This window comes from Cinclus cinclus, chromosome 4 (assembly GCF_963662255.1).
Source record: "Cinclus cinclus chromosome 4, bCinCin1.1, whole genome shotgun sequence".
Classification (NCBI taxonomy): Eukaryota; Metazoa; Chordata; class Aves; order Passeriformes; family Cinclidae; genus Cinclus; species Cinclus cinclus.
The window spans coordinates 37,138,446-37,373,638 of record NC_085049.1 but is presented as its reverse complement, the minus strand read 5'-3'; the positions used below and the strand labels follow the sequence as shown (position 1 = coordinate 37,373,638).

At 37.1% G+C, this 235,193-nt stretch overlaps 1 protein-coding gene across 1 annotated transcript; it reads right to left on the bottom strand.

Moving 5' to 3' along the window:
• Nucleotides 1–867: 867 nt before the first annotated feature.
• On the bottom strand, nt 868–161,397 carry DOCK4 (dedicator of cytokinesis 4). The gene is made up of 53 exons (XM_062492503.1): nt 161,376–161,397; nt 143,007–143,090; nt 141,938–141,978; nt 139,582–139,637; nt 137,797–137,893; nt 135,988–136,136; nt 134,604–134,688; nt 132,792–132,943; nt 112,265–112,346; nt 111,587–111,647; nt 109,601–109,733; nt 107,982–108,070; nt 95,536–95,661; nt 81,264–81,388; nt 79,787–79,949; nt 79,160–79,266; nt 78,461–78,617; nt 72,853–72,950; nt 72,677–72,760; nt 72,484–72,584; nt 72,064–72,145; nt 71,043–71,213; nt 69,523–69,715; nt 64,473–64,600; nt 62,173–62,307; nt 58,128–58,226; nt 51,276–51,370; nt 43,962–44,037; nt 42,334–42,434; nt 41,675–41,733; nt 39,428–39,576; nt 37,773–37,858; nt 32,657–32,683; nt 32,392–32,487; nt 31,122–31,182; nt 29,346–29,439; nt 25,507–25,655; nt 24,417–24,503; nt 22,640–22,744; nt 20,728–20,869; nt 19,948–20,114; nt 18,663–18,749; nt 16,898–17,074; nt 14,850–14,933; nt 12,942–13,061; nt 12,452–12,573; nt 12,099–12,219; nt 11,511–11,592; nt 11,184–11,293; nt 7,762–7,834; nt 5,246–5,359; nt 4,284–4,345; nt 868–1,293 (listed from the first exon to the last, which is right to left on the bottom strand). The coding sequence occupies exons 1-53, from the start codon at nt 161,395–161,397 to the stop codon at nt 868–870; spliced, it is 5,892 nt and encodes a 1,963-aa protein (XP_062348487.1).
• Between the last annotated feature and the right edge of the window lie 73,796 nt (nt 161,398–235,193).

Below are 235,193 nucleotides of genomic sequence, written 5' to 3'. Positions count from 1 at the left end.
TTTCATACACAGATTGTATTTTAGGGTGAACTTTCAAGAACAGAGATCATTCACTAGAAAACTGCTAGCTTTAAAAAACAAACAAACAAACAAACAAACAAAAACTAAAACAACAAACAATAAAAAAATACATTAACCGGAAGAATAAAAGTAAATTGCACCTCAAAAAGAAAAAGGATGTGTTGGTACATATGCTAATGACACAAAACCTTATTGGGATTCACCAGAATGGTGCTGTATGCTGAATGAAATACAGGTATTTTCCCACCTTAAAAATAACGTAAGACAAGAGTGTGTTTCAAAAATTCCAAACCACATTCTTACAAGTCCTCTGCTGTATAACTTGCATTATATCTCAGTTTTGCCACATACATTTGAAATGACCAACCTATTCATCAGATAAGAGAAACAACTTTCAGCCTACTTACAGAAACATCCCAGTCTATAGACTACTTCGTTAGAAAGTGTGCAGTTATCTCTAGCAGTAAAGATCCAACATTAAAGATCCTATAAAGGATCCTATATTCTGCATTTTGTAAGAAGCATTCAGTTAACTCAGATGAGAGTTGTAGGGTTTTAGATTTTTTAAAGAAAAATAAAGTACAAATAAAAGCATTTATCAGTATTCATCACCACGAAATAATAAAAAAAACTCCTCTCATTCATGCTTCCTATAACATCTGGCAACCTAAATTAGTAATTTCATTTCGAATGTGCAACATAATATTAAAAAGCATTTTGAAATTACTCCAAAGAAAAGGTGGACAAAATATTAAAGTGCCTAACTAAATGAGTTTTACCATTTTTAAAAAATATTATTTCTGAAACAGTAAAGAATGCGTTGCAATTAAATAAAAAAGTGGTTTCTCATAGCTGAGAGACTTTGCGGGGCAGAGGCCTGGGCCGGGGAACCTGCTCAGTCCTCCTGCTGCTGTTTTCCAGGTTGTTTGGCCGAACCAGCTGTGGCTTGGGTGGCAGTGCCGGAGGGTCTGCGGCGGGCGGGATGGAGAGGCTGTGAGGTAGAGGAACGGGGCGCTTCAAAGTCCGCTCATACACGCTGTAAGGTGGCGGGGTTTTGCTTTCTTTTCTCACAGGCTCCTCGGAAACGTTGTAGTTTGGGACAGTCACTGCTGGTTCGCTGCCTTGGCTTTCAAAGCCTGATGTTTCTGATGTGCTACATCGGCTGAGCGAAGAGATGCCGCTGCTGTAACTCCCCGACAGCGCCGGGGAGTTGGATATGAGCCCCGAGGAATGATACTCCACTGGAGACGGTGTGAATGATTGCACAGACCCCTGCTCAAAAGAAAGGGCAGAAGAAGAATTTACCCGGCAACATAGGAGGGAGAGTGTTTCTGTGCTGAGACTGAAAATATAGATAGATACAGTGCATGTAACTCTGAGCTTTGATAAACAGAAATTGATTTGTCCCTGTTTAATCAAGACGTGGTAAGAAACTGATAAAAAGCTCATTTCAATAGTGCCTGGGTACACCTCAGATAGTGGTCATGCCAGTAATTCATCTAAGTGGAAATAAAACTGTTTTAAAATGTTATCTTATTACCATAATACCCTGGAAAAGTCTGGAAGTCTTTAGAATGCATCCTTAGTTTTCAAGCTGGAAGTGGAATGCATCACTGGGCACAGGACATACCTGGGAGTGTCCTGCCCCCTAACGCCAAAGCCCAGCCACTGCTGCCACAGCAGGCTCTCATATCCCAAATTCAGTTTTCAAAGCTTTTCTTCACAGCTTTTAGTGCATTGACGTGCAGTGAAAAGTGCATTTACATCATGGCATCATTTCTGAGTGTACCATAAAAGCAGTGTCGGCGGGGCAGCACAAAGCAGGTATCAAGGTAAGAGCCACTGCTGGGTGGAAAAGCCCCCTTTCTCTACTGTTCCTGCTCCCATCTGGGGCAGCAGCAGAATGGCAGGAAACAAAAGCATCACCACCCTTGCTCTCCACCATCTCCCAGGTGTTCCACAGACATACAAACACAACACACGACGTGTGCCTCAGGGACAAGGGCCATATGGAGGGCACAGGTGGCCAGAAGCTGCACCAGTGGCCTCATAGATCAGTGAGGGATGGTGAGGGATCAGGAGCTGAGGGCCCAAGCAGCAACAACAGTGCTGATGACAAATAAAAGGCATGGACAATGCAGGACTACCTAAAACCATTGAGCAGTTCTATTCCAGTGAAGCAGCTTCAACTGAAAAATGTAAGAACTTAGTCCACACTTCTCAAGTTAAAATTTTTTGCAATGTATCTAATTACAACTGGATTCATCTGAGACAATCCTGACTTATTGGCCTCAAGCCTCAGGCTAAAAAAAGGGATGGAGAAATCAAAACGAAGACAAATTTCTCACTCCCATTCTTGTTAGACTGGTTGATGCTCAGTTGCTCAGCTTGAGGTGAAAGTATGAGCCATGCAAAAAAAGATGGGAGTGGAGGAGGAGGAGAGGGGCAGGGGTGTACAGAGCTGGCTGCACTGACTTTATGCTGTTGAGATAATTTTAGTTATCCGTCTAGGACGGGATCCATAGAGCACTGAAATCAATGGAGAGAAAAACTTCATTTACATCAGTGGGTTTTGTACTAGGATGTTTTTCTCTGGTAGCACACTGTTAGAAGAAAGGCTAAAATTTGAGCCCTGTATTTGGCTGTGGAAAAGCAAAGTGAATTTTATTTAAAACTCAACACCTGGTGGAGACATTTCAGACTTTCTCAGGAGCCTGTTTAACCACTTGTTTCATGCTCCATTCCTCTGTATGTGAGGAGGCTGCAACTGCACTCCTGCTCCCAAAAACATTCAGGGTTAAGGTTTTCAAAAAAATAATGTATTTCAAGAACTCTGGACACGTAGATTAAGTGACCATATATAAGATTTAGGACTTTTGCATCTGTCGTTCAGAACAACAGCAAATATGTAAAGCCTGCAATAAGTTCTGGTAAAACAGTGTAGACTATTTTTACCAGTAGCAAGTAACAGCCTAGACATCAAAACAGTCTGGAAATTCATGGATGCTCAAAGTGAGATCTAGCAGTTCTCAGAAGTATTTTGGGCCAGCATTCCTCTTCCAAGCAGCAATCCAGACTTTGTAAAATGTTTAAATTCTGTCCAGACCTATAGAAGAAGAATGTTGGGACAAGCTTCAAACATCCCTAAGAATCATCAGTACTGTGTCCATTCAAAATGAAAAGGAAGGGTCACTCATCTTTGGACAAGATCCTAATGCTTTAAGGAGCTTCCTAGTAAGCACTTAGGGCAAAACTTGGGATTGGTGCTCACTTCAGCAGAATGGTAATAGGAGAATGGGGCACTCTGATGGCCAGCAGAATTGCTTTGTGATCAATTTGGACCACTGTGTAGACACAAGTAGAAATGTTAAAGGCTTATAGGAAGGCCAGGACAATGAGTGTGGACTTGTAATCAGGGACCCTGAGGGGAAAGGAAATACTCTGGGGTGCTGTTCTCAGTCAATGTGTATCTCTGCAGCATTAGTTAGGCATTGGGTTGCTGAGGGGTTACTTTAGCAGGGCTGCTTCCCTCTGTCCTTGCATCTGAATGCCTGAAGAATTAGTCATGCTCCTTTCTATTTGCTCTCTTTCCATGTTGTTGACTCTTATATTTCTACCTGCAGAATCGTCTCTGCTTCTATGGGGTGGCAGAGGCTATCCTCAAGACCAATGTCTTGCAATCTACCAGCATCAGGGTTTGCCTGGAATAAGCAGGCTGCGTGTTTGTGTGCTCCATATGCTGTGGAAAACACAGATTTCCCAATCAAGTTTTCCATCAAAAAAAGCAGCTACCAATATGTGGGTACCAACACATGCAAATATCTGGAAATAGAAATGAAACCTGCTCAATTTAGCCTGGATCTCAAATTTGGATGTTTAAATGCCAGAGAAGAACCAGTGCTTACTCACAGCCTATGCTTAATGTTTCCTACTGGCAGGTGTCAAACTACTTGCAACTTTTTACAACTTCCCTGGATTGTCCTGCAGAGGAAAATGGGAATTGAAATGACTGAAGCAGGGAATACTCTCTAATCTAACAGCTCTGGATAGTGGAAGAATAAGACAAATGGGTTGCACAACAGGTTTTCCTGGCACCTCCCTGTCTTTCATGTTGGAGACAGAACACTGGTTTTTGTACCAGTATATGATAAGAGAAAGAAAACATAATAAAATCCCAAATAATGTACATTAAATATATACCATCTACCCCACAACACACCAGATCTGTCTCACAAAGACAATTCACTGCAATAAGACAGTACCTTCATCGGTGATCTTCCAGCAGGAGAAGGGGAAATGGGGGCTATGTGTCTTGCTGGTGATGCTGTAAAGGTAGAAAGATTTCAGTGCACTTGTGGCATGACAATTTCCACTAAGAAATATTTTTAAGTGGATAGGAGATCATTTGATAAACAAACATTATCTCTAGCTTCCTTGGCCAATGGCTGTTAATAGTTTTAGAGATTTTGTTTATTTTGCTTTGTTCTCTGGATTATCTTGCAGTACAACCAAGTATAAAAAATCCTGCATCTGCCTTTTTGGACAAATTTTATATCACTGTAAATTGATTTATAATCTACCAAATGATAACAAGTTAAAAAAAGAGTCAGTATAACAACATGTCCTTTTGTTCTTAAGAAATATATTATGTATTTGTAAGTCAAATAAGGAAAATAAAAAATACATAATATAATTATAGCAAACATTTACCTCCAAATATACTAGAAACATGCCTGGACAAACTAAGAGGCATAAGCATAATACACAAAAAGTTTACTTGCTCCCTTGAGTACAATTATATTTATAGTATCACTTGAGCAGCCTTTCCTTTAAATGGAAATTAATATTTTAAAAGGCAAAATACTTACAGTAAGAGAACTCATGTACTTTTGTGATTGCTGTGCATTTTCTGGCCAGTAAGATTCTATGTGGTTAATGATAATTTCTGATTGCTAACCTCCAATTTTCATAAAATCAAAATTTGACCATCCTTCCTCATACTAGCATGAACTGTGTGAAACTGCTCATTCATTAGTGAAGGGCCAGAGTATTGGAAACTACAGAGAACATTAACGAGATGAAAATACCCGCAGAGGCAGTCCTACAGCCTTTCATGTGAGAAATCAAATAAGTTAACCTGCCCAAGAAGTTAAACATCAAACACAGTGGAAAGAATCTAAGCCCTCAAGTACTGCAGCTTTACCTGAGATGTCCATTAACTCACCAGTCTGTACAGGTCTTGGTGGTACAGGAGGAGATATAAGCTTTCCACTTTCTGATGTGTTTCTGGCTTCCTTGCCACTGTCCAGACTCCAGCTGCTGGGGGTAGTGTTCACAGCTGGAAGAGAACGACAAAACTGTCATGGGCATCAACACTTCAGTTCTCTAACTTGCTTTTATCCCTGAGGGTAAAAACAGACAGAATGCAAATGCCTAACAACTCAATCAGCATGCATGAAAAGCTCTCATGATTACATCTGCACTTGCAAAGCTCTTAAATAGCAGCCATCAATCTCATGGCTGCCTGATGGATGCACCTGGCCCTCAGGTCAGTTTGTGATCAGCCTGGCTGCCATCAACAGCAGCAGCAGCTGAGATCGCACTCTGGCAAATCCAGCCACAAAAGGAGGTAAGTTTGAAGCCTGTTAATATTATCAGTTTATCTTTTGCACCAGACTTCTATTTAGAGGTTCCCACTGTTCCCACTAACTCATTTTATATACAGAAGGGAGTAGAGAAAGGAACTCGCCAAATTCCTATTGATCTCCTTCATAAAGTTTTCTCTGCTAACATTCTTGTGTTGTCTGCATAGACCACAAATTTGCAACCGAAAGAAGGTGGAAAGAAGGGCACAAAACGTAGGGAGTAAAAATTGGAAGAAATTAAAAATGACAACAAAAAATATCAAATTGAGAAATTATTATGGACTGGCAAAATTTCTGTACACTGTTTGCATCGGTGGTAAAGAATCTCTGCTTGATCATGTAAATTGACTATCACCTTGACGTGCATTAAAGTGGCTGTTTTCTTTGTCTGTTACCCTGATCAGTTTTTATGACTTTAACTGAATGATCCCATAAGGTCTGGAACAGCTTCCTTGATAGAAATGGATTATCTCATGTCATCAATAAGTCACTGATATTGGAAAGAAATCAGACAGAAGGACAGAATATTTAACATGGACAGGACAAAAACTAATTTGAAAAATACAACTTTCATTACACTTCCTTAAAAAAAGAGTAGAAAATAACCACTTCAAACCTTCCCATTCATCTCCCAAATACACCACAAAAAAAATCCCTCACCTTAAAAGCCTCAAACCTCTTGCCCTGCCATGACAGTTTCCTTCTTGTTTGTTTGTTTCAATTGTGAGTAGGGAATCACATGCAAGGACCCAGTGTTTATTTACAAAAAAACCAAAATATTGTTGCTAACCGATGGCATCAATTATTGCTATTGTAGCAACTCTGGGAGATCTCAGGACTGCAACCCTACTACACACCAGACTTAATACAATCAGTACAATAAAGATAACACTGATCTCATACCTGAAACAATACTGTTATAGTATAATTGCACTTTAATTGACCCTGGGATCAATTAACAGAATAATCTCTTTTCTAGAGTATAATTTTGCTTTGTTATTGCCAAAATAGGTAATACAGTATTTGCTTTTATATTGTAAGCTGTCACCCAATAGCATGGCTTTGTCCCCATCCTAAAAATCACTTGGCACCAGACCTAGGTACTTCAAATGCCAGAATCTCCTAACAAGCCTTTTTTTTTTTTCTTTTAAGTCATCGAAGCAGTCAGCTTTTTGGACTGCTAAAGCCTTCAGGAGAGAATACTTCATTTTACCTATTCAGTGATGTACTTGGCCGCATAGGCCAGTGGAAAAGTTGTGGTATTTCCATGTTAAATAATTTCATATGTTTTTCAGCCCTGTGAGAAAATACCACCTGTGTTTTCATAAAAATGTAAACAAAAAAATACCTATAAAACCCAGCTCTTATTAAAGAAAATCTGATTCCTGGTCAGTTCTTATTACAGTATATTATTAAAATAGTTACTTTCTATACACTTATTTTACTGTACCCTTTATTCAGCATACCACAAAGGTACCATAATGAAATGATGGAGCATATTATAGATGTGAGGCACATAATGAAATAATGGCAAACAATTACTATGCAACAATTGGCAACATTGGATTTCCCCATGTGCAATATTATAAGATGCAATATGCAATATTTTTTCTATGGAAATGCATATATTTCGCATTTAGTCTAATTAAAAACAAAATCCCCAAAATGCAAAATTGGTGTTTTCAATCCAAATGTAAGCAGAAGCATACTGAGTTGTATTTGGTAAACAGGATTTGCAGATACCAAACTTCAGGATTCTGTCCATCTCTAAATTCTCTGTGCCCCAGTCTCTAGAAGTTGGCTTTTCCCCCCATATGTCTCCTCGAGAAGTAGAAAGGACAGGTCTCACAGGCAGCTGATGAAACCTGCTGCTCCATCACCCCCTCCTGCAAATTTCTGGGCCTTATTTGAGTACAAAATTCAGTTCTCCCCTTTTTGGCAAAGTGTTTTGACACTTAGATTTGTTAGCATAATTCATTCAGTCAGTTAGAATGTTTGGACACTTGGAGATGACAGTATGCACTCAAAAGAACTGGAACATGATGGAGTAATTAAATTTTCATTCTTCAAAGAACGTTGTAGCATTTCCGCTTACCTTTGTCAGTGCCGGGCAGACTGGAATCACTTCGTGGCAAAGCACCATCTCCAATATGATTAAACAGCATTCTCTGCAAATTGAGAACATGATGATTTACACATAGCTGCTGCTGTATTTCAATAGCCTTTAAGAAAACAAATATATTTTTTTGTTTTCTGAAAACTGTACACACAGAAATTGGAGGGAGGATTATTATGTACTGAGTTCTGACAGTTTCCAGCACCTTAATAAACATCATAAAGCTCATTCCTAAAGAGATATCTTAATAGATTACTTTAAAATAGAAGGATAGATTTGCAGTAATTTCATTAGAGAATCAGGATCTGAACAAGATAATATTCAAGTTATGGTTGTTACCTAAGAAAAGCATTGTGCATTGTTTTCCAGCCCTGACTTTTTTGGTAGAAGTCTTCTTAATTCTCTTGTGGATAAAAGCTGACCCGTAAAGCAAGTTTGTCTTTCATTTTTTTAAAATCCATTTTGTTTACAAATCCAGAAAATGTATGAAAAAAATTAAAATTCTACCATTTATTTCCTTTGGCAGCATTCAAATAATCCAAGGCTCACTAGCTTGTCTTGAAAATATATGTAAATAGCATACAGTTAATCCGACAAGTAATTCAGATGTACTTTCCAGAGGAAATGGGAACAGATAAATCATTGTTTTCTTTTCTTACATTTTTTTTTTCTTTAAAAGCAAGATCAGATGATCAGTGAAATCCAAATAAAATCCTATTATTGTGTCTCTTTCCAGTGCTCACAGGGCACTGTTCCAAGTTGAGGCACTCTGCAGTGGTTCCACAAGATGGCAAACCCAGCTGCAAAGTAATCATCATTGATCTAAGACGTTGCAGCTTCATGTTACAAAGTGAGAAACAAATACTTAAGTCCAATTCAACTTCACTTTAAACATCTCAGAGACAGAATGGTTTTGGTAGACTTTGAGCTACAGTAGGTGTGCTGTACTTTATGTGAGAGTCATTCTGGGTCAGGTAATATCTGTTTTCCTAGACTGACCATTAGACTGAGGTGGTAAACCTACATATGTACTCTGATGTGACAGAAAGTGTGACCATAGGTTGCTGCCTGGTCTGGACTGCGTGTTCACTGCCTAGTGAGTCTGTAGTGCACTAGGATGTGATGGACAAGTGTTGGAGCGTCCATTTTCTGTTGCAAAGGTAAAGAGCAACAGCTGAAAAAGCAACTGAAATTGGAGGAGATAAAGACACAAAAGCTGAATAAAATGCAGAGAAAAAAAGACATACTAAAAAGAATGAGATATAAAGCCGGATGGAAGAACAAGGGCAATCACAGGATGTTTAATGACACGCAAATAAAAATCCCAAAAAAGTGAAATTCAAAAAAGCTTCAATAGGAAGAACAATAGCACAAAAACTAAGGAGGCTTGTTGACCAGTCAGCGACAGCAGGCATTCCTCTTCAGAGTATGGGAAGAGCTGGAGAGACACTGTACAACCATTCAGCCAGAGATCACAAAGCAAGCACAAATGGATGTTAACTAAAAACTGTAACCTTGAGCATCAATTTCAGTGAGGAAGTGGATGAAGTACTGCTGTGGTCTTATTCTGTAAAGTCCATCAAACTTCCTTAAATAAGGTAGCTATGGCCTGAAAGACTTGAAGTTCAGGAATTTGCCTGTGTATCTCATCTCTCCCAGTAGAAACACTAATGTGAATATTGCTTTCATCAAGCTGTAACAAAGTAATTCGTAAATGGGTGGTCCTTTCAGCATGAAGCTCCAACCAACACTATTGAAGTGGTGTTAGAATGAAAGGAGAAAGGACAAGGAACAGTTTGAGCAGCTAAATTTAAATTAGAGTTTTAGTTATCTCTAAGATATCTCTTGACAATTGTCCTGAGGAATTCTTTTCCCCTTCTTTATCAGAAGGCAGAGAATCTGGATTTTGTTTCTGATCACAGTCCATTTTTACTGCTGAGGGAACAGCAGAGAAAGAAATTTCACCTTTCCCCAGAAAGATATATCCTCATTTACAGTTATAAGGGCAGAAAGAAACCGTCAGACCTTCTCATCTTTGAAATATACTTCACTGTACGAGCAAGTTAATTTTCTACTTACCCTCTCATGGGACACTGAGGGTAGAGACAGATTGGGAGACTTTCCTGCTGGGCGAGTCTCAGAGAGAGCGGAGACTGGGCCTATGAGCTCCTCAGCCTCCCTTATGCAATCTCGGATAGAGTGGGGCACAGAAGTCGCATTCCACTTGGCAAAGCAAGGGTTTGTAGTCTGGGAGCAAAAATGGGATAATCGTTCTTTGCGGCAAACTGTAAAACCGCTTTATTCAAAGAGCTTCTCCTGATCTTCCCTGTCTGTTGTTTTGGCTCCACTACCACTGATGAAGTGCCCAGTAGATCTATCTGCTCTAAGCAGCTCCCAAGAGCTGTCCTTAAGTCTGGCTAAGCTTCAGTATTACTTCTTAAGCCTTCAAGTGATAACATGAGGACTTTAACAGAAAAGAGATTAAAAATTAAATCAAGAGCCAATTCAATAACTGAAGAAACAAGGGACAAGAAAAGAACTCATGAGAAACCAATAAATAATTTCTAAAATAAAGAATCTTGGAGCTGGTTTTTATCAGTGGTAAAACTTCTGGTAGACATGCGAATGTTGAAAGGAGAGCCTTTAACACTATGTATGTTCTCATCTTTCTCAGCTTCCAGCAAGAGGTGCATTGTGTGATGGCAGGGATTAAAACAGCAGCTGTGCTAGAGAAAAGCACTTTAGGAAAATAGGTCCATTAGGAAGAAAAGACAAAATAAGGATTCAGTATTGGCCAGCTTACCAAGCTCATGTTGAATTTCAGAATACTCAAAAAATACACATTTCATACAGACCTGTTTAAAAGTATTTTAAGGCAGGAACACAATACATTTTTTCCTCTGCAGTAACAAAATGTCTATCATTCTTGTCTGAAACTACATTGGAAAACAGGAATTGCCACAAGGAACGGGTTATTATCTCGAAGTGGCTAGGATTAGCTTTCTCAGAAGAAACAAAGGGGAGCTCAACAAGGACAACTGCCATGATAAGAGCTTTTCATTCTTTGTCTTCCTCCCTAGATCAAACAAATGCTTGTTGCTCCACACAAACAGGCTGCATCACCTGGTAAGTCTCTGCATCTCTCTCTCACTTCAGTAAGTAAACATAAAGAAACAGACCTACACCTAAAGAAATCAAGCAGAAATGTGATCAAGCACTACGTATTCTATTCACATCTCTTACATGTAAAATATTTTATAGTATTTGCCTATAAATGTATCATAAACAGCCTTGAAAATTTACAACAGTGAACAGATGCTGAATCTGCTCAAAGTTCAGCATGTGCCTTTATTGTACTTCTTAGCTATTTGTGCTCTGAGGATTCCCAACAAACTTCTTACCTGAGAAGTTTCCAAAGGAGTAGGGTAGATGGCACTGCAGGGCCTCTCTCTGGGAGACAGGCAAGAGTTTTCTCGGGAATGCTTATGTTTGTCAGACAACAGAGGAGAAGCTAGAATATAAATGTGTCTAGAGATTAAATTCATGCAGTGAAACTCAGACATTTCAATTCTATGCTTGTGACAAAAAAATCCTCTGTCTCTAATAATTCAGATTCCTCAAGTAACTGGCTAAATATGATGTCTGGCTAGTAACATAATGCAGAAATTCAGCTGTGTAACAGATCAAGAGTCATTTAACATGGTTTACCACAGCAGATGAGCACTGACCTCTGGCACTGGATGGAGCTGAGCTAGTCACGTTAGGTGAAGCAGAATGAGTAGAACTCAGGCTTGAGGTAGATGGACTAGGCTACACACAGAAGAGATGTTGTTGTTACCAGATCACATTTACTGGTTTGGAAAACAAAAATTTATAGCATACTTCTAACTTCTTAGAGTAGTTTATCAGTAATTCAAAAGAGGAAATCAGTATAAAGAGCATTTATCTAACTACATAAAAATGTAGCAAAATACAAAATAAATAGAAATGTAATTAATACATTAAAATAATTACATCACAATGTGATAACTAGATAGGAAAGTCTATACAAGGTCAGATGACTTTGCATGATAGTCCACTGCTACTTATTACATTTGTAAAAAATTAATGCTCTTATTTAAACAAGAGAAAACAGTTACATAAAAACAGTTATTTCTAAGTGAATTAGTTTAGCATCTAATTTAAAGATTTGGTTTTTAAAAGAAATATCAGCAGTAGTTATGAGATTTCTGAATGAAATAACTGAAGCATTAATTTAGTGAAGAGCCTTGTAAGAAAAGATTCTGTACTGTTTGAAGAATGACAACAAATTATACCTGCATGTTAAAAACTTCATCGGAGCTTTCTGACTGCCCAGTGATGTTGCTGACTTCAGCAGAAGCTTGGGATGACAGTGATGAGGAAGAATACCGATTGACAGCTGGGTAACTCAAGGGGCTTTTATAAGAATAATAAAATATGAAACAGTTAACTCTAATGGTCAGTCATAATTTCTCATGTGAGAACAGCACATGTTTATTAATCTTTAACTGGGGGAAGGGAGAGAAAGAGAGAAAGAAGGACAGAGAATACATATACCAGCTATTCAAGGTTGATATATGTATTAGAAGTATTTATGGGTCATCTTCTCTGGGGGGCAAAAACATGTCATTACTAGTATTTAACTTGCCTGCGTCGTGGTATTACCCTGGCAGCATCAGGGCTCATAGAAACAGGTATGGAATTCCGGCATACACGAGGACTTCCATTTGGGAAGTGAACAGGGCTAGCTTGTACACAGGCAGAAAATTCCTGGCAAGTTATTAAAAGAAGATTAATTAAAATTAACATAACATCATTAAGCATTTTGTAAGATATGTAAATAACTGCATATAAATGTAGTTACATGGCATTTTGGATCAGCTTCATCATTAATAAGAAAAATATTTTAACCTTTCACTAATGATAGTAAAATGTGACTATTAGTAAAACATGAGTACTTTTCTCTGCATGGTACAGGAAGTTTGTTTCTCTTTGCTTTGTGGTACTAGAGGGACTACAAGCTGTAATGAGGACAAAGAACCAGAAGATGTCACTGTTTGTTGCCTGGAAAAATAAACCAACCCTTAATGCAGCTGAACAGTCTTCTGGTCTATCCATGCACCTGCTCACATGAGTACCTGTATTCCCAAGCTGGACTTCATCACAAAGAACTGATCCACCAGCTTTTTGTGCAACGGCCTCATGTCCTGTGGCACCACCTTCTCATGCACTGCCAAGCCAAATTCTAGAATCTGAGCCTGCAGAGAGAGAAAAAAAATATTTTTGATCCATTTTGTTTAAGCTTTTATCATCAATTAGGATGCTGATTAAAAAAAAAAATCCAACAAAATGCACATTGCCTTAAAGACACCTATCTAAATCTACGAAAGATCTGTAACCAAAAAAGGCCTAGTACCAAAAGTACATAAGAGGATTTACCACCTCTTCCCATTCTACTTTCCCAAAGGTTTCACCTATGTAAATTATGGGGTTTTAATATTAAAAAAAACACTATAGTGGATATATAGTGAAATATCTAAGTGTCAACTTCACAAAGGAGCAGTTCTATACCCTAAATAAAAGCCATTTTCTACAAGAACAGTTGTAAAAAGCATGGAATAACAGCGCTGGTCCGATCTACAACAGACTCTGTAACACATTTGCAATGAAGTCCATAGTCCCCTATCCTATTTCAGCTCCCCAGAGATCTTTGTAAGTGGTGACCTGATGTATAGCCTTGACACAAGGCATGACAGGCTTCAAAACTACAGTGCAAAAACTTCAATCTTGCTCAAATTTGGTCACATGCATTCGAAATATTGAATTGGTTAGATGAAGAATCAGATAAATTCAGATTTAAAAACAAAATAGCTACAGTGTGTTGTAATATCTTTGGATGAGAGCTCGTGGCTGATGTTTTCAGGCAGCCTGCGAGTGGGGATGCAGCTGTACAGCATCCCTGACCTCGAGTCATCAGCACATCCATCCACAGCACGCAGCCCTTCCGAATGCTCTGTGTTAAATCAGCTGTGGGTGCCAGACAGGGTTCAACTGCTATTGCTTGGAACCCACAACTTTGTTACAGGAAGTTATTGACTCCAGTTTTACATTGTAAAGATTAATGAGATTAACTATAGCTTGACAAAGCAAAACTATGTCAATTAGTATATATTGTCTCAGAGAAATTAAAGTGAGCTCAGTGAATCTATTCTGATTTATACTGTCTGAGGACCTGTCACTTGGCTCATCTGACCAAAACATCCCACAATGCTGACGAAAAATGGAATTTCCATCTTGGCAAATTCCAATACTGTGACTGTTTTTACTCCAAGATGGCAATAGAATTTGAAACATCAACATACTGTATAGAACAAAAATAGATAAATACCAGTTTAAAAAGATAAAATATTAGTGAGATCTTTGATTAAAAAAAATCAGCATTTTCAAATGGAAACACTTCATGTTTGGGGCTGGTAGGTCATTGGCTTATAAACAAATGGAGAAATAATGCAAAAAAATATAATGCACAGAATACTCATATGCTTAATTTGATGACTTTGTATTTATTTTACTGCCTACGTACTTTGCCAATTACTACTAGATATCTTTCATTGCAGTAAGACTTTGAATATTTTTTTGGCTCTTATGGCAAACCTTATAGTGAAAACATATTTCTGGAATATTGCTAAAATACAAAATATGCCAAAGCCATCAAATGTTTCAATGAAATAATATTTATTCTGTAGTAGTGATAAAATATTTTGTGCAAATATTTTCATATGAGCATGACAAGACAGGCCTCTCACTCAACCTTTATTTTACACGAAACAGTTTGAAGTGATTAAGGTGATGATGGAAAGGACTAGGGAAAAATATTAACATGGCGCTGCTTGTACAGAAAGTCACTCTCTACTTGGAATCTAACTCAGAAAACACTAAAGACCACAGGACAATTATTAACCTCTGATACTTTTAAATTTTGTCTGGGGACATTTTTAGCTAGAACAGCTGAGCAGGCCATCTTGTCAGTCTTTTCCCCACTTTACCTGCTCGAGCATAAGTTCTCTTAAGCGTGTAATCTTCTCTCCATCTTCTGGATGGTTCAAGATGTATTCTTTGACAAAGAATGCCTAAACAGAATAAAATTACAAAGTAAAACAAAGTGAGTAAAAACACTCCACACTTTCTAGATAATATTTTCAAATGTTTTCTAAGTTCCTTTGAACTGCAATAATTGATAATACATATTAAATAAGTAATTAATCATAGTCATTGGTGGAGACTATAGGCAAAAAAATGTAGCCACTAGTAAATGGATAGCTTTAACATTTGCATTATGAAGGTGCTGAATAACTAGAAACAGTTTCTTCCCCATCAGAAGAGGAAAAAAAAAATACAGGAAAAAATTTAAAGAGGAAAAGAGGGAAGAAGAAAGACAGAATCAAGAAGGTAGCAGATGGTCAAAGGACACTCGTTAAGACTTGGAAGTTGCCTGAAGACAGGGAAGATATTGGTAAGGACATGGTCACTCTTATCTCAAAACCAAATGCTCCAAGACTGACTGAACTTTGAGCTTCATACAGGGCAGAAGGGGAAAGCAGGTGAAACAGGCAAAAGCATTTACAGAGAGCAGGATAGGAAGAAAGGTAGAAGATAAGAGCTGCCATAACAACAGGCAGACATATAAAGACTGAAAATGGACATGCAAAGAGAAGAATTAGAGAGAAATGGAAGAAAAAAAGGCCTCACAATTATTGTTAACAGTTTTGACATTTACAAAATGAATTGCTGAATCGCTGTTTTAATATAGTGAGAGGCAGAGGGCAGACGGGAATCGAAACATGAACACTGTCTATGAGATCAAGAATTACAGCCAAGGACAACAATAAGGAGCAAGCAAGAACCTTTGAAATGCTTGAGAAGAGTGGAAGCTGTGCAGAGACACTGAGCTAGCTCTGACACTGCTAATTCAAACCAGACATAGTTCTGACATGACCGTATTTCTCCAGGGACTCCCTTCATGGTGCTTCACTACGCTAAACTGTTTTGTTGTTGCTTAAAAGCAGAGAAGAAATACAAAAAAACGTTACTGCTTTGCTTCAATCTCACAATTTTCATAACACTGCAGTTTTGATGACAGATTCCAATACTACACCAGACTCAAATTCTTGTAGTTTAATTAAGATGGAGTTTTACCAAATTTAACACTGTTGAGTGAACACTGAATCTCTCAGCCTTTGAGACAACTGGACAGAATGCTATTCAACTTGACACTTTCAAAGGAAAAACCAGCAGGCTCAAGTATTTCATAAGACTCTTAGGAGAAAGAGAAAAATCAAGTCGGGCTGCAAAAAAAAACCCCCAACCCTTTCTTTTTACTGAAGTTTCAAAATTCCACAGAATTTTGTATAAATACAGCCTCCCAAACACTTCAGGTTCTTCTAAGGTGATTCAGAAATCACAATAATGAGGAACAACTGTTAGAAACAAATCCAGAGTTAGACACTTCTAAATTGTATTTATTTTTTTAAATCCCTTCCCCCCCCCCACCAAAAAAAGCTTTTCTTAAAAACTTGGAAAAGAGATAAAAGAAGGATATAGAAAATTATGATCCTTCAAGATAATTAACTTCTTATTGAGAATTTATGTATGCATATATATTAGAAATATATATATATATATACACACACACAGACATACATAATATATATATATGCATATAAAAACTAGAATGTCAGCACATAAAAGTAAATCTGGTAATTGGCCAGAAGTATCTCTTACCCTTGAACAGGCAATGTATTATAATAATTTACTTACAATTAACCAGTTAATTCAAATTTTTCAAACCAATCACTGAAGAATGCAGGGTAATTGTGAATTGAGTCATCACTGGGGTAAGTTTATAGTACTATCTGCAGCAAAATGGTTATTTCAATAAACTACAACGTTAACGTTACCTAACCCAAAACTGTAATATAGGTGTAATTATAACTATTATTCATATAGTACTTTCCGTCTTTAGTTCATACAGAGGAGCTGTATCTGTACAGGGAAAGAAATTAGATTTTTAATAATCAGAAAGTAAATTGCTTACCTCTTGGTATCTAGCAACTCCACCATTAACTGCGGCATCAATGACCCCATTTAGACACATTGTGAGAGGGTTAATGTTCTGCATCTGTCGAGTTTGACACTGACTAATCAATGTTCTTAACTGCTGGTTCTTATTTTCTAAGACTTCAATAGCATTCTCAAGGGGACTCATTTCCACCTGAAACATGAGTGAGAAACATTGCAAACAACAATCTTCAGTTGAAAGGCGAATTACACTGTAGGTAATTTTTGATTTCTTAACATTAAAACAATATTATTCTATGTCCTAGAGTAGTTTGACAGAGAAAAGTACTTCTCAGCTGGGGGAGAGATTTGATTTTATCATGTAATCAATGATCAAAATAAACAACTGTCACTCTTTTGTAGATTCATTATCTGACCTTGAGAGATGACCCAGCCCTTGCTGCAAAATATTCATATACTTTCAGCCAGTGGAGCTCTTAGAATTCAGGATTTAACTGTCCTTGGTAACTACCAAAACCAGGCATGGGGTCAGGGAGCTTCAGCAGTTTAAGGGTACAGAGCAGAGCTGAAGTATTACTGAGTCAGTTCCCCATCCAAAGTGAATTCAACAATGAGACTTTATGGATCAGGAATTTGAATGCAAGCTTTGAGCTAAAATGGTGATTAAGTTATAGTCAAAGGCAGCCTTGAGCAGGGTGTGCCTCTCATCTCTCAGAGTGGGGAAGTTCTTCCACAGGCAGTGTGAACTGCCAGAAAAACCAAAAGCTGAGCGATGGGAAGAGTACATGCTTGCAGCTGCTATAATTTACCAAAACATACAAGTACAAACCTGAGTCATGATTTCATATATGCCCAGGAAAAATTACTACAGTTTACTTTTAGAAATGGTGACTATAATAGTAAAATGATAATAAACTGAAGGTCTTTTATTAGTGGTCATATTAACCTAGTAACAGGGAGTCAGCAGGAGTCAGTTAACAAAATTTCTCATGTCACATACAATATTTTGGTTTTACTAAACTCCACCTTTGGTTTTCTACAGGAGACTATCAAGATGGTGAAAAAATGACATTTTCCTGCTATGATAAAAGAAAGACACAAGAGAGTTTTAGAGAGAATCAATTGTACTATGGTATCCTTATATTTAATGGGATTATTCTAAGACTGGCTTTGACAAGAAGGAAAACAGTTATAGATGCTATACTCCAGGGCTCAGAAACAGACCAATTATTTAGAGATCTTCATAGGAGGAGCACTCTCTCCAAATATGTCCAGGATCTATTTAAGGAATTTTAAGTAATAGAACAAGCAAGGAGAGGAAATTCCAGTGTGTCAGTGAAAGACTGGTACATTAGACCCTATCCCTACAGGTTCTGTTCAGCAGCTCGTGCATTTATTATAGTACAGGAACTTGGAGAACATTTACTTTTTAAGGACACAGAAGGATACTTTAAGCTATAGATATTCTAAGTATTAAATGTTACATGGTGCTGAGTTTCAAAGAGGTACTGACATTAAATGCTGCCTATGGGTGCCCATTATTGTTCTCAACTTCTTTCTCCTCAGCTGTTTAAATGAATCCTAAGGGTGGCTCTTAATACTAAGAGCAAGAGAAATCAGACAACTCGATATACTTTGTAAATAATTTTGTTGCAGCCACCCTGAGACCTTGGTCAAAAAAATTAGGTAAGTGTAATAAATCTTAAAGCAGTTCATCAAACAACATATGATCGAGGAGTAAACCAACCCACAATGTGTATTGACAGGAGTCTTATACTCACCACTTCACGTTTTTCTACTTCAAACCAACGAGATATTCCAGGTAAACTCTGAACCAAGATCAGTGTGGTTCTCTCTACCCATAGACTCTAAAAGATATAAAAGCAATATATTTCCCTATTTGACTCTGTATCTTCCTTAATCATTACCAGTATTCTTACTGAAATGTCTATTCCATAAGTCAATGATACATGTTTTTCTCCTTACTTTCTAGGTCCTACTACTAAGCAGTAATTTCTGCTGATTATTCACTCTTAAACTTTATTATCTGTTGTCCCCAAATCTTCAAAAGTCACTCTGAATTGGTATTTTAGTATTTCTTTTCTGATCTAACATCTGAGAAGAACAAGAGCTCCAAGATGAGAGAGCATGCCCAGGTCTCTTTTGAGAAGCCCTATTCAAGATTCCAGAATGCATAGCTGATACTCAAATATACTACTGGTAAACTCTTTATGCAGGAGGTTTGTAAAATGACAAATCAACACACAGGATAGTGCTTACACAAAATATATTTATAAACTGTACAGTTAAAACAAAGCCCAAACATACATTAGAAGACAATAGTGACTCAATTTCACTAATTTATTATCCTTACAGTTCTTTCTTCTAAATTTTATAATAAAATTATTATGGCATAACTCTTCTTGTCTGTCTGAATACCAGATTATATTCTGCATCAGGATGTGCTTCTAACAGTCAGAATTAAAATTACACTAAAACTGATTTTCACTGTGACATTTTTAGTAGGAGGAACAGAAGGGATTTACTATTAGGGATCTATTAGAGAAGGAACTATTGCTTTTTGCTGAGACAGTCTCTAAGTTCAGAGGTAGTTTTTAGTCTTGATATCACAGGAACAGGTCATTATGTTGCAGTTCAGTCAAAACTGTCTCTCCCTTGCTCTTGAGAGAGATAACATTAGGTGATCCTATCCATACCCCAGACTACCTCCTTAACAATGTTTTCCCATTTGCCCAAGAAACTTTCCTGAGAATATTCCAGTCTCTCCAGTTCTACCTTTTATATATCACAGATGAAAAAAAAGATGAATTTTTAACTCCTAGTCAACTATGCAGCATCTCCCATATATTTTTGATATTATTTTATTAAAAATAAGAAGTGAAATAGTCAAACCTGAGATACCATCTAGACATGGTAACCTCTAGAGAATTTGTTGTACCACACTCAGCTGAATAATGCAAATGATGTTTCAATGAGGCAGCTTTTTGTTGACATTATAAACAAATCCATAGGTCCAGTAGATCAGGAAAGGGCATGATACTTTACCTTGAATTCATTTTCCTTGTCCTTGGTCCCTTTGTGAAAAGGTCTGTCATATCGGAATCGCCAGATGTGATTTACTTTGTAAAAGCTCTTGATATTATCAGGAATACCATCTCTCTGTAAGACTTCCTGATTTTCTGGAATTGGTGTCACTGCATAAATCTGCAAATCTACATGCTAAGAGTTAAGGCTGTCCCACTTCATTCAAATTAGGAAAGCATATTGACTCCTGAGGCATTACAGAAGAAAAAGTCTTTAAAAAGAATGCAGCATGAAGTGCTTCTATACTATTAGTGGTTTGGGAAAGGAACCAGAAACATTTTTGATTGTTTGATATTTCTTTGTACTGTTTTTCTGAAAAATTTATCTTTAGTTTTGAAATAGAGGTACTTACATGGAATAGTACATAAAGTAAAGGCATTTAATTAAATATATGCTTACACAATATGTCATGCCATGCTAACATAATGTTGTATTGTAAGAAGTTAAATTACTGTACTTTGAACTGCTACACCATTATAACAGTGGTGATAGTTCTATAGGCATTTTTAGCTAAAGAAATAATGTCAATAACATGTCAAGCAATTTTAAAATAGAACCAAAATTACACAAAGAACTTCCAAACATAATAGAGTGCACTGGGACCAAATGCAGGGAAACTATCACCTACCATTTATTTCAGCGGAGGCACCATGCGATTGACACTGGCTATAGGTGTACCTACCCTTCTTAAAAGCATAGAGAATGTAAGTGCAGAGTATGGCTTAGTGATTATGTGGATACACTGTGCTTCTGCCTGAAAGATGGTCTCATCTGGTTGATTAGCATGTTGCATAGCAATGGCATGTGGGAACTCATTCAACATTCGCTGCTGGAAGGCCTCCAGCCTTTCATAGTCATGTCCTCGGCAAACAAATTCCTTATTCTGAGTGGAATAAGAAAACAAAAAGCAAGAGCCAGTTGCATGAAAATAATTGGGATCCAAACACACGCTCTTAAATATAGGTTTTCCAGTCAACTTTTGCATCATAAGGCACGAATAAAAATAAGGACTGCAAAAAGAGGAGGTTACTTAGAAGAAGGAAATTTTTTCATATAAGTTACATTTTATTCAAAAGTTTGGAACAATGTAATAACTACATTTCAAAGTTTAATAAAAATCTGAAGGGAGAAATTGATCTTGGTGGATCAAAGTAAGTAATTAACATGCTATATCAGACCATATAAAATATGGAACAGAAATATAACCCAACAAACAGTTAAGACAGTGAAATGGTTGTGCAAAGTCGATTCCATGAGGAACTAAAAAACTTTGTTTTGATATTGTACAACTCTGAAGAAAAACACTGCATAAGAAAATTATAAGGGCATTCAACTTGACTTACCCTGTAATGTTGATCAATTATCAGCCTGGAAAATTAAAATTATCCAGTTTTTACAACACAAAGTTAAAGAATGCTCCTGGCATTGAATTCTGAGAGTCAAGACTTTCATGGGAATTGCTATAAAAAAACTCCTGTGGAACCGTATTATCGTTCAACTACAAATTAAAATATGAAAGCTTTATTATGAAGTTTAATCTTTATTCCTTCTACAGCAAATGCAGCCAGATCTACAAACTGCTTTGCCATAAAAAAATTAAATCAAATGTATTAAGTTTGTCCTTGTTGGTGTTGCAAGCATAAATCTGTGCTGTGAATGTTTAACTTGAAAAATTGCTAAGATGATTCATAAGCAGTGAAAGACCTAAGGTTTGAAAGTTCTGCACTGTTGTGCAACACCTTCCACTACTTTTACTCCATCAGTTAAATTCTTTCTGATTAATATTTTCAAATCAGTTGTACAGATGTTATAATCAGATGAATATCAGGTAATATCAATAACTATCTTACCATCAGACTCTTTTTGAGCATTGCTTTTAGAGGGCAGAGTTTCATGCTATATTTACCAGTTAGAAATTGTCATTTTCCCCATCACTAAGGCAAAAACAAATCAGGATTTTTAGGCCTCCACCACACAGAAGAGGTTCTTTCATCTCTTATTTTAATTACCCCAGGAAGAGGAGCTTGGATTATTATTTCAGCTGCTCCATGAATAAGATGGATTCTGTCCTCTTCCCAAGGTGACAGTCAATACAGCTAAACTACTGCAGACTGTGGAAGAGGGGAACAATGTAAACACTACTAACATTTTCAAGGGCACTTCAGTAACTTCAGAATTCCAGTTTAATGATCAAGAGTAATAACTTTATTATTTGTCAGTTTTAGCACATTAGTAATCAATGAAATTCAGCATGTGGAATTTCTAAGACATTAAAAAAAAAAGTAACTTGGAATGTAATTGCTTAAATGCTAAATTGCTGATTATCCCACCACCAATCGATACTATTTCTGACAGCCTTTCTCTGAGTACCCACCAGCAGAAACAGAACAGGATAAAGGAAACAAACTACCATGAACCACTGTGGAACCGTGTAGGTGCATGGTTTCCAACATAAACTTGAATATTGTGTTTCTGTGGGATGCCAGAAGCCTAGAATTTGTCTTTTCATTAGTCAGGACCTTTTCTTAACCACGAAACATGAAGATTTTCTCACAGGATAAGAACTTGCATATGGTATGAGCAAATTTTAAGACAGTGAAAGTGATTATGAATGACAGTGTTACTCCATTATGTTTATTTTCATTTCACTTACCCTCAAGAAGAATGGGAACTTTTTCCCATAGAAACCAACTCTGAAAAATTCTGGCTCCAAACGCTGTTGATCCATAATTTTATCATACAGAGATGCTTCCATCATCTGTGTGAGATTGAGAAGAAATGCAATTAGTCTTTTTTGGAAGTGTGTTTTTACCATAAGCTATCACAAAAGGGAGTGTCTTCACCTCTAGGGTACCAGAATTTGCAATATATCTCTGAGCAACAAATAGGGCATCCAGAAGTTTCTGAATGCATTAGATTAAGTAATTATACCTCTTAGGTATCTAAAAGTTTCCAAGAATTAAAAAAATAAATCCTTTAAAATAGAAGTCCCTATATTAAAGGGATTAAAGAGAAAGACAGTTTGAAACATATGACCCAGTAATCTTCTAATCTCACAAACACATGGCAGTAATGTGGTCAGTTAAATCAGCAAAGTCTAATTTCCATATTCAAGACAGTTGTGTCCAAATCATACCAGATTCCAGTGATTTAAGCATCAAATATGAGTTCTTCTGAAATGCCACAACAGTAATTAGCATAACTTTTGATCAATACCTCTGTTTTTTATTTCAGTCATAACACTGACTCAAGGCAATCTTAATTCCAAAGTCCCCCTTTTCTGATATTTTTGGCACTTTTTAATACTGTGGAAAAAGCCAAACACAGTCTTAGCCCTATTTTAGGTAACACAGACAGCCATTTAGCATGCATATGGTATCAATAGCTGCCTAATTATACTGCTATAAGAAATCCCCACACCTCCATTTTTCGATTAACATCAGTGGCACAGCTACAGTAAAAGAATATTTCAAACACAAAACTCATTCAGTACAATTAATGAAACATGCATACACTAATAATTTTATTCACATGATGATAGTCAGTTTGCTTTTGCTTATAGAACTCTGCCACTGACGTATCAAAATATATGTGGAATAAGATGATGACAGAGTGTCCTGCCACATAGCTCTGTGTTGAGAATTTTGCATAATGTTTTTAAGCTGCTCTGGATTAAAGTGACTTCACTCAGTCCTAGCAGCAAGCATCCCACATGTACAGGAAATTTAAAAGGGAAGCTGCAATATAAAATTGAATCCATCAGAAGTAGGTAAGAAAAGAAGACTCAATAATCTTTAAAATACACTATCTGAATGAATGAGAAACAACGCTTGGAGTTCTAAAATGAAAGAAACAACAAGAAGACTGTACCAAGAAAGATTCATTTTTACTATGGAATAATAAACAGAATATATTTTAAGCAGTAAATTAAAAAGAAATGTAAAGGTGTGCATTTGCTTGCAATACAAATGCAAAGACTTGTGGGTGCTCCCAGTGAAGGATTGCACAGAGCACATTCCCTGGATAAACTAGGAAACTAATGAAATTTTGTATGAATTTGTATTATTTTTCTGCATAAGCATGTGCACAGAAAGGATGCTATATGGGTACAAACATTAGAAGAACATCAATTTTATAATAAAATAAAGCAACCTGGTCTAGTGGAAGATGTCTAGCAAGGGGGCTGGAACTTGAAGGCTTCCAACCCGAACCATTCTATGAAGATAGGATTTTCTCATTTCTCTTCAAAAAGCTCACACTCATTTTCTATAACCTTTATTGTAAAAAAACCCCTCAGGGTAAAAATTAAGATTTGAAAACCAAACCTAAGGACCATTCTGTTGTAAATTTAATTTTGTAAGTAATATTTTATAACCTAAATTAAAAAGCTTTTGGATTCGTGAGTGATGAAAAATATTCAAGTACATTACCCTCATCTTGCTGAGATTTCTGTAGTCATAGTAGCTCTCATACTGTTCTGCAATTTTCCTGCATAAGATAATGCCATTTTCCCAACACTGCAAGCAAATAAAAGGTGTTAAGTAATTCAAAGCAACTGTTTGACAATTTGTGATTTATTAGTGGTCTGTTCTATCTATACTAAGTCTTGTTGTTACTAAAAATATTTGAAGAAATTGTCCACTAAAAATGCTGACAACTTCTGAGTAATACTGAGGAATTCTTTGAAGAACTAAAAACGTATTTAGAAACTTATTTAATTATTCTTTTTGTACTCTGCACAAAATGTAAGTCATTGCAAGAGCAATGGACAACTCTTTTGACACTACATGAGATGGATTCAACACGTTACGATTTTTACATTTTAAAATTGTACTTTTAATACATCTTCCTTAATTTTTTTAGGTTGTACCATGTAAGTTAAACAATATTATATAATTACAGAATTGTTTGAAAAACATGATGACCAACATCCATTTGATTACATTTATTAGGCTTACATGGATTTTACACAAGCAGCACAAAACTGTAGTGCATTGCTTGTTTGTCAGTAAGACTAATCAGAGAACTGTGTATATAAAATTTCAGACTACAGGATAATTACACTTGCTTAATTCAGAATAGGCATTTGCAATAATGGCAATGAATTGAGATCCCTCAAATGAATTAGTTTTTAGCTTTTAAGAGTTACAGCGTAGTATTGTTAGGTGTAAACATAGCCTTTACAATCCTCACTTCGTCACTAAGTGAATTTCGTTCGCTTTATAAGGCTCATTTTCGCCACCTATAAAATGGGGAGAAATTATACCACCTTTTATAAAGTGCTTTGACAGTTCCAAAGCAAACTGCTATGCAAGTGAAAATTACTCTCATATATAAGTGAAGGATTTCTAGGATACAACTACAGGATTAGAAGTGTACTGCATTTCTAAGAAACTGCTTAATCAAGCAAGGAAAAACACTTCCCCTCAATACAAGGAGAGCGTGCACCCCTGGAACCAATATCCTAAAACGAATAAGCCACCCTTCCCAGGCCCATTGAGTAAAATGGGATTATTTTACCTTTCCCCTATCAAAGTTTTGAATGATGGTCAGATGGAGACACTCCTTACGCTGCCACTCAGTTTGCATGGGGTAGGTGAGAAACTCCCTGAGCGGCCGATCAGACCACTCCAGCAGCTCATCATACAGCAGGAGTGTGTAGGCAGCCTCTGCAAGACAAATTGCAGCGTGGCACTTACCAACACCAACCAAATAAAACAGACAAACTACACAGAGATGTGAATGCTTTTCTTGAGAGGCACCTTTTTAATGGGTAATTGACTTATTTTGAGTATTAGGCAGATGGTAGTGGTGGTTTTGGACAGAGTTACTATCTACAGCTATAACAAAAATAGCTTGAAATTTTCACACACTATTTAAAGTGGAGTCACTGGGACATTTCTCCTGGAGTCTGAAAATACAAAGGAGACAGAAATTAAGTAACCATTTCCTGCTTAGGCCAGTCTTCCCTACAGCTAAGGGAGAAACTCTCAATGACTTTACTGTTCAAACAAAGGAACAAGGACTGGAGGATGAGGAACATCAGTAGTGAAAGAGGAAAGACAGCAAGACTGTGGACACAGTCCAAAAAGAGACCAGGGCTGGGAGGAAACAGGGAAGCAGATGTGTGCTTAATAGAATCCACTCCTTCCACAGAGAAATAAATCCCTGATATCTGAGCCTTACCATCTGGCCATAACAAGCAATTTAGAAGTGCAATATTTTTCTCTTTTTAATTAAAAAAATTTTATTTAGTTTTTGGTTTGGCAGGAATCAAACAGGTTGTTGGTCTCTAGTCAGAGATTTGTGTAGTAGTCTTCACATTAATCTGTAGAAATTATCTGGCAATATAAAAATTATTATTTTCACTTGGATTTCAGGAAATCCTCAGAAACTGTACGCTAAAATGTTATTTTAGTACAATAAAATTTAATATTTTAAATTAATCCTTTTATTGGAAAGTAAACCTTTAGCAAATTACAGAACACCAGAATTACTACTGGCTATGAAAACAAAACACCAGAACTACTACTGGCCAACTCAATTTGGCTGAGCACATGTATTATTGATTTCCAAGTCAGTGTTCACAGCTTATGCTTCCACTCAGAGGACCACTTTGCATGAGTGAGCCACTGCAAACACGGCCATGTTCTGGAGATGTACTGCATTGGAAAAAGAAGTTCCCTACTGGACTTATTTTATTGCAGATTTTATAGGTTGTATATAAGGCAAAAAAATAACAATAAAATACTAAAGTACTTTTGTGCTAAGCTAAGTTTGCCCCAGACAACCATATCCTACTTCTGCCTCTGCCATATGAGCTCCTGTAAGACAGGCGACTTAAACCAAGCTCTAGAGTGTTTTTCCTAGCAGCAGTGTTCCTCTACAAGTCCAGCTAAGAAACTGTGGATGAAAAATCATCATTGAAGCAGATATTTGTGGGACAGAGTGCCTTGAATGCCAGTGTTGTAAAATGCTAAGCATGGGGCAAAACTGATACTGTGCTGTGATACAACTGTGCAAGGAAGACCAGCTTGAGTTGCACAGACAACCTCAATTCTGGCATCACACTCAGCAGCTGTCAGGCTGCTTGACTGGTAACCACCTTTGTTGTAGTTTCAACTTTCATTTTTTACTCGAGACATGAAGCACATCTATATAACAATTTTAAAAATCCATGAAGCCGAAAATAAATCATTCCAAATCATAAGGAAGCAAAAGATAGCAGAACATAAGTAGATGTTCAGGATAGCTCACCTTGACGTTTCCTTTCTAAACCTGGCATCTAAGTCCTTCACTTTAACAAAATTTTGTTGCCATAACAAATTTTGCTGCCATAACAATGTCATTTTCTTAAATTATAATAAATTTATACAGAAAGTTTCTAAAAGAAGAGACCATATTGGATTAAAAGTCTGACGGGTTCCTTCACCCAGAATCCTATGTCTAGCAGTGGCCAACACAACAAACAAAACACTGGTACTTCAGGGAGAGGTCTGTAATTACTGACTTGCACCAAAGCACTAAGGAGAGAAACAGGGATGACTCATGATGTGAGAAATTCAATTTATGCAGGAAATATTAAAAACAATAGGTATTTCTAAGGTGGGTAGGTAAAAAAGACAGACTTATTACAGTTCTCAGGCGACTGAGGGAACACAAGCAATCAGTGCATTTATGTGACTCAGCCTCAATGGAGGCATATTTGTAGTTGTAACTGAGTTTTCTGTAAAGATTTGAAGTAATGTTTTGTATAAGAAGGACTTTTTTTCTTTACCAGAGCATTTTTAGAAACAGTCCAGTAAAGCATACGATAGAAAGGACAGAAAAACTGTTTCATTCCTAGGATGAAACTATGCAATGCTGCAACATGTAGGAATGCTGCTGAACTATCAAACTTATTTTCCTAATCCCAAATTCTCTAGACAACCTGATTTACAGAAGTCTGTATTAACTCTGCTAAGGCAATGGACTACACAAGTCTGTTTTCAAACTATGGATATGAAACAAGTCTTATTTAAAGCTCTTACAGGAAAAAAAAAAAATTTAAAATGCAGTGGAATCTACCACAGCAAAGAATGCAAAAATCACACAGATTGATAATAAACACACAGGAAATACAACAAAGTCCTGGAAATAAATTTTGAGCAAAATACTGTTTCAAATCAGAATGGATGGCCAAACAATGAAAAAAAATTAGGTTCATATAGCAGTTGGAGGTAAACTGGACACATAACAGTACCCGGTGCATGAAGGGAACTCAACACTGCTCAAAAAGTTCCTAAATTTGCTATGCAAAACAATAGCTTGATACAAAAGCCAGCTGTGGCAAAGAGACTTCTTGATAATCAAAATTCTCTTGTGACTCACTATTGCCAGGTCACATGAGGAAATTAAAATCGCTTCTGAACATCCTGCTATTTAAATCCATAAACTGCAAAGGGAGTATGGAAATTCCAAGTGAACAGTCTTTCTTATGGATAGTAGAAAAGCATAAGGAATATTGCTGTGACACCAGGTACCTGTAAGCTGTTCACTAGTGACCCCCAGCTAACTAACCTGCTTTTAAGAAGAAAAAAAATCTGGAAATTTTGAACATATGCAATGGCAAAGTAGGGAAAAGGTATTACAATGTCAGTAAAATATTCTGGCAAAGACAGTGTGATTTAAAAGGATTCTGATTTTATCTTCTCCAGCACTTACTGATGGCGTGTAGTTCTCCAAATAAAGTGCATGTTAAGCTGTATAAAAAACAGCCAAGCACAATATCTTATTTCCTCATGTAAAAGATAACAACCAGACTTGGAAAAAAATTAGAGAAATCTCGGAAAACAGTACTGCAAATGTGGTACGTGAAGATTTAGAAAGACATTGTGGAATTGCAATACTTGTCACAGGTTTTAGGGTCTCTACCTCATCATGAATAAGTGATATGGGTCTTCCTTTCTTTTATTTCTTTTTCTTAACCCAGAAATGAGGTTCTGAAACACAGCTGTGTGGAAACACTTCACCAAATGGATAGCCAGGAGCATTACAAAAAATGTATAGGCTCAGGTACCACTAAATGAGCTAGCATAAAAAGTTCCTCCAAACCTTACTCCTTTTGGGTGAAAGAAGGACTGTATCACACATTTATTGATAGTGGGTATCAATAGAAGTAATTTAACAGTCACCATGGCTCAGCAAATAATAGTGTCATAGGGCTGAAAAGAGCAGTACTTTGAGACATCAGTTAGGCAAGGAAACTCAGCAGTTGCCTGGGTTGGTACGTTGCACTGAGGATACAGCTTACAGGGCTGCAAAAGACTGCAAACCACAGACCAGTTCTAAATACCTTTTTCTAGTTTGTATTCAGTTACCTGTGAAGTTCTGTGCTTTCAGATGTAGGTCATAGAGCTTATGAATATAGCGAATATACATCTCTTCCTTGTTCAGTTCAGTCTTGTAAAAATTCTGAAATAAAATGCGTTGTCTATAAATTTGTGATAATGGTTACAAATAAACTTCAAACATAATATTCTAGAAATATACGATAGTTTTGATTTCTGAACATATAACAGCTATTTGTTGTTACATTGATAAAATATGGACTGCAATACCTTAATTCCTAGTTTAAAAAAATTCCTTATCATTTTACAAGCGCTAAAGCCAAATATGAAAAAGTTACAGGAAGAGGAGCACAAGCCTATAGCACTGTTCATAAGTACTGCCATATTCACAGTGGACATGCAGCTGAAGTCCTCCTGCTTACATACTCCACATTCAGGACAATTTGCTTTGGTTAATAAAGAATTTATAGTCTAGAAGAGTCTAAGCACTAAGCAATTAACACTTTCTGTTCTATTATTTAAATCGCTATTTTGAACTCTAAGCAGTTTTTCTCTTAATGTACAGTATTCATATTCTGTGTCACTGTTTGCTAAACTGATTTATTATCAAGGAAAAAGGTAGGAGGAACACTATGAAAATATAAAAATAAAAAGAAAATATTTTTTCAACTGATTTGAGAAAATTTAGCATTCGTTGTCTCTCTGGTTGTGCAAGAGTATTAAAAATTTCTTTGAAAATTATTGGGATATGAAATCCACCTTAGCCCATATGAGTCACTGAAAATCTCATTAAAAAGTAGTATGATGTTTTGGGATTTTGAAATATTTTAATTTTCTTTTTGTACAAATCTTGGATGATTTGCTAATAATAGATTAAAAACTCCTTAGGGTTGAAAATAATCCAGGTGCTTTACAGAATTCAGATCATGCCAGATATTTTGAAAGCAAGCCAGATGCTTTATGGCTTCATAGTAAATATCATCCCTATTTAGAGCCCTATTTTGCTACTGAATAAATCCTTTGTTCTCTTATGTATAACTGCTACTTAGAAGTGATAACAAATTGTTTCAGTGACGTCAAAAATGCAGAATTACAAGTCAGCTTATTTTGGTTTTGTTTCCCCTTCTGGCTAAAAATACAGCTTCTCAAAAGATTCACCATGAAAATGGAAACTTTCAAGGTTGACGGAAGTCAACAAACTTGTCACTGGAAACTGGCTTAGAATCAAAATGCATCTTGTAAACAAAAAGGAGATATTTTTCATAGTATGGCTCAGCACTGTTGGTTTGTGGTAATGATGATAGGATGACAACAGGAGGTCTTGAGCAGAATTTCTGTCTCTTCTACTGGGGAGAGAATAGTCAGCCTGCAGTATTCACAAGCTATCTGATATTATATGCTATAAGAACCAACTTGCATCAGTTATTAGGGAAGAAAAGAAACTAAATCATGTAAGTTTTGCTGTGTTCAGGAGAGAAGGAAAAGCATGTTTGTTTTTACAAACTCAGAAACTAATTAAACTTGGAAAGTACTTTGGTAAAGTTTATCCAGTGGAAGAGACTTAAAACTGAATAAAGCAGTTTTGGAGACCTTTCAGAACCAAGCTATGAAATGCCAAGGAAGACTAACTCCCTACTCTATTGATCTCAGCCTGGAAAAAATAATCAGTGAGCCTAAGTGTAGTATTACTCTGTCAAATTCCACACAAATTGCAATAAGAAGCAAAGTATGTCCTATTCAAATGTGTATCTGTATAGTAGAAGATGTTCAATTGAAATAAAGGGAAAGATAAAGCATTATACAAACCAAAAGGCTAACAGTGCAGCCAATCTTTTTGCCATCCACTTCTCCCATTTTCATGCAGTCCCTAAAGCAGAAAGTAATGAAAGTCAAAAGGAATGCTGTTTATCCTCTTACAGTGAAGCACACCTCAGAAAACAGACATATGTGACTTGGCAAGCTGATTGAAATTATGGCATTCGGGTGAACAGCTGACCCAAGTAGCTAAGAGATTTCATGACTCCTCTTAGAGCACATTGAATACTTCAATTGTCGAGAAAGTCAGTGTTTTCTTTCTGTCTCTGTCATTACTATGTGACTTTTTTTAATCACACAGGGAAAAAAAGTAGCCAGTATAACCATGCTGAAATAAAAGAGTAACAGGCAAACATCACTATATAGTCACTTAAAAGAAATTTAACCTAACTTTAAAAACTTCTTGCATACATGAGCTAAACAATTGCCCCAAACATTCTCATAACTAACACCACGCCGCTATTTTGAAACACTGGGAGTCCTAGAGGCTGTAATCCAGCTGATCCCTGAAGAGATAGCAGCGCCATGCTTCTAGAAATTAAGAGTTCAGTCTCTTTTTTGATTAAATAGCTTTCCTTTCAAACTATCAGTGATGACAGCAAGTGCAGTACTAGGTCTCACCCTGTGTCCCTATGGAATCAGGGAGAAAACCTTACACTTAAACTCGAGAAAGTGCTACAGTCGGTGGCAATAAGGAAGACTAAGCTGAAATGTGAAGCCTCTACATAGGCTCACAATTGACTGGGAAAATTGCTTTTAGTCTCAAGCTCCTTAAAGAGAGTACATGCCTCTCATTTCTCTCTCCTTTGATCACATGGTACAGTCAGATGCGAGGTGTTCACACAGAGATCATGTCTTTGTATACATACTTACTGTGTCAGCTGACACTACAACTAAGCATGATTGACACAGTGATAAGAATTTTACATATTGTGTAAAACAACTGTCAGGTGATTAGTACTGAGCTCTGTGTCTTCAGACAGACCTGAGTCACCAACCTGCTGCCAAGTTACTACATTCCCTGACAGGAAACTCAAGCACGCCACTAGACTTTTTACACCATGGGGAGTCTACTTGGTTGTTTTCATCCTGCCAGCTGTATTTTCCTGTTGACTAAGCAGCTGCTGTCAGAGATCCTGAGCACTCCCAGCTGATGTATCCATGTATCCATGTGCAGTCGCCGTTTGAGCAAGATAACTCTATTTGTTTCCTAGTATTTCAAAGACGACAACTCTACCTCTCAATTGTGATAATCACTCACCTGTAGTCCAGGAGCCTCTCCATGAGGCGAGTCACAGTGGCAATTAATGAAACACCACTTTCCCTCCATGTTTCCCGCTCAATTTTCTTCAGCAGACTGAAAAAAAAAAAAAAGCCAGAAAAATGTCACTGTTTATTTTTAACTGTTACTATGACAACCTCTCTGCTTTTACCAGTACCTTAATACCACAGCAACGTCTATTGATAGTTAGATTTTCTTTTACAAACACCCTCCCAAGAAGCACAATTTGCAAACAATGTCTTACCTAGGATAAGGACCAAAAAGTGGAATTCTAGTCCAGGAAGCATTGACAAAACAAATGATTTTTGTATTAGCTGCATCAGGTTAAAATATATAAAATACCTAATTTTCAGAATATATTAATATCCCAAAGACTTAACACAACTCTTCCATAAGATTTATATATTCACCTCATGCTGATATGTCAGAATATGCAGAATTTAAAGGTGTTTCTAGAGAATATTCATCAGCTCAATATACCTTCTCAATTTTTAAAAAGATTTTTCCTTTTCTCCTTCTCCAATATTTCAGTGTGCATGAAATTTAAGAATAGAGGAGGGACAAGATGATTCCCCCTCTTCACTTAATATTTCTTTCTGAGAACTATCATGCACATGTACAATTCCATTAGCTTGAAGTGTCACAAGATTATGTTATTAAAAAAATGTGCCAATGTAAATGGAGATTACACACTCAAGAGGAAAGATTTCAAAATTATAATGTAAATGGAGCTGTCAGTACAACTATACTTAATATATATTACTAGTATTCTTTATATAATTCTCCTTCAGGTCTCTGTTTTTCATTGCTTAAGTTCGTCAAACATTTATCATTAAGGCATGTATTTCCCACATTTTCTCCATACGAATGAATAAGGAAATATTTATCTACAGAGCTGTGCTACTTTTATGCTTTGGTGCAGGAGCTCAGGTGGATGACATGTTCATGGAGATATTTCAGTTTCCCTGAAAATGCACTCAGTTATGGTTTATTTAGAAGCCTCTGAAAATTCCCACATCCATATCCTTAGATCTTTTAGAGAGTTGTTAACAGCATCTCTGAACCTTCTGTCTGTCAGCTCCACTGACCTTCATCTACCCTGAGCATGCTCAGTCCCTAAAAACTCCTACATCCAAATTTCAAACCTATAACGGCGCTCAGGAACTCCTACGTGCCAACTGCACTACCTATACACTCCAGCTCTGCTCCTTACAGGCTTGGGGATGTCACAGATACAATTCTCCAAGCAAATTTGACCTAAATGAAGCTGTGCTCTGCTGGAACTGAGGAGCAAATACTGATCTTCTTCTTGAACCCTTATACGAATCTTAAACTCACTTCTTCTTTTAAGGAGGCAGTCAGATGTCTTTCTCTCACAATCAGAGGCTGGCTATCTTCCATTGCTAGCAGGCAGATGACAAAGCCATCCTTAACTAGAAAATGCTGAAGCACTAAAGCCAGCACCTCTGTTTTCCATAGAGTACACAGGCTACCTTAATTCACTTGAATCCCTTATGTTCCTTCTAAGAGAAGTTTTTGTCTCTAATAAGAAGAGTAGAATCTGTCACATTATTAAACCTTGATTACTGATGGGATTTTTCATTTCTACTTTGTTTTAACTCTATGTTAAAAGGGAACATTTCAACCTAGATTCAACAAAATAATTACCAATAGTTGCTCTAGAAAAACAATAGAAGTATGACTTCTCTTTCAAAACAGATGGTTCTCATCTGCACTTGACTTACACATTTTCTTTAAAATTGAATTGGCACGTTCATTATAAAAACAGTTTCTAATAATGAGTTGAGCAGACACATTCAAAGTACTTATACAAACTGACATCAATGTGGCCGGTTGAAAAAATTTAAGACTTGCCTTCTGACACATGCCTCCCTCTCTCCCCCATCTCCCATTTCCAGCACAATGCATAGAATAAACACGCAGAATGAAAAAGCTACTCAAATATATTCTGGTTAAATCTAGATAGAATTGAATCACTTTGTTCTTACAGATCCCAAAGCACAGCCAAGATGCTTGGCTATCTTGTACAAGCCCCTAAGGGGGTTAAACAAAAAAGGGAAACTATAAAAATGTTTCTGTCTATCCATGTTACTATAGCCTAACACCTAAGCTCAGATGAACAATTATTTCCAACCAAAAACAACAGTTTGCTTTGTTTCATTTGGTGGGGTGAAGAGGAGTATTTAATTATTTTTCAACCTTATGTACCCCAGGAGTAAGAGAACAGCGATCCAGAGGACCAGAGTTCTCCAGGGACAAACAGCAGGCTTAGAAATGTTCAGGCTAGCTCAACCATGTAGTAAAGTAGACTTTTTATGCCTAAACCACAGCATTATTCAGACTTTTAGCTCACAGGCTGCTAATCCTAGAGATGCCTTAAAACATCTGGGTGCCTCTTTTGGAGTGCAAACACTTCTCTATAGTCAGAGGTTCCCTGAACGAGTCATAAAGGCTCTCAAAAGACTCACTCCAGACAGAGTCTAACGGACTGGGCAGTGCTGAATTCAGTCATGCATTTGGAGGAGAAATTAAGATGATAGCAGAGGAAAGGTAGCAGCCATCATGATTCATGGCTGGAAAAATCATCTAGAAACTGGCAGAACTCGGTTATAAATGCCTGCTCAGCTGAATGTCAGCCACAATTTCTTCAAAGGCAAGCCTCATTGCCAGGCCCCCAGCAGAACTCATTACTAGAGGTTTGTTTTGAGCTTCAGTGTGGCTACCTAACGTCCAAGTCTGAAATGGTGTGTCTTAGGCCACACTGAAATACAGCTACACAAGCAATAAAACCAGCAGCATCCATCAGATTCAGAACTACTTGAGCATATACCTTGGCTTCCGGGAATTTTAACCACCAACTCTTTAATAAAGTAAAATCTTCCTTTTCCCTGTGCTAATTAACTCAGGAATTCAATTGCAGTATTACAGTGTAAATGTAGATCTGAACAGCTTCCATACCATGATTACAATGGATAGCAATTGCCACATCTAGTTTCCCATGATAACAAAATGTTTACCACCTCGTGCTTTGCAGCTCCTTCAAATGACATCAGGAGCTAATCAGTGAATGGTCACATTTGAGTCCCTAGAAAGACATTGATTCAAAACAAAGAGCAGTCACCTTCCCCCTACTTTCTCTGTCTTTTTATTTGATATAGATAATTCCATTGTAGGCAGCAATTTCTGAGCACATAATATTTTAGCCATCTCCAGAGATGCTTATAATCTATCCTTGAAAATAGATGTTCAGAGGAAAGATTCAGTGATTATCTCTGGGGAAAAAAAAAAAGGGCAGTTAATGTGGGAGTTGGGAGACTTAAACTAATTTTCCAATTCAGACAAAATAAAGAGCATAACAAAACCTGAAAGTGTCACACCCACTGCAGCTCCCAGACTGTATTCGAAGTAGGTAGGTGCATCAGCTGGGTTCCCAGTGGCAGCTATCAAATGTAACCATGTCTAATCTTCAGAAAGATATGGTAATATTGTATCATTTTCATTCTTTAAAGCCTAAGAAACCACTGCTTGCTGCAAAACTGTATTACTATTTCGGTTTTTGGGTACCTGCTACATTTCTGCCACTTCAGCTTAAACAAGTCTGCTTTTTGCACTCTATAGTCACCTTAACTTGCTTAGTTTAAATTACCTATGGAAGAAAAGAACCTGCAAAGTCTCAGGCTAACCAACCCTGCCTCTTGAAGTCAATTCCCCAAACTGCCCATCTGATTTTCATAATTTTTCTTCACGTATCCTAGAACGATATGGCATCCTTTATTTTAAATTAGTATCTTCTACAGGCTTTCCTCTTGAGAGGTGGTAATGCATGTAGTCAAAAAAAGGAAAAAAAACCCCAAAAAACTACATTTTCATTAGGTGGGAGTGAACTTGAACACTTATTCTGTAATTTCCCAGAGTTTAGTTTTGACTTCTGTCATACCACGACAGAAACCACAAGTACACTGATGCTGTGAGACATTCTGCAATTTAAATTACCATGACTATGTTTGTGGCATTTAGATCTATAAAAAGCCCTCAGCATTTTTCACTGTATCATGTTTAACATTTCCCAGTTGAAATTTAACTCAAAACCATAAAAAATTAGGAACCATATTTGATACCAATATGCTTTCCTATACAATTTTATGTTATTTCAGTGATAGACAAACTGATGTATTTCACATAGGCTTCATTTTATAATTAGAGCTTTTCCTTTAATGACTTAATTTTACAGTTAGAATACTGTATTACTAAAATACTGAAAACATCTTACCTTTTATTATCTTTACTCAGATTATGAAAATGTCCTGAATAACTACAGCAAAATTCTGCTTTAGCATACTGTACGGCTGTTTGCTATTATTCATTCAATTCCATACTATTCTGCCTAATCTCTCTACCCACTCTTGCTTCTATACACGATAAATATTTAAGAACTCTATTTTTTTAACTTGGTACAATTACAGATTATTAAGCATTTGCTGTTTTCAGACACCAAGACCTGAAACTTGTTCTGTAACCAAAGACAAGAGAGCTGAAAATAATACTTAAAGAAGAATGAATAAGAGACTATATAAACAGGGGGAAAAAAAATAAAGCATTTTGTAGAACTGAAGAAAACACAGCAGGAATCCTAAAGAAGAACAACACATCCCCTACTAAAATTAGCACATCAGAAATATGTGAAATCTTTCACTTTGGTGGAATTGAGCTCTGAGGAACAGAGACAGTCCAGTTAGTTATTTTGTACCTGTACTCTATGATAATCATTTCCTATTAGATTTAAGCAACATGTCATTTATTAAAAAAGACACTAAAACCTTAGCCAGTAATTTACCAAAAAATCTCAAAATAAACAGTCTTATCAGAATAAACACAATTGTTTACATCAAACAAGAAATCAACAAGTGACATTACTCAGAGGAGTACAAGTCTACAATAGAAAGCAATAGAAAAATCACTTATTAAATGCTTTTTGTTTAATTGTCATGCCTTGTTTTCAAAATGCTGCATCTGAGCTCTATCTGCACCCTATACAATTATTGAGCATTTCTTGCTTTTCCGATTTTAAAATTAGAAGGTAGAGAATGTTGTGTGATATAACAGATTTAACCTTTCCCAATTATAGCTGTATGAAAGAAGTACTGCCAGACTTGAGAGATGCTATACAACACCATGAAACATTTTATTCTTCAGATTTTAAGGAAACAAAAAAAAAAAAAAAAAGAAAAAAAGAAAAAATTAGCATCACAACTGGTTTCAGCATTTCTTCTCTACAATGACATTAGCATCTGATACAACCAATGGAACTCAAGGAATTATAAGATAAACATATTACTCACATACTGTTGAAGAGTTCTCGATATGTTTCATCACCTTTACCTTCTGACATTAGGCTGTCCAGTTTGTCAATCAGCTTTGCTTCTACCTGCAACATATAACTGTGGTGTAAACAGCTTCTTTTTCCTTTAATGAGATTAGAGAAAACAGAGGGAAGACCTGGTTTTATGTAAGGGACTTTGCTAAATGCATATTTTAGAATTACTGGTCAATCCTGCAATAAGTCACTTCGTCTCTTTGAAGCTGTTATAAATTCCCGAGGTTTGTAGGGCTTTTTTTTTTTTTTCCCTTTGGAGGGAGGGAGCTAATTTAAATTGAGCAACTTGACTTTAAAACTACAGGCTGAGTAGCATTTGCTGCTGCTAAGGCAGCTATCTATTTATGGAGTCAGAGGAAAAGCACACAGCCCAAATAAATTGCCTGAATTCTCATTGCAAGGCTGTAAGCACATGCTATTTTCTTAGACTGAAGTAAAAATATCTTTTCCAACCTGCACCCCATTCTTTATAATTTAATATACATAAATGTCTACACTGTTCAGAATACTTGGGAGCTCAGACTCTCCCAACACTCTTATCTGCCAGTGTATTTCATTAGAAAGCAAATTTCCTGGACTAACATATTAGCTATCAAAGAAACTTGGGGGTTAAGAAAATCTGGTGGCTAATGATTCCTCCAACTCATGATTTTAAATCCATTGATTACAGAGAAATACAGAGCTGATGCTACACTATTTCAATAGTACTTCTACTGTATTGTGTATTTCTATTTCAAACCTCCTTTTTGTCAGTAATATATTAACAATCACAAATCTAGGGGAGAAACTAAGCTGTTGTCATTATTTTATTACAGACTAAATTTAGTATAATTTAAACTTAAAACCAAGCTGAAGAGATAGGGAAGCAGAACAAGTGAATTTTCTCCCTTCTCACTCCTTGTGAAAATTTCCACATTTCTGTGGCAATTTTTAACAATAAATTTATATATAGACAGTGAAAAGCTACCTACTTGCATCACATACACTATTCTGTTTTAATAGTTTGGTTTGTGTTTTAGATGCAGCTGCCACCCTAAGCATTATGATTGTCTGGGAGTAATTAAAATACTTCTGCTTTCCTTCATTTTGAAGCAGCAGGAAGGAGGGCACTTAGAATGGTTTGAGGCAGTCTCAAAGAACTGAGTGGGAGCTGAGGGAGCAGATGGCACTCTTGGTGGTTCCTTCCTAGCCCATTAAGAAAGTGTTTGAGCAACAAGAATACTTGGATCTTTACAGAAGAACATCTGATCTTTCTCCATAGTAACCAGAAGGGAAGCTGGTTGAATCCTATCTAACCAATGGTCTGTACCACTGTAAAGCAGAGGTGAGAAACCACCAGAACAACATTGTTGAAAACACTCAAGTTCTTTTCTTCAGTTCAGCAGGCTGTGGATTTTATTCCATATCTCACATAACTAACGTGATAGTACTACCTACAGAATCTTGCTAGCCCTGCAAAGGGAAAAAAGGGAAAGCTCTTATAATCCCTCTCCAACAGGCTGAGTAGTGGATACCTTCTCCACCCTGAGCTACCAATGGAACTCCAGGTTCGAGTCTACTAGGACTCTATGACGTGCTTGATACTCAGCCCTGTTTTATAAACAGCTACACACAAAGTACCTGTTTAAAGTTGCCACTTCGCCTTTGCTCCCAGTCCATCATGTCATGGAAAATAGGAATCATTACATTCCTCAGGTCTGGCTGAGGGATCAAGGTCACTTCCAGGAAAGGGCCAATCAATGCTGGAATGAAATGAAGCTTGTGTTCCCCTAAAATGAAAATGAACGTAAACTTGAATGTGAACTGGGTGCCCCATGAGTTATCAAGCAATCCAATGAATGAAAAAATAACATTTTAAATGCCTACAGGTTTATTTTTTTTCAATCACATGTCCATCATAGCATGGGCTATTCCTTAAGCCCAAAAAGTGAAAGCTACAGACAAAAAAAGAATATAAGGCCGACTAATTTATCAGATTTTTATTATGCAATACTGAGTTCAGAAGTGACAATGGGTTAGCTGTACCCAAAGTTAATCCGCCAGCAAGAGAGCAATGACAAAGCACTCTCTCTGCATTTAATTTATATTTCACAGGAATAATATGTTTTATAAGATCTACATCCTTATGTTTACAAAATGGTTAACTGTCTGATATTCTGTGCTCATCAAAAAGAGGTAGGTACTTTGATTTTTACCTATTTTTGGTTTTTCAAGTACAGAAATGGAAATATGTGTTTCAGTTGCAGGAAAAGGAAAATATGACCCAGCTGTTCCCAAAACAACTTGCTTTAAAATCAGTTCTAAAACATTTATTATCTCACCATATTGCACTTAAAAGAAAATTAAGTTCTTGTCAGAAAAGCTAGAAATGGCAGAAATGGCATACAGTAAACATTGACCATTCAGTTTCAGTTTCCCATAGGCAGGACTTCTGATAGCCTCAAAATTAAGGGATTATAAATCAGGATGCATTGATTTTCCAAGGTAGGAATTAATTTATGTCCAGCCTACTTCTGAATATTCCAGTGGCCATTCACCCCTGCTTGCTGCTCAGTTCAGTGTCTGAGTTTGTGCAAAGGAAAACAAGAACTCCCTTTTCTGGAAACATCCTAGAATGCTTATCCCCATGAAAGCAAGGTGACTGTGCCAGGATCAAGGCTTATGATACAATGACTCTTACTGCTACAAGAACTGCAAAATGCTGACAAGCATAACACCAATTGAAATAAATATCCTAGCATTTAGTTGGACATAATATGCCAGCATAGTACCAGTTGGAGATGTGTCCCACAAAACTCACCCCTACTGAAAGGCATAATCTGCCTACATTCCAAGGCTCCATTCAGCAGAGAACAACATGAGTGGGGAAGTGATGTACACAAAGGTGTACTTGCAGGAAGGAGATGAGACCTGGGAGTGCATCCTCCATATATGCTTTGAAATACCCATAATGTATCCATGTAATGTAGAGGGATGTCTTAGCAAGTCAGCAATACTAAATACTGTAAATAAGTAAAATGTGCTGCTTTTCAGATGTTAACAAGATATTAGTAAGAAAATATTTCTTATTTTGAACATGTCTCTCTAGTACAGGTTGAGCTGAAACGCTGTTTTTGTGCAACTACTATCTCACTGGGGAACAGATTGATAGAACTGAAATGACAGTATCTCAGAAATCACTGATGATGGTTGCTGTACCTTTAATAAGCCCTCTGATGAAGTGAATATTGAATAACTGAAACATAAAGATGACAAATGTAGTGTCCAAATCTTCTACTTATTTTTTTCCCCCAAAAAATTCATAAGTTCAAGCAGTTTGCACAATTATGGCTTAAAAATATAAATGTGTTTCTAAGTTTATATTCAAGCATGTATTTTTCCATGTTGTCCAATGTCTCATTTATACATTAGTCACTGACTTGTTTATGCCTTCAAAATTTAGTGCAACTAAGACTTCAGAGAAGACTCGATAGAAATCCAGGATCTCCGGAGAGCTTCAGAGTCAAGACATGACCTTAAACAATTTGACAGTAGGACTGAAAATAAGAACATAAGTATATTTCAAGGCATAATAAATCTTCAAAAGAAGTAGCAGTTTCTTTCTTAGTTTTCTCTGATAGTATTCTCTCAGTTCTCTGTGAAGAAATAGGGTTGGGTCAGCTACAGTACCAAGGCATAAAAAGCTGAGTTCAGCTATAAAGGAGGGAACTATGGATAACAAACTTTTTCCTGAACTTGAATCAAGACTTCATGTCTTGAACATAATTATCAACAACTTATCTGTCACTGGGAAGTATATAAAATATGCAAAGAACTAATAATTTGCTTTCATTTTAAGAGTTATTGATGATGTGTTCAATCACTTACCTAAATTTTGCCACATACTGAAGATTTCACATCCCATTGTTACCCGCATGTCACCATATCTGCAGTGTATTAAAAAATAAAGCAAGAAAGTGAAAGATAATTTAAGAAAATCAAGTTCATATGCCATTCTGTGACATTATTAAATGAAATGTCTCATTTGTAGTCCACAAAAAACAACTTTAAAAGTGTTGGTTTCTCCCAGGCTTCTTTCTCTTTTGATTGTACCCAGCTAAAACTGGATTATTAGATCCAGGTTTATTTGAAATATTGTCAAAATGCTACTCAGCAGTGACACAGCAAAACCTATTTTTGGCCATAACATGCTCCAGTTCTCTCTCTGAAGGTGAATAGTTTTGCTCTAGCTTAAAGAAATACAATTAGTTAATACAAACAATAGTGCAGGGCCTGGCGGAAACACCTTAACAAGTTTGACTTTTGAATGGCTGTTTTGCTCCCAGTGTCTGAACCAGTTTAGGCACTCATATGAATGTTATTGGCTCTGAAGACCTGTACAAAGGGCCAGAATCAACTCTTGTTCTAGTCAGTGAACATAATGTTAAGTTTTTCTTTTGGTGGGTCCCTTTGCAACCTCCAGTGTCTTGCATTTTGAGAAATTTAAAATCTGTTACAGTTTTCTACAAGCTGACAGCAATACTTACTTTTCTAAAACCTTTTTCTTCTTGGAAGGTGTGAACATCTCCAGTTGCAGACATAACTGGTTTATAAAAATGACAGCAAGGAAAAAGTAGGAATCCCATATCTGCAACAAGCATATGGCATGTGGTTACTTCATTTTCTCAGTACAATTTATGATCACTCAAGATGCAAAATTTCAAATCACAGCCCTTGTTTCGGTCTCAACTAATAAATTACTCAAACTGCTTTTGACTAAATTTCTTTGACTTGAAACATACTTTTCACCAGCTCCAAGATGTTCAGCAGAAACACATCTATTTACGTATCCTACATCTCGAAATGCAAATGTTACAGAGTTAGAGGTTGGGTTTTTTCATCCCTCCAAACCAAAAAGCCTTACTTTTGGACACTTTCTTTTGGGTATATTTAAATAGAGAACTACAAAAGTTATGCCTTTAAGTCCAAAACCCCAAATATGCTGACACCTCAAGAGCTATCACATAACAGGACTGACATTCTCTGCCCATGACATTTTATAATACTATTTGCAGGTCTCACTTGCAGCAGCCTTCACTGGACAAAACTAAAGCTGGGTTTTGTTAAGATATTGCAAATATACAGATGTTTTGTGCTCATGCTTTATGAATTAGATGTTGAATATTCTACTTAGAAGACCTGGAGATAAAATTAAAGTGAAATGCTAATTACTATAACCCAATTATAGATGCTCCATGACTGGAAGTGTAGAGGGAGTCCTATTCCAGACCCTGCAGTTCAGCAGAACAGCAATAACATTGCCAATCAAGGAACACAGAGGCCTTGTCTACAGGTAATTATTTCATCAGTTTTAGCCTCTGAACTTACATAAATTCATAAAGAATAGGCTTCCTTAGGTTCAGTTAAGCAGATAAATCTGCATTCCTGCCAATTTATCTAACAGAGTCTGGATTTTCAGAGAAGCATCCACAACCCTGCTGGAAGTCAACAGGAGCTCAGGGTCTTCTCTATGAAGGAGACTCTGCACTTTACATGATGCAGCAGTTGCTTGGGCAGAATATTCATTCAGGTTTGTTTCCATGGAAATGTGTCTTTCCAGACACATTCCTAGATCTTCTCATCTGAATCCTAAAAGCATAATCTGCAATTCACAGTTTATTATAAATGCAGTATCTCACTGTATGAGGTATGCACTAACATCTTTAACTACATTCACCACAAAGTGTCATAATTTTCTATTTTTAATTATGCAGCATGTTAATTGGTCTGAGAGAAATTAAAGAAATAAAAATCAGCATTTTATATAAATTTGCATTGATTAAAAAAATGAAATACTTTTTCTTTCTGTAATAACTAAAAAGCCCAACTAAATAATTTCATTAGTTTTTATCATCCAAAAAATTGCTACGCAAAGATCCTAAATAAGTAGTCTAACAAAGAGGCTCAAATAATAAAACTAAAAATAAGATGAAATTTATATAAAACCTCACAGCACTTATTTTAAAGATAGTCTTGTATTTAAGAAAAAATATTTCTGAGTGCCTGAAATTGCTGACTTTGTACATATTCTAGTTATTTAGATACTGGAGCTAAGTTTAATAACCACCAAGCCACAGGACAATACAGCAGCTATTGCATCTATCATTTACTCTACCTTGTAATCAAAGTTTTCATTTAAGAAGTTTTTACGAAGGGCATCCGAAAGGTACAAGACTGTAGTAATGATCACACTGGGAAGAAAAGAATGAAAAGGAGTTTTCATTAAGTGAAAATTTATATTTAATACTCCAAGCAGGACAACTTTCCAGTGAAGAAACAGACGTAGCATGTCTGGTGGCATTAAATACTACGTTTTCAACATATTATTTAAATTCCTAACAGCAACTATTGACAGAAAATATGGCCATTAAGATAATAAGGTGTGCTGTAAGAATGTGCACTGAAAACAGACATTTTATTTATAAGAATATAATTGATCAAGACCAATCATAAACATTGTTCCAAAATAATTATTATTTCAGATTTATTACATACCTTGTATTGACAGTATTAATACACAAATTGTACAATTTGTTTTCAGCTTTCTTGGTATTGAAAATATGTGCATATAGATTATAAATATAAAATATCTAGTAAATGTCGATATTCAATACTGACACCCCTATGGACAAAAAGTCTTTTTTAATGACAACAGATAAATGCAAAACTGCATGAGCTCTGAGAGAAGGATCTGATTCTAAAGATCTCTATGTTGTATGTCGTAAAAAGTCATACATTACCCTACATTTATACCTACCTAAATTAAAATAATCTATCTTATAGAAATATATATGACCAAGATCCTTTCACAGTCGTTGTCACCAGAGGTCAGTGATGGCTTTGTTTATTGCAGCAACCAAGTTTGGTAATCTACAGAAATACAACATTCTTTGAGATTATTTAAATAACCTAATTTCAGTGGTTCAAACCTTAAACTAACCTCTGCAGCACTCTCGTCTGCCAACATATTTAGTCAAACTAAAAATCCATGTAAAACATTAAATTCTTCTTGAAAATAGTTGGAAGTGAATACTTATGGAGAGAAAAAAGATAAACACAGAATGATTGCTGTTACGTATTTTATAACAATCAACTGTTTAAAGATCTTCTGAGAAAAAGATTGTATCTACACATTTCATTTAGTTATAGTCTTGCCTATTATTAATACATTTCATTCTTTGAAGGTAGTTCTTGATCTGCATGCTGTTACAATGCTAAAATGTTTCCCTTTCTGTATTTTGGACTTCATTTCTTTTATTAGTTTTTGCAATGCATTCAAGACGAAAAAACCTGTTAAGTATCATAGCTACAATATATTCATTTCAAGATGACAATATTTTTCATTTTTACAACACTGGAGAATTAAATGTTAGCCAACCCAACTAGGAGTTAAACTATATTTATCTTCTAGCAGTTTTGACAGTTCTCACGTTTATGAATAAAAAAAATGGCTCTGTATAATTTAACATATTAGTAGTTGAAATGTTTGCTTCTGTCCTTCTACTTTTAAAATTACTGTCCCAGCCAAACTTTACCCTCTTGTCTGATGTGCCTGAACACCCTTAGCAGCCAGTTCTGAGGCTGTTTTCAGAATAGTTCTTGAGTCTCAAGTTCCGTTTATTCCTATTCCATTGCTCAAGTGTATTTTCATACATATTATTTTCTCAAGGATTACACTGTAACTTTTCTATCCAAGTAGTTTTCCATGCTTAGCACTCATCGGTAAGTTAACTCCACTTTTTCACCAATGAAGAGTTACAGCCTGTGTACAGCACTCACTGCAGCACAGAACACAAAGTGAAATATTAGTAAAATGCAGTATAATCAAAGTTAATAATTGAGGCATGGATAAGAACAGAGCCCTGTCATTCTTGTTGTTGTGCATGATTTAATTCAAGGTCCACATGCTTGACAAAATGGAAATACTTTGTATATTTCAGGAAGACATTCTAGTAGAAAGTCAGTTTATCGGAATTATTGCTATATGAATTCCAAAGTAATAAATCCCTGAAAAACTGTCCTCAAGAGAAAATTCCACAAGATCCATAACCAGACTGCCAAGTTTACGTTACATAGTTCTATTGATGACTGAGAGAATTCCTTTCTTGCTATGTTCCTTCCATGTCAGGTGAAACTGAAGAGAAAGATCTGCTTCAATTCTTATGAGGTAAATAAAGTAGACATCTTAAATGCAACTTTTAGAACATTTTTTGAAGAATTTTCCTGAGATAACAGAATAACTGCAATGCAAGTATTTCCTCCTATAAGGAACTGAGCTCAGGTTTCATTTGTTTGGTAAGCCACAAATATTATGTGGATTAGTCGATAAAATGTAGATCTCTAACATGAGATGGTATATTGAAGATTAAAAAAGCCTTCAAAACACCAGATGCAACACACAAGGTTGAAGACATTGTTTTTGACCCACCATCTGTTATTCTGAATCTACAACAAAATAAAATCAGGTAGAACAGACAACAAGCTAAGTTTGGGGATGCTCATGTACAAAAAAAAAGCAAAAATGCACAAAAGCAGAGGCAGTCGCCAGAGGACAGCTGCCTGATTTGGTACAGTACTCACAGTCCAAGTTGATTCCCAGCCAGCGATTTCCAAACAACAACATTAATTTGAAATCTGAGTATCAAACTATAAACTACTGAGTTTGTGACAAGACTTGCTTTTCTTCCTCTTACCACCTGCCACATATTTGTTCAGAATGCCTGTTTTACAGGAGAAAACCCTCAGCTTTTAGCTACTAAGTTATTCTGGACGCATACACAGGATGCTAACCCAACGTCTGGTAAGGCCATTGTTGATGGAATGGCTTTTCCATCAAATTTTCAGGGCAAACATTTCTGCAACAAGTTGTTTGAAAAATCCAGAAGTTCAACAACTGTTTACTGCCTGGGCTATGCTCTGGCACCTTGGCTTTTGCCTGGGCAGCCAATGGCAGGAAATGAAAGCTTTTCCTTTTCCATGCTGATATAGGACAAATGTATATCATTAACTTCTCATTCTATTTTTTGCTGTTTCAGAGCGAAATCATCCCAAACACAGAAGTATCCAAACAAAAAAACTAGTTCTTTCATATTTCATAAAGAGATGGAATAAACCATGAATCATCTATATGTGTATGTAACTATTCTCATATATTTATAAGCTTATTTATATATGCATGCATATGTATATATGTTTTTTGTTAAGGACTGAATGCCAGGTTCAGTTGCTAGCAACATTCTGTATTACATAAAAGCAAAAATGTTGTTAGCAACACAATGTATTACATAAAAGCAAGAATTTTTGTTCATTGTAGGAGTCTCAGACTCCCACACCACGGGAGCTAACAGGATTCTTCAGAGCAGCCATAATGATGACACTAATGATGATTTGATGTCTTCCCGTACTGTGTATTCCATTTGAGTTACAATCATAATAATAATAATAATAATAATAATAATAATAACAATAACAATAACAATAATAATATATTTCAGCCATTACTGAATCTGAAAACCAAAAGGATTCCCTGCTTAAAGTCCTGCTGCCCAACTGTCAGTAGATACATTTGAAATTTCAGTGTAAGCAATTATGTAAACTTTACAGCTCAATTATTTTACTACAAATAATACTATTTATACATCTATTTTGTATGCTTATAATATTCAAATTGAGGAGTGGATGACCTAGCATCTCTACCACTAAGCAGAATGCTGAAAGAATATGCACAGTTAATTACACAGTGATCTTGAAAATTTAAAGTTTCTTGCATACCAAGAGCAGCAGAAAATTAGTTCTTTGTTCAATAATACATAGGCATAATGTGTTACTAATATCAAAGATTTGCTCAGCAAGTAATTGAAACTCCTTTGCTCTACAAGTCCCTCCTCAACTGTTAATAACATGACATACCTGAGTTCAGCTGAGTCTGCTAATTGCTCTCAAAGGATGCCAGGCAATTACAGTACTAGACAAGTAATTCTTTTCCTAACCTTAAGATAACTGAAACCAGTGACCATTACAAAGTGATTGCCAGTTGAAACTGAAATTCTTCTCCAGAAGCTTCACTTTTAGTCAGGCATATTTTTGCTATAAAATCTAGTATTTCTCTCTGGTGCTAGGCAACTGATTCAGGCATTTTCCTATATTATGTGGTGCTCCTCTGCAGTTACAAATAAAAGCTAGATACTACCTAGTTGAGGTAGAAAGAAAGTCTACTCCTAGAATAAATTAAAATAATATTTTCCATAGTATACATAAAGCCATATTTGTCACTCAGTAGTAATATCCACGTTAGAAATATTAAATGACCATAAGTAATTATTTTGCTTTCCTGCATGCATTCTGATTAGCTCAGATATTACATGGCTATAAAACTTTAAACAGAATTATTTCTCTTTGCTCAATTGTTAGAAGGCAAGGATGTTTTTGCATGTCCTCTTCCCATTACAGAATACAATTCAAAAAATCTATTTCTCTACTTTAGTGTGAAGCTTGCCTTTTTAAATGTCACTTTATTTCTCAAATTTTAGAAGTCAATTGGCAGTTTATTATGCTAGCCATTAATACTTTCACATGTTGGGGATCAGAACATTCAGAACTATAGATAATACATGTGTCATAATTAAAGATCTTAGTTTCTGGACAGTTACAGATTTGACTTCTTGAGCTCATAGTATCTTCTGGTAGGTTTTTTAAACTTCCCAGGCAGCATCCAAGTATCAGATGCTACATAATTAGTGAAAACATTGCAACTACGAAGGAAAAAAAACACCCCAGGAGAAGTGATATTTTTGTATGTAAATATAGCATATTGGAAGAATCATGGCATTTTAAGACTTAAAAATATTTCAGGTAATCCTAGTTCTGCATAGGTAAAAGAAAAATAAAAAGTAACTTCCCCAGGAAAAGCTTATTCCTTGATTCAATCCTTCCTAAGACTTATTTCTTCACTAGGCTCAGACAGGCTAAATCTCTCTTTCTGGAAATATCAGATAGCTTGAATTCTTGGATCTGTCTAGGGACAGGGAGAACCTCAGTGCTGCTGCTGATGCGTGGAGCTGCCATGACACACACACTGCCTTCAGGTGAGCTGCAGTGTATGAAAGGCCAGACAGAGCAGAAGGCAGCCATGGGACACAGGAAATACAGCATTTGGTTTATTCCTGGGAAGCAGAAGTTTGAAAAGACCCAGACTGTTATTGGATCACTTAATTCGTCTCTTAAAAAGATGGGCTGGACCTTCCTTCTAGGTTTTTCTTTTACACATGAATAGAGAAGAGAGCTCAAGAAGTTTTGTCTTCAGCTCTGAAGAGTCTCAGATCCCTAGAAGTGTTCTGGCTGATGAAGTGAAGCTCAGGAAGAACAGCTCAATTCTCTCTGTGGGGCAGGCAGTGCCCTAATTTCACATCCTGCCTCTAGGCTCTTTCCTTTGCACTTAAAGATTTTGGGCTGGAACAATTCTAGCAAAGCTACTACTCTGTGCTTTTGAACACCTTGAGGAAGCTGAAGGCAGGCAGCCATTGCCATTGCAGTGAGGGACACAAGGTAAAGGAAGAAGCTCCCTTTCAGAAACAGCCCTGGAAAAACTAGTTCTCTGCAGATGACAAGAGAACAGAAGCAGATTTTCCTTTCTGCTGCCTCAAAAAGGAACAGAATAGGAACATAGGAATAATGAGGCTTCAGCTTTCATCACACACCTGGTCAAGCCGCTGCTTCACAGCAAGCTAGCACTTCCTCCACATAGGAACAAATTCCTATCCAAGCAATTATTAAAAGCTGAATTGGTAAAGATGTGCTTATAGCCCACATGCTGGCAGAAGTGTTTATGCAAGTGTGTGTTTTCAGGATCAGTTGGCTGGTCTGATGAGCTCCTCCAGTTCCCACCTGAATTATTGTCATCTTTTGCCTATCTTCTTTGCCTGACAGAACCAGGCATATACCCATCTCCTAGATGGTCAGAAACAACATGACATAGATTAATAAAGGGAGATGTGTGGGATGTATGATGGTTACAAAAATATTGGAGAAGAAAAGCGCTCCTTTTGCAGAACTTGGTATCATCTGAATACCACCAGCCATGTAACACGTGCCAGGGTCGTTCCTAAACCTTAGCTCTGTACATGTCAGCTGTTGCAAAACCATCTGCCAAGCCAGCTGTTACTGAAATACATAAAATTTCTTAGATAATTTATTTTGTCTAAAAGTTCCTATTTATTTTTTATTTCTTACTTGTGTTTCACTGTTTATTTCTTAAGCATGATTACCAGATGCAGGCTGGCATCAGTCATACCTCATTTATTATAATACACAGAAAGAAATTATCATATCAATTCTTTAATTAGTATTTTTTTTTCTGGAATTCAATCTTGAAAAGATTAGCAGCACTGAGGTAATAAAAATGAGCAAAACTTGTTTCAAGTCATAACAAAGTTTGAACAAATACTATTATGCTTGCATATCCACACACACACACATAACAAATACAGATCATAAACACCAGTGCTGTTAAATTTAATTGTACCAATAATATTGCTACTAGTAGTACGTACAGCACCACAAATTAAAATTCTCCTTGAAGCCAGCAGGCACAATGCAGACTAAAACCGAATTTTAATCAGGCATTGCAATACGCAACGTGAAAGTTTAAGTCGATCCTTCATTCTGGATTCCTATCTCTGCCCAACACAACGCCCCTCCTCTGGTGACAGTGATGTTTGTATAACTGTGCTGACTTCAGCTGGTTTATCTAAACCTAACACTGCAAAAAAGACAGGTGGTGATAGAGATGAAATAAAACTACATTGTTTCAGACCTGCTGTAATTACTTCTTAGAAATGCTGGGAACCTGCTTCTTTGAAAATAGGGCCTGAGCAGAGAAAGAATGGCAGACAGGCAGGTTTCATCCGAAAATGTCACTAAGCAGTGCCTAGAGCTTTACGTGACTGTTGCCTTGTGCTGTACCTCATGTCCTGATTTGTGATTTTTGTGATTTTTCTGACAAACACTAAATGAACAAACATGCAAAAGCATCATTAACAGTATTACAGTTGATAGTTTTTTCTTGAGAACAAACATGCTTTCACCAACTCAGAATTTCAAGAAACAGATTTGATAAAAAGTTCCTTAGAGACTTGTCACTTGTTACTTGAAAAACAAAGCTGTTGGTGCTTTGCAGCTTTATTCTGTAAAGGTGCTTCTGAGTTTCCAGTTATATGTGCTTAGTAAAATTCAGAATAGAAAGAGGTACAGATTATATAATAAAGTTGTGGCATAAAAGAAATGCAGAGATTTGAAATCTTAAATTAGAGAAAAACTGCAGCCAGCATTATAAAAAATACATTGCATTTTTATTACATTAATCATATAACTTTATTTTTATCTGATCTGTGCATACTACCCATACTTGTTCTTAACATTAAAAATGCCTTACTTGTTTGCAACCAAACGCATCACTGTCCAGTCTTTAGGGAACATCTCTGGTCGTATTAGTATCCGAAATACTGTGAAAATCTGCAGCAGGAAATCCTTTGGAAGGAAAAGAAGTAGTCATATGTCTTTGCTGCTTTAAAAAGAGCAGTGAGCTTCAAAAATATTTTAATCAGAGAGGGAAAAAAATCATCATAGAAATAGCAGAATTGCACTTATTTTCACCATAGATAAACCTCTGAATGTCTTTTTTTATTACTTCCCAAGAATTTTCAAACAGTGATTTAATCCTTTCTTCTTAAAATGACAAAAATAATATAATGTGCCATTTGATTGACAGCAATACATAAAAGAAATGTCAAAGATGCATTTGGTTTCCACCCATACACTTCCACAAATGTGCTGTTGAGAACAATTTGCAAATCAAAAAAGCACTTTACAAACACCAGAGAGTTCAGAATATCTCCTTAATCATGCCAGGTTTTCATCACTTTCGAGATTCATTCTAAAAGTGGCAGAGAGTGTAAGGACAATTTTGTCACTGACTTGACAAGGACCAGTGACTCCAATAGAGATGCCCAGGCCCCATAACTGGTAATGCAGCTGGCTGGCTGGGAGCAGGTCACTTAACCTTTCTGCCTCATTTGCTGGATCTAAAAATCAGTCAACACCTGTGAGCTACTTTGAATATAGAAAGCACTGTCTGAAAGCTTTTAGCATTATCATCTCCTTGTCATGTAACTCACTAATAAATAACGAAACTATTCCTCTAAGCGCGTAGCATTTTTTTTCAGTTTTTCTTTTCACACATAAAACTAGCAACAAGGGACCATCTTGATTATGTATGGTACTACCAGTATTATTTTAGTATGAAAATTGAGCTTTTGACAACATGAAGAGCATGAGGCAAGTGATATAAACACATCTAACAGAATCACTGAGTACCTGACCTTGAAACGTTTGGTATTCATCCTGCCCACTTGCACAGTTACCCTGACACACAGATGAGATGAAGATACAAATAATTTTGAACACCAAAATATATTCTCAAGTGCATTTATCAAAGTGTAGATGACAAGCATTGCACAGCAGATGTCTTTCATTAGAGAATCACTGTAAAGGGGGAAGAATACAGGCACCGGGTAAGGCAGATGAGATCCCCACACCCACCCACCAGAGAAGATTACATAAAGAGACAACCTGTTTTCTGAGCAAGATGCCAAAAAATTATCAGTATTAAAGAGTATAAATGATACTCACTGCAGATAATGTGCTGTTTCAATGGAAGGGACCAGCTTTACAAGTACAAGATAAACAAGTACCTACCTCTATGAACAACACGCGATTCCAGGCCATTTTTCTATAGCTTTGCACCTTGTACTTCAGTGCCTTCTTATTTTGCAGAGGTTCTGTACCTCCCCTGTGAGAGGTTACCTCCCACAGCTCTGCACCATAATCCCAACAATATGTCATATTAACAATAACATAACCTCACAATAACATCCCAGATTCTTCCATATATTCCCTTTTCATCTGTCGTCCAGACACAATATATGTTGCTGCCATTAGGGATCTCACCAGAGGACTGCTGAACAGCAGAGACCAAATGGCTGTTACTGGGAAACCATAAAACGATGCAGTGGTTTGAAGATCTAAAACCCAAGGGCTGTGTGAGGTGTACATTTAGCATCTTTGAGATAGCTTGTTCAGAAGTCATTAAAATTAATTAACATTAAAAATAGCAGTCAGAAAGGAAGATCATATGTACTTCATTTCCTTGGGTGACTAGGCCAGAAACAGAATACATCTTTTATTCCAAGAAAACTTTATAACAAAGCAAATGCAGACACTGGTAGTAAATTTTGAATCATTAATATCAGGCTAATTATTTTGAATTTTCACTGAAAAAACAGAAAATTGTGTCAGCAATGTAGCGATATTAGATGCAAAACATAGATTTAGTAACAGATTTTAACATTTAAAAGACATTTTTACCGGCAATATAGTGAGCTAACATTTGGTTGGTTAAGTACAGATAGAATTAATGTCTCATGTCTTCTACCTTAGAAGACAAAAAGGAAGGAATTTTGTCCTTTTACATACTCTAAATACCATCTCTCAATATTACTACCTAGCGTACATAAGGTCTAGTCCTATTTGTAAGATAATACTAGATAGTACTACAAGCTACAGGACTAATTTATACCATTTAAACTAACTTCACACCTGAAGGATGGGATGTCATCCAGAGGCACCTGGACAAGATCAGGAAGTGGGCTGGTGGAAATGCCATGAGTTTTAACAGGACCAAATCCAAGGCACTGCTGCTGGGTCAGGGCAACCCCTGTATCACCACAGGCTGGGGGAGGAACAGATCCAGAGCAGCCAGGAAGGACTTGGGGTGCATGAGAGGCTGGACATCAGCAGGCACAGTGCCCTCCCAGCCCAGGAAGCCAATTGTATCCTGGGCTGCATCAAGAGCAGCATGGCCAGATGGTCAAGGGAGGGGATTCTGCCCCTTCTGCAGTTTGGTGAGACCCCACCTGGAGTGCTGCATCCAGCACTGGGGCCCCATCACGGGAAGGACAGGGACCTGCTGGAGTCCAAATGAGACTACCAAGATGCTTAGAGGAATGGAGTAGAAGAGCCTGGAAAAGAGGAAGTTGCAGGGTGACCTAATTGAAGCTCCTCCAGTAGCTGAAGGGAGCCTGCAGGAAATATAGAGAGAGACTATTTAAAAGGGCATGTAGTGACAGGACAAAGGGGAATGGCTTCTAACTGAAAGAGAGTAGGTTTCAATTAGATATTAGGAAAATAGTCTTTACTGTGAGGATAGTGAGGCACTGGGACAGATTACCCATATAAATTGTAGAAGCCCCATCCCTGGAAGTGCTCAAAGCCAGTCTGGATGGGGCACTGAGCAACATGGTCTAGTAGAAGGTGTTCCTGCCTGATCTTTAAGCTTCCTTCCAACCCAAACCATCCTATGGTTCTATGATTAAATAATATAATATCACAGTTTGGTTTTTCCCTCAAGCAGCAATATTTGCTCAATGAAATTTTCAAGCTGTGATTGAGAAGTACAGCCTCCTGAAGGACCAAAAAAGCATCTATTCATTTAACCAAAAACTGCCTTGGAATTTCTTTGCACACTTCTAAGTATGCATGTAAAATCCTCTGCAAAGCAGATCACACTCTTAATTGGATCGCTTGGGGTACACCTATTTGGGTCAACAGTTCACTTTGAAGCTAATTGCACAATATTCCATTGATTTGATTCACACTGTAGGATTATCAGTCTTCGTGGTAGCAAGGTTTTGCAGAGCATCCAGAGTGTCAAATGCCAGTAAGAAAGAGGATGGCCTCACAGTGAGCTGTCACTTCCTGGGCAACTCATCCATCCCTTGGCCAGCTTCTTTCCCAGATCTTCTTTGCTTCACTGCTTTCTTAATCTACATCAGAAACCACATAGATGCGTGGCTTTAGAACTATCCCTCTGTCCCATAACTCATCCTTTCAGAAGTCATATGGGAATATGTGAGTGGATGTCCCTGCATAGCAGGGGAAGGATGGTGGCTAGATGTGAGCTTCTCCACCAGTTTCTCCACCCCATGCCTACAGACTCACTTGGTATGTGTCCCAGGGGCCAGTAGAGAACAGTGGAAAAAACTCCACTTAGTATTAGGGTTTGGCACCCACCTTACCCTGCTAAGGTTCCTAGAGCTGGAAGAGAGAGATGACAGAACTAATAAGACTTACATCCATGCCTTATGAAATAATATATTTTCCTTAATTATTTTTTTATTCTGTCACATTATGTAGGGAACACTGCCAATGAATAAAAAACTAGGCCTTCTGGTAGGTGCTTACTTGTTTTGTCTTTTAATCTATTAACTAAAACCCCCATACATATTGATCAAAGCCACCTTCCTGTGGCTGCATTGTGCTAACATAGACTCTTTTGTGCATTCACTTTCCCACTGATCTCCTCCTACTTACAGCTTCCACTGTTACCTTTTGTCATAAATTATATTTGAGCTTTTCTACAGCAGCAAATATCCGCCTACAAGGGTGCCTCTGTTCTATGAATTACTGTAAAATATATTTATGAGAAGTAGGAATCATTTTGTGGGAAGCAAAAAGAGCATACCTTTAAAACAATATCAAAAGATAAAAGGAAGCCTTTAAAATTACTGTCTTGTTAAAATCAGGGTTTCAAAAAGTGAAAGCATAGTGCCTGGTTCTACCACTCAGCCACGATACTCCTGTCAGTTCTTTTATAGTTCATTTGCATGTTTTCAAATATAAAATGTTTTTCCTATCTTCTGCTTTGAGTGGAAAAACCTCTCTTAAAAAACTGACAAGATGGTCACCATGTCAATTACTTAGGATAAATGTATTTACAAAATAGAGGGAGTATTTCCATAAACAACCACTTGTTTAAGGCATCACTCAGACACATGTTATATAAATATGTGTACGTGTCATTCCTTCGAAGTCTCCATTTTGCTTTTCTTTGTTTAACAAGCTGGAAACAGCCTTTAGTAAGTTCAGTATAGACTGTGGGAAAAAAAAAAAACTGCAAAACCTTTCCTTCTTTGCAAGTACTTTAATGAGTGAATTGTTGTTTGGAGAAGTCATTTGGTAGGGACATTTTTATTAAATGTATCACAAATTCTGTGCAAACATACATTCATGCAAATACCGACATAGTCACCTTGAGAATTAGTCTGGAAGAAAGATGAAATGTCATGTGATATCAGTGCCTAATCATTTAGTATAGATGGTCATTATAACCAGAGGTAACTAAAGCAAAAAAGCAGAGCACAAAGCAACCCATAGGGCTAGGTTACACTCCCTTGTAAACCTCCAGTCAGATCTGTAACTCCAAGTGGCTTCAGGAAGACCCAACTCACTTTGATACCACTGACTAAGGACAAAATGAGAAGTCAGAAACACAGCAAGCTGATGGGAATTATCACTGAAGTTTAAATCCCAACTAGCCGCTAGACTAAGGCTACTATTTCAGCTTCTAAAGCATCTCAGGGGGGGATAGAAAGTCTTATCACTGATCTTTACACCTTTCATTTATCCATACTGATATAATTTCCTAAGATATTTTAAAGCAAAGAAAGTTCCACATTTGGCAATCAAAGCAAAAACGTAAAAAGGGAAGTAGCAAGACGGTTTAGAGAGTCTAGTCATACACAGTCACCTCATGATTAACAGCAGCGTTGGTCTCACTAGCTCTCATCTTTCCCTCTTGCTCTCAGTGACATTTGATATTTCCAAATGAGGGGAAAAAACAATATATTATTTAAGATTCAGAAGAGAAGGAATGCTGCATTGATGATGATTAGACTACTACCACTGAATCACTGCTTGAGCTGATGCTGATTCAATGAGATCACAAGAGTGAATGGAAGTAACAAACTCTGGACGTGAGTTCTTAAGACCTCTGTTGTGATAGCTGATGGCACCAGCTACAGCTGCTTTCCATATGTCTCTGTGTAATAGTAGGGTATGTGCGTGGGGGGAATTTAAATGTGACAAATCAAACACCATTCAAACATTAATTCCAGAGATTTTTCCATATTCTAGAAGGAAGAAAAGTCTGAATAAATTCAACACTGTATTTCACAGATATATCAAACAGAAATAAAGCCTGAAACCCCTAGGAATACCTGTTCAGAACTCACACAATAGGTAAAATATTTCCAATAAAAATGCCTATGTTCCACAATATTTACTAAAAATTGCCCAAGTACAGCAACTATGCTAGGTGAAAACAGATGCTGTATTGCTTATATAAAAATCATTCACCCTATATAACTCCTAGGTAGTGCCCTTGATTATGATAACTTCTTAGCAGCATTTTCGATCTGACAAGCTCTATATGACCACCTCACTCAAAGAAAAGGCACTCAACAAATGGTATGCTCTCCTCAGCTCTAAGGAGCTATCAGGAACTTAAGTAAATCTGAAATTGCACCATGACTAGACTCCTCTTTTCAGGGCAGCACTTAAATATATCAAATGGTAACTAAGGAGAAACACCTAAAATATATTACATCAGGACCTGATTACTGGCTGAATAATGTGCATAAATGATTACTCAAGATTTTTTTTGTGTGGATCAAATTTGGTACTACATTACTTTTCAGGGTCCAGTAGAGTGGAAATCTTAGTGTATACGTTTATGCAGGAAATCCTTACTTTAAAAAAAATTTAATCATACCCCTTCTTCATAACAGAATTAAAAATGTTATATCTCCACAAACCCCGTAACTCAGTTAATTAAACTGGTAGACATTGCCTTATCTTTTCTGTGATTGAAATTAGCAGACAGACTTCATAAGTCTGACACATCCTCCTGCCATGGACATGCTGCACAGCTAAGAAAAATGAAGAGTTAGTTGATCATCCACTTCTCAAGCTTCATTTTTTCTACTGTCATACATAATTTAATGAATGAAAAAAATGAGCAAGAATAATAAGTCAGACATAAAATTCTCTATTGCCTGATAGTAAGAAGCAAACAAAAGGAGCACAACCTTAGACTGACACCATCTTTAAAAGAGGTTTGGAGGCTAAATTCATGGCTTTAAAGCAATTTTATAATTCCTTCCACCATATTCTCTCTGCTGTCATTGTAGAAGGAATAACAGCCTTGCCCTGCTATAAGAATGGACTCAAGTTCCCAAGAAAAGCTGTGGAATAGTTAGCTAATCTGTAAAACACATGTCATTTAAATACTGAAGTGATTCATCAAAGCACAGAGATATCTTAAAGAGAGATAAATCAAAAAGAGAAATAAAAAGGCCTAAGCAGGTGGAAACACAATTTTGTTACTCACCCTCAGATCTTCCTTTGTGTTGAAGCTATCAAGAAGCTGTTGATAATGTCTATCAGTCATTTGTCGTAAGAGTGACAATAAACAGGAGACAAATTCCCCCTGTTCAGATAAGCAAAGAGGAGAAATATTATGTTTTCTGCACTTTAGCTTTCAACTCTTGTATTATAAGGACTTCAAAATAATTAACAAAATGCAAGGGAAATAAATCTGCAATTAGGCTTCAACTCTACATTTTGCAAAAATACATTGATGGCACTTCCTTCCCATTTAAGGAAATATTTTTCCTAAATTGAGTTTATTTGCTTAGAAAAATCTATTTTAAATAGTTCCAGCAGGGCTAAACCAGTAAAATTTTTGTGATTTGTTTTCCTTGCATCTGTTTTTAAACAAATTACTTAGATTTCTAAAATTACAACCTCTTTAGTCAATTCACTTTTGACACAAATATAAACAAACATATTTTGCAAGAATTCTGGTTAGAATGCTATTGTTTTCCTTCAGGGAAGAAATTAATTGAATTAGCTGGTAATTTTTAAAAACATTCTGTCATCTTAAAACCCCAAGATTTGTCAAAAAGAAAACTCATTTTCAGGACTGAACAAACTTCGAAAATGTTTTGATCACAAATTTCTTTGGGCTTACAGAAGAATTTGTTATTGAAAGAGCAGAGAACTGCACTGGATATCTCCAGTGAGCAGTCAAAAACCCAAGATATTATAGAAAGGAACAGGTTTTCCCATTTACCCTTTCCTGTCTGCTTATTCACTTTTGGACTGGGAAGAAACACTGAATGCTCTCAGTCAGGTCTGACTGCAGAATGGATGAGGACAGCAAAGAGTCAAAGGTCTGGTTTGCACCCCAATACTTAGAAAGAACAATCCTTAAATCTTACAAGCTTGCTAAAAAATGGAAATTTTCTGTACCAGGAATGGAGAATGAAAGAAGAGACACCTGATAAAAGTACTTTAAAATGGTGTCTTTCATTAGTTGGCCAAGTCAAGTTTTGGGAAGATTTCCCTCCATCTTTCATTAAAAACAGAAAATAAGATTAAAAATAGTATTTTCACAGGAATGGCTGTTCTGGATTTTAGATTGGAAGGTCTAATTAATTTGTGATTATAGCTGGTACACTTGATCATGTGTTTTGGCTTGCACTGGAAACTTGGTGATACTTCTACACTGAAGTAATGATTCTAAATGTCTTACTTCCCCTTGTTTTCCCCTAAACATAGCATTCATAGAAACATGGAATCAATCAAACAATCTCAAAACAGTATCCTAAGGCTACTAAATCTCTTAATATTCATGCTCTGGGCATAAACATAAAGGTTACAGCTGCTGTCTTGCAAATATCCGTATACCCAATTGCTAGCTTGAGTGACAAAATTCCTTTCCTGCCCAGGAATTTTAAGCAGTCCTTTTTAAATACCTTTCTTCTATGTTCCCACATTTGTTTCAATTTATACAGTAGTATATTACAAATCACAACCTATTACACAGAGCTGACAGACAGATTAGTGTTATAAAAGTATCAACTGTAGCTAATTGTTAACTGACTTCTAAATTTGAACTTTTAATTTGAATGTAGGTAGCTATACAGGCTGGTTTTTAAAATAGCAATGCATATTCAGCTTCATTTGTTGAACTCAACATAAAAATGTATGTTGTAAGATTTCTGCCAGTGTTGGCCACAGATTAACTTCCAAATCATGCACAGAAGCTAATACCACACACATAACAACCTTGCTAAAAAACATTTAGGGTCCAATTCCAGTTTCGAATGCCAAGCCAAGCAGTATACTAAAATCACTTGGGTAGATTCCTTAAGTAATTCTTTATGTCTTGTTTAAGGTGCACAATTATTAAAAACCATGGAGTTTTCAATTAAATTGCAGTTCATTTAGGTTCTGAGGAACTGAACTTTCAAGATCTGAAATTGAATTTCAACTGAAGTTCACTTTAACTGGACTGTTCTTTCAGTTCTTCAAACGCAAATAAATTTTTTTCTTAAGGAAGTCCAAAGGTCTAATTCAGTGACAAGCCAAAGCAGAAATTTCACTTTCACCAGTGCACTAAATTTTATGTTTGTCAATGCAACATCTGTAACACTGACACCCTGAAGCCGTGTCTGCTTCACGCTTAGTTTGAAGCATCACACCCATCTTGCAGGTTACCACTGAACAAGACTGCTCACTGAAAAATAAAGATATCCAGGCATCAAAGCTGCTTGAAAGAAATGGTGGAGTCACAGCAGCACAAAACCCAGCGCTGCCTGCTTCAATGCAGTTTCTTTGTGAAGAAAAAGAGCAACACATAGGCCTAAGAGACCACACTCTGATGGGTTTGGGACTACTTCCACAAGGAAGACTATGTCTCATTCTATGACAGAATTTTATAAAGTGTGCTCCCATGGTACATCACGCAAAGAATTTTTTATGACACGTGCAGTTTGAAATAATGGTAACATACTGGAACAGAGTTACTGCTGTAGTCACACTGAGTACTTTATCATATGTGCTCTACAAATAGTTCCAAGAATCTGGCTCCATGTGCTGCCAGAAGCCCATACTGTATGATAGTTCTACATAAACGTATATAATTGCCTTATGCTGTGCTGTGAGTCACTTCCACATTAAATATTCTTTGGGAGCCTGCAGTGACAATAACATGGCTTTTTTGTTGCATATAAGAAAATTTTGCAACTTGAAAGCACTTTCAGAGTCTAATTTTTTGATGGTGCAAAACAATTAGGCTTTCATGTTTTTATGAAAATATAATCTGCAAGCAAGGGGATATCTCATAAGAAACCAGTAAGATCAGAGCTTAGCTACCCTAACAGTCTAACACTACCACCCCTTCTTCAGCTTAGACTTTCTTGTGGTGCCTTGATATGCCACACAGCATTCACTTGCAATGTGGTAATTTAAAGGAAAAAAAACTCCCAAACTCTTAAATGTATATTGCTGTTGAACCAGTGATTAAAGCAAGATGTTATGTAATTACAGAACTTGGTCAGCTCCATAAAATACTCTGTATACAGTTCGCTCTCTGTGGGGCTAAAGACAAAAAGTAAACAAGCAAAAAAAACCCCAACAACACGTTTTTTTCTACAGCTATGAAATGCCTTTGAAATGTTTGATTTCAGAGGACACTCTGGTTTGAAAAGCAACCCCCTATTCATTAACAAAAACTGTTACAGTGTAAACACTGAGCAATTAATAAATGTATAATGAGATGGTATATCACTCAGGATAGTATTTTTTCTGCACAAAATGCTAACCACTCACACCTTCTTAGGGTCACATCCCTGGCTATATTAGAACCAATTTGCCCTTGGAAAGCAAAGGAAAAACCTTGCTGCCAACAAAATAAAATGACAGTTCATTTTATTTGATCAATGCTCATCACAGACTTTTCTGTAAATGCCTGTATTTCAACCTTCTAATTTCCCTGAGTTGTTATAGCAGGTTCACCAAAACATCATTTGCTAATCTTCTAAATCTATCCTGCATGCTCAGCTTCATGTGACAAAAAAAAAAAAAGCTCAAATGCTCACCCCAGAGAACAACAATGCCTCTCAAGTAATACATTTATATTAGTACAAGTTATCACAAATTCTGCAGGCATCTTTAGAGAGTTGTTTCATCATGAAAAATGGATGCATTTCAGGAACTATTATTGATTGATACTCTTCTATTTTCAGGAATTCAAACTGAAGGAGAGTTTCAGAAAGCTATTACATTGCAAACAAAAAGAACATACTGACATCATTACTAACCTGAAAGTCTCAAAAGCAATGTTATCTTTTGGGCTTGTTTTTTCACTTTGTTTTATGTTTTTTGGTCACAATCTATAAAAAACTTAATGAAAAGAAATTACTATTTCTACTAAAAATTAGTAGAATGCAAGAAAAGTTTTCATTGTCCTTTTCATTCTCTTTTACACATGATGTCTAACACTGTGAATTACAACAAAGACAATATATTCACAGATCTAGCAGTCCAACCAGTGACAGCTGTGAGCACCTTCACTGGAAGAAACTTACAGTCACATCTTGAAACTGGAGGCGCATAGCAGAGCCTGATGGTTGTGGTCGGCTGGTGATCTCTAGTATGGTCCTTAATAGAATATCTAGCAGGCTGTTTACAATCACATCAATTTCTTCCAGGACTGATTTTTCCTTAAATAACAAATAAAACATTTAAGATTTTAAAATATGTATGACCACAAGCATAATTCCTTTGACGTAGTTTTAGGAACAAATTACAGTTTACTATGACTGCTACATTCAAGACACAAGGACTATTCTCTAATCCAGATATTGTTAAATTCTATTCATTTTCCCTAACAGTTTTCCATTAATTACATAACAGAGGACAGTTACAGGGATGACTTCAAATATTTAAGTGTTCATCAAATTAGCACAGCTCTATTTTCACCTGCCTTTCAGAAGAAAGCAGTAAATAATAGACAAAAGCTTTTTGGGCAAGATTTCTTTAGGTACCACTCATATCTTCTGAGGAAATTGCCAAAAAAGGCTTAAAATCCAAATATCAAAATCCTGTTTTACCCTTTGAAACTATCACCAAAAATATGCAGATGATGCTCAACCTTCAGGACCTGCTTCATCAGTAAGTCCCAGCTATGTCGCTTCCCAGCAGCTGAGTAGTATAAACAAGTTAATCATTTATGTGAGCCTGCAACTGCTCATGCACAACATGAAAACAAAGGAATCAAAGTGTTCACTGCCAAAACAGACCATGAACACCTCAGTTAGTGGCACAAAATACCTGATAAAGTCAAGTTGTCACTACTTCTCCTTTTTAGTTCAGATGTAAATATGTTTTTGCTGCCTCAAGATTGTTTTAAGTCTCCACTGCAGCAGAAACCACCATTTTAATCTTACCATTGTTTAACATGACCCTTCTTCACAGAAAGAACGCTTCATCATCAAATGCACACAACCAAGCTAAAACTCAACTGACAAACAAAATAGATCAACTTTGCTGACATTAAGGTGTAGCAATGATTTGGATTTTTTCTGTAGTTTAATTTTGCTTCCTGAACACCCTAAAGCATATAATTTGTCACAAAATTCAAAATTACTTTTTGGACTTAAGTTAAATCTAGTGTCAAGCCATGTTCTCTGTCACTTCATCTAGCATCAAAGGACTGTTAAACTGTCTTCCTATGAAGACAGCACACAGTATATTTAGGGACTGCATCTACCATGAGGACCCTTCTCTTTGCTACTAAAAACTACGTTTGGAATAAGCAACAGCCTTAATTTTCAAAGCTGCCTTAGTGCAAATTCACTTATTCTCTCAATCTCTAATTTATCTTGATTATAATGGAAGGACTGAAATTCTATACTGATGTATCAAAAAACATATCAAAGTCACCAAGCTGTTAACAGTCTCAATTACTCAAAGAGTACTAAAAACAGTAGCTGCATATCCTGAACATTCGTGAGAGTTTTATGTAGATATCCATTTGTAATTGTGTGCGTCTCTGTCTTGGTGACTCCAAATGGAAGCCCTCCTGAAATTCAGACCAGATATGCAAACCTTTCTCCCAGCCCAAAACCACAGCTCTGCTTTAGTGTCTATCACTTTATCCTGTGGTGAGGTTTTTATACTTATCCAGGAGCAGCTGGAAGGAATATGTTGTTACAGTGCCAAAGGTGCAAGTCATATCCACATCAAACCACTGACAGAGCAACTTTAATTGCTGAAAGGGGTATGAAATGAGGAAGCACATAAAGGAGTTCTCAGTAATGCATTACAAGGTCATGTATGCTGGCCTTGACATGCATTTGTTGCACTAATTACAGGCAATGCTTAGTTTTAATTGTCTTATATCCTGTTGCCTGTCAGAACCTAGCATCACCTTCCCATTTGCAATACACCTGTCTAAGTGAGGTCTCATATGCAGCTTTCACATATTAATTCACAAACATGAGAAACTGGGCATGAAGTTCATCAGCTAAGTGCAATCCCCCTTGCAATACTCTTATCAATCTCTTTACCTCTGTCAGCCCTGTGTCCCCTAAGAGTATACAGCCCACAATAGAAAATGTCCCTAAAAGAACGTAGACCTTTCTTTCTTTCTTTCCAACACAACGCTCAAGAAGTGCAAAAACATGTCAGAACACTATATGATACAATTAAAATACTCATGCATAGAAAGAAAAGAGTCTTGAAAAAAATCAAAATGACAGGTTTATGCAGATTCATTACACAGAGAACTCTTTAAAATATTCTTGGGCCAGGTCCAGCTTGTGTCATTAAATGTCACTGAGCCATCTAAAGAAGTTTAAGTGGATGTGACATGGTGTTTACTCACTGAGCTGTTCTTCTTGATGAGGCAAAATATGTTGCTAAGGATACGGGCACACATTATAAGGTCCTTCTGCTCTTGCAAATGCATGTGGAGATGATGTAAAACTACTGGAAGAAGAATGCATCGAGAATCTGGAAAAAATGAAAAAAATCCTTAATAGGAGCTTCTCATAGAGTAATTTGATTTTAATACATATATAAAGTGTGTCCTCAGTCCAAAACTACTTCTGATAAGCAGAAGCTTTTGCTTGCTTTAACCAACATTTTTGATAAGCAGAAGCTTTTACTTCACAATCATATGCAAATGTTTGAAGAGCAAACAATATGCTGAAAGTCACAAATGTTATACCATGGATGGAGAAAAACACCACTGTGTGGAATATACTACATATAAAAGAAATTTTAAGTATTTAAGTGTCATACAAAATACATTGTTAAAAAAAGTAGAGCAGTAATACTTGCATTCAAAACAATGAGAAATTACGCTATAGTGTTCCTGCCATGTGACAGGATCCATTTATACACCATGACAGACTTCATCAGGAACTTATGTTATTCTAAAAAAGAGTTGTACTTTACAGACCAGCAGCAGTATTTTCAGATATTTTTTCCAAATTTTTACTTTTCCAAGATTCCTCACTCCTAAGACTATTAATGTCTACATAAAATAATTTGCCTTTTCCACTATTTCATTTTCTGAACACAGCTCTTTGGTTATTTGCAGACCTGAATTCGCTGAAAATTATGCAAGAATATCATTATCATGTTACTTATTTCTGCTTCTTTTTATTACAATTTAAGACAATATTACATGGGAAGAACCCTAATATTTACAGCTGTGGTAACACTTCAAACAACTATTCACAACTTGATAAATGGGAAGGCTATTACCTGTTTTCGTTTTGTTGTTGTTTTAAAATCCTTTCCATAATGACAAAATTATATTCCCATAGAAATGTACTTGAATAATACCCTCTATTAAAATTTTAATCATTATAACCTGCATTATAGAAATATATTTATCTACTCCCTTTGTTCATTAATGCTATTGCATGCTAAAAACTTATTTCTCTAGCTGGAAAATTACTATTAAAAAAAAAAATCCAATCAGGTGTTGTTTGTGGATTGCACTTTCTCTAAACACTTTTTTTCCCCCTCAATTACTTCCTCTATTTTTTTCCATGAGGGAGAAGAAGATATATTTATTCTGCGATTTTATTTGTCCAATGTTTCTTTCGCTTGCTGAAACACAGCACTAATCTTGTCATGCTTCCCTTGTTTTCACTGTCTAGCCATTTGTACAAGACAAATCATATGGACAAGCTCATTTGTACACACTAAGTATATTCTTATTTTTAAAAAAGCTTGCCTGCTTATTATTTATTCAGGTGTACCTCTGTATCTTCCTAATAAAGAAAAGAATAAACAAAGGCTGTAAGGCAGTAGGCAAATGACCATCAATCAATTGAAAACCACTGGTACAGAAACCAAACACTGGGTAATAAACAGCCTCTCTCCAGTGACTGCTCATTTCTTCAAGTGCCTCAGAAGGTTTCCATCATGATCAGCCTGAGATTTCCTCTGTGCCTGTAGCACCACAAATGGGGGGAAGTTTCTCAACAAAACCAAGGCAGCATCTTCTTTTGCTCTACCTCAGAACCTGGCTAAGCCAAGTGTTGTCCCCAGTGTTCTGAGATGTCAAGTGTGCACAGCTGCCACTGACCCATCCACCACAAGACTTCTAGAGTCAAAGGGGAAACCGGGCAGGGGAATGGCGAATGGGCAGAGCCGTGGTAAGGAAAGTGCCACCTTCTGATGCCACTGCTAAATCTGCTTATTGATTCCTGCTGGATGGAAAACAGAGCCATCAGCTGAAGCAAAAAACCAGGACTTTTATACTTGTATAAGAAAAGACTTTGCCCCTAGATTACAGAGGATGACTCCTTTTCCATGCACTCTCGCATATTGAATTCTTGACTATCCAGCAATGCATCATGAAAAGACAAGATGAGGGGTTCACTGTGTAAATCAACCTGGGATTCTGTGGTTGGGGTACTTCGCTGGCAAGCAGGTGATAGAAAGCTCAATCCAGTCACTACTCAGCTGGGGGAGAACAGATTAAGGGACAGAGGTAATGGGGCTGTGGCCGAGCCTCATCCCTAATGGGTTGCAGCTGTATAAGACAGGTGAACAGCATTGAAGGAAAACAAGCACAGAATTCTGACATGTACTGACCAACCACAAAAAGAGTAGAAGGCACACAGGTGCTATGCATGCAAGGGAAAAGGGTTTCAAAGGTTGTACTGGGGAATAATAAGCTGCTGAAGCTTGAAGACCATTGTCTGGGTCAGTTGTGCATCCACCCTCACTCAAATCCACAACTATCAAAGAGCAGTAATAGTAGCTCTTTCACACAGTTCGTGTATGAGCACTAGTTGCTTGGGCCAGAGGTCTTCTCTTGCAGCTACAAATCAAATCCCTCAGTCCAGAAGGTCAGAAGAAACCAGGAATAGCCCTGTGCCAAGGTGTTTCTTCTTGGTTAATTCTAGATAGCTTCCTGTTGATCCCACACAGCATTTGGCACTTGACCTGAGCTGCCATCTACTCTATGCACTGCTTATCCATAATTGCAGCATCATGAACTCCATTTTGAAGACCAAAAATCTACATGTAGCAGCATGTGACTTGTAAATAGCCAACTCTTACACTGACATGGCCTGAGGCATCTCAGGCAAAACTGAGCATCCCCATTCAACTGTTTAAAGTATCCCATTTTTGTAAAAGCTTCATAAAATTATCAGAAACTCTGTTTTACCAGATCAAATGGACTAGCAAAAAGCATCTTGCAATGACTTGCAACTATAGAGGGGAGGCAATAGTGCCAGTTATTGAAACAACCACTACATACAACACAGCTTTAAATATGATCCTTACAAGCCCAGAATCTAAATACCCTTCTGTCTTGATTTGTTTAGGTGGAGAGATGTAGTGCTATTACAGAAGAGGAGAGCTTGCTCATTCTCCTCTGATGCAAACCAAGGACTAGGTGAGAAACTTTGGACAACATTTGTCTCCATTTACTGTTTTTCTTCCTAATTGTGAGCTGCAATGTCAGCCACTGGATACAGAAATATTAATGAGCACAAGGAATGGTGTAATAATCAGAACTCTGAGCCATCAGTCACTGTCCTAATTTTTCTTCTATTCAGGAAGTCAAATTAGCTGACTGTTTAAAATGCTAATATTTGCCCTTTACAAATATTATACAGAAAGACAAGAAAAATAATGACAGCTTTTCAAGTATGTGCTTGGAATAATTAGAAAGAGGGGAATCTTAGACTCTGGGCAATCCTTGTGACTTTCCTATGCAACATTAACATTTAATACGCAGCACATCTTTCCTCCTTAATTTCCATATAGTGGTAAAGCATCTGCAGAGACATACTTTCTTGAGTTTAGTAATTTTAAAGATTACTTTCAGAAGGATGATTTTCATTTCAATTACTGTATCTAAACAGATGGTCAAAGCTTCAGCTTGCTTGGAAAATTTGAACCTTTTAAACAAATAAACAGCACTCTCCTTGAACACTAAGAAACAAGGAAATTGCTTTTGGTTTTGGTAGTTTTACTTGACCTATTCAATTTATGCCCCCTTGCTTGTATGAAATACTGGACTTAAGGATGTCAGGAGAAGAAAATGCTTACGCCAAAAAGCAGCTATCACTACAATTCCAAAACCAAACATATATGCCTGTTCTCTGGCTGAATGGATATGTCACTGTTCTCATAACAGTTAGTAGGGGAAACTAACTCAAAACTTGTAGACAGGAACTGTTTTCAGTTGAATGAAAAAAAATTGCCTTTAGGGCAGAAGGAAAACACAGGCATGGTTCAGAAACAATAAAACAAAGAAAAGGAATAAGTTACATATAAAATAATCACATTAGAACTAATATATGAAATCAAACATCAACTTACAATTTTTCCTTGGTTTATAATGTAACTCATAGATCTATATAGTGTAAATAGTCATACAATTAAACCTCTCCTCTACCTGCTTTGAACAGTTTGCCTCACTAGAAGGAAGAGTTCTATACAACTACCCTTGTATAGAAGTCCAAATCCTCATATTTTGGGAAAACAAAGTTTCTTGCCATGTAGCAATTTTCGTATGATAAAAAGCTGCACCACATCTTATGAATTAGCTAAGATACAGACTTTATCAGTATGAGGTTTTCTTTTTTGTAGGATTTTACCTATACATGAAATGTCTCTACTGTTAACATGTTGACATGTATCAGTGATGATTCCAAGAAGACTCATCCTTTTTGGAGGATAAAACCCAGATCTTCCATTTATGCACCTCATATTTTCACAGCTACTGAATTTGCAAGCTCAAAGTAGTGCCCTTAGATTAAAAAAAAAGTTGGAGTTCTGTCAATTCCTGTTTAACCAAGTCAAGAAGGACATGGTTCCTGGTGTATTTCTCTGTTAGTAGCCCTTCCCAGCTAAACAGATTTAGATTTTTAGATTTCCTCAAAGGAAGGTATGTAAATATTTAATGCAAAAAAGAAAGCATACAAGCATGCAAGACGCTACTGATATATGGGAAATAACAAAGTTAGACATTTTTCTGGTTACAGACATATGTAGATAATCAGTTTGGACATTCCACAACTATCAAGAGGGATGAGTCCAAAGACCAAAATACCCAGGAGGCCGGATGAAAGGCCAAGAAGAAAAAAATACTGATGAACTTTACTGGCAGGAAAATTGTAATCTGTTTGTTTTTAGGCAGCCAATGAAGTTAACTCCAGATAACAGAAGATGGTGTCTAAGAAGAACCCTCCTCATTTACATATGTTGAATAAATTGTTATTTCTTATGTTCTTTTTACTTTGAGTGCATTAGCTAGCACTGTGGTTTGCAGCTTACACAGAGCAGTTCTCCAAGTACTGCTCCTTAGGAACACTATTCCCTTCAGCACCTGCTGGCCCAGGTACAAAGCACACAGTCTGAGCTCCTCATCTGCAGGCAGCCCAGAGTGACCTTACCTGGGTTAGTGTACAGGTGACTCTCTACAGTTTTCCCAATACTCTGCAGTTTAACAGCTTGAAGGGACTCATCTCCATGCATGACTGTTGGCAAGCTGCCCAAAGCATCGTGAACCAAATTTGCCACTTCTCTCACATCAAAGAGCTTCAAAAGTTCTGAGTAGACCGATGGGAACGAGCTGAGAAACACAGCCTAGAGGAACAGGGCAAAAATGGACAGTCAGAATAGTTTTGACATTTATAGAATTGAAATAACTACAGAAATTTAAGTAACTAGAGAAATGCCTGGTTTCAAGGGTAGGTAATAGCTTTAAAAATGGTCTTGATTTCAGAATGAATAGCCTCACATTTATTAAGAGACTTACACTTGTGACAATTTCTTTCAAGTAATATCTAATGATGGTTAATTTCTCTCAGGACAAAGTGAAAGTTCAATTCAGAAAAAAATATTTGTTTTTTAAATACACTAATGTCTCTGTGAGAGAAGATTTTTAAAAGGATGGCAGAATCTAGCTGATATGATACAAAAAATATTTCTGTGCAGTTGTTTTGGTTTACTTTGCATTAAGGTAAGTAATGCAACACGCTTTATATCTTCCATTTCTCAAATACTGAACATTTTTATTTTGGAGTGAGGCAGTGCTGATATTCTTGGCTCCCTTCAGCAATCTTTAAAATGGGTTAGAAAGTCACTAAGGAATATGAAAACAAAACACTGTAAAAGTAAGGAGAACAATGCCAGAGAAAAGAAGCTAAAACTGACATTCCTTTATTTTTCTCTAAATTCTGCTGATTGTGAGAAGCTACTTACACACTCACACTGGTGGCAGAACAGGCTAATGTGAGTAAAAATACTGACAAAGAATTCTAAATGTGATTGTTTGTATCCTTCTGCTGTCTTTTGACTCCAGCTGCTTAGACATATGAAATGGAAGAACTACCTTTCTAACTCTGTTCTCTCTGATTTGTCATTTTCTTGGTGGAACAGTTTTCTAAAGCAATTTGGAAAATATTAATTCTTAACAGGATCTTAACTATCTCTGTTTACAGAAACATGGGAGGAGGATGGTATATTTATGAGCATTTAATGTAGAGAGCTGTCTCCTGTGTGCTTTGCCTCTACACTTTAGCACTAGCCCATTTTTGTAGTCTCAAATGACAAAGATATCTGAGTATCAAACCATATGGTTCATCAAGACTTTTAAATTTCTGTAGAAGATGAAAACTCTGTCTTTTGTATGGCTCAAATTCTTCAGTGTCAGTGTGGTTAAACTAAGCAGTAAAAAGACCAAAACAGAAAATTTGTTTGCATAAACATAATTATTAAAATTCAAAATAAAATATCAGGTTTAGGATTAACTATTCCAAGCATATTTAGAAGGTGCTGGTATGAAAATTTCACACTATAGGATGGAAAGTTGAAGATGCCACTTTGCTCTAGCAAAAATAAGTTTTCTTTCTGAACAGGCATGGATTTTTTATACTGGATGTGGAAAATAGCAACAAGCAGGAAAACTTACTTGTAGTTGGGATAAAGCACTGGCTCCTTTGCTCTCCTGAGACAGGAAGAAGCGTACTGACATAAGGAGCTCTTGAATACAGCAGCGAAATTCCTCTTCATTTTGTCCACCAGTAGCAATAGAGAATAATCTTCGAGATTGAACAATGTATTTAAAGATATATTCCTGGGCCTATAAATGCCAAAATCAGAGATAACTCACAAAAATTGACATGTTCATCTCCAAACAGAACACATGCAATGATTATAACATTCAAATAAAGAAAAGAGTCTGAAACAGGATCCCATTAGTTAATTTTGGTAAATCTCTCTAACAAAACACTGAAAATATTTTAATAAAAAATCCAAAACAAAAGAAACAAGCAAAAACTCAACACCACTTTCTCTACCCACTCCCCCCCTAAAAAAAAAAAAAAAAAAAAAAAGGCAAGCTTAAATAAAGTTGCAAAACTGTTGGAATGCAAATTCACAATACTGCCCTCTCTTACCGAGACACCAAATTTCACAGCAGCATAGAAAAATACAGAAGGGTACCACACTCTGATTTTATTTCCAAAATGTAGCACGTGTCCCAGATGGGATTATTGTGTTGTATAACTCAACCTGATGGTATGTTGTTCTCTTCTCATGGTGCAAACCAGGGCAACAGGAACAACCACAAGCACCATAACCAGAAGAATTACCTGGTGTCAGGACTGAACCATTCGGTCAGTATGCATGTCTGCCATTTAGAGGCATGCAATGGACGTTCATACCACCACTTTAATCTGTATTTGAATTCTTTGCCTCATTCAGCAAGGAACATAGAGCTCCAGAGACCAATGGTACTGAGCCTCAATGGTCAAGTTATTGACAAAAGAATATAATGAATAAACTGACTGCGCTGAAAGTCTGCAGCTCCCTAGAATTAGTACAACTGGTCCATCATTTACATATATTCTGTTCCATTCCCTAAGTTAAACTTGTGTGTACTGTATGAATACATCATTCAAACACATACAAATCTTCAACAATTTTATTACCTTTAGTACTTCCTGTATGTGATCATGAAGGTCGACCTCAGTGACTCGATCAATATGCCACTTCAGCACTTTTATAAGATCTCTATAACAGCACATCAGAAAGTATTATAACACAGAATTGGGAGAAGGGTTAACTTTGCACATGAAATGTAAACCAATAGCTGTCATATGACAAACACTGGCAAAATAAAAAATATATGACTAGATTTCACTGATCACCACAGACTCAACTACACACTTAGTTTTAAGTCTGCAGACAAGCACCCAGATCTCTGATGAACGGCCAATAATACCAGCATTAAATATGCAGTAGAATGATTTTAACAGGGATACAGAATTTACTTAACCTAATGATTGATTCTTTTAGATTAGTAATAACTGTCAGTATTAACTGTCAGATAGAAAAAGTACAGACTTCACCTGTATGCAAGTGCTCCTGCAAAATGACTTTCAATGTAAGTGTCCATTACTGGCTTAAAGTGGTGAAACTTGCTGTCCTGCAGCAAATTTATTATGTGAACCTAAATGCGAGAGAAAAAGAAAAAAACCTCAATTTTTTTTGTTTTACTTAGCTTTCAGCTAGTGTTAAGCATGATCACAAAATAAAACTTACCAAGCAATCAAATACTTTTGATCCATATTTTTGAGAATTTTCATCTAAAATCCCAAATAAAGTGTCAAGTGTATCTTGAAGAAACTAACAGGAGAGAGTAAGAGAGTTGTTAAAAAGATATTTCTGTGACATGGAAATACATTATTTCCCTCATAAAAGTATAAAAGGGTATATACCTTCACTATTTCTGAACCATCAATTTCTTTTAATTTTGAGAGGCAACCTGCAATTTTGTCTGGGTGGGTTCTCCATTTCAGAAGGTCAAGCATATCTCCTGCAAAAACAAAATGCAAGATTAAAGTTGGAAGCAAAGAAGCATTTCATATTTTAAATTTTACTGTCACCATCCACTCAGCAAAATCTGACATTATTAAAACAAAATGCTTTCAGATTTGCTGTAATATGATCTTCCCAACAACAGGTTTTCATTCCATTCTCTGATTGCTCCACCAATACAAACATAAGAACATGGTACTGAATCATTAAAATCAGTTTCCTGTGTTAACTCTATCATGCAATCTCATTCAGATACTATCTTAAAACAATTATTTTGCCCTCTCATCTCATTGAAGGATGCCTTCCAGAGCTACTCTCTGAAATGTAGAAACAATCTCTTAATAACTAGCTTGAATACGTTTGGGACACTCATCCTTCTACATCTTTTTAGAGAACAAATACACTGCCTCTAAGATCCCACTTGATTAAGCAAAAAATGTCCTCTAAAGTGAACAATTCTGAGCTAAAAGATTCTGAGTGTGTCTGAGTTTTAATTCCTTGTCCTTCAGCCTTTTAACCAAACTGATAACTAAATTATAGATAAGATTACATAATTTTCTACATCATTAGCAAGCTCATACATATGTTGTAAACACCTGACATCTGTGTTCTATAATTTGAACGCCTTTTAGACATATTAATGTCACCAATACAATGCTTCTCCTGTGTAACACTACTCAGCTCCCTGGATAGAGAAGAATCCACAGGAGTCTCCACTAGTGCATCCTGCCTTTTCTACAATTAGATTCAATCTAATTTCTAGTCTTTATTAATTATTTAAATCAAAGTTACAGTGCTTTGCTTCATCATAATTTAATTTTGTCCCTCTCAACTGGTGAGACCTTTCAACAACATATTAGCAGAAAACTGTGTCAGATTTTAGTGAAGTTACTCTCATCTCCACACCCTTCCAGTCCTTTAAAACAGAGACAAATCCCAGAGACTTCTCCAGATCTAGTAGTATTTTCCATCTGCTCAGGAAGGAAATGCCTTCCACTACAGTGCAACCTTCCACTTCCATTTTTATTTTTATTTGGCTGTTTGAAATTTCTTATTTCCAATCTATGTGTTTTCTCATGTGCTGCATCATTGAACTGCTGCATTTCCTCTTGATAATAAATTTCAAGAATTTGAAAAGAAAGATTAAGAAGTTTATTTTGGCATGATTTGTCTTTGAAAAATTCATCTTATAGTACATCTGAACTAGTTACATGTTGATTTTTTTCACCCATGATTTCTTAAAAATCAAGTTGCATGCAAGTAAATATTGCATAAAATTTATCATGGAAGGATGGCCAGCCCAATTAACATATACGCCCTTCCACGTGTCATGAATAGAAGTTCTACATTTAATAATCTTCGGACACATGTTACTGCTTCACAGATGTACTAAAAAACCCCACCTTGCACTTTAAGATAGAGAATTCCTTGTTCCATACCATTCAATAGCCTAAAACAGTTTTTCAAACTTTGCTTGGTTTTTCAGCAGTTTTTCCTTGCTGAGCTCGGACACATCTGCAGAGCTCCTTTCAAGTAAAAGCTACACATATTTTTGACTGTTGAATTAAATAAATCCCAAATCCCTTTTATATTCAAGTTTACCACTGACCAGCTTTTCAGAATTTCTCCATGCCTAATGATTTGAAGCAGAAAACTTCGATCACCATCCAACCCTTCCATCAATTTAAGCTGAACTACAGTCTAGCTGATCACTGCCCAGCATTGTGACAGAAGGAGCCAGTGTTTCTGAGGTTTTGTCAGTAGTAATTAAAGTAAGAAGTTAATAGCAAGGATTCTTCATGGTTCAGCATCTTTTTGTCTACTTTCTACCACAGACTGTTTTCACACTCAAGTACTACTTGAACAACACCCATCTTTGTGCTCTTTCCTGGTTCGCTCCAGGAAAATTCCTCTATCCTACAAAAAATGAAGAAATAATTGTACTTTATTAACATTAAATAAATCTCCATGCTTATTCAAATTTTGCCATAGGTGTTAATGGCAAACAACCAACTTAAGATTCCAGAAATCTTCTGCTGCTTTAATTGCTTTTGATGGACACAAATTGTTTTGATGCATTTATGTGTTACATTTTTGTTTCGGTTCAAGCTGCACTGGCAAAAGAAGAGTTGCACTGCGTCACAGAGTCCCACACATCCATCAGAGACACATCCCAAAGATCAAGGACAAATTATAGGTCTTATTATCCTTTCTGTCAGGAATTTTTAAGAAAATGAGATTTATAAATCTAGCGAAGCACATTTGTCTTTTGGATAATTAAATGTACTTCTAAACTTTAAGCCTCAGCTCAAACTGACGAGTAGCAAGAGTAGCTGAAGCTGTCAGTTCAGAACAGCAAAAACACTTCTTTACAGGTTTGCTGGAGGAACTTGGTAGAAAATAGTTGACACTCAATATTAGGGATTTGTTGGGGGATTTAAAAAGAAAAAGAAAGCAAATCTAAGACACTCACTTCAAAGGACTTATTTCAAGGGATGTGCTAAGGAGGAAAGACATTCTAAGATAACATTAGCAAATAGTCCAAGCATAAATGACATGAATATAAAACCTGACATGTGAACCACAAGGGGAACGGATAGCAGTGTGTCATGTAGTAAGAGACATGAGAATACAAAACTGTCCCCCAGAAACAGGCCCACTAGAAAATCACAGTTTTGGAAAAGGAGAAAAAGCCATTAGTGATGATTAATTTTACTGAAGAATAAAAATATTTCCAATGCATTATCTTCAAAATAATCAAGGCCTGTATATTTAAAATTATCCCTACCAAATAAAACACATCCCTTCTCAAAGCATGTAATTTAAATCCAAAGAGATAGGTTTAATAGAAGACTTAGAATCATGAGTTAAAGGAAGTGGTTAGGGATGATTTTCCATCTCTGTCATGTAAGTCCTGAGACATCAGAAATTGGCTTCTTATGACACTACTACACTTCAGGAGGAAAAGACTGAATTCCAGAACTGGCAGTCAGCATGTCTCTTCCAACAGGCTGCTTCTGTGGTCACCAACACTTCCTCCAAACTAGGGTTACTCGGAAAGCTGCCCAGTGCTACTTTTGTTTTAGAGATTCACTGGCTTGTATTTTTTTTTAAATGCAACTAGAAGGATTACATCTCTGCCATGCTGTATGGCGTATTGCTCTGCTGCTGACCAGGGACACACCTGTCAATGCTGAGAAACGAGTGGATGCCAACAGCAAAAATATCCAGACTTACTGGAAGGATCCTGACTCTCTTGCAGCCAGTGATCCTTACTCTACGTCACAAACCAAGACTGTTTTGGTAACAACTCAGTAGAAAAATACTGAGTTCTCAGTGTTCTCTCTCTTTTGAGGTTTTACAGAGTACTGAAAAATAACGACCCATCTAAGAATATAATAAACAAAAGCTAGTATACTTTTTGATAGTATTAACTGATTAACCATCCAGATTCAAAAGGAAATGTGAAGGAAAAACTAACTAGTAGAAAGACTAGATAAGGATGCATTCTTAGCCATGATGAATGCACAGGCTCTCCTGGTTAGAAGGTCTCTAAAAATTATTTGGAAATAATCCTAATAACTCCTCCAAAGTACCCAGGGTAAGGAAGTTATGGATCCCAACAACTAGGAGTCAGCCTCTATTCCCCAGTCCCCATAATTTTAATATGTATGAGAGCTGATGGCATGTGGGAACAATCAATGAGAGAATGACAGCTGAGTAAAATTTCCCAGCAAGTGAATAAAGCTGCAGCCTAATTCCGTCACACCCTTTACAAGTCCGGGTTTGGGGTCCTTCCCCACCCCATAGCCAGACAACAGGATAATTTTCAATTCATTTTCAGACTGGACATTGTTGTTTGTAAGCAACAGGTGAATCTCTAAGACATTCAGAAAAATCTCCAAACTTAAAAACAAATTAAAAAATAACCAGCAATTTTCAAAAATACCAATACCAATGTTTACTAAAAAAATTAAATACAAACATCTTTTTAATCCTGTATGTTTTAATACATAAGCTACATTCTCTCAGGGATAACTGAAGTAATGCTCACATGACCAAATATCCACATGCTTTGCTCTATGTTCATTTTCTGAGCATGCAATAGATTTTGGCAAATTTTTGTTTAAAAGAATGGGGATTTGGAAACTCACCAAGATGAACTTCCCAAAGAAGATCCTTGGAGAAAATATGAGCCTGTCTATTGAAAATATTTCCACCCTCTGAAGTACTGCTGAAATAATTGTTAACTCTTTCAGAGCTGAAAAGGGGATCAATATTATTCAGATATTCTACACCCTCTTACTCAGAATATGGTTACAAAAAAGGAGGAAATTGTATGCCCTATGTCACACATCTAGTTACATTAAGTACAAAATACCTCCTGTACTGTAAACAAAAATTAGTATTAGAATCCCAGACAATGGGGCAACTATTTATCAGTGAGACACTTAAGTTCCAGGTAGCACTTTTATGCATGTGTAAGTACCAGTAGATTCATGTAATTTCCTAAATCAAGGCCTTCAACTGAAGCAAATTTAGCCTCTGATTCCCTATTAGCTACCTTTGGGAAAATCCTCCATTGAGTAACTTCATTACTAAGGTAATTGCTATGACAATACAAAATGAGTGTGCACAAGGAGCTGTTTGCACACAGTCCTATTTTGCACACTTGCTATTAAAGGGTGAAGATTAAGAGCACTGTTTAAATTTTAAAAGCTGCTCTAGTTTTTGTTAAACATGTATAATAAATTTGCAAGCAGTTATCAATCTTATCACACACAGCAGATGGATAAAGTCACAGATACTCACATACAAGAGAGATCAAAGTAATAACATAAAATTGTGGTTCTAGCAAAGACTGGTCAGAAATGTATTACCAAGCAAATACACAATATTTAGAAATTTTTGGATAATTGTCCCACAGTTTTTTGTTTTAGCTACAGGAAGTTCAATTATGGCAAGTAAACAAGAACCTCAAGAATTTTATACATAACACTGGTTAACAACTTCACACAGAGCACTGGTAGAGGGTGTAAACACGTGTATTTAAATGTGCTGCCCTTTATAACCAGTGTATAAGATGGTTTTAAGTTGTAGTAAATGTTTGGTGGTTTGAAGAGAAACAAAAAAAGCAATACATGCCTAATTAGAAACAAACTGCTACAGCCTAAAGCTGACAATTGTATTGTATTTCATGAAAACTCTACAACAAACAGATGAAGCAATTTTATAAAGCAGCTGGGTTTTGATAGTTGATTCCAGAAGTGCTGCATTTTATTCCAATATCATGGTCATCTAAAAAGCATCCTTAAACTACTTATAAACAGTGGTTTATCACGATCCATTTGTTTCCATCTGAATATAAAAAGCTATTCAGAAATCCAATTCATAAAACAGAGAGAACATAAGCTATTTCTGAGTACACCCATGCTTGCTTGGCATGGAAAGGACTAGCTACCACACTCATTTCAACTCATCATGTTTTAAATAATCAACATATCCTACCATTCTGTGTGAGTTTAGTGGAGCAGAGAAAGGATGTAATCCAGAAAGATTCTTTAGTGGCTTTTACTGCTTGGCTGTTGTTTCCTAGGGATATTCCCTTTGAAAAGGGGAGTTTGAGGTAGCGACCAGAGTCCTGAAGGTTTGCATTTTCTTCACACTGTGAAAGCAAACCAGTTAAAATAACTGTACTGCACAAAACAATTGACCAAATCTCTAAATTATATTAATCATTGATTCTCTGTCAGAAACTGGAGAATTTCCACTATGCCTGCTGTAACTTTGGTTTTAGAACATAGCATAACATATTGACAGAAACTTAACAAATTTGGATATGTTGCTTTAAATGAATAGCTACAAAATTTCATGTTGAAATCTAAACTTTACCTGGGAGCACATGTGACAACTCTTATATGTGCAAAAAGAATTCCACAAAGTTAAAATAACTTACCTTTGTGAAATTCATTACAACACAATGTGATATAAGAGTAAGACTTAGGAAAACCAGTACACTGAAACACATATCTAGATTCCCTTGCAGTTTGTATCAGGAAGAGGAATATTAAACAATCAGTAATGAATATTTAAATGATGACAAGATTATCACTCATTTGATAATCAATACAGACTTTCTCAATGTCTCTGGGTATTTAAAGTAGGTTCCAGTGGAGTCATTATAGCTAATGACTTAATTCAAATTACCTTGTGAACAATTAGCTCATGGGTGCCATCTGGCAAAGTCCTCCCATTTTCCTGCATAAGAGGCACGAAAGAAAAGCCAAACAACTTCTTCTCACCCTTTTCTTTTGCTGAAATGCATATATAAATAGCAGCACTTAAAGATAATAGTGTACTTTTTGGACAAAAATAAATGTATACAATGCAACATAAGAAAGTATACTGGAGCTGCAGCTAGTCAAAGATCATCTTGAATTGCTGTTCCAATATGCACATTGTCTCCTGTAATGTTCTTTTTTTATCTCACTTTAAATCAGAAGGGAGAATTCTGAAATAAATTATTATATATTAACAACAAATACTGTAAGCCACCAAATAGGCAATCTTAGCTACATATAGAAGTTTATCCTCTGTGAAACCTGTCCTCATACCTTGGTATGCAGAATGTGGTATCAGTCAGCAATTTTTATCTCAAAATCATCTCTAGAATATTTCATAATATTTAAAAAAACTTGAGATTTTTTTTAAGCAGAAAAAAAGCATTACAGAGAAAGTTCATGCAGCTGTCTTTTCCCTGAGGTGTTATGGAAACTCGTGTGCTGACTACAGCCCTCATGGGGAGGACTAGAAGAAGTCCTGAGCACCACTTACTGGAACAGTGCCGGAATTCACAGCGGATGTGAGCTCCTCTGAACTTATCCACAGGAATTGGAAGTTTCAGCAGCTCAGCCCATCTGGGGCCATTGTTATGATAAAGCACAAAAGAATGGTACTCGCTGGCTGGTGGCTCTCCAGAGCCAAATGAGATAAAATCCTAAAGAAGAAAAATTATCATTAAGGATAGATTAGTTCACTGGTAAAATGTCATCAAGGACTGATTTTCCAAAGAAGACTATTTAATGCTTATATTCATATCATAAATGCCAAATGTGGTACAAGTTCGGTATCTTATAACCCTCAAAACCAGAAGTAGCACTTTTTTTAATATTTGCAGTTAGAAAACTGGAAGTGGCAAGAATCGTTCACATAATTTATAATTGAGATGTTTTAACAGGGTGTACTGGGAGATCAGGGAGGCTTATGCAACACACGTGGTGTGGATTGCCATGACACAACATGGTCCTGCCAATGTTATGCTCCAGCAACAAAGAATGGAACTGAGACCAGAACAGCCCAGGCCAAGATCTTCAGTCATCTGAAATAACCTGTAACCCTGGCACTATCAGTGATGTGTCTCAGCATTAGAAAATAAATGTGGATTCTGTGATCAGGGAGAAGCAAAGGCTAGCACAGCTGCCTTTACAACAGCCATGATGGACTTTCCATAGCAAGGCAGACAATTGGAATTGTCTAAAGTCCTGACTCAGGGATATCTATTAATTCTCTGTTGGAAAGGCAAGGTGTAGCTTTTGCAATGATAATCTCAATATCTCTTTTTGTTTAATTTATATATACATACACTTGTGTGTGTGTATATATTTAAAATATATGTAATATATTTATATGCAATATAAATGTATGTTTAATTTGTAATAAATAAAATTTTAAAAATTGTAATGAAAATAATATATGTAATAATTAAAATTTAAACCATTGCCTGTTTGTAAGTTGTCACCAGCAGCATACAATAAAATCTGAAGATGAGAAGGAACATTATTTTTTTACTAATACATGGTGCTAAGTTTTGAAGGGAGAATCCCCAGTTTATAAACACCAGACACAAAATTCAAAACTATCAAGACATGTTGTTCTGTGTAACATTAAAAAATCACATATTTCTAAGAAGAACTCTTAGGAATTACAAAATTCTCCTAAACTTGATCTTGCTTCAACATTTTCCAGCATTTGAATGGAATCATTAGTTATTTGGCTGGTAATTTTACATGTTTATCTCAATCATGTAATTCATCACAGAAATAAAACAAACATGCATTAAAGTTTTATAAAGATACATTATAAATGTTTTAAGCAAAGCGGAAACACTTTGAATACCTAGAGACAGCAAAAGATAAACATGTCCTTTCCAAAGCATTTTTGTACTCTTCAATCAGTGCCACAAAAGAGGCCTTACAGATGAAAAAGTGTATCAAAGTTAACTACAGCAAGGAAAAACATAAAACAAAGATACCTTTAAAATTTGACCGCTGCTGTCGACCACATGCATTGTCACTTCCACATTTCTGGCCACACTTTTCCCTCCTTTCTCAAATTCTCCTCTTTCTACAGTGATATATAAATCATTCCTCATTTCACCTATTAAAAAAACAAACAAAACAAAGCGTCCAAAAGTTAGTCCAACTTGCTTACTTTTGCTTTTAAGTAGATTTTCATTTTATCTTACAAAGGATAGTGCTACACTCCCAATTTATCGGTATTTTATTTTAAACAATAATTGTTTTCATAAACCAAGAAAAGCAAAAGATCTTCATCCCTCTCAAAACCCAAAGATTATCTGCCCTACTAAACCAATTTTAGGGGCTTCTACTCATCTGTTAGTTCTTTACACAGCCCCCTCTAGCTATACAGAAGCTAGTGTCCAGCTCCTCATTTAATTCTTCTTCTAATCTAAGGCAATATTAACGTACTTTCTTTCACCTGTAATCATTGCAGTTCTCTGTTTAACTGATTACAATTTTTTCTGCTTAATCTCAAAAGGAAGCGTATTATTTTGCAAAAGGAAAACCAAGAGGTTGGTGTTCTTTCCATTAGAAGGGCAGTCTTCCCAGATTTTGAGCATTCCATTTTACAATCTAAAAAAATTCTCAATATATTTTATATTAATAGGGCATTCCAAAGCTTATGAGGAAGAAGTTTGCTTATTTAGCTTATTTTTTTTCTTGTTGGAAAGGCTTCTGAGAAATTAGACTCTTCACCAGGACATTTAAAATACAAATCCAACACAGACACTACCTAAGTACCACATGGTATGTACAAGTGCTGCTACCATATTTAAATTGAAATTCTTTGCATATTCATGCAGTATCACACTAAGCAGCCTGTCAGAACATAAACAGATCATATGGACAAGATCAATAATAATTCTATTTTAGCTCCAGGTGACAGAAATTGCAAAGTTTGATGACAAGAGGAACAAGTGGTTGCAGCAGGGACAGGCCGGGGGAAATGCAGTACTGGCAGTGACTGAAGTGCTATAGTAGGGAAGTCCCTGTTCTATTTAAAGATGCTGCATCTATTTCTAAAGAGTGTAAACTAATTCAGCTCTTGACAAACATTACCTGAACTACTTAGAAGCAATCGGACTTTGTGAAAGGCAGAACAATGAAGGATAAACAGCATCATAATTAGGAGAATTTTCTAAAATTCTTATTTCTGGACTTCATTGAAACAGGAATTGAGAATATATGTTTTCATCTAGAGAAATGCAAGTTTAGTGAAAAGGGAATATCATCTTTTAATAAGGCAGATTTTCACTCAGCACAGCTAAAAGTGTGATAGTTTAATATATTTATAGGTGTGCCACTTAGAAAGCAACCATGAGATACGTACTTGTATTGTGGGTAAAACTAATTATAATATATGTAACAAACAATAAATGCATCTTCTAGCCTCATTTTAATTTGCAAGTAGAATTCAACTTGCTTGAACTTTCCACAATACTCTCATTCACATTCCTTGCATTTTACTGCATGCAACTCTCCAGTAATTTTTAAGTAACAGAAACAATGATATCGCTGTAGTCATCTATTTTTTTTTTTACATTATTACATTACTGGATACAAAATAATTAAATTATTCCCCCAAAGCACATTCTAAATGATAAAAAAGTCAAAGAAGAAACTGCCATATCACAAATCCCTCCAGACCCATGCCCATAAACAAGGGGGGAAATTGCTATTGTATTACCTTCTTATCAGTTACCTGCTGAAACAACCATGGCAGAGGCTAGAACACAGCTAGACAGAATCAAGAGAACAAATACTAGATAGTATTCACTTAGGAGTGTCTGAAGTCAAGGATGAAAGAAATTAATTACTAGTAAGTGTGTGCAACCACCAGATCAGTCTCTGGCTACTGGTGGGAAACAGGATTAAAATAAGCAAAAAGTGATGGTTATTCAGATGATGGACAGCAAGACTTGTAAGAAAAAAAAACAAAACACAAAAGCAATCTCAAAACTCAAACACAGACCCAAAGCTTTCCACAGGATGTTTTGAATGCAAGTGACTGTAAAAGGATGAAATGAAAGGATGGAGAAATCATAGAAAAAAAGATCAGCTACAGGATATGAAACAGACAATCATAAGGACTCAGGAAATCCCTGAGCTGAAAACAGCTGGAGGCTGGGAGAGCATCAGGGGTAATTCCATACATGCATATGTGCATGCTCAGCTTTTACTTTGCCTTAGGGTCTCCTTACTACAAGGGTCCTCAGCTCTATGGACCCTTGATCTGAATTTGTAAAGCTGCTCTTATTGTTTATTCAAATAACAAAATTAAAACTTAAAACCTCATGAAGACTACCCTTAAACTACTAGATTATGATTGTTTCTACATTGCAGTACTATTTCATTAGAAAAATGTTGTAAGTTAAAATGGTATGGTTGCCATAAGAGCTTGCAGTATATTGGGTTCTTGCTTAGCATATGCATATACTGGGCTTGGTTCTAGTTAGTGCAGTCTGTTGGTGCCTTTCAAGTATTTTACATTGAAAAAATTGATTGAAATAGGCTAGAAAATTAAGTCTAAAAAAAGTAAACTCTGGATTATGTATCAAGTATACAGTGTGTACCAGCTGGATACATCATCATCTTCCTTTCCTCAAAATATGTGGCCTACCATTTTAAAATAACTACAGAAATGTAGAGTTCAATGTAAACCTGCCTCCTATCTGGAGGTGCACAGATATTTCACTATTGATTTCAAACACAGTCATTACTTGCAACCAAAGTATAAGAAAACCAACAATAGTGAACTTGCACAGTTAGCTGTGAGTCCTGAGATGTTAAGAACTTTACACCATGTTCCTGACAAATCTTTAGTGCAGTATTTGTATAAACATATTGCAAGTATTAGGTCAGAAAACTGAAAAATAAACACGTTTATAAATATCAGAGGCAAAGCCTTATCAGAAAACAGCTGCTGGTAATAAAGAAAATGGATTTGACAAGTAAATGTCACTCTGGAAAGAAAATTAGAATAACCTAGGAAAATATATTCAGATACCAAATTCTTAAAGTATTTCACTATTTATATAATGGCCTGGAGATATCCTAATCACTTGTACTTTCTCATTGTAAAAATGCCATTTAAAAATTTTCCTTAACAGAAGTTCTCACACCAAAAATTGAGATTTTTCTGTTTAAACAGAAGTTAGGGCATTCTTTTGCGGCTGCACTTTGCATTAAAAAAAAATTCCAAACCCTCTTTAAAGCATTCAAACATCAGCAAATTGCTGAATCTATCTATATTCCTTTACCTGTTCTTTTTTAATTTATAGTAACTACAATTACACATTTGATTATAAGAATGTGTGTCATTTTTCTGTGGGATCTTTGCCTTTACCAGTACACCAGACAGATTAAATCAACTTCTTTTTCACTAAGGTGGCCAATTACAACCATAAGTAGCACTGAAAGGTCAAGTCTTGTGAATATCAGAGTCCTGAGGTAGATTTTGGTGAATACAAATTGTATCTTCAGCTAAACTATCTGCATGACTTAAATAAATCTTATAGGCATATGTGCACTGAGACTTTTTACAGTGCTACACTTCACCAAACATGAGGAACCAACACAGAAATAGGAAGGGCACATTTCAAATAGCACAGTACAATAGATTTTAATTACTGGTTGAAAACATACTTACAGAATTACATCTCTATCAGACAAGAGGTTTTAGATGTGATGAAAACAGCAACACATTAATTCCAGCCAATTTCTGTGTTGAGGAATACTGTGTCTCCTTCTCCAAGCTTGTTTCAGTGAAAACATCCAATGGCTGCTTTCAGCATTAAGTTTGGTACAGCAATAAGTAACTGAAAACAATATCAAACTTGTGCTCGGTTTTTGAAGTGACAAACCTACCTCTACCTACAATGATACTGAGTGGTATAAAAGACCTAGACCACTTGAAAGCATTTGCTTCAAAAGAAAGTGCAGCTCATTTCTCCCTGTTCTGATGGAACATTTCCATTTGTGGTCCCTGTTAGGACAGGTCACTTTCAGATTTCTGAATTTAGGGCATCCAGACTGTGAAACGAACATACGGAGAGCAACATCCAGCTAGTAACATTCTTAGCCAGAGTCAAACCCCACTGTAAATCAGCTTTGTCTAGGACTGTCAGTTTTCTGGATAAGAAATAACAATCAAACACTGAATCACACACATTTAAAATCATTAAATATTTTCTGGGAAGCCAAACCACCTAGGTTTTCTAAGAAGTCAAAGATACTTCTAAACATGTAGGTTATCAACTGAGTTAGCAGAAGTTGGAAAAAAGCAAATTAAAGAAGTAATGTGTTACATTTCTGTGTTACCTGAATTATCTTACTGCTTAAAAAGCTGCTTATCTTGGTAAAGCTACTTCCTAGACACTATTTCAAGAAAAAATGTTAACATGTTATAACCAGCACAGATTGTACATTGGGTGTGAGATGGTAAACAACAACAACAAAAAAAAAAAAAAAAAAAAAAAAAAAAAAAAAAAAAAAAGAAAAGAGTTGGTGTTGGTCCCTTTGAGAGTCAGAAGTAATAAACTGTTTCTTGGAAAAAAACAGAACTGTGAAGATCAGAGAGTATATCTAGGGAAGCTCCTTGTTCTTCTGACAATCATACAATTGAATGTGTTGAAAAGAGGTATATTCTGTCCTAATTACAGAAGTGACCCAATAAACCCAATGCATTGGGACTTCTTAGCACCCTGTAATTTCACCTTTTCACCAAAAGTAGGCTGACAAATTCCTACAAGAGCTTCTATTATTAAGTGAGTGTTAAAGCCATATGGAAACTGAAAATCTGCAGAATTTAACAACAGCAACAAAGGTCAAGCTGCAGTGGTGTGAATACAGATATAACTTTTTCAAGTAACACAAGCTTTCAGTGCACATTCTGCATGGACAGGCACTCTGGTATGTAATTTAATTGTAAATGAAAGGTGTTGAATTGAAGTATTTGGGTCGCTAAGCAGAAACATGTACAGCACAGCATTGGAAGTACCTGCCTCTTCGTATGGTCCTGCCAATACATTGCAGCTTTGATCTGGCAAAAATATCTTGAAAGCACTCTCCCTGGGCTAGGAGAGGAAAAAAACCAATCCTTCTTGCCCCAGCTATAGGTACATTATAGCTCAAGAATTCTGACCTATGAAGAAGCAAAAGCTTCATGACTTCAATCCAACTAACAATGAATTGTACAAGGGCAGAATGGGAGTGAAGGACAGAGACATGATTAATATCAATTACATGCAAAAGTCTGATACTATGAACAGGAGGAATAGGCCAATTAAAATCAAAAATAACCACAAGAAGACTGCTGGAGGACACAGTTGATGGGGGTCAGCCTTCCTCAACACGTCAACTACAAACATTAAACAAGCAGTAAAGAGAAAAGAGGCAGGAGTAATTTCCAGGCTGGAGACGACAATGTGTGCTCGGGGTCCTATTATGTCCAGTTCACAGCTTTATTATGGGGTGGCTCTGCAGGCTGCCTTTCCTTCATAGGCTGGAGGCTCCATCATTACTCCCAAGGATCTGTGTACAAGCACTGGTCTCCTGCTGCTCCCAAGGTGGAGCCATGTGTAAACTGCCCCCAGCTCAGAGAGGCTTAACCGCTCCCACTGAACCTCAGGTGACAGGAACCACACAGGCAATCACTAGTAAGGAGAAGGACAGATCAGTACAATTGTCAGGAGAACCTTTCTATGAATCTAGCATTTGTATTGTTATTTTATAGAAACATTTGCACCTAACCTAAGCATCAAAGCAATGATTTTTATCATAAAACTGTTTTTAAACTTACACTTGACAAAGCTTTGAGTTGCAACTGCAACACATACATCATAACAAGACTTTTCTTGTATTTCAAACATATTTAGAACTGCAGAATCTCTTGTAGCATTACTAAGACACCTTGACACAAGGTTTTCAAGCAGAAGATAGCTGTCAAAGATCAAAAGTAGTGTCTTAGAAACAAGAGTTCGGTTTGTCAGTTATCCTCAAAAAGCTTTCTAGTGAAATAAATTTTAATTTAGTTGTTTAGTAGGGTAACAAAACACAACATGACTGTATTTGAACAAGCATCTCAGAGTTACTGCTGTCCTGACAACAGCCACTAATTTAAAAATAAGTATACAGAATTTACTAGGAGCTTTTGTTTGGAACTGCTTTTTTGAAAGCTTTGCTCAGAACTGTAGGTCCTTTAGAATTATGAATTGCAAAGGAGCAAAAACCAATTTTGTTTAGAGGAAGTTTCTGTTCATTTACATCTATGTAAAATACAAGCTAATGAGAGGTTTTTTACTCTAAATATATCTTGAACAGCTCTTAGAAACATTTCAGTTGTAGCAACTGAAAATCTCTGGATGTGGCACAGACAAAATGGTATTAACCCAGAATGCAAATCTTGTGGATGAAAAAACATTTTAGAAAAAAGATCCTTAGAATACTTTGTAGAATGGGAAAAGAGCTGTGTAGCAACTGCCAGTGGGAAGATCATTAAAAAAAATAGCAAAAGGTGATTTTAGCTTGAGGGAAGGGCTAAGTAAAGGTCTCCCTCTTGCGAATCCCCTTCTAGCAGTGGAATTTTGATGATTTCATAGTTCAACTTCCATACAATGACCTGGGACATCTTCAATTACAGCAGGTTTCTCTGAGCCCTGTCCAATCTGTCCTTAAATGTTGTCAGGTACAGGACATCTACACTCCCTCTGGGCAACCTGTGTTGGTGTTTCTACCCTTTTTTAAAAAACTGGTGCAATGTTTCCTTTTTTGGAATCACTGATTACTCCACATGACTGCCACAACTTCTCAAATATCATGGAGAGTGGCTTGGCAACTACATCAGCCAATTCCCTCAGGACCCTGGGATGCATCTTGCCAGGCCACACAGACTTAAGTACATTCAGATTCCTCAGGTGGTTACTGTTTTCCTACGGTGGGAGGAACTTGGCTCCCCTTCAGTCCCTGCCTTGAGGTCCACTGATACGAGAGGCTGAGAAGAGAGACTTAGAGTGAAGACTCAAGCAAAAATATTGTTGAGTACCTCAGCCTTTTCTTCTCATGTCTTGAGAGCAGCTCATCACAAGGAATATGCTTTTCTTTTCTGGCTGAAATATCTACAGAAGTTCTTATTTTTCTTTGCATTCCCTGCACTGGCCTTTCTGATTCCATTACTACACAACTGGGCAACATCCCAATATTCTTGCCAGGATACCTGTTCTTACTTTCACTGCTTCTGCATTTCCCTGTTGTCTTTTATTTTGACCAACATGTCAGCTGGTCTGTTCTCCTGCCTTCCCTTCCTGATTTTTTACACATTTAATTTAAAAACAGAAATTAGTTTTAAAAATTCAAGTTAAACAATCTAGGATCATTTGTGGAAATTGTAATACAGAAGGATATTATCTGAGAGAAGGGCATTGTTGAGGACAGCAGCTCAAGAAGACACACAGGAATGCTGCATTTCACAAAGAATTTCTTCACTGTAGGAAATGAAATCCCATTACTGAAACAATTTTTTTTTTTTTTTTCTGTTTTGCACTTTAGAAGATACTGAAAGACTGACTGGCTACTTATCAGGGAATATATTCACCACTTTTAAAAGGGGGGCAAATGGATATGCTTGAAGCTGCCAGTGAACATGTTTGAGTTTTAAAGACTGTGACAACCATCAGTCAGCTGTCTGTTAAGCGCCTTTTCCCAGAGCTCACTTTCACTTCTCCATTACTGAGGCAAAGAACAAGCACGTGAGCTTTGCACACATTCACAATATTTATGAATAATATACACACATGACCCAAGAATGAGAAAACATTTTACTTCATGCCAAAATATATACATACAAAGGAAAACTCTGAGACTGGGACCTTCTGGGTGATACTTGACAAAAAATTATTTGGGGCAGGTTGTGTGTCTGTATTTAAGTCTATTACAGTGGATGGGCAGAAAAATTTTAGGCAATTTCTACTATTTATATACTAGCAGCTACTTTATATGTTATGACTGGCATTCTTTTTTCTATATGAGAAACTTAATTAAAACAACTTTGCAAATTATAGGATTTTGGGAGCACTGGTCACTTTGGTAACATCACTGCCTTTTTATTATAGGATTAAGTAGACTTGGGCATTTTAATCAGAGATGAATGAAGTGATTTGTTTAGTACTTTTCTCAGTTACTATACTTTTTTTTTTTAAACAAAACATTATCTGAATTTTCAGCTTTACTGAAGAAACATTCAACAAGCCCTAAGACACTCACCAGAAAACATCTGATTAAGCAAATGAAATGTCCTTTACAAGGAATTCTCAAACAAATGCTTTCAGATTTCAAATGAATTGTACATCTACCACTAAATACCCAATTGTTCTGTGACTTTTTTCTATTCCTTTTAACAATCAGATGTAAAACAAGTTGTTTTGAACAAGTGAGGAATAAAAGACTTGCAAACTTTTTTCAGCAGAAAACTTTGACCTGTTGACTTTGTCTAGCTTCAAAAATAAAGAAAATATTTCCAATAGAATTTTGAAAGAATGCTTATTTTTACATATTTAAAGCATTCACTTGTTGGTTTACCAGTGTTCCTTACCCAGTTTATCAAAGAAAAAATTCCAAACTATAATTATCTTTGCATACACTTCCCACGCATCACTGCTACTTATTCTATACTCAGTAGAAATGTAGCTTATTCTGCAGAAAGCACTTCCCCCATTCTACATTTCCAGAGGTTTTAAATTAAGGCAAGTACAGTTTCTATTTTTTCTTTCAGTTTCTAATGAACCAAAAAAATAAAGATAGAGGAGATGGAAAGGAGAAGGAAAACAATACACATGTTCCTTGCACCTGTCTAACCAAATTTGTTCTAGCTTTCTTTTCTCCAGTGACTTGTACAAATGTTAATTCCTTCAACAGACAGGATTAATGTTTTTAAAATAGGATTTGCAAATCAGGTTATTCCCCCTAGAGTACTACAATTTTGTGAAAGGTGAAAATGCAAGGTGTGTCTTTACTCCACTATGTTGCTTAAACATATTTTGTGTAACTAACATATCCAGTGGCAGAAGTTGAACTGTTTGTACTTCATGTAGTATAAAGAAGTTCAGAAAAACTCACTCCAGTGCTCAAGGGAGAAAATGCTGAAGTGTCAGACATAGATTTGTTCTCCAAGAATCAACAGCTGTTTACTAACTCCAAGCTCACTGGTAGATACAGACACCATGATGAAGACAATATATTCCATAACTTTCTTTGCATTTTTGCTCTCTCTGGAATCCTTTTCTATGCTTTGAAAGAATCAATGCCTCTAGTCAAAAATCACATAATTGAAAATGAATGTTATCACAAAGACATAATTTTGTGAGATCGTTTGTATAAAAAGACAAAGATGCTACTTCTAGTTTTGTTGTAATACACATTTATGGTTTTGTGTTGCACTAAGGATGGTTTGTTCTGTTTCCCCTCTCGGTTTGTAGCGTGGTTCTCCCCTTAACCCCTCCCTTTTCCCCCTGGCCAGCCCTGAGTGGCTGTGACCCGGGGTTCCTCCGCCCCTGAGTTGGGATTGAAAATGCCCCGCGTTGGGCGCCAACTGCCAGGGTTCCCCTGGTCTTTCTGACCTGCCTCGGCTAGCTGGGGTCAGAGAGATAAAGAATTTTTATCTGGCATGGACAAAGGCAAAAGATTAGAGGAGGCTCTCCTTCCCGGGATGATCCAAGTTTATTGTCCTGAAGAGCTCCAGGGAAAAAGAGAGAGAGCATGGGAAACGTGGGGTATTTTCAATATTTTCTCCTTACTAGGCTGGCCAGGGGGAAAAGGGGGGGGTTAAGGGAAGGGGAGAGCGACGCTACAAACCGAGAGGGGAAACAGAACAAACCATCCTCAGTGCAACACAAAACCATAAACGTGCATTACAACATAGTTTTATTTTTAAAAGCTTCTGAAAATAGTAAGAAAGGTTGGTGAGTGCATATTTGTACATGAAAAAAGCTTCTAATAATCCATATGAAGGCATGATTAATACACATGATTAATACAGGATCTGATGAGATTTAACTGGACAGCAGAAGGACATCTGATGAAATTAAAAGGTGACAAACACAGCAATGCAGATGTGCTCGTAAAAAATTCAGCTACTTCTCCTAAATTAAATATATGAAAGCTAAATTTAGGAAACTTAAAAGCACATCAAATATCCCGGGCACTTAATTCTACCTGCTAAATGAGCAGAAATTGTAAAAAAAGAAAAAGACAACATTGAAACAAAATGCAACTCTTAATCTTGAAAAATTAAGCTAGAAAGAATGAAAATTCTGCTACAAAAATTGATACTGTAGCTACATGTAGCAATGCTATTTGTCAAAATTTATCACAGAATTAGAAAAGGGCCAAAAAATTCTTAGTCAAGTATTACAAGCCAAGACTTGTCCAGTCAGGACTGACTACAACAGTTGTAGCGGATGTAGTTGTAGTGATGCATGAATTCTTTAGCGTCTTCTAATATGATAAGAGTTTAATAATTTGGATGGACATGAAGAAATATTAACTCTTATCCTTAAAATAAAAGCATGCGGTGATCAGATAGCAGCAGTGGCAATGGGACCAGTTCAGATAATAAGCTGAAAAAAGGATGGCTATAGCTAATTGTCCACCTGTCTTTTTAGATGTCACCCAACAGGCCAATTGTTACACACCAAAGTATATTTTATGGACAAAGACATTTTGAGCTACTGTTCCCTATAAGCTAGAGAGCCTTTCAAAATCAAATCCATAGCTGTTTTAAGTAAGAATTATCTTGTTGTATTACTATAGACAAAGCTGCATAGAGGAAGTTTGTAGGTAAAATTCTAGGAAGTAAGACTTGGACCTCACAGAATTGCTCAGTGAAAAATGTATTCTACAGGAAGATGACAAAATTACTCTACGTGCTAGTGTCTCACTGAACGGATTTTGTCTTTGAATGTACCAAGCAGTTAAGAGAACAACTGCCAGTAAACTCCCAGTAATAGACTTAGCACTGTAAAGAACAGTGTAGCTTAAATGAAATAAAGCAGATGCAGTTCTGATCTGGAATGCACAACAAAGGAACACGTGCACCTATATGGATGCTTATCACACAGAAGTTTAGTCTGTTTACAACTGGGAGGCATCTAGTGAAGCCAGTTAAGTCTGCATTTAGACAAACAGCTGTGCTAGGGTTTATTCTAATTCTAAAAAGTCCAGACAACACATCTGAGTGATCAGGCTTATTTACAGAACTAGATATTTCCCACAATGATACCAAAGAACATGTACATGCACATTTATAACACATGAGCATGAACAGCACTGAAGGTATGCACTGATACAAGTGCTCCAAGTCAAATTTGGAAAGAGATTCTATAACACTGAACTACATAAAAGCGAAAAAAAGCTGGTAAAAGTATGCATAGAAAAAGGGCTTCCACTACCCTATTTCATTACCTATTATGTATGTAAATTTAACTCAGAGTGCTCCTCAAAAGCACACTACATTTGTAAATATCAAAAGCTAAATTTTATATACTAAGTAATGATGTGGCTGTCAGGAAATTGTGAACACAAACTCGGTGTGCAAGCACAGATGTTCAATGTTATACAAAGCTTCCTGATAATATTGGCTGTCTATCTACAGCCAACCACATTAGAACACTGGAATAGATTTTACCAGTCTGCCCTGAAATCCTGGCCAAACCTAGAAAATGCATATTGATTATATTCACAAGTTGACACTTTCACTGCCTGTCCTCCTTCTGTTGGCTAGAATAAAGTGAGTTACCTATTTCACAGCCTTTTTGAATCATAGCCCACCTACTATTTCCCAGCCATCTACTCAATTTCCTAAACCAGTTGGAGTTCTTCATTAAGAAATTCCAAGGGTCCTGGATAGTGTATTTTGTGGTTTCAGGCTGTCAAGCTGCAGTGACAGAAAAAGCATTACTCTGTAAAAAAATGCATTATTATTGTCAATTCGGGTTTGGCACATATGCTGATCCCAGTTACTTCTCACAGCAAAACCTCCACTGAGAAAAGGATTCATATGACAAAAAAAAGAAGGTCAGAGAGAGTTTAAATACACTAGAACAGGAGAGAGACTTAAAATATGGAATTTTTAAGAGAGATACTGCAGTTTAGCAGCATGAAGCATTTCTTATTGAATAATTCAAGAGGGTCTTATTCACAACACTAACCTAAATGCTAATTAGCCACAGCAACATCCTTTCAACAAAAATATAAAATAACATCTAATTAATGACCATTTCTAGTGGCAAAAGATGAAATTCTCTAATTCGTCTGAAAAAAAAACAAAACAAAACAAACCACCAGAAGAAAAATAAAATTGGAATTTGAAATAGAAAAGCATTTCAAAGGCTCGGTAGCTGAGGGCATTTCAGGGCCTAGGGCACACTGCACTGGTTAGTCCTTGAAACTCGTCATTGCAAGACTGAGATGATTATTTCTCTTTAGGAGAAATCCCCTCCATGCCAGTAAACACAGAAGTTGTACATTACTTAAACTGATGCATGCATACAATTGGACTGAGAAAGCACTATACCAGAAGCCATATATTACTTTTTAACTAAAACAATGACAAAGTGAACCTGCATAATTGTTTGAAACTAAGCTAAGAAACTCCTCCAGCAGCTGATTACACTGTACTCTGCTATAACATGTGTTTTGCAGTTTAGTACATCACATTATATCTCAACTAGAAAATGAGGGGGTAACAGATCTATTTATAGAACATAGCAATTTGATAACACAGAGCAGCAGGTCACAGATAACTGGAGAAATGATTCCTAATGGGATTTACTGTGTGCTCAGCAAAACTGTTTCCACTGCTACCTGCCAGATTATCTACAACACCCATTTGATTCAAATTTCAAATCCAACAATAAGACAACAAATAAAGCCTAGATAACAAGCAATAAAATTTCAATTGAATTGCTTCCACCAGGAGTATATATATATAAAATAACTTCAAATTAAATGGCACCTTACTCATGCATTTTATTATTCTAAATACTGCAGTCATACCATTTTCATTGTAGTGCTGAAACTGTTTTATTAACTTGTGTTATGGGCATGTTTTAAGTGACCAGTAGTGCTGATCAAGGATGCAGAAGAACAGATGTTTAACTGGCAGTAAGCACACAAGAGTGAACTCTCAGCTGTCAAGTTTCAGGCAGAAGTTCAAGAGAAATAAATGCTCACAGCTAAAGCTGAGCCTCATTACAGAGTTTCAAATGCCTATTTAGACCTCCTCGTTTAGTGAAGTACAAAAGTTTATTTATTCTTGCCTCAGAACCTTAGTTTTACTTCTGATTTAGGCTCACAGGAATGCAAAGACATCTTTATATGTAGAAGATAGTCTCTACTAATAATCAGAAAGTCATGAGGATGATTTACATTTGAGAAAGTCAAGACTGTACGTGTGGACTCAGCTGAAAGCAAGATGGGAGCTCCTCCCTGCAACATTTCTCAGCAACAACATAACATCATAATCATGCCAAACTGATCTGCTTGAAAGTATGATTTTCCTTTAAAGAGACATTTGCTTCCTAATTTCAAGCAACCCACTGAATTTTTAAAAAAATTCATTTCAGGGATAAAGCTATAAATTTTTCTATGAACTTCTTCCTATATTTGCTTCTTCACATTCACACTGACACAATCTTCCCACCTTCCTTAGCACTGGATTAAGTACTTGCATATTTTGTCATATAATAAATACAAAATACATTTTCTACATCTATGTTATTACCCATTACTATAATTTCCAATACTGGGGACACAAACCTCATGAAAACAGAAGTTGTACAGTACCACTGAAATTCTGTGAATCTTTATTTAGAAAGCTACCAGCTCCTATGAACAAAATGTTCTGCTGGTTATCTTTTTACCTGCATAGAGCTCAGCAGCCTTGCATTCAGGCATCCTCACTTCTATAAAGTGAGGTTCCATCTTTCAAAAAAGGCTGCTTTAGCCATATGCTTTTTGACACTAGAACAGTAACTATACAATATAATGTAATGGGAACATTGGGACACAGTTTTCTTCTATCTTTATGAAAAAAATATACCATTAAAGTCCTGGGAACTGTTTAAGAAGTTTCAGAATACAGTATTAATTTGAAAACCAGCTGAAAATCAAGTAATTTCTCGTAAGTTCTTTCCTTTACTGCTTATTAGGATAGTTTTCTCTTTAACTTACCAGGCATTATAATATTGGAAAAACCTAGTTTCCTTGTTATGGATACTCCATGGGTAAATCTGGATGTATACTCCCTCCTAATTTGTTCTATGTCTCCATGAAGCAACTGAAGAGAAACTGCCAGACCTGAAAATGAAGAAAAAAACAAGGAAAAATGAGACATTCAAACAGATTATTATCAGTACTTCTTTAAAAAATTATACATTTGGAAGTATATATAAGCATTCTTGAGAACAGAAAATTCAGAGGAAGTTTAGTAATAACAAGCCAACCCACTTGAATTTTTAACTGTATTTGTGAAGGGTATCAACACCCAAAAATCAGTAAAGTCTTGCAAACAAATTCCCATGAAAAAGCATTAGCAAATTCTTACTGATGTGTAATTGAACTCCAATGACATGTACAATAATTATCTCAGTAGGGATGGACTAATGTTTTAACTAAAAAGAGAACTAGAAAGAAGTCAGTTTGGAGAAATTTCAATCAGAGTATTTGCTACTATTTCAATTTTTCACTCCTTTCAATGTAATCCTGCCTTTACTGGCATGCAAGAATAAGTACACATACAATGATCTTGAGCTATGGTGAAACAGAAGCCTCATCATGGTGCATCACTTCATATCACCTGATATAAAGCAATACAATTTATTAATCCAAAATCTGAAGAAAAAAGTTCTAGTAAACTCATGTAGCATAATGGGTATTCTTAGGAACAGTAATTTCATAATGACAGAAACTACAATTTTTTTCAACGTTCATTTAATCACACTCTTTCTTATATTTACTAGAACACATGCAAAATGCAAGGGCAGTCATATAATAATTTTCCAATTTTTATTCATATAGAACCAAGGAAGCATAACTTCTACTACATCTGCAGTATACAAATATATTGCTAAGAGAATACTTCATTACATTGAGATTAACAAAAGGAACAGGCATGCCTTTTGGTTATTTCAAATATAATCACTGAGGAAAGTGTCAGAATGACACAGCTTGTGAAGATTAATCTTGCCTGACCTTCAGCATTACTACAGCGTAGCACGTGTCAATATACAGATCAAGGAGAAGATAAAAGCAGACTCTTTGAATACACTAAACAACTGGAAATAAATAGACAATTAAAAAAACTCAGAAGACGACTCATAACGAGTTTGAGATTAAGCTGAAGCAAATAATATGTACAACACAGACTAAACAACAAGGTCATCAGTCCTTTCAGATTTGAAAGAAGTTTTCCCTACAACCATGTTACTGTTTAACTGAATAAATTTACTTGAACTCTGGCAGTATCTAAAGTCAGTGCTCAAAACTCTGTACTACATACTGCCAGTCCAGGCTCCCACAGATCAAATATCTAATTACCATGACAACTTTTATATTTTTCCTCTTACGTACACTTACATTTTCTTATTTTGGCAACTCCAGAGAATGCGATACTCTGACCAAACTTTCCTTCTCATGAAAAACAGCTCGCCTACATATCTCCAACTGGGTATGTAAACAAGTCTTACAAGGAAAAGGACTCAGCGAATTAATTTCTATTTTAAAGACTGTATTTAATGCCATGGACATTAATTATTTTTGAAGGGCAATTTGTTCTATGGTTATACAGCGAACAACCTTTAGGAAATAGTGACAATTATTATTTGGGCAGGTGAGAAAAGAAACCACACTGTGAGTAGCTGACTGTACAGATGCTTGCTACAAAGTCATACAGGCAGAATTTGGGCTCTGTTAGAGCAGGTGAAAGGCTTTCCATTGCTGTATGGGAAGAGCTAAGCTGGGTAGAGCTTCTTCATAAATATGGATATTTAGCCCACCCCAATCTTGCTGCTTCTATATTTTAAGAAATTTTTATACATACACATGTATAATCATGCCCTCACATGCCCCTATTGCACCGTTTCCTTGGAAACATGAAAAATCCATTTGCTATTGTTACAAATCACATCTACCACAACAGCATTAATCAGATATTGTACACCACCTGGTGTAAAGTTGTGTTTTCTAAACAAGGGTTGAAGACCCTAAATCCGACTTTCTTTCAATACAAATTTCACAGGTTTCCTTGAAGAATTTTATTCAACTCTAAAATCAGATGTCAAAAAAACCTCATCAGTAGCTAAACAGTTTTAACTTGAGAAAAAAAGCTATCTGTCAAGGTTTTCAAGCTACTTGCTCATGCAAGGCAAGAAAGATGTAAAGCTCTGTATTTCATGGCATTCATTGTTCGAAAAAAGCATCAAGAAGTCTCGCAGTGAACACACTTGAAACACTGATTAGTCATTTTACCTATAGTTTAAAATCCATCTTTGGAATATAAAAGGCATGCATTCCCCAGCTTTTCAGACAAATAAAGAACACTGGATTATAGATACCAAAGTTACTTTAAAATGTTATATGGCATAAAGGCACCAGTAAATAGGAAAGAGTGAAAGTCAACCAGAATGGAAACAAAGCAAGGATGCACAGGGAAGTGCATTTTCTTTTTAAAATCAAGTCCTCAAGTAAGCAGTCTTGCCACTGAGGACCCAGTTGCTAAACAAAAGGGAATTGACAAGAAGGGAAGTAGAACTGATAAATCCAGTAAAAACACTAAAGTTGGGAACACACTGACTTTATGTAATCAGTGAAAAGAACATAAGTCCCAGGAAAGCAATCAGATTGCTCTGTCAAAGCTTCACTAATTTTTCAAAGGCACTCAGGCTATCTTCCATTAAGAACATAAAATCATAAGAGGCATACTCTTACTGAGGTGTGATACCCACATTACAGAACAGGTTGCCTGAATTCCCAATGATTTGTTACATTTGGGATGTTGAGATGGGTAAAAGGAACATACTGTATATAAAAGGGTTTCCCCAAAAACTGGTTTAATTCTGCTGCCAATATCACACTATCTGATGACCAATAATTGGCCACTGGTGAGCTGTTCACAGGCCTCTAGTACCATCCTATGCCAGTACTTTCAAGGTGCCCATTATGGTCACATCTTTACTCTTCTTGTTCCATTTTAATCTAGGGTTATAGACAGTAAACTCTACACTGAGTAACTACATGTTATAGCTATTTGCTAAATACAAAGCATATATACCAGGGTGGGTTACACCACACAGCTGCACAAAACTAAGCAAGAGCTACAAGAAGGCAGATAAAAATTATTATTTTGTCATTAAATTTATGCTTTTACAAGTCAGAATAAATCTCCAGGCAGGGTAAGACAAGTCCAGCCAGCCAAAGCCAGATAAGTCAAGAGGACCTTCTTGTTGTCAGCTAAATACTAAGCTTGTGGCCAGTTGCAAGCCACAGCAATCCCATATTCATGGGTTTATAAAGATGCAATACATTTGCTAAAGAAAGTAAACATTCATCATGACTGAAGAGCCATGCAAATATAATAAAAATAATGGGGAAGATGTACTTAAAAAAATGGAATAAATCACATTTAACAAGAGTTGACGGTTTGTAAGCTTATTATAAATTGAGCTACCAAAATATCAGTGTGTGTTAACTAACAGTTTAAAACATACTGACACATTCCACTCAGATTTTCAGAAGGGTGAAGATTCATCTTAAGAGAGACTCCCTCAGGCATATTACAAAAAAAAGTAGATTGAAGAGGAACTCACAAGTTGAAACACAGCACCCTTAAACTAAAAGGGAGATTATTTAGACCAAATGTTAGGAAGAAATTCCTAACACCACCGAGGGTGGTGAGTGACTGATAAAAGATGCCTAGAGAAATTGTGGATGTCCCATTCCAGGAAGTGTTCTAGGCCACGTTAAACTGGGCTCTGGGCAACCTGATCTAGTGGGTTTCATCCTTGCCAACAGCAGGAGGACTGCACACAGCAAAATCATTAGCTTTAGGAAAAAATTAGAAAATTTTGTGGTGGTATAGCTGTTCACAGACAAAGCAAAATAGATATTTGTAACATGTCACCATACACTGCATCTGACTGTGGTTGCTACGACCAGTACACCATCTATGACAACTGGGAGCCATCAAAAACTTCATAACTATACATTTTCCATTTCTATAACATGGAAACATAACAATGAAAATTATTATCCAGTCTCTGAAGAACTGGCACATTTTCTTTAATAAGGCATGTAGTCTAGCTTTGTCCCCTCAGAAAAAAAATCAATTACCTTCCCAGTGGTAATTAAAACTTCTTGTGTTAGCTATTATTATTTATTTACCCCAGTTTTGAAATCACTACTACAATACTCTGCAAATAGATATGCTTTTATTTCTTTTGCAAGCACATGAAATTTCTTACTATTAACTTGTACTAAATTTCAACACAAGACATTTTTATCATTCAGATGAAAGAGAATGCAGAAAATTGTCAAGCTGCTGAATAAGCATCCCAGATTTTTGTTAGATTTGTCATTTTACTTTCAAACAGCTTTTGTACTGTATTATTGATTTCTGCATCTAGTTATGACAAAAGGCATCTGTTCATTATGCTTATAGACCCTTTATTTGCATTTGAGCTTCTGGGGGAGGGGAAAGAATTTACATTCAGCTTCCATCTACTGGCAGCAGAGAATCCTAGATCATACTAGGAAGAAAATGCATAGCAGCTGCTCAGAAAACTGACAGAAGAAAAACAATAAACCTCAGACAGAACATTATTCAGCACTGTTTGTATTTTAAGAAAGGTAATAAAATAAGGCATCTGTCCATATAAAGCTGCCTAAAGGTGTTAAACGCATTCTGAGGGCTTACAGGAGGGTCCCATTTCCCTTAGTGTTTTAAGTGCAAAGGTAATAAAAAGTTAAAGGTAAAACCAGTAGATTTGCACAAACAAATGGTTTACTGATCTATTGTGATCTGGGACAACCAGTTGCATAAACCTTGGCCACAGAAAACTCTATGTAGAAAGTCCCACAAATTACAGTCTGTGAATAGAGATTAGAAAAGGAGAGCTAGATTCAGTCCTTGACGGCCTTTTTGAAGACTTCATTCTGATTAATTTGAATTATCAAAGGAAACTCTGAACTCCTCTTTTCCTCAGCTTTAAATTCTGAGGTTTAGCTCAGTAAAAAAAAAAGAAGGCATGAATGGCATTGCAACATTTTGACAGCTTTCTTGGAGCTCTTGTACCCAAGACTTTTGTCAGAAATGCCCGTAAGTGTATAAAGTAGTGATGTTGTTCTTCTTCAAATGGAACAGAAACACTTAAATGCAAATAACATTTAACTGTCATAGGAAAACTGGCTTGGAATTTATTTAAAGGGTAGACGATAGAACCTCAACTATTTCTTGCCAGACTTACCACAAGGACCAAAAGGCTAAATTACTATTATAAGCATCTAGTCTAACTACCATATAAAGACAATAAAGATTTCAGAAATAATGTCTCCAGTTCTTGCCTTAGCAAGCCCACTGCTGCCCTTTTCTATTAAGAAGTCACTGGGCATGTTAGCACCCCTTTGCACACTACAATGTTATACTGCAAAGGTGAACCATCTTGCACAAAACTTTTTGAAATTACATTTTAAAAAACTGGATGGTTAGCTAGAATATCATGGAGTGTGCAGAAGACACAATTCAGCAACTATAAGTGGTTTATATTGCTTCTAGTGCAAATAACAGACAAACGGTTCCAAGGAAGCACTTGTTATTTTCTCCTTCATGAAGTGTAGCTCTTCGTGCAAACAGAACTGTATTAGAAATGTAGCTATTTGCATTCCAGCTATGTGTCTTTTTTCAAAGGAAACAGCTGTTTACTAGGTGGCTGAGCCAAATGTCAAAAACCAAATCCCCAACAGCATAAGAACCTAGGTAACAAATGTAAAGAACTTGTGAATAAGTCAACATTATCCAACAAGTAGAAGAAATTTTTGGAAAAGGCTTATAAAAACATAACGCAACTCCAAGATAGAAATAGGAACCAGCTATTCTTATTATGCAGCCTTAGCAAGAATTTCTGGCTTTAAATTGAGTGCCACTTGAATCACATGTCCAGCAGGAGCAGGGCAGTGACTGTTCCCCTGCCCTCAGCATTGGCGAGGCTACACCTCAAATCCTGCATTCAATTCTGGGCTCTTTGCTACAGGAAGGAAACTGAGGTGCTGGAACATGTCCAGAGAAGGGCAACAGAGTTGGTGAAGGGTCTGGAGCACAGTTTTTATGAGAAGCAGCTGAGGGAGCTGGGGTTGTTTAATCTGGAGGAAAGGAAGCTGAGGGGAGCTCTCTAACTACCAGACAGGAGGTTGCAGTGAGGTGGGGCGTCCATCTCTACTCTCCAGTTACAAGTAATAAGAGGAAACTGCATTGGAAAAGGCTGTCCAGAGAAGTGCTTGGGTCACTATCCCTGGAGATATTTAAAAGACCCACTTGGCAGCACTGGGTTAATGGTTGGACTCCTTGATCTTAAAGGTCTTTTCCAGCCCAAATGATTCTATCATTCTATTATTGTAGTACTGACTTAAATAACAAATCAGAGTTTCTACTGAACAGATGATCTCCCTGACACTACCCAATAGCATATTTTTCATTCTTCTCTAAAAACAAATATTTTAGCAACACTGAAGAGAACAACATGAATTTAACCCTATTACACCCTTATCTCTTCAGGGCCAAATGATCTTGGAACAACACTTCATGTGCAAAATTCTTTATATGCGTAATCTCTTGACTTTAGCATTTTTGAGAACAAAAAAATGCCTTGATTGACTGTATACTTAGTGAAGCACATAAAAGCAGTATTCTTATTTGAAATATATTTCAAACAGCAGCCTTCAGTGACAACTAATTCTTAAACACATCAAACTGGAATATACATAATCTCCTTGTCACAAAACAAAGATTTAAAGTGATTTATTAATTGTCCTAGAACTAGAGTAACTAAGCAAATGCTCTTGATGTTTAAATGTTAGCCATGTGAAGATAAAAAAGACATTTCAAAGCAATGCTGACACCTCAGAACCTTGTTGAGAAAATACAAACATCAGAAATCTTTTCTGTGATTAATTATATGCCCAGGACTTACGTAAAAGTTATGTACTTAATTCTGTTTTACCTTCTCTGTGAAGTTCTTGTTACTGCTCCTGCTATCATTCCTCCTCATTGTTCCCCAGTCATTGCTCCAGTCAATTTTCACTGTAAATTTTTCACTATGCTTTCGTTTTGGCTAAAACTCATAGCTGTTTCTAGCAGAGAATGCACATCTAGTTTCCCATCTGAGATTTCTTGTGCTGATTCAAAGGAAAAAGCTCTCCTTGCTACAACTCTGAGTGGGGTAATGCTGTGAACTGCTGGGGTAGTGTCATGCAAACACAGTCACATTACTTCTGGTATCTGGAAAAGTTACCAGAGCTCTATTCCTAGAAATTTTCTAAACTTATACTGATTATACACTTATACTGATTTATACACTTATATACTGATATACCAATTCCCAGTTGCATTTGATCTCTTACAGCTTTTCACTTCACAAGTGTGAAAAAATGATGCTTCTTGATTAAGGAGTCTCTGCAGTTTCTCCCCTGCAAGGTAAACAACGACTCTAACAGGATCCCTGCTCCAAATCAAGGAATTGGTAAGCCAAAACTACTTCTTGAGAAATAGGAAATCTAAGAAAGTATACATTCCTTTAAATTTCTCAGTGCTTGACAGTAACCGTGGAGAAATTATATCATCAGAGTGCCAAGGAACTGCTGAATGCAAGTAAATAGGCATAAGAAAGCCCCAAAGTTTGTACCACTTTTTCTAACCATCTCCATTGTCATACTTGTCCCAGAACTTGTATCTTGTCAGATGACTTCATGCAGTGGGCTGGTCTACATCATGGCTTTTCTGACCAAGCCTTATTTGACCACTGAGCCAGACTGAAACTTAGTAGCAATTGACAGGCATACTGCAGGAAAAAAGTCCCAAGTATGAGGTACAAATAGTTCCCTAACCAGAAGGAAGTTCTATGAAACTTACTTTAGATTGGTTGAATTAAAGTCAAAATTATTTGAATGAGCAACCTCACTGAACTTCTAAGAAGTTCAATCTCACTTTGAGGTAGGTTCCTCTTTCTGCTGATGTTGGACCACATAAATTCCTGAGGACCCTTCCACCCCAACATACTGTATGATCTGATGCATGATTTTTCCTTAAGATGACAGATTTTCTTTCCTCATGATTGTATTGTCAACAAACATCTATCAACACATGGGCTTCAAGTCCTGCATGCTTCAATCAGGGCAATCTCGTTTCAAGCACTCACATCAATTAAAGTTAATGTATAATTAACAGTGCTTCCAGTGGAATTGCAAAGTAAGCTTGGCATTGCTACCACAGAATACACCACACTACATTCAGTAAAAATGCAATTAGGTTATATCACTCATGTCTAGTTCATCAGAACATTCCAAGATAATGGCACAGGGAAAGACTTTCCCACTACATTAGTTATTTTCATGGACTCTACACAAGTTCAAAGCTACAGAGAAGCAAGATGTGTTTATCATTTCTTACATCAGTAATTTAACCTCTACAGGATATGAAAGGATTTTTACCTCCTTTGCTGTCACAACTGAAAAGCACATGTATCCCTTTCTCAGCTCCCAAGAATTACTGCATCAGTCACATGCAACTTTTCAAGACTTGTTGTAAGGAAATCCTAATCAGCATTTACAGAAAAGCTTACACTTGAGACTATTAGGAGCCTAAAGGGAAAAGCAGAGCAAAACAGAATGTCTTGAATCTCCTTAAAAGTAAATAATTCAGTCTTCATAGGAATATGAAGAAAATTAAATTTGTAGTGCATTTCATTGATATTTAAATATGATTTTTATCAGGTAACTCACTGGGGAGAACATTCATATATACCATGAGATCCAGGCTTAAATCTATCCTCTGTAGGATTTGGTAAGAGGACATGAATATAGATCACACTTAAGAAAATTATGTGCTACTCAGAAGGCTTTAGAGCCACTTCCACTTTCCCCATGGTATCATGAATATTTTCAGATCATGTGCAAAGTTGAATAGTTGCTGCAGGGAACTTGGAGAAGTCAAGCAATTAGCATGCTCATCTGGGACATGCAAGACTGACTGAAAATCCTTTTCCGAATCAGATCCCTGGTTCTACAGATACAAAGACAGAAATGTGCTATTTTCCTCACAAAATTGATGTAATTAAGTGTGATGTCTACGCAGGAATGTTAGTTTTTCCACTTCTTTTTGCATTTTAAAACAAAGTAACCAGCTTCTAATTCTAAGAAAAAAATATGATTCAAAAGGTAGATTTTGCAGCCAGCTCTGCTCCAGATGTTACTGAAACCCGATTTATGTAATAATGACATTCAACAAATACCAGAAACTAAATCTAAGAATAACATTGCTACTAAATGCAGCAAAGGTTGTACAGTTTGGCCTTTACAATATTGATCTCCTAACACCAGGCAACCATGTGTTTTACAGTTCTGTGATAACTCACACCAGCTGCAAAGCCCAGTGGTGAATGGGAATTGCATCTATGACCTGCTACTTTACTCTGTTAGATTGGAAATTCATACAGAAAACAGATTGCAGTTCCCACTCCAGCAAAGCATACTAAATTACCCATGAGAGAATCTCCTTCCTTCCATCCCTGCACCACTGAGAAGAGGAAAGGGGATGAACACCTGTCCCCTGCTCCATTTTGGGCTTTATAAAGAAGTGACAGTCATTTGCCTTTATTTGATCTTTTTAGACACAAACTGAGAATAAGATGCAAGAGGATTCTGTATTTTAGAACTGTCATGAGTTGAAGCAGAAAAAGTAGGTTTTTGGTGGTAGGGGTTGAGTGGCAAATACAAATGCTATAGTCTGTCACTTTGCATTTTTCATGGAAGACACTCAAAGCACAGTTTGAGCTCCTTTTCAGATTGACACAAAAACTGGATTTTTTTTTTTCCTGAAGAATATTATGAACTATCTGATAAAGTGTTTTAGCAGGGAGACACAACAATTCGTGGGAACTAAAGTGTGTAAAATCTCCTGACTTGCAAGAAACTGTACAGGAATATGAAGAGGGAACAAACTTAGAGAACAGACAATAGTCTGAAGCATCTTTGCTGTTGTTTTTACTTTGCTTCCTTTCTAAGTATTTTCTAAGAATTCAAGGTGATTTGAAAAGGGCAAGTTTTCCTGCATGTGGCTCATACCTACAACAGTTCCTAAGGGAGACAAAAGACCTCTGTCCTGCAAAGCAAGGTGTTATCTTTTTTGACAACAACAAGGTGGCAGCCAAAGCTAATGAGGCTTCAGAGCCAGCCACAGAACACTATCAAAGTAAAAGACAGCAAATGTAAAATAAAAAGTAGTGTAACAACAATATTTTCCATGAGGTGTCAGCAGAAGTATCTAAACATATTGCTAAAACCTTGCAAGTGCTTTGTCAGGCTGCTAAGGAGTCACAGATAATGAATTTCATGTGTGTGATATAAGTAACCTTCCATAGTTAATAGTCAATCTTTCATTTGCTTGGTACTCCAAGTGGTATTACTGCTCACTTCCTCTTTCTCTCTCCAACCTCCACATCCACTACTGGAATTCTGTGCTACTCTTCCTTCTTCACCTTCCTTACCCTGACAATCCTTTTCAAAATGTAACTAATCTTCCATTTACTACCATTTCCAGCCTCCTGAGACATGTAAGAAATTCACATGCTACATCTCTCATGTTGAATATTCACATAATTAAGAGTATTCAAATTTATCCAATGTCTTCTAAGAACTGCACATTTAACTGTGAACTCTTATTTCATGAGAGAAGAGTAGGAGTAGCAATGCATCACAGATTAAGCACATATTGCATGGACAGTCAGAACAACCAAGAATAAGTTTCTTCTTGATTAATATCATTAACATATTTAAGAAGTCAAACATTAAACATACTCAGTAACGTATGCTTCTATTTTCAGTGCATGATTTTTATACTTATTGTCCAATAAGATCCATGATAGTCTAAATCTTAAATACATGTATATATGTGGCTAGATTCTATATGAGAAAATAAATCAGAAATGGTTAAATATATAACTTCAGTCTTGTTAACTTTTATGTGCTTCTTGATTATCCATTAAAGATGGTAGAATATATATTTTCAAGATAAACATTACACTTGAAATCAAGTTAAAGAAGCCTGCAATGTACCATATAATTAGTTAAAGAAGCATGAAGTCTGCTACACGAAAGGCATTACAAATACAATATACTGGAACCTCGAAGATGAGATTTTTCTATGGTCACATTTCAACTAATTGACATTTCACGGGGAAAACCAACATTTGAATATAGAGACAATAGACCTGCAAGCCTCTATTTCAGTTTTCATTTCAGGTTTGACCCCCAGAAATCAAAAAAGTTAGCAAGTTGATACTAAAAAAAGAAAGCAAAACAAACAAACAAAAAAAAACAAACAAAAAAACCAAAACCAAGACCCCACAAGTTCATCATCTGCTGTGAGCCAAACTACCATCTCATAATAACGAAGATCAGTTTTGTCTCATTCCTTAAGTCACACACAAATTTACTTTAGACAGTTCCAGTCACATACAGCTGACCATGGAAGACTATTGATAAGTTCTTAAATTACAGCTCTGCATCTTGCTCAGCTGGAACACAAAGCTACCAGTAGGAATGCAGATATACATTCATTTTTTTCTGAAGTGCAATATATAATAGTTCTGGATTTGGCCATGAGAGGTGAGGTCTGGAGCCGTGCAGGTATTTCTAGTTTGCTATTTTCTACCAGCTACATCATGGATGGTGTGGAAGTAAGGAACTCTGGCTTCCAGGAAGGAGAGGTGTGGCTTCAGGTCAAGAGAAAGCCTGGAGAGAGGGGAAACTCATCCACCATTGTTGATTGCTGCCCAGGCCCTCGGTGAGCATTTGCATGCAAATCACCCTCTCTTGTACACTTTTGTTAGTAATATTGCTGCTGTTTCTGTTTCTTCTTCTCATCTCATTGCTCTTTCCAGTAAATTGTATTAATGTCACCTCAGGCACTCTGCCTTTTATATCTCCCACCAGAGGAGGCAAGAGAGTGGCTGGTGGTTTTCTTTTTCATATGAGTACTTAAACCAGGGGATTCCATTCCTAAAACATGACAGTAATGTCCATGGCAAATTTTATATTTCTGATGAAAACGTGAAGCAGAAATGTCAAGCAATATGGACCGATAATTTGATCAGCTCCAGAACTGAACTCCAGAAAACCATAGCTCCTCAGCACAGAATACAAGTTTATTATATAGTTCCTTTAAGAAAATTGAGTGATTTTGTTTAATTTTTATATGTGCACATGAACAGCAGTACGTACATTTTCATCTGACTACTTTTCTCTATGTGCAAAATGTTTCTTTCATAGATGACAGTCTTTCTACAATAGAGCTACCTCATTTGCAAACTAAGAAACACCTAAGAATGTAAACAGAAAGGTGGCAAATTACTCACCTGCATTGGAACCTGTCAAGTTGTAACGTGCATTCAGCTTTTTAATGATATTTTCATGGATCTGATACCAGTCACTCTCTGTGTTGCACCTAGAAAAATTACAACTTTCTTAATTCTGAAATGAGAATACAAATTTAACAGAACTTCACAGCATATCCCTAAATAAATCCTCTTTAGCTCATGAAACAAAGAACACAACAGGAGCTAACAAAGCCCATGAATCCGCCTGTCTCAATAGAAAGAGTGCCCTTACCATTTGAGAAAGGCACCATGAAATACCTGCTCTGTGTGGCAAAGGATAGGAGAAAGATAACAGGAAAGAAAATAGGAACAATTATGCTGAGGAACTCAGCCATGACCAAGTTCATGTCTGTATAGACCTATCCTTCAGGGCTAACCCACAAAGAAATCTATCTTGAGACACACCCAAAAAAACACAGGACTCAGAGCTGGTCTTAGCAAATATATCAATCTGTGCTATACACTTCAAAGTTACTTAAAAAGGTTGTTATCTTCGGGAGAGAGTCAATGAGAGAGCAAATTACATTTCAGTATACACTTAGAAAATAGCTGGTTTTCCTTAAGGAAAACCTGACTATGTTTTAATGATCACTTTTCAAAGTTTAGACTTGAGTTAGCCTTAGCATTAAATCTTATTTCTAGAGACAATTCTTCTTCCAATGTTTTTGTTATCTTAAAACAAACAGGCAATTCTTTTTTAAAAAAACCCCAAAATTTAATAGGTACACAAACCTAGCAATTTGTTAACCAAGAGTGACCATTTATCTGACTTTAATATTCTGGGGGTCCAAATAAGAGGCAGCACACCTGTCCACTGCTACACCAAGGTGCTTTTCTGCAGCACTGTTTCCAGCAGTTCTAATTCACCACAGATGGAGCCAGAGCAAAGACACCATGCCTTCAAGGTTTGAGCTACCCCTGGCAAGGGCAGAACTTTCTCACACATGTGACAATATGTGGCCCAGGTATACGTAGTTAGACTAGACCACTCCACAAAACAGTTCTTACTATAATGTCCAAGATCAATTTCAAGGAAATTACATGCATTGAGCTGCTACTAGAATACTGAACTTTCTTCCAATTGCTATCTGCCAAAATCTACTAGTCTAATCAAGCATTCATTTTTAAACCTACTTTAAATTTTTTCATTCTCCAGCACTGTCTTCCATATTTTTGTTATTCCTATTATATAGTTGCTTCATTTCACAAAAAGATACTTGGCCTGCTTTTTCTCTGTAACTACAAAATACTTCCACTAGATGCCTTGGCAGTACAAGGCACTTAAATTAGTCCTAAAAGCACTTTACATTGCCGTAATAAAAGAGCACTAGAATAATGTGAAAAATGCCAGTACATACACAAATGCTTAAGAGGTTGTAGCCTTTATCTTTAATACTATCCCACTTTATAACCACACCTGTAGAACCAGCCAAAATTTCCACACTGCAAAAAAAAAAAAGCCAAAAAACACAGCTACTGTATGTTTTTGGAAAAGAAAGGAGCTAGAGCTATTTACTCACACTGCATTTAACACCACTGATTCTGATGCAAAATTATTCTAAGGTGCTTGCAAAATTTAAGGAAAAAACATTTCTTACATGTAGACTTTTAAGACAAGGTCATCCTTTGAATCTCCTGCCAGCAAATCTGCAATACTGAGGACTGCACAGCCAAAGGGACGTCTATATTGTACACTGCAGGCATTTTTCTTTTCTCCAGCTCCCATTCGTCCTGCCAAATAAAACACATATTTGATGCATAATCCATGGAACTGTCTCTCTCCAAACCACAAAAGGGAGGCAGCAAGCAATCCAGCTCAGACAATGCCAAGTATACTCTCACTGGGAACCTGGTCCATCTTTATACTATGTTCAGACAGGAAATGGTACAGCAAGTCCACTAAGTAAGACCATCTTTAAAGGACTCAGACCAGAGGTTCTGCTCATCCCCTCATGACCCCCCCACTCAACAAACACCACTTTGTCATACCTAGTCATAGAATCCTCATGACACTATCAAATAAAATTAAGAGTTCAGACATGACAGAGTGTTCAACATACCCTGTCTGGTAAGAATTATCTTACTGTGGCTGTTGCTACCCATCGTTTATGTGAGAGGTGTTATGATTGAACCATACAATTTGATATTCAAGTGCTGTTACCTTATAGGCAACTGGAAAGCAAGGGGATAATTGATCACTTGCAGAAAAAGGAGAGATGAAACATGAGGAGAAAAGATGACAAAGGGCAGAAGAACAATTTATGGTAAGGAAAGAAAGAAGGCGGTCAAGGGAAAGTTTTGAAACAAAATCTTTTTTCTAGCCTTTTCTATTTGATTTAAATACTATTTATCAATAATTTTGCTGTGTTCCTAGCATTTGAAACTGCCATCTTTCTAGCCATTTTATTAAATCATACACTAACAGTTATGTGTCTTTCCCACCAAGTCTTAATTTCTGACAAAATAAACCAATGGCTGCAGTTGCTGCAGGGCAATGTCTCCTCCAAATATCCCTATGCATCACAGCAGCCTGAAGAGCAATTGTTCATTTTCACATCACAAAGCAGATAAATGTTGTTTTAACTTTTTAATATTTCAGTGGTTCACATATAAACTTGGCTCAGAATATATTTGGAAATTATACAACTGGAAAAATTCTACTCTTTAATATTTTTAAAATAATTATCCTTCTAACTTTGCTTACATCAGAATTTACCATATCGTTTCTAAAACCTTGCCAAAAAACCCAAAACACTACTTTGAAATACCCAATATGCATAAAAATGGAAGGAAAATTATTTCTCACAGCTGTAAAATAAAGTTTACTTTATAACAAATTGTTTCTGAACTCAGCATAAGGAACAGCAACTATACTTCAAACCAAAATGTCTTTCAAAAAGAGGAAAAAAAGTTTTATTTAGTACTGCAGATGCAACCAGAGGCATTTTACAAAGAAAACAATATATCTATGAGGTCAGAAGCAGACCCAAGGATTATTGTTTCACATCAGTACAGCCCAGAGGTCTTCTTAAAATAAGTACCTAACAAATGTACACTTTTCTTCTCCTCCACTTTTTTCCTAGAGGACTTGATATCTGTCTATAGCATCAGAGATTAAAATTTTTATGAAATACTGCCCAATTTTTCACCTCTCCCCCTTTTTAAAGGAATCAGGGAGAAGACAAAATTAATCTGAACAATACAAGATATTATATAAAAGTGAGGTACACTAAATGCCCAGACAAGCTTTCTTATGTTCAAAGGCTGCTTGAAATTACACTTCAGAACAAGAATGAACTCCCCAATGACTACTCCATCATCTTACAACAGCTCATCTTTGACATTTTCATTTTGTTTTGTAACAAAGTATAATACTGCATCTAAACACAGTTAGCAGTATACTTGATAAATAACATAAAAGAATGCTGAGAAATCCGGGCCATTTTTTTCCAGCAAAAAACAGGCATTTTCTTTTCCAAAAGTTTGTTCAAAAATCTAGCTGTTGTAACAAATCCAAAAGCTAGCCCCAAGCAGTTTTCTTTTATTTACTGTCATATGTCTAAAAAATATAAGATTATACCTACCTATTCGGATAATGTGCACAGTGATATAGATGTCCTTCCTGAGTTCACTGCTACCCAAATCCTGCACAAGATCAGAACCTCATTATTTATGACTCCTGATTAAAATATAACATATAAAGAGACCTGTACACACTGCTTTTACTGCCAGTGAAAGTGATAAATGAATGGTGAGTTCATTTACACAGCAGTAACAAATTCCTTCAACATTTTAAATTGGCAGTCATGCGCTCAAGATGAGTGTCCTAAAATATCCTCATTAGAATTTGCTGTAATGTAGCAAATTCAGTGGGAGGGCACAAAAGAATTGCTGTTTCCCTTGAACAGTAGTGATGAATTTGTGCAATTCCAAATATTCTGGAAGTACAGAGTGCTGCACAAAGAATCGTTTGGGTGCAAAAAGCATAAGGAGGAAACATAACTGGTCCTTGTTGCAGAGAGAACAACTGGTACATATGTGCCTGCATGGAAGTTCAATGAGTGTCCACATGCAGCCATAAAACATTCAAACTAGGGATTGACCCATACCCTTCAGCCCCTCAAGCCAGGATTTTCAGTTGATGTTCATACCACTGTACGAGCTTAGGGAGCAGCTCAGAGTCAACCACACAAGACCAATTCAATCCAACTTTTATTCTCAACATCCACACAAAAAAAAGATTGAGACTAGGAAGAACTTACCACAAAGAGGGAACAGTGTCTTTCAGGCTTTTCTGGACATTTTGGCAAACCATTTCTATTCAGTCTTAAAAAAAATCTTTCACTGTAAGAAAACAAATATGACAGATACGTTGAACAACACTACAGCAAAAGTAGATCTCATTTTGATCTTATTTCCAGATATAACCTCCCTCAAGATAAAAACAAATGAAATAATTTCCTTCTGAAAGTCTCAGATGTATGAATTAAAAAAAAGGGAGACACTAGTGAAGGGTGGTGATTAAGTTAATCACCTAAGAAAATTACCAAAACCAACACAAAATAGAAGACTGATTGCCATTTGGAAGAATGATATTGTACATTCTAGTACATAGAGAAACACAAACAAAATCCATTTATCCTAGAACTAAAATTAGATGTGTAGCAAGTTGATATAGATCCTTGCTAAACACATGTCAACATCACTATGTTTATATTCAACCAATAATCTTTTTTCATATGTAGGATGATGATTGTAGGAGACATCTTTCTTACACAACTCCATTAAAATCTCTCACTACAGTACACTGATTTTAGCAGTTTTGTAAGAGTCTTGAAAGTTCAAGCAGGGAAAATTTCAGTTTTGAAATCCTGTTTTGCAATCTGTTTTGGGGTTTTAAATGCTACAGCTGATACAAGTATTAATACTGCTAGTAGGGAGAGGCAGAGAAATCTTATTTCCAAATGGAAGAGGATGCAAGACCACACTGGAAGAGAAATTATTTTTTTAAATATTTCCATTAGATAGTAGGATTTACGGATAAACTCTAAGCAAATCTGGAAATTCATGCATGGCAATATTATGAAAACGCCAACCTTCCATGTTTTGCATAATTTTCTCTAAGACAGAGCCTCGTAAGAAATGTAACAATCATATTCCTGTAGTAAGAGATGTGGAAGATGGGAAAGGCAAGTGTTACAGACATTACCCTTCACCCTCTCACCCTGAGTCCCAGCTGGCCAGACACATGACTCTGGATGCCCTGTAATGCTCAAATCAGAAATAAAATTTCCTAAGTACAAACAGGGTTTTTTTTCTCAGCTGTATCCACATATTCTGCTTATTCCAGAAGTTAAACATGATGTACCACTATTCGATATCAAGCATAGCTTTTCAAAATGCAGCTGGAAAATCACTAGGAATATGTTGGATAAGATCCATCTCAATAGAGACTAATTAAATCTTTATTGCACCAGCATTTGCCTTGTAGAAAATCTGCATCGATCATTCACAGAATCAGTCATTTACATTAAAAGGGACCTCAAAGGGCCTCTGCATCCAAATTCCTGCTCAAAGTGGGGTCAGCTATAAGGTCAAATTAGCTTGCTCAGAGCTTTATCCAGTTGGGTCATGAAAACCTTCAGATATGGAAACCACAAAGGCTTTCTGAAAAACCCATTGCAGTGTCTGTCCTCAACTTTATCTTTACATCCAGATGCACATTTTCTTATTTCAGTCTGCATGCCTTGTCTCTCACTGTCCCACCACGCACTATTGATGTCATTCATCTTCTTGTAGGTAAATGGGGACCAACTTTTTACTGGGGTCTGTTGACATAGGACAAGGGATAATGATTATAAACTAAAAGAGGGTTGATTCAGACTAGAAATAAGAAAGAATTCTTTTACAATGGCAGTGTTAGAACACCAGAACAGATTTTTCCAGTGTGGTAATAGATGCCCCACCATGGAAATAGTTAGGTTGGACAGAGCACCGATCAGCAAGACTCCAAGCCTCCAAGGTCTTGGAGGACTTTCCCAAACTTAATGATTCTGTGATGATGTCCCAGCTCATGGCAGAGGGGCTGAACTAGATGACCTTTAAAGGTCCCTTCTGACCCAAAACATTCTATGCATCTGTGGTTATTCTGTGTTTTAGCTCCCGTCAAAACTGCTTCTTCTCCAGTATGAACAAGACCCACTGCCTCAACCTGACCTCCCAGTGCAGGAGCTGCTGCCCACAACCAATGTGAGGCCTTCTGCTGAACTCACTTCAGCTCATTAATATTGGTCTTGTACTGAAGGACCCCAAACTGGCATAGTCTGACTGATGCTGAGCAGGGAATGATCACTTCCCAAAAGCAACTGGCTACATTCTTGTTGACACAACCCATGATTCTGTAACAATCAAGAGCACATTTCTCGAGAGCTGTTTCTGGAGAATGCTTTATGTTTTTATGTGCCAGCTATCCAGGCTGAACCAGTAAATATTTAAGACTTTCTTATTGTGATTCTTTGAAAACTTTTATGCAATCTTCAGCTGTTTTTTATCAAACATCATAAAAGGCAGAACCTAAGAAACGTTAGAGTGGAGCTCACACTAGTACATGAAAATGTTATTTCCTCAGCAAAATGCTATTTTTCTCACTCACCTTTTATGATACAGTAAACTTCTGCAGCTTAGGTGTCCATGAGAACAATAAAATTGAGTTTTAAAGACTGTTTGTGAAAGTGTATTTTTACAGAGAGACAAGTTGGTATTTTGCCATTGATTTACATCTGGTTTCAAAAGAATTATGCCCTTTCATTTATAATTTAATTAATTTGCAATATTGGAAGATATAGCAAAAAATGGTCCAGAGCTTTGTTTATAGGTCTCACACAAAATTACTGTATATTGAGCAAGAATTATTAATTATATTGCGAAAGTAAAGTTTTAGGACCCCATTATGTGTGGAACCACTCCAAATTGGATACAAATGAAAAATTCTGTTCCAGAAATAACAGAGCTTCTGTGCACTTGGTATGTGTCAATAAAAATTTCACCAGTAAAGGTGATTCTGAATTTCATGCTTCACCTTCAGTCTAGATAACAATTTGAAAGTAATACATACATACACACACATCACATTTCACTATGTTTTTGTCTTTAAGAGAAACGCTAGATATGTTGGTGCAAAGAAAAATACCATTCACAACCGTCATCACTTACCTGTTAACTGGGAAATATATTTAATTGGGAGTGTACTCTGTATTTAATTAAGTTTACATTCCATACAAACAAAGGCACATCTTTTGAAAGCTTGCTATTCACTATTGACTACAATATCAAACTTCCAACACTGCTTATACTCACAGATCATGAGATTATGATTCACACAATAACTAAAAGCCAAAGACTTTTGTGATGCCACAAAGAAATATACTGATTGCAACAGATATGTAATGATTATGCAGATCTACTTTCCTCATTTGCATTTGAAATTTTGTTTCACTGAACAGAGAACCCAGTGGCAATGAAAAAAGCAAACCAAAAACAACAACAACAAAATCATAATCATTGCTTGGTTATTTATGATTGTTTTTTCCTCACTAGAAACATTACAGTACCAGTTAAAGCTCAGATTAAAATGGTTATCTTTGAACATTTCCAGAGAACAAATGCAAGCAGTTAAGACTTGTAAGATTACAAGAAAAAATGGCAATGTTATATCTTCATACACAGAACATGGACATTTATACACCATTTCAAAGGATTTCTGTAGAGATCAAAAGGTTGGGAAAAGTGCTAAGGAAAGTAAACAGCCTTCATATAACAACATAAAGACAGACTTCCCAAGATCTGAAAGTTCAGCTTCAAAAAGCAGCAAAAATCTCAGAAGGTTAAATCTAGAGCTACTATCCTACTGCACAGCAGTTTTCTCAGTAGTCAGCTACACATACATAGATACAGCAAACACACAAAGCAGTACCCCATAGCAAAAATGCCTCTTCTTTCTGTTAAGATGACTTGATTTTAGTTTAGACTACAAGGAATTTTTATGAGCACCAATCTCACCACTTAAACATGTCATACACATTTAAACTCAGCTGTCTTCCCACTGAAAATAAGGAAATAACTAATGCTGGAGAGATTAATTTAAGAAGGTCAACAAAGGATTTTTGTACTGTAACTTCTCATGTATTAGCAGAGTAACAATGTGTTCCAAATCTGCAGGCTTAACAGATGCATTTTAAAGGAACACGGCTGAAAAGTGTTCTATTTTCATATGTGACCTCTATTTCCTTAGTATTAGCAGGAAAATATTACCAGTCACATGGTACCAGTCTAGACAGATTGCTTGTTCTATGATTTATAAACACACTATAAAAAAAAATAAAATCCAGCCAGATTTATACCACATGGCATATTCTTGTGGCAAAAACTATGACATCGAATAGTCACAGTCCTCAGTACAACTCCACTTACAGACATCTTTATAAATGCTCTCTACTTGAAAATGGGTTACAGTGATTTCCAAAGTAATCAATGAGGAGCAATAAGAGAATTCTGCCACATAATTCACCACCTCGAGTTTATTACATTCCAGAACACTGTCAATGTTATTCAGTAGGAACTTGAATCTGAATTGACTTCATTTGCAGCTAAAGGCTCAGTGGTTTCATAAAACCTACATCAGACACAAAATGTTACCCTCATACTTAGTGGTGAAATAAGTAATAAAGGAATGTTGTACAATAAGTTACTGGAAGATCATAAGGCCTTGAAGTATATCCTTAATCAGAGAATAACTGAATTATAAATGTGCCAACATGACTTAGCAGTACCAGCTGATCCACAGGAAGTCAGTCCCTGTATTGCATCTATTATGCACTTAAAAAATCATTCCCAAGTTTCTAACTGTAAAATACAAGGCAATAAGCAAAGGGGGACAGAAAAGGAAGAATGAGTACTATAAAAAAGTCAACTAAGTTCAGATAAAGATCAAAGCAAAAATACTAACACCAAAAAAAACCAACCAAACAAACAAAAAAAACTTATGGCGGTACATCGAAACTAGTCTTTCTGTCCCCTAGCCATGCTTATAATATGAGGGAAGAAGAGAAAAGCATTCAAAGAATGTTCATAGATTTATGCAGTGGAGCCAAATTCCCCTTGGCTAGCTGTACCATTAACAAGGAAAAGAGAAAGCAGAAAAGGAGATTGGAGAAAAAGCAAAACAATCTTACATTATTAAATCAAGCTCCTGCTCTCATCCTCTTTTACCTCTTCATTAACAGAAGACAGCTTGAGAAATTAGTTTTTATTACAGTTTTTATTAACATAACCTATATTATTTTAGATATTTGCATCTGCATTTTAAATGAAAGATGGTATCACATATCTCAAAAGAGCTAGAAAGCAGTAACTTTAAATTATTTTTCATGACATACTGGGAACCAGAGGAAGATGACAGATTAAAAACAGAATGCTGCTTTCAGGAATCTATCAGCAGGTATTTACAACTAAAGAAAAAATATATGCCAGAAGCTGGAGCCTTCACTGATCTTAGTCTGCCACCATGGATAAACATTTTGCATCACAGCATTACTGGTACACAGTACAGATCCTTTAAGCTGAATTACAGTCTTGATTATTATCCTAGCCTATGACTGAGCTAACAGCATGGATACAAGCAGATTTGCAGTATCTTTCCTCAAAGATAGAAATTAAACCTGAAAGGAGCAGGAGAAATTGGTAAAGTGAATGGAAACAACAACATTTAAGAAAAATCCCCTTCCTTCAACACTCCCTGGCTTCCTATGTATTCAACGCCATTTGGAGGTTTACAAGCAGCGAGCCTGTATTTTGTGTCAATTTTAACAAGCATTTTGCTGGAAGCCAGTATGACTGCAACATGTTCTTCTGTTCGTGAGATGCTCTGTAAGCCAGCTATACACACATGTATATAAATATACACATACACACACAGCACTGGTGTTCAGTATAGCTCATGGCTACCCTAAATCTGGCATATACGTGTCATGGCTGGTCCACATAGTCCTATACCAACACTGCATTTATTTCTGAATGTAGCTAATTGTTTAAGTTCCAACCAGCCATATGACAGGTCACTTCTTCCAATGTTTTCATAATCACATTTAAAAACAGTTATTTCTCCTGTGAGTTTTCAATTTTTATAACAGAACCAGTAAGAGGGTTATTTGGTAATATATATGATACCATACTTGTATAATTGATACCACAGGTTTCCTTGTTTGGGCTGGTTTGTCTACTTTAAAAATGCGTCTGTCTACACAAGTTCAGATCAAAGATCTATATATATGCTAGCACCCTTAGCTCAACTACAGCAAGTAGAAGATATTTGAGTAAGAATCTTTAAACAGTGGATAAGAAGGCAGATTTGTTTCACTAAATATGGCTCTTCCTGAGAGGAATGGAGCTACATCATGAAATACAAATAATTTCTAACACACCCTCATTCCTGGGAGGGCTTATTAAAGATATAATTAATGAGGCTCTGTCTACCCATAAAACACAAAACCAAACCTTCTCAGAAGCATTTGCTTGCTAGACTACACTTGTAGGTTTTTTGTTGTTTTTTTCTGTTTTGGTTTGGTTTCTTTTAGGAATTCATTTTCACCTTGTCTACCTCATTTTACTTATTGACAAATGCAATTTGTTGTAAAGCGACATGCAGCAACTCCCGTACACAGGCTGAATAGGACAGTCTAGGCCACCAGACAAAGAAACACACTTGCTGAAACACTAACTCCTCAAAAAATACTTGTATTAGCCTGAATGAAAATGTTAATTTTATTTCAATTCAAGAATGGTCAGTATTTAAAGAGCAATTTATCAAAACTGTCCCAATGGCAACAAATTACACAGCATTACAAAAAGTCAGATAAAATGAATGATTCGTAAAAGTGCTGTGGTTTCACCACAGATGGTAGCTCAGTCACCAGCTCACTCTCCCACAGTGGGATGGGGGAGACAATCAGAAGGGAAAAGTTAGAAAACTTGGTGGTTAATGTAAAGGCAGTTTAACACTTGAAGCAGGCACAAGCAAACACACACAAGCAAAGCAAAGAATTCATTCACCACTTCCCATGGGCAGGCAGGTGTCCAGCTATTCCCAGAAAAACAGGGCTCCATGACAGGTGAGTGAGGAAGACAAACACCACCTTTCCTTCTTTTCTTTCCCCAGCTTTCTATGCTCAGTGTGACGTCTTATGGTGTGGGATATCCCCGTGTTGGGGTCAGCTGGGGACAGCTGTCCCAGCTGTATCCCCTCCCAACTCCTTGAGTACCCCCAGCCTCCTCACTGGTGGGGTGGGGTGAGAAGCAGAAAAGGACTTAACCTTGTATAAGTCCTGCTCAGCAACAGCTAAAACATCCCAGTGCTACCAACACTGTCTTTGGAACTGATCTGAAACCCAGCCCAATACCAGCTACTGTAAAGAAAATGAACACTACTTCAGCCAAAACCAGCACAAACCAGAAGTATTACTGAAACAATTAGAACCTCTTACAAGACAGGACAAAGTGTTTTGATCCCCTGGTGTTGTGGGTAACCCAAAATATTATTGCATTCCTACGGCAGGCACCATTTTGGAAAGCCTCAGATGTCATTTTCCCTTTGTCTCCCTACACAGACAGTGATGGGGGCCACCATCCTCAGAGAGGGTAACACCCTGCCAATTTGGGTATCTCTTGGTTCTTCCTTCCTTCCTAAGATTTAGAAATTTTGCATTTAGTGATTTACTGCTATTTTTCTCCTGTTACTGTTCTGCTTGTTAGTAAACTGTTATTTTTCCACTGATACCTACTCACATTTCTTCCTTATTAGTGGAAAGAGATTGGTTGAAACTAAGGGGAGGTAACTAATTTTAGAGTGTGCACCTCTTTAAATTGTTTTAAACAAAGACACCCAGCAATGAAGATTAATCTTCATCTGTAGAAATTATCTTCTTATGGAAACTACCATAAAGCCAAAACATTTGGCAGGAGGATACAGTTGTGCCAAACATTCCTTTCATACATCTTCCCACTAGATGAATCCTATGCTTCTACTATTGCTGTTGATGAATATGTAAAACTGAGCTGTGAGTTGAATTAGTGAATTTTGAGGGAGAAATTAAAATATACATTTGTTCCTCATATTGGTATCCCTGCCCACAGCAGAGAGGGTGGAAGTAGATCTTATTGGTACCCTTCCAATTAAACCCATTCCACAGCTGTATGGTATGGGAAAACTAAAAAAAAAAATAAAAAAAAAAAAATAAAAAAAAAAAAATAGAAATATTTGTAACATACCAACCCACTGATTTTGAAATTTCTTATTGGTCCTGGTATGTTCCTGCAAAGTTTCTAAATCCAAAACAGATTTCAGGTCAAAACCTGAAGTCAGACTTAGGGAAAGAACAGACAAGATAAGTAAACTTGAATAACCATGGGACACCTAAGAGGCTCAAGTTTCTACATTTGAATATGGAATGTTGATTATGTTATGGGTCAGAATAATAGCTAATAGTGAGTAATTGTTTTGCCATGTCAAACAACAAATGACAATGTACTAAACAGGGGACACTGACTGACTGGGTCAATGCTTCAGTGTTCTTGCCTCTGGAGGAACTCCACAGCAGGCAGTTCAAGACAGTATTCTCAAACAAAGAAGCAGAAGTCAATTGAGGCACATCCTTCATTTTTCCAGTCTGACTGGGACCAACAGTCTGTTTGCTAATCTCCAGTGACAATTCCTACTCCAAAATACCTCCACATCTAGGGTCCAAGCAGAAAGACTTTTACTACTATGTTACCCCTGCCAAGAAAAGGCTAACGGCCTCTATATGACTTGACTATATTCATGCACACAGGAATTTCTCTGTTCACAATGAATAACTGGAAAAAAATATGCACATTTTCTGAGGGAAAGCTTTTGAAGTTTCTGGAACTTCAGGTTTCTTTTTTAAGGTGCTGTTTGTAAGCAGAATTTCAGTCTCAATAATACATTCTTGTCCACAAGGATGGACAAATTACCATGTATCTTAGAGCCAACAATGAAATAATTAAGCCTGCTTATATATATATATACTGTGTATATATTCCTATATCAATATATAGGATGACATAAAAAAAGCAACCACATTCAGAAATATACATACCCAGTTAGCCATCTAAAGAGGTATTTTTATTTCAAATACCTAAAAGAGTAGTGGCTGCTCTCTTTTCAAAGTGACCTTTATGTCTTCTTCCAGGTGTTTTAACATTTCTGCTAAAATTAGAACTAACTCTTCAATAAGCGGGAAATAAATAAAACTAGGCTGGTTTTATTTTCCTTCTAAGGAGTAGCAAACCAGAACAGTAAATGACTCAACTAGAATGGAAGACTCCTTTGGAGTCTGCTAGCCAGAAAAAACAAGATGTTTCATCCTTCCTGCACCTATGAGGCACATATATATACACATACGCATTGATTTTGTGTAATCTGCTGTAGCACAGTTTCAATACTGTGCAAGATTAGATATTTTTGCAAACACGTCACAGGAAATTGAAAACAACACTGAACTACCCTATGCTGTGTTCCACTAAAAGTGCAATCATGCTTTTGTGGAAATACTGTAACAAAAATGTAGCCCTGAGCTCATCAATTGCTTCTGGCTCCAATGGGTTGCTCCCTTTACCAAAAATGCTGCTAGTTTCTTTAGCTTTAATCCCTGCCCTGCTTAGCAGGCACATTTACATGGAAAAAGTCAGGATCCAAGAGTACCTCAAGACAAAAAACATCCATGGATAACATGGAGGTATCTGAGAAATAATTTCCAAGGCACAGTATTAACAAAGGGAAGGTTAAACACTCTAAAAATAGTATTTTAAGGGGAAAAGGTAGAGTAGCCTATCACCTAATGATAGATTAAAAATTTCAGGGAACACCTGGATTGTGCTCCTAATATAAATAATTCACATTGTTGAAAAAGTACAACAAAGTCCACTCTGAACTCTGCCTTTAGTCACTGTTCACACCTACTGGAAATTCTGTGCTATTGGTGCCACGTAATTAAGTCTGAGGCACAGTTAACACATATCCTTAAACAACTCAAAAATACCACATACACATTTTCCCCCTGGAATGATACTAATTCTCATATATAATGTTCAAAACAAATCTGTCTTCATGCAACGTTATTTATTAATAGATCCTCTGAATTTTCATGACATTCAGAGACACAAGACTTAAATACCAAACAATCGGATGTAGAAAAACCACAGGCAGAAGCAAAAAATCTTAATACCAACTAATGTGCATGAATGTGCTCATATATAATTTTTTTTTCTCCCTCTATCTCCAGCTTTTGTACTTGAGATATATTTCACCATTTGAAATTCTTTCCAAATCTGAATTTAAAGTGTCCTCACAATCTTTTTCCAAATCTAATTTGTTCTCATCTCTAATGTCAGAATAAAATAAAGAAACAAAAGTCTGAAAATAAGATGAAAAATAATAATAGACTCACATATTGTAGATCTGGGCATCCTAGTGGACACCAAGTCAAACATAAACCAGAAATGTGCTCTTGCAGTACAGTAGCCCAATGATATCCTGGGATGCATTAGACACAGTACTGCCAGCAGGATGAGGGAAGTGATTCTTTTCTCTACTCAGCACTGATTATACCACACTTGGACATGATTAAGGGACTGAATAGATGCTCTGACAGCTGAGACTGTTTTGCTTTGAGAAGAGAAAGCTCAGAGTGGGTCTTATTAATGTGAACTATATCTGAAGAGGGGGTACAAAGAGGACAGTCAAGCAAATTCCAGTGGTTCCCAGTGAGGCAATGGACATAAACTGAAGCACAGGAGGTTCCCACTAAGCATCAGAGAAAAAGTTCTTTACTGACGGACGGTGTCTGAGCACCAGCACAGGCTGCCCAGGGAGGTTGTGGAACCTCCATCCTTGGAAATACTTTTGAGCCATCTGGACGCGATTCTGGGAAACCAGCTCCAGAGCAGTGACTCCAGATGACTTCTAGACTTTCCTTTCAGGCTCAACCATTTCATGATTTTGTGATTATGTGTAAGTACCACATACAGGCAGCCCAGACAGAAGACTGGTCATTTGTGTCTCTCTGGAAATGTTTTTTTACAGTCCTTTCCACCTTCCACCGCTGAAAGTTAGTAATTGTCATGATGTTACATGATGCAACATTCTGCCACTTGTCTACTTGCCCAGAAGTTCAAATTACTACAATTAATGAACTATCCCTCACAACAACATGTGACATGTTTTCTGAGAGACAGAGGGTCAAGGTTCTTCAACTGTACCTTTTCATCAACTTCTGTAGCCTTGCACTGAGTACCTACCCTATAGCTTCACAAATATAATCTCCATCTCCTTTGTGGTCTAGTGTTCAACATCACTCAGAAGCAACAAGGAATTTATTTGAGTCTCCTATATTTAGAGTGCTAATGTCTGGAGTATTGATTCTAAGCAAACTAGGTACTGAAAGTCAAGTGCAACCCATTTTTGTGCTTAAAATAATATTGAATCTTTGAGCTCCTGTACAAGAGAGACCATAGGGATATAGTTGAAGACATCCATCTTGGGTTGTCAGTAGTGAACCTTAAGGGTAGATAAATTGTATTATTAGCTTGATTCAAGAGGTATCCAAGCCCCCCCCCCCCCGCTGTTGTTAACAGTAATAGTGAGTTGCATAAACTTTAGTTAGAGTGATGACTAAAAGTCAGGTTCTTTGAGAGGAGCAGTTCTCAGGTTTGAAGATGCTGATGGAGGTTGCAAAATATTTAAATATTCTCTTACTATACCAAAATCCTTTTAATATTATTGCAGAAAAGGGGGGGAAACTGACAGTATGTTTCTGCAAAAATTTAAAAATTAGAGCACTAAGTAGCAAATATTTAGACTAATTAATGTGGTTTTCAGGTTTTGGCAAGTGATTTCACTGCATTAAATGAATAACAAAACTGAAATAAGAAAGGGATAAAAAGATTGATGATGTGGATGTCACTAAAAGGTGACACAGAGTAAAGCAAGGCAAGGGCAATTTTATCCTTTGGTATGGTCTGGAGTTTACACAATTATTAAGGATATAATCAAAAGCTCACAAAAAAAATCCAGTTTGCTTTCACTTGCCTTGTATAAACAGCCTATTCTCTTTGTGCTGTTTATGAATCTCTTCTCATTTGAGGGCAATATGATAGCTACAAACAAGGTTGTTCAAGGTGATAGAACAAGGAGGATTAGCATGCCAAGTTATCTCCACTTCCCACACAGATGCAGCCAGAGGCATCAGTCATTTCTGAAATGATGTTCATATCATATTGACACAGACACAAAGTATATATCAATGAAAGAAAATCTTAACATGCTCCACCTTACTGAAGTGCTGCCTTGAAATTTTCCCAATTTAGTACTGCTACTTGGAAAAAAAGAAAAAGAATTAGAATGCTATGTAAGAACTATGGGTCATATTACAGATTTAAGAATTTCTACAGCAGTATGTTGGTATAAAACAGAGGTACAAACTCTACGTAAATGTAAAGGTCAGCAACGTGAACAGGACTCTGAGCAGGAGATGATGCAGCATTCTTAAGCATAATCATCAATGCCAAGAACAGGAGTACAGTCTGAATAGAACAAATGTAGGCAGCAGCCTTAAGACCTTCCATTCCCTTTTTCATAATATACTACCCAGTGTTGCTGGTGTTTTCAAAATTCTCCTAAAAAACCCAAGCAAGATGTCTAGATGGTAATGTCTACATATATTAATACAGTCTTATGGCATGTACATTGGAAAGGCAGGAATTTCAGAGGACATGGGGATAACTAGATGTTTTGAACAGTCATCTGGTAAATATTTTCTTTGGGCTTTTTGTTTTTTTTTTTTTTTTTAAAGCAGCAGAATATTCTTATAGCAACAAATAAAATTAACACAGCCTCAGTGAATAATACATATTGTCTAGAAAACATCTATGCTCTTACTTTGTCCATTGCCACTTGTTAAACTGATTCTATTAAAAGCTATCAAGTGAGATCTTTCCATGATCTGATTTTAAAAAAATCAATATATTTTTGATTATATGATTGGTGTTTTTAGAGCTCCAGTGCAAATGGGCCCCCTGGCTACACTAAGCTCAACACTGCTGCTACTGTAAAAAAAAAAAAAAAAAAAAAAAAAAGCTGTATTGGGTAGCTGATATTAGTACATGTGAATGGAAAGCACAGACTATCATCTTTATTTATATCCTTTATTTCTCTGAAAATCTGCCACTGCAAATCTTGTAACTGTGTACCTCCTTGATGTACTCATCACTGGCTTTTTAAGTGTGATCTTACTGCTGAAAGAAGTTTGTTTAATTAACTTCTGTTTCAGTAAGAGAAAAAGATACCCCCAGAGCCAACAATCATCACCACACTCACACTCCTCAGTACACTAAATGCTGGGACTATATAGTCACCTTCATATTCCAAGGAATAGAAGAACATCTAAAACTTCACAAATGACCACACACTACAACTGATTTATGAAGCAGATAACACAGAGCATCAGAACACAGGATTGCTGGAGTGTGCTGAAATGCTGCAAACCCACATTTCCAGTTTTCCTTTGGAGCTATAACAATGGCCTATGTCTTACCTAAAGCTATTAAGTGTTTCTCACATTACATCAATTGCACTCTGGGTTCTATAATCCCTTTGAACTCTGAAATTGTTTTTGCAATGTGATTGTAGTAGAAACAATTAAGTCCCAAAGCACAGCTGAGTTACTCTCTTTTACAGAGCTTTCCCCCATTCCAACTATGATCCTGTAACATCCATCTTACATACACTATTTTATGATGCACATGATCAAGTTAAATTGAATTAGGTAAAGACAATCAGAATATCATCTCCACATTTCAATTCACAAGTCAGAGCAGTCTAGCTATGAATCCAAAGCAGAACATATGATGCTACCACTCATTCTACACAACTACAGATTCAGTCCATAGCAAAATCCTTAAAACATTTACGCATGTTAACATTGGGTCTAGCATGAACTGCTGCTCTACAAATCCACTCCTACTGGCTGGCACTACTTGCATAAGTAAGCAGCAGTCTTAGACCTTCAAACTGTTGATTTACTTACAACAAAATCACATTATATAAAAACAGATCTTCAAGACTCTATGCCAAATTGGTAAGTCCTTCTGATTTAGCTTTTCTCAAACATTGGTGCAACATGCCAGATTCCAGAACAGATTTTATAAAAGCATTTCTTTAAGAACACAAAGCACCAGTACCTGTCCAGATAGAGTATGTTTGAGCTCATATACTTTAGGAACAACTCTAAGTAGACAGGAAAAGCTCATCAGTGGCCAGAAAAATAGGACTGAACTAAAAGACAAATCTCAAGAGAGATGTGACCATGGATCTCTTTCGTTTTCCAACTACAGTAACAGCACCTTTCTACAACTGCATATGGTAAAATGCTTCCTACAGAATTCTACACTAGTGAAATTAGTTCTAAAATGTAAGTGACGACATATAGTTTTTCACTTTCTTGAAGAACCAAAAATACCCAAGGAATACACAAACTGGGCTTGTGACATTAACAGAAATAAAAGAAGAACAGAAATATAAGGTTAGAAGATGTAACAGTGCATAAACCAAAGAATTTGACTGGGACACACCATATGGCTGTACCATTTTAAACCAGTGCCATTCACAACTTGTTCTACCCCATCAGGGGCTATTAGTGTTCTAGGAAAGGAAAGTGCAAAGCAGAAGGAAGGAGAGACAAATGGAATGAGATACAAAGACACATCAGGGAAAACTCTAGAAACCATCAGGGGCTGAGTTCAGCTGTTTATTGTTAATTTAACTGATAGCAAAAATTATTCCTAGCAGCTATTTTAGCCAGAAAATATGGATACATACATATGCATACATATCAAGTGAAATTAGCATGCACCAATTAAGTAGAAAATTAATGATTTGCAACTGTACTTTTAATAAGCAGAAGCATGTCATGACTGAGATTTAACTACTTGACTTAAATACTAACAGTTTTCTTGCTTCCATACAAGTAGAAAATTCACGATCAAAAAAAGCCCTTTAGAGTGTGAAGACACATATTAGACTATTTTAATATAGAAACAGTTTTCAAAATAGTACTTATTATTGTTGTCTATTAACAATAATAATAAAGTCATAGATAAACCAGTATATTATTATTTCCCTCAACTTAATAAAGCAGGACTGCCATTATTGTGGATGTCAACATATTTAGAAACAGTTATTCTTAATCACAATTTCCCAGAACAGAAGATAAGTCTGGTGAAAAGTACAATCTCATACTGTTCCAAACAAATGGAAAGTGATCCCAAAAGAGTATTTACCTCTATCTTAGAAAAGCTGATAGAAAACCATTCCTATTACCCAAAGTGGGTGCTGATCTCACTAAATTATGCAAGCAAGGCATAACAGCCCCTACCAAACCAGAGAAATCTTTAGCTAGAAAGTCTGAAAGTACAAAAAGCCTCAAAGCATCACTGATTTTTTTCTGTCACTATCTGATACCAAATTTCTACACTGGGAAAGTTATTAATGCATTTCAAAATCAGTTTTTCCACATCTTATGAAATACCTACTATCTAATTCTCAGTACACATTGGAAAAAATATGGAAAATTTACACACACTGTCAAAAATGAAAAATTATTTGAGAATAGTTTAGCTATAAGCATACCTAATTTTTCTTTTATTCATAGAATGGTTTGGTTTGCAACACACCTTAACATCTAATGACAATCTATTCAAAATAGTAAAGGAATAGTGGGATACATTATCAAAACCAGAACAACTGTTAAATGGTTTTATGGCTTTAATTTTAATCTCTTCACTTATTTTAAAAGGTGCTATTCTAAAAATACACTGGTAGGTCCAACAATGAGAGCACCACTGTTTATGTTTAATTAGGAGAATATTCCTTAAACATACACATTGCCTACCACAAGATATCTGTTCTACTTAAATGAAAAAAAATTCAACACATAGTGAAACTGTAAATTAGTCCATATATCTATCACTTATTTTTTATCTGACTACTCTAAGTCCTTTGCAAATATTTAAGAGCAAATTAAGAGTGCTTTTCCCATAGATTCCACTCTTAAGGCTGATGTCAAAAACTCAGATAACTAATATTGAGAATTTATATCCTTTATGATTTCAGTATCAATTCTTTCTGAACTTGAAGCCTCAAATTTTACTGAGATCTAAAGTAATGAAACAGAAAACAAATAGAAATAGAATAGATTCAGATAAAAAAAAATATTTCAGGGTACACTGAGCAGCTTTTTAATCAATACTATCTATGGATCTTAAGGAGCTTTCCCAAATGCCCTAAAGAAGATGGACATTTCATGAGCTGAATTGCTTTCTAGGTTTTGCTGACTATAACTAGCACTAGTTACTGGAGATTCAATTCACACGAAGATCTTAAGTTTAGATGTCTTTGGACAAGGATTCCAATCCTGAAGTCCACTGATTCATCATGAAACCTTCTGAAATCAGACAAAAAGGAAAGCATTGGCCTATGTCAATCTCGACATCTTACTTGTGACTGCAGAGATAGATCCATCAAACATATTCCAGAGGCAACGACGTGTCTGCTCCTCCCCCTGCCATCAACCTGAAGACATACTTGTACCTTATTTCAGGACTAAGTCATGTCTAATGAGGCACAACTACTCAGAGAAACAAAAGATAATCAAGAGGAGCAAATGCTGAATTTAAATACAAAGCACTTTGGGGATTTTCTATAATTTATTTTTCAAATAAAGAGGATCAAGACTGCAGCATATGTGAAGAACAGATTTCTGTTAGTAGGTGTAGATTTTCTTTAAGAGAAAAAATACCTGTGTCCAATTTCTTACTCTGCCTTTGAATATTCAAACTTACATTTCCTATCTGCCAAAGAATCTGAACCATCTCTTAAGCCACAGCAATCCGCACTAAGATATTTAAAGATATAAAAGGAATTAAAATTACTACTGTCATCCTTTCCCTCATCTGCTTGTCTTTACAAACAGTACCTACATTGCATCATGTTAGAATCCACTTCTGCCAAAATACTTAGTAAATGTTAGTTCCTGTGGCAAAACACATTAGTCACAAGAACTAGTGAAAAGTTTTGTGCTGACATTCACGCTCATAGTTTTCAATTTGGTATCTATTTTTTTTTCTACTTTGCACATCTGTATTCTTTTAATCTGTTCTTAGCATATAATGATATTGTATTTCCTTATTAGACACTTAATTCTGGTCCCACTAAGCCAAATGCAAGAACTGTTAACACAGTGCTTTCTCCTCATACCTTGGTTTGACTCAGTTGCTACAGGATGCCTTTTTTCAGAGAGTCTATAACTGTACAACAAGAAAAAGTTTCACTATCTTTCGTTGCTCAATGGATATTTTCTAAATGTGATAATTTCTTAATATTGCATGAGACAACTATAGTTTAAAATGGGCTAAGGACAATTTTATTCTTGCACTATAATACAAAGCTCAGCTATTAAACCATATATTCCCACTATGTTATTAAGTACTTTCTTTTTACCTTATTTTCCAAAGCATGGACTTTTCCACAGGGTTTTTTCTTGCACTTGCCTGGACTGGAAATACTATTCCTTTTTGGAGGGACTCTCCCCACCTCAGTATCTACAATTGCTATTCTTTTTACTGTGATACTTGAACAAATATTGCTGTTCAAATGGTTGAATGTATGATACTGATAACATAAAACACACAAAAAAAGCTGTGGAAAAAGATATCCAAACAATAAAAAAAGTAGTCAGATGATGTTACTTCTAGTCCTCCAACAGTCTTTTAAAGCTGCTATTTTAATTGCATATACCTGAGGTTATAAAAAATAAAATAGATTTATTAGAGATAGAGATATTGATATAGAGAGATCCTAGAACTGCAGGTTCACCTGAGAAGAAGATAAGTTAGTTTTAAGAAATTCTATTATTGAATATGAATTCTTTACTCTCTCCAACTGAACTCTAAGAGGCTACAGAGCTGACTTGCTTTATGTCAGCTTATGAGGTGGACAATGAACACTATTATGTGTTCAAACAGTCTTATGAAAGCAAACAGGATTATCCACCTGAGGAAAGCTTAGTACACATACAGTGCTTGCAAAATTTAACATGCAATACAGCAAAGCCCAAAGAAATAAACCCCAAAATATTCTAATAGCAATGGTTTAAATAAATACATTTTAAGTCATTTATATTCATATGCTTCTCTGTTTATCTATGCTTGTAACAAGTTCCATCTGGTTTTTTTCATTGCATTTTTCTACTGGACAACAAAACGACAACTTAGGAAACCAATGGACAAATGACACAACTAGGTTGTTGCCACACACAGCTTTTGACCTACACTTTTGCTAGAAATGAGCAGAAGACTGTGTATCCAAGTTCCTCAACTCCACTGTTGCCTACAGGCTTTGGCATCATAGGAGGGTGTGAACTATGGGGCTGGGGACACTGTCTCCTCTCATATACCATCATTCTTCTGAGAGAATTCGTTTATTCCAAGCATGCACCAACAAGGGCCTAACGATCTCTGAAATATCCCACCCATTTGTACTGAATACTGAACTAGTGAAGTCGCTTCCACGTCTAGTCCAGAGAGACCATACAAGCTTTCATCTTTGACACCTCTGCATTCCAGAGCTCATTCTGTGATACAGATATAACTCACATTTAATTTGCTCTTGTGAAAGCTCTCTTAGGTTTAGCTTTTCAAGTATGTTGAGAAGTTGTTTCTTGGGAGGGTATTTTTGTTGTATTTGTTGGGGTGTTTTTTTGTTACCGGATGGTGTGTTTGTTTGATTTGCAGATGGTGCAAATTAGCTTCACAAAGCTTATCCAGTCATTCCCCCCATACCCTAGAAGGCAGTTGAGATTTGTAACAACACATTTCTTCAAGGTTTGCCAGTAATGGGATGAGGAAGTTCACAGCAGCTGAAAACAGACACTGGAGTCAGGAATCAATAACTAAAGGTCAGATCACAGCAAGCACGTGAGAAACAGCTCTAGAATCTGTGCTTTCATGAAACATGAAATCCAATCCATTTGCTTTCACACCACCACCACTACCTTAACCTTGTTTTCAGCAATCCATATCACCCCAAATTGTTTTCTGTCAAAGTCGGCAGCTCTCTTGTAAATCTATCACCTGCTGTGGCATTCATTGGAGTGAATACAAACTTGTCCTGATGCACATTTAATTTTCAGAAACGACAGGAAACTGAAGTGCTGTCTGAAGTGCAGGCCAGAATGAAAAGTCAGTATTAAACAGCTAACACTGTAATACTAGCTGTGTATACATGATCTCACCAGCCATAAAGATTAATGTACCCAGTACACCCCTCCTTTAACGTACTGGCCATTTATTCTGCCTGCACTGCAAAGCACAGACGTAATTTTGTCAAATTCAGCCCAATTTCCACATAGTGCCCTAAACTCCTACTGCCATATTTAAGACAACAACTGTGGAAAGGACTGAAGGTGGAGAAGTTAATGGAAAACTGTCTCCTGTTTTGTATCTCCCCTGAGTTTTAATGGAAAACTCCCTCAGGCTGGAGCAGAGGAAGTGTGTAAGAAGCCCTTTGCTGGAGGAGGAGGAAGTGGAAGAGAATGTGTGAGCAACTGACCACAACTCATATTTCCAGTCCCCTGTACTGCTGGGGTGCAGAAAACCATGAATGAAACATAAGGAGAAGGGAGAAGTGGGAAGGAATATGTTTTAAGTTTTGGGTTTATTTCTCATTTCCTACTATGTTATGATTGCTAATAAATCATTTTCCCCATGTCAAGTCTGTTTTATCTGTGACAATAATTGGTGAGTGATCTCTCCCTTTCCTTACAGTGAACCGTGAGCCTTTTGTTCTATTTTCTGTCCCCTGCTCAGATGAGGAGGGGAGTGACAGGGTGGCTGTGGCTGGCTGGATGCCAGGGTCAACCCACCACACCCATCACCACTGCACAGCCATTAATGGTTCAAATTTCCTGGCGTATTCCTCAAACGGAACGTACTGAGCTCTTGCGCTGACTGCACTCTCCTCCTGTGCTCATATTTATTAAATGCATATTGGCTTCACTACTGATCACTCCCATGTTTTCTCTTTCAGCCACAATTCTGAAAATAGAAATAGGTACTGAGTATTTTAAAAATCAAAGGTTATCAGATCTCTCACAGAATTTAAACTCTAGGACAGATTGATCATGACAGTTTCACTGAAGAATCTGCGCCTTCTCTTAGAAGTAAAGGCTCCTTTTATAAAAAAACATGCTTAAGTCACTAAGGGCAGCCCTCCAATCTCACATACCAAGGCAAATTCATCTTATAAATAATACAGAGAAAACAAATGTTCAAAGTTTTGAATGTGCACTAATTAGGAGAGACGAAAACAGGGATACTGAGAAATGATCATTCTGTACACATACATGTATATATATTCCTCTACAAAAAAAACCCGGGAAGGTGAAATACATAAACAAGACAGATGTAGACATTTTTGTAAACCTTTAATGACACTACAAACCATTAGCCATAACAACTGAATTTCAGAAGGAAGCAAAATATTCCCACGAAACAAAAACACCTTGCCCCTGTTTCTAAATGTGGAATTTTCTACCTGGATTAAAATACAGTTTTTATTATCAAGCTTATGTAAAAATCAGTATTTAAATAGAAATCATATGGTACCTGATGGGTCGATTTTCTTTACTATCAAAGAGTGAAAAGATGACTTCCAGTTCCTCTCCCAGATTGGAGCACATTAAACTCTTCATCTGAACAAAAAGATGGTGGCTGCTAGCTGGCACTGGTGTGTCTTTTTTTCTATGGCGATGTTCCATCTAAAAATACCACAAAAATAGTGACCAATTTGAGTCAATTATAAAATTCTCAAAACAAAAAAATATGTAACGCAGAACTACTTACTTAGTGCAAATTAGTATCTTTTAAAATTTAATACTGATTCCTATTTTTTCCTTTATCTTTTTTTTCTTTAGCAACTGAGAAGGAGACACAGGGAATTTACTTTTCCAGTATTACACTTCATCATAACTAACTCCAGGAGAAAAAGAGTAAACTCTGGAAGTTTATCTTTTTCTATTCTGAAAGTGTGGAGCCACTTAAAACTTTGTGCTAAAACAACATAGTATTTCTTAGCTGGTTTAAACAGTTAGTGATCTGATATTCCAGTATTCAAGCACACTAAAAAAATGCTTTTGCAGAAGACTAAATACCAGTGTTTTAAGCTGGGAAAAAGCAATCATACCCACATTTTATGATGCCCAGCAAACTGCCTTATACAAGCTAATAATTTGTCTTGATTTGACATCACAATACCTTCTGCATTTTACTCACCTATCAAAAGAAGGGCAATATTAAGTTGTACTATCCCTCTCTTACATTGTAACAAAAATAATTTTAAACAGCAATCTTTCTGATCTATATAGCCTTCATACTAAGGTTATCTTTCTTTCCCCTTTTTATTTTTTCCAAGTACACTCCATAAGTGCCATTACTAGTTTTCTGGGTTAGTTTTCCTCTATATGTTTCTTCTTATGATCAACAGCTCCTCACCATATTTCATCTAGTGCTTCAACAGGAGTCCATAATATTACATATGACCTTGAAATTACTCAAAGGTACACTGATTCTAGCACAAATAATTTGCTAGAAGGCTCAACGTTACAAGTTAACAATACACGAAAAAGGCAAGTTAAAAATTATTTCAAAAATACATAATTATTTCAGATTCACAAAAAAATTGTAGCAATGATGTTTTGGGGGGGGGGTTGTGTTTAAATACAAAAGTTATCATAAGTAAAATTCAGTTTAAATACAAGCTTAGTCTTAAAGCACATAAGGCTCAGAATTGTGTATCTGCAACAGCTGCAGTACTTAAATATGAGCCAAAGCCTACATAAATAAATTGGCAAGTTTTCTTAGACCTTGCTGGACATTTAATCAGAATAAGAAATATCAGTGCTGGTTTTAGTAAATCAAAATGGGCTTTTACATCCAAAGGAAACCTTTCTTATGTAATTAAACTGTTATTTACATTAATATATTACAAAGTACCAAGAGCCCAGTATGATCAGTTGTGACAATATTATAGCATTATTATATTTCCACAAAGCTTATCTAGAGAGGCTCATGAGCCAGATAAAACTCTAATAAAGAGTCCATAAAATTTTATTGATGAGTAAATTCATATTAACAGTCAGAATTTTAACAGTACATCAGAAACCAAAACTTTTAACAAATAACATTTAAGCTAAGCATGTGTGCACACACAAACTTGATATCCAACTAAAGAATCTCATACAGATGTAGAGATGACATAGCTGTTCAAAAAAATTCTTTCCTTATAGTAAAACTCATTACATTATGAAATGACAACTTATTGGATCAAAAAAGGTACTTTTGGTTAAATAGAAAAGAGTGGCCATCAAATTATCAGTACATAATTTGATAGCAAAAGTACCAAATATTACATTCACATACCAGCCTGTACAGCTCCGTAATGCTGATCTCTTCAGGATCCACCATAGCATATTCTTTTCTTGGAACTAAGTCAAGCCCCAGTTGTCTGTATGAGAAATGGAATAACAGTAAGTAGTTTCTACCTTCAAAAGAAGCAAATTAGCTCTGCATGTGTTTGTTGTTTATTCCAATAAACAGCTACACTTTAATTGGTACTCTAAAATTAGTTGACTTTGGTTTTGTTTTAATGTATCTTGGCTGTATCCACCATCCACATTTGATTCATTCCCTTTCTCCACATTGCAACATAAATAGAATGTTTTCCCACAATTTTTAAATCTGTTCCACATTGTGGACAATGTGCAATAAATACTGTGAGCATTTCAGTGTGAATGCACTAGTACTGTCAATTTGAACAACAACCATGGAAAGGAAGATAAAAAGAAAATCCATTAAATGTCAAAACATCAACTTATTTTCAGTTTTGACTGGTGGTATCAAAGATGCTTGCCTGTATCCTCTGAACAAAATGAGGAAATGAGCTTGAACCAACAGGAATACAATTTATTTCCAGCACAGCAGCAAGCAACAATGTTTAAGAATGCATAAGAACACGAAAGCCATCATACTGAATTTAGGAAAAAATTCAAAAGATTATAAAGTTTTTCAAAAGTATATTTTAAAGAGCAGGTACTGTCCACATCAAAGGCCTTCACAATTCCTTTCAGTTACTGCAAAACTCTAAGGAGACAGGTAATTATACACATTTAGTCACAACCCTTTCACTCTGTTATTTGTGCTTTCAGACAGCTGTAGAAACCCTGGAAGTTCACAGTTAATTCTACTATTGAATATTGCTTCATTTAGTTAGCATTTAGCTGTATAAATATATGCTAAAGAGACTTTGGAAACAGCACCTAAATGCCAGAAGGCATTTTAACCATTTTCTTGCTTAAACAAAAGAAAAAGTAAAATAATACTATCTGTGTTAGCTTACTTCAGTTATTCAGATTAAAGAAAGATGCAGAGTACAGTAGCTGGATGAATGTTAGAGATGTCCAAGTGGGAACTAAATCGTGCGACCAAGTTAAAAAAAGCAATGTGAACCAATGCGGTTTCAGTTAGAACACAACGCTACGCTAAATTCTGCTTCAGATATTCCAATGCAATTTTCTTATAGGTAATGCTACTGCTACATAAATTACACTGATAAAAAAACCAGAATAAATCAATAAGCCACTTTTTACTGTTAAAACATAATGGACTTAAAAACAATGAAGGATAAAGACCATTAAAGAAAAGGTAACACTTGTTAGAATTTTGTTCCTTATTTCAGCATTCTACAATCAGCCTACAGAACTGGCATTACAATTTCATTACAATTCATTTATTTGCATGCACTCACTCATTGCCCCAGTCCAGACGAGCAGTGATGTGACGCTTGACGTCCTTCATTCGATCATGGGTGAGATGGCCAACAAGGACCTGCCTTCGCAGGTCTAGGATTTCATTCATTATGTGCCACAGCCGGTGAAAGAGATCCCCCTCATTCCTCTGTAAGATAAAAAAACACTGCATCTACATCACCTGTATAAGCTGATAATACTAATACATACAAACATGATCAGGAAATTGGGAAAATCCCTTTTCCCCCTTACTCAGTCTTTTATTCCCCATCACACTGTGGCCATTTTACCGGCACGTGTGTGCATATAAAATAATTTCAGACCTTGCCAAAGACCTTGTCTCTGCACCACACCTATTCCAATAACCCAGTCCAACTTCTTGTGTCCCTCTCACATTAACCTAATCTAATATACATGACAGGTATGACAAAAAGTCAACAAAAAAATTCATGTGTTTCACAGCACAGAACTGTTTTATTCCAAGAGCATGTTCGTTCTGTCCTGCTGTCTCAAACTGAAAATATAATCTGTGTTTCAAGACCATTTAAATTCATACAAATAAGGGACAGAAAAAGCAATAGCTCTGAGCATTCATACTCTGAACCATGGTGTTAATTTAACTTCCCCTTGCATTGCTATAACGCTGTACACTACCACCCAATCATAAATAAATAGTATCATGTAGACAGAATCTTGTCCAGACACTTATTTATCTTACTGTGAAGAAGGAGAAATTATGTGAATATGACTGCTTTGAAACCACATCCTCCTACTCTAATTATATACCAGCTAAGGGCATAACAATTCCCCATAAACAAACTTCTGTTCTGGAAGACTCTATTAACTCTTCCTTCACTAATTCTAAGTAGTTTTGCATAGTTTTTTGAGAACCTTTAGCTTGAGAAAATTACTACAACCTTCATCTAAGTGATTCTTCACACAAAGTTGGAAAAACACTCCTATTCAGATTAGTTCTGTTAATTCCTGCCCATTTCCCTTTTCCTTCTTCCTATGAATAAAAAGCCATAAAAATAAATTTCAGTTACTTCTGCTGTATAAGTTAAACCTAAAATTCATTTAGAAGTACCATTACTCTCCATTAACAACTGTTATATTCCAAGAACTCTGAAAAATAGCAATTTGATAAATTTCCTCTTTTTACTTCACATTCATTCACTTTATAAGCTCACTAAAAGGGCACTAATTTATTGTTTGTCCTGGCTTTCTGTCTGGAAAGGAAGAAAACCAGGGTAATTTTAAATGTGCAGTAACAACAGCAGTGAAGAAAAATGCTACCAAAAAGAGAAACAACTGCTGTAACAACAAGAGGGAAATACGAACATTGTAAGTAAAAGAAAACCAAGAGAAAAAAGGTCATAGAAAGAGCCCTTGAATTAGAAACAAGTGACAAAAAGGACATTGTATGAACATTATAGAGAGCTATACTTGACAGCATGTTTTCACAATTTTCCATCAGACACTAGTATATAGAGCTTTTATTTCTGCAGTCAAAGAACCAAATTGAATAAACAGTAATTCAGGTGTGTCTTTGGTCCTGGTACTTGATAAATTCTACTGAAATAAATTATTATTATTCATGTGAACACAGGAGACATGGTAATAACACTATGAAGCTCAAAGTACAATTTCAAGGTATTGGTGAAGTAATTTAAAAACAAAACAAAAAAAAACCTGAATGTTTTGGGTTTTTATCTGAAATATATACTTCAACTAAACCAGAGCATCTAAACAACAGTGCACCTTTTGGGATGACATTAAATCAAAGCAATATTATTCAGGGTACTTGCCACATAGAGTTGTTTCCACATTGTTCCCCAGTCTCTTAGAGTTGATGTCATTTCTGTAATAACAGAATCTTCTGTTGGAATAACCATTTCAAATTGTCTGTAACATGCAGAAGAACACATGATATTGCACAAGCTTTACTGATCCCATTGCAGTTACTAATATGTAGACTTCCTACTGCCAACAGTGGTGTCTGTCAACCTACACGAGCACTCCTTCAGACCATGACACTCCTTATTTGTATATTTATTGAATCCCCATGGAAAAACTTGGGGTGAAAGTAGTTTAATCCCCATGCAAAGTCTTCACCCTAGAGAAGTCAAGGCAAGCTTTTTTTTTTTACTATGAGATAAGCATATCAAAAACAACTTAGATAGCAGAATAAATCCCATAGTTTCCAAAGGGATTTTGACACTTCAGCTTTTCATGCCTGGATTACATTTTTCATGCTATCTTGTCTCTCTTACTAAATTAACATAACAACGTGACAATTCTTGGCTGTGATGTGCAGCAGGGAATATGGCCTGAATGGGAAATAAACTAACAAAGGAAATGGATGCAACAAATGTTGAACTCCGTGCAAGTAGTCATGGTGTCCACTAACAAACATTATTCTGCCTTTAAACTTTATTTTATTGTGATGGCTTATAATTTTGCTTCATTGAATCTTCAGTTTTAGCTACAACTTCAAAAGGACAAAAGGATCCTAGGGCATGACAAATCACACGTGGCTGCAACTTCATAGTGGACAGCAGGGAGTTTAACAGTAATGTGGGGACATTTTTACCTGTAAGAAAGAAACTTGTTTTAATATTATTACAGTCTTCACCATTACTTCTGCCCATCATGAATAATGGATCTTCAACACATTCATGCTCTCAAGAAAAAGGCACTTCCTGTTCAGGCATCTATCTATTATAAGAAATATCCTTACCTAAACAATTTTCAAACTGTTTTGTATCTGTTCTCTACCAATAAATCCAAATAAAGGATACAACATGAACAATTACTAATTAAAACTGTGAAAAAACTGTTGTGGTAAGATCACTGACAATTTTTTAAAGTTTTAAATTTTTAAAAGTGATACCATCAAGGCAAGTTTTACAGAGTAAAAAAAAAATAAAAATAAAAAATAAAAAACAACACCAACCAAAAAAAGCACTATTATTTTTCTACAGACAACTTGAATTCCAAAACAAAATTTTAAAACTAATTTTAACCAATGACTCTGTTTTTTATCAATTCCTCTAAATATGAAAAGACATCAGCTGTTGTAAAAAATAAATATTTGCTCTCCATCACCTGAAGAAAAGAAGTAAAGGAAAAAGTTCCTCTTCATTTACAGGTTTAACAAAATCTTTTGCCATTGAACTCATACATTATTTTACCCTTTTTTTGGTCAAATAGTAACTATCTACCATGGTAGAGCTACTGTCCTCAAAGAAAACATCTAATCTTCAACAGTAGATTAAAAAACATCTTATGTACACAATAATTTCTTCAAATTAAGGCAATGCCATTTTCAAGATAAACTTAATTGTTTCCTCTTTTCTCTACACAATACAGAATTATATTCCCAATTGTATTTAATGTCTTTTCTGAATACAGCATTCTAATTTTATGACCATGCAGAAGTATCAGGTTAGCTAAAGTCAATCATTAGAAGTCATCTGGCAGTAAGCTGAAGGTATCATAACATAAATAATTATTTTCTTATAAGCAAAAGATTTTTGGTACAAGTAACTGACCATGTTTAAATATGTGAAATTAGAATATTTCACACATACCCTTTGTTCTTAACGCATGCATTCTTCAGGTGAATGTAGTTAGATGGAAATATGCCCTGAAAAATAAAAAAGCTTAGGTAAAAAAAGTCCCCTTACATGAGTTTGGAATTCCATTTAGTATGGAATGTATGCAAATGCATGTTGAATTCAAAGTCCTCCAAATAATTAGCAAGAAACACACACAAGGAAAGAATGCAATAAATACTCAGTACAGAAACTAAAATGCCACATTCAGTAGAGTTTAAATTCAACACTTCAGAAAATTAGAAGATAAACACATGAAGAACATGCAGAAGATTGTTTGAAAGCTCCCTTATGGCAGATGGTTTTATTCATTATTCCCACCTTGATAAGAAACATCAGCTGTGGTGGATAATGTCTTATCAACCACATCATAAAACTAAGGATTTTCAGACAGGGATTCTTAAGCAGAATAAGTGAAGTTAACAATAGCCAATAAAAATTAAGTAAATAAAGAAAATTTTAAAAAAAGAGTCTAATTTGGTGACCAGTCTGCCTGCAGTGAACAGGGAAGTTGTGGCAGATGCCTATCAAAGCACCTGTGTCTGCCAGGAACAGCCCTTTTCCAGATGTTTAAGGGCTCCCTGCCATTCTCTTGAACACGCAGTATTGCTGCAACAGTCCCATTGCTCTTAGAGCACACTGACCTTTACAAATGAGAATGAGCAACATGAAGAAAGTCAGCTCCAAGCCTCTGGCTGGGAAGACAATACACTACAGCTCATGCAGTGAGAGAAAAATACATATATGGTCTCTTCATAATAAGCACAGCTGCATACAGCTTTACTTTGTGATGATGGTGTCCCATTTTCTTTTCACACAGCCAACGAAACCAAATCTACTATGTAGAGGCAACTACACCCTTTGAAATGCTCCTACTCCTCTGTAAAGCAAAGTAGTTCATGGGAGCTCCTCCCAAGCACAGCAGGACATACAGCCTTGCAGGTGTAACAATGCATCAGGGAACAGGATGGCTGCTTATGCACCCTTACTGCAGACCAGCTGCCACAGGTAACTCCTTCCAGTGTCAAAGCTGGCAGAATAACAAGGGAAGAATCTTGACAGAGCAATACCAACAACAACAGGAAGTACAAGGTGTTCTTTCGATTTTACTTTTGGAGAGGTTCCCTTCACAAATCCAAGTCAGGAAACTGTTTGCATTCACACTAGGAAAACAGAGAATATGTATCTCATCTCTTCACACATCAAGTCATGTTTAGAAAACCTATTCATAACTTCCATCACACATTTGACAGACCACAAAGCAAGACTGACAGCAAGCATGTGGTGAGAATTGCAACAAAAGACAGAGAAGATGCAATAACAAACCACAACTGCTCATGTCTTGCAGATCAAACTGCAATGTACTTCAATGAGGTCAAAGTAGTAAACATCAAATTAAATGGCTAAATTTATTGTTTGAATCGACCTTCCCTATAAAGAAAAGAAATTTATGTAATTAGAGACTAATTTATGTGATTGGTGGCCTTGGCAAAAAAGGCCAATGACTTGATATGAGCCGCTAGAAACTTCTCCAAATTACTGTGTATGTGCCTTTTTTGCAGTTGAACAATCTTGGAAATGAGGACAGAAAAACAATAGCAAATCTTATAATGCAGGTTAAAAGACCGACAGATAATTTATGATCTTTCCCATGAAAAATCAAAATCTGTACAATCCCAGAGGCAAGACAACAGGAGAGGTTAAGAAAACAGAAAGACAAATAAGACAACGTACAACACGAACGAACACTGAAACGTAAATTTCAGTAATTTTTCATGTCAGAATGAAGAAGAAATAAATCAGTGAAGTCTGGTTTATAATACTATGCTAGTATGGAAATCAAAGACTACACATCAAAGAAAACCAAAATGAACCATATATTTTACATGGCAACATGTATTTTTTATTCAGTTTATACTCTGCACGTGGCTCCTATAAACTGTCTCCACTGGCTGCTCTAAATTAGCTCATAGCATCAAGAAAAACTGGCACAGTTTAACCAACATTTCTGACAATGTTTACAATTTGTGTTCTCGGTAGTCTTTTCCCTTCAACTTCGCTTCCTCTGAGTGGAAAATCTACAATTCAGAAATTAAAGAAATTTCACCATAGCCCTGGATTTGTAAAGTGTATTATCCTAATACATAGAAGCATTTCAGAAGGGTAATCCCTGTCCAAACCTAATTAAAGTAGTACCAATAATATACTTAAAACTAAGCTCTGGTTTTCTTTTAAGAGTAAATATCATACATTTACAAGCAGATTATTAACTTTTAAAAAGTAAATACACATTTTTTTTGTCCAAGAATGCAAAACTGCAATTAACCTTTACCTTAACATTGGGGTTTTTTAAGGCAAATCCTCTGTACCATCCTGTGAAGAAAGCACATTTTTGCTTTTTAAAGTGTGAAAATCATTTGCATATACAAAACAGATTTCATCTTTCTCTTTTTGACAGCTATGACAATTCCACTGTGCTGTCAGACTATGTTAATTTAAAAGATTTTCCATACAGTGAAAGGTATTTCATTTAAACCAGTTCACATTTGGATGACTTCAATCACACAATTCCAGGAATTACTTTTTAACCCTGTACCTGAAAGTTTCTCTAACAATCTAACCTAGGTAAATTCTGCATTAGACACCCCACTGGTCAAAACAGAAATAATTTCTTACTAACTCAAAACATTTACCAATCCTTCCTGGGCTTCAGGCTCTACATCTATCAGTCACCACACTATACAAAATTCATAATATACATGATTCAACAGAATAGAACCTATGCCTTCTGAAAGAACATTTCTTACAAGGTTAACCATAAATAATCCTGATATTATATTTTAAAAACCCCAAAACCTGTATGAACCCAAATGATTTAAAAATGAATAAAAATAATTATAAAATCAATGTGTTGATTTTTATGTGTTCAGGAAGCAGATCATGGAAAGAAAATGCAACTTTATTTCTCTGACTCTACCAACAGACATTTTCTAAAATTATATTTGCATTCTCTAACGCAAAACAGAGGTAGAAGAGAATGCTTACACTGCTTTATGATTTTAAGCTGTGACTTTGAATTAATTTCAAAATGTCTTGATGGCAGCCAGGTTTCCCTCAGAAATACCAAGAAAGCAGAAGAATCATGAGAGACTTCCTTTCTGTTATAACTATTTTTCTCTGTAAATGTTTATTAAACAGAGAGAAATTAAATAAAAATTATTGTACTGCAAATTAATTATTATAGCGATTAGAGTTCTCTGGAACCGTGGAAAAAAATAAGAGGCCACAATGTGTTATATTATTGACTTAAAATGTGTTACTTATAAAAAAAAGAATATGAATGGAGTTCAAGCCATCAATACACAAAACTTAAGCAACACAGGAACCACCTGTGAACTCACCATCGCATTTCTCTAATATTTGAACAGTGTCTCCAATCTCCAGTGATAGGCCATGTGGGACTGTCCCTCGAAAACCAGCAATTACTGAAAAACAAATTATGTTTCAATTATTCACAACATTAAAATAGAAATTATCATTCCTATTGTTAACAAAATAGTATATAACTGTGAGAAGTTACATGTCAGAACAAACAGGCTTACTCAAATTTAATAAGCCATGAAAAAAGTCAAAAGACGGAATCATTAAGCCACTTCTATGAGCAGAAAATTCAAAACACACAACTCAGAAAAAAATCTAAACACAGCCTTACACTACATGAATGGAAAGCTTGTACTGGAGAACACTATTAGCTAGATCATAAGTACTCTGAAGGACAGAAAGTGTTTTATTCCAAATGCTGACACTAACACACATCAGACCTCAGAATTTTGCAAGCTGAAAGTGCCAATATGTGCCAGTGTTTTTTTTGCCATCCACACCACTCACACGCTGTGAAAAGAAAACCTTATTTCACATTTGCTAAATGGATGCTATAGACCCAGCATTCCACATAACCCCAAATGTGAGGAAATGGTTAGGGGGTAGTGACCACTAAAGCATGTTGTTCACTCCAATACATCAAGTGCACACTAAGCTTCCCCTGCAGCTTCACCAAAGCCACTGAAGGGAGGTCATGAGCTCAGGCTGGGACAAGAGCTACTGAAATGGAGCTGGAGATAAAACATGCTTCAGAAACAAACATCCACCAGAGCAGTGATGTTCCCAAATACTTACAATGGCCAAATATTAAATCTTATATTGCTAGTTCTAAAACAATAGACAGCTATTTTTTTTTCACTCAGAATCAAAAGAGGATACACAAAAGCCACTCAAAGAGTTCACTCCTTTAAAATCAATTAACACATTAGATAGCAATTCAGCTATTCTATCCTGCTCTTGCTGTATTTGAAATACTGAACTAAAATATTGCCTAATTCAGGCAGGAGACTGAGCAATAGTGTTTTTTGATCTTCTATATTGTAACCTTTCAGAGCTCAGTTTTGAAGTGGAAGAGGAAAACAGCCTATCCATCAGGGCGTGATTCACAAAAAGACTTTGTAACCTAAAAGCAGTCCAACTGCTATTAAATATCTACGCATCAAGACACAAAACGTAGGGAAAAAAGAAACCCCACTAACTGAGAGACATGACAAGACAACTTCACATGTAAAAGCCATAAGGATATGCATATATGCAAGGACATATATACGCTCTTCTTGCCTGCTGTTGAAGGTCTACCCTGCCACAAGCAGACACTACACTCCAACACAACATAACCTGTCATCCACCATCTGTGCCTGCCACACTGTTCATCAAAAGCAGCAGGAAAGATTAGCTGTCAGCAACCACAGAAACTGAAAATTCATTTGTGAATCTTTGTAAGAAAGTTCCAGATTTTAAGAGCAAGCCAACAGGATATGGTTTATGCTATGTTTTAAAATACACAAAAAGTACATTTTTGCCAAATCCTTCTTCAGAATCTGAAGACTTCAAAACTGATTGTATTCATCACTTTACTCATGAGAAAATCATTATTGTGCTTAAGCCAGTCATCATCCCTTTGAAAAAACCCTGTGAGATTATATCCCTGGACAGTCCCTAAAAGTGTGATACATGAGACCAGTATTTACAGTATTAAACCACCTCAAGAATATGTATTGAATCAATCTTTATTTTTCTCTCCAACTCTTCAAGTCTTTTACACCAAACTGAATACTGTGAGATATACAGCATGAAATAAAAGTACTTTGGTTCCACACCATGATCAAGTACACCATTTTTAAAACAGCTTAGTAGCAAGAGAGCATTAACACAGTAAGAAAGTTTGTCAAACAGTTGAAAAAGACCAAAAATTTTCCAATCAATTTTTTTACAAAGATCTGAAAAATAAAACCATTTATTAACTATGAAGAAATAAAAATAAAAAGCAAACTCCCTGAATATCAATGCAATGTACATTTAAATTCTGCTGTGGCACTGGAATGACAGAAATCACTCTGGTCAACTTTCTAGTTTGAAAGAAGCAAAATTAAATATGAAGTCTGCCAAAATAGCATGTACAGCAACCAAAGTAAAATTAAGGAATTAACTGAAAAAGTATGCAAAACCAAACCAAACCCTCATCTATTATTACATTTCTGAGATGTCTCGTTTTTAAACGCCATGAAATAAAAAATTACATTCATTTTCTCCTTAAGACCCAATATATCCTGACACATTGTTATGATTTGACTTTCCTGTGACATCCAGTTTTTATTTCTTAGTTACTGGAGTTGTTCAAGGTATTTCTCTTTTTCTCTTTTTTTTTTATAGGTTAAAAAAAACTTTCAGGACAAAAAGAGATTGAAATCTGACACAGTGTAGAAAATAGCTAGAAATCATTTTAGAGCATGTATAGAAGAACAAAATTATACCTTGAAATATCTTCCCAGTATGATGGCCTGCAGAGTACCAGAAAAAGAACGAAAGAAACAAGGGCATTATCTTGACCTCTAAGCACATTGACCTGATACACTTGAAAAAACTCTCCCTGGATTCTTGTGGAGTAAGGTCAGGCTCAAAACAGGTAGCTTGTGGTGTTTAGCAGTGTCAGTCAAAGTAAATTAAAGAACATTGCAGAGCACCAGAGGATTTAATGAAAAGCACAGGACTCCACAGATAAACTTAGCTGAGTAAACATTTGTGAGCTAACTTAGAAATCATCAAGTCATGCCAGGGAACTGGCACTGAGACAGAAGGTGGCCATCATAACTGCTATAACAACAGGGAACAGTAGATGAGGGCCAAAGTACTCAACAACTTTTTTGCCCCACTCTTCAAGAGCAGCCTCTCTTCCCACACTTCTGGAGTGGATGGGCAGCAGGATAGGGACTGGGGGAGCAGTTCTTCACTGTAAGTAGCAAGTACATAACCACCTGAGAAACCAGAATGCACTTAAAGTCAACAGGGACCTGATGAGATACATCCCAGAATCCTGAGGGAATTGGCTGATGTACTACTAGACTATTTTACAAGAGCACATAGCAATAGGACAGTGGGGAATGGCTTCAAACTGAAAGAGGATAGGTTTAGTTTACACAATAAAAGACATTTTTTATTGTGTAACATTTATTGTGCAACATTTTTATCTCTGAGGTTGGTGAGGCACCAGAACAGGTTGCCCAGAGAAACTGTGGATGTGGATTCCTGTGAAAACTTAAGACAAGGTTTGGGATGGAGCTCCAAGCAACTTGGTCTAGTCAAAGTATCCCTGCCCACAGCAGAGGGGTTAAAACAAGAGGTTTTTTAAGGTCCCTTCCAATCCTTCTATGATTGTGTAGATTCTAGGGAACTCTGTAGAATCTACAGAGTTATCTATTCTATGACACCTGTCTTTTTAGTATATCTGTGCTGTATGTACATCAGCAGACAACAGGGAGGATAAAAAATAAGGCACGGAAGGAGGTAGCTGCTGTTCCACCAGAAAAGATCTCAGGGGTCAGCTACAACACGGGGTTCTTAAGCAAGCCACAATACAAATTTAATATATTCAACATCTCACCTTTTTCCCCAATAGCCACACTGTTCTGCAAAAGCAGATGCTCCTTAATTCTTTCTTCTAGTAGTAGTAAGCATATAATTAATCACTCTGCAGTGACTACAGCTTATGGTGTCTCAACCTAACTTAAGAGCTGTACATATTTACCAGACTATTTTATATATACAGCATTCACTGACCCACATGCATCATATATGTCCTATTTTAATTATTCTAACAACAATAGCTGTTGTGACTATCACTTCCTCTCCCTTCCACTGCAATCGTATACCAGAGATCTTGAAAAGGAAGATGGGCAGGAGAAGAAAAATCTACTCTGAATAGAGATCATTTACCAGTACCTGCAGTCCTTGCAGATGGACTGTCACATGCATGTCCCCCAGGAAGCTATGTATCAAAACCACATCTAGATATATTTTTTTGTCATTGTAGCAGCTAAAAGGTCATATAAATGTCCTTTTCAAGCACAGAAACAGTAATTTATGTCCTATTCAATCATGTCTTGGCCACAAGAGAAATATGGAACTCCACAATAAAAGTTTGTAGCAAGATACGTCCTTAAAAATATTTTAGAAATTGAGCTCAAATACTGAAGCCAGCTGGCTTTATTAAATATTTTCTGACTGCCAAAGGGTGCTCAGAGAATAAGAAAGCAGGACAACAACCCAAGATACAAAAACCAAATCTGTGCAGAAGGTGAAATCATATGGTGAGAATTATAGGGACATGCAATATTAAAGCAACTTCAGTTTTGGTTTGGTTTGCTTTACTCCCAAGTTCAGCTTCTCAAAACAAAATTCATCTCTGCTCTCATTCAAAATCTCTGGTCATATGTGCTCACTGTTGGACAGTTTTACATATGTGCCTGCTTTCTAAAAACATCCATCCAAGCCCAAGATCTTAATTAAAGCCTTAGCTAAGTGGGTGGTTTTGGTGCAGGTTCTGCTCATCTAGAATATACTGATAGTATTGCTGTTCTACAAATGAAAACAAGATCTTTTTCTGCTTGCAACTGGTATATACAAGCCTTACCAGCACATCAGCATTATAAAGAGGATTTGAGACAGAGCATACTCGTTTCATGGCTGGCTTGACTTTCTGTTTACAAGATGAAAATGTCTCCCCACAAGGGGTGTGACATGACATGGTGCTCAAGAGGTCCTTGTCACAAATTTTAATTAAGGTCAGCAACACAAAAGGTAACACATTACCTTCAGTTCTGGATTGCGTGGCAGGACATAAACCCCCGTATATATACAGGGATGAAAAGAAGTCCTATCTACAGCACCTATTCAATGCTCAAAAATGAGCACTTGTATGACAAAAACATACTTGGGTTTCACATAATAAAAACCAGTCCTTACACTGAAGAGAGGAGAGTGGGGAAAAGATGTGAGGTAGAAGAATATAAATTAATTTAATAATTAATTACTGCTTGGTCATATTCTGCATGCAAAATACTTGAGTAAAAAATAGACTCTAGTTCAACACCCTAAGTCAAGATGCCCCAATTAAGAGAGGTGGCATATAAAGCATGCAAATGTGGTAAATATACACTAGATGATCAGATTTGAAGGGTGGGAACACTGCGTCAGAAGGACTGGCTTTGACAGGGAACAAGATGCTCTGATAGAAAAGGAATTGATTAGCTGGCAATAGGGGCAGTTGGCCCACTTCAAAGTTGTGCTTGGGGTTATATTCTTAAAATTTTTATGCCTGAAATAACTGGAGATCTGCATATAAGAACTAATGAGGCAAACACCGTTGTTCTTTTCTCCTAACAGATGGCCAGAAGCTATTATTGATTCCAGATATTATCTGCTATAATTGAAATCAGGTCCTCTTGGTAGCTAAAGCAATTTTTAAAGCTTTTATTCTTGAGTTAAAAGTGCCATTCTCTTAAGAGACTGAGACTTTTGGGAACAATTATTTCAAGGATTTTGCTTCTATTCAACAGTTAAAAGAAAGAAACCGTAACAAATTAAATTGGGATTTATCTAGCATTCTGAAGTTATTATATTGGTTAAAACAGTCATTAATATTGTATTTTGACTTGATGATGGATAACTGAACTTGTTTTATGCAGGTTTTTAGTTGATGTGTTATGACGTTCATGTATTACCTTTGAGGAAGGTTCTGATTCGGTGGTCTTTTTGTAGAAATATAAAAAATATCCTTTGATATGGCCTTATGCATAGTAAATACAACAGACATCTGGCACTGTGAGCAGCTGCAGAAAGTGCAACATCATCTTCATGACAGCCATTATTAAAAAAGAATAAAAATCTGTCAACAACTCTTCCAAGCATACCATTTGCAAGTTCACATCTGAAGCTACAGAGAACTGGCAAGCAATGCAGGCATCCAGTAGTACAACTCAGCATTTTGTGGCACAGGGATCTCCTGACTCAGACATGGTATTTCCACGGTTTAACATGGTTTAACAGCCATGGATGCATTTTTCTTCTACAAATTTTCCTAAGATTTATATGCATCATAATATGAGAGTCCACAAACCCACAGTAAGCTTTCCAGTTTAAGTATGCTCATGCAATAAAAAAAAAAAAAAAGTCTTCCTTTCATTTCACAGTGCAATTCCTTGTGCCTTTGCTTTTGTGGGAAAGTTTCAACAAGAAATCTCTTGTCACCCTCTCTGTTGTACTTTTTTCAGGATGAAGCCTTTTCTCCTCAAAAGAAGCTGAAGACCCTTTTCAGGTTTATAAGTAGGCAGGATTACTAGAAGCAGAAACACATGGAGGCATGCAGCTTTGCTAATTCAAAGTGGCCAGAGCTGACTGTAAAAGGCCATCACATGCACTGAGCTTTGGCCACATATGAATTGATCTGGATGGAGTGGAACAATAGCACAGCTACATGCTCATGCTTCTAATACACGAGTTAATTCGGGCATCTGTTCATAATGCATTGTGCTGCCTACAGACACCCCAGGAGGCTTGCTGCAAACCAACAACAAGCTAATGAAGACTGTGATAGAAAAGAGAGGGAGAGGGAACAGGGTGGGGAATCGATTTAATCTCATTTCAATAAACACAATATACACAAATGTTAGTTTCAATAACAGAAGTGAGCCTTAAGATTCTTGCAGATTACTGAGGACTTCAAATTTGTATTGAAATAAAAGAATGTGTGTTCTGTTGCCTGTGTACACCACAATTAAATGGATCAAATGCATAGTTCAGATAATGACAGCTCAGTGTGACTTTTTAATATCTCAAGTGCTGCTCACCTCCAGCAGTCAGTTTTCTTAAGAGACGTGAGCTTGAATGGAACTTTCCTAACAAGGAAATTTATTGAACAGTTACTCATGAAAATATATCAAAGCATATCAAAAACACTCAAAAAACTTTGCATCAATGTCCTATCATTGAAAATATTCTATAAAGCAGAATAAATATACAAAACTTGTCTTCAGTTGCCTGTAAAACAAAAATCTGGAATTCCTACTGCTAATAGCACTGCCTACCTGTACAGATAAAGCATGTGCCAAGTTTGAAGTACACAAAGGACATAAAACTGCAGCAGATCATATTCCCTCCTGTGTCCGCTCAACACTGGAATTCAGCAAGGTAATCACTTTCAAATCCCTGATTACAATGCTGCCAGAAACCACAGGACAATTCTAACATAGATAATCAGTTTAGTGTGAATATCTGAATGCTTGTCAAGCTCTCCTCATCCTGCATCTCAGCTACAGGCAGGCATGTTATAATCTCTTTGATGACAGCTTGACTGGTTCTCCCAATATCTGCAAACGACTTTGTTAACTCTTTGCTTTAGCTACCTTACATTAATATATTTATTAATATAATTACATGTACCTTATATATACACCTATATATTGAAACAGAGCACTAAAAGTTACAAGTGATGATGATATCAATTTGCTGTTGAGAATGTCTGCCCATCTAGAACACCAAAACTGGAATAATTCAGCACAAACCACCCGTGTCCCTGTCCTTGAAGGTATGAGATTTCATTCATTGTTTTCTTTCTTCTATCAAATATCTAGCTAAGCCCTTTATATTCCATGAAATCCTGCTTATTCTTTTATCCTGATATTCTTTTTATGTCTACATCCTGTCTCTGCTAAGAGCATTTTCTTGATATGCATTAGTTCTAGAACAAGGAATTTAAAAGTAGAAAGAAAATAAGTTCTTTACAAGCCCAGAAAATCTAGTACAACTCAAGAGTTTATGAATAAATGACACAATTGTTCCCATTAATTCGCCCAGGAATGTCCTCTACAGAGAAGGAATGTAAAACCCACCAGAAACATCATGGAAGAAGGCAAGGTGGTCTCCATAAAAACAGGTGTAGTTTTCATGCATCTAATGCAATTATGATAAAGGAACTAGTCCTGCCGCCAGTTCAACTAGTTGGTTTCACTTCAATTCTTTAGTGTAGAGCTCGAGATGCAGTATCAATGCATTAAGACTGCCATGTTACACCGGAAGGATTAAATGTGAATTTTCTTTTATTCCTTGGAAACAGCAACAACTTATAAATCCAGCTAGCAAGAAGGAGTAAGCAAAAAAAGTTATGTTCAGATGACATTATCTGTAAGAACAACCTCTTAGCTAAAAATGATGATGGCTTTTATTAAGAATAAGTATTTCCAATGTTCTAATAATTTTAATACTTTGTTAAGGAATTGCCTTAATTATTAACAGCAAGATCAAGGAAAAGAGCAACAGCTATTTACTTGGAGAAGTATGTTTTCCCCAGAGGCTATGAATGATACAAAAAGTTTCTGAGCAAAATCAAAAAAAAACAGGGGTTTTCTAAAGAAGGGAGGATGAGAGAACATAGCCCACAAGCTGTGTCAGGGGAGGTTCAGATTGGAATTCAAGAGGAATCTCTCCACAGAAAGGGTTGTTAAACACTGAGAAAGACTGCCCAGGGAGGTGGTGGAGTCGCCATCCTCAGAGGTATTCATGAGACTCCTGGACATGGTGCTTAGTGCCCTGATCTAGTTTACAGGGGGGTGATTGATCAAAGGTTGGACTTGATAATCTTAGAGATCTTTTCCAACCTAAATGATTCTGTGACGTATCCACAGCACGAGGGCATCATCTGAGGTCTACCAAAGTCAACAAAGCTGCAAGTGCCAGATCTCACAGCAACTCTTCTGTACATTTTGTACTTCATTAAAAGCTCACCAAAACCTCCAAAAAGTTAAGAGACACCAAGTTCTACATTGTTTCAAATATGGATCTATGGTGTAATTTTGTATCTGCCAGAGGATTTGCTGGCTATATATCATATCTCCAGAACGCCAGCACAAACTGAAGCAGAAAATTAAAAGCCTCACATGATCATAAACACAGCAATTGTCTTCCAGAACACAGTTAAATTTTTCCAGAATAATGGGATGACAATTATTTCAAAGGCAGCCTTGAATACAAGAGTATGCGCTTACAATTGAATTCTGAATAATAATGTCAGAACAGTGGGTACGGTCCAAAGTCTGATTACCACACATTTCCCTATTCTCCTCTTTCCTCCCCAAAAGCATTAAAGCACAACATGCTTCTCTAGGGACATCATTTTGGAGCCCTGAAGAAACTTTTAGCAGCACCATGCAAACTCAAACCCAGAAGAGCTGTAGTCTTATGGACTGGAAAAAAGAAGAAAAAAAAAAAAAAAAAGAGAACCACTGTTCAAGCGGCAAGAATTACTCTTCACCAGCTATGAGAGGCACCCAAGAGGAACATGGGTAGACAACAACAGTGCAGTAACTCAAAAACTCCATGTGATTGGTATCAAAGACTTTATTAAATGAGACTGGCGTCCCCTTAAAATACCACTATTTGCTTCCATTCAAGAAATAAATAGCATTCCAGGAAGCCAAGAAAAGCAGAACATGAATTTTCTTCACTAATGAGAGAGACAGGACACCCTTCTTCCACAACAAATGTCTTGGGTCTGTCTGTTAACCAGAGAGATCAAACACTTCCCATGTATTGTACAGTCTCGCATTTCCTTTGGAAGGGCAGGGTTTAATTCTGTATTTGACCTGTCATCAGTGGAAGACAATTTAAAATCCCAAACAAACACACTAGAAAACTCAAACAGAAACAAAACATAATAAAAATTCATCACATCCCGCAATTTTCAATGGCATTGCTTTTCAGCTTCTCTGATATTACATTTCAGATCAGTTTTAGTCTCCTGTTAAGCTGCATTTCTGATATTCCACCATATCATAAATGTATTTTAAGTACTTTCTTCTTACTGATAAGAATTCTGTTTACTTTGACTTTAGCCTCCATGCAATGTTCACTATATCATATTATAACTAAATAAATTATTCTGCTTTTGTAAGCTATGAGCCTTAACCATGTTGCTACTTATTAAGTGTTTTTAAATATCTTTTTTTTGCTGCACTTCAAAAGTTATTGCAAAATAGTATTTTTCAGAAAAGAAATTTAAAAAATTTCAACTTGGGCAATACGCAAACTATGCAATTTAGCTAACACAAAAAATAAACTGCAGTTGTGAGCTTCTGTAGCCTGTCCCAAAGATCAGACAATTCTCTGTGGATAAAAATATCATCGAATCTCCTAAAAGGAATAAAAATTTGGCAAGGTGTAGAATTAAGTGCAAGTAAGGAAGATGATTACAAATCACTTACAAGTGGCATATGCTTTTTTATCCTAAATGAGGCAGAACTTACTTGATCTACTGTAATTAAGAGGCATTTCAAATACACTGGAATACAGCTATCAGGACTAGTAAAGCAAAACTACTACCTCCTGTGAAAATCCTCAGAACACAGCTGAATACAAGTTTAAAAATCCCACTCTAGCTTTAAGCTTGTTTATTAAGTTTAATGGTTGGAAATATCCACTGCACTTTTCAGCCTGAGTTCAACAGCGGAGCCAGCAGAATTCCTGTATTTAGCCCCACAGGGTTTCATCACTAATCCATAATCTCTGTAAAGTTAAAACTTCAGGGAGATTTAAAGAAATCCTACAATTATTTTAAAAGTGTGACCAAATAGAAATGTGACAAGTACACAGATTTTTTCCCTCACTCAAAGCTCAAAAAAAAACCTACCTGGATGTATAACTTTAACAGTGCTTCTGTGGTACAGTGCACTTTCAGAAAGCCAAGTGTAGGTTCTTGAAATGTTAGAAATTTCCCTTTCTGCTCATGCTTGCTTTAGAATAGTGCCTGTTACTCCAAAATCAAGGGTGAAGAGAATTTAGGTTCAGTTGGCAACTTTTTATAAATGCATAAAAGAACATGAAAAAAAATGTATCTGAAAAGTATATGCAGCAAATTAAGATAAGGAAGATTGCTGACAAAGGGGTCAATTCTGTTTGATGCGATGGAGGAAGGAAGGGTATGAGGCAACAGTACTCTTTAAAGGTTTATATTACGATTCATTGATTCACCTGGACTTTTATCCTTTGCTTTTTTTCTTTTCTCCTTTAAGAGTATTTCAAGAGATAAGATAGTTCTTTTGGATTTCAATACCTTGGAAGAGTCACTAAAAATTGTAGCAGTTCTATCCTTCCTCTAGATTTGGCATAGAAGCCTAGGAATACATTCAGACACCACAGGTGCAGAAAAACATGAAAAACAATTATGTCGTTCCAAGAAATTAGTGCTGTGAGACACACACTATCATCTAGCTCCATAAAATACTTCCTGAGTGAAATTAATCATGGTTAATCAAGCAGCTGGGCAGTGCCAGGCAAAACAGACACAAGGACTTCTTGTCTTTAAATATTAAGGCATTTTTCAACCTTTCTCCAGTTGAAAGAACATACAGGACTCCTTCCTTAAACTTAAAAACTCTCTTTTGTACTTAAGGGGAAGAAAAAAAAAAATCCACAGAGATAAGTAATAAGACTTTTGTGTCAATCTAGTGTCTGCCAGCAGGTTAGGAACAAGCTACTGAAAGAAGATAGCACAAATGAAGGAGATTTGCAATCCATCCACTTGGCCTTGGTCCACACCATTAAGCCAGACACCACATGCTTGGTTTGCACTGACTCAAGCTACAAAACTCAGAGTGAAAGAAAAAGACACTGCAGAAACTCACCTGAATGTGGCATGAACAAGGCAGGGAATGAAGGGAAATGAAAAGTCAAGGCAAGACCTTTATCAAAGTACAGAGCTTCCTCCCAAGGAAGGACCATTCCCAGGGAGGGACAGCAAACAAACCACAACTCTGGGACTATACTTGGCCACAGTGCCAGAGAGCCATCACACACCTCATTATATCACACACAGACCTTGTGGGATTTATCCAGGAGCTAATGAAAGGAAAATACAGAACTGTACTTTTTTCCCATGCTTGAAAAGACCTTCTGAAACAAGAATATGAAACTCATGCACACATTAATGTCTTGATTCAGTGTGATAGTTTTTCAGTGTCTGTACTCCACCAAGCAGTTTCTGATCTCAACTTCAGCTTCGGAAACAAAACACAGATGTTGAACATCAATAAATTAGACAAACATACTGCAAGGCTGTTTTTGAAAGTGAAGAAAACAAGCCTTTAGGACTGATGAGATGAACATTATGTGGCATATCTAGTATACAGAGATTTTTTTTTCTTTTTAAAGAAAAGACTTTCAAAGGCACTGGAAAAAAACAACAGTCGCAGAGAGGATAACCAAATTGTGAAACTGAAGATGGTCAAGAACAAACGTTTAAAACCAGTAACTTTCCTTAGTCATAGCTGACTTCAGACCTGTATAATTTAGTATTTCTGCATTATTCTCTTCCCCTCTCTCAAAAAAATATTTTGCCCAAGAACTCTGAATTTAACTAGTTCAGATACACACACACACACATATATATATGAACTTGTACATCTAAACGTGCACAAGTCCATGGGACCCAAGGACATTAATCTCTGGGTCCTGATCTTTAAGGTCCATTCCAACCCTAAACATTCTATGATTCTATGAAATATTGAATCCCTGGGGCATCATAGATGAACAAACACTGTTTCGGATTGGACTGTGCAGTTGGTTTTGATCCACATCATAATCCCACTCACTAATTAAATCAACTATAGGTGTGTAAACAATCAACAACACACCTAGCCTGTAATGGGCTTACTTTTCCTAACAGCAAATTGAAGGGACCAAATCAAAGGAAAATGTCATTCTTCCTTGAAGAAAGAAAATAGGAGTAAAAAGAGCAGGAAGGGATTTGCAGCACAACCCACAGTTAAACTTGAGGAGGAAAACGAAAGTAAGAGGTGCATCAAGGCTTGGAACTTGCTTTTAACTTCCCTAAACAACTTCAACTCACTTATTTAAAAAATGCTATTTATTAACTCTAAAATTACCATCCAAATTAAAAGGAATCCCTTTTCCACTTCACTAAGATTGCTTGAAAGGTCAGCCAACAATCACTGCTGGGCTCTGACTGAAATTCATTATTTCCAGCCAGCAGTAATGTTAATGGCTATGATAATTACAGTCATTGGTGGTTTGGTTACTTGTTGTGCCAGAAGGAGATAGCATTATGTGACCAACATAATCCTACCTAATCCTTGAAGGCTTGTATACAAACCACAAAGGTGTCACAGAAAGGAAAGTATATATGAGCAAAATCAGTGAAGTGTTTTGACTTTTCATACTTGTTTTCTAAAATGCATAGAAATTGGATGACTTAATGTTTACAGTCTCCAGAAAGGATGGGAGATGTCAAATGAGCCAAAACAGAATATTCTTGCTCAAGTACATCATGTGAAATTCGCAGCCTTTGCATTTCAGCTGGAATAGACATGAAAAGACACATTATTAATTTTATTTGGAAATACCCCTACCAACACTTCACCTTTTCTGAAAGTTTATTTTCATCTTAACCCTATAATTTCTATTTTACTGCTTCAATTCCTTACTCTCCCTTTGTCATTTTAAGGACTGAATAAACCACCAACACTGGCACAGAGAATGATCGAGTAGTGATGGATAAATTAGAATTAAATTAAATCAAACAGATCTTTAATTCATGCCTTTATAAAAGCAGCACAGTGGTACCTGGGACCCAGAAAGGACCTGACCTTAAGTGTGAAGATTGGTCACCACTTCAAATACTAAACTGAACAATGGAATTATTATGTAGGGCAAGTACACGTCAAAGACTAAAATACATCTTATAACCAACCATTCAGCCTTCCAACTTGCATTGCACATTTTAGTTTTTGAACATACTCCATCAGGGCTAGGGATTTATATTAAATATTCAGGGTTGACCTGGTTTCATCAAAGTTAGACCTACTTAAAACTTGTCTAGCTAGGACCAGAAAGTGGAATTAGGTGACAGGACATGGGTGTTCTGAGTTTTCTGGTTTGGGGTAGGTTTTTCTCCTTCAGTAATTCTTTAAATATATTTAATTTGTTCCAAAATTATTGAAAAAGAAAAGGTCTCTGGTTTTAGCAATACAAAAGCTAACCCAAAATATAGCAAAGAAAAAAAAATTTGAACAGTTCAGATAAAAGTATTTTATCTTATTCCTCATGAATTTAGGGTAGTAGTAAATGAGAAAAAAACTCTCCAGTTTTGTCTCCTCCCTTATTAAAACCCTGCTTTCCATCTTTGGAAGCATATCTTTTACAATTTAGCACTTTATACTTTTTTTTTTTCTTTTAAACTATAGAACTACTAATGAAAAGGAACTAATAATTTATGCTTTTCAAAACTATGAATTATTCATAAACTACAAGACAGGACCCATGCAGAATCACATATTCTGATTCCTACTGAAGTAGCTAGAAATAGCAGCACTAGTGGCAAAGTAGCCACTGTTAGAATCACAGAAACACTTAGCTTGAAAGGGACCCCTAGGACTGAGTCCAAACATAAAATATACTACTGCACCTATTTCTCAGCAGGCTAATTAACTCCTGTCTACTTATCACACAAAAGCATCTAATATTACATTTATTATCAAGAAAGCTCTTTCAGAATCATTTTGGTATATCTGCAAGACACTACATTCTGCCATATAGCCACAAATATCCAAATGCCAGAGTGGCAACAGTTCATGTATGTGGGTTTCATTCTTCTTGTATTTCCAGTCTATAAGGCAACAAAAATAAAAACAACTACCAGACTTTGACAAAGCTGTGGTGACAAAAAAGAATATTCTGGCTATGACCTAAAGCATTTTGCCACAGGACAAATGTTTCCAGTTGAGTTTGCCCTGGAATTCGTAAGTCCGACACTGGGAGGATGGTACAAAACCTGCAGCTGCTATATTTTTGTCTGATATAAATTAGAAACTTAAAACCATGAAAACAAGACAGTATTTATTTACATAATATACCATAAAAATAATAAAAAGCAATCCTTAAACAACAAACAAACAAAAAGCAAGAATCAAAAATATCAAGGAGAATTAAAAAAATTAAGGAAAAATCAAAATAAAATAAAGGGAAAGGAATCAAGGAATTCAAAGGCTTGTAATGAGAAGCTGCATTATTCCCAGTAAAACAAGAAGGGGTTACATAAACACAAGTGCTGAAACTACTGTATCCCAAAACAGAGAATTCACTGAAATTCCTAATCTCATCATAAGACTCTAAAGTAGGTCACAGCAAGCTTAAAAATTGTCAGAAATCTAAGAATAAGGGGTAATAGTATGCAAATCACCTTCTTTGCCAAGTTGATACTTCTTCCCCCTCCCCCCTTGATTTGACAAAGCCTCAAATACAAAAGGATCCATTGTCTCAGCAGACAAAAATATTTATGACAGCATCATTAAAAACATTTGTACTAATGACAAATCATGTGGTTTTAGACCATGTCTAACCAATCTAGAATTCCTTCAGGAATTATTTTTTCTTAATTACTGATTTACATCTGGTCAGTGTTATCTTAAATGTTGTGATTAGAAGGTATTAAAAAGACCAACCACCTGATAGATAAATCCTAGTTGAAAATATGCACATTATTATAAAAAACATTTTTCCCCACAAAATTACACTCTCACAACTTAGATGAATTTAATCTTTTGCACAAAAGTATGTTAGAACAAACTACAATTAAATTATGTTCTTGTGAAAAGTAAAGAGGAAAATAACAGTTATTTCTTTTAGAGCAAAAATTTTAAGTAACCATTGTGCAGACAAATTTATCTTAACATTCAGCACATCCTGAAAACTATATTTTTTGGTAAAACAAAGGAAAAATTAGCCGAAAATGAAAAATGTCTGCAAGGCATCTGGCTTCATTACATCACAAACTGTAATCATGATTTTCAGTACTTTATATGCTTAACACTTAATAAGTTAAATAATTATATTTGTCTCTTTCCTATATCCAACAAGCTAACTTGGACTAAATTTAGGATATCAGAAGCTCAAAACAAAAATTGTAACAAGTAGCTCCAAAAATCACATTCTTAAATCTGAAAGACATTCTGATAGACAAATAGCAGCTAGAGACCTTGCTTCCAGCTCAAAGATTCAGATTTCATCCTGGGAATAAAGAATTGCACTCATGATATATTTAGTTAAAAGCTAAATGCTACTGCATCAACTCTGCATTCAACACAGCATGTCAGTCTTATTCTAGATTATTATACCCAAGAAATAATCTACCTCCTACCAAACAATGCTTTTTCTTTATTTCTTTACACCCTGTTTTAAAACAACATTTTCAGACTTTAGTACTTTACACTTGCAGGACTTTGACAGAAAAATGACAAAACATAAGTGGTTATAGTAAGGAAAATTATGCTGGCTACAATACAGTGATCAGGTGAAACCATGCATGTTAAAATTTGAGTTTTGTTTTATAGATTTTAAGAGCATCAGTACAATATTTGCATTTACTGTCAATATACAGTCATGTTTTCAAATGTCTGCTTTGTAATCAAGGTAGCTGTATGTAAGGAAATCTTTCAAATCCATATTTTTCTTAAGGTGCTGGAACAGAGCTTCCTAAAATCATTTAATGAGATTTTAAATATTCAGTAAATCAACTGCCACAGTTTAGACCATCTGTCTATCCCCATGCCCGGTTATATCACAAGTACTTTCTCTATTGCTAAGAGGTTGGTGACATTTGTCTGCAAACTGATCTTTGGGTGGGCAATGGGAATCAAGAATCATTAAACTTCAGTGACTTCTGTGAAAACCAGACTATGTCTGTTGTAAAAGGAAAATACTCCAGGACAGACTAAGTTTTGTAAATTATTAATGCAAATTCTTCTAAATCTTGGTCTCAGTTGAGCCAAGGTGGAGAGATTTGGAAGAAGCCACAAAAAGAAGTGGAAGAATTGAGCCGTCTGAAGAAGTTGCAGAAAGGTTCTGCAGGAGAGAGAAGGATGAATGCTTATAGGAATGAGGTTTTCAAACACTTAAATGTAGGCTAAAGAAAGCAAGCACCAGAGAAGTTAAACTGAGGCAGGGAGGAAAAGTTCAAATATTTTACCTATGAGAAGTTGAGCAATTATGCGAGAAATCTTTTGGGAACATACATATTCTTAAATGTTTTTGGTATCCTTTCAATAGAACATTTACCTAGAGAGACAACTGCAAGCATTCATTGCCAAGAGAATGGTTAGAATAGCATCTTTTCAGGACAGAGGTCTTCTCAGAATTTAAGTGGTTCATCAAATCAGAGATGGCTCCAGGACTTGCTTTCATGAAAGAGTACAATAGAGATAATCCACACTAGGCAAGTGCAGCTGAAACACTGGATGAATCTACCATAACCTAAGAAACTCTAAGGTTGTCATTCTGAAGTGATACCTAATAATGCTAACACATTACAGCTCTCACACAGCTGGATTTTGATATTTATCCAGACAGCAGGTTAACTGTTACCATAAAGAAAACTGCAAAGGACCTTAAACCTGAAAAGAAAGGAGATGTGCTGAATTCAGAAATGCTGGGGGAAAAAAATTTTGGTTCCAATGTCTCAGACTTTTAACCCCAAACAAAATGAGCAAGTGTTAACACTGCTGGGGAAGGGTTTTGGGGATTTTTTTTTTGTTTTTGCTTGTTTGTTTTGGGTTTTTTTGGGTTCCTCCCCCCCTTTTTAAATAATATTGTCATTTGCTCTCAGAGAACGGGACTAAGACCAGAAGAATCATTCCATGTAAGCCATTAAACAAGGAGCAGATTGCTCAGATTTCTGGATTACATTTACGATTTCAAAGGTGAATGCCCCTTCCGACTAGGCACCAGCATCCCTTCCTATTTCAAAACATTATTTGTGTCTCTCATTTAAGCAGAGGCCAAAACAAAATACAGTCAACCATTTCATAGTTGACAGATTCCAGTATGAAGAGGCTTCATAGTAACTACTGTCCATGAAAGCCTCAGTGTTGCAATTTGTCACAACAAAAGCACTGCAATAAATAAAAAATTGGTCATGAAGGAACACTACAAAGTCTGCAACTCCTAAGAGTCAATGAACTTGTTAGCTTACAGTTGTACAAAGCTAAAATTTGATAGGAAGCAACAAGCTAACCTAAAGGATATGTATTTACAAAAATAGATGACTTAAAGAGATTAATTAACATTATGATGTGTCAGAGAAAGTAACCTGTCAAGACGTGAAGGGAAGAAGAATATTTAAAAGATAAGAAATATTGTTTCTAGAAGAAAACTCATTAGCAGCTAATTTATCACACTGCAACTACCTACCATCCTGAGGGGGTTTCTCACAAGGTAGAAGGGGAAAACTAAAGAAATCCTCTGAAAGAGATGTAGGGCAGCATTCTAGGTCAGTATGCCAAGAGAAGCAGCACTGCAGAGGCTGAGCAGCTCTGGCACTGCAGCCTCACCACTGCGCGTTGCTACGGGCATGGATCCCACAAAGGGCTCATCCTCAAAACACCAAAGACTCGTTTTCCCAACATGGCTGCAATAAAAGCATTATTTTGGAGGAAAACTTCAGAGATACTGTGAAAAATGTGAAGAAAAGTTGTAGCTAAGATTGTCCTTTCCATGAGCAGGGAAGTGCTTGCTAACTTCTGTGAATTACTGCTTTTTGAGCACATTGGAGGCAGCTGCCTGGAGGTGGGACAAGCTTTACTCTGATTACTTGAGCCCGCCTTCATGAACCTCCTGCCCTCATCCTCAGCAGCTAGCAGGGTCCTTTGTCCTACTTCAACAGTAGTGGTGGGACTTGAGCATCTTCTTTCAGAACTGACAAAAAGCATGGCAAATCAAGTATTACAGACAGACAGCCTAGGTAACTGTAATTTAAAAGGCTGTTATCCAGTTTTAGGGTACAAGAAAGCAATAACAACAACAAAATAAAATAAAACAACAACTCCCCTAAACACCCAACCTCCTCCCACACAGATAAAAAAAAAAAAAATCCCCCACAAACCCCAGCAACCAACACAACCCTTCCTGCAAGATTTGCATTAGAATCTCAGTCCCAAAGGATGATAATTCATTTCTTCAATTACCTCCCCCATACCATTTCCTAAGCATGTGTTAAGTAAGTTTGTCACATTACACTATATGTTAAACTCAAGATGACTGAACAAATTATGCTGCCGTAACTATAACTGTCAGAGTTAGATAGGCAATTCTGAACTGGCTTTTTTTTCCCCAAACTGAAAAAAATTGCAACATCCTAGAGATCAGGCTAGACATGCCCAAGTAAATTACAAATATCTACATCCCAGAATAAAAATTCCAGCAAAATCTGAAATAGCACTTACAAAATAATTAACTACTTCATTTTAAAGGACTAAAGGATATCGACTAGTACCTACAAAGGTATTTATTATGCAACAAGCCTTTAGTTAAGACAAGACCAAAGAAATGGTTCCAAGATCTCGAAGGCCCCAGTCAAAAGCTCAATAGGCATAGTACAGGAGTCCAGAGAGTTTTGGTTTTGTTTATAAAAATGTATAAAACACCTTAATTAAGGTACATTAAAGGGATTAATTATAAGACAGCTTTAAAATTTCAGGAAGGAAAAGCAGGAATCTGAAGCAAACTCAGGAGTGGCTGGTCATTAACTTCAATTGAGTTCAAAATGTTTGCTTATCCTAAAATTCAGTTTGAACAGCTAGTCAAAAACATGAGTCTCTAAAATTAATATTGTTTCATTCATCTGACAGACCTGCAACAAAGCATCATTCTTAGTTACTATAGCTGGAACAAACAAAAAGCATGGTCACACATCCACACTCAGAGCAGCCTTTGTGAGATCCAACTACTGAGTAGCAAATGGATAAAGCATTTAGTATTCTAAAATTAGTTTAACAGTATTTTTTCTTATAACTATTCCTTGAGGTATACATGATGATTTTGGCTACAATTTTTCACCCAGCTGTATTACATTTGAACAAACAATCTGGGAGTTTGCCAAATAATTTAATGTGAGAGACAGAAACATGAGAATACCATAGGCAAAACAAGTTATTTTGCTTCTAAAGGTCCAGCTGTGACATACTGCTAGTCTCTCAATTTAACATTAATACCATATCTAGGACCAGTCTTCCAAGTCTGCAGACCCAAGTGAAATATGGAAAGTGAGCCTCCACACAAACAAATAGAAGTTTGCAAGTTATTTGCTTATATCTTGTGCTGGTTTGACTGGGACAAAGTTAATTTTCTTCATAGCAGCTGTGTTTTGGATCAGTGCTGAAATCTGTGTGGGTAACAAAGGGAAGCTTGAGCAATTGCTGAGCTGAGCTTGCACAGAATCAAGGCCTCTCTCCCCACTCCACCAGTGAGGAGGCTGGGAGGGCATAAGGGAGGGGACACAGCTGGGGCACGCTTGGCATTGCAGACACTGGTGCTCACATGTTGCAAAAGTAAAGCTCCTTCAAAATGCAACTTTAAATAACAAATAATGCAATAAATAATGCAACTTTTTATTCTTCGTTACTCAACTGACATAAGCATTCCTGGCATTTCCTACTTAAATACCTTACATCCCCTGTAGCTACTAGTACATGAGGCTGTAGCTATTGAGGAAACAATACATTTATTGCCCCCAGGACCAAAAAAAAATGGGGACTCCCTCACTTAATAACTATCTTATTAAAGAAACAGAGAGTTCCTCCAGTGCATAATAAAGTACCAAGAAACCAAACATAGATATGAACCTGAACTAGATATGAACCTGAACTATTTAAATGTATTAAAGATTTCAGGTCTTGAAGTCCTCCAGTTTCTCCAAGAAAACAGAGATTTGAGGTCTGGCAAGAGAACACCATTAACAGTCACTAAGAAGCACCATAATTGCATAAAATTCAGAAACTATGATGTATCCTGTAAACCACATCCATCCCAGATGCTGATCTTGATTACCACAAGACCTACACAAACATGTTGTACAAACACCTATTAAACACATCTACTGAACATACGTTCAGGAATAAAGAAACCAAATTGAGTTAGGAAGCAAGAGTTCAATAAGTAGAAGATCAGACTGTACAATTATTATAAACAAATAACAAAGGAACAAAAGTAGACATTGCCCATCTAAAATCTGAAAATAAAGGAAATACAAAGGGACTTCCTTCAGTTCTTAAAATTTATTAAAGGTTTCTGCAAAACAGCAATGAGGATAAGCATATTAGCTCAAACCTCAAATCATTGCAGACACACCATAATCTGTTACAAAACCAGAAATACAGAGCAGCAAACGTTTATCTGCAGCTTAAAACATACAAATATCGGAATAGAACAATAGATTTCTTTTATAAACAGCTTGAAACCTCCTCTCTGATTTTATTAAGTATGTCTTGTGCTGATAAGCAGGGTTGCATGCATGTTCTCCAGTACCCTAGATTTCTGATTAACTTTTTGCTATTCTAGAGTTCAGTACCTTTTAATCTCTTAAATATGTATAGTTACTTCAATTTTAATGAGTTATATCTCCTTATAAAGATGTCTATCTGTATTAAATACTGTTACCCCCAAGACAAAGCCTAGAGCTCTCATCCATTTCCTGTAGGTCACATTTATCAAGAAAAGCACTTTTATTCCTAGAAATGGCCTTTCCTTGGGATAAAAGGCTTGAAAGCAGCATTCTTTATTGTTGACAGATTTGTAGGAAAGAAAAAAAAATAGAAAAAATATTCATGTAGAGGATTTATTCAAAATTTACTACATTATGATGAAGATTGCAGGTTACTTGCTAAATTTGCCTTTTACAAGACCAGCTACAATGATTTCTGTAGGCCAATCACTTGTTACAAGAAACTCGACTTATTCCTGGAGATGAATGAGATTACATGATTTGTTTTCCAATTATTTTTTTTTTTAAGACTTTTGAATCACTCCAAATTTCATCTTGTCTAAAGCAGCATCTACACATCTGGGTGACAAAACTACTTTTCAGTTCCCAATTAGTTGTTGGCTTATCTATAGTTTCATATTGTCCCAATCATAAATTATTATTGTTATTTTATTATTATTAAATGGATTATAAACAACAATTTTAACTTGATTTCTGACAAGAAACAGAGCCAATTCACTGATCCACCCTACTTCAGTCTTAATTGTGATATTAGAATTCACAATTCATTCAGAACTACTCTGGCTGAAGGCAAATCACCATGTCAATGGATAACTTTTCCACAAGAGATGTGAAGAACCCTATTTGCTTCTAGTAGCACAACCTTTCTAATACACTTTTAAACTCTCACTTTTCTATCTTTAAATACAAAAAGAATACTACAGAATAACCATGGCATATTCCTTTTATTTCCATTTGTAGCAGGCTTTGAGTGCCAAAGAAGCATTATGGTTTTATATGTAATGTGACCATTAAAACATTCTTTGCCTTATTTTCCTCTTCTGGTTACTTTTGTCATCATTTTTACAAACTTATTAGGCTAGTGCTTGTGGGAAATTCAAAGTTATGGATACATCACATCAGTGACAACAGGAGAGGTAGAAGAGAGGAGGTTAAAATAGAAGCCAAGGAGGAGAAAGGTTACAAGGAAGAAGAATGGAGGTAGGAAACATTAAATAGATTCCTTATCCTTTTGAAATCCTAGACTCTTTATATCTGATTTCTGAAAGGATAGAAGGAAAAAACTGTCACAATAAGACAGTCCAGCAGAGCAAGAGGTTGCTCAGGAAGGTTGTGCAGTCTCCCAAGGCATGAGTTTTCAAGGCTACCAACCAGATAGAGTGCTGAGTAACCTGGCCTCATCTCACAACTGATGCTGCTTCAAGCAGAAACATGGACAAGAGACTTTCTGAGGTCCCTTCCACCTTGAATATGTTGTGATTTATACTGAGTTCCCAAGCTGAGTTTGTGAATACATTTCTAAATCATGCATGAAAGGGATTTAAAAAAGAATTGCAACAAACAAACAAGTAAACTCTGAAGAACCTTTTTACTATGATTACAGCCTTTCTGCCTGTTGTCATGTTCAGAAGAAACATGACGGGTAATCTGTTTGATCTTCAAAAGAAGGAAGAAAAAAACTATTATTCAGTATTCCCACAAAACCCTGTTTCCTTTAAAAGCTATATTATTGTACATTTTGTACTCAGTTCAGATGAGACGATAGTGAATGTAACTTGCATTTAAACAAAGATAAACTTGTCTAGATGAAGCCTGAAGCTCTTGTGTTCTTCAGAGCAGAGTCTTTTGCCTGAGCCCAGCTCTCAAAGAGGAAAAGGGGATTTTATGGTGAACCACTAGATTCAACAGCACTTCGTGGTCTTGCTCATATACATCTACCTGAGATGTAAACACTACTGTTAGTGACAGAACTGGTATCCAAAATTACAAAGATATAACAACAGTCTAACTACTGAAAGCTACATCCAAAGCAACACAACACCTTCTCCTCTACGTAAAATCAAAATATAAATGGTCTACAGAAGAAAAGATTTAAAAACAACATACAAGCCATTTGTATCTGCACTTTACTGTATATACTGCAACAAAATATAGACATACATTACACACCAAATTAAGAAAACACAAAAAGTTATAAAATTTAAACACTATAATAATAAATGGTGACAACTGCTTTTTTAGAAAATATGGTACAGTACTTTCATACTTAAGTATGAATTAGCACAAAGCAAGCATAAGCACAGTGTTAACGTGGAAAAAAGTAGTCCCTAAAAGCCAGAGAGATGGATAAAAATCCCTGCTGTATTCCAAGTAGAACGCTGAATGACAAATTCCAGCAAGTAGAGCTAGAATCAGACACCTGGACTTTAGATTTCAGTTTTCCATGGCAACCAAACAAAATCACCTTTCACCTCACTTTAGTGTAGTTAAAAGCGTACAAAAATAAAACTAAGAAAAGGAGAGACTGCATCTATTACTTCAAGGGGAGGATGGCAGAAAACACCATTAAAAGAACACCCATCCCTCAAAAACAATCAAAAGAACCAAGTATATCAAATATATACAATGCCTGAAAACCAGAAGGTCCTTCACTTCTGCACTTATAAACTACATGTCAATATATGTGTCACTTTGGTAATAGGCTGAGTCTGGGGAACTGAGACAGTAAGACAACAAACTTACTAAGAGACTGATGAAAAATAGGCCCATTTACTAACATGTTTCATTCAAGTTTAACTTCATTTAAAACAAAAAAACAAACCCAAACTTGAAAAACCACTCCAATCCCCAACAATCCCACCACCACCAAGTAGTATCCATGAAAACACACAAACAAAAATCAAGGCTGGTAACAAGGTATTTCCCAAAAAGCTGGATATTGAGGAGCTGAACCTGTTTGTATACAAAAAAACTGTACATCTTAAATTCCTACAGTTCTACACAGAGTGGGCTGCTACACTGCCCAGTAGTCGAGCTGGATGGGAGGGGGAAGGACAAGTCTTACTTTCACTTCTACACAAATTACTCCTCAATGGAGAATTTACACTTTAAGTCTCTATTTGAAGTGATCAATAGTTAGGAAGAAAAGTTAACTACCAATGAAAAAATTACATTGTGCAGTACACAACAATGTTTTATTCAGTCTAGTTTAGGCATCACTCAATAGCACTTTCCAGGGATGATTGATTGCATGTACTTCATTGGAAAAAGCTGTGCTGTTTAATCCACACACTGCATTTAATTTCTAGTCACCAGTAACAGGGAAAAACTTCCATCAGTGAGTTTTTTTAGTTTGTAGTACCTTCCTGCTTTGCACTGCCAGCCATCTTCCATCAACCTACACAATCCCTCAGGTGAAATTCCCTCATCTGATTTTTTTTCTCTCACTATGTATCTTGAGAGAGCGCTGTTAAAAGCCGCTCAACTCATGCAGCACTTTCCACTACAGCAGCTTAGTACCATACTGATTCAACAGAGATAATAAATGCAAGGGAAGATTCTAGAGGCAATAATTTCTTGGGACTAAGGAATCTTGGGGAGACTGGTAACACCAGTTACAAGCAATTATGGGGAGAAAATAGGATGTAATGCTGGAATAACAAATACCTCAGAAGCCCTCAGTGACAAGAAAGAAAACCAAACAAAAACTAATGAAAAAAATCAAATTGGATTTACAAACTTCATAAGAAATCCTGAAAAGGCTCATGTAAACATAGGTCAGATAAATCCTACTCACAACCTCTCCATACTTTCAACTAGCAGGCTTTTATTACCTGTGCATCAAAACTTCTCTGGCTGTGCTGGATTTTTACCAGACTGTTCTTCACCATAAATCAAGAGCATCTGCCAAGCCACAGCTTCAGATCTGCTGCAGACAGGGAAGGTGAACCTCAACTATTAACATGCATTTTTATTGCTATAATGTCACTTCTTTCAACTGAACACTTATTTCAGGCCCACACACCTCAGTGTTGTGAGCAGTAGCACTTCCATCACTTGTGTGCTTGGTGACACCTCCTAAGCAAATGGATTTCAGAGATGACTGCCACCACAAACTCCATGCAGCATCTAATGCTTAGCAGAACTGTAAAAACTAAACCAGATGATGAAAGCCCACCCAAATTGTCAGCTGGCTCAAAAAAGAACCCATGCCCTTGGGATCAAGGTGAGGCATAAGCAGAGTAATAAACTTGTCTAATCCCTATCTCACTTTGAAACAATAAACCTAATTTACTAAGATTAACTTTCAGAACAAACCCACACATTTGAACAAGATAGGCAAAGTACCTGTGAATATGCAAATTGAACCATTATGGAATTTGCATAAAATCTGAGGGAGAAAAGCTATGAAACATTTGGTACTTGTGCTTGAATCCTCATGCTGTCTCCTCTGGCAGGCAGAGAAAAGGCCCTCTTCAAATCATCACACAACTCAGCATTATTAATGGCCACCCGCCTCAGAGACACTCTTGTGGAGAGGGTTTTCATAGCTAACATTAATATCTCTGCAGCAAGTCATTTGTATTTCATCTTTCCAGTGCAATAAGCCCCAGTGTACCAGTTACAATTGCTTCACAGTATTGCAAGTCTAACATTCCCTGACATTATCTCATAGAAAAGAAATAAAAAAGTACAGACAAGAGAGCATTGAGGGGAAAGAGATTACTTACCACAGTTATATATTTCAGTGTGCTGTTACAGCATTTAGCTAAATAGAACCTGAATCTTCAGCTGCTAATAGTCCCAAAGTAATGAAAGCACTACTCATCCTCTTGGTCCTGTCTGAACAAACACCACTCATAAAAGACATTCCTGGTATTTATTTTTGGACCACTTAGTCTACCTGGCCCAAAGTGAAAACAGCACTTACTTCTTAACTGCATGTTCTCATGTGGACAAACTCGATGGAAAGAGTTCTCCCTAGGAAGAAATATAGCGTTTACTAAAAAACCTCCCTGTCATGGTAAGTCAAAGAAAAATAAATCAGTGCTTCTCTGAACAGTGTGCGCCTCTTTATCCCCATGGCATTAGAATCTTAGCAACATGGACTTTTACAATTTTTAGGGGAATGTACATCCCTAAAAAATTCTGTTTTCAGCCATTAAATATATGCAGATCAAGTAAGTGCTCTGTATTCCCAGAGAGCCTTCCCATGCCAGACATGCCTATCACGAAAGCCTGTATTACAGAAAGAGAAATTTAACTTGCTCTGTGCACAATGAAATAAAATGCTCGTTCATTTCAGTCTCCAGAAAACAGAAATGGAAAAAACTCCCAAAACACCTAGGAAAACAATACACAGATAAATTAGTGGAGCATTGCAAATAAATGCATTGATTAAAAAGATTTTAAAATGAAAATCTGTAGTTCATTTTAAAAAATTCAGCACTCTATTGAAAGACCAGAAGATATGATTTAAAAACAGTGACCCATAATGCTTAATACCCTTCTCATTTTGAAGATAATGAAAAGCAAATAGGATTCTTTCTAGTAGATATTAGATTGTTTCCCACAGTTGAAGAATGGTAATCAAAATGAGTGGGAAATCTAGTATTAAAATGATTCCACTACCACTTTATTTCTCAATATTAAACAAAATGTTGAAACCTCAGGAACTTTTCAGATTTTATTGGGTCTTGGCCACTGCAAATACCCTTGCTTCTGTTTCATGTGAAATTTTCCAGAGAAGAGGGGACAAATGCAGTCAATAGCTCAGTGTGAGAAATGATCTGCACGACTGAACCCTGTCCCACTTTCCAGCTGAAGTAGGTTAGCTCAGCTGTCAGCGAGACCATTGGGCCCTTTCAGGGAGACTGCCTGGCACACAAAATGGTCCTCACCTGTCTTTTTCACTTAAAAGCCAAGACAGAATTCCGTAAGTTATAGAAATTACTTTTATAAAAATAGTTTTTTCGTACTGTGACTCATATTGCTGTCATTTCATGAGAATACTTGAAAAGCATTTTGAAGCATCCTCCTAACCAAGAGTAGTAACATGTAATGCCAATGCAAAAGACTGAACTTCACAAAATGCATTTTTTTTTCAGTAATTCATTTTAATAAATGCATTTCAGGCACAAAAAGGAAAATTACTTTAAAATCTGGATTTTTTTTTTTTTGTATTAGCAGAAGGCTTTTACTACAGTAGAAAGCTGTCAGCTCTTGGAATGCTGGTGAAGTGTTACCCTGCACCAGGTATTGGCAACAACAAGCAGGTACACCATTAATGAACCACCTTCCCTCAATCTTCAAATCTGACCATGACTTAGAATTTACAATTCTGCTCACAAAAAAAACCCCATCTGAACTAGTACCAAAGCTTTTTAAACCAAACAGCCTGCAGTCCTGAGCAACATGCCATAGCTAACCCTCCTTTGAACAGAGCAATTGGACAAGATGATCCACAGGTGTCTTCCAGCCTTTGCTTTCCTATGATATTGTGATCTTTGAAGAATGCACAGCTACAAGTCAGAAAGCTGTACACACATGTACAGATGGGCTCCTTTTACCAAGCTGCATACTCATTGAAAACCAAATGAAAAACAGATAAACATGAGTGACTCTGCTATGAGAGGAATGAACCATTCACATTGAAAGGAAATGCCAGGCCATAATTTAATTATGGCATAAGAAAAACCCAGGTCAAAGCTACAGCAGTCCCAGCACAGTGTCTCCCCTAAGGATACCATTCTTTTGTGACAGTCAGAGCCCTAGCTAGGGAAAGATGATCTCTTCCTTTTGGCTTAAGTTCTATTAACCTGAAGTACTAACAACTGTAGAGTGTACAGCTATCACAGGTTCAAAACTGGAACAAACCCAACTTTCAAGAAAGAATACTTCTTAGACAAACAGAACAGCTGCTTAGTCTCAGTTTCAGTTTTTGGTTAAATTTCTTTACCAAGGAAGTATGTGATTAAGCAACACAGAATAATAACAAATTCAGCTACTCTGCCACAAAGAAAACAAGACAGTCCTGCAAATTTTCTTCTTTTGTCCTGAAGAGGCTCGAGATCTGAAGCATAAGTTGGAAGGCTGCCACTATCAGCCACACTAATCAGTGCTCCTGGGTCTAGGAATACCAATAAACTTCATTCTCTCCTTTCCCTACATCTCTTGTACAGCTACACATGGTCAGTAGTGTTCCACCCCTGCTAAATGTTTCAAAACCACAGAAAACAAAGAAACACCAAGGGAATACTCCTGTTGACTGTGGATGGACTATCATAGAGGCTTTTCCTAACCTACTATACTTTAAGCATCCAACCAACCTATTGTTTTGAGAAGCTTTTCACAGAAAGCTGTTATATTCTCTCTCTTACCACATTAAGGTAGGAAGGCAAAGGAGGACAAAAGTAAGTAGTCTGAGTAAGTTACTAGAAGCCAGTAGTACCATAATATTTTTTAATGCAAGTTAATATCAAAACCATTTGTTAAATGTATATATTAATGTAGTGTGATGCACCTGTATTTTCAGTGTCTTACTAGCACCAGCTCCTACTGCTTAATGAGTGATAGCAATTCTTAGTCAAGACATTAAATGCTCCTTTTACAGCCAATGACAATTATTAGTTCCAGAATTCTTGAAAAATCTTCCTAACAGTAAAAAAGGCTGCTTGTCTTACATCAACCTATTAACAATAAAAGAACCTAATTTAAAGCAATAACGTTGGACAATAAGTGAATTCTGAGAACAAAGCGTGCATCCTTTCAGACAGCTTTAAAGAATATTACCTTACTGAAAATGAGCATACTGTAAGACTTCTGTATTCTCATTACATACATATTTGAAAAACATTAGAAGAGCATCAGGTCTCTTACAAACATTTCTGTAAATTCAGTATAAACGTCTATTAAAAAAAACAGTAAAATATTTCAGTCATGGCCTATATCCTACATATTCCTTCTGTTCTCTCAAACTGGTACCAATTTGCATTCCTTCAATATTTAAGTCATTTGGAAAAAGAACAACAAAATTTTAGAGCAACTACTGTAGCAACACTAGCCAAAAGAATGTTGTGCTCTTCCACCTCCCTTTATCAAAATTCTTGTTGACAGCTGAAGAGAGTAAGTTTCGATATAAAGATGCCACAGATATTTTTCAACTCTTCAACTGTTACACCTCACTGCTGCTTCATATCAAAAGGCAGCTGGCAGTCTGGTCTGCCTTCTCTGGCCAGCCAGGTACATTGGAGGTGCTCCTCTCACAGATAGTACCATTACAGTAACTCGTCACAACAGCTCACCAACCTTCATGGAAGAGGCTCCCTGCTCCCTCTTAACAATCAACTCCTTCTCATCAGCTCTATTTCTAAAATCTCAATAAATTTCTCTAACTACCTCTTTAAGAAAAGGCAGTATTTTAATAGAATCAAACAAAAAATTCTTACGTATAGAAGAAATTGGAAAACTTGCTCAAAATTCCATTACATTAAGTACCACATGTAGCCTAGATGATATACTATAAAAGTAATTTTTAAAGTTCAATTGCAAAACAATAATTATCTTCTGACAGAAGGAGGAAGTGGACACATCAGCTGCAACTCTTCCTGGTAGTACTCATTAAACCTCATGCCAAATCTTGGACTGTTTGCATTCTTAGATTCTTGGCGGGGGAGGGGAAATAAAAAAAATCCTAAGGGCCTGAAACTAAACCTGTAAACTGGCTGCTCAAACAACTAATCTACAGTTCAATTAAATGGATTCTTCAGCTAACTTCTTGCTATTTGGCATTTTGAGTCATAGGAAGATAATTGCATTTTTTCCAAACAGGACAAGGGAGGAGCTGGTCACAAGAGCTGGGCAGAGGAAATGTCACACTTTTCAAAAATAGCAAACAGCATCTAATTTTTGTAGATTAATAGGGATGATTTCACAGACCTCTGTGTGAGACCTACAGAAATACATAGCTTTAACGAAAAACCAGAAAACCATAGAAAGGGCATTTAAAAATCTGCACATATTTTGTGGTGCTACTCTCACATTTTTTCTACATGAATCAATTGCTGTCCTTTTCAACATAACACTAAGCTAGTTCAAACACCCCATTCACTTAGTACTCAATAGAAATAACATACTGCATAGTTCACTACCATTGATCTGTTGTAGATTAAGTTAACAGTCATTATGCAATTAATGGAAAAACAGATATATTAACACAGGGAAACAAAACAATGCTGGCTTCTAATTGGATCTCTGCTGTAATTCAACAATTCTAAAAATTAGAGTAATTTGTTGCAGAATTAGTGTATCTTCACTGGCCTTTAGAGCCAGCAGTGCTGTTTAATGAGAGATGTTTTACAAGCAGTTGAGGGCTTTTTTAATATTAATAATTTACTTCCGTAGTATTACAGTATATGATGCTTTCAATTATCAATTAATGCTTGCAAATAAGCAAAAAAAAAACCAAAAACACAAGCTTGTAATTCCAAGAACTAAGCCAAGAGCAGCAAGTTGCTGCTTCTGTGTAATTTTTTTTTTTTTTAGTTTATTTATTGCTTGTGCATGGAGATATGTAAAGTGGGGGATGCACTTCACATTTTTGAACAGTGTTAAGTTCTCCCATGTGCTAGCAGTGAGAGTGGCTGCAGCAATTAAATGATCATCACAGCAGCAGTAGCATCTGGTGCCATGGCAGCAATCTCCTTTCTTTGTTTTCCTCCTTCCAGAAAGGAGAGAGGTAAGAGGAGGGAAAAGCCCTTCATTCCCATTTCAAACAGGAGGCTTATGATCCTGTTTTTGCCCCCAGAGGAGTCCGCAGCAAGCATCACTCCAGACCCTACTCTATAAAATGAAAAGCTCTACTGGGAAGGCAAAGTAAGACACAATTTGCAGAACCAGGGAGTAAATGAATGAATAATAGAAAAGGTAGTGTAAACAAATGGAAGGGGAGGGAAAATGAGGGCAGTGGGATCAAAGAATTTTCAATGGGTGTGAGCTTTTATTAAAGAAAAAGAAGCCACAAAACAACAAAAAGGGACACTGAATACTCTTGACAGCACCTACAGCTTCTGAAAAACTGCAGATCTCTAAAGCACAATGAGCAGCTACAGGCCACATGGTCAATGCAAGCCTTCTTTTCAAGTTTCCTCTCCATCTACATAACTCTGGCTCAGCTGGCAAAAAAACCAAAACAAACAAAAAAAACCCCACATAAATCTGTAGCATGTTGGAATATCATATATTAGGCAAATGCAGAAGTGTCACTAAGTTCTGTGAGCAGGGGTGGGCTCACTCAAGGAAGAACTTCAGGACTTCATGGAACAAGGTCCCCACAGCACTTGACTGTGTAGCCTCAGGCACAAACTGAGGTACCCCACGGACAACAGAGCATCCTCTTTTCCCACTAACTGTGATGGGAGTGATTGGGGAGCTCAAGCATCCTGATCACCTTCTGCCTTCACCCCACAACTCTGGGAACCTTTCAATCCATAATCCACATCTTACCCATATACAGTACTATTAAATTCAATAGCTCAAACAAGACATTATCAATTTATTAAACACATACACCCTCAGATGAAGAAAAACTTATATCACTTTATGGAAAGTAATCTAAAAATAGCAGATGAGAAGGCCATTGGCAAGTATGTCTATTATGCTCAATCAATGGATGATTCCCAGAAACTAAATTTATAATATCTAAACATTTCTTGAATGATTCTTACATTGCAGATGTTGCTTCAGCTTCTTTAAAGAAGTAAATTACTTCAGGTTTGTGGGGGTTTGTTGTTTTGTGGGTTTTTTTTTTGGTTTTTTTTTTTTTGAGGATAGGTTTTCTTTGTTTGTGGTATGGTTAAGTTTATCTACAAAAGAGCATCCAGTCTCAATGGCTGCTGTATATTAGTGGAAGTGTATTCTAGTACTCAACAAAAGGACGTCTTCTACTACAGCAAGAAGCATCCAAGAGGAAGAAAGAAGCCTGTCTTCAAATCTGACCAAAAAGCTTGAAGAACTGTAAGAACTCAGCTGATTTCAGCTTAAATAAAGTAAAATACTTGTCAAAATGATACATTGCTGTGTTAGACACTCAGTGTAAGTTCTCTGAAACTGATCTCATGTCTGATGTCAATCTCAATTGCTTAGTGCCCAAAAAAATGAAAGATTAATGGAAGTAATTTGTTTTGTCCAAGGATTTATGGGTTTTTCAGTCTGATGCTAAAGGACTCCCTTATCTACATTGCTATGCAAACCCACATTGAGTGAAAAGCCTCATAAGGCTCAGAGCTCTTTACCTTTACATACATTGTATTAAGGAATGCTGAGCATTACTTTAATAATGCAATAGGAAGAGCATCAAGCACACGACCTACATCACTTCCACTTTCCCTAACTGGTTACGCAACAGGCAGATTTTTTAATATCTTTAAGAACATAGTAATTAGGTAATATTTACAGGTATTTTCCATATGGAACCTGCAGGACTAGACCAGATTTTCCTTTTACAACACTGAGTGAGGACTTAAAACATCAAGAAAGTTTTGTTTCCAGATGTTAAATTGCAAACAGAACAAGTGAGAGTCACACCCGGTATGAAAAAGCTTTTATAGAAGTACACAACACACAGAGTGTGGGATCAAAGTAGAAGTAAACCCATTAACAGAGTTCCCACACTGTTACAATATATTGAAATGTGTGTGCGTCCAATCTCCAAGTGCTGAACTATCATTATTGGAATATTACTTCAGAAATTATTCCCTAAAGACTCCATTTAGAAGGTGAAATACATTTTGAGGGTTTCATTCTACATCTCTAGGCCTATGACCAATAAAAAGTGGCAAGGTAGTTCATGTTAATGGATTCTTAATTAGTCTGGGATGCACAAAAGAAATTTGGCATAGAAGCAACTTCTGATTCTGAACTTTAAAACACCAGAGAGATTCTCAAACACAGCAGCAACAATGCGTGTTCCAGTGTTACAGTAAATATGAAAGCTAGAGATTGCAAGTTTTAACTGTGGAATTCTCTTCTGCAGAAAAAGAAAGCTATTTTCAAAAAAATCAAAAACAAAAAACAAAAACCATATCAAACATAAAAGCAACCAAAAAAAGCCCAAAACCTCTACATTTATTTTGCAAGTATTTGCAGGAAGTTACATTATATCAAATCAGATTTACAAACTTACTGATGTTTTAAAAAATATAGGAAGATTAACAAAAAGAAAAAAAAACAGACACTAAGTTTTTCCAAAAATAAAAAAAAAAATAAAAAAAAAATCCACCCCTAGTAAATGGGGAACAGTAAGTCCTGTTGTTGCCCAGACACAAGTACCAAGTGTGTGTGCAGCAGATTTCTGCAGAGCAATCCAGAACTGACTTGCCTCTCCTTGCTGGGGACCAGAGGCAGGAGTATTTTTCCATATCATATTTCAGCCTGGGTTATACCTGGAAGCACCATCTCATTCTATTGATGATCTGTTGATTACTTGTGGTCATACCACCATGTCCTAACATAAGGTGAAACAAAAGTTAAGTTAGAGTACAACATATCCATTGCACATGTCAGTACTCAAAAACATCACATAAAACAGAAGCCTCCTCCACAAGTTTCCATTGTACCATTCCACCACAAATCTGAACCACAGCACTCTAACACTCTTTTGTGCTGAAAGGTTCTCTACAGCACCAAGCATGATGTTTTATTTACCATGATCCCAGCTTTAATGTCCATCACTGCAAAATCAGAGTACTGTAATATTTGGCTACACTGTCCTTGAGATCCCTAAGGGAAGTGACATATTGGTTGGACACCGGGATCTGAGTTCATTAGTTTTGCTACACCCAGTGTTGTGTCTCTGGGTCCAAGAGACAGAGCCAAGCAGCATTTCCTCTCTATGAATACAACAAGAAAGAGGGCAAGTCAGCAAGGTGAAAGCATTTTCTTGGTAAGCCTCACTGAGAGGAACTGGCATTGACTGAAAACATTGTGCTGCTCTAAGAGACAAGAGGATAGCACAGCAGTTGTGTTATAGCTAATCTACTGTGCCAGCACAGCTCAGGGTTGCAGCTCCCTCTGCAACAACAGAGAAAAGAAAAAACAACACATGAGTAACTGAGTTTTGAATTAGACTGGCAACCTACGGGAGTAAAAAAAGTTCATACGAAAGCCTTTAAAGAAGTCAGAGGTTACTAGTTTAATTAAAAGTGGGGGTGGGTGTAAAGACAAATTCAAAGAATGCAGTAGAATTGTTTATACTACCTTGTTTTTATTCAGCAGGAAATACCCTTTTCCCATATATTTTTCTCCATTTATATCAACATGCCAAAAGTGAAGATTTAGCATGTTGAATCAGTTAGAATGGTCTCCAAAGATGCAGAAATTAAGTTACAGGCAGCTGTAATTAATTCTTAATAATTCTGATGATGTTCCAGCATGAATAAATCCAACACTCTCCCACAAGTTGTTAAAAATTACGTGTGTGCATGTTTTGTGTTTATGGCAGCCAGATCAAAGTTATTACATCCAGTTTCAAACAAAGGCTTTATCTAGCATTTAAAGATCTTTTGGTACATCCTTTTTATAATCCCATCTAAGCACAAGTTTACTTATTGCTGGCAATCAAGAACACAAAACTTAAATGAGCCATTAGTTCAGTTGCTCATTGCATCCAACAAAGCTGACTTGAAGCTGGGTCATCAACCTACCATCTCTAGAAGAGCAAGGCAGCCACCAGCAAGTTTAAAGCTAAGGTTCCACCTCTCAACTGTAATTTTACCACCTTTTTTAAACTAAAACTGGAAACATTTTATTCAGTTCTACATCTGGAAGGGTTACAACAAGCATTAATGGAATTCATAAGGGTAGGCTGTGCAGGGAGATGGAGAAGAAAAAAATTCCCCATATTTCATGAGAATTGAACTTGAAGGCTTTCTGGAGGCTTAACAGAAAGGGACAAGTAGGAAGATGAAAACAGTAAAAGCTGAGAGCAGAGCATAACAAACAGAGAGTGGTAGGCATAAACAACTCAATTTTGTAAGTGCTTTGAATGAAATGTTGTCACAAATGCAGGCTCTGATGTTATTTAGGAAAACTCATCCTTTTTCCTCAGACTGATTTCACTGAAATTGAAATTATCAGAGAGGAAACAATAGTCTCAATTCTCATTAGCAGGCTTTGAATACCTCAAGAGCTACAGAAAGCAGTGTTGGAAACTGCTGAAGGCAATTCCAACGAAAATTTCAAGCAAAGCTGTGGGCAGGTATTAAAAGCATTCTATGATAATCTTGAAAATGCTGCAATAATAAATGGGTTATAATTCCTCTTCAATATTACTTTAACTGAGAAACCTATCTTCTGCTAGCTCAACATCCTATAAACAATAGAACTGTGTTAACATCAAAGTTATATCAACATCTGATATTTATTATGTAATTACTAGTCCCAGCCATGCCATTTAATCACCAGTCACCTGATAATATGTGATACCAAGACCTTTACAGCAGCATTAGTACTTATTCCAATAATTCTGTTTCCTAAGAACTCTTGCATGAGGCTTGTAAACGACGCTTCACGAGGCAGCTAAAAGCAGATTTGTCATATTTTAAACTATCCTGTCCAGATCTCAAAGTAAGAGACTGAGATGGTGGCTCAAAAGTCTTCAGCACAAATACCACAACCAGAAAAATAACTTCACTGCTTAATAGCAGTAACTTTTGAAACTGTATTTACTTTAAATAATTTTGTTAATGTTACTTACGATCCTCCAGACTGAACTAAAGCAATAAAGCTATTTTATAACGCACATACAATTATAGGAAAGCATAAGATACCAAATTAGACATCTGTATTTCTTAATACTAATTATACAAGTCATTTAGACATGGATGCAAAATAGAACCAAACATTTCTTCCTTTTACAACCAATTTAAACCCTGACCCTTTCAATCCAATTTATGCTGTTAACATTGCTAGAACTTCTCAGACTAAAAATCATAACATGAATGCATTATTAAAGAATTTGGCTATTTTACTATCTGGTGGTTTTACTGAAATTATTCCATCTTCAAACACTTGCAAAATGTGTCAAGTACAAATTTAGATATAAAGAAATTCTACAAAAAAAAAAAAAAGAGATGGACTTTTAAGTTCCTATTTACTGAAGAGAACAGTAAAATAATTTACCATGAGTTTTTCGGAATGTGAAACACACTAAGCACACCAGCTAATGCAGATAACAATTTATGCCTTCACAGAAATACAACAAACTGCTACATTCAGACTCCCAACTGTAACCAAGAGCTAATGCAGCAGAATTTTTACACCAGCCACATGTGAAAGATTGCATGCTTTAACTATCTATTTTCAGTGCTCCTTCTAGATGACATACACATGACTGTTTTGTTTTGCTTCTTATCCCTCTTCACAGTAGTGAAGTTCACAGTAGGAACCACAGGCTGGAACAACAACTCAGCAAGCGAGATCCAGACGACTTTCTCAAAATTATTCATAATAGTTTATAATATGCCAAAAGATTTGTTTTTACGTGCATCAACACATGCAGAGATGCAGCTACAGCTGCAATCACAGGAAACAAAACCAATTTCTAAAAGAATGAAGATATTTTACATGATATTTTCTTTATCCCTTTCCTCAAAATATAGATAATGGCAATAGAGCCACACATTTTAACTGCTGAGACAGTAGCATAAGTGTTGTCACAGAAAAGTTTTAATTATATCCAGTATACTACATCAACTGCTTCTTCATTTCTAACAAAGAACTGACAAGAGCAGAGGCTAGTCCTACAGCTCTCACATAAATTGAGAAAGGGAAAACATGCAGATCCATATTGATGAGACTGCAATTCATCTTAGAAGAAACTGAAAAGCCTGTTAACTTAGACCTGTAGCTGAAAACTAGATAGCTTTTGAAAAGATTGCTATAATGGAAGAAGTGGCCTTAGAGAGGCTGATTGCTTCCATGAAGCCTCTTACATGTTTAAAAAGAAAATCTTTTAGTGTCAAACAAGTACATTCAAAATAAACAGCAGCAGCTGTTTAGTGGAAAAAGACCACATCTAGTACAGTTCTATCATGAGTACTTAAAGCCCTGCAAAGCCATCTCGCACCAAAAAAGGCCTTTTGCAGGGAACGTAATACAGACCCAGACCAGAGTTTTCCATGTTATCTACATACATTTAAAAGTTTGGAATTGCTGCTTTTCTCCCTCATTCACTTGTATTTGTGGTTTCTATTCCACATCAAAATTCAGCAAAGCTCTTAAGAGTACCAGTACTATTTAAGTGTTGTGCCAAATCATGTCTCTAAGAGCTGCAACTAAGGATGAAAGGTCAGGGGTACAATCCACACAACTTGCATAACTAACCATAAAAACCAGACATCCTTAGATGTTGAGAGTCAATGAAATATGATTCAGCCTGTAGGGAAGAAGAATTTGGTCTAAAATATGAGTGTTTCTAATAGTCTATCAAATTAAATAAATTGTGAACTAAACAAGGAGCGGGATGGGAAAGCATAGAGAAAAGAGGCAAGGAAAAAAAAAAATAAAAGAAAGGCAGCAAATAATGAATTCCTGGAGTAAGCAGAAAATCCTGAATAGAATTACCCTATAATAGCAGTAACTGGGAAGCAGGGGGGATGAAAGAAAAGACTTTCTTACAGGTCACCTCTTAGTTTTGGTTGGGTTAGCTCGGTTTTTATTTAAAGCACAAAGCATCAAAAGTTTCTTGTTTTTTTTTTTAATACCTGAATTAAACTGATTGCCATAGCTTTTTATCAGGATTGCTATTTAATCACTGAGTTTTCAATACCTGGAGAATGAAAGGACAAAAGTGTTCACTTTGATTTAATTTGTATTTTACTCTTAAGCACAGAAAAAGTTTACTCTTTGAATTCAAGTTAAAATTCCATGGACATAGTGGGAAGCTCTAACAGGCTCTTGAGGCAGAACACCCATTTTCAACATTTAGAGAATGCAATTCTAAATCTCTCAGATCTTAAATGCGAACAATTCTTTTAAAGTAAAACCATCAATAAACAAGCCAGAAAAAATAAGGCTGAATTATGTAGGATTCACTAAGTAGAGCTAAATAGCAAGATGAGACATTTATGATTTCAACATTTTCTTATCTTTTAGAAGAAAGATGTTAAAGATCTAGAAAGTATTTTCAAAGACACAATCAGCTTTCGAGCATCCTAGTAATTTTCCCTGTTACAAAGTAATAATGGCATGGGAGGCAGAGAGAATAATGATCACAAGCCTGGATTAACAGCTATATCACTTCCAGTACCAGCATGGATCTGGAAAATTTACTACCCACTTGGACTACAATGCTGAGCTAGTTTTATTCAGAGCCAGCTCAGGCACATTAAGAAGACAATCCTTGACTTGCAATTGCTGTGGATTACAGGCTGCAGAATCCCTGAGTTCTCATGATGTATCCAAGCATAGCCAAGGCATGTGAACTCTGAGGCACACAAATTTCAATACAGCTTTATTTGCCAGGGCACTGTGACAGGTCCCTGCTGTCCTGCACACTTGCTGAACCCATGCAGACCCTGAGCACTGCAACAACACTTGTTGGATTGGAAAGTCATTTCAAGTCCTGTGTGGTTAATGGTGGTGAATAAATCCTGTTAAACACAAGGCAAATATTGCAGAGAGTCACTTAAGTGTTCCTGTACTAAGTTCCTAGCATTCCCTAGATTCTTAGGTTCTTTGGGGTATACCCGTTTTACTCAGTCCAGTTAAAACAAACAGTTACAGAAACATTTCAGTCTGGAGACTTGACTTAAGGAGAAACAACAGTATTTCAGCGCAACATCCAGGGTTAGTCTCCTGAAGGTGGCATCTTTCAGCTGAAGTCGCAGCTAATTACCCCAAGTCATTTCACAGCCTGCCCTCAATGTGTAATCATTACTGCTGTTGGGCAACCTCCTTGCTTCCATGGCCATGGGCTACAACACACTACCTGCCTAAAATTTTAAAAACAGACTTTAACATATTAAAAAATTGGGTTCGAGGGGCGTTTTTTAACTGTTATTTACAATACACTGGTCAATAACTTCTTCCGACATTGAGAAAAATGTGTCTTCATCAAGACATGTCCAAGATTCATATTAGAAGTTGCAGCTATAAAGAGAAAATTAATATTACTTGATTTTTCATATGAAATATATTAGAAGTCTAAGAAGAGCCTTCTTTTTCTAGCCTCTCCTATCAGCTGTAAACATGAGCATGTAAAGGAATTAGTGTCTAGGCACTACACAGAAGGGCCTAGGCAGAATTAAATTCCATTAGTCTACATCTGTATAAGCATACTGCAACATCTGCTCCAGATTTGCACATCAGCAAATTAGATGACTATGCAAATAATAATGAGAAATAATACATAGACATTCAGGGAAATATTTTTCCCCGTAACTTTTGCTCTTCCATTACAACAGTCTACTTCAGAAACACACTACCACGTAACAACAAAGCCACAAACAAAAGTACGCCGTGTAACACAGTACATATTTAAGCAGCCCAACAGTTAACCACACAGAATCAACAGTCTGGATTCCTGAAAGCATAGAACAAAACAGTTTTCAGAAAAGGTGGATTTACCACAAGTTTATGGTTCTTGCATCATTCCAAATATTTTCATGAGGAACAATAAATAATAATGGTTTTTGAGACAGCTCCCAATGTAGACAGAGCACTCTAGAATATTTGAAGCTATCAAGATCCACCAAGTCCCACATTAATATTTCAAAGAAGAGGAAGGGACTTCATGTGCCCACATTGATAGAAAAGTGATTCAGAATGAAAATTAAGTGTTGCAATTGCATGGTCTTTCTTTCAAGGCCCTGCATTTTAAAATACCTACCACAAATTATCTTTTACTCTAAAAAGAAAAAAAATAATTTTTTTGCATGCTTTGCAAAAGATAGTCAGCAAAGCCGCCCAAGCAGCTGCACACAATTGTGTTGGGTATGGGCTGAACACATGCCTTCTCCTAACCGAAAATCTGACCCTGAATTAATGTCATTTTTGATCAGCAAGGGGGCAAATGCAATGACTCTCTAGACAGACTCCAAAGTCCAAATCCTATTTTGAATGAAGATAAGAATTTGACAGGTAAGTTCATGACAGAGGGTGATGAATTCCACTCCTCTTGGTGTTCAAAGTCTTCCTTATGTTTCAATGGGAAGAGACACACAACTGCAGTTAGCTTGGGAAGGGCTGGGTTAAAAGCTCAAAGATGTTTATATCCACATGAAATTGAGTACGTGGTCATAAATATTTCACACTTCTTCAAGGCAAGGTCTCTCTAAAATTACTTATTCAATCACATTAAGCAAGTTTTATCATAAAAATTGAAAGGGCTAGATGAGGAACACTAGGCACTCAGAGTTTTAAATCTATACACGTGCACTGACAGGTTCAACACCCAGATTTCACTACTCCTTAATTGAGAGCTGCCCATCTGCCCAGCAAGGTGTCCTAAAAGGCCCCAGCAAGGAATTCGTAAGATTTGTCGAACAGTGGTTTAACACACCAGAGAAAGTTGCTTATTTAGGGTTTTCCCCAAATAATTTGACAGTATTTTTTGAGACATCCAACAGCCCCAGGGGTGTGTTAGGTGAGGCACCGGTTGTTGGGTTGTTGGCTTTCCTCTGTGAGGAAAGCCCTGGGCTGCACAGACATGGACAGTCCAAGGCACTGGGCAGAGTGTGGCCAAGCACCGTGGGCACAGTGATGGTGGTGCCTCAGGGAAACGCATCTAAGAAAGGGAGAAATGCCCAAGGGAGAGAGAACAGGGGAGCAAAAGAAGACGAAAGAAGCACCCCAGTCAGTGAAGGAATGGTAGGAAGTGTTCCACACACCAGAGCAGATATTGCCCTACAGAAGACCATGGTGAGACAGGCTGTGCCTCTGCAGCCCATGGAGAATCTACGCTGGAGCAGGCAAACAGGTCCTGAACAAAGCTTCTACTCATGGAGAAACCACCCAGGAGCAGGCTGTCTGTGTCTTTTGCACCTTGCATTCCTCAGGGCATGCATAAGGGAAAGAGTGAGAGCAGCTGGGTGGGCACCTAGCACCATTGTCAATCCAGCACATCAATATCTCATTGGTACCAGATTTCTTGAAATACTAACTCCTCTGTATGACCTACCTGAACCAGTTTTTAGCGGCTTTCCTCTGCTACGCACATAGGACAACTAAGATTTTGTTAATATTTTCCTGCTGTAAAGAATAAACTATTTTGAATTGTACTGGATATCTGACTTAAATAATGTGATAAAACACACTATTTAGGGTTACCAGCTGAAGTTTTACTTTATGCAAATGTCTCAACACACCCATCATTTAACTTTTTTTTTAGAACATAATGTATGCCTAATATACTCTGAGAAGCTAGTTACTTCAAATTATCTTTACTTGAATTCTTTCTCCATTATGGAAGTTATGTTGAACAGTCAGTTTAGACAAGTTAGCCGTGAATAAATATTCATTTAAATCCTTTTAGCTCTAACTGGTACAGAACTTTATCATGAAGACCAAATCTTTTTACATTCACACACACCCCCAGCATAGTTAGAGACTCATTTCTTCTCTGTAATTACCATTTCCGATGTCTCAGTAATCCTTTACACCAAGCAGTTTTTTGGCCTTTACCCTGCTGTAATCTGGTAAGCATCTTCCTCTGAGCATCCCTTGTGCTTGTGGACACACAGGACAACCATGTTCTCAAAGGCAGAAGAGACAGGGAAACTGGGATTTTGGGTACATGTGGATTGACACATACACGTCAAACAACAGAAAATACTTGTGCAGAAGACTGTTTCATTTAGACAAACTGCAGAAGGCAGAAGAACACTATTTTTGCATAAGAAAAAGTGCGTGGTTCAGTGTTTCCTTTATCTGTTAAATTTCTGCTTCGAAGTCAAGCTTCTTTCCAATGCATTCCTAGTATTTTATTCCTCAATCTAGCTGGACAGCAGGAATAAGGTCTTTTCAAGCATCAATAAAAAAAATTTGTTTACAATCAATGCAGTAAGAGGTATTTAATTCTTTAATAATGTCAACACTGTGTCTGAAAATGGAGGAGGTGCTTTTGGAGGATAGCAATATATCAAGCGTAACAATACCTAGTTCACATTTATAAACAAGTAGACATTTTCTACCAACGGCTCCTTTCATTTCCAAGACAACTATTTCAGGTTTAAAACAGCTTCCAGTGAGGATCAAAATCACTACTTACTGAAGAAATTGATTCAAAACAATATATTGAGGCAATTCCTTGAAAACCTTTTGGAAGTAGCTGTGCATTTATGACTGTTCCTGATGCACACACATACTCTCCCCTGAGCAAGCAAAGAAGGATCAGCATGAGGTCCTACAATCTCCTTCAAAGCAAGATTTCAGAAACGTTGGAAAAAAATGAAAAACAGTGAATTGCAATAAGCATGCATCATAGGAAGTGTTGTTTCATAGTTGGTCTTTTTGTTTGTTCCTCCTTTTCTACCAGAGCAGTTTGTGTTTAAGGTATCTTTTACTTGACACTTAACGTCATCAAGTGTGCAGTAGTGTGGAATACATGTTCTAATTTTCAAATTGAGCATTAAGCCAAGGAAAGCCTTTCTAGTATTTATCAACCTTATAAAGCCATCTTTTAATTTCTACAGCATAACTGATAACTGACATTTCTTCATAAAAACAGTAGATGTTCCTCATACATTTCAGTCAGCACTTTGATATTTGCAAATAATTAAGAATTCCAGTAGTTTATGGTGCTTTTTCTCTCCAAAAATCTTTATTCAATTATCTTCCTACATCAGATGAAGCATCCTTCTTGTGCATTTTTATTTAGCTCAAGTGTAGTAAGAAACAGTTGACTTCAAGCCAGAATTGTCTTTACCTCATCAATTCTTGGAATCAATTTCTTTAATTCTTCTCAAGAGCAATTTTTATTAATATGTTCATCTTCAAGTCTCATGTCTCCAGTTAGCCACATTAGAGATTTACACTCAATTTGCATTTGCCAATAATTAGTTTGGCCTTTCCCCCATTTCTGAATAAGTAGAAACTGTTTGGTAAGAAGGAACTAAGTTCTAAAATACTTGATATGGAATTAGTGTTCAAAGAGGAAAAAAAAAACCCCAAAGCTCTGAGACTGAAACCAAATACGTCAGAGAACACTCAACCAGATTTCTCAATTATGTCAATGTTGCCCCTTGCATAGTGTTTGGAGCTGCTTTGATCTGCACACACTGTTGACTCCTCACCAATTGGCACATCAAACAAGGCCACTGATGCTCAAACACACAGCTTATCACCAACATATCTCAAAAAACACAGAAAAAAATTGTTCCACGAATGAGACTGGTAAATTCTAGACAGGCAAGAGAGAAAGTGCACAGACATTCTGTATTTTAAGCCTCAATGGCATTTGTTTTGTGAATATTAGCACTTTGGTAACAGTAATTCCATATTAAGAGAGAACATTAACATGAAGCGGGACATAGGAGGTATCACAGGCATAATAAACTTGGACCATCTTGTTATTTCCTATGCTTCCATGTTAACTGCATGAAAGAGTAAACAACAGCACTTTTCTGATATTTTCTTCACACTGTAGCCACTGACTCAGCTGTGGACTGATTCAGTGCTTATCTACACACTCTTTAGATCTTGCCCTATTTCTTCTTCATATGCACAATTACTCTGAATTAGCATATTCATGGAAACCCTATTGTAAAAAGCAACCCTGGTAGTGGGAGAATGAGTTCTGTACCAGCAGCTTCAGCTTTTTTTAGATTTCAGAGCCTGTCTTCTACAGGAAACAAAATGAAAACAGTAAAAAGATGTTTATAAAAGTTAAAGTGAGCCACTTTTTTCTACTTTCACCCCTTAAAAGTTAATTTCCCACAGCCCTTTCAAAAAAAACCCAAGGAACTCCAGTGCATATGAGCATGGTTACATGTTCCAAAAGGAATAGGCTACATTTCGAAGAAAACAAGAGAAAAATGGTTTCTAAAAAATACTTTGGTTTCAAAATGTGCCATGATGGAAAAAGAAGGAACCAGCACTGTCAGTATCATTCCCTGTGAAGGAGTAGGAAGACAGAAGTAGTATTTCATAATCATTACAGAAGCTCATTACAGCTGGGGGTTGAGCTGCATTCCCAACCCCCCTGCTCTGCCATGGAACTACACTGAAATGACAGCCCTATAAGTTGCATTCCCCGCAGCATGAAATTCACATTCCATCTGATTTCAAACTACATTTCTTCAATATGACAGCCCACTTCTGAGCACTCCATCATGATTACTGGGCAAATAACTTATATTGCCTTGCAATCTCTCAATAGGTTTCTGTTATGCCTACCTCTTTCCTTCTAAGGTGAGATACTCACCATAACCATTCAGCACAGGCCCAAGACACAAAACTTCTCACTGAACCTATTAACATACAGACCCATATATGAACTGGGAAAAGGAGGCTATAAGTAATTACTGTTTGGAAGATAGTAATTGCAAGCCCTGAAAAACTATGTTGCTAAAGCAAGTCCAAACAGCTGCTTCCAGGTCAATTTTTCCATACAGTCACACAAGTGCAGCATCACCAGGTAGGAAAGGTTACAAGAAACCTATGGTTCCTCTGCTTCTCTCCATAGCTATGGCTGTGACTATCCAAGCCAAGCAGCCAACATTAAAACAGACATACAGGCAATGGGCTCCTGTTGTGCTGTACAGTCTCGTGCTCTGCTCAGTTCCAAGTAATGCAGAAGCTGCTGCACTCTACTTACAGACATGCTGCCACCTCAGAATACCTGTTACAGGGAGCAATTGTGAATAGAGTAATATTCTTCCTGACCCAGACTATGGTTTTTGAAAAATAAAACTGGTAGCCATTTCTCCATGGTTTCCCAAAAGGGCCTCTAGAGAGACTGCATTTTTGAAGTATTTCTTTGTCTATGTTCTTGAGCATCTCCTTTGATTTTAGCTCACACATGCAGCCAGCCAGAAAATAATTAAGGAGTTAAACTAAAGTATAGCGGGTATCTTCTTCCTCTCTTCGCTGAAGATTTTCTGAATAGGAAGTTAAACCCATTTTTTCCCTATCATGGACTGCCTTTCATATAACTTGCTTTCATATTTAAATTTCATTCTTTTTAACCTCATCTAAGATCTGTAGTCTCTTATACATTGACAATTTGAGAGATAAGCAGGCCCAATCCATCAACAAGCAAAGACTAAGTACATTAGCTTACAATTCCCCAGTGCACAGAAAATTGTCTTTTCCTAATTGTATCCGTGCCTATTCCTGTGAATACAAGTCAGTTTTGTCCCAAACAGTGAATTTAAACAAAAAGCTAAAAGAAAACCCACACTTTGCTATCTGCCAGAAAAGTGTTATTGCCTGTACCAGCCCCCACTAAGTCATGTGTGGCAAAAAGTAGCCCCTGTCTACCACAAAGAAGCAACAGTAGAAAACTAAGTCATGTGAATTGAAGATAGCTACCAAACATCCACTGAAACAGTGCCTTGAATTAGAGTGAGTCAGTGAATGAGTAAGATCCATACATTTTAATGCATCAGCAGCAAAGAGAAAGACAGTGCCAGAAAATAGTTTGTCTAGAGAACTGAAGTAGGACCTGGAATAGCATAGTGAACAGTTGATCAAGTTGAACCCCCAAATTCAACACTAGCCATTTCTTAGGACCAATCTGAGTGACAGCATTTCTAGTTGTGAGCAAACTCTCTGACAACGCAGAAAAATGTTCATGCTTCCACAAGTCTTCTACTAAAGGAAACTCATGAAATAAGGAAAATAGTCAAAGTCACAGCATGCTGTGATTTTTAGCTATGACTGATCTCACCCTGAGGGCAGAAGGACAATTGCACACATATAATTTAGTATCTAATTACAGAAATGTTCACTCCTCTATCCTGGAAAAAAATCTTTATATTGCCAGAGGGAGAGAGAAACAGCAGTAAAGTACCTAGAAGTAAGAGAATCCACCTACAGCAAGGTATTCCCACTCATAACAGTAGCATGTTTTGTCAGTGAAACACAAAAAAAGCAGATGAGACTATTTCCCTGGAGAAAATATCTCCTTGCATAAACCTTCCTACCAATAGCCAAAAAGGGAAAACAGCGTTCTCTGAGGACTGACAATATGGAGACCACAGCTTCTTAGTTTAGCCAAAGCAAATTTTAGATTAAAGCAGTAGAAATGTATTCCAATGAAGGGGTAGAGGAGTTGCTCCTGTCGAAAAATTAAGTCCCTAGAGGCAACATGGTACAGATATACAGTATAATGAACAGCACAGAAAAAGTAGGTCAGGAACATCTATTCAACATTCCTCATTAAATTAGAAGGAGACAATGAAACTAAATTAAAACTGGTAACAAAAAAAAACCTCTTTATATAGAAATACTTGTTTATACAATAATTACTCTGTCTAATTACAAGAAACAGAAGGCCAGTGCTTAGTAAAACTGTCCAAAAAAATGGACATTTGCAAAGGTCCTCAGCATAAGGTGTAATACTTAAAATTAGAAGTCTTTCCAAAGAACACAAACCCCCAGGCTCTAGGTGATAACCATTACCCTGTAACAAGTGAGGAGCCCTTTCCCTACTGGCACCTTCTGTGTCTCCCAAGGAGCTCTCTTCACACTGCCCACTGAAACAGACCCTGACTTATTCGAAATTATTTACTCCACCAACTAAAAATGCAGTTTCCGTGTGCTTAGAAGGAAGTCTACGTGATCCACATGTAAGAAATAACTTTCCGTCTTAACATTTTCTCGCGCGCAAAAAAGAATAAAAGCTCATTTGTTTTTCAGCGTGTCCGAAATGGAGATAGTATTATTGACTGTAAATAAAATTGGGCTGGAAGAAAACTACTTTCTATTATTAAACATTTTGTCATATACACATTCTACCTCAACTTTCCAATTTCCATTTCTTGTCAGCACCTAGGTTGACAATTTCCTTTTATTTTTTTTGTGGTGACTTAGTCAATTTTTTTCTAATTATAAATTATTAAAATGGTGCTGGAGGTCACAATAAAAAAGTTGCCAGCTATTCAATTTACCTGCATTTAACAAAAAGTGAACATTGCCATACCTACGTAATTTATTAATTCAGCTTGCAATGTGGTTTCATGAAAAGCATTACAGACTTTCAGGGAAACTGAGAAACAGAATAAACACAGCTGAACAAGTCAATCCTTCTAAAGTTTTCACCCTTATACTCTTGATGTTTAAGTCACAAATGGAAGCATTTAGCATTTTCTACATGTTAACATGTGTAACTGAAGCAGTATGTTTGTAGAACTGTGATGAATAATTACTTGCCTGAGCTCCTACTACACCCTACTTGAACATTGCTGATTTTCTTCCTACTGCTGTTCCAATTGCCAAATCTCTAGCCCAAGAACAGCACATAAAGTAGGCATGGGGAACAGTTCAAAGTCAGACACAACACTTTACTTATATGAAGGAAAATAAGGGGAAGAGATTGTTGCATATGGTAAGGTTAAGCTCCTTATATCCAACAGGAAAACTGAACAGTTGAAACATATTCAACTGAGCAGCAGGAATGTTAAAAGAAGAAATTACTTTGGGAGAGTTATGTGCTGAGATTCATTTATTATGCATTACACTAAGCTATCATTTTCATAAAACCAAGAATTACATATCTGAAGTGACACAAGTCAAACTGTTCAGTGGCAAAATTTGAAATAACCCTGCAGAAAATTACCTTCTCAGTGCATTTTACCATACATTATTATATTGCCATCCAGCCTGTATTAGCCACCATTGTCATGGCTACCAGTTCTACCACAATTCATAACATGAATTTTCTACTTCCTATATCCCAACACACCACGAATAATACCAGCTATCTATTCCACAGATTTTATTCCTTAACTTTTTCTGGTCTAGCTTGGTCTTGGCCATCCTGCAAATGTGTTTTGAATGCTTGTTTTTTATACATTAAACACATACAATTATTAGGAAAAATAATGAGTATTAGAAAGGCTGCATTCTCAAACAGACACTCAAGAAAAACTGTAGACAAAGTAAAATGACATTCTGCTCTTACTCAGAAGTTTCATCCTCTCTGACACCAACTCCACAGTTCCTACAACATGAAGAGTAAAAATAGCCCCAGGTCACCTAATAATTCAGAGATTTTGCCATCTTGAGAAGTGTCACTGAAAATCTCATTATTACACAATTCAGAGTTTGATTTTGTACAATTCAACATGGAGACTCTGCAACTGATAGACAAATAGAATAGTAAGGCCTCTAAAACTTAATTTGAGAGCCACTATTCTAGATGGCAACAACATTTAAGTAATCCATCTCAGCATTCTGCTACTGTTTATAGTCTTTGAAATTTGTCCTCTTTACTTTGTGTGCAGAGTGTGTGAATGCAAAAGCAAACCTACATTAAAGAAGCTGCATGCAAAGTGATTCTTTAATCATGGAAACGTAAGTATAATGGGAACAAAAGAATGAAGTTTCACCCAGAAGAGTCTCACAAAAAAAGCAGTGGGTAGGACGATGTGTTATTTCCAAAGGACTCTAGTCTACCAAGTTACTTCTGTTTGGAAGCTTTTGAAAAAGCACATCTAAGTTCACATATTTTGCACTAAATCACATATTTAAGTGTCCTTTTAATATTTTCTTCTATTCTGGTGTTGTTTTTCTTTGCAATATAATATGTCAAAAGATTGAATGTTTTCTTCTACTCTTACTCAATAGTCTAGAAATTGCTCAATGACAAAACCTGAAAATATCATCCTTCCAAGAATATAATCCACAGCAATTCTTAAAAGGAAAAAAAACAAGAAAAAGCAAGGAGTAATACTTCCCTCCAAATACATGCTCAACTCATTATCACCACAAATTTGATGTTACAAAAAGGACAATACATTTAAGACCAGACCATAAAACACACACACAATCACTATAATTCAAAAGGAAGTTTTAATGTTCTACAGTAGTTCAGTAAGTTGTAAACCCAAGTAAAATTATCTAAATGCTAATTTCCACATTTCAAACTAAATCCTTCTTAGGAAAAAGCCATTTCTCATTTTCAAAGGACAAAATAAAACCTAAATGGCTAGCTGTTTAGTTGTCCCCAAGTAGCACATAATCTTTAAAGTACAGAGCACAGGAAAAAAATGCAACGTACTTCTTTCTAAATTAATTAAAAATTTAGGTACAGAAGCTGCATTAGGAACTCAACTGACATCAACCTAGTGACATCCTGACCTATTGAAACTCACTTGAAAAACTAAAATTCTGCTGAGTATCATAAATTCATTACAGAAATAAGAAAACAGCTCCCAACACTGCTAAATAAGGGTAAATTTATTGTGATATTTCCTGTACTGTTCTTATCACTTGACAGTTTCTGAAAAGCACAACAACAGTAAGGATTAGCCCAAGTACTCAAGTTTAATCAAAACCCTTGACTTTTATTTCCCCAGAAATTATTACAAAAGAATTCAAGAATCGCTTTGTTCAAATAATAAATCCAGGCACGATCAAAATAGAACAGTTAAGTTTGCTAAATTATCACCTAAAGTTATAGAGTCTTTTAAAGAATCCATCATTCTGTCCTTCATCTCATTCTCCTTCACCAGCAGAAGCAAATATAGGCACTAGAGCTACACCTTTAAACAGTACATTTATAACTTTATGCTGACTTATCAGATCTAGGGATCTAGTGATATTCGTAAACATTTAACAGCACGCCATTCCATAAAAATGAAAGATTTTCTCTTCTCCCTCCCTGATTTATTCTAGTACAAATGCCTGATTTCATAGTCTACATAACATGTATTTGTTTTATCATGAATAAATGTTCAGTCACTGTTCAGGACTTAGCCATCAACACCCAACTGGAAGAGATGTTTTGCCTTTGTGGAGCCACAGAAAGCATTGCCAGCTTTAGCAATGTGAGGAGGCTCAGATCTGCCACTCAGCCAAGTCACAGAAACCATTAGTTCAAATTCAGAGGCATGATCCCCTCAACCCTACTTCTTGTGGAGGACCCAGGAAATACAAAAAAGCTATTGAGCAGTGAGAAAACAGTCTAATTCTTCCCCACACTTAAGGGTACACTGCAGAAAAATGGAAGCTGGCAGCAAAGACCGACTAGGTCAGGCAGAATGTACTCAGCTAATAAATTTAAATGCCTTTACCTGTGACGCAAGTGACCACACTAAAAGTTCTCTTCAACACTCCATTCATCAAACATTGACCAAACAGATTCAAATGAAGAAAATTCCCTGTTCTATACAAAGAAGCATATGTCAGTGTCCATGCTCAACCCTTTTAAAAAACAAAAAGCCTTAGGGCCATTAATTTTTATCATACGAGGGTAAGTTTACCGCAGGAGAAGCTCAATTTAATGGAACTGTGCCTGTATACAGTAGCCAAGCAGCTGACCTCAATTAATTCTACTACGTCAAAATATGCCTTTAGAAAAAAAAATAAAAAAATCTGCCATGTAAATACAATAGCTCCTTGCTACCCACATACAGCTGGGGTTTGTTCATGGCAATCATTTCAAAATAATAGACTCCCTGGGTAAGCATTAATACAGTGAATCTTATGCAGTGATCCAGTACTTCTGACTGAAGGCAGCTCCTCCCTGAGTCAGGTTCCACGGCATCACAAATCTTCTACTGTTGTTCTGACCAAAATCATTCACCTTCTTCTGAGAACAAGTCAAATTAAAGTACTTCGTCACTTTCAGTGCAAAGCACAACTAAAATAGGACTGAATAATAAAGAATCAACTTTTTCCTCCTTTCATTTTGCTCAAGTACCCTATACTCTAAAGTTAAGAATAATTAGAAAAAGCCCTAGATTTTGCAGTTTGTCTCCAAATAATTACAACTTATCTTGGGAATACACCATATTTTGTCATATATATATATATATATATATATTTGTTGTTGTTAATTATTACTTTAAGAAGCTAAAACACTTTTTTTTGGAGGAATGTTGTTTCCAGACACTTCCAGACAAAAATATCGATTTAAGCACATACAGTTACACAAACTTAATACCAGGATAAACTTTTCCTTCTTATACATTGCAAAATGGGAAGAACACAACTCAAACACACCTAACATTTTTTATTGTTTTGATTATTTAGCAAGCAGATACTTTCACACACAACTGCATTCCAAAACTCCATACTACATATTATTTACATTTTATCTCAGCCATGACATTTGGAAACTCCCTTTCATACAAAAATATAAAAATTAGTAGTTAATCTATTACTTTCCTCTAAACTTTAATAGAAGCAAAGATATTTTCAAGGATCAAAAAAATACATACAGCACATGTCTAACTGTCAGAAGTAACTTTCAATATTTCACAAATGTAAGAATAGAATTCTTTTCTGAGGTTTACAAATGAGCATACAAAGATCTGGTGATTTACTGCATGTCATAAAACAAAACAGAGGAACTGATAGAAATAGAACACAGTTTCCTTATTCTCACCCCAGGCCCTGCACATTATAGCATAATTACTATGGCTAAAACTATACTGCAAGCAATTTGTGGCTGACAGCAGCCAGACAGTAATTAAAGGACAGAAATGAACAATGGAAATCCCAGAGTGGAAGTCCCTGAAATACCTTCTTTAATCTCTGAAGAAATTTATTTGGGTTTTGTCAAAATTGAAAAGGGCAACTAGAGGTTTTGTTGCCATTAAATATTGGAATAAGAAGCCTGTGATAAAGACTTTAAGGTTCAAATATTAATGATAGACAATCTGATTCAATACTTGGTTTGTAGTTATCAGGTGTCCCAAAGCAACTCTAAAAATTCCCCCCAAATCAACGCTATACAAACATTTCATTTGTAGAGGGGAAATACTTGAAACCCCTGAAAAACCTGCACATGAAAAATTGTACCAATACTTAGATGCAGGCATACTAACCCCCACCATTCCTGGACCTTTGTTTCAGCTACAACAACATCTGACAGGATCCTGCCCAAAAATCTTTTCCTCAGACCTGTCCTTTAGGAGCTCTGGGAATGGATATAGCACGAAGTCATGCTCTTAGCCCACCACCCAGCACAGATGTGAGCACTCCAGAAGGAGCAAGCTGTCCAGGGCATTCCTGAAAGCCAACCAACACCAGCTAAAGCAGAACTGAAGAAAGCAGCTGTCCCATCCCATCTCCTGCACCATGATTGCTGGGCTGCAGCATCTACTGAAGACATTATGTCAAAGATAAAGAGATGCTTCCCCCACTTCAACATGAAAGCAATCTTTAAATCATTGTCCGCAAATATGAAAAAATTTTGGCCCCTTCTGCATCTGATGCCACATAGTACAGCTTCTTTACTAAGTCTAATATTTGTTCAGTGTGCCAACAGATAACAAGGCACTGAAATTAGTCAGTGACTGCGGTAGAAATCTGGTCTTTATTTCCTTGTGTGCAATCAGGAATACTAGATGTTCAGTAAAGCATGTGTCACCTTCCATGGACACACTCAAAGCCTGGGGACCAGACAGCATGGGGAGAGGTATCCCCATGGGCCTGAGAGCCACCTCTAAGGTCCCAGTTCAGACAAGCAGAACTTCAGGGAGGTTCTGTATCTCTGCTGAAGAAGAGGGAACCATGTGCTGCAGACCATGAGCTACAGTCTGGCAAAGTCGCCTACAATTGTAAAGGACATTAATTTCTATATGGTAATGCAAATATTACAGATGAACTTTTCTTTCAGTCATGTCTCAGGTACTTCAACTTATTTATAAACTCAGTAGCTCACTACTGTGGCAAAGTGAAGATACCTTCACTAAAATACTTTCAACTAAATGTAATTGGTTTACCAAGTTTTCCTTAGTTTTAGTCTTACAAATTCAGTTAAGAGACACACAAATGCCCTCAAGTAAAGCCCATCTCATGTTGAAATAACACAAGAAAATTCAGTGAAAGCACTGCTGAACAAATAAGCCAAAATTGAACTAAGTGACAGCAAAGGAAGAGATTAGAAGAGACTTAACTTCAGGTCCTTAACCTAAAAGGACTTCTTTTTTGTCATTCATTTTTATAACTTCAGAAAAAGCAGGTAGGCAGTCACCAGAACAGAAGCCCTTGCCCTATATGACAAGTACAACAGAAATGCATTGTAGCAAACATTGCACAAACTCTCTCACTGTAGAGACTTACATAAAAAATACTTAAGCAAGAGGTATAAGGTTACCTTCACACAGTTTATTTACCACTACTTTTGCTGCAGTTAAATCAGTTCAAGTGCATACATACACCACATCCATTTCTGAAACCCTACAGTAGGAAGTTAGTTTCCATGACAACATAGCAACTGTGGGATGCTTTGGGGGGAGGTTATTTGTTTTTACCAGATGGAAAAAAAATAATGCTGTTCTCAAGCTTAAGTTTCATTTCAGATTTGCTTATATCAAGCCTTAAGGCAGAAACCTGTAGTAGAACTTTTTATAATTTTATGGTTTAATTGAACAGGGTAAGGCTTGTTAAAATCAGGTTAATCGTGCATGATGAGACTAAGCAAGAAGAGCTATGGCATATCACTCCTTCGGTACTTCTCATGATTTTTTTTTTTTTTTTAAATTTGAATAGTTGAAGACATTCCAAATCTTGAAATTTATCATTAAGGCATTCCACATTTAATAAAACATATTCATTCCCATTTAGCATAGCAGTAGTCATTTATCTTACCTAGTACAGTTAACAGCTTCAAGGGCAGAAGCCTAGGAAGAGATGTATTGTCTACACAGTGCAGATTCCCAAACAGCTGCAGACTCTGACTGTTCCTATTTCCTGCTGGACTGTGACTGCAAGTGTTGGTTTGCAGACCCTGAACTCAGCTTTCACCCAGCTTAACTATGACTGCAGGCTCCAACAGCAGGCTCTGACTCCATCAGACCCAGACTGATCTCACAGCAGAGCTTTTACTGCAGTAAGTCTCTTCCTTGTTTTGGTCTTCTTTCTGTCTCTCTGGATCATTCCTTCTTCCTCAGGGCACCACTACCACCTCAAGATCCTCTTCCTCAAGTGTCCCCATAACCACCCAACCCACCCTTTTTATCACACTTAGCTTTATTAGTCACAGCTGCAACCCATTAAGGGCAAGGGTAATTCCAAAGAAGGGTTCGTCTTCTTTGGTAATTAGTACAATTGTGACTTATCTGGGCAAGGTCACCTGTAATCTCTTATTCTACACCTATGTATCACCACTTGAAGCCATTCCCCCTTGCCCTATCACTACCTGTCTGTGCAAAAACTCCATCTCCTTCTTTTTTATAAGCCCCCTTTAGGTAGTGGAAGGCTGCCCTGAAGTGACCCCAAAGCCTTGCCTTCTCCAGGCTGAACAACCATAGCTCTCTCTGCCTGTCTTTGTAGGAGGGGTACTCCAGCCCTCTATCTGTATTCATGGCCCTCCTCTGGACCCACTCTAACAGGTCTGGCTGGTGTTGAAGAGCTCAGAGCTGACTGCAGGACTTCAGGTGGGATCTCAGAGCACAGAACAACAATATCTGAATCCGCTCCCTTGACCTGCTGCCCACAATGCTTTTGATGCAGCCCAAGATACATTTGGCCTTCTGGGCTGTGAGCACACACTGCTGGCTCATCTCCAGACTTGTAGCCATGAGAATCGCAAGTTCTTCTCTGTTGGGCTGCTCTGAATGTCTTCTCTCAATCTGTACAGAATAGTAATTTTTCTTAAATTACATCCTATATATTTGCTGAGGTAGATGGATACTTTAAACATTTAAGTTCTACTATGATTCTGGAAAAAAGGAAAGCAAATATGACTCTGTTTCTAGAGTAGATAAAAAAATTAAGACTGCTTCTATGCTTCATAAAAAGAGTTTTAGATTATTACATTGAGCACTGTCTACTGTAACAGAACGATTTTTCCCTGCAAAGAACTTGTAGGAAAAGAGACTGGCATTTATTCCTCCATAAGATAAAGAAACCCTCATATCTTACAGAAATATTGGCACAGATTAATAAATCCAGACAGGAAAGATCTTTAACAAGGCTCATCTCTCTCACAATTCCTCTTTTTAAAATACAAAGACCCTACTTCATTTTGTCACTCATTTGAATCATCACGGGCACAAACAAGTCCAGTAAAAAAAAAAATGACTGTACTATATGTACATAGACACAGCAAGAAATGCTAGACACTTTGGAGAAATATTCACTACAACTGGTTTTGAAAACTATCACATAGCAGTTTATTCTCTGTATGGAAAGAAATGGAGACAGTTTAATGTTCAAAACAGATCTCAAAGCTCTTCTTCCAGGAGTTTTAGAAGCAGTCATTAAAATTAACTGAGAAGCCTGAATCTTTGTAGCTTGCAGTAATTATTTCTTTTCACTAGCTTGCTTTTATGAGTTAAAGTGTTTTTGATTAACATTACATTCATTAATATTTTAAAAAATCAATCTATTTAGGCAGGAAAGAAATTGTCTGCTAATTACAAGAAGCTGCCAATTAAATTATAACACTTCATCAAAATTACTTGTTAAAATATCTACTTGAAGTTACACCAATAATTTTTTTCCAAAGATCTGGTTTTTACTATACATTTATATCTGTGAATTATTAGAAAAAAATCAACTACTTATGAAAATAAAAGTACTTGGGATTGTGTCTATGGTAAAAGGACAAGTTCTTCCCTCTTTTCCTCTGGTTTAGGTAAGGCCAGGTATCTTCACTAGTATTACTTCAGGTTGACATTAAAGACCAACATTCACTCCACTACTTCCACACCCAAATGCATAGAGACTAGCTGAAAATTGTCACAGTCTTGGGCATTACATGAAACAAGGAAAGAGTGAGACAGCCCCTTGAAAATATTTCTTCTCATATATTTCTTCTCCTGTACCAGACAGCCTTGAGGCTTGACTAAGGTACTAACCTACTAAACTCCATGCTAGCCCAGTGCAGCAGTCTTCCATCATTCACCCTGCATGACACACAAAAACCCCAGCCCATATGTGTGTGTATTGCCTAGTCAAGTATGCAGTGAGTGGTAATCTAGAATTATTTGGAGTTCATGCAAGTGCTTTGATGACATATTCAAAGCGTTCTCAAGTTCAAGTCTAGAGTTCCCACATCAAGACTTCAGAGGTTTATATTTCTGATCTTATTCTCAGCAACTACCTGCTACAGCCTCAGAATACCCACTGCAGGAAACAGCTCAGGCAGTTCTCAAAGTACACTTTACAAGAATCCACTGATGTTTTGTGACTGCAGGTACAAGAAACTCATACTGAAGACAAGTGTGGTCATTTTAAGGCAAAAAATGGGTATGAATGGGGGTAGAGACCTTAAGGCCACAATAAATGCCATTACTTCTGTCGCAATGAAGCCTGAAGTCCTTGGGACTTAAAGCATGCTAGTACTAAATATGTACCTATATTTCACAATAGCTTTTAACCCACCACTAGTGGTGTCCTCTAGGAAGTCTAAAAACTATTACATGAAAATAATATGCTATACTTAATAATTTGAAACTTCCCCCATTTTATCAAAGGATATTACAAATGCTTTTCTTGGTTCATGCAGATATTAGGTAAAAACTGTCTTTGCAGCTTCTTTCCACCACCTTCCAAGCTGGTACCAAGAGGTCCTGAGGGACAAGAGGTGCACGTATGCCTCAGCACTTGCCAGGCAATCAGAAACTCGAGAGGCAACAGGAGTCTGTCCCCATCAGCAGACAGGCTCTTGTACATGCACCAGAGGGATGAGAGTGTGTGCATGAAAAATAACTAAACCTAGAGTCCTCGAAAGGGATCTGTCTGTTTATTAGTCTGTTCTCACTTCCTCTCCTGAAGCTCCAGCCTGAGATGGTTCTGCTTTCGTTATTCAAGCTTTGACTTCCTCAAATCAGTCTCACTGACTTTTGTCACCAACTCTCCCCACAGCAAGCTGCTGCAAGGCATGCAAGAAGAGAAGAGTTAGAAACAAGGATGTATGTTTGGGATTAATTGAGGAAGATGTTACGAAAGGGCTGAGCACACCTGCTTAGCTCAGGCTGCAAAAGGCAGTAGCAATCCAGGACATCAGCAGAACACAACATGCCTGCACAGAGCACAAACAAGAACATCCACATTCTCAGCCCAGCAGTGCCAGCTACACGTAATCTCATCCTCACTGTCCTCTACTTGATAATAGCCAATAGTGAGGCTTCTGATAAAACACAGACAACAGGTGACATTCCTAATTCAATTATCTTCCCACATCCATGGGCTTAAGCAGAGTTAGAAAACAGCCAAAGGGAGAAAACTCCCCTATCGTCAGTCCTTCCTCACAAATCCTACTTCTATTGCCCCCAGGTCTCTCTCAAATACTTTCCCTGACAGTTTCAAGCCCCCATTCTTACATGTCTGCACTCTGGCTTCATCCTACCAAATTCAGGTTTTTTCCACCATCTTTCCTCTTCTGTCTGTTTCTGCTTTCTCTCTCCAAACTATGTGCAGAGTATAACAAAGTAATGGCTAATAAAGAAGTCTCAAGGGAGGTGAAACACCTGAACTTCAGCAGTGGTGGACTTCAAGGTCTGCTTTTATCTGATATATTACTTTCAGAAATAACTGTTTCATGTTCAAAATAACTGCTGAGTGTTGCTCAAAACCAACAGACCTTTTGTGTTCTTGTAACTACAGGGAAAAATCTCTAAGTCAAATGGGAGATCTAACAGGTTTTTTATATCAATGCTCAAGGATACAATCTCGATGCTACCTGAAACATAGAGGAGTGTTAGCACCTTAAAAAAATAAATAAGGAAAATCTTAATTGAAAAAATATTTAAGGCAAACTATTACTCTTACAAAAACAGGTGCTTCTGAAGGGGATATATACCTCATCAATCCTATAAAGGAACTTGGCTAGGATTACCGTAACAAATCTAGGAATATATGGAGGTATTGTCAGGAAAAAAATTCTGGTCTTGCTGAAAATATTAATCCAAATCCTGCATTACTGATACAATGAAAATCTTCCTATCAATCGGAAATATCATTACAATATAAACTCATTTGAAAAATACCTTGGATTATGTGGACATTTTTGAAGACATTCCAATTTTTCCTTGTCCATTTTTCCTTACCATCTGCTTGCTCCCCTCCCAGCAGCTGACAAGCTTTTAGTCTGAGTGATAGTCATGAGTAATCAAAGTTTGGTTCCTTCCAGGAACTACAGATCTGTCTGTCATGAAGCCTGCCTTTGTTAACAAGGCCTTTCTAGGTCTACACTTTTATGGAACCTTAAATACTTACCCAAAGTAAATGACCTGATAGCACTTTTTTTTTTTTTGGCAATAAGTACTTCCAAACACACCAGCCCCTATTGCCCTCTGTGATAGGTTGACCCTGGCCACAGACCAAGTACCCACCTAAGCCACTCTTATCATTCCCCTTCTCATCTGGATAGTGCATAGAAAATAGAACAAAAGGCTTGTAGGTCAGGCTAAGGACAGGAAGAGAGCACTCACCAATTACCATCATGGGCAAAACAGACTTGGACTGGGGAAAAAATGTATATAATTTATTACTGATCAAATCAGAGGAGAATAATGAGAAACAAAACTAACTCTTAAACACCTTCCTCTTCACTCTTCCCAGGTTTAATTTCACTCTCAGTTTTCTCTATCCATTCCCCCAGCAGCTTAGGAGGGCTGGGAAAGGAGGCTGCAGCCAGTTCACCACACATTGAGTCTGTTGTTCCTTCCTCCTAAGGGAGGAGACACTTACACACTTCCTCTGTTCCAGCATGGGGGACAGGAGACAGTCCTTCACAAACTTCTCCAGAAGCTGAAACTCTTCACCACCTGCTCCGGTGTGGGTCCTTCCCATGGGGTGCAGTCCTTAAGGAACACACTGTTTCAGCATGGGTCCCCTACAGGATCACAAGTCCTGCCAGCAAACCTGCTCCAGCTCCTCTCTCCATGCGGTCACAAGTCCTGCCAGGAGCCTTGTGGAGCCATGGTCCCTCATGGGCTTCCCACAGGGTCACAGATGCCTTTGGGCACCCCCTTGCACTGGCATGGGTTCCTCCAGGAGCTGCAGGTGGATGTCTGCTCCACCATGGACCTCCACGGGCTGCAGGAGGACTGCCTGACTCACCAGGATCTGCACCATGGTCTGCACAGGAATCCCTGCCCTGGCACCTGGGGCAGCCCTCCTTCACTGCCCCTGGTGTCCGCAGAGCTGTTCCTCTCATGTAACCTCTCTCCTCTCTCTGGCTACAGCTGCTGTCATGTAGCAACTTTTCCCAGTGTTAAGTACATTATCCCAGCAGCACTACCACCATCACTGGTGGGCTCAGCCTTGGCCAGCAGTGGGTCTGTCTGGGAGCTGCCTGGCATTGGCTCTGTCAGACATGGGGGGAGCTTGTGGCAGCATAGCAAAGATCCATCCCTTCACCTCTAGGAAAACCTGACCATGCAAACCAAATCCATGCCCTCCCCTCAAAATGTTGGCCATTCACATTGAAGACAATCTGTCACATCAAAACTAATTCACTGGTGATTTATTCATGCATTGACAATTCTTCTGGGTCTTGAGAATAGCTTGAGAACCAAGACCACTTTTTCTCCAGACTACACAAACATTATCAGTAGCTCATGTATAGCACATTCACATGACAGTCTGTGGCATAACAAAGTCAGCTGTCAAATCTTTAAGCCAGGATAAGTCTCAGTTTTTTTCTCCAGTGGTGCTGCCTGGACAATAACAAAGGATATTGACCTTGTTTCTTCTTTCAATAACCTAACAAGGCAGGACAGAAAAACGGTCATATCTCAAACCTAACTGTTACTGCACCTAACCTACACCTTTTGACACTGACAGCATCTCTTATCCAAATACCTGACTAAAATGGTTACAAGAAAATAAGACAAAACTGTCATTGCATCACAGAATTTTCACATCTGTGCCTTTATTTTGAGAAACAGGGCCTTCAATTTAGTCACAAAAACATAACTTGGCTATATGTTGATCACTTACAATTACAAATTGAAAATAAAATGTTAGTTTTTCCTCATTACCTTTTTAAACTCTTCCTAGCAGATGTGTTGAAATCTAACCAGGCTAAAGCTGGAGAAGGGTGAACACACAGCCAGTTAAAAAAGTAAATCTCTGGAGAGCTTGGATGCTCTACCAATACCCTCTAAGATATACTGAGAAAAGCTATTATTCGTTATCTTAATCCAGATGCTACTACTTCAGACTTGCAGTGGCACATTGCTGGCATATAGCAGTCTACTACTTGTCTGTACACCACTGTGAACAGAAAAATAATCTACATTTGACACACACCAAAAAAAAAAAAAACCCAATAAAAAAACCAAAGAGCTGACAGCACGTGATTTGCACAAGACAATTGTAAATTGTTCAAAGAGATAATGTTTTCTTTAACTCATCTTTATAATATATAGTGTTTTACCACTTGGGAAGCAAAAACAGGATGCACAGATATCTTCCCCTATATCAGATGACACCAAGCCAGATATTTATCCCTCCACTTGGCTCCAAATGCTCACAAGTAACTAAAGAAAATTATTCCCATATGTATTGTGTAACTGCACTGTCTGTCTAATATGCTGAAAGCAGAATACTAAATACTAATTGGTATATGTTGAACTGGTTGGTACTTTGTTGTAGGAATCTTTTGTGGATTTTTGTTTTAGATTTGCTTTTGGTTTGGGTTTTTTTTTTTTTTTAAGAAGTTTTATCATGTTGCTTTGCGGGCTTGTTCCATGGTAGATTCTTTTACAGAGAAGGGCAGGAAAGCAAAGAAATCAATGAACACTCTCTGAACTTCATCTTTGGTACACAAGAGATAAAAACCAAAAGAGAACATAAATATTTACTGTAGAAAGCTTAAGAGTGGGAGCTCAATTATTCCTTTTCTGTTAAATAAATTATCAAAACCAGTAAGTTATGCTCAAAGAATTCTTAATATTTCGGTTGAAGCTTCCATAGCATGACAACTTAGAGGAAGTTAAGTTTCTTGACAACACTGACTCACCTTAACTGGGACCCTCATGACAACCCTCTAGGATGTCAGAGGGACCTGCAGATACTACAATGGCAATCCAGCAAACTTCTCAGCCCCACACCTACACAGAGCTCATGAAGGCCCTTGACATCTCACAGTGGAGTCTGCACAACCACATCCTGATGCCAGATCCTCTAATATTAATACACCAGCTACCTTCACAAATAGTAGAACATGTAGGCTTTCAAACTCAGGCTCTGTGCCTCCCAGACCAAAGTCCCCACAATTCAGCATTGCCAAGTTACTAATCTGTCTAACAAGTAGTACTGGCAGATTACAAAATTCACACTCATCCAGACAATGCTGCAAGTATGTGCACAGCTGACTATATTTATATCAGATTCACAGCCAGTGCCCATTCAGTCTACTTTTTCCTCCTTCCTAAACCACCAGCAAAAGACAGTGCAGGTAGACAAACCACCTTTTGAAAAATAACATCTACTGTAGGTATTACAGAATGCAATGGAAACAAACACCAAAATCAAAATGATAGTTCATCAAGCACTTTCACAGCTTCTGCAGTACCTTCCTATTTCACCTTATCCACTCCACTAGACCAAGCCTGTGGGAACACCAAATGCAGTCTTTAGATGCAACAGAAAAAAGCAGGAGACAACTTTCTTCCATGACTGATGCATTTTTTGAAGTGGTAGATAACAATCAATTGGCATTTATACTGAAACCAGAAATAATTTATGATTTTTCTATTTTATCATGGCTCTATCTCTTGATAAAAATGGGACAAAAACTTTAGAAATCAACAGCAGCATTTGACACAGTGAGAAGCCACAGAACAGCCACCCATTTTTCCTTTAGTTTCCATCAACCAACCACAGACGTCACTCCTGAACTATCTCAGCTATGTTAGATGAAACAAGTCCACAAGCTTTCAGTCAGCAGTGATAGCCTGCTTTTCAATGTGCTGCTTTACAAACCAGGCACTGAGATAATGCAATTTGGGTGTAGTCAATGAGCAGATCAGTAGTACATGTGGGAATGTAACTCATTATTGAAGATTCCCCATTCAGCACTCCAGTTACTTTGGGCTGTTAAGGGATTTGAACTCAAAAGCATTTACCATTAGGTCTCAGTTGTATTTATGACCAGTGTTTCCTTTTTCTTCAATTTTGCATAATGAAAAGATATGAACAAAGAAAGAATTTAAGCTGTCTGTTTTGACAGGTAAAGGAATAGCCAGACATTCCAACAGCACATCAGCACTACTTGGATGTTTTCTACTGAGGACAACCACCACGCTCAAGTGAAGCAGGAAAGCTACAGAGAGACTGAGCACAACTACATGACTGCCACTGAGTCTTGCAATCCAAAAGGCAGGAGAATGGTTGGGGAAAACAAGCATGGAGGTGCAGAAGGCATCATCCTCTGTTCTTTTCCAACAAGCCCATGCTTGAATGGCTGATGAAAATTCAAATGACTACAAGAGTCACAAAAACACCCAAGTGATCTAGGGTACAGACCTTATCCACACAATTTAATTTCTTTTTGTGAAAGGCAATGAAGAGATGCCAGAAAATAAACAAAACCTACATTTGCAAAGGGAATGAAAACACAGAAGCAGGTGGTCAAGTAGCTAAGCTGGCAGAGCATTTGGACGGCAGCCGAGTGGCCTGAATTCGGTCTTTAGTAAGGTCACCAGTCTTCCACTACACACACAGCTGCATTACTTGAAAATTTAAATCATATCTGTGATAAGAAAACAGAACGCACTTTCAAACACACATTTAGGACTTCAGAAGCAAACTATGCAAGAACAGACATTTAAAACATTCAACTACAATTACAAATTTATTATGAAACACGTATTATTTTCAATTAAAAGGCCATCAGACAAACATTACATGCATTTCTCACACTTCCGCTACAGAGTTCATGATGATACAGACTCAACTCCTATCACTCTCTGCCACAGCCCTTCGTGATGACATTTTGAGCAGTACTGGTACATGTTCTCACACACGCTTGCCGTGTTTTCTAACAAAGAATGCCTGCCAGCAGACTGAAGGCTTGCTCTACACAGAAGCCTATTAAAAAAAGATAAAATGAAAGAAAAAAACAAATCCTGCAGTCAACATTAGTTTAACAAAAAAAATACATCACAGTCACTTATCACTTCCTACATTTCTAAACAAATACATAATCTTCATTTTATTTAATAAATAATATTTTTTAGGACACAAGTTCTACTAGTCTGTATTTACTGAGGTGAAGTGAGGTGACAACAAAGGGACTGCTAGTGTACTATACAGCAAACAAAGCATTTCTTTTCAAGCCAAGTGCGCATGTTATTTAATCAAGGTAACTTTCAAGTGGTAAAACTGTACTTACAAATTAATTCAAACTTGATTCCCAGCAGACACAGGACAGTGACAGAAAAAAGCATGAACATCTCACAGATAAGATCTGCAATGTCTAATTCTTTCAACAACTACCACTGTCTCTGTCATTTGTAGGTCACACAGTGACTGAATACTCAAGTTGCAGCTGAATGCTGCCTACTCCTAGCAAGTTCACTAGGACCTCAGTGGCTAGAGTACATAATACAGGAAACAGCATTACCCCATGAGCTCTCAATTCAATCACTGCTTTGGTCACAATTAAAAAGTATTGAACCAAAAGTTTCCAAGCAGCCTTCTGGAAACCAGAAACTATATTTTCAGAACAGCTTGTTTAGATAGCAGTGAGCCCTGAGGCAGAGAACCAGGACTTTTGATTAGCCCAAAGCTCATTAGCAACATTCAAGAATCTCTCAGTCATTATCTAGCAAACTAAAACCTGCATGACCTACAAACTAAGATAAAGACAACTGATTACAGAAAGCTCAAATTTGAGGTCCTTACCTAAAACCACACAGCTAACATGATTCCATGAAAATTCAAGCTGAATCAAGCACTGCAAAATCTCGTCATGGTCTTACTTCTGAAGTGTACTTTAGTAAGATCCAGTTAGCACCAGAAGTAATCTTATGGATATGGTTTCCAAACCATAATCCCTAACAGTACATCATCCAGAAACACTTCCCCAATCTGCTTCTTCCACAATCTTTATTCTGCAAATTTTGCAGCAGATTTCAATTAGAACTTCCCTACTGGAAAGGCAGGCAGCAGTTGCCACAAAACAGACCATCAGTGGAGCATAGAAAAGTTTCTTACAAACTCTCCCACATTTCCATATAATTTTCTGCCTTTCACTACAGTTATAACTCTTCCTTACTCTCTGTGCCTATCAGCTTTTTCCTCTGTAAGACCATTAGTAAACCCTGATAAAACCACATGGCAGTTCTGATCTCTCTTCCTCTGCCTGTCATTTCACTTGAACTCTATCATCTCTCATCCAGTCTCCTCTGAAACCCAGTACCTTCAATTCTCTACTGGGTCTGCCAAGCCTAAATGTGCAGCACATGCGTCCAAGTCTCCCTGCATTTCCAATTGATACTGCTCCAATAACCTGCATCCATATTAACCAACAAAAGCCCCCCCAAAAATACAAATTAAATACATACTTAACATCAGGTCACATCTTAGTGAATTATAGCTGTTAACCTTCGCAAGATTAACATGCAAGAGGTTTCCAGGTTAAAAACAGTTTGCAAGTAACCACAAAACAATTAGGATTAGGTCTTTCGCTATATCTCCACACAGCTGTGCAGGTAAATTTTTTTTCATGTTATGAGAAGCTTAAGCTAATTTTGCCTGAAATGGACATTGTACACCAAGTACAGAAAACATAATATTTGGGAAAAGCATATGGGTAAATTAAGCAGGGGGAAGGGTAGAAGTTCTGCTTCTAAGTCATTACTGTAGGAGATGTTAGAAGAGCCAAGTGCCAGAAAAACCTGCCAAGTGCTATTCACCCACTCACACACGAGTGTATAAGGCTGCCTTGAAGAGAGCTTGACATGAGATTACAAAGCAAATTCTATGAAATTCTGCTCCTTCTCTAAGCTTGGGCAATTTGAAGTATTTAAATCAGGTATGCTACACTGTGTGCTGCAACATTTTACACTAGCAGTGTCAGTGTTTCAGTGCCATATCTGAAGCCCCAGCATTCCTCTTACCTCCCCAGGGCATTCCACGGGCTGCAGGAATGCCTCATACCTTTCATTAAGTCAACATCCATACAGAACTCAAATTTCTTTCCAGCTAGTACAAAATAACTAATACTAGGCAAAAGTCAAAGTATTTTGTGGCTGAACTACACACTGATGAATTTCTGGACCTCAAGTCCTCTAGAGAAGAAGAGAAATGACTGCATCATGGAATTACCCAGTATCCAACCTTTGGGACTAAAAAAAAAAAACAAGGCCAAACCTGCCCAAACAGTTTTCCTATTAAATATAGATCTGAGGAGAACCAAGCTATTCCTTTCAAAACCACTTTCATATTTTATCGTTAAGTTGTATTTGTATCTAATCTTCCATAGAGATATCACCCCTCAAACACTTCCTTTTGCAAACTGGTAGCGCAGATTTGTTTAAAAAAAAAGTAACATATATACAGATGTAAATGCTAAGGGTTATCTAAACTGTCTTTGCAAAGAGCAATAGGAAAACCAATGCGTGTTAATGACCATTTGCCCCTAAAATTTTGAAGGTACTTCAACAAATCAAGACTTCATGAGAAAAGTAAATATTGACATTTTCTAACAAGTTACATATGTTAAGATCATGCTATAGACCTCTCTATAAACAGAACCCTGGATATGAGCCAAACAATTATCAGACATATGATAGCTCCTTTTTTCTCCTCATCACCTCCCAGTTCATTGTCATATGACTGAACAGCAGGGATTCATAAATTCAAAACCTCGTGTGACAACTGGTCAAAAAACACACTTAGTAATTGAAATATCACAAGCAAGGTGACTGAGAATTTGAGGAAACTGAGAAAAAAATTACATACACAGTTTATGTATTGCATTCCAGTTCCTATTTTCATACATTTCTGTATATTAAACATACCCACTCCCAGAGGGTGTTTTAGATTTAAAATTGCTTTGAACACAGTAAAAGTCAGTTTCTAACTAGACTGATTCAGAAGGGGAGAAGACACCCAAGAAAATGCCTCTAGTATATTACATATGTGATGTCCCAGCTTTACAGCTACCACACCAGAAAAGTCGTAAGGATGCTGTTTCATATTTAATAGACACTGAGAAGTCGAGTACCCCATAGATCATAGCCAAATCAAACAATTCCTCCTGTGCTGTGGGTTCTGGTTACGTTTCCAAAACTTATTTTGGTACAAAACAAACAATGCATAACTAGCCAAAGAGTATTTTCTCTAACCTTGGGTCAGTTTTCAGACCTAAAAAACTGACAACAGGGGATAAGAGCCAGAAAGGAACATGACTGTGGCAGTGCAGAACGTTCAGGCATCAACCACTGATGAGTTAGCTTTCCTGGAAACCAGAGATAGCCTCAGCAAAGAGGAAATGGGAGAAGACTAATAGAGATAGTTGGAAGGATAAACTGCCAAGGCCTTTTCCTTAAATTTATTCACAATTCTATGCTGACTGAAAAGGCAGTGGCAATGCTTAACATCATTTTGGAGAAAAAGCAGTTTTCATTGTTCTGAGAATATTCAAGTTCTCCTAACAACCCCATTATATGTCATAATTATAAAATATTAAAATAAAAGTATTTGTATCCATATTTGTATAATATAAAATATTTTGTGACATTTTCAAATACCAAATATTTTTATTACATCAAGCTGAACTGTTATTTTTTTCTTTTGCATATTTTGATTTCAAAAGTACTTAATGTTTGCCTGTTTAAGTTCTGAATGCAACAGGACAAAGACCTCTCATAACAATGTTAGAAGTATGACACCTGTGCTCATTTTGTTTTACTGTGTTATTTACATCTCACAGGACTCCTGATATCATTTACCAGTTCCCAATTCTGTCACTTTCTACCTTTTCCCGTAAGTTTTGCTCCAAGGCATAGATTGACTCATTATCTGATCTTGTGATACTCAAACTATTTTAGCAGCCCTCTAAGGGTTCACAAAAATCAATCTCAACTTTATGTCCAAAAATGTATGCTTGGACAGTTCTGCTTGGTGCAAGGAAGACGAAGTTTGAGATTGCAAAAACAGATAATTGATCAAGAAGTAGCCTCCAAAATAAGGAAGCACTTACTGTGCTTGGCAGTAACTTAAAATGTGTAAGAATTATAGAACTACCATAAAGAAAACACACATTAATACAGACCAAACAGCTTGATAAGATGATATGCAGTTTATCTATCAGTTTGTTATTTGTTCCTGCCCCATGAAAAGTGTCATATACTGATAGGCCAACTAAATTTCTCATTAGGCTATAGCTCTCTGTTACACCTCATCTGATGTGCCTGCAGGCACACGCAGAGCACTGGGGGTCCTGCCATCTCCCTGACTCCCAGCTGCACCCTCCCTCACTTCCCCCACACTGGCACACTTATTTTGGCTGACCATCCAAATCCAGCTAGAGGTGCTAATGCAGTGTAAATACCTCCCTGCCAAAAAAGTGATTAATTTTCAGCCAGATCAGCTCTCTCAATTGCTCATCACAGAGGCTGTTACAAAGGCATAGGGGTAAGCAAATAGCCAGAACTGAGTGAGCCCCAGAACTGGCCCGGCCATGGTCATGCAGGTCTGCAGACAATCACATTCTGCTCAAAGTTTTACCACACATATATACTCAAGATAATATGCTATTCTGAGGTTCCTGGATTACTTTGACGTTTGGTAGTGGAGCTGTGCATATTCATATCCCGCACAAAACCTGCTATTTGTAGTCTGCAGAGTGCTTTTAAGGTTTTGTATGAGGTATGTAAAAACATAAATGGTATTTTACAGAGGTCATTAACAAGCCAAACTTATGATGGCTCTGCAAACAATAAATCCACTTCATACACTAACCAAAAAATCCCAACTTGCTAGTTTAAGAGTCCATTCAGTCCACCAAGCTAAATAGATTTATTCTGGACCTTTGCCTCTCTGAAGAGAGGCACCTCCTCATCAGTCCAGTCCAATTCTACTCTGTCACTGTTTTGCTGGGGAACTCAAAAAGAGGCAAAGCACACTCACAGAGACCACAGATCTCCATCAGCTGTACAACCACATTTGCATGTCAATTATGATGCTGTTAACTGGCTGCTCAAAAAGAGAGCTAGAGGCAATATTTATCAATATAAATCCAAACATATCTTTGTAAGAACCACGATGAAAACCAATGCAATCTCTCTAATTTTGCAGCTGCACTTTTCCTATTTACTAGGTTACACTTTTCAGATTAGATTGGGAAAACAGGGACCAGCATAACCCGTACCTATTTAATAGATACACTGTATCTCTGCCATTTTAAAAACTGGTGCTATTCCATATACCTATTAAATATAGATTTTTAGAGGCACTGCTATTCAAGCCCCGGCCAATTTGGCAGGACAAAGTCTTCACAGAAGTAAAACAAAGAAACTTTCATTTGCCTGCAAATACATTAAAGCACAACAAAAAAATTCAGCCTTAAAGGCTTGCCCAGGAACTTTCTGAATGTAAACAAGCAAGAGTACACTTAAGCTTTAAGATACAAAAGCAATGGATTCAGTCCAACACTGAACAACAGAAGGTAGCAACAGTAAGATTAATACAACTCATCCTTCGTGCCATCAGGAAGCCAAGACATTTCACCAAAAGAACAAACTTCATATGTTACTTCTTGAAGCACATTATAGTTGTTCAGGATGAGATAAAGCTACTATTCATATTTTTTAAAAAATAAATCAATAAAACAATAGTGGTTTTTTTTAGAAGCAACCACTGACAGCAACTTAAAGTGACACTGCAGGCAACCATGGAGTAAGTTATTCCCATGTCATCATGTTTGTGGCTGGAGAGTCCATTACCTCAGGTTCCTCTGAATATTGCTTACCATGTTACATTTCTATTCACTGTCTGCAAAGAAGATTAAACTGTAATACCAACAGCTGTCTCACATGCAAGAACACCACATATTTGCCCGGAAAAACACATGGTATTATGACATTTTACATATTTCCAGCATCTCTTACAATGCTTTTTTAATTAATTGGTGGAAAGTAATTGTTTTTGGATAATTAAATCACTACAAAAAGAGTAACTTGTCTATTGCATGTTTCACATACAAGTCTTTTGTCTTCCAATTCAGTCTGAAAAAAAATTGATTGAATTGAGCTTTCCAGTAATGGAAACAACCAGAGAATCTGTAACTTGAAATGCTGATCATTATCATCGGCATATTTCACCAAGACAAATAAAATGGCAAAATATGTGCAGGCAAATACATCCACCCTTACTTTACCTATTCAACCTGGCAAACAATAGGAATAAGCCCATATGATCAACACAGCTGAGAACTCAGAACTACATCTGGCCCAGTGAGAAAAAGCATTCAGGTCTTGTTACTCCAAATGGAAAAGAGGATACCAATATTATTTTGGCTTGACTTATCAGCTAGTAATTGTTTTTTTCTGATAGGGGTAGGTAGAAGATAGAGGTTAGGAACCTGGTAAAGAACTGACATGTGCTTCTTACATGGAAACAGAAGAACAGGGATATTCTGTTTTCCACCTTAGGATTTCCTCTTTTTTTTGTCCTGAGTTTTAGAGGCAAAAAAAAAAAAAAAAAAAGGAAGCTGGGGGCAGGCAGCAAAAAATCAGGTGGAACAGGGAAGAACAGATAAGTAAAGAATGTTTAAGAAGTTTCCACTATCAACCATGAATAACAGAGCAGCTCTGCGAACTCTTGTCTATTAAAATATTTCAAAAATACAGACTCATTTCTTCTTTATCAGAGTAAGAGAGGAAAGAAATCTTAACACCAGAAAGAGCACTTCTAAATCCCATGCAAAGACACAAACTGCATGTCAAGCTCCGTATCCTCTCTGTACTAACAGGCCTAGTACAGATGTGAAAAGAACCATGCAGCCCAGGAAAAGAGGCATATACCTTGAAGATACAAAATATTATCAATATTTATTTCTTATCAAAACTACCACTATCACTTGCCAAAAAAAAAAAAAACCAAAAAAAACCATTTATAACCCATCTGTATCCTGTTAGTTTCAAGCAGCATACTTCACAGCTGCACCTAAAAGTCTGAGAGTGTTCCTCATAGTTGTTGTGCCTATGGATTCAGAGGTTCATAATTGGATATGGATTGTTGCCATAAGGATTCAGAGGTTACCTCAGATGACATTTAAGTTACCCCATGATCTATTTTTCTCAAAAAAAGTAAGACAGTGCACTTAAAACCCAACAGCCATCTTTATACAGGGCTTCTCTCAGAAAAAAAAAAGGTATCTTATGGATAACATCACCTACAGAAGCACGAATGCTACTTTCATGAAAGTACAACTACTGGTTATTTATATAGCCTATAACAACCCCTGCTTGATAAAAGATCAAGCTGTTACCCATTAGGGTTTCTATAATAAAAATAATGAAATAATAAAAAATTTGCAGTTAGCACATAGAACAAAACAAAGCATCACAAGTACTAGAGTGTCCTGTCCCAACATCAATATTCACCTCACTACACTACTCAGACAAAAAGTTAAAATAAGACTTGATGGAGTAATCATTTAATTTCTGCATTGTAACCTGTAATTTCAAAGAGTTGCAAAAGAATAAAACATTATCCTGCTATGTAGTAAATTATTTATGACAGTAAAAGAAAATGCTTTACTCTAAAAACAACCAAACAGAATTCCATAATTTCTATTACAGAAGAGCCCCTACTGTACATTATAATCTCTTATCCACAGTGTATGCAGATTATCCTTTGCTCCATGAAAAGTATTCATGAAAATGCATCAGTATACACCTTTATAGTTAAAGCATTTATGAATAAAACTCAAATCACAAGTTCAGTACAAACAACAACAAAATTCAAAGCAAGAAATCCCAAGCAACAGATTTCAACGGGCAGATTTATTCTCTCTGCAGAAAGGACTGAGCAAGCACATGATTTAGCTAGTGACTGCATTAGACCAGCCACCACCTACTTCCAGAGCCCTGAAAGCCCAAAAACACATACTTGAAATCCAGTAATGCCATCAGCAAAACTGAAATAAAGCTAAGTTATTCCTCAAACACATTAAGTGAGTCTTGCTAATTAACAACTCCATTTTCAGTATTATTACTTCATCTGCTAGTATTGTTTTCTTGATAGTTTGTGTGTAGAAAACCAAACTCCTTGTACTAGAGACCTGAGTAAAGAGAGTTTACTCACATTTAGCTGTAATAACATCAGCAGTTATTAGTAAAGTACATAAATAATTGCATATGAATCCAAAAAAATAAGTTGACTTAGTTCCTTAACTGGAGAAAGATGAAAGGTGCAGCCAGTATTTGCAAGAGTTGTTTTTCCTATAATAAGACCTTTGGTTTTATAATAATGCAAAGCTAATTTTTATCCCATTTTCTCACTCAAAACAACAGAAAAGAGCAAGCACAATGCATGACAGATTGCAAAATCCAAACTTGTTTCTTTGCCCCTATGGCACAGGTGACTTTCAGAGCTGCACTGTTTGCAGCTCTCCTATTCATCCATGAGCATCTGGAAGTGAGATCAGCACTATTTTTAAACAAAACAATTCAGGTGCCCAAAAACGCAAGGTAGACAAGTTATCATATCATCTTGAAACTATGTAACTGAGAATATAAATTCTGAGTAACCAGAAAAATGAATTATGAAGAGAAACTGCAAGCAGCTTACTTTGGTCTCTTGTCAGCATAAAGATCTGAAAAAAAACAAAACATTCCTTTAAACACACGAACGCAAACTAATGGCAAATCATTGTGGCATCCAAGCATCTTTGGTTGCTTACTGTGCACTGCTTCTCATAACAAGATCTGCTTCTGATAGTACAGTTCCTAAATTTCATGTCTCAAACCTGTCAAACAGAGTGCTTCCAAGAGGCATATGAGAGAAAGGAAATTTGGGAGTCAGTGTGGCTGACAAATGGAATAAATAGCATGGAAGAGAAGTGCCATTCAGTAGAGACACATAAGCAGAAATCATCAGCTGACAAATACAGGATGGAAGAATGACTGTCTAGACAACCGTATTCCAGAGAAGGATTTCAAAGATTGATTAGCAGTTCCCGACTGAACGTGAGTCAGTGCAATGCTACTGCAAAAGGAACAAATACTACACCAGGAATGACAAGCAGACACAACACATCACCTAAAGCACACACTAACAGTCTCATGCTTTACGTGATAAAGTCTCCCTGTCCGGTTTTAAACCTGGGTCAATTGGTCATAGGTAAGAACATATTTACAAGGAAAGAATGAACTAACTGGAGCTGTTTCATGCAAGGAAGACTCTTGCCAAGTTTTCATATATACACAATGATATGTTTAAGAGAAAAAATGGTCCAGTGCTAAAACACTTGCTAGGTAGTGAGATTGCTAAGCACTGACTACAGATGTTGTAGATGCTCTGCTAAGAGCATTTTAAAAAACATATGCCAATATCCTACAGAAGTGACAGCTAGAGTTGACCTGGCCTTGAGAAAGCAGTACAGATTAAATCTCTCAAAACTTTTCCTAAACATTTTGCTATATTTCTATTCAGGGAAAAGAAAACTTAAAACTCAATCCTCTGTATGTAGTGCTAGAGACATTTAATACAAATTAAATGCATGTGACAAATAAGAGACATTTCCCTCCAGGTTGGCTTCCAAATGTCTGGAAAGTGGATGATGGTCACCTCAAAAGTCATTCTACTCAGCTCCTCGCAAACAGATAGCAAGAAAATTAAGAAAAAGCAAAACAAAAGGTTACTCAACGTTGCACAATAACATGCAAAAAAAGAAAAATCCCACGGTAACAAAAGAAATTCCAGACTGAAAATTATGCTAAACTTTTGCATTTCAACCATTTTGTGATGAACCAGGCTTTGACAGGTTATCATGCTTATTCCCCTGTACCTTCACAGAACCAACAAATCCAGTTAAAAAAAAAAAAAAAACAAAAAAACCCAACAAAAACAACACGACAGTCTCCCAAAACAAAATAAGTGAAGCAACACATTTCCCAGGGGTGCAAACTCTCTGCTCAAAGTGCCTTGTCTCAGTTGCTAAATACATTCAAGTGTTACAAGTGATACAAGCAGTCAAATGCTCTCCTCGGGATTTTTCCAAGTCCCAAAATTCAAATTACAGACAGCTTCATAGACCAAAACCTACACAGTGAATTACACTCAAATTAGCTGGGAACTATGGAACATCACAGAAAACATTGTACCAAACTGCAAACATGAAACCCAACATTATTCTGAAGTTTCCTTTCTGGGGTGCAGGTTAGGGAAGCAAAGAAATGAGTCAATGGCAGACACTCTTGCAGCAGTGCAAAAAGCTGCTGAGATCTGCAGGGTAGGAGTCCAGCAACCAATTATAGCTTCCTTGACAGAGAAGTTAGTGACTGTCTCATGCTGCCTGAGTGTGCAGAAGCAATCACAGATTACAACACCCTATGTTAGATTTAAAATAAAATGAATTTTAAAAAAAATTCTTTTCCACAGGGAGATCACATTCCCACCTTCATGGCTTATGTCACTTAATTCACCACTGTTCCATCACCTTTTGGATAGACCCAGCCCAGCTAGTAGCCTCACAAGTCCAACACTGAGAATGGTGTGGTGGTAAAAATACAGAGAAAGAGGAAGAAAGAGTGACATCAGTATACAACTAACCTCTGCCTCCAGAAATTTTCCTCAGTAGCTCCAGATATGTAGTGAATAGGAAAAATTTGGTCTCTGAAGGGCACTTTACAACATGTTAATGAGCCAGCCAGCTCTAAGCTGTCCTTAGGAGAAAGTGAAGACATTCAAAACATCGCAAACCCATAAGGAAGTCCACAGATTTTTTAATTCATTTTAAAATCTAATTTAGCTTCATATAAAAAAAAATTTCACCACCTAATTTGTTTAACCTAAGACTAGTCTTATGACCAAAAATTACTTAAGAACCTCAACTTCATATTCTGCACTCCAACAGAATATAGTCAGCATTTTCTTTTGCCCAAAAGCTGCAAGTTGAGATAATTCCATTTTTTAAAGACACTGGAAATTACAACTTATATAAAAGACTTAAAAAAAAATCACCTTTGACTGACATACTAAATTGATATAAAAGCCTCCATGACAAATGTGTCAAAAATGTTCCTATAGAAAATGTGTGGGTCTTTGCTATCTCAGATAGCTAGAAATCAGGGAGTATGTCATAATGGACTCCCACGGTCCCAGTGAGGCAAAGGGAGCACTGGTATCCTGTCAGCCTCATTCTTGGAGCCCCATGGTACCTCACCTCCACTTGCTTGCAGGGGACCAGCCCCACAAACATTTACAAGCAATAACTAGAAAGCAAAAATGACTTTTCAACTGTCCCTTAGATAAATGAACCCACAAATACATAATGTTTTGCCCTGCCTCAACTCTAAACAGTTGCTTAGACAGCTTGAGAGTAGTTTTGGGTATAGCTCATTATTATTGGCAATATTAGCCTAAGACAAAAATACAAAGTGAATTCCAGATAGAAATGTGAGGCACAATTCATGGAGAGGAATGGAAGAAATAAGGCTTGATTAAAGGCTTTATTTATACTGTTTAAAGAGGCACACAAGAAAAGCTAATGAAGTGTTTATGTTTAACAAAACACGTTATACCATGCTATTGACAGAGATACTGTTGAGCTGAGCTAAACAAACCAAGTTTATTTACAATAAAGTTAGCTAGCAGTCAAAAAAAGAGATTGCAGCATGAAGATAAGGATATCTTGGCTATCTTTCAACAGGACTGCTACCAAGACTAGTTTGGCTGCAACTTAGAACAGGACAAGCCAACTGATTTGGCTTTCATCTATGCGCAAGTCAATACTGCTCCTGTGATCAACTAATAGTCCCCTGTCTACGAACCTCTTTGCCCTTATGAGCCTCAGCCTACAGTACCAAGTCATTTGAACCTTACACTTCTCCATCTATAAACTAGAAGATGCCCAAACTTCATGCCCGCCTCAGAAAAGCACATTTATGGCTTAACCACACTAAAATTATCAACCACTATTTCAGCTTGGCAGAGGTTAACTGGTATATTTTGCTGTACAGAACGATTTCAGCATCTGGAATACCATTCTGCTTACAAATTAGGTGATACATTCAGCAATTGTTTTTAATTATTCTCCTTAATTAATCCTTCCAACCTAATCCAAAAAATGCCTTCCAGAGAAATGATAAGAAATTTCGTGCTCAGTGAAAAATGGTAAATTGCCTGCTTTGCAGAGAACATAACTGGACCCTTATAGATTCAGGTCAATCAAAGAAATCAGATGATATGGCAATACGCAGATATGGTGAGACAAAACGAAGAAACAGATATCCTGAATATAAAGGATGAAACAGAAGTTGTCTCTTTACTCCAAACAAGCCAGAAAGTACTTATGTAGTCCCTGACTTATTTATTACAGCTAAAACTTTCCAGTATGCACCAAATAGTAAGAGTCACTTGTGCAAGGTACCGTTACTGGTCTGCTGCCCACTGAGCATCCAAAACTATGCAGTCTTTAATAACTCATTTTAATGAAGGGTTTGATTATTGTTCTAAACAGTATTGGTCATTGGTTGGACTCTTGGAGGTCTTTTCCAACCTAAATGAAGCTGTGATTCTCTGGGGTTCTAGATTCACATAGTTCAGCATAGAGTATTTAGGTAAGTCAGCTCCAATTGACATCTACCAGATTTAAACACTGTTAATAGCAAAAAACCAATCTTACCTCTCCTAGCCTTTCATCAGCAAACTTTGTGCAAAATACACCACATAACTGACCACAGGATCCTTCCTACAGTGTCACCACTGATGTGGCACCATAGCTAAAGCTATGATTCAAAACATAGGCAGTTTCAAAGTGAAATATACAAGCTTAACCTTCTGTTCTGAAAATACAGATATCAAAACCCAGACAAAGCAAGTTCTCAATACCAGAAATATTCCAGTGTTCATTTCACTTTCAGCATCCTGAGGGATAATACAACATAACTGACAAAATATATAGCCTAGGAAATAAAAATACACAACTGTAGTACAAATGGTGGCACATAAAAGTGCAGTAGCGTTCTCCTTATAGCAGCATGAACTAGCCGTGTGCCTGCCTCCTAGTAAATGAACTTGGAGTTAAGCAACATGCTCAAGGAAAAAAAAAAAAAAAAAATCAACCAGATATTATCAATAGCTAGCAGGCAGAAGTCAAAAATTTTGTAGAAAAGAAGACTGTGACTTGTATTACCCACCCCTCAAAGTGGGATCAGTCATGCTGTGTAAGTGAGCAACAACCACCTGGTTACCAGCAACCCTTCAGTGCAACGAGGTGGCTGTTGTCTGGTTATTCATCCATTTTGGCATCCCAGTAGAAATGTGCAGCACACAGCATGTGCTGCAGAATTCAGACTGAAAATGCAGATGAGGTCTAGTACTGATGCAAGTCCTGAGCTCTTTTGTATAAAGAGCTTGGTACAACTAATCAGGATTCTCAAAGGGGTTTCCTAACACACGCATTTTACCAGAGGATATAAACACAAAAGTATTAAAAGAGATCTTTGGAAATGTAAAAAATCCTATCAGTAAAAAAAGAAAACACAAACTAGTCTGTGGTGCAAAATGCAAGTTTGATTTATGAGAGTCACTTTATATAAAGTTTAAATAATTATGCAGCAAGATATAACCCTTTCCCCAGCCTCCCCTCCCACAGCTAAGTAGTACAATAGCTTACAGAGTAATTAGGTTTGAAGATTCTGCAGACAGCATTCATCACGCAGGTAAGTGAGCACATAGCATAAATAGCAGTTCAAGAGAAAAGTTAAATTAATTTAGGTTTGTATTTCAACAGTTTGCAATAGTCATACTGAACTATAATATCATTTCCATCCTAGAGGTACAGAGAAACCAATTTGAACAGTGGCTTTTTGTTACTATCTTGAATAGCCTTCAGAAGCCAGATCACAGAAAACCAGGAAATGAATTTAAATAATTTAAATAGGCATCGTTTTGGTGACTATATTATAGTTGCACAAATAAAGACAATCTTTGTAGTGGACCACGTTTTCTGGTTGATGCAAATGAAGCTCTCTATTAAGAAACTGTAACTGTATCTCTTTAGCAGGAGTAAGATTTCAGTGACACCACCTCTGGTAAGCAAGGCAGAGCAAGAAGAGAAATTCACCTCTAAGTACCTGAAAAGGGTTATTAAACGTAGAAAAGCTTAAGGGATATCTCTTAATTGTTTAGAAACGCTGGGATAGTTATTCAAATAGGGAAAACAGTATTTAGCTGCTTGTTTTCAGTATAAGAAAGCTCGTATTTCGTGTTTAGTACGTATATGGGGGGGGGAAGTGCTTGAGTTATGAAATAGCACACTAGGATCGAAAAGAAAAATAAACAACAAACAGACGGAGAGTAGGGAAGCAGCTTGAAACACTTGACTGATAATATCCAGCATGCCATTTCAGGGAGACCCAGAGTGGTTTTTAAGCCTCTTGCCCGCCCTTGTTAAGAAAGGCGGGTGGCAGGACTGATCAATATATTGCAACCCAGCTGTGACCCGACAAAAAAAGAAGTCAAGAGAAAAACTATCCCATCGATGATCTGTGTAATTTAGCATTCGGAAGATGGCAACAACTGGGCTCAACTCCAGATGGGACGGAGCGGCCCCGCGCTCTCGGCTCGCCACAGCGCTGCTACACACACACAAAGGACGGCTCCGCGCTCCTCCCGCTTTTCTCCAATATGAACAACTCCGCGTTCAAATGCGACGTAAACACACGGAGAGGTGCCTACTGCACTGGCAGGTCTGTCCCACAGTTCAGCTAACCCGTGTCCGAGGGGGCTATTGTCCGGGACGAGCGGCCGCCGCTCACCGGGTGTTGGCGTAGGCGGTGCCAAGAAAAATAAAATCACTGCGAGTCTCTCCGATCACTCCGCAAGTCAAACCCGCGGGCTTCAGAGCCCTGCACCGGGCAGAGAGGAACAAACAGGCGAGGCAGCGCAGCTCCCACAAGCGACACTTTGTTTGGTTTCCAGCGAGGCAGCGACAAAACCCTCGACGCTCGAACAATGCCCGCGGCCCCGCTGCCGCTCCTTGCCGGGCCGCCGGCGGACACAGTCTCCCACCGGGTCGCCGCTCCCAGCGATGTTTTTAGGCTGCTTTGTTCCCGTGAAACACCAGCCTTTTCGCCCAGCGCCGGCGGAGAGAACCGAGCGCCCTCCTCGGAGACTGAGGATCGGCCCCTACCCCATCCCCTGGCATCGGCGGGAGACACCGGAGCCGCGGCTTGGGCATCGGCCACCCTTTGTTGCGCCCCCGGGGAAGGGGCCGCTCCCCCGCGCCCTGACGGGACCTCGGCCCCCATCGCAGCGCTCAAACGCGCAGGGCGCTGCCTTCACTCCAGCGGGAAACGGCAGCAGCGCCCCGCGGGGCGAGCCCGCTCTGCCCGGGACGTGCTTCCCCGCCGGCAGCGCCGCTCCTCGCCCCCGCGCTGCCCCGCTCGCCTTCTCTTTCACTCACCCACGCCGTACTTCTCGTGCTCCGTGGGTATCCACATGCTCGCGGCGTGCGAGCGCCCGCTCCCCTGCCAGCCCCTCCGCCGGGAGCGGCGGTGGCCGGCAAGCGCGTCCGCTGCCCGGGGCTCCCGCCGCGCTCAGCCGCGACTGCCCGGCCCCGGCGGCGAAGGCATTGTTCGGGCGTGCGGACTAACTGAAGCGCGCTCGCCGCCAGCCACTTATATTCCCCCTCCCGCTGCACGCCGGGGAACGTAGTGCCTCGATGCGGCCGCGCCCCTCGCCGCCCGCGGCCGCGGGAGAGACTACGAGCCCCGTCTGTCTTCGCGCTCCCCGCCGGGGCGGAGCGGGGCGGAGCGCGGCACCCGGGGCCGCCCCGCGCCGGGGCGGGCGGAGCGGCGGCGGCGGCGGCATGGCCGCGTCCCGGGGGGCTGCGGGACCGCCGGCGCGGGGAGGTGAGTGGGCTGCGGGAGGCGTGGGGGTCTCACATTGCGCTGCCACACTCCCCTCCGTTCCGCGATCCCGGCTTAGACGGTGGGACGGGGCTGGCGCAGCCGTCCCTGGGATGGGGAGCGGCGGACACGCGTGGGGCAGCCGGGAGCGCCAGGGCCGGCGCGGTAGGGCTCGGCTCCGTCCCCTCCTCCCGCTGGTTACGGGGTCGTGAGTGGTTCTGGTCCTACTGATGCCACGTTTGGCCCACGGAACTGTGGGGACAGGGAGAGTTTCCAACAGCGAGTCGAGGGGGGGGAGCGAGTTGATGCCGGCAGCGCGCAGAGCGGTGGGACGTGGAGCTGATGGTCCGGGGAGCATTTTGGCTTCTCACGTAAATCTGTCTCAACACAGACATACACAGAGATAGTGCAAAGCAGGCAGTGCATAGCGAGGAGCACACATGGACCGTGGGGAATTACTGCAGGGATAAGCCAAGTACCGTAAACAGCAAGAACAGCAGGGTCTGTGTCGTTGTCGGGAAGTCTGTATGTCTGCACCCTTCTGGAAGGAGCTTAGCTAGAGCTCACCGTAGATAAACTGCAGGAAATCCTAAAGGTACACTGGTCCTTTTTAGAGAAACCTGGGTGTTTTGAGGCAGGAACAGCAGCCTGGGTGATAGCTTCTGGTCCTGTGGATTGGCACAGTCAGAAAAAAGGGAGAAACCCGATTATAATGATGCTGCTTTGCAGGCCTTAGCGGGTACAAGTTGTCTCTAAAAATGAGTATGTCTGGTTTTAGAATAAGTGTTCTCCAGTTAAATAATTTTTCTGAAGTGGCATCTAGAGATTTTATGGGTGTAGCTGGTTTGATCCGAATGACAAAAATTGTTTAATGTTTTCACATTTGAGAAGAGAGTTGCTTTCAGTTCAGGTTGGCTTTTAACTTCTGCTGTCAAGTCATTAGTAGTGTGAAGGACACAATGAAAGGAAGTCATGTGCAAGCAGGCAGTTTCAAACCTAGAGTAAGAGCACTTTTATTCTGTGTTTGGGCCTTTGGTAGTAAGTGGTTTTTTAAGTGACATTTGCGTTGTTTGTCTAGTATGAGCCCTTATTCTATTCATTAAAGTAATATCAATTTATGCTAGTAGTTAAAGCCATACTCTTGCCTTTTTTCTGTGTTGGCATGGACCTCATACATGAAAAGCCAGACCTTTTTAGAGCATTTCCACACTGGTTTAGTTGCACCCAGAGGCAAAGCTAAAGCTGTGCTGTTTTAACTGTTAGAAAGAACACGTACCTAAGTCTGCGGAAATCTTCTGTGTATACATAGGTTTGTGGGCCAACAGAGCTGATGAGGTTACCCTGAGATTATTTCAGATAACTCTTGTAAAGACATTGGCACCAGTTAAAAAAAAAAAAAAAAGGAATTTTTTTGAGGAAAGTGGCAATTCAGAAGCCTATGCTGTTTTACTGAGCACAAATTGAAATGACTAGTGCATCCCGTCAGATCATTTGGAGTCTCTAGGTAATGAAACATGTAAAAATCGCTGTTGAAAGTCAAAATAATAGTTGTCAAGCTAAATTAACTTTTATGTCAGCCTATATACTTCCATGTACATCCAGGTGCTTCATCTCCCCATAAGACAGGTCTGCCAGCTGGGAGTCATAAAATTTTGCCCCAGCCTTATAACTGCTGCCTCTCATGTTAAACATGACTGACTTCAGCATTAACAGTCTTCCCTTGGGCAAGAGTGCCCAATAGCTCAAACAGCCTTTTCAAAAGTATTTGTTTAGAACACAGTTACTTAGAAATTTTAAGAATATTCAGTTTACTGTGAAAACAAAAGTTTGACTGGTCTTTTACATGTCTACTTTTTTGTTGTTGTTCTACCTAGAGGATACTCCAGTGGAAGCTAGTTTGTTCCTGATGGTACAGCCATTATTCTTTTGCTCAACTCTTAAGTTCTGTTAAGGATGCTATTAGAGCTGCTTAATGCAGTAGACTGTGGAATGCAGGGTTTTCTCTTTCCTGGTCACTGAAAGGAAGTCCCATGTACTCTCAGACCCAGAAGATTTCTCCATGCAGCTTAAGGGATGCGTTCCTCTCTAGATTTGCAGGCACCATGTTCACAGACTGCTTTATATCAGTGTGGATTCTTAAGTCTTGCTTGCTACTCCAAGCTGCCTTAGAGGGTACAGTGCTGTGGGACGCCTTAGGCAATGCTCATGTGTGCGTCAGGATAGCCCTGCTGACAAACTGGGTAAAGGGATTCCCCAGCAGCAACCCCTGGGAAAGAAAGGGAAACCTCATTCCCTGTTTGATATCCTTTGCCTGGGAGAGGCAGGCAGTGAGGGAAATGGCAATGGTAGCAATATATGTGGCTGTGCCCTGCCTTTAAGCCAGTTCTCAAGATGTGGAGGGTAAAGGAGGATGGTACTTTTGAGTCCCATTTGGGGTGGCAAAGACTGATCAGGACTGAAGTGCACCAGTGAAAACACTTAAGGCACCCTCTCTGATTCAGAAGGACAGATGCGTTCCTGGATCCCTTGAACATTACCATGTCCTGTAAACCTCTCTGCTACCAACTTGGTGGTGGCTGTCAAAATGGATACACACATTGACCTTACATCTTCCCAGTCACAGGTCTTCTACTCACTGGCTACTGCAGTTTGTACATTGCTACCAAATTATACATAGATATACTGTAGTCCCTCCAGTTGCTGGTTCCTGGACCTGCAGACCTCGAGAGCTGCAGCATCTTCTGCAGTTGCTGGCACTTAGACTTTGCAGCAGTATCACACATAGAACAGAGGGTGAATTACACAAACCAATAGTTAAGGATTTAGTAAGAAGAAGGAAAAGAGGTGATCACGTGCAGGGTTTGGTCAGAGAAGCTTACCTATTATTTAAATACAACTTGCCCTTTTTATTCTCTCCTTCACTCCCCATCTCCATTGCCTGGTGTATGCCCCCCTGTTCCTTCTCCTTCTCTGTCCTCTCTGCTAAATTCCTCATAAATGATACAACATCCCACTCTCACCTTCTGATCCCATCCACAAACACCCTCAAAAATGCCATAGTACATACGATAATCACACGTTTGGTATCAGTGATGAAGGTTCATCTTGACCCTGTTCATGTATGTGTGAGTAGTTCCTTGAATGCCATTAGTTTCCCTATTGGCAGAGACAACTTAGTGTCTCTGTTTTCACCTGCTCATTAATATTTATGTGTAATCTGCCACTTTCCGTGTTATTTTTGTTTCTTTCATACTGAACAGTACTTAACCTAATAATTGGTGGACTAGGTGCCTTTCCAGCCCCTGCTTCCTTATAGTACCACTCCTATTCAGATGAGGCTGGGTGCTTTACCTCCTTCCTCTCTAAAATATCCTATCCACAGCATGCATGGTGATGAATGGGGACCTGCTGGCTGCTCATGTCTGTGGGTGAAAACTCCAGCAAGGTGACAGAGCAGCTGTTGGCCTGAGCACACAGCTGCCTCTTCTCATCTCTTCATTCATAAGTGGTCCTCAGACCTTAGCCTGATGAGCAGCCCACATGTATCTGTCCGTTTTTGTTTCATGAGTTTAGAGGTTGATATCCTCTCAGTACCCTTCCTTAAAAACCCCCACCAGTTCCAAATGATCACACATATGGTTGCATTCTCAGTTGTTTTCCCACAGGGCACTTTTCAACCATCCAGAAAACTGCTGGTGATCTGTTTCTAAGCTTAAATCTTTGTGTACAGTAGAGGATTTCAGGACCTGAGGCTTCCACCATACTACAGATTTTGGACAGAGGGAGAAGAGATTCCTTTTATTACTAGGCATTGTAAGCTCTGTAAAGGATATAGATTAACCATTGTGAACTGAACAATTAGCAATTATGTCTGGAGGACAGATTCACTAATTAATTCTGGAAGTGCAACACTATTTTAATATGATTACCAGAATGGATCTCCTAAAGCAGTATTATTTTAAAATGTTTTAAGAGCCTTTTTCTGTGATTTTAATTAAAAATCCAATCTCAAAGTAATTTTAAACATTTACCTGATAAGCAACTGGATCTTTTGGAGGACTGGAAGTTACTAAATTATTATTGTAAAACCACCTTTTGTGTGCTTCTCTGTTTGAAAATGGACACGGCAGAATCTTTTCATATAACTGTTGCAGTAATATTTTAGTGTTTTAAGCCTTCACATCAAATTTCTTAAATAACTGACGATGGGAGAATATGCAAGGGAAACTAAATATTTCATTAAACAGGTCATAATGGCTTTATAAAATAAGTGATTGGATTGTGTTGTTGGTAATAGAGATCTGAAGTGCCCGTGATTCCTGCCACAATTTTACAGATAATTGTACTGCAGATGTGCAGTGTATTTTATCTGGAGACGAGGGGCATTCCCACACCTCAGCATGAATGCATAATTTCTGTTAGCACAAGGTATAGGATATGTTGTATTCCCCAAAAATATCCAATAAAGACTTGTTATTTGGTTTCCTCTGAATTCAGAAAACTTTCATAGCTTGAAAGCAAATGATGGATGGCCTTTATCTTGGTATTTCATTCTAGTAGTCTGAGCCAATTCTTGCCTGCTCAGTGGCTAGTAAAGGCTTTGATACTTGAACAAGCTACCTAGTATCAGCTCCTGTATACTCTAACTAGAACGCATTTGGAGGTGATCTGCTTCAGACTGCCTGGTGAGCAGGTACAGGGCTTAAACATGGTAACTTGTTTGTGTGTTACAGCCTTCAAGTTCTTTGAAACCTCTGCTCAGTCTTTCTGTTTCCTGCAGTGGAGTAAGAGCAAATGGTGTTTCATCAGTCCTCAGACTGATGAAGACCTTTAAACTGTTTCTGTATTGGCAAATATCTGATTCTTACCCAAAAAAGCTTTCTCATCACTTAAACAAATAATAGATCTGCACGTGCTTTATTTAGATGTACAGCTATAGACTAGTGAGGTACTTCAAGTGTTTTGAATTTTCTGAGTGTAATGCAGATGCCAGGATAATTTGTTATGCCTATTGAAGCACCTTGTTCACTGCTTTATTTTTACTGGGGAATACCGGTTTTCTGGAAGAGCACCAAAGTTGTAGATTCTTGTCAGCAATGATGACTGCCACAGGGTGTGCCTGTCATGTAAACAGGTCTTATAGTTTCCCTTTTGAGACTTTGGCCAGCTTTCTTGATGAAGAGATGTAGGGTTTAAACTAGTGTATGGTTGTGTATAAGAACAGTAGGAAAGGAAGAAAATAACTTAAGAATTGTGAAATTACAAGCATTAAGTATTTTAACTTCCGTATAAGTTAAATTTGTCTATCCAAGCAGCCTTCGTAACCTTTTCTAGCCCTGTGTGTTTCCTTCCACAATGTCCTGTCCAGAAATCTCTGCTAGAGCTCTGCAACTCTGTGTGACAATTTATATCCTAAAACTGCAGTTGTTCCCAGTCTCACTATGAGGTTTTTGCTTCACATTCTCATCCACAAACTCCCAGCAGGCTGAAACCAGGAGAAAAGCCTGAAAGCATCTGAATGTCTTTCTGTGGGCTTTTTAAAGTAGCTTTAAATATTGCATCGATAAAAGCCTGACACAATGCAGGAAAAAACATGACATTCAAAAAGTTGGAGGAAAAAAATGTGAGTTTTATACAACGTTAAAGCAGGTCTGTGCCTTTGAAGAGCTGGGCACATCATCCTGACCAGTATCTCACTGAAATCAGGAAAATCTGTTTGTAAAAGTCTGGGTTCTTTGCAGAGTTTTTGTCTGCAGTATTTAATTACAGTCACTTGAATGGGAAAAGACTAGTGTTCAGTGACCTGATAACTGTTGTATTAAATAATGTATTAGTCAGTACCACTAAAACCACATAACAAGACTGAAATTGTATTGTGCCATCCCTGCCTATAGCCATGGGCATGTTGGAACTAGGTGCTCTTTTAGGTCCCTTCCAACCCAAACCATAGCAGTACATGTTAATTTTTAATGTTTCCATAGGAAATTGTATAGCTGAAATAGTCTGATAGTTGATCCAAACACATGATTTTCTAGCAGGTGATCTGGCATGATCACTGCTTGTTTGCCATTCTGTCCTAATATTCTTCTATAGGAGACCTTTAAGTTAGAAATTGTAGTAGGTGTTTTGTCAGTAGCTTCAGTGGCCCACACCTGTCTGGTCCTTGTAACACATTTCAACTGTCTTTCTTGAAACTTTCCTTTTGATATTTTGCCTCTTGTTTTCACTGGATCACGTCTTCCAACTGTCTTTTTCTTTTTTATAATTTTGTGTATTTTTCTCTGATTTTTATGACTCACAGGCAGTGACCCGTGTGAAATGGCCTAGCTGTTTCTGTTTGATTCTTGCTGGTTGAGATGTTATCCTCCCCTTTGTCTTTGGAGACTCTGTAGCCAAGGAGTAGCTACTTGCCCTGTGTAGTTGTAGCAGGTTAAACACCTTCTCTTATCCCTCTGATATAGAAGCTCTACAGTGTGACATGCCATCTGTTTCAACCTCATTAATTTTTGTGGTATATTGTGACTCTGTTCACCTGACCGAGTAATAAGCCACAGTAGATAAAGGTGCCACAGTCCCTGCAACTGTACTGCATGGTTTGGCATTTCTGCTTTGGATTGTTGCAGTGAGTGTTCCCACACCAAACAGCCCCTTGGTTTAGATCCAGTTATTTCTGCTAAGGATTGGGGCATATTTTTCGTATACCTGGGCTCCAAACAAATCCTGTTCACATGCTCTAAAACTGATCTCTAAACCCAGCCAACCCAGCCAATGCACAAAGCAGCTGGAGAGTGACCGGGGGCTGCAAGGCTCCTGTGTGGGTCAGAGCTGTGCTGAGATGCAAGAGGAGAGATAGGGCTGGTGGGCAGCATAGGAAGGCTTGGCACAGCACCCTCCCATCCACAACCTCATGCCAAGTTCGTGGCATGTGCCCCAGGGTAGGCCTGTGATTTCCATGGTGGAAGTGCACAAGGCTCACAAAATAAAAACAGCAATGGTTATGTACAGATGTGCGCAGTTCTAAGCGATACTGCTGTCAGAGGAGCATTTTGCTACCATTTGTCTTGACCGATGTGCCAACACCAAATTTTATTATGACTACATAATGCATGAATAAATGAGGTAGAGCTTTTTCTCTAAAGACCGGTACGTAAAAAAAAAAATAAATAAATCCTGCTGGAGATTTTAATTTGATTTTGTCTTATATGGAATGAAAACATGCAGTCTGTGTTATTACTGTACTAATTTAATATTCAGGAGCCTGCATGTATTTATACAGTTAGCAAAATGTTGCCTGAAAAATATAAGCAACTTCTATCACTAATTCAAACATTCTAGTTCTGTTTTTTTGATGAAGTTAGTTTCAATTATTCTTCATGTCCACGAGCTATATTAGCAGTATCAGTTGGTAAGCATGTATCGTACTTAGGAAGTCAAGATCTGTGTTATATGTTTAATGGATGCATGGAGGACAGTATCACAAAAATATTTATGTCAAGTTCTGGTACAAAGTCAGAATACAGTCATAGAAATTTTATATAGCCTGCTGTGAGATGTCCCTGGGATCTATAAGACATAATTATTTGAGCCCCGACTTAAAAATACTTTCCTCTCAGAATAATTTTTTTAAATGTATGTGTAAAGAGTAGAAATAGTGGATTATTTGAAGTACAGTCACAGCTTTGTTTTCCTGAATCTTGGTATCAGTTAGGCTGAACTATTCATACCACTGCACACTATACTGAACCTTCCTTCGGAGCCACTGTTTTTCCGGTTTGAATACCAGTTTATGGAGGTTTGATTCTAAAAGTAGAAACAACTTATTTTGCTGGAAAAGCTCCAGTTCACTGAGAAAGCAGCAATAGACAACAGAGATTCTAACATCACAGGACCTCTTCCTCATACGGATTCATTAAGTACAAAATTCACTTAATTCAGCCTTGAAGGCTCTTGTGTGTCAGGAAGCTCAATCAGAATATCTGAGAGAGATTTCAGCCTGTTCTGTCAGTATGACACCCACACACAAGAATGCCAGAAACGAGGCCTGTCTGGATGCATTTTGGGGTTAGTTCTAATTTATATGAGTCTGAAAACGTTGAAATGCTATTTAAAATAAAAGTTTCACACTATTTGTAGTTGGTTTTTTTTTCACATAGTTGCCTTTTTCAAGGAAAGTCTACCAGTGGAAAAGTTTTAAACCCTGCAATGTAAAGGTTTTAGTTAGGAGCATGGTAGAAATTTTCCCATCATAGTGACGTCGGGGTGTCTTACAGGAACTGCTAAAGTAGGCTTTATGTTTTTAAGGCAGATCACACAGCCTTTCCTTTAGTTACAGAGTGTAAAGCAATTGTTTAAAAAAACCACGAGGCAATTCTTTTAACATCAAAAGGATAAACGTGCTTGGAAATTGAATCCTGTTAGAGGAAAAGAACATGTGACAAGAAAAGGGAAATCCTTGTAATAAGGCACTATTGATCACTACTGAACGATCATGATCAAAAATAGAGAGTAATGTAATTAACCTGCTTTACATAGCAATGCTGGCATAGAAGTTACTAGGCTTAGTACAGTATTTGCTAAAGGCACTGCAAAGATAAATTTCAGCAATGAAGTAATACTATCCATATTAAACACATTGTTAAGACCCCTCTTTTCTGGGAGAGCTAAGGTCACAGACACAGTAAATGTAAAGTAAGACATGCCTTTTTCCAGCTTGCTGTTCTGTTCAGAGTGTTTAGCAGAACAGTGGCAGTCGTAATATACACAAGTACTACATTTGCATATACATTTTTTTTACATGCAATGCCTTCCAGTATGTATTTTTTAATGTTTTTAAATGATGGTCTAGATCACCTTGACACAAAATTGTACTCCTTTTTTATTTCTTTTTTTCCCCAGGAGTTTTTGTATGAAAATAGCAGAAATTTGATCTTTATACCTTACATTTAAACAGCATTGTTTATGCTTTATTATGATGTCTTTGGTATGCCTTTATATTAAATAGCAAGTTTAACAGAAAGAAGCTGCTAATTTTTGTTAGATAGATTTGGGTGATAAGTACAAAAGAAGAACCTGGATGGTCACTTTTGTCCTTCCATTTCAAATTCTTCTGTTGGAGATTTTCTTCCTCTTCTTTGTAACTCAGCATTCTGGGATCCAGGCTACATAATAACTTTGTTAGTCTTTCCAGATAATAGTCTAGGGTTTAATCATTGCTTCTAATCTCTTATTTTAGCACATGATATGGATCTCAGCTCTCCATATCTACCAAGTCATGTGATCACACTAAATAAGGAAAGGTAAACAGAAATTTTGTTTAACAATAGTCGTAAGAAACCAGAAAAGCTCTAAAAAGTAAAATAAAATTACTCAGTGTATAATTCTGAACTAGATAAATATTGTTTCATATCTGTGACCAAAATATCAAACCCTGAATTTAGTTACACTAATGTAAGTTTGTGTCATTTACCCAGGAACGAGGCATTATACAGCTCCGGGCTTGCAATAGAACCTGCTGTAGTGTGTTAAATATTTATAAAGTGCATATTAACATCAGCACTTAAATATTGTTGTGAATACTTATTAGGTCACTTTCATTAGCGTGTGCGTGGGCATGTGTGTCCCTCTGTGTGAGAACAGTAGGTTTGCTCTGGTCTTTACAAATGTGGGGTTTGTCTGGGCTCCTGCAGAAAGACAACAAGCAGTGGCATGTATCCGCTGCTGAACTGGGCAATAATGTAGGTTATTATTTAAACATGATCTTATTGGCAAGCACATTGGTTTTGTTTTATTAAAATTCCAGCACTTCACATTTTTATTAATCACTTTCCCAGTCCTATTCAGTGTGTTCTGATGCCTGTGCTGCGGTACCCATAGCAACACTTGTTAATGCTAATGAAACTGCAACATCCTAAGCTCCCCGACAGAGCAGCCCTGTTAAATATGGCTATTAAGCACAGTTGTATTTCTGTTAGTTCCAGCTCCCAGCAGACACCTGCTCTATAGAAACTCTGTTCTGAGTTATTAGGATTCAGTAACTTACAGCTTTTCTTAAAGCTGTCATTTAACTGGAATAAAATTCTCATATTCCTAGACAGCAAATGCTACAGAATATGTACAGTTTCTATAAAACTGACAAGCTTTAGCTGTAGGATTAAGTGTTCTTTTGAAGTGCTCATTTGCATTCAATGAAAAAACAGGCAGGGTTGAGACTGATTGATCTTGGGGGAAGCTACAGGATCTGTTGTCCCCTAGAGCACATGGATGTTTTAACTAAATATCATTCGTAGTGTGTTAACAAGCAGAAGTAATAATTAAATAATTCCTCATGAACTCAGACTTAATTCAACTTAATAGAAGTACTTGAGGGCTTTAATATATTGCGGTAGGAGATGATTATGTACATTGATTCTTCTTTCACTAGGAAACATATTTGCGTGTAGTATTGGTGAGGACCATGACAGGGTGTTTTATTTTCATTATTCTGAGTTTTGGCTTTCAATACTATTTATTTGGCAAGTCATTAGTCATCCATCTTTTGTACTCTGGAAAACAAAGGAAAAATCCTGTAATCAGTATAAAATTGCTTCCAAGAATATGACCACAAATTAGGGAATGCTGCTGTGCCAACAAATAGCTGCTGTAGTGCCAAGGCTGCAAAATGGGGAAGCTGTCGTCTATGTATTTTGAGTGTCAAGCTGATCGTTCTCAATACTCTTCCATTATTTCAAAAACAATTTATTCCAAGACAAAGCTTTAAAACTGCTCATTTACTGAAGAATTTTAAATGCAGCACTCTTTTGTGCAGAATTACCTATAGGAATACAGGTTAGTTCCCCAATGTACTCTCCATAGGGGTTTGGTCATTTCAGCAACTAAATGGTTTTGTCATGTAATCAATGAGAACATTGGGGAGGGTGCTCAGCCTTTATGTTTTCCATTCGGCATCTGTTGGGCTGCTAGTGTGGAGTGCCAGGTTTGCTAGGTGTCTTTTGTTTTCCTGTCATTCTTTCTTCCCTTTGTTCTTTGCATGTTTAAAAACCTGTCTTTTGCTCATTATTTGGACTCCTGTATTCACCAGTATGTCTTTATTGTGTTCATTTTTGTTTTAGGATCATTTCAAGTTCTTGTGCTAATCTCCTCATAATATTAGCCAGCTGTATTAATGAGATAATAAACCAGATTTGTTGGTAATGAATTGATCCATTCAACTATTGAATTTAATTAGAAAGACACTTAACATTCCAGCAGATGTTCTTATTTTGTTTCATTATCCTTGTGTTACCAACAATGGGATATTTGCATCGTAAAGTCCTCAGCCTAAGGCCTTGTTGCTGTGCCATAGATGACAAAAAAATGACAGGAAACCCATAAATATATCTTAAGCAAATTTGTATTAATTCTGTTTTCATCATATCAATTCTCAGACTTTGCAACGCCTTGAATTTTCAAAGCATTATTCATTTAATAATAAATCAGTTAATCCGTTTTAAAATAATTCGATTTCTTCTTCCATAGTTAAAAACCCTTGTCTTTGGACTTCCCTGCTTTTCCTCTGTTCTTATGGCTCTCATTCCTTTTTATCCAGTGGCAAAGTTTCAAAGAGAAGAATGTGAGTGCCCCTGTCCTCAGCATTCCCTGCAGACTAGTTTATGGAGTTCCTCCCCCAGCTTGCTGGTTGCCTTCTGGAAGAGTCTGCTGCTCCCTGAGCTCTGGCATTTGAGGCACGGCTGCAGGCTGCACCAGGGCCAAGCTGTGTGAGTGAAGAGTTCTAACAGTGAAGTTACTTCATTTATCTGAGCCCACATAGCTTCACCTCCTAGTTAGAGAATGTAATTCACACAGCAGTGTTCAGTTTGTCCCCAGAGCTAGTCAGAGCAGATAGTTCAGATATGCAGCCAAGTAGAATTGAGCACAAGAGCTCCACACTGCATTTCGTGTGTTAGGTGTGCCCATGCTGTCAACAGTGGATTCTGCAAACTGAAGCCAGTGCTGAATCTCCTTGTTAGGAAGAAGCAATAAAATCTTAGTGGCTTCTTTTCCTTTGTGTGTAATGCCTTTGAAGAAACCTTGCATACTGTGGCAGGCTTATGGTAAAATTGTGTAAGACAGCTGAGGCTGTAAAGCTGAGAAGAGAGGAGGAAGCTGAGAGGAAGGTTCTGTTTCACCTTAGTGTTTTTCACTGTGCACTCCTTAGTTTGCTCTTGCCCTCGGTGGACTCTTGTGTGAGCATTTTCAACACTCTTGAGCAAAAAGTAAGGAAGGAATGGTTCTTAATGGTAAAGACTTGGATTGACTCATCTAAGGGTTTGGCAAGCCTGGGAACCAGCACAAGCAGAAGGGCAGGGGCAGATGGTTAAGGTGGAGAAAGACAGGATAATGAGACATCTCTGTGCTTCTCAGTGGCAGCAAGCAGTTGCACTGGCTAAACCATCTCTGGGGACCTTGCCTTTAAAAACTCCCATGCAAATGCTGAATCTTTCCTTCCTTTTCTTCCTGATAATAGTACCTGTTGTATTGGCTGTAAGATTGCATGGCATATTGCTTTGTGATGATTGCATGTGTGATTGTGCAGGTGGAGTACATTGCCTGTTCTGCTGTAGTCTTTGATATAACTGTGTGGGTGTAACATTTACTTAATTGTGCAAATGAACATTGGTTTGGATCTCAGAATAATTGTATTCAAAAGCAAAAATGTTCCAGTAAGGAAAACA

Coding starts and splice junctions, on each gene's coding strand:
- DOCK4 (XM_062492503.1), bottom strand. CDS start 161,397: ATGCCCGTAGCAACGCGCAGTG. Junction 81,389..95,535: donor TTCCAATATTATAATGCCTG/GTAAGTTAAAGA, acceptor TTTTTTTAATAG/GTGAAATGAGGAATGATTTA. Junction 12,220..12,451: donor AGGGTAATACCACGACGCAG/GCAAGTTAAATA, acceptor TTCTTATAAAAG/CCCCTTGAGTTACCCAGCTG.